Here is a 288,358-nt window from a genome sequence, read left to right as displayed (position 1 = left end):
TCAGTGGAAGACAGTAAACCTAATTAATGCAAGCTAGAACTACTGGCAGCAGGCTTTTAACCTTTAGATTAAAAACTATCATCAAGACAGCACCCACTGTCTGGTAGGTAAGGTTTCCACTACAACACAAATAAAAATATACTGAAACTTCATCTTAATAAAACAACAAAAGGAAAATGAACTCTTAAAAAATTCATTGAAAGTTCTGAGCTAAAATCACCTCAGCATATATACTGAGCATTATGTAAATCTAGCTGCCTAATTGCACCATTTTTTATGTGACGGAAAACTTGCAGGAGGCCTTATTTAAATACGCATATCAATTTTTATTACCTTTATAAGTGACAAGAGCCTATGCAAAGCCATAGGAGGTGATAAATACACTACTGTATTACATTTCCCAGTATGTATACACATATATCATCCAGGGATAGCACCATGGCATGTCCTTCATGATTTTACTTCTAGCTGCTGCCATAAATATTCCTGCTGAGTGCTAACAGCAGAGAAGACTGAGCACGATTCATTGCATCTTCCCAGTTATATAGGAATTCCAAAGTGCAGCAGATCTAATTAGTATCTTAAAACCTCTAATGTATTTACTGCAGATACTGTAATCTCTGCACAGCTTTGAATACCAGCTGTGTACTGTCAGCAGTGAAGCCTGTTGCCTGCAGACTCCAAATGTACAATTAGATTTTGAGGCATAGTAAAATGTTGCGACCGCTTTCTGAAGGTTTCTGTTGGTCTGTAGGTCCAAGACTTCACTAGACAACAAGCAATGGTCTATATTGTTCAAATCATGGAGAAAAATGATTTGACTTCCTGATCAGTGCTTTGCAAGTAGGAATCTTCTTGCAAAATATTTTGTCTGTTTAAACAGGAAATGTCAGAATCAAATCCTAGAAGTCTGAACTCCTTTGGCAGTTAGTGTCTAAAGTACCTACCCATAATGGCATGACTCACTTTGGGATTTATGGCTTCTACTATTTCACAAATTAAAAGGAAATGCTTTTATAAATCTGTAATAAAAATGTTGGCATGACATATTTGAGACAAAGATTTGGCTGAAAATATGAACCTTGCATTAGCTTCATAGATTGAACTCCCAAGGTGACAAATTCTAAAAATGAAGATTGCACACTGAAATCATCTAGCCTCCAGTCACAGAACCTGCACAAAAACAATATTAGAAGGGCTCTCCTACCTGATGTCAGCCATTGCATTGAGACAGGCAATACTTTCTAATGTCACATAGAAAAAACACACTTAGGTAAAACTGCCTATGGAAATTAAATACTCTTTAACTTACAGGAGGATGCATCAAACCAGGAACCAGGGGATAAAGATATTTTACCTAATATTTTTTAGTCTGCAACAGTGGTACATTCTGCATAATTAACTCATGCCAGTTATCTCTGAAAGAAAATCTGCAGACCTATGTGCTTAATTAAATCATCTGTAGTTCCTATGCAACACTTCTCCAGGAACTGGAATTTGTAATCAGGATTATTGTTTCCCTATATTCTACAGTTGAAAAAAAATGAACAGGCTTTTACCCACATAAATAAATTATGTGGGTACAAGTGCATTATGAGCCTGTAGATGTTGGTCAATAAAATAATTGAGTAACTCTTTCAGCTTGAGTATCTAAGCCTTGGCTGTTGCCTTACTGGGAGTGACTTCATAGCAGCGCAGGACAGAAATTTAGAAGGAGGACAGGATTTCACATTTACCAGTGGTTTAGTTCTTAGAGGTTTCTATAATTTTAATAATTTTTAAAATTATTTCTATAATTTTAATATTGAGGAGAAAGGAACAATAGCATTGAGATGTTTCTTTATATATATGTTGTGATGATAACCAAGCAGAGGATGTGCATTTCATATTTTAGCAGAGGCTAAAAGGTATGACACTTAAGAATTATTTTTAAATCTTGACAATCTTTTGTTGGCAAGCAATCAAGCTGTCTTCTGTATCACAAGAAGTGGGAATTTATCGGTCAGCCTCTTCTTTCCTTAAATAAGCAAAAATTCTATTAAGTTCAAGACTGGGGTTTTGCCCTTGTGTTTATAGAGGACAAAAGGAGGTAAGTCCCATTGGGCAATGTTACCATAATCTATATAGTGGAAAACAGCATTAATTTTGAGCAATCAGAAATTTAATACAATATGAAAAATAATGAGGAAAAAAACCTGTTAACATCTTTAAAGATTTATGCTGAGGGTATGCTTCAAGAATTTAGTTATAAAAATTCTGCCTTAGAAACTCTAACAGACTTACTTGAAGTCTGTAGCAGACTTACTTTCCCCAAGAAATTATGTTTCTATTCACAGATTTGTGGTGTCAGTGGGAAAAGGATACAATAAATTCTTCACACCAAAAGGAGGACATATTCTTCTATTAAATAAAAACCAAAACCCATGCTACTGCATCTGCCTAATTATAATGAAGCTTACATGACAGGAAAAATGCATACAACAAAGCTGATTCTTTCATTGGGTCATTTTTAATCTGAATACCTGCATCAAAATCAGTATCAATAAGAATATTTGGCCTTAGGATCCCAACTACACCTTATTGTTAATGTTCATTAAGTAAGGAAGAAATGAGGTGAATGAGACAACCTTGTATAAATCTGTGAAATTATGAAAAAAATCTATGTCTGATCCTCACAACTTTATCTCATTCAGTAGCTTTTAGAGAGTCAAGGTAACAGTCTGGTTTTCCCTGTGATCCATGTCGTTTTGTATAATTTGCTGGGAAGCAGCACATCATATGGTTTTATACATGGTGGGTGTTCTGGAGAGATGGGCATCCTGAAAGAAAAAATCATGTCCTCATGATCAAAGACTGTAAGACACTGCAAGGGCACTGTGTATAAGAACTGCGAGTGCAGACAGATGAGCAAGCAGCTGCAGCAAGGGTGAATATCATCTTTGTTCCTGCCACCTGCTATGCCAATTTAGAAATAACTCTGTAAACATACCTACAGGGCATAGGGGATTTCATTACTATCTGAATGTAATACATTGCTGATGCTTTACTTACTCTTGATGACTAAAAAAGGTCATATTATATTTGATGACCTAGCAGCTGAGTTGTTGAAAGAAAGCACAAAGGTTTGTGGTGTTCAGGCACCACCAAGCTGGATTCTATTCTCACAGAAACTTCCTAAATTGTGAAACCACAGTTTTTATTAGGGCTATGTCTGACTGGCAGCTGTATAACTGAAAGAGCAACCTCATTCTCTCATTCTGTAGCTCAGGCCCAATACTGTATCCCGCAGGCAGGCTTGTTCCTTAGTTGATTGTAAAGTTTTAAGGAAACAGACACCTTCTGTTAGTTTGTGCAATGCAATTGCATATTCATCTCTTCATTAGCAAGTACACAAATTACAGAGACTCAAAAAGCTTTATTAATACAACTGCTAGTGACAGCATCAATACAGTGTTTTCTTCTACACACCTGCAGTAATGTTACGGGGAAGTCTGGGATGTCAGAATTCTGCCTGATATGAATACCAGCAACATGGATGTTCTGTTGGCCCAATGACAGGGTATCTGTTGTGCAAGAAAAATGATGCCAAAAGCACTTCTATTCTTAAATACAGAGGATTGATGCTGCAAAGACTTTGGGTGGGAGTGACAGGGGGTACATGGGAGTTCCTCTGCAGCTCCACTGGTACTGTTCCAGTCACATCCGTTCCACAGTGGGTGAGGTGGAGACACTGTACCAGATACAGTAAAGGGCTCAGAGCGACTTATTAGTGGGATACAGGAGTTAAGAAGGTTGATAGATTGTAAAGCTTCCACTCAAAATGTTTTACCTATGTTCTTAACTCTTCCAATAAATATTTACTAGAGGCTGAAGTGTCAGGCTAAATGTCAGGTCAAGAGCATTTGGGGCTCATTTATATGTTGTTTATGTTTGCCTTACCTCATTTTTCTCTTGTTCCTATGTCCTTTATACAACTGCACTTTTGCATTCATAATGTCTTTTTCTCTTAAAGATAGCTGCTGTTAACTTGAGCCGAACTTTCGCAGAGTATTAGGTATAAGGAAACATATTTTTCTATATTGCAACTTCAGTGATGTAATAAACTGCTAGTTTGTATAAAACTGATTTTTTTAAATTAGATTTTCAGAGGAATTACTATAGAATACAGCAGAATTTGCTTGAAAAGTATTCATACAAAAACAATAAAACCAACTTCTATAGGGCTTTGATAGAAGTGTTTCAGGAATGTTTCATTGCTTCTTGGATATTATTTATTAGAGAATTATAAATTCTATTTATAACTGAACAGTACATAGACAGTATCATTGGACTATATTGCATAAGCTGCATACATTTCATAAGCTGTATCTCTTTTAAACTGTACTAGATTTTTGCTAAAAGGCATTTACATTATGAATGTGCTACTGCCTTGTTAACTCAGAAAAGTTCTATCTCCAGGCAAACAGCATGTATTGTAGGGATATTTGAATGTTACCCTGTCATAAGAAATGCTATTTACATGGATCTAGGCATGCAACTTGATTCTGTGGTTCAAAACCACTAGAAAATAAAATTATTTCGGATTTGAAAGTAACATGACTAACTGGTGTTATTCTGTCACTAACAATATTTTACCTACCATGATTTACAGTTAATACTCGTGTGTCAAGAGGCCCCGAACTGAAGCTGGAGCCTTTTGTGTAGGTGTTATATGCTGTCAAAAGATTGTTCACTTCCTCTCTGCAAGCACTGGGGATGAGGTGATTTTTTTTCCTTAGGATTAAATTCACTCTGCATGAAAAACGATGGCAAGTCTTAGGTACTATTTAAGTTGTATACAATTCTGGAAACAAGGCTTACCTGTGGTACATAGATCCAGATCTATGTGCCATATCTCCTCACAGCTGGAATTTCACACCTTAAGAGTGAATTTCACAAACGGCAAAGAATTTATATAAGCAGACATCCAATCAGTAGAAAGATTCAATTAGGTAGCTGATAAGACATAACTATGGTACGACTTCTGCTTGGAGCAAAGAAGTGAAAAAGCAGCTTCTGGTCAACTGCATATTGTCAGAAATGGAGGGTCTGGTCCTTGCCTTTGGCACACTTGAGCACTTATCTATTTTAATATGGACTGGTTTAGCCTTTACTTGAATGTGACTTGTATTATAGAATGTGATGTTACAGTAACAGTTATGACAGGTCTGCATCACAGTAGGACTATCTTAAATTGGGAGAGCAGCAGAGAGTGGATCAGAGTGGCTTTAGGTTAGTATGAACACGTACTTTTGAAATAAATAATGTTAGTCTTAAAAAAGTCTTTTAAGTCTGGGCATGTTTAGTTTGGAGAAGAGGAGGCTGAGGGGAGACCTCATTGCCCTCTACAACTACCTGAAAGGAAACTGTAGAGAGGTGGGGGTTGGCCTCTTCTCCCAAGGGAATAACGATAGGACCAGAGGAAATGGTATGAAGCTGCAGCAAGGGAGGTTTAGATTAGATATTAGGAAGAATTACTTTACTGAAAGAGTGGTCAAGCACTGGAACAGCCTGCCCAGGGAGGTGGTGGAGTCACCATCCCTGGAGGTATTTAAGAAACGTGTAGACATGGCTCTTCAGGGAATGCTCTAGTGCCCGGGATTGTTGGTTTGTGGTGGGGTGTTGTGTGTGAGGTTGTGGGTGTGGGGTTTAGTTGGTGGGTGCTTTTTTTTTTTGGGGGGGGGGGTGTTGTTGTTTGGTTGGTTTTGTGTGTTGTGTTTTTTTGTTTGTTTGTGTTTTGTTTTTTTTTTTAATGTGGTTGGACTCGATGATCTCAAAGGTCCCTTCCAACCACTAAGATTCTGTGATTCTGTGATTCTGTCTTACAACTTAAAATAATTGGTGTGTCTTATTCACGAAAACAGACCTAAGAACAGACACCATACACTCCACCTTATTGTGGCCTAAGCAAAGGCACAGTGAGCAGAGCACTCTTACATTGCCTCTGCTTGTGCTAGACAGACCATGTGAAAATGCCCCATATTTTATTCATCAGCCATGTTTTGTCAGTTTCTGTAGGAATGGAAGAACAAGGTTGTTATGATTAAACTTAATTTAACAGTATAGTCACTGCTGGGTAATGATAGTTCTCCTCATCAACATTCAGGTGAACAGAATGCATCTTATTAGCTATGCTTGTTTCAGATGTTATATGCTGGGCTGGCTTTGATGAGAAGATTCAATTCCTGTCTTGGATAGGAATTCTTTTACCATATCTGGTGGCCAGAAATCAGACTAAGACTGCCCAGCCATTTTGATAAAAACTGCCAACTTCAGTTGCATTTGATGTGGTGTCATAGAAGAGATCTATATCCATTACTAATCCTTGGATTTACCTAGCCTCCTCACAAATATCTCTTGAAAAACAGTTAGAATTGGTTATTATCTTCTAAGGACTAGTGGTATCCCAAAAGTTTATCATACATGCTTTAGCTGCTGTACATCCACTCACAAAGAGCACGATGCCTTTCTTAAAAGAGACAGAATGTCTTTATCTTGAAGAGTCCTGCAGGCTTATATGCTGGAAATAGTTTATTTCATTTCCTCTGTTTGGACAGAATCATTTCTGGTAGGATACTGGCACTTTATTCCTGAAAGAACAAGGCCTATAAAGATGCTCAATGAAAGACGTTATTTTGAAAACCGAGCAATTAGCTGTGTAGAATTCAGATTAACAAAACAAAACAAAACAAAAATATTTTTTTGTGTAAGAGGAAGATGTTTTCACTGAATCAAATTAAGACAGTCAAAATACAGGACTGAGTGTAAGGAAGAGACTTCTGCTTCTGGTCTTAGTTGTTCCATCTGATCTACGGAACAGTGTTTAAATAGTGATTACTGTGGATTCACAGCCTATTGAACAGGACAAGTATACTTTAGTTGAGAAGGATATAGATCTTTCATTTCAATTTACCGAAATACTTTTCGTATTTTAGATGGAATAAAATCTAAAAATGAGAAATCTACTTTCCTTGAGTCATATATTTGCTGTTCTAACATAGAGTCAGTTTTATTATATGTATTATCTTGCTTTGATCAGCAGTGACGAATATATTATTTCTATTTGATATCTCCATCCTTATTCCTATTGAAAAAGTATTGTTTCCACATATTACATATCCTGAAGTGCATTTTGCTATTGGTGTATATGTTTACATCTCACTGCTGGTATCAGAAGCTATATTAAAAAGACAAAATTGAAAAATTTTTAAATTACATACTCTGTAGATCTCATTAGAGTGATTACAGAAAGCTAGTTTAAGCTGAGCTTAAACTCAGTTTAAAGTTTAAGTTGAGCTTGTTTAAGCTGAGTTTACCCTTTATTTGCATTTGGTTTATACTGGCATTTGAAGGTTTTGCTGGCAGAAACATTCACAGAAAGTGAGTGTTAATGCTACATGGAGGACTGTTTGCAGAATGTTTCCATTTGAAAAAGCTGTTGTTTTAGCTGCTTCAAACATTCATTCAGTTGAGAAATAGGGAACTACTGACATAATATTTATGCAGTATATTACAAGTTTTGAATATTTGTGACCAATCACCTATGGAAAGAGTATTCAAAACAGAGTAAACATGAAAAAAATGTGATCAGTTCTGAAGAATCTGGAACTAAAAGAAAAACTCAGTATCTTGCAAATTAGTCTTTCAACTTGCAAATTAAAAGAAGTGGATCTCCTCTCCAAAAGCCATTTTATTTTGTAAACCTCTGTTGATCACAAGGATTAACAAAAGGATTAATTGGAATTTTCTGTCACAACAAAGACTGAGTATGAACTGATCAGCGAGGTGCTGCAGTACAGCAGAGCTCCTTGCTATTCTCCTCTTGTTTCAGTCTTCTGTTGTGCTACTGTCTCAAACGTTGCCGAGCAAAAATTCTTTGTCAGTTTGACTAAGAATGAGAAAGAAACCACTTTGCATAATCACTAGTTTCACTTAAACTACAATTTACCCCAGAGGTGACCTCTTCTAGAAAGCTGATTTTCTTTTATTTTCTCAATGTATACTCAAGCTTCATAGTAAAGAATCTGCAGCATTGATGATAAGAAGGTGCTATGTAAGTACAGATGATGATGATGACTATTTAAAAAGAATGTGCTTTCTCTTATACTATAGAAAGCTCTAGCAAACCTTTTGATCAGTTTATCCAGCACTATCTTACCTGTTTTTATGACAAAAATAGTAATTCTTTACTAGTTCATCCAAACTGGGATGACATTTATCACTTTATTCTGTTCTTCTTTGTGTATTGCAAAGAGCTGTCAAATACTCTTCTTCTATTCTTTATTCACAAAACTCCCAGTAATGCCAGTGAGATTTACAGTGATGGTGGGAAGGAATAAGAGTTTTTAGTTAAGATTTCAGTATTTAGCAGAGTATGTCTTAGAGGTCCTCATTTGCCTTCAGCCATGATAACTGAACGAAGTGAGACTTGTATGCGCACATTTGTGGGTGAATTTTGTAAAAATTAAATAGATCCTTACTGAAATGCTTTTCAGAAACATAAATCTCATTGTTGCATAAAAGTTGCTACCCTGTCACTGGAGTGCCTGAATGTGTCAATAAGCCATTTGTGCTTCATTCTCAGCGTGAATAGCTCAGCGAGCCCCATTTTGCCTTCTGAATAAAACAGACTGGTCTTCCACTGTTGCCACAAAATGATCCATTTTATTGTTCCACCCTTCTCTGCTGACTGAGTCCGCAAACTCTTGACAGTAGCCCCATCCTCTCCTGCAGGTAGCACTCATTCGTTATCCCACGCAGTCGATCTTTATGTTTCCCGTTGAGCCCTGGAGCTAAGCATAAACCAGCTTGTTTTTCCCCACCAAGTAAAAAGAATCAACGCCAGATAAGTCACCCATTAGACATCTATTCCATGCTCACTTTCATTTAGTTTCCAGATACCTTGAGAAGATAGATAACACTCATTTGAAACAGGCTGGTGGGTGCAAAGGTGCATAGTTGCTACTGCCTTTTCATCTTTTGAAGTATTATAGTAGTGGATTAGTTGATACCAATCATACAGAGCTATGTAAAAGATATGGTGTTTTCTATTTTATGCTTGCAAGTGGATAAAACGGAGTTTGTTGTACTAACCAGTATATAGTCTTATATGCAGTACCTTGTGGAAGTAGCTGTTAGCAGCTTGGAGTTTTAATTACCTATAACATAATAGATTGAAAACATCTATTCCGGAAGCTACTGATTTTATCTGAATTACACAATTTAGTTTTTAAAAGTTACATAGATTTCTACAGCTCCACTGATTACATTTTTCATTTGCATGACAAGGTGAGGTACTTCTTTGTAAAATAACATAATATGCAAGCAGCAAAAGGAAACATCTATTTTTCTGTAGGTTTTTATTAGAACCATCTTTGCTACATCCTTAGAGGCAAATAATTATATTGGAAGCTGAATTGTATTAGAATTCCACTAAAAAGCTCCTACTCTCACAATGCTATTTTGATGTGACATACATTCACCAAATTCTAGTGTCTGTAGATGTCACTAATGAATTTTATTTCCCCAGTGAACCAACTGGGAAAAATAGTCTTCACATGTATGCACAGCTTCTTGCACAGTTACTGTTTCTGCATAAACATGAAATCCCACAATGATTGCATGTCAGATTTTTCCTTAGGTTATGCTTCCCAACTGGAGTTCTTTGTTTAATTTCCTCAATGGCTTTCCTTACTTACGTGGAAATAGAACTGAATACTGAAATATTTAAAGCTAATTCTGAATGTGGAAATTTCAGTTGCCTAATGAAGATGCTAATATATAACTGGATATGCTACACCTCAGCTTTTGGGAGTCACAGAATCACAGAATCTTCATGGTTGGAAGGGACTTTTGAGATCATCAAGTCCAACCACAAAAAAAGAAACAAAAACAAAACCAAAAACAAACACCAAAAAACCAACCAACCAAAAAAAAACCAAACACACACCACACCCACCGACAAACAGACACAAACCAACAATCTCGGGCACTACAGCATGCCCTGAAGTGCCATGTCTACACGTTTCTTAAATACCTCCAGGGATGGCGACTCCACCACCTCCCTGGGCAGGCTGTTCCAGTGCCTGACCACTCTCTCTGTAAAGTAATTCTTCCCAATATCTAATCTAAACCTCCCCTGCCGCAACTTTAGACCATCTCCTGTGGTCCTGCCATTATTCACTTGGGAGAAGAGTCCAATACCCACCTCTCTACACCCTCCTTTCAGGTAGCTGTAGTGGGCAATGAGGTCTCCCCTCAGCCTCCTCTTCTCCAAACTAAACATGCCCAGTTCCCTCAGCCTCTCCTCGTATGGCTTGTTCTCTAGACCCCTCACCAGCTTGGTGGCTCTCCAAGCTAAGTTGTGGCTTGGAGAGCTTGGTGGCTCTCCAAGTCCTCTCCCTCCAAGTACTCACTGAGATTTCCTTTAAATTATGCAGTGGTGTGAGACTTGTGGAACATTGATAACTATGAGGAGAATCAGCTATAAAAGGGTTGCTCTAAAACGCGGATTGCAGAATATATTTCTGTGCATCTCTGTGTGCCAGAACCTCCAATTGAGAAAAACAAAATTAATCCATATTTGCACTGGTAACTGAAGAAATTGCTTCCAGGCCAAATTAGTTTGGATTTATCAGGAGTCACCGCGGTCACCTCAGACAAATTCAGAGAGGTCCACAAGAGTTCCTCCCCTGTTGTTGCATGGTTCATACAATGAGAAAGCCTGAAGAAAGGGTAGCCACAGAAACATCAAAAACTCTGTGAGTAGAGCTGTGAGAAGCAACTGCCATCAGAGCTTCTAAAGAGTGCTTCCAGTGAGGAGCTCGCATTCAGAGTCCAGTCCTCTAGATGGTATTTCTGAAAGCCTAACACATTAGCGACCTGCTTTCCTTAAAACTTCTTTAGGTAACCTGCAATGTTCAAATACAGATTTTTATGCAAACAAGCGAAAAACAGACTGGGAGAAAACACAAGTAATGCAATATTCAGAGTTTAATGATTTTCCTGGTAAGTGAAAACTCTTGTAGCAGTTCAAGACAGCCAATAGAATTTTTTCTAGATCAGTTTTAATGCGAGTATTACACAGTGAAGTTATAATGCTCAAGGAAGAATGAAAGAAGAGGCAGCATCAGAGCAATGGCAAGGGGAGGGAAGAAGTATAATCAAGGAAATTTTAACAGAAATCCTGAGACTTAGATAGACTCAGAAAGGATTGGTAGATGACAAGAGGAGGGGACCAGGACCAGGCATACCTGGATTCACTGAGTCATGGGGCACTGGTGTTTTTTCAGCCTTTTATCTGAGCTGAAACAGGTGTTGGAAAGCTTCGGGGGGGTTGGTTGTTTTTACTTCCTGAATAACTTTCCTGCTACTTCCCACTTCTATTTTTAGGAAAGCCTTTAAGAAAGGAGATAAAGTTAATCAAACCACAGAATGCATATGGAATCATTTTAAGTAGAATCCAAGTAGTAGTATGAATTTGATTAGGTTTTTATTGATTTTTTTTTCCGTTGTATATACTTGGTAACTAGCTAATATAATGTAATAAGAATATTAAAAAATAGAGGCAGAGCATATCAACAAACTTGGCAATGAGAAGTGTCATATTATTCAACAAAGTGTGGTCAGTCTTGTATGGCTTTAATATTCCTGAAGATTTCTAAACCAGATAATGTGTTGGGAACAACGTTTCTTTCTACTTCCTCAGTGGTGTTCTCCTATTCCTTTTAAGTCTAACTTAGAGATATTCTAGTGAGTCTTTTCAAAGTGGCTGATCTGAGCTTACTGACTGCTGTCAGTTACTTGTGGTGCTGCTTCATTTGCAATGAATTGTGCAGCTACTAGCTGTCCTCCTTATCATTGCTTAGCCAAACAGCATGGGATTCTGAAAATGAGAAACAAGGAATATGCAAAAAGAAAAAACCAACAACATCAAATCATTTCTAGACATATGCAACCTCAGCATTAAGATTTTCAAGGAGATTGAAATCTTCCCTTTGAACGAGTGCATGTGTATGTATGACATGGAGCAACAGTTTTAGGTCTGTAGTTAAGCCTGAACTGTGCTCTGTTTGCAGATCAAGGTTTCCATCTCTTGGTTATATGTGAAGAAAATGATGTATTACTGCATAAAACTGCTGCAAACTTCACCTCCTTTTTGAATAAGTGTTGGTTTTACAAGGAAGACTGTTTAATAGGCTTACATTTCTTTTTAAAGTAGGTTCTTGAAGAAAACATATTTTGCCAGGCTTTTTATAATTCCAATTGATTTCATTAGAAACATTCAGACATCTTGAATTTTCTAAATAATTTCAACTTAGTGCAGAGTCACTGGCTGCCTTGATAAAGCCTGCTTTTTTCCCCCTAATTGTTGGTCTTTTTTGCTATTATTCCTAAGTTGAGAATAAGTTCTGTAATAAAACATATAACAGTCTTTTCCACAGTTTCATTTTTCTTTCGAGATGTGGTTCTCTGTTTTATTCTTTAGCCATTGCAGTATTTTTACCCTCAGTTGAAGAACTGCTTGAAATATATTACATGTGTATCAATTCAACTAAAGTGCTGAAAAGTACAAAGAATTTTACAACCAGTGAGTCTCCCTTTGGGCCGTGAGGTCCTTATGAGATATAATGCAAGAAATTATGCTTGCAGTATGCACTGGTAGATTGACCCAACCATTTTGAATTTGATCTACTTGGTAACAATCTGTATTTATTTGTAATAATTCATGCAGAAGGATCTGCAAGTGCTTACACTGAGATGACATTTACTTTAGTATAGGTATTTACACAATGGAAATGAACAGAGACCAGCATTACTTACTTTACATAGTAAAGGCAATAGAGCTAGGTGAAATATAACAGCTATTTTGAAGATCCATTAAAGATTTGCAAGAAAGCAAAGGAGTAGCTACTGCAACAGAAATGACTACAAGGTGGATGTAAGCAGTCAGACAGTAAATGATCCAATCAAGGCAAGTTTCAAGTTCTTGCAAAAAAAGAACACACATGATTGGAGCTTAACTTGCACTAGGCTGACAGAGTGTAGGGGATATAGTTATAGAGTCACGAGATACAATTTGATTGTACAGGAAATGTGAGACCATCTCAGGTCATCCCGGTCTTGACTATGGAAGCCTAGGGTAAAAATTGCGTGAGAGAGTCCATGAAGATATAGATGAAGACAGCAATTAAACCTTCATCTTTTCTGGACTCAACAAATCCAATTTTCTCAGCCTCTTTTACAAGTCACGTGTGACTGCCTAATCACCTTAAAAGACCATTATATTGAACGCTACTTTTTGTGAGAGAATTGGGGAAATTGTTTCTTTACATTATCAAATATCACTTACAAGAGTTTTCTGCATTTTTCAGAAGATCTTATATAAACTGGATGTGTTGCCAATCAAACAAGAGAGCAAGGTTTCAGGATCATAGACTCATGCATTTCTAACTTATGCATAAACTTGTGATTTCTGTAGAAGAAAAGAAATTCAGTTCTTAGTAACTTACCTAGTTATCTTCATCAAATCCATTATGACATATTTCATCTACATCCAAACTGGAACTCATTCTAAACCAAGCCACTTTTATAGCCAGCTAATAGAAAAGATGTTGAATGGAGGATTTCTTTTTGCCATATTTACTTACTGTGACCGTCACTATGAAAAAGAGACTTCAACCAATGTCATGATGCAGAAGCTCTCTTCCCCATAGTTTAGATAACAAAAAATTGAGTGGTGGCTGTGTTTTTCTTTGCCAGTGTTAGGTTTCCAGTGAAATCCAGGTTAGAAGAAACAATGATAAGGCAGTGACTTATCATTACTACAAAAATCTGTAGGTCTCTTGCTATCTCACAAGCATACAGAGAGAATTAAAATATATTTTTGAATGTTAAAATATTCGTATTTTAAAATTTAAAATAAATCAAAGTATCATAGAATCATAGAATGGTTTGGGTTGGAAGGGACGTTTAAAGGTCATCTAGTCCTGCAATGAGCAGGGACATCTTCAACTAGATCAGATTGCTCAGAACCCTGTCCAACCTGACCTTGAATGTTTCCAGGGATGGGACATCTACCACATCTCTTGGCAACCTGTTTCAGTGTTTCACCGCCCTCATTGTAAAAAAAAACCTTCTTCCTTGTATGTACTCTAAATGTACCCTCTTTTAGTTTAAATCTGTCATAGTTCAGGCCGGACTGGCCATTACTCTTTGTCCTATTGCTACAGTCCCTACTAAAAAGTCTGTCCCCAGCTTTCTTATAAACACCCTTTAAGTACTGAAAGGCCACAATAAGGTCTCCTTGGGGAGATATATATATCAACATATAGAGCCTATGGCAACTATTAGTCTCTGCCCTCACCATTCAGAATCCATGAAAAGTACTATTATGAGCTGTGGCTTCTTAACAAGTACAAAGTAGCTTGGAAGTCTTATTTGTGTAAAGATGTTTCGCCATTGCCTAACTACAATATATGCAGGATTGAATTTGTGATAGAATGCCTTACCCTGTTATTTCAGGAGTGAGTAATTAATGCAGACATAAACTAGCACATCAATCGGATGTTTCATGATGAAGTGTCCATGTTCAGTTGTCAGTCTAGTGGCTGATGGTGAGACCTCGTTTGACGTTACCAATCTCCCTTCCTTTCACCAATAACCAGACAAGACTAGTCGGTGTAGACAGGAGTATGAGATCTCTTTTTCCTGGGCTTACTCTTCTGGGTTTTTTTAGTGTCCTTTTTTGCCCCCTCTGTTTCGGATAGGAAATCAAGGAAGAAAGAAAATAAAAGCATCAGCCAAAGTTTACGGAGGCAAAGAAAGCCTTGAGGCAGGGGGAACAGAAGAGGAAGACGGTCTTAGAATCCATCTCTTTCAAGCTGTGGAGGGGAAATTTTAATTTGGAATTGTGTCTCACTCTGAAGCGTCTAAAGCTCTTCATATGGAATGGCTTTTGAGTAGTAAAAGACTTTAATTCTTCCTGTCTGTTAGCTTACAGGAAAACGTAGATATTTTTCTGAATAGATCCTTGACAAAAAAGTCATTTTCAAAACAGTGCTTTTTTCAGGTAGCTCTTCTTCAAGGGCTGAAGAAATTTTCACTTCAGAGATTTGTGGCCTCACAATAACCTCAAGGCCCAAACCACGACACAGAGGTTTCTTTTTTTCTTTTTTGACTTAGAGAAGAATAACAGCAAAGAGATTGTTCTTAGAATCAGTTAGTGTTTTCATGTGTTTAATTCACTTCATAAATGTTGATTGACTTGTTGTTGCAAAAGCTACAGATACTTAATGCAGCACTTTTTACTTGACATTTTTCTACAGCTTTTGGGATGGCTATTACTAAAAATGAAAGGCACAAAGATCAAAATAAAATTGTAGATATGCATAATTCCCACCGACCTCTTTATTTAAATTGCTTTATGTCTGGAGGAGTTTGGTACATTTTCACTCTCTTCTCATTTCAAGTCATGAAACAGAGATGCACCTTTGGATTAAATTCAATTACCACGGTCATCTTTTCTCTGAAAGGCCAGATGAGCTTTTCTAAGATGATAATGGCATTATAATGAGAAGTACCAGTATTTGCTAGAGACCACATTAATACCCACATTCTTGATAGCAACTCAGTAAGTCAAATTGTTGCAACTTCTTTGTTAGCTAGAGATCTGATTACCTGAAAGAAAATACATTCTAGAAGAAAAATACAAAAAATCCAGAAAGAAAATGTTAGCACTGCTATTTATATCTTGATGCCTAACTGAAGGCACTAAAATCCATGTTTGGAAGCTGAAATAGATGATCCAAATATCAGAATTGTGGTCCTATATGTGAGTAAGTATGAATGCAAGTGTTTGATTCCCATCTTAATTATATACATTATTTTTAATACATCTTAATTATTATACACATTTGAAAATTTCATCCAAGACTTGCAGTCAGCTATTCAACAGTTCTGTATCTGACACTGGATATTCTACAACACTGCCAATTAAATCATGAAGGTCAGCCAAAATACAGCTTGAGAACTATCTTCACAATTAATCATGATGATTTACTTAATTCAGTTCTGCCTTACATATTTAGGCACTTTGGGAAATTAATAGCTTTGCTGATTAGTGTAATAGAAACTGAAAAAATAAGTGTCTACTTTATCTTTGATATATCTCTGCTAACGTTCATTATATTGTTTAATGCCTATAGATATTTAAATATCACATGAATAAATAGTCTTCTCTCACGTGCACTCTGTGGCGTAAGCTGTCTGCAAAGGTTTATTGAGAATAAATTATGGAAGTAGGGTGTATTTCTGTCAGATCATGTAATCATATTAGGGAAATATATATTTTTTAGTAGATACTCACATGAGGTCTTGTCAGAGACAATTCTGTACAGATGTACTCCTCTAAAAGACAAGATGTTTGCATGCTTCGGAAAATGCATGTTAACAATATAAGATACCTAGTTTCTCAATTAGATGACTTCAGGGCACTTGCTCTTTCACTACTGTAAAGCAGAGTAATATCAGGAACAAGTTAGATAAAACAAGAGCTGTGACTGTTACCTCACAACGCTCAGCAAAAAGCTGACAGGCGCTTGTATTTAATTACCAGTCAGGTTGCACTTTTCAGGACTGCCATCCCTGTTGGTACATTACTCATTTTCTAGCTCCACCTGTGCTCAATTAGGCCTGGCTGTCCTTGAAGATTCCTAGTACCAAAGACTTGCAGGGATAAATCAGCTCTTAAAAACATTGCTTGTCTCTGCTGAGTAATGCTTAGTTAATAGGAACAAACGCAGCCAGAGAACTGAAGAATCGCAGTAATGGCTATCAGAAAGGCAGTGTTTGCCAATAAATATAAGCACTGTAACTCAAGTTTAAAGTAATGTCTACCTTCTATTCTTCAAAATAATAATTGATCAAAGTTGGTAATTTGCTGTTAGAAGAGTTTTAAGTAGACGTATTTCCAGGTTGAATTTCCCAGTCAGTGGGATTTCCCTGTCTAAAGGCACATACAATTTTCCTTATCCTTTTTGTATATTTTACCCAAAAAAAGATTTCTTTAAAAGTGAGTTTAAGAGAATGTGGGCCCTGTTTCATAAAGGATGTGAGTTGTTGTGTGGGATAAGTTATCATCCACATAAAGACAAGTTGAATGCTGAATACTGTTGAAACAGCATGGTTGATTTTTACACTCAAGTTTTTAGACTTTCTGAGATTAAAGAGCCAATGGCTTAGTAGTCCCTCGTTATTAAAAACTTGCATCTTAACTGTAGTCTGAATCTCTCAATTATTTGCTTGTAGCTTATGGCTGTTGTTTTGCCTTTGTCTCTCTTTTAGAGTATTCTAGTTTTTAAAGTTTTATTTCCTGTGTAGATTCCTATAGACTCTGTTTATATTACCTCTTACTAACAAATTTATAGAAGTTGAATGGGCTTCTTTGCAGTTGTAGGTCTGAAACAGATTTCCATCCAGTTTTTCACTGGTGCAAATGAAAAATATAAGGTAAAAAACAACAGAATTCAAGCCCTGTGAAGTGTAAAAATGCCTGGGTATAGTGAGAGACTGACCTTTCAACATTTTTCACTGTTAACTTCCTTTGAAATTTTACCTATGTTTAGGATATTGCTGTACCCAAGTGTGCTTTTGAACACCCACATCTAAGCGCAAAGCAGGGTACAGTCCCAGTGCCCACAAGCTGCTTCTCTGCTCCTGATATCCCCAGAAAGGCAAGGCAGGCACATAGGCCACAAGGGAGTATCAGCATACTCCAAATAAGTGACAGATATGGATGACCACAGTGCACACCGTATTTGCTTCCCAAGAGCAAATAGCAGTTCCAACTTGTTTTGTTGTTTTCTTTGACAGATTTTACGAATACCATTAACCAACAACTGTTGGCTAGTGTTGTATTTTGAAACTGGAGACAACTTTTTATTTTACCACACAGCTGTGGCTCCACTTTTCAGTCAAGCAGGATGCAACTACTAATCTGAATTTAATAAAAATCAGAAACTTTAGTAGATATTGTGATGAACTGAAGCCAAATATGTGCAATCTTGGGTCAAAACCTACAGTTGTAGGCTCTTTTTTGACTACAGGATCAAAATAATGAGGTTTGCAAGGTTTGCAAAATTAAAGTACAAACCTATGAGGATTATATATTGTGGACAATATAGTGCATTTACATAAAAGTGAATGTCCTGAAACAAGTAAATTTTTGCCCAGTTTAAATTGTGATATCTACATGGTAATTAGTGTCTTCCAACAATATTAGAGGGTGGATAGGTCCTAGTATCTTATTTAGAATTAATATTTCTGTGACTTCAGTCTCTACAATCTGTTTTATCAAGAGTTAAAACATTTTATATGATTCTCCTGGTTTAGCCATTTTGAAATAAAGCAGCATGACAAAACTCATTATTTTGAGCATTTTCTATGCTTATTTTCCTTCTTAAAATGTATGCACATGCTATTTAATATCAGTAGACCCTATTGTGTCAACAGACTTCTGATTGAAATCAGTAGGGAGCATACTTAAATGTTGATGGCATAATATCACTCAGTGAAAACAGCAAAAAGTTAGACTAGCACATCATATGTAAGCATGACTAGTTTTATGTTAGTATTGCAGTTGCTAAATGTACTGTGGCATGAATGTTAACAATGAAACAGATAACAGGAATTTTATACCTATATTTTGAAAAGCAATTATGACATGATTATCTCACGTCATGATTGTAAAACTTATAAAATGCACTAACCAGATAAAGTCAGGAATTGCTGTTTGTTCTTCAAATAAGTCCTCTCATGAAAATGTGAATTAGTGATATGTAGTTGTACATATATGCACATGTGTACTCACTGGATAATATAAATAAGGCTGGAAGAGTATCAAGATATTATCTCACTGATCCTCTCCAGCCTGACATAATTTCCTAATTATTATACAACCACACATTATTATACAACCCACAAATTATAGGGATTCCTCAGCCAGGCAATTGTTTAGAAGCTGGCTGTCCTATTAGAAGGTATTTTTTAATACCTATTTTGAATATTTCTTGTTGTAATTTAAACCTATTATTTCTGTAAATTGTATTCAGACTAAACTTGTAGAATGTTTGTTTCCTTCTTTTCTAAAATACTAGATATTTGATAAATATATTTATATTATTTGCTCCTTTTTCTCTCTGCAGACCAAACCGACTCATTTCTTTCCACTATAGTTTGTAGATCATTTTGGGACCTCAGCTGATGTTTTCTTCTCTGCAGTCTTTTCAGTTGTTCTCCATCTTCTGTGCATTACAATGCTCAACAATCAGCCTTATAATCCAGGTGGGGCTTTACCAGTGTTGAACAGAGTGAAATAAGTGATTTATGAGCCCTATAGACAATGACTGGTAATAATTGTATGCAATAATATTTTTTTTCATGACATCACATTGCTGTTGACCTGTGTTCAGTTTCTGAACTACATTGTGTCCCACGTCCTTTTTCAAGGAATGCTGTTTACATGGATTTCCTTTTTCAGAACTTGTAAGAATAACATTCAACTAAAGAGCGAAGGAGGAAATTAGTGGACCGTGTTATCTCAGTTGTACTATGTATTTTCATTTCTGCTTTGATAAAGTATTGCACAATTACTTTTTTCAAGGTCAGGGTGTCTGTCTTTGGATGTCTTCTGAGTATTGGCTTCTCACTTTTTCTTCCTGTCCTTCTTACTCCTCTCTTCCCAGTGCTGGGCATTTGCTCTAAGGAACTTTCTAGCAGTGTAGTTTTGTTGGAATTTTACGCCAAGGCCTCAGTCAGAACTTCAATAAAGAAGACTTTAAACCAATAGAGTTGGTTTTTAAACCAATTTGTTTTAATTGTTTTCCCTAGGCAAAGTTTCTAAATGGATAGATTAGCTACTAGCTGATACAGAAAATGAGGTGTCCTTAAAAGAAAGCAAAGCGCTGTCTGTCTCAGGAAAGTGTTTTATTCTGATGAATAATCTATGCTGATTTACGTGATACAAACTCATGCAAACTGAAAATAATAATCAATTACTCCACGTGTAGACGAATGTGAAACTGCACAAAGATTTAAAGTAACATTGCATTTTCTGCCACTGCCAGTGCTGATAGTCCCTAAGCTACAACAGTTTTGGAATAATAGACAGTTCATAATTGCATTTATGATGTATGTTGGGAAGCAAGTATTTAGCTGGAAAATATCATAGACAATCTATTGATCTAATCAACTGAGGAAAATAGGCACATCTTTGAAACAAACCTGGTTATATCATGCTAGCATGTAGTCAGCTGAAGCAATTATTTTATCTTCTGTTGTTGCACAACTTGGTGTTCCCAACTTGGTAAAAAGTAAACACATTTCATTTAGAATTTAAGAAGGAAAATGAATCACTATTTGGTAAAATAATATAGATACTATTATAAACACAAACCATCCAAACCCAGATGCAAATCCAAGCTTTCACAAGTCAGGAAAGTTAAATACAGATTGCGCAGCCTTGTGCATAGAGACTTTGATCTCCAGGCTTCATTCTAGCAATTAATATCTTGGCTCTTTCACCTGTCTGACCTTGATACTTGTCTGACTTTGCAAATAGTGACACAGTGGATATATCTTAATATTCAGACTTAACAGGGAGTAGCAGGTCTTTCTACTTCCTGACTTGCTGATTTTCTTCCTTACCAAGGGATTTCATAAGCCAGCTTATACCAACTGAAATGGAGGCAGTAAGAATACTGATAAGATTGCATATCACTCTCTCCTGCAGTGAAACACCTGTTTACTTTTCCATCCCTGCTGGCACTGTACTTTCCACTTTTAGATGCTATTAAGTCAGCACTCTGTACCAAACCGTTTTGTGAGACTGAACTGGCTCCTCTGCTGTATCTGGCAAATCTTCCCTGGTGTAAACTTTAGACCGAGAGAGCGTTTTCCAACTGAACAAACAGCGAGTTGAGAAGTCTTTTTCTTCCCCTGCTTAGTATGCTGCATATCTATTCACAACAAAGTGATGAGCTGTATGTAATTGAAGTGTGCTAGGTGAAGATGATGTAGTAGACCTGCTGAGAAGATTTTAGGGAACTCAGAATTGGAATAAATTCACTAGGAATGGATAAACAAGTGCAGAAGGAAAAAGAATTGTCAGAGCTTCAAAAAGCAAAAGTAAATCTTCTTTAAGGTTCATATTGAAGATGGATAATGATTTCTTTTTTAACTTATGCTCTTCTAAAGTGCAACGTATATTTGCAAATAGTATGAAATAAGTCTTCAATTAATCTTTTTCCTTGATTGCCCCCCCCTTTGAGGACATGTTTATTTGTGCTTCTGAGCCCTCCCTGAAATTATTCATAGTAGTGTCTACATTGTCTGGATGAGCACTATGCCTGCAACTACACACGTGCAGCCTAGATGCTTTTTTTTTGGCTTGAGTGTCTAAAGAAAAACAGTTCTGAAATTTCTATTGTATCAGAGTCCTCAACATTAAATTCCTTACTGCTGCTGTCACCAAAGTACTGTCACCTGTACAGCAGGTATAAAACACTTTCTGGCAGCAGTGAAAAGAAATGGAGGAATTAGTAGATACGGGAATGTAGTTTTCTTATCACTGAAACTGATGATGGCACAGGTACATGCATGGTAAGGGGCAAGGAGTTGTCACTTTCAAATTGAATCATGCCACTCTGTACAGAACTGTCTCCCAGAATATCCATTTCATTTGTACTCATTGACCTGCAGATTTGTTTTATATTGTTCTATTTGCCTGATACAGTTTCTGCTTGAAACTGCACAGGCAAAATCATGCTCTTGGCATCCATCGTAGAAATGTTAATCTCTGGAATTAGTGCATTGGAAATGCCCTTTCATAATTTGAAATACTGTGAATAAAAAAACCTTCAAATATAAAGTTCTATAGAGTAACAAAACATGAGGTGATATTCTGAATAGAAATTCTGTATATCCATGCTTACTTTATTAACTATTATTTACTGTTCTCTTTCATGATTTTACAATTATAATGCACTCAACTTCAGTTACAGTCTTTGCAATGAACTCAGAGCTACACTGAATGATCTAGTTATTGCATAGTTATTCCATAAGATCCCAGACATCTTTCACTAGGACAAAGAGAGCTTTTGAACCATATGACTGAACAAACATAGGGTGACTGATTTGTCCACATACTTCCAAGTCACAAAACTTCAGTTCAAATTGGTGAGCATCTGTGGTGGAACTCAGATGTATGAAAAGTATATCACTTTTGAGTTACTAAGTTCAAATATTTTTATTACCATGAAAATGGAATTGCTACTGTAACAGCATAAGTATGCTGACATTATAAAATAACTTCAAGTGATAAATAAATAAAATATAAGACAATTTTAAAAAGAACTACATTTAGTAGATCACTGCTAGTGACCTACATCGGTGAAAATTTTCCATTTACACTACAGATATTTCTTTTCAGTCATTAGGGGTATTGCAAATGTTTTGGAGTCAAATTTTGATTGACTTCTGTTCTTTTTGCTTTCTGCAGCTCATCTTTTCTGTTCCCTAAGAATCTACCTTTTTAAAATCTCTCATATTCTTTTAGTATTTTTGGCTCAATGGTTAACCCTTCCAGTGGTGACCCTTTCCCAAACACACATTATTGAAATCCCATCTTCCCTGAAGTCCTTGGGAAATTTTATCATAGATTTTGATTGGGATAGACTGTTATCTCAATATCTATGAAATAGATAAATATGACATGAAATTCAGTATTACTAAATACTACATAAATATTAGATTTTGGAATTATTTACTTTTATATATTCTAAAATATAAAATTTATACATTATATTTAATAATCTCTATATTATATAATTTATTATTTTGGAATTATACACTGTTGCAATATTAATCTGTTTTTAGAAGAATATGGGTATCTCATGGATATTCTTTGGCTAATTTAACTATCCATTAATTCTTATATCGGCTAATTTAACTGCCTAGCAACATCTGCTCTCAACTACGCCAGGGAAATTTCTGAAGATTTTTTTGGGTGAAATTTTTTCTGCAATTTTCATATATATATGCAATATTTTTTGTGCTAGGCAGCTGTTGTAAATGGGTGGATTAACTACGATGATTTTGAAAGTATGCTTTCTTTCAAACCTGCAGTTACCCAGATCTTGTCACCATGTCATCTGTCTAAATATTTTCAGAAACATGATTACAAATAGTTGCTGTGTTACCTTTTTCATTTTGCAAATGGCTGCACGTGTAAGAAATAATAGCTGAAGTCTACCGTGAGTTTTGACATTTTTTACAGTGGGGCAAGAGTAGTAAGCTTCTCACAGGAAAACAACTGACTGAAATGCTTACTCCTTCCCCCACCTTTTCTCTACAGTATGAGGTATTTATTCTGTAAATATCAACTCAAATGAAGTATATCTTGCCATTTTGAGAACACACTGGAGTGGGAATAACAATCATAATGTTTACTATAATAAATGAGCTGCTTGAAACAAGTGTTAGGCTTTACATTATCATATTGACTTTCGTTCAATTTCTTATCCTCAGAAAGCTAAAAGTCATTGAAAGGCTGTTTAGTTTTTAAATGAAGTGGATTAGTGACAATCTCATTAATATTTAGGTATGTAAAAGAGATCACTCTATTTATTTAGGTGCGTAAAAAGATTATCTCTTGCTAAAGTCTACAAATTCTAATGTATGGCATTTAAAATTTCCAGACTATATATATTAATGTTGGCAGTCTTGGTCCTTACAGCTGATTAAGTTAGATGGAGCAATACAATTTTAGAGGGTATAGAAGTAGTTGATGCTGAGAACAGGAAGGCCAAGGAGTATAATATGTTTCTCTTAAGATCAAAACTGCTTGGGACTTAAGGAATTTATATGAGTTAATTCATTACAGTGAAAGGTGTGTTCATTGCATAGAATGAAACAGAAATACTTTTTTCCTAATTTTCAGGAGTCTTTTTGGATGGTGCACTTGTTCCTGCTTTTCCCACCTTCCCTCTTTGGGCTGACTGTGGGCTTTGTTTGAGTGCTTTTGTGTTATCTAGGGAGGACTCTCTTATTCCTCCTGTACAAAATGTTACTCATTTTAAGTTTAAAACATGTTTTAAATATTAGAAATCTGAAATCCCTTAAGGTTGAAAGCTAGCTCTATGTCACTGGATTATTTAAAAGATGATCTATGATTTAATTCTGGCCTTGAACTGTTTCAAGTGTCATGTGTTCTTGTAATATGAAGTGAAAACTACTTACCAAGAAGTTCTTACCTACTTTCTGTTAATATTTTGAGTAAATCTTTCTCCTTAAAATACACTTTTTTTTTTTGAGGTTGATCTGGTGGTTTTAAAAGTCATTGATCAACACTACAAACAATGAAAGCTCCTCTGAGTATTTCTGTGACTATCATTGAGGGGTTGTTTTCTGCAGGAAACAGACCTTAATCTACGGAAAGGAAAAATTTTGGATAAGAGTAACCAATTTTTCATTCTGCTCCAACTCCATCTCTGTTCTTCTTGATCTCAAAAAAAGTCATCTGTGGGAAAAATTAGATGCAATGGAAAGGTTGGATAAAATGTTTAATGCAGCTACTATGGAGAATTCACATTGCAGAATCATAGTTACTGAAATTAATCCTCTTTCAGTGTTTTCTGTAATGCAAAGTGTAAGTTGAAGCCATTTGGCTATTCTTTATTCAGGACTGCATTAAATCAAGGAATAAATAATTAATGTGTTTTTCTCTTTAGCATGAAACATGGTGATTACAAAGGGAAAAGGAACTCTAAGATGTAGAAAGATGATTTTGAATGCTAATGAATGTTGCAGAAAAGGTTTCTCAGGAATCGGAGCTGTGGCACAGTAGATACAAAGAGTTTTGCAGAAAATGTAAGGTTCTCTGTGAAATGATCTTAAAAGAGACACAGGCAAAAGTGTCACAGTAAAGCTGTGTTTCTGTTTCTAGAGTTCCTAGAGAGAAGGGCACAGGTGATCCAGAGAAAATGGACCATATGAGTCAGCCAGTTTTGAGAAACTAATAGGACCAGATTCTATTGCCACAACAGTGGCAACCATAGTGTAACAGACTAACACAGAATTTTGCTTAGTCACAGAATAGGATATTAAAAAAATTTTCTATGTGACAAAAGTTGGGTATGTGATTGTGCTCATGTTACCTTAAATGATGCTGCACTACAGAAACTATCAGACAAATAACTGAAACATCTTTAGGTCATATATATATATCATATATATATGTACACTCATATAGATCTATATATGTATATATATATCATGACTGTCTATAGTGTTTCTTCAGTGAGCCACTTCTGTAGTAAATGCTATGGTTTAACAGGCAAAAATTGAATTAAATTTAAGTCTATTGATACTGTTGCTCATGCATGTTAATTTTTATTAAAATCTTGGTTGGACAAATGATGTACATTCAGGTCATTATGTAATAATTAATTTTTTGTTATTGTTATTATTTTAATTGCAGCTCCTCAGTGTAAACAGTGCTAAAAACTTCTTAAATTAGAATACTCTGATTTAAATACCCTTTAAATGAGAGTATTGTCCTGGGAAAAGGAGTGTTTTGAATGGTGTTTATTTTGAGAGCAGAACTACATTTCTGATTTCTTCAGTAGATTGGCATTGGTGCACTCATTGAATATTACATGGTCTATGTTTGTTTTCTTTTTAAATTGATGGTGAATGTAAATATATGTAAGTGTAATGAAAATGAACAGTACTATTGGAAATGTTTTGCATGGTTCTAGTAAACAGTGATTGCATTACAGCAAATAGAAAATTTTGAGTTCCAAGTTGTCTGCCTGTTCGCCAGCTCTTCTTAATGGCTGATCAAGTCTTCATCCGCCAGGTTTTTTAGGCTTGCCCAGTAGCCTTCACATCCTTGAAGCAGGGCATTTGAAGCTGAGCACTGTCAAAGAGACAAGATGAATCAATATTTTTTCAGTTCAGTAAATGTCCTTATGTATAAGTACATGTCAGAGAATGTCTTTGTTTTCTAGAACTTCAAGCTTTATTCATTGTGGTGTTTACACAAAAATATTTTTTCCCAAACTATTTTTAGATAAACTGAGATTCTGATTTTGATGTGATAAAGAATAAATTGGGCCTGATTCATGAAGCAATTTGTTTCTGACCCAGTTTTCAAAGTAAATGCAATTAATTTTTCATGCTGAAATGACAGAGTTTGCGATTACATAGCTCTGTGCATTTGTAGTACCTTATGACCCTGCTTTTCATTAATGCAGCCATTTCACCTATACGTAGTATGACATTCAGCTACTATGAAGTTATTCTAAATACTGTTTATAGACTTTCTTGGAAGGGACTTTTGGAGGGCATCATAAACCTTGTGCTCACAGCACAGCTGACTGCTCAGTCAGAGCAGCTCTGGGCATTGTGCACAGGAGTTTTGAATCCGTTGACAGGGATCCCACAACCTCCCTGGGCAACCACTCCTTGTGGGTAATCTTTTTCCTTCTATTCGGAATTTCCCTTTCTGCAGCTTGTGAGTGTTGCCTCTACTTACTCCTTTCACTGTGCACTTTCAAGAAGATATGGCTTTTTCCAGCCATCCACCCAGTAACTGAAGACTACAGTTAGATCCCCCTTCAGCATCCTCTTCAGTCTGAGCAGATGCAACTTCCTTCACTTGTACACATATGTTGTATTGTCATGTGCTTAAGCCCCCTAGCCTCCATGGTAGCGATCCACTGGATTCTTTCTAGTTTATCAGTGTCTTTCTGGGTTGTTGGGGAGCCCAAACTAGACACAGTGTACTCAAAAGTGTGTAATACCCACTTACTGAATAGTACGTATTCCAAAAGCACAGCCCTGGTGGACAAGATTCATCTTGCTTTATTGTTACCATCTAAAGCAATTTAAACTACCCAAGCAGACTTCTAAAATCAGTGAAGGGAGAAAATTCTCCCAGAAAATGATTCATCAGATCTATCTCAGTTATTTTAGAAGGAGATAAATTATTTGCTGAAGGTGCTTCTCAGTCTTCATTCAGTTTTGAAGAAGCTTGGATAGCTAGACTAGCCTGGACACATAAGAGACAGCTACATTTAAAGTAGAGTGGATCCCATATCTATGTTGTTAAGATCTGCAGTGTCTGCCAGTGTTTTATCTCCAAGTATAAGATATTAGCAAACAACACATTGACTCTTTAATAGACAATGTATATTCTCTTGTCCTTCTGCAAATGCTGGCATAAACATAGCATCTGTTATCTTCTTAACATAGAACTAAGGATACTGTCAAAATTTAATTTCCTTCCAGAGTCCTAAACTTTTAAACTTACTCAGACTTTTTCTCACCATTTGAGAAGCAGAGGGGAGCAGACTACTGTTGTTAGAATAGAATAGAATAGAATAGAATAGAATAGAATAGAACTATTTCAGTTTGAAGGGACCTACAAAGGTCATCTAGTCCAACTGCCTGAGCAATTCAGAGCTGACCAAAAGTTAAAGTGTGTTAGTAAGGACATTGTCCAAATGCCTCTTAAACACTGACAGCTGTGGGGCATTGAACAGCTCTCTAAGAAGCCTATTCCAGTGTTTGACCACCCTGCCAGTAAAGAAATGCTTCCTAGTGTCCAGTCTAAATACATATAATTCTGTAGTACTGCAGCTATTTCCACTCAAGTTTTCCTCCCAAACAGAAGAGTGAAAATGAATTTCTGGTAGAAAAAAACAAGTTAACTGGGAAAATGACCTCTCACAACTGCCCTATAAACAGGAAAATATTTCTAGATCTTCTTTTATTCTGTTAACTTCTACCAGAAATACACTTTGTCTCTGAGGATTATGAATTATATTAATAATTTTTCATTGCTTTTACATTTTGATTCCCTTTGTGACATAAGGATATGGTGTCTTTCCTTATTTTAGTTCATTAGTAATACTGAAAGGCCCCAAGGAACTGAGGTTTGTGAGCTAAAGCAATGTCAAACTGTACTGTGACAGTACTTGGTATTTCAGACACTGACTTGCTGATAAGCCACTGTGTACCTGGCTGAACTAGGCCTCTTAGGAAATGAGGCTCTATAGCTGGCACAATGTGTGTTATAGCTATACTAATTTCACTTTAAATTTCATTTTTATCCAATACTGAAACAAATTTTTGTGCCTCTTATATTTTCCTACTAGAGGCTGCTATAGCAAAACTTAGCCTAGTAAAGAGACCTCATTTCACCTTGCCTCAAAACCCAGCGCTGCAATTAACAGTACAGAAATAGGTGTATAAGGCATAGGCAATAAAATAAAAAAGTGTGTATTCACCAGCAGGTATAGTCCTAGGTCTTCCTTATTCAGGGTCCACCAGGAAGGCCATAATCCTTCTTTGTGTATATGCTTTTAAATTCCTTCTACTATTTTGTTCATCTGCTATGAATGCTTCTGTATAGCCAGAGGAAACTTGGGAGAATTCTCCCTTTTGTGTGTAGAAGAAAACATCTTTCTTTGTCTTTTTTCAGGGGGTCTGAGGATCTATAGGTAGCAAGAAAAAGTGACAGTCTAGTCTTTGAGAGTTTCTCTCTCCAAACCTCTGGGTGAAGCCAGTGTGAGTTGCTGCAGAAACGTTCTGTGGTATTGTCAAGCATTGCCCTGGCTAATCTGAGTTCCCAGAGTCCACATATCTGAAGAGATCTCTCAAAGAAACTTCACAAGCTTAGTTGTTATAATGGCTGTAACACTGGAAGGCTACAGCCAACACCAGAAGGTGGATTCCCAGTAGGATGGATCCCAGCAGATGAAGTGGAGCTTCAGGGCTTTTCAGCTGGGATTAAGTACCAGGCTGAGAGAATTTGAAGAAAATTTTGAGTTAGTCTCGATTTCTGTTTCATCCATAAATTGTTTCTATAAATGAAAGAAGTGGTACAGGGGATTTTTTGCACTTGCTTTGTGCCATTGTGAGGACATTCTTTTAGGAGAATTTCTTGCCTCAGAGGTGGAGTTGATATGGGAATATTCAGTCAGCATAGCTGCATAGTTTGCTAGGGTGATATTGGACTGTATGAAATGATGTTTGCCTGTTTGTTTTCTAGTTTCTAGAGGATAGATTATCCTCTCACCTCTAGCATTAATTGGCAAGCTTGTTGGCAGCCTCAGCAAAGTTCCAAGTAATACTTAGGTATGGAGCTTAAAATGCCATCTCATTCCTGCACTGAACCCTCAAGCACAGGACTTATAGGAGAAATTTAGTGGCTGCTGTGTTTTCTCTCTTCCATGGATAAACACAGCTTCAGCTCAAACCTGGTAGTTTTTGAAAGCAGTGATTCCCTGAAAATAACATGATTAAAGTAGCAGGATGTCAATCGTCAGCTGTTAGCTTCATGCTGAGAAGTGAAAAGCGCCTTTTTGAAAAATCAGGCGTGGCATTATCTCAGGAAGCCTCTAAAATCTTTACAATGAAGAAAGAGAACAAAAGGAAGCAAACACTGGAAGGCATAAAGATAGTTCCCAGACTGCAGACCAGGTACAATTAAAGATACATTTAACCCTTTTTGTATTTTTCTTTTTGCTACTCATTCATGTTTCCACAAACAAATAACACGAAAAGTTTTCAGATTATGGATGGTCTGTGGTGTAGATATTCACTGCTCCTTTTTTCTTATTTGTAATATCTGACAGGTGTGCTAAGCGTATTGTTTTTACTAGCCACATAGATATTTTTAATCAGTAGTTAGTAATGTTGGTAATAAACAATTATAACTATTTTTGGTAAACTCATCAGGCTGCAGTGGATATTTTCAGTAGAATTTTAAATTTTCAGTAATTGCTGCCTCTTTTTTTTTTTAATCTGCTAAAACTCTTATAGCCTGTGTTTTAAATTGCATCGTCTGGAGTGAGACAGACATCATTACTGCCTCTGTACTCGGCGCTGGTGAGGCCTCACCTCGAGTACTGTGTTCAGTTCTGGGCCCCTCACTACAGGAAGGACATTGAAGTGCTGGAGTGTGTCCAGAGGAGAGCCACCAAGCTGGTGAGGGGTCTAGAGAACAAGCCATACGAGGAGAGGCTGAGGGAACTGGGCATGTTTAGTTTGGAGAAGAGGAGGCTGAGGGGGGACCTCATTGCCCTCTACAACTACCTGAAAGGAGGTTGTAGAGAGGTGGGTGTTGGACTCTTCTCCCAAGTGAATAATGGCAGGACCAGAGGAAATGGTCTGAAGTTGTGGCAGGGGAGGTTTAGATTAGGTATTAGGAAGAATTACTTTACAGAGAGAGTGGTCAAGCACTGGAACAGCCTGCCCAGGGAGGTGGTGGAGTCGCCATCCCTGGAGGTATTTAAGAAATGTGTAGACATGGCACTTCAGGGCGTGCTGTAGTGCCCAAGATTGTTGGTTTGTGTCTGTTTGTGGGTGGGGTGGGGTTGTGGGCATTTGTTTTGGTTTGGTTTTGGTGTTCTGGGATTTTTTGGGTGTGGGGTTTTTTTGGGTTGGTTTTTTTTTTTTTTTTTTTTTGGTTGGAGTCAATGATCTCAAAGGTCCCATGCAACCAAAAATATTCTGTGATTCTGTGATTATTATTCTTGCCCAGACATCGTCTTGAGAATTGCTGAGAATCTTCCCCTCAACATGATAGCTAGTGAGAATGAATTCTTCACTCCCTAAACCAGACTCGTATCATGGGAGACAGGACATAACATCACATTTCTGTGCCAGAGGAAAAAACACAATGCTACAACCTCTAGCCTGAACAAGTCTTCTTTACTACGCATCTGACAGCATTGAACATGTATTGACTTACCATTCTCTTGTTGTTCTATCCTTGGGTCTGTCCTGATGAAGCAATTAAAAAATTTTGTGTGGTTATATTGTGGACAAAATGTCTGGGAGATTAGCTGCCAACTGCCCAGTGGTGATTAAAGTGGAAACTGCCTTGAAGCTGACTTCTGTTTCTCCTAAAAAACATTTCTTGCTTATCACAATAAACTAAAATGGGATGAAATGGATCTAAATGCAGGGTTGACAAGCATACCTCAGATAGAAAGTAGGCAGTTATCAAAACTTCCAGATCTGCTTGGAAGTACTGGCTCAGCTCAGTTTTATTTTGTGGGAGAAGAGATTGCTGTGCTCTTTTTCTTTGAATGCAGATACCGAGAGTCATGTTTATATCCCCTGCTGAATCAAATTAAGCAGAAACAAAGAAAATGTGCTCTATTTCATCAGACCTCTTTATCTGAGCTTTCTCTTCAAAACTTATCACTGTCATGTCCCCTGACAGCATATCTCACACTAGCTGCTTTTTATCAGATTTTTTACTATCTTTTCAAGGAAAGCTGGAATCACTTAAAGGGGCATTGCTCATTTAAAAATCGATGTATTTTCTCAATTTGTAAAATTACCCTTCCTTCCAAACAATGCCTAATATTGTTGAAAAGGAGATAACCAAAAGAAAGAATCTGTCATTCATATGCAGAACATTTGACTTAGTGTTTGCCAGATTCTTTGTGTCTTCCAGATGTTACAGGGAAGGGGGGCGGGGGGGAGGGGAGGGGAGGGGATGGGATGGGGACACACAACAACAAAAGAGTGATACACTCTTTAAAGGAAAGATAGGGAAGTATGCCTTTTTTCGAAAAGTAAGTAGAGGATGCACACAAGTATTTTCATGGTGAGCTGAGAAAAAAGTGTATAGGCAGGGGTACAAATGCTGAGGCAAAGAAATAAATGGAGACACTGGCACTAGATGGGTAGGGATTGAGGAGCTTATTCTAGGAAGAAAGGGTGAAGATTAGAAGAAGAGGAGTAACAAGGATGAGGCCATAAAGTTGGTCTCTCTCCTGCAGCTGTGGTGGCAATTGTGGGGATGGGATTTGTCCTTATGTGAGTATTTTAACCTCTCTGATGGCCATATGGAACTTGGGATCTGGGGTGTGTGGCCTTTAGCATAGTCTGATCCCTTCGCTCTCCAGAGTGCCTGTTGGAGATTTACCTTCACCATAATTAGGAGACTGGGCAGGGCAAAGAAGTACTCAGCCTCATCTCTATCTGCACAAGGACACAGTCAAACTCTAATATCACTTTTACATCAAAGCATTACAATTTTCATGTGTTTCGTTTTTAGGTCATGGAAGAGTACAAGAGTAAGGAATCCCTGATGTTGCTGTACTTTCTTGTAACTCTAGTTGGCTGATGTTTCTAGTGTCAATCATCATGATTATGAATTCTAAATTACTACTTTCTGTGAGTATGGCATAATATTCCTTCTGAGTATATGCCAGAACATAGCTAAAATACAAACCAGGAAATCTAAGAAGGCAGAATTTTAAGGAAAGGATACTGAAATCACTTGAATTTTTTTTCCTGTTACCCAGCTTCATTGTACATTACCATTTCGGTGGTACTAGTTTTCTCAGATGAGTAAATTTGTTCTCAGCTTTGAAGGAGAAAAGAGTAATTAGATTAGTTGGGTCTAATGATCAGTTGAGAAGAAAAGGTAGATAAATTGTCAATACGATAAACGATGAAATTTATTGCTGACAAATCCGTAGTAATGCATGTTAGATGCTATTTGTAGGCATTGTAGAATTCTAAATGACAGTATACTGAAGTATAGACACAGGAATGATTGTTTCCAAATGAAGGAAAGCCTCTAGTGCCATGCAGCACTTACTGAGGTAAAGATAAATATTAAGAATGAAAAAGAAATAATCCTGAAATTAATTAATTAATAACAGTGCTTAATAAGTTGTGCATGCTGTCACCCGGAATATTGTATGAAGTTTTCATAAATAGGCAAAATGTAACAGAAGTTTCATTTTTGTGCTGAGATATATAAAAAATTGGAGCTGTTTAGTCTGGAGAAATGATTTTTCTTCATTTTAATGAAACTGAGCAATAATGGAAATTAAACTTATAGTAGAAAACAACATTGATGATGAGAAATACATGATACTGCATACAAGGAAGTCAATAAATGGATGTCACAGAATCACAGAATGGAAGGGACCTCTAGAGACCATCTAGTCCAACCCCCCTTCTAGAGCAGGTTCACCTAGAGCAGGTTGCACTGGTTCGTTTCCAGGCAGGTTTTGAATATCTCCAGAGAAAGAGACTCCACAACCTCTTTATACAGCCCATTCCTGTGCTGTGTCACCCTCAAAATAAAGAAGTTTTTCTTGATACCACGGAATCACGGAATTGTCAGAGTTGGAAGGGACCTCTAGAGATCATCGAGTCCAACTCCCCTGCTAAAGCAGGATTGTCTAGAGCACATTACTCAGGACTGCATCCAGGCAGGTCTTGAAAATCTCGAGAGAAGGGGACTCCACCACCTCCCTGGGCAGCCTGTTACAGTGCTCTGTCACCCTCACCATAAAGAAGCTTCTCCTCATATTTGAATGAAACTTCCTATGTTCCAGCTTGTGCCCGTTGCCCACCGTCCTATTGCTGGAAGCCACTGAAAAGAGTCCGGCTCCATCATCCTTCAACCCACCCTTTGGCTACTTGTAAACATAGATAAGGTCTCCCCTCAGCCTTCTCTTCTCCAGGCTAAAGAGCCCCAGCTCTTTGAGCCTTTCCTCATAAGGGAGGTGCTCTTATCCCTTAATCATCTTAGTTGCCCTACGTTGGACTGTCTCCAGTAGGTCCCTGTCTCTCTTGAACTGGGGAGCCCCGAACTGAATGCAGTATTCCAGTTGTGGCCTCACCAGTGCAGAGTAGAGGGGGATAATGACCTCCCTGATATAGAAAGGAGCTGTGGCTTGGATTCTTTAAATTCAAGCTACTGTCAGTTGGACATCACAGAATGCTGTTTTGGCACTAATATTTCATATTATGCTTGGAAATTTCTTGAAGGAGCTTGAGAACTAGCTCGTTTCCATCTTCATAGATAAAGCTGATGGAGAAACAGGTGTCCCCAACTGGGCACACATGCAAACTCTGAGACAGTAGCTGTGAATCCGGACACATAGTCCTGGAACAGTCAGGTTTGCTGATTGTCTAGGACTGGATAGAAAGAGAGACAGATCGTCAAAGGGGAAAGTAACTAGAACAAGAAGACATTTTTTTTTTTTACAAAATACAGTGAGTGTCATCTTCTTTTCATCTGTGTGTGAGAAAGAGCCAATTTAGTAGTGGCACACAAACTTGCCTACTTTTTTATAATGCCTTTAGTCTATACAGCAGCATCAAGAAGAGAATTTTTTCTTTCTGCTGTCCTTCACAAGTACTCAAAGATTACTCTATAACAGTAAAATATCCATAAATTTTCCCCTGTGTCTATTTCAGAGTAGTTCTCAGTGAGAATACAATTTATTTGAATGTGTTGTCATTTGCCAAGGAGGAAATGAAGATTAATTATTACACTATTACTAGGTACCTGTCCTACGCTTTGCTCTTTCCCATGTCATGGCCCACCTTATGCCTTCCTTCATTTTTCAATCTTTTGTGCTTCTTGGCTCTCACTGAGAGCTTCCCCCCCAAGTCTCTTCCACTTTTAATCTTTTCTGTCCTTCCCTGTGTACTGTGGCCACTTCACCTCAGTTGTACATCTACAAAACCGAAGCAGTTTGGTATGCCAAGAAAACAAAGACATAACTGTATTCATTCATACACATGGCATTGTGAAAGCCACAGAGAACTCTTGTTACTCTCTCTTCCCCTACCAGCACAGCCCTTAGGACTGCATTTGATTGCAATTGATATCAAGAGATTCTGTTCACATTTAATATCACTCTACAAACTTTCAAGAGTATCACACACATTAACTAACTCATAGAATCATAGAATTGCCTAGGTTGGAAGGGACCTTTCAGATCATCTAGTCCAACCATCAACTTAAGACTGACAAAAGCCATCACAAAAACATATCTCTAAGCAGTATGTCTACCCACGTTTTAAATACCTCCAGGGGTGGTGACTCAACCACTTCCCTGGGCAGCCCATTCCAATACTTAATAACCCTTTCAGTGTAAAAATTTTTCCTAATCTAAACCTCCCCTGGCACATCTTGAGGCCATTTCCTCTTGTCCTGTTGTCTGTTACTTGGAAGAAGAGACCAACTCCAACCTCTCTAAAATCTCCTTTCAGGTAGTTGTAGAGAGCGATAAGGTCTCCCCTCAGCCTCCTTTTCTCCAGGCTAAACAACCCCAGCTCCCTCAGCTGCTCCTCATAAGACTTGTGCTATAGACCTCTCACCAGCTTCATTGCCCTTCTCTGGACCTGCTCCAGCATTCCAATGTCTTTCTTGTAGTGAGGGGCCCAAAACTGGACGCAGTACTCAAGGTGGGGACTCACCAGTGCTGAGCACAGGGAGACAATCACTCCTTAGTCCTACTCAACACACTATTTCTGATACAGGCCAGGATGCTGTTGGCCTTCTTGACCACTTGGGCACACTACTGGCTCATATTCAGCTGGCTGTCGACCAACACACCAAGATACTTTTCTGCCAGGCAGCTTTGAAGCCACTCTTCCCCAAGCCTGTAGCACTGCATGGGGTTGTTGTGACCCACGTGCAGGACCCAGCATTTGGCCTTGATGAACCTCATACCACTGGCCTCAGCCCATAGATCCAGCCTGTCCAGATCCCTCTGTACAGCCTTTCTACCCTCAAGTAGGTCTACACTCCCACCCAACTTGGTGTCGCCTGCGAACTTACCGAGGGTGCATTCAAGCCCCTTGTCCAGATCATTGACAAAGATATTAAGGAGAACCGGCCCCAATACCGAGCCCTGGGGAACACCACTTGTGACTGGCCACCAACTGGATTCAACTCCATCCACCACCACTCTCTGGGCCTGGCCCTCCAGCCAGTGTTTTACCCAGTGAAGAGTACTCCTGTCCAAGCCGTGGGCAGTCAGATTCTCCAGGAGAATGCTGTGGGAAACCCTATCAAAGGCCTTACTAAAGTCCAGGTAAACAACATCCAGAGCCTTTCCCTCATCCACCAAGTGCGCCATTTTGTCACAGAAGAAGATCAGGTTTGTCAAGCAGGACCTGCCTTTCATGAACCCATGTTGACCGGGCCTGATCACCTGGTTGTCCTTACTGCCTATCAAAATAGTCTGTTTTGACTATCCCTATTTCTTAGAGGAAGAAAATGGACTTGCTCGCATTCACAGTATGTCAATAACATAGATGACCTCAGAACCAAGATGTTTTGGCAATAGCTGACTATAACCATCAGGTTATATTCTTTTCTGTATGCAGACCTAGACTCCAAACAGGGCCTCAGCTGAGACAACACTCCCTCAGACTAAGTTGTACTACAGAACAAACTCCCTCTCTTTCCACATATTCACCACACTTTGCAAACATTAACTAATTAGTTAATCTGAGGTCCCACTTAAAACCAAGATCCTTTTTTTAGAATCTGATTTAAAGCTAATTAATTAAGATGAGTTTCTGGCTTATTAAGCTCATCATAATAAGGACGTTATTTTGATTAGTCTAACGCCTCTGTCTCTCTTGCTCATTTTTTTTTTTACTCTAAATTCAGTATCACTCGATGAAATAGTAAAAATTGCTTGTTGACAATTTCACAGGGAATAAGAACAGCAGGGATCAACTTTGCACTCATCAAACCAGTATAGCAGTTGGGTTTCCCCATACTCTGTGATATCCAGGGTACTTCTGCTTGCAAGTATTAACAAAGGCCCACTTCTCCCCTCATTTACATCCAACATTGCATCCAGTTCAAGTGGCCTTTCATAACCCTCTGGAATATTCTCTCTAAGTAGCCAGTGCTTCTCTGCATGTTTAGCCTCAAAAGCACAAAATTCCCTCATAAACAATGTTTGAAGGGAAATCCACAGAAGTTTTATCAGTGCTCTGTTCTGGTGAGGAGAGAAAACAGAGAGGAAGGACCTGCTTGCCTATGTATAAGGGGCTCTATATTCTTCGAAAGCTTAAACCCTGGATGCTGCTGCAAACTAAGCCCGCTAAATGCTAATCTTTTTTTTTTTCTTCTCACTTAAATTCAGTCCCCACCAGGTTGTTACATTCCTGTACTACTGATACGGTAAGGTACTCAGTCTGCGACCTGCCTTAGAATAAAGGATTGAAAAAGCAAGTAATGATCTACAAAAACATGAGTGAGCAATACAGAGTGCTTAATGCAGACTTTCAGTGTAATCTTATAGACTACTCAGGTCAGAAAAATTCTTTTTTGTAGTACATTTCCATTAGTCTGCATGGGCTGCATGCATACACTTTCAAATGACAACTTTTCAGTAAACTTTGACAAACTATCCAGTCTTAATAAAAAAATGAAGTTGCTCCTTTTTTTTTATTGGCCTTACGTGGCAATGGGATACATTTTCCAAGTCATATGCTGCTTCGCACTCCCCTGCTGCTTGTTGGAAGGTAGTAATTAATGACTGCCTGTGAGAATTTCTTTTCTCAACTGTAGTTCTTCACTTTGCGAAGTCCCAGGCTTACCATTATAATATCTTTAACATTAGTCAAGGATTATTTATAGATCAAGACTTTGGCTATCTCATTTTTTCCCTTGGCCTAATGTCCTTTTTTTTGTTTGTTTGTTTGTTTTTGTTTGGTTTGGTTTGGTTTGGGTTTTTTTGGTTTTTTCTTGCCAGATGGGAGAGAGCAGGAGATAGGGTTCTCTTCCCTTTGCTACTAGGGACAGGCTGTTCCCCTCTTTTTTCGCCTTTCTTTCTTAGTATTTCTTTATTTCTTTACATTTTATGTTGTTCATCACTCTTTGAATGTGCAATAAACTTCATCTGTCACATATCCAGCAGAATATTCAATGTACATACAACTTCTTAGATTCATTCTTCCACCTAACTGGAACCTTCAAATAGACTTTGTGCCACTCATATCAATACAGCCCTTAGAAGAGCTCTGTTACTAGTGGCAAAGCATTCACAAAACAATTGTTACATCTTTGACCTCAAAGAAGACTTCAGAAATACCAGTACAAGGCAAGCCTAAGAACTGAAGTTCATAAATTTTAGACACAAAAAATAAGATATTTTGATCAAGGTTTTAGAAGTTGCCATGTGCCAAACATCACTCATATATCATTGCTCCATAGGTGATAATTAGTTCTTTTTCTGTATTCTCACAGGAGCTATTGAACCCCTCTCCTCCTTCTTTGCTAACATAACACACTATCTTACAACTAGTAACTCTTACCTCTTTTTTTTTCAGACTGATGAACATAATTAAATTAAACTCAGAGCAATTTTTCACAAGCTATTTGAAGTTTTTTGTTTCTGTTTTCTGACCTGAAAAAAATATTCTGTGCAAAAATGCTTGTCAGCTTTTTTCCATCTGTATCATACGGTCTAAAAAACCATGTTTCTTCTCCATTCAAACTGTGACATGTTTTCTCCTCATGGAGAAAACTTCACTGATTTTCGTAAAAATGAGGCAACTTTTTTTCCCTTAATCTATTTATGACCATATAAACCAGAACTATTCAATTGGAGGCCAGCAAGGCAATTCCATATGCTCTCTCTTCTTCTAGTAGTACTTATATATAACCCCCAAAGATTTATTTGCCATCTAGCCAATGAATAAACTATTAGAATACAATCTGACATCCAGTTTGTAATAAATTGGGCAGTCCTGCAATATTCTGTGGTTCTTTGAGTATAACCATGACCTAACAACAACAGGAGAGAGGAATCTTGTGGGCACCGGGATGAAGTAGCAGCAGGGTGATCCAGCCATTATTATTTTAGCTGCAGAAGGAAGCTTAAGTGGAAATTGGGCAGATGGAAAACTCGGCATCCTCCTTCTTTCACCCACATGCTATACATGCATGTTTCAGTATGAATATAGCACAGCCTACATTAATAGTATTGAATAAAAGAAGGAAGTGTCTGCCTTGAGTATTAGTTGTAGCTTTGACGTGCCACAACTGTGATGATGGAGAAGATACCATCATGGTGGATTAGATTATGTCTATAAAGCACTGTGAGTGATATGTGCTTAGTTCATTCTGTGCGGGAGGGAGGAAAATATCTATACAGTGAAATAAAAAGGGACTGGAAAAGATCCCTGTCCCTAAATCAGAATTGCATGGATGGGCCTATGTCTATATTGCTTCAGGTTGGTTCCTTCTAGAGCACAACTATTTAGCACTTGGCCTACATGGTATTTCTGTAGCCCTAAAACACAATTACTTTTAAGTTCAAAGTGTTTGAAATATTGTGAGGGATAATCTACATTCCACAAAAATGTTGTTTTTATCACCTGGTACAGATGTTTATGACAGGCCCTAAGGTGCTCTGGTTGCTGAGGATGGAGTGATGGAGAATTGCATAGGGTGGAGAGAGCCAAAACTGATACAGTCTTACGCTCGCTCTTTTTCAGTGTGATCTCCAATATGAATTATCCTCAAATAAAGTGGGGATGCTTTGGAGAAAACTGGTCTCAACAGTCCAGGCAAAGCCTGGGGGAGAAAGAACAGCTAAGCAATATACACAGTCAGGGGTCAAACACTTAGGTTTGATCCTTTTCATTTTACCATTGCAGACATCCTTGAGGTTTCTTTGCTAAGCAATTTTACAGACTAACTCTTTGGAAAACAAAAGGTCAGGAACACTGTTGGAGAAATCTATTATAGTAAGGCTTTGCAAAAGAGGACAGTCAACGGGCTGTATTAGAAGGAAGAAAGAATGTTTGGAGCACAGGAAGGAGAGCCCTATTCCTTTTGAAAGAGTGTAAATAGAAGGCAGGATGCACAGAGGTGGAGAGAGAGACAAAGGTAAATAGAGGACAAGGCCAAACAGATTGTGTAAGAGAGAAGTATGTGCTAATAAGAGCACAGGAGGAGGAAAGACAGGCAAAATTAATCAAGCTGGGAGCAAAGTGGAAGCTAGCTATAAAAGGTCACAGCAAGGCATGCTCTTGGGACTGAATGAGGTTTTAAAGGAGGCAGGTGAGTTGCTCTGCAAAGAGAGTTGTAGATAGCTGAAGGAAGATGAGAATTTAGTCCACAGGAGCATGGAGATAGATGGAAAGTGGCATGTTTAAGAGCAGTAAGATAGGAGGAGCTCTTGTGTTATTTTTTAATAATAATTTAAAAGGGTATCTTGGGCTTGAAGTGGGCTAATTGCAAGTGTTGCTAGTTAGCTGTAATTAGTTATTGGCCTCATTTGGTCTCAGTACTAACCTTACCTCTGATGTACCTGGTATATACTCTGATGGCTTCCTTCCTCTCTTACTGGCTTTACTTTGAGAATTGAATTCAAGCCATATTTGATGTCTGAGCCTAGGCACAGCTTTACGTTGATGCTGATAGTATCCCAATACAAGGGCCTACTTTCAATATGATAGGAAGTGTCTGAAACCCAAGTTGAGGCCACTGAAAGAGCAAGGTAGACACATTATCTTTAATCGTAAGCATCAAACATTCATGTAGTAGATGAGCTCAAGTTAGAGTTCTCTGATTCAACCCGGAGGCCTCCCCCAGTTGGATAGCTCTGCCGCTCCTCAGAATCAGTGTATTGTCACTTCAGTTGACCCTGCAGCATTTGCCAACATCCTTGAAGTTAGTTCTGACTCTTCAAGCAAATTAAAAGAATATAAAACTTCTACTAAAAGAGACTCCAAGAAAGGTGAGGGCATCAGGATGGATGGATGACTCAGTGTAAACACACTGCCTTCAGAAATAATGCTGAAGTCCCAGCCTCAGTGTAATCTTAGGGAAGCACTGTCCAGCACAGGAAATTAGCAGCATAAAAGTGGTTTAGATTACTTCTAGCCAGATATAAGACTTGATGACAATCTCTTCAGTCAGTATTAGCAATCATATGAATCACAGTTGGGAAGGATCCCCATCCTCCAGCCCCCTTCCAATTTAGTATTAGGAACAAGCATAGACAATGTGCTTTGGTTGGTGATATGAGATTTTATTACTACTAGTTCGTATGGAAGACTACTATTAAAAATAAGGTGAAAGGATGAAGTAAGATATGTGTAGAGAGAGGAGAGACATGAGGAAGTATTTCCAGGTATTGATAGTATTCACCCTGCCCTCCCCATCACTGATACAATGGACATCTTGCATGCTTTGCTCTCCATGTGCATTTCTCCCCCTAAATTGGATGAAAGATCTGATGCTATCTCACACCATGCTCCCAAACTGCCTCGTCGTTGACTTCTGTGTCAAGAGGCTGCATCTTTTATTACATCCTTTAATTAAAAAATGATTCAGCTATGTGTCCAAAGAATTTTAAAACTCAGAGAAATACATTATTTTGATAAGCAGGAGATACTTTTGGCCTGTTACTGCTTGCATACTGTCATAAATCCTGATTTAGGATCCTGCTGGCTATGCCAGTTTGCTGGAAATAGGTGATCTGGATTGCTTAAAGAACCACTGTCAAAGGTGTTAGCAAAGTGGTTTTAATATGATGATGTAAAAGTGCAACTTAACAAAGTTCGATGGCAAGGTTCATCCTATTAATTACTGCATGGAAAAACATACAAAGGAAAGTTGAGTTACATATCCTGCTGTTATTATTTTCTTGTGCATCTTGTGAATATATATTGTAAATGTGAAGGAGGATCTCTCAATTTATAACATACATTGAACCACAGCCTAGAATAAAATAACTCATACAGTGCTAGGATAAAAATTATATATGGAAAGATACCAAAGAGTTAATGGTCTATATTATCCATTCAAATCACTTTTGCAGGACTGTGAATCCCTTGGCTCTGATGGAGTTTCTCTTGGCTTTCATTGTTATATGAGACAGAATATTCAACAATGTCTTCATGTTAACGTCAATATCTCTACCTTCTGTCTGTCTTTCTTTAGTTAGGAGATATTCTGAAGGGAGATCTTAATCTGTTTACAGCATACACAGATACCACATGGAATTAAACTTAATTTTTTAAAATAATTTGAATGTGTTTCTGGGTCTTCAAATCAGAATTCCAGATTTCATAATCACAGTTTGTGTGCACAAATAAATTCTTGCAGTGAGCATATTTACAATATTAGGATAGAATTCATGAAAGAAGCTGCTGCATAGACCAGAAGTAATTACTGGAGATTAGCTAAAATTTTAGTTACAATTCTATGACTGAAATCAGAACTATTCACTGTTTTGTTTAACTTTTCTGATGTTTAAGAATTTATTTAATTCCCCTTACCATTTCATCTGGTATGTGCCAAAATCCCGAATACTTGGAATTCTGCATATAACTGATGAATCCACCTAAATTTAAAATCCCTTTTTGGTGTATTCTCTTTCTGAGATCATGATCACAGAATCACAGAATGATAGGGGTTGGAAGGGACCTCTGGAGATCGTCTAGTCCAACCCCCCTGCCAGAGCAGGTCCACCTAGAGCAGGTTGCACAGGGCATCCAGGCAGCTATTGAATGTCTCCAGAGACAGAAACTCTGCCACCTCTCCAGGCAACCTGTTCCAGTGCTCTGCCACCGTAAAAGTAAAGAAGTTCCTCCTCATGTTTAGATGGAACTTCCTATGTTCGAGTTTGTGCCTGTTACTTCTTGTCCCGTCACTGGGCATCACTGAAAAAAGACTGGCCCCATCCTCTTGACACCCACCCTTTAAGTATTTATGTGTTGATCAGATCTCCCCTCAGTCTTCTCCAGACTAAAAAGACCCAAGTCCCCCAGTCTTTCCTCATAAGAGAGATGTTCCAGTCCTGTAATCATCTTTGTAGTTCTCTGCTGTACCCTCTCCAGGAGTTCCCTGTCTTTCTTGAGCTGGGGAGCCCAGAACTGGATACAGTACTCCAGATGCAGCCTCACATGCGGAGGTTCTAGGGGAACCTCTAACTAGACTCTGTGCCACTAATCACGACCCTCTGAGCTCTGTCTTTCAGCCAGTTTTCAATCCACCTCACTGTCCATTCATCTAACCCATACTTCCTAAGATTACCTATGAGGATGCTGTGGGAGATGGTGTTGAAAGCCTTGCTGAAGTCAAGGTAGACAACATCCACTGCCCTCCCCTCATCTATCCATCCAGTCATGCCATCGTAGAAGGCCATCAGGTTAGTCAGACTTGATTTTCCCTTGGTGAATTTGTGTTGACTACGTCTGATAGCTTTCTTTTCCTCCACATGCTTTGAGATGCCCACAATGAGCTGTTCCATCATCTGTCCAGGGATGGAGATGAGGCTGAATCGCCTGTAGTTTCCTGGGTCTTCCTTCTTGCCCTGTTTGAAGATGGGAATAGCATTGGGTTTCCTCCAGTCCTCAGGCACCTCGCCTGTTCTCCAGGGCAGAAATAATGTTTCTTTTATATTTATATTACATACACAGGGCACCCCAATCCATAATTTTGAAAATATATGGACTTCTATATAAATTTTATGACTAGAAGAAACAGTTATGTCACTACATTTTAGTAAGCTTTTTAATACAAAGGACATAACTTAAACATTGCCTTTTAAAATACCAAAGCAAAATTTAGTGTGCTGCTGAGCAATATCTGGCGAGAACGTTGAGACAACTTTCCAGTGCTGTCATGAAACCTCTTTTATGAAACTGTAACATAATTTTGCAATTTTAATTTATTTTTGCTTTGACGATGAAGTATCTATGTGACTGTTCTTCACCTGGAAACTTCAAAGCCTGCTTTTATGTGAAGCAGCACATAGAGAGGAAAAGCTTTTCTTTCTGAGTACATATTTTATTTGTTTATTCCTGTATCTTGTCTCCATTAATCTAAGGTCAGAGTTCTTACTGACCAAATAGGTTTTTGCTTTTTAATCATGAAAAAGTATAGTAACTGCTGTAATTAATGTTAAAATAAAATTTAACATAATTTTATGTCAGTTACAAAATTTTTTTAAACACTCGTCATTTCAATAGCATCAGTGATTTTCAGATTTTTTCCTGAACTGTTCAGCTTGCTTTGGCAAACCAAAAAGCCTCTTTTTGTCAGTCTATGAAATATGATGGTCATTTATATAAGATTGATACTATGTTACAAGACTTTTGACAGGGCTGCATTGAAATGGCACAAACCCATAATAGTTTGCCATAACTTTTAAAATATTCATTATCTTGTAAGAGTTTTCCAATATCAAAAGGCCCATTCCAGATGAATGACGTTAACAGCTTGCTAATGCTTGTCTGAGGCAAGTAATTCTTTCATAAACACTATCCAGCCTTTTTGTCTGAGCAAAAGTGCAGTGTTTGTCATATGCAAGGCTCAGATTGCTTTTTCTAATCCCTGAACTGCTGATGGCTATCAGTAGTACATTCAGGCTGCTAGTAATAATACTACTGAACTGATACTTGTTTAATACCCAAGACATTTCTCACAAAGAGATCAAAATCAGCTTAATCAAAGTATCTTTCCCAGATATTAGAGGCAGCAGTAAAATCAATGATATGATCACTGAATCTTTCACATGTTTATGAAAACTGATTATCTCCAAGTTAAAACTTCACAGTTTTTGGTGTTGGCTTTCAAAATATTTGTTCTTTTTTTCTCCTTTATCTCCCTTCGTACTCAGCTCTGAGAACTAAATTTAGATTAGGCATTCACTATTCATAGGTGATAAGAAATTTTTCCTAGTTAGGCCAGACTTCTTTCCTTTCTTGTTTTCTTTTTCTCACATATATGTAACTAAATACTCTAGATCCATTGGCAGTAGCTTTCTCAGTGTTCCAGCAGGCAGTTTTGAATTCAACCAAACCACCATTTTTCCATACAAAGCAAAGTATAATTAGTACACTTTGAGTCCAAAAGGTTAGTTAAACGCGGAGTTGCCATATGGTACCCTGTGAATGACTGCATGTGTTGTATGCACAATTGGAGCATGATTAGACTAATAGCTGCTTGTATTCATTAACTGTAGTAGCTGAAATGTAATAAAAACAAAAATAGTATACTTCTGGTTATAAGAAGTGCACAGCTGAATGATAACAAACTCAAATGGTCACAGATTTGTTTTGTTCTTTATGTTAACAATTTGGGCAGGTTAAGGTGACTTAAGATGGCTATAAACCAATGTTTATTCATTTCCAAAACCTGGGATATGCTTGAATTCTTAAATAGAACAACTTTCCAAATGTTGGCCAGTATGATCAAAATACCACTTTCAACAGATAACATAGACTGAGGTATTCTAAGAGGCATAGACTTGCTTACAGTTGCCTAGAATGAAGAATTTAGATTACATACTACTCCTAATATTGATATATGTACCATCTGAATTAATTAAAGATTGTGCATAGCAAAAAATGCACCTATTTCTGATTAAATGCTGTTGTTTCTTCTAGTTCCATCCTTCTGTTATTGTAAAGTAGGAGTCTCTTCTGCTTGTTGAGGTAACAGTTGCATGCATAGTCTCATCTGACACTCTCTTTAGTTCTACTAGAAGGTTTTTTCATCAGCTGTATTTATCGCAACACAGATGCTTTGATATTGTATTATCTGAGATGGTATAAAAATTCTGTTCTCCTTGTAGTTCACTAATGATGTAAAATTTCTAGAATTTCAGTAATGTGGATGAATTATTAAAGAAAATGTAAGACCCCTGAGCTTGCTACTGATTTCATGTATATTTATAAGCAGATATTGCAAATACAGTGATCTGTTATGTATGTCCATGTCTTTGCAGAGTTTAATTTAAAAATACCCTGAAACTATACATACTATTCATTTTAGCATATATCTAATGACACTGATTCCAACAATGCTATCTCTCTTCCCAGGAAATATATCATAAATTTATACATTCATTGTGATCCTCATCATTCTGTAGTGAAATAAATCCCTCTCTGGTGTTGCCCATCTCCTCTAGAAGTATGGGAAAGCCCACTGGGGAGTCAGAGAACTGGCTAAAGTATGGCTTACACGTTAAGATGGGTCTGTCTTTGGCAACAGGTGGAGGAGAGTTAGAGAAGTGAAAGAGGTGGGAATTTCAGTTACTTTCATTTACAGAGACTACTTTTAAAAACCTGAGAAATGCTGATGTGAAATAGATTGTCACAGTTTCAAGTTATGCCAAGAATTTTCAAATTAAAGTAGTTCTGGGATATACATTTATATTAACAATAAAAGCCTTGAAACAAACAAATAATGTATTCAATCTTATTATACCATCCAATAAATATAAGATTTTTTTTATAAGTGCTCACAATTCAGTCTTTATATACTTATATGCATAACTGTCGAAATACAGCTTAGTAATTATGGATAGGATATAATAAAATTTGAGGAGCAAAACTGTTCTAGTAAGGGTTGTGAAAGCAGGGAAAATCAAAGACTCAGACTATTGCTCAGATTTGCTAATTTTGCTGCCCGGTAGAGTTTGAATCACTCAGACGTTTTTAGCTAGCTGTGAGCTTGTTACTGGACAATGATGTTATGCTTTGACAGACATGTTTAAGGACTAGGCGGCACAAGTTACAACCTTGTTGCAAAATATCTGAAATTAATGTCAATTCTTCTGAAAATATGCCCATTAAATAATTATCCTTTGTTTTTGCTGAGTGCAAAGAGTGCAAGTTTGGAAAGTTGAAAGTCTCAATAGCACCTCTGTCTCTTCAAGTTGCAATTACTATTAGGAATGAATCATTAATTTGCACTGAAATACCACAGCTGTGAGCTTAGTATTTTTTCTACTTTCTTCCTTAACCTTTTCTTGGTCCTTCTCTTTATCTCCCATACGCAGAATTATGTTCTGCTCTGAAGAGAGTGAAGAATTTCCTTAAGTGTTTTTTTTTCTTCCCCATATTTTCTAAGTTCACTGGAAAACTCACAGGGTAAAGATTGTTCTGAATTGTCTCACAATCCTCTGATTCAGCCTTAGAACTTTAGCATGCCTTGGCATTTTTTTCACTTCTGTTTTCTGTATTTCAATAGCCCTACATTCTACAAATTAATTTCTACGTAATATATCTTGAATGTGAACCCTGAAGCATGATTTCTGAGGGAAAAAGTAAATATTTGCTAAAGTGCTCCAAGCATTACTTATTTTGACTATTGAAAATAAATCATTTTGTGCTTGATGTTTTCCAGCTTTATCTTTCTGCCTTTGGATATTCTTATGCTTTCATCTACTAGGCTGATGATGTTGTTTTCAAAAATATTTCTCAGAAAAATACTTATGCACTCTGTAATCATGTCATCTTTTTATTAACCTGAAAAGATCAAATCCACACAGTCCCTCAGTATCTCTTAATTTTTACATAGTAGGGTTTCTTGACCTGTGGATGAGAGAAGTGGGATTTTAGAACAATTTACCAATTATAATTGTGATTACAAACCCAACTGGCTGTATGACAGAACTTCTGGAGTTTCTAAGAGGCATCCATGACATTTCATCCCAAAGACTGAGACAATGGTTCCCTCCTATTTCCACACTCCAGAGTTCTTCATGTGGGGACACAAGAGGTAGAAACACTGGAGAGGGAGATTAGTGATGAGTGGTGGCCCTCAGGGTTCTGTATTGGGACCAATACTGTTCCATATCTTCATCAGTGACATAGTGGAATCAAGTGTGCCCTCAGCAAATTTGCAGATGACACCAAGCTGATTTGGTGTGGTTAACACACCTGAGGGATGGGATGCCATCCAGAGGGACATGGACAAGCTCAAGAAGTGGGTCCTTGTGAACCTCATGAGGTTCATCAAGGCCATGTGCAAGGTCCTGCACTTAGGTTGGGGCAACCCCCAGTATCAATACAGGATGGGGGTGAAGGGATTGAGAGTATCCCTGCCAAGAAGGACTTTGGGGTACTGGTGGATGAAAAGCTGGACATATGCACGCGCAGCCCAGAAAGCTAACCGTATCCTGGGCTGCATCAAAAGAAGCATGACCAGCAGGTCAAGGGAGGTGATTCTGCCCCTCTACTCTGTTCTGGTGAGACCCCACCAGGAGTACTGCATCCAGCTCTGGAGCCCTCAGTACAGGAAAGGCATGGACCTGTTGGAACAGGTCCAGAGGAGGGCCACAAAAATTATCAGAGGGCTGGAGCACCTCTTTTATGAGGACAGGCTGAGAGCTGGGGTTATTCAGACTGGAGAAGAGAAGGCTTTGGGGAGACCTTATTGCAGCTTTTCAGTAAGGAGGCTTATAAGAAAGACATTTTAGTAGGGCTTGTAGCGATAGGACAACAGGTAATGGTTTTAAACTAAAAGAGGGTAGATTCAGCCTAGATATAGGGAAGAAATTTTTTATGACGAGTGTGGTGAAACACTGGAACAGGTTGGCCAGAGAGATGGCAGATACCCCATTCCTGGAAACATTCAAGGTCAGGTTCGATGGGGCTCTGAGCAACCTGATCTAGTTGAAGATGTCCCAGCTCATTACAGGGGTGTTGGACTAGATGACCTTTAAATGTCCCTTCAAACCCAAATGATTCTATGATTCTGTGAAACTGCTTTCTACCCTCAGCTGCACCTATGTAATCTCTCTGTTCTTATGTTTCCCTCTTAATGTGTTTTCCTTTTTTCACAAACTATTGGTCCATGTAGTAATTCTTTTGACTGCTGAGTAAAACTCTAGAATCACAAGTTTATCTGATCATCTGCCAATCACAGGACGTTTTTCCAGTTACTTTTCCAAGGACAGAGATACCTCTCCAAGTAAGCATTTCCCTTCACTTTTGTCTTGGACACAAAATTTGTATGTAGAGGTGAGTGAAGGCCCTGCCCTGTTAACCAAAGGAGTGTCACTGTACTAGCCTTTCTTCATCTTCTTGTCATTGGAAAACAGGTCAATAGTAAAAATGTGGTGTAGTCTGGAACCAAGATTTGATTCCTGTAGGGAGGAGCTGAAATCAAATCAATTGATTTGATTCTCATACAGCCTACAGGAATTGTGCCTGATGATCTTTGTATCTAACTTAGCACTACATTTCAAAAGTTATCCCTGGGTTTCAATTTACTTACCATATGCAGTGTTAATATTGTATTGATTTAAAAATTAATTTATTAATATTGTATTGATTTAACAATATTGTTTTGATTTTTATTAACTTTGCTTTTAGTCCAAGTGCAAGTCTTCAGCAAGTCTTGCCTATACCTCTATCTGCTAAACTTACGATCTTATCAACAAACAAAATGTCTGTTTAGTTCAACTGGTTATTTCTTCTAACCTGCATAATAAGAATGGCTTTGATGTAGTAATCACCCAGGAAACTTTTTATTCTTACACTGTTTAGAGGTAATGGTATTGTGACATTTTAATGCATTACTTAAGATAATTAGTGCAATTAAAACATTTTAGCCTGATCTTTTCTCTAAAGGTAATCTTCAGTTTAAAAAAACTAATGTATTTGGGTCATGTTTGATAAAGGACAGGTGTTGGATTATGCCAGTACTTTGAGGTTAAGCAGAAACTGAGGTTTCCTCAAAAGAGAAACACAAGTCACACTAAGTTTTTAGAACAGAGTGTTTCTATGCATACTTTTTTACACATGCTACAAAGGAATCACAATTTAGATTATACCATGTTTCTATGTTTTGGCAGTTGAGTGCAGATAGAGTGCCCCTTGTCAGGCTTCTGTGAATTATGCTCAAATCTTTACATAATCAGATCTTTTATTGCAATCAGTTAGGCTCATGGCTTGGTCTAATTTTTGAATTTTTTGAGGATGCAAATACAGCCTGATTTACATAAAATACTGCAGCATATAAAGATGCTGATATGAATGAAGGAGATGGAGTTTATTTTAACTCTGAATCTCTGTGGTTTTAGGCTTTTTAAAAATGTGCTTCTTATGTTTTAATTGACAGTATTGAACAAGAAAAAAGTATCTTGTTAATTGAAATCTATTGTAAATTCCCATTGATGCCAGCAAAGATGCTGTAGTTCAGTAGATTAAATTGCTTTATTATATTTAAAAAGCAAATCATTAATATTCTGGTAAAGTTATCCTTTCCTTCACAATTTCTATTAGTTATTTTCCATCATGCAATTACGGATTAGTTACTTCCTAACACTTTTTAATAGATCAGTGCTTTGTAATGGTTTTAATTTAGCAAAGAGGAGGTACAGTCCATTACACATAATTAACATTGCAGCTACTAATACATTCATGGTCAGTGTCAGGGAGGTCATTAGATTACAGGAATATTCTCCAGTCATTGCTCAGCACTAAATTCTCCTGGGCATGTATGAACTGCAACTGCATTTTTAAATCCCTTGGTGCATTTCTTCAGGATCCTGCAAGCAACATTGGATTAGATTTTGGAAAAAAAATATTCTTGTTCTACAAATACTATAATACAGACTATTTGGCAATTTTTACTCTAAATTTTGTATTTCCTCAATGTAAAACCAACAAGCATGACACGCCCTGAAACTTCCAAATAAGAAGACTTGCAAACACTAAAGCAGAGCTATAAGCTCTGAAAAAATTCTAGCACATGTGCTATCCAATCACCTTTGCTTTTACAAAACAACTGGCCAAATTTAGCCAGAGTATAGTCTAAACGTCACCAGCTTCAGAAGAATTCAGACATTTTAGACTAGAGCTGAATGTCATGCAAAGTGATATTTTCCCTACTTCTCCTAAGATATTATTTTTTAAAATGCATGCATGGATGGAATTTGAGAAAGTTGTGCTGAAGCTGTGCAAGCCCTACAGGAATTTAAGCAGGATGAAATGGCAGGTTGGCAAGGTTCACAATATGAGCCACATCCTGACTTCAGAAGTAAGCAGAGCAGACTTCATTATGACATCTTAAGTTATGAAATTTTGAAAATATATGTAAACATATTTTTCACCATCAAAAATCAAAGTTAAAACCTTAAAATAGAAAGAACGCAGCTTTCTTTTCAAACACATTTTGTTTTATATTTTAGTTTAGCGTGTCTGTATTTAGAAATTTTTCTGTCTTCATGAATTGTAGTTTAGCAAATTGTGCCAATATTTTGGTATTAAAATAAACTAACACATCAAAGACCATTTAAAATAAAACAGTCTCATTCTTACAGCCATCAAAACCCAGTCATTTCCATCTTTCTTGCTCACTGATATTGCAAAGCTCAGGGAAAAGTAGGTGATTAAAAAAAACCAAACCAAACCCAACCTCTCCAAATATCAGCTACCACACTGCAATGTGTAATTTTCATCATGAATGTTTTATACAGGAGATATTCAGCAGTGTGGCTGGTTCATTAGCTCTGGGTTGTGCAATACCCAAGTACGAAGTTGGCCTCATTTTCATAGGTGCTTACAGCTCATAATGAAGTCTGTGTAATCTTGCATTTGCTTTACTGTTCTGTAAATCAGGCCAGCAGCTTTCAATAGGTATAGTAATTAAAAGGAAACTGGTGATACAATGTTTAATTTGTGGGATAAATAAGCTTGAGTAGGGGTATATGCCTGTTACTTAATGGCTCTAACAACTATTGACAAATCTGGTCAAAGAAAATAATATTCCATAGCAAAAATGAAGGAAAAAAAGTTATACATACATGTGTGTATATATATATACACACACATATATCCTCTAGTCCCAGTGCAGACTTTGCCTGTTAATCCACCATCTCAGCACACTATCTTCTATATACTTAACCATTTTCGTTCAAGGTCAGTGCTTCCAGTCCACAGCCCATAGACACTGACTCCTACTGTACACCCCTGCCCTCCTTCCCCAAACTGAGACCTGCACCTCAGTTCCTTCAGCTACTTAAGGTACATCATATCTCAACAGTCCTGTGGCATGTACATCACCTTTAACCCTCTTCCTACATCTTGAACCAGCAAGGCAGTTTCTGAGCTTCTTGTATTATTGCAGAAGAAACCCTTCTAGCTCCTTAAAGGAGGTGGTCCAGAGCAACAGCAACTGCAGTTATCACTACAGTCATATACAGTTTTAAAACTTCTGGTCCTCACAATGACTCTGATTCTCACATCATCCTGACAGAATATTTCTTCTGCAGTGAAATGATTCAGTGTGATTTACCCACATCAGTGAGATGTGCATTATTACTAGATGGGAGCTTTGTATATGGAGCAGCTACAGTTTTGCAACCCTTCCTGGTTCTCTGTGGGAGTGCTTTGCTGCTGCTTCTTGGGGAAAGAGGAGGAGTTTCAGCCACTGTTCCATGGGGATTTCATCACCAATGCCAGTAGAAATTACATCTCTAAAAGGTACTGTGATACCCACATGTGGATTGCACTCCCCCTGCTTGGACATCTCTGGTATGATGGCAGTTAAGTAGCAGTAGTAGAATTCACATTTTCATTTTCCCCTTTCACAGACACACAAGGCAAGTGTGTGTTGCTTCCAAATATGCTGCCTGCTGCTGAGGAAAACGTGTTTCCTTCAGATAGTTGAAGAGTTTGTTTGGAATTAGCATTATTTTAATTGTGTATATTTTTTTAAATGTAAAATTCTAACCAGGCAAAAAGCTTGCATTATTACTAGAAGCATTAACCATCTAAGAGTCATATGTATATATTTTGAGTCCTGTCTTGTTTTTTAAGAGGTAGTTCTATAAACAAAAAAGTATTCTCATAATTTCTAGAGCATTATGAATACTTGAAAAAAGAAAAAAAAAAGTTTAAAAATCAGTGAAGAAGTTGTTGATATTTATTGCCAAGCAGGAACCACCATAAATTGTATCGATAAGCAGCGATCTCTTAGTTGTCTTTAATAATGTTAGAAGTATATTATTATAAGAGTATAACAAAAATATATAATTTGAATTTGTTCAAACTTTTCATTTTGTTCAGTATGTTGCTATCCCAGCTGTTCACTGGAAGGACATTCAAGCCAAAATTTATAGATTCTGAGCTGAGACAGAACTCTAGCAGAAAAGGATGACACATTCTCTCCTAATGTCCAGGCCAGACTCCTCTCTTCTGTTCCTATTTTGTTCATCACCACTAGCGTCTCGGTGATGATCCATTTTCATCAACTATTATGAACAACTCTCTCTCGCAGCCATCTCAGCTGAGTGTCTCCATGGATATTCCTTGTTTCCAGGCAAAGCAATGTATAATCATAGTACTTATGCACCTAGTATGTACTAACATTTTCCTGTTGCATCCAAAAATTTGTCCAGTATCCTAGAGCCAACCATTGAGAAGGAGCTAATGGTCCTGCTGAGGGGTGTGATCATAGGGACCTCCCAAGTGGTAGTGGTTCTGCCCACATGACATTGCAAGTGAACTATATAGCCATCAATCCTTGATGCATCTCAGGAATCTGGAGCATATATAAAAAGCTGCTACATCACTGGCCATTCAGGCTTCAGGCCTCTCTACACCACTGTTCTCTCTTGTTCCTTAGGCCTGGCCTAACTGAGCTTATATCTTTGCTTGGTCTTTGTTTTCCTACCTGGTTCATCCTTAGTTTTGTTTCTGTCTTCCTGTGAATTTCACTGCTGAGCCCTGCTCATTGTCTGCCTGTTGTCCCAGGATGGCTCTTAGAAGAATATGCTGTTGTCTTGAGAGCCTTACTTCCAAACTGCCTGGTTGGGCCATTCAAACTCTTGACTTGATAGAATTAAAATGCTTCTGGATAGTGTGGTGAGATTAAGATGACTGGCTGTAACCTTTGAATGAGAGCTATACACCTATGTTATCAGGTAGGCTGTGAATCTTATGCAAGAGTTAAACAGAAACTGCAGGCTCTTTGATAGTTAAAGACCTTTAGCTACATTATGAATCTGGATGACTATCATCTGTTGTGGTTTAGTCCCAGCCAGCAGCTAGGACCACAGGAAGAGGAAGAAAATGAGGGGAAATGAAAGGGAAAAAAACTCGTGGGTTGAGATAAAGACGGTTTAATATAACAATAACAGAAAAGGAAAAATAACAATTTAAAAAATAATAATGTTAAAGGAATATACAAGACACAAGTCACTCTCAACACCCAGTAAATTGGTGAATTGGAAAAAAAAATAAATAAATAAATGGTGAATTGGCACCATACCAAGCAGTGATCACAAGTACCCCCTTCCCGCTGGCTAACCACATTTATAGAGTGAGAATGACAGCTATCAGCCGTTCCATTGTTCTATCTATGCTCCTTATCAGCTTCTGTGGAAAACTGAAAAAAGTCCTTGAAAAATATAAACATCATCTGACAACAACTAAAACAATATGCATTATTGACATTGATTTCATAGCAAATCTGAAACACAGCAACCACTAAAAAAAATAAAAAATTAACTCTACTCCAGATGAAATGAGGACGCTATCTGATGTGGATATGGAGTGGGAGCTACAGGTCTGGAAGGATTAAGCGGGTTGAGTTTTGGGGTGAAATGTATCTGCCAAATTCTTTTTGCTGCCTGAAAACTAAAGATGAAATGTGCTTTGAAGACTGGGAAGTAACAAATGAAATAGTACACTTTTCAATGCTTGAAAAAAAAGATTAGTTACTGGATAGCCTTGAGCTATGCATGAAGTTGCTGGGTAGATTTAATAATCTAAATTAGGAGGTTAGTGTGAAATTCACCTTACCCAACTTCATACATTTACAACATATGCTATAGGCATATATACTTAAGCAAGTTACTTCAGGCTTCTTTTTAAGGTCAATGGGAAAAACAGAAATTGATTTATTAGGCCTATTATAGAAAATCAGTTTAGAAAGAGAAGATTTACTCCCTATTTCTCCCACTGACCTTGAAGAGAAGCCTCAAGTGACCATGTCAGGTCTTCATATCTGCTTTTGGTCAGACAAATCTCACCTTTAGGCTGTCTACACGGTTAACCTTCACTGGGCAAAACAAAGGAGAAGCCTATTTTAGGCACTTTGAACTGTCCTTTTTCTCACTACTGACAACAAAAGAAAACCAAAGAAGACTAGATGTAGCATTTCAGTTAGATATTTACAAATTCACATAGCTAATTCCTCTGCCCTCATTTTCACTGTATACACTGGTGACAATCTAAGGAACAGGAATGTATTGCATGGTAATGAAGATAGTTGAAAATGTAGATGCCATTTACATTAATTATAACTGGAATGGGCTGGATTCAAAAAAATGTAAAGAAACTGTATAAATTGGCAGTATGACAAGCAGAATTCAAGGAACAGGAACTCTGGATAGTTTAAAAATTAACATACCAAAATATAGATTGTATTACAGGTATTAATAACTTTGAAAAGAGCAGAGCAGTGGCTTAGATTTTTTTTAGATATTCTGTTTTATCTTTAAATAGGTAAAATTAACTCCAGGTCCAGAATGAAGGAACTGCAATGTATTTCCTTTAATGTCTTTGGATGCTCATCATGTTTTTCTTAAAAAGGAAAAAAAAATACTTCAGTGATGTTACCAATAAGAAAATAAATGCAACCTTTTAGGATCTATACAAAAAATATTCTCTCCCCCCCCCGCGCAGTGCTGAAAAGTAGTAAAGGACAGTTCAGGTAAAGAGAAACAATAAAGAGATTATATGATCATATATAGCTTTAGAATTGTCAAAAAACAGAGTAGAATAGGAAAAAAAATGGTGCTTCATTTGATGTCGTTCATATGTGCTATAAGGTTGAATTGAATTTCAGGTAGTTATAGATTGTCTTGAAATTAACTGATATACACTGCTGATTAATAGACATTTATGGAATACAAGATGCCTAGGAAGACAATGGACAAAAATAAGAAAGAATAAAAACATGATTTTAAGCATGAAAAATAGCAATCAGGCTGAAATGCATATTTAAAACTCAGATATTCCAAATCTAAAGATTGCTTCACTCAGTTCTAATGCAAGTATCTTCCAAGAGAGCCAAAACCAGAGATCAACTGATTTTTTTCCTGTGTACACTTGCTATTGCAGATGTTCATTCCTGGATGTAATACAAAGCAAGCATAGAACCCCCTGAAAAGATTCTGGAAATGGCATTTGAAAGCCATTTTGATGGCTTCTAGAGCTACTGAACATTCTAGATGAATTAGTATAAGATGCAATGTCCTGCGTAGATCAGCAGTGCGTGCACTATCTTCGCTGCAAAGATGAGCCAACAAGTGTGCAATGAGTTGACCAAAGTACCATGTTGAAATATAGGATGCATCTTGCCATAGAAATTTGGACTGATTCTAGTTTTCTCACTGCTAGGTTATACTATACAATACCATCAGTGTGCAAAAAAGAATTTTTAGTGCTCTCTATAAAGTTGAGTCCTAATATATTGATATGCAACAGCATTTGCACAAAAGCTCTTATGTGGCAATTTTCAGTCAACCTAAGTTAGTGTTTCATTCTGTAAAGGAAATGCTACTGCAGGAAGAACAAGAATTTTAAACATTTTGGACTCAGCAGTTATTCTGAGAAGGTCTCCCACTACACTGTGATAGTTTAGGAAGATGTAAAAGTATTCTGATTTAAAAAAAAGATAGGATTCAGTCATTATCAGTCTTGAAAATTAGTGTATGTGTTTGCTTCTGATGGTGTATCCTGCTACATAGCTACTAAGAAATTTTAAAGGTAAGAACACTATGTGATACCAGCAATCTCAAGAGTTTCAGAAAATCCTTATATTTTGGTAAGGGTTAAGGTTGAAGGTTTATCAATGTACTGAATACCACAAACTCTCTATGCAGCTAGGAACATCTTTCTTATCTTTGAGGTCAGCTAAGGTTGTGCGCAGTCTTTTTAGCAAGAAAGACACAGGGGGGTTATTGTTTCGATTTAAGTATTTAAGTAGAAAGGTACTCAGTAGAATGTGATATTGATACTTGAAGGATTGGTAGATTTTTAGTAGAAAATTATTAAGATGAGCGAAGTGGTGTATACCCTACCTCTCTTTGAGATTCTAGATGTGAAAAGGAATTTTATAAGGAGTACCATGGAAAAATGAAATCTAAGCTTATGGCAAACACAGTAGAAAATTTCTGTAAGCTGCTCCACTGGATATACAGAAATAAGTGCCTGTGATAAAGACCTCCATTTCTGTGGATTTAGAGGTGCTCTGAGAAGGTCAAAGTCATCTTCCTGAACTTGAACTTGTCAAAGAAGATAAAAGCTGTCAAGCCTATAATGAGATTGAAAGTTTGATTGATGTCGTTTGGGAATAGCTCACAGGAATTGTGATATTATAATGCCATAGAATAATTTTTGTTGCAGTCAGTCATACAGAGGTGACGAAACTGGGGTATGCTCATATTTAGTGTATTCCCTTGTTACGTTGAATTGTCATCTTAGTCTACTGGCTGTAGAGTCTTCTAGACTAAATGAGTTGCATAAATTAGACAGAATATAAGGAAGGACAGGGTTTTCTCCCTGCAAAAAAAGGGCCTTTGAACTGAATCAGGCTAAATCTAGGTCACTGCCTGAAAAGAATCTGTCAGCCCTCCACATAGCTTCTAATAGTTATCAGCAATAAGTGTAAAAGCTTGACCTACAAATCCACAGCTCAGCTTCCAGCTGGGACCATGGTGAAAGCACTTAGAGGCTGCAGCTACTTTTTGATGGACTCATTTTGATCATACCTTCCAGATGGAGAATGTCACATAAGTGCTGCCTTTTCCCGAACCTTGATCCAAAGAGTTTTTTGAGGAGCCTTCCAGATCAGAGCGGGTGGCTTCTGTGACCTGTGTCATCTGAATAGTTCACCTGTCCCTCAGCATTTTCCAGTGAGAAGATAGCTTGAACTGATAACATTTGATAAATTCATTTCAAATTACCTCTGCTGTTCTCTACATATTTTCTAAAATAGGTGATTCAATAAGCTTAACAGACACTTTCCTTTTCACCCTCTAAAGCATGTTTATAGCAATTATGATTTGTATAGATTTTTAGCATATACCTATTTTACATTAATTACAATTATGCAATACAATTATCCAATTCATTTTCTTTTAAGGACAAGTTTAAAAAAGAGAAGCAGTTTCTTTACAGTAAAAGTTGATTTCATCTTTTATTCATTCATAATTATCCTATTATATGTGTCAGATTTTTCTGCCATATTCATGTATAAATAATATTCATAGAATTTGAAGCCAGAAAAATATTTTAAGTGTCTCTTTGACCTCTTATATAATATTAATATAGAATTCCTGCAATTGACTGCTACATCTAACTTTATAAGCTCCATTTGAATGCATCTTTTATAAGGACATCAATCCTAACTGCAGGTGATGAACAATCTGTCATGATCCATGATGATCACCCTCACTTTCTCACTATTAAATATGGTGTCATTTTTCCAATTTGAACTCTGCTAACTTCAGACTTCAGTTGTTGATTCAAATTCTGGTTATCTGTAAAATCCCTTAATCCTCTTCTTGACCTCATGATCTTGACAGTTTTCAGGTGAGAGAACAGTTGAAGGAAACAAAAGGCCGTTGAATCCTAATAACGTCAAATCACCTAATAGGTGATTTGTTGAAAAATCTTCTGAAACATCCCTGTTTTGACAGTTGGTCTCAGTCCAAGATGAAGCCTCTTCCTTCCCCATGAGGAACAGCAACAAAAGTGTTTATAGCTCACTGTCTTGGCAAAGGCAACTTTTTTTTTCCCCCAGGTATTTGTGCAGTCTTGAGGCCATGGAAAATCATTTATCCCATTGCCGTTTAATTCTTCTGCTCATGGGGATAGATATAATATAGAGTGAAATTTATTCTATCACAAAAACATTATTTAACTGAATTAGACTAACAAGAATAGTGACGACAACTCACTCTTCAAAGTCATATCCTAAAATACAAGAACCAAATTACTATTTTTTTTCTACATCTAAACTCCATTTGAAAATAATAGCAAATAATTGACCATTTATGTTCACATTTATACCCAATGTGTGGGACATGAAAAATTATTTCAGCATTTTAAAGTATTTGAAGCCCATCTGTTTAAAAAACAAAAACCAGAAAGATAGCAATTATGTTCTACTCTTCAAAAAGTTACACCACATGAACATTTTATCACTTGATAAAGGCCATAAGATAGTAGCAACTTTCTGTTACTGTACTAACACAAAGAGTTGATAGTTTGTTGGTGAGCATTTATCTAACTCCTAAATTCTTTTGGAATAAAGATGAATCTCTATAGAAAGAGTGTCTTGTGATAACATACTGCATTCTGTGGTGCCTGCAGAGAAGCTGAGGGTAGGTGACTTATCTACCCTCGATAAGATACAACTGTTCCAAGGGAAAACTGAACAGGTCTGAATGGGGCTTACTTCAAGAAAAAACTTAAGTACAGAGAGATGTTCCACCTTCAGCAAGACTGTTTAAAAAGGGCACGATGGGAAATGAGATGTTTGTATGTCGGCATTCATATTTAATTTCTGGCATTTTCAGAGAATCAAGACAGATTCTTTCAAACTAGGTGACTTGAAGGGAGTGTGTCTTCCCCAGTCTTTTCATTATGTATCCCAGAAGGCCAAAATCTGTGTGGCTCTGACTCCTTGCTTTGCAGCATGCTTCAGGTTGTTAGTTGTTTTACACTGGTTTTGCCTTTAAAATGGATTTCTTTGAGTAGTTACTAGCTTGATATATTAGTGGAACTATCTCCTTTCATAAGAATTTGGAGAATTTATATTTTTTTTATATATCTGCTCCTTTGGTGAAGCTACAGTTAAGTCATTCCTGGGGGTGGGAAACAACATCCTATTTTTCATTTCAGATAGATATAGATATTTATAATAGGCATGCCTAAATATAAGCTACTGTGCAATGATGAATGTCTTTATGCAGCCGAGCACCACTTACTATCAGCTTCTTAGCTTAGTTCTCTTATTCTTATGCTTGTACTTTAACTGATAATCCAGCCTTGATGAATTCAGCTGTTCTTTTTAAGCCACTTCAGGATGAAAGAAGAAACAAGAGTTGTCTTCACTTTACGTTACCCGTATCTATTCTACATTGGTTTAGATGTCACTTCCCAAATACCACCTTTCTATACAAATGTGCATTTGTAAACCATTGCACTCATTTGATCATGAATTAGATAATCAAGGCAAGGTAGACAAGGCAAGAGCTGAGGCACTGAGGAAGTGTCTTACAAAAGAAGTCAGAACTCACTGAAAGATTCCTCATGGACAAGGAGTATGAATCACTATATGAATATGGCTTTTTTGTTTCTTCTTTCTCATTTAGAAAATCTCATATACCGTTTACATACACACACACACACACACTCCTTGCAGTTTTTTTTCTTAACTGAAAGGTTAAGAAAATTCAAAAAAAAAATTTAAATTCAAAAAAATAATTATCAATTAAAATGGTATATCAATATGTGATTTTCAGAACTCCCAGTCTATAACAAGAACAAGTCCATACACGTGTTATCTTTTGATAAATTCCTTCTGGTTGTCTCTTGATAACTTTGGTAAGAGTGAAATACAACACTGATGCTACAGGATGAAAATAGAGAAATAAAAAATATTGTAGATGACAACCTAAGAAACAGCCTCAAGACCAGTGGGGAAATGGTCTCAGGAGACAGTATATCAGATATTATTCTCATGCTGTACCTGAGTATAACCAAAAGACCAGTAAGGTGATATGCACAGTATTTTTTAAGCATGTCCTAGTGTAGTAGTAAGAGAACCTTAATTCTCTGCTTTCTCCCCGCTAATCCTCTGTTTTCAAAAACTGCCCTCAAATTTACCTTTGCTCCTGCACTCTCTGCAGCACTCTTTTACACTTCAATTTTCTGTGTATGGTATAAAAGCAATAAGAGGAAGAAAATGAAGGCACTGTTTTTATTACTTGTTTTGGAAAGAGCTGCAGAAATATACTTCTTTTCTTCTTCTTTCTGGCCTTCTGGTCATGCTGAAGTTTAAAACTGCAATACTGAATAGGTATCTTTTGAGGATTAAATACTACAGCTGAGGTGACTTCTCAGATTAAAATTTCTCTGCTTTCTCTGACAACTTTGGTCTTTGAAATAAATTGTAATATTTGTTTTTTCTCCAGTTAAAAATCCATTTATGGTATTGTATCCAAGATTAATACATATTCTGAAATTATTGCTACAAAGGGACTTGCTACTGATAAGAAATGAAACACACTGATTGTAAATGCAATGAGTGCCTGTAGAAGATTATGGAGAATGTTTTCATAAGCTTCATTTCTGCTTCTGTACCGTACTGCTGGTGGTCACCTTAGACGGCTATACAAAGGAAACTCAGGTTGATCTCCACATAATAGAATGTAAAATACATTCCTGAAATATTTCCTTCGTCAGAGAGCAGACCAGATTATGTTGACTCAGACACGTATGTCAATTCTTACGTATGCTTAGAAGACACTGGGCAAACAATCAAAATCCATTACTTATGGGGCATTGTTAATCATGGTAGAGAACATTTCTATATTAATCAGTTGTAGGCAAGGAAAAACATATTAAGAATACTCTGTAAGAGATTTATTTATGATGGTAGCTTAGTACTTGTTTAAAGAATAGTGCATATCTTTATTGCAACCATGTCAAAGTAAGTGGCACTATACTACGGATAAAAACTGATATAGTGTGTTTTGGCCTTTATTTCTGAGAGTACTGTCAGTATTAACTTTAGCTAGCATAAATCTATAGGCACTCACATCAGTTGGACTAATTAATGTAAATTCTTTCAAGCTATTTCTCCTGACTCTAGGATCATGGAGCAGTTCAGTGTAGCAATAGCAAAATTTTTTACATGGATTTGTGTTGTTTTACATGTTTCCTGAGTGTATTTTAAAATAATTCCTAATATTTTTTAAATTTTTATTTTTATTTTTTATTTTTTATTTTTATTTTTTATTTATTTTTCTGATAATAGTGCAATCCCAAAACCTGTATTATGACAAATGTGGTAAAAATTTGTTTGGCTACGCAAGGACAAAGAACTATCTGGGAAGCTTGCACAGCTCTCAACTATGAAGCCTGTTGGTTTTCCTGACTTTCTTTGATGAAATAGATTGCGGAAAGACAAAGAATAATCTTGAATTGTTTCTGCAGCTGTACACTAAGGGTACCTGGAGTCCAGAGTAAGCAATTAATAGACTTGAGAATTATTAGGCTGCTTATGTCCCTTGTGTAGAGAAATGTGGAAATAATCTTGCATGAATGCAAAACCTAGCCCATTACAGAATCTTACAAACTAGCAATTTCCACAGAAACAGCAAGAAACTTCCCACTTAATCTCCAAACTGATTCCATTACATGTATCTTTTTTCTCTGTATGGCAGTACAAGATCGATGGGGCTGCTGGCATTAATACAAACAGGAGCTTGGATTTTTTTCTAAATTTAGTCCAGTATGACTTAAGCCTGATAAAGAATTCATATCCCCAATGGAGTTTGGAAAGATTACTAGGTTACTAAACAGAGGTGAAGTAGTAGCCAAACCTGTGTCAAGAAATCAGGAACATCTCACTGTTAATGCATTGTCAGCAGCAATTTTTTTTTTTTTTTTTTTGCTATGTGTCTGCAACTCTTCTGGGTTTACATTAGATGAAAATTAAGATATGCATGGTTTTTTACTCCAGATTTTACTAATATCTGTCTGCTTAATATGAAATGCACATATACAGTGCCTTTGGGTCATCAGAGTGATTCTTTTTGGCTTATGGTTATAATTGCACTGATACTTTGGTCATGAGTCCTAAAAATTGTGGTGGAGATAAATTCAAGGACCAGAACATTGGTGTTCATTAATTTCTCTTTTTTAAATACAGGCTTGAGGTGCTGAGAGAGTGCAACCTCCTAACCAAAGTGATAACTAAGACTGTCAATGTGGTGGTCACTACTTACTACTAAGAAGAAAACCCAGCAGTATCAGGTAATAATTATATACTATACCTTCTATGCAAAAAGCACTTTTAAAAATGTACTTCACACTACTGCTCAAACATAGGTGCCAATCTGTTGCTGATGCTTTTGTATTCTACAGCTTGCATGCTTTTCCTGCCAAAAGGCACAATTTTTCTCTTTGAAGTGGCCTGTGCCTTCCATCATGTTGTCTGTTTTGCAGCCAGCAACTCCAAAAGTTGGGCACTAAAACTGCACTTAACTAAAAGTGCCTTTTAGGGTATTCTTGAAGTACAGTCTCGTACAACTACAGTTCTTACTGCCTCATTTCTAGCTTGTCAATATGCCCTAAGGCTTGACTTGTGATGATAATACCCTAAGGCTTTGGAAAAATGAAAGTAACATTGCAATATATACTGAGAAATTTTATAAACAACATCTGTTGTTCTCATTGGCCAATCCAGCCGAAACTACAACAACAAGGATGAGCCTGAGGACAAGAGCACTGCTGTAGTTGATCATAGAGGACTGAAGCAGGGAAGAAACAAGCATGTTACCTCCATGTTCTGGGGTTTTGTTTTGTTTATTTGCTTTACATGCATTTTTATTGCTCCAGACAAAACCAGCAACATCAGAAAAAATCAAAGCTCTGCAATTTGTATTCAGTTGTAAATAAATTTGCTTTCCTTTAACAAAAATGTACAAGCATCTGTATACATAACCACCAGAATGTGAGGGAAAAAAAGTTTCTCACTGACAGAAACTCTCCTTACCTCATTGTTGCTTTCATTTTCAGAAACCCTGTTCCAGCATCATTTGAAACATGCTCTTTCCACTTGGTCAAGAGAAACAAGCGATTAATTTTACTCTGAAAGATGGTTTACATGCTGATTATGTCTAGGTCTGCTTGGATATCAGGCAAAGGACTTTAAGATACAAGGCTACCCCTAAATGCCTGTTTGAATAGTTCAGTGCAGAATTTTTGCATAAAATCTATCCAAGAAAAAATGTGCTATATCTTTAGAGTTCCCTTTTTTTTCCTGTGAATCCAAGAATGAACTTCTAAGTACCACGATTTCTAAGTGCCATGGAAACCCCCAAACAGTAATACTGAGGATCTGTTCTTTGAAGCATCTGTAGTGGTTGGTTTTGAGCTTGTTATGAAGCTGCTATCTTCTCAGGTATACAAAGGTCTGTTGTAAACCAGGGTAATCATCGCCATTCAGGGAGAAGTTAAGGAAAACACCAAAGAATTATCCATGAGCTGGATATGGTGAATGGAGTTAAATGGTGGTGAATGGAGTTAAATCCAGTTGGTGGCCTGTCACAAGTGGTGTTCCCCAGGGCTTGGTATTGGGGCTGGTTCTCTTTAACATCTTTATCAATGATCTGGACAAGGGGCTTGAATGCACCCTCGGTAAGTTCGCAGGCGACACCGAGTTGGGTGGGAGTGTAGACCTGCTGGAGGGTAGAAGGGCTTTGCAGAGGTATCTGGACAGGGTGGATCAATGGGCTGAGGCCAATGGGATGAGGTTCAACAAGGCCAAGTGCTGGGTCGTGCACTTGGGTCACAACAACCCAGCTACAGGCTTGGGGAAGGGTGGCTGGAGAGCTGCCTGGCAGAAAAGGACCTGGGGGTGTTGGTCGACTGTCGGCTGAACATGAGCCAGCAGTGTGCCCAGGTGGCCAAGAAGGCCAACAGCATCCCGGCCTGTATCAGGAACAGCGTGGTGAGTAGGACTTGGAAGGTGATCGTCCCCCTGTACTCGGCACTGGTGAGGCCCCACCTCGAGTACTGCATCCAGTTTTGGGCCCTTTACTACAAAAAAGACATTGAGGTGCTGGAGCGGGTCCAGAGAAGAGCAACAAGGCTGGTGAGGGGTCTGGAGAGTAAGTCTTATGAGGAGAGGCTGAGGGAGCTGAGGTTACTCAGCATAGAGAAAAGGAGGCTGAGGGGAGACCTTATCACTCTCTACAACTACCTAAAAGGAGGGTTTAGAGAGGCGGGGGTAGGTCTCTTCTCCCAAGTCACAGGCGACAGGACAAGAGGAAATGGCCTCAAGTTGCACCAGGGGAGGTTCAGATTGGATATTGGGAAAAATTTCTTCACTGAAAGGGTTATTAAGCATTGGAATGGGCTGCCCAGGGAAGTGGTTGAGGCACAATCCCTGGAGGTATTCAGAAGTGACATAGTGCTTAGTGACATGTTTAGTGATGTGTTTTTTTGTGGTTTTTTTTTATCAGTGTTAGGTTGATGGCTGGACTAGATGATCTTAAAGGTCCCTTCCAACCTAGACAATTCTATAATTCTATGATTCTGTGATTCTAATGTAGATATTTGCTGTGCTTGAGTCACCTGATATGAAAGACACTTCAGCATTTCTCTTGACTAGGAGAAAGCAACCTGCTTTTTGAGTGTGTTTTATAAAAATTGTGTAATAATAATTAATGAGAAAGGACAAATCATTTAGCATTTAGGTCCTGAGGTACATAATGTAACTGTGCATAATATTCTAGTATACAAGAATTTATAAGGTAGCAGTTCACTAAACTGGAGCTAGCTTTGGTAACACGTACAGGCAATCATACCACATCATAAGAATTCCATCTTCTCTTTTTATATTGTCAATTCTTCATAAGCCTCAAAAGTCAGCAATGCAATCAGTTTTATAACAAATTGGTGGTAAAGTGCAAGCCAATAAAGATATTGTTGAAGAACCTCAATATTTTCAGCATCCTAGATTAACTAATATATCACTTCAGTGAATATTTTCCAACCATCTTTTTTCATCTGGCAGAAGAAATGCGTAAAACCTATCGGGTTGTAGTATACCATGCATGAAAGAAGTACCAATGTTACATTCATTGGCATTTGAATTTAACCATGTTTATGAGACTAGTACTACTGAATGATTAACTTGAATATAGCTTAGTAATATTGTTTTAACTAGTTGGAGTTGGTATTAAGCTTTACCCAGTCCCATATAGAATAGGGAAAAAAAAGAACTACCTTTGCAAATTACTTTTCTGTAATCGTGTCAGTTGTGGGGTTTTTTTGACTGGGCAACTAAAACTGTTGTCTGTGCAATAGTAGGTACAGGTGTAATATGCATCCTGTGATAGTGATGGAGGGGAACATAAGGGACTGCATAAACCTCTCAGTGCCATGTGAGCAGAAACATATGTGTTATATGGGAAAATGATAACGTGGTGGCTATGGACATGTCAGCGATCCCTGCTTCCATCACTTATTCAGCACGTCTTCTGTAAGTGTGAGAAATGTCTTCATTTTCTATGAATTTAGAAATAACACTGTGAGTTAGAGTTATAATTTGTACATCATAAGAGGTGATGGAGCACTTGTGGTTTTCATGGTTCTCTCCAAAGCACTATTCTTTCGCCATAGCTAAAAATGTCCTCGCTTCCTCAAGTGTTAAATCAACTACGTTGATTTAATCATGGAAAATGGCAGGACAAAAAGAGAGGAGAGAGTTAACTTTGTATGTTCCCTGTTGATTAACCTTGGGGGAGGCAGCTATTTTGTGTTGCTGTCTTTGGAATTGTATGGATTAAATCATGATGCTGCCTAGAAGTTAAAAGAAAATACAGGCATATTCTTTCAGAAAATTAAGAGATGTGGTTAGTAGAATGCAAAATAGTTTGTAAAATGTTCATGTTAAACTACCTTCAGTTTACATAATGAATATTTCTGTCATTTTTTTATTCCTTATGTTACTTTCTGATGATATGAAAAGTATTTGACATTGAAAAATCACATCTTCGAAGACTCTAGAGAAACTTCGAAGACTCTACAGAAACTTCGAAGACTATACAGAACAATACAGAAAAGCAGTAAGTGCCTGTTTGTACTGATCTCCATAAAAATAGAACTGTGCTCCATTCTGTACAGGAGGTCTTCTTCTTGTGAACTGGGAGAGAACACTGCTAATCAAATATGAAAAAAAAAATCTGGCGTTTGATGCAAAATAAGATTGCATCGTTTTCTGCTATTTTTTTCCACCCAGCATAATTTATAATCCTGTGCAATCTCAAGGAAAGACCGTTAAGAAAATTTGAGGTTAAACTCTCAACTGCTCTGGGTTGCTGTCATTGAAAATGTAATTTTAATTTGTATATCAGGAACCAGGAGTAGACAAAAGAGACTTTTCACCCAGAAAAAGAGATTGCTTAGAACTTAGTCATTCCAACTAACGTGTAATTGTGTGTTTGTATTATAAAACTATCTAGATGTTTCTTGAACTACAGTGTAATGTGATCATTAGTCATTGATTATCAATACTAGCTAAGAGGCCACGTATTTAAATGTAATTTTTATGGAATTTATTAAGCATGAAAAGAATAACATTTCTAACAGAGAAAGTCACTGAAGAAAACTGCAAAGAAACATCTGCAACTTTTTTTTTTATTATTTCATTATGGCTGTGAATTCATTTTAATTGCTTGAATGGAAATTTCATTTATTTTAGTCCAGAAATGATCACTTACATCATTACAAGTTCTTACTATTTAGGAAGTGGACAGAAGCTCAGCTTCTGCAAAAAACCCTTTCCTCTTTCTGACTGTAAAGTGAATGAAGATGAATGAAGAGAGGAACAGGAAAGTATTGCCTTGCTTTGCAAGATTTTCTGCAGAAAATTCTCACTTGGGAAACTCACTTTGAGCTTTTGCCCTCTTTTGTCCTGTGAAGCTGTGTCCTACTTCCTCTTATGAGTCTTCAGGGCACCAAAAGACACCACAAATGAAATGGGAGCTTGGATGTACATAGTAAGACCAGTATGTTAAAAGTAATGGGATCCACAAAAAGGGAAGTGCAATAGGCAGCAAAGGGAATAAAAGGCCAGTTGCTTTCCTTCTGCAGGAATAAAAGCTCAGCAGCATGAAAAATGCGCTGCTGTTGCTTTTCTTCGTATCCTTTATTTTTTCTTTCTTTGTGCCTTTGTTGTACGGGATGCCCAATGGACAATAGGCAGAATGTTGGTCCAAAGTACAGGAGACACACCAGGAGTTCAAGGAGAATGCTTACTCCATGCATAGTTGTGAGCTCATCTATATTACTGTAAGGAGTTGTTGCAATGGCTTTGTTGTTTTTTTCACTGCTGCAGAAGTGTCTGTCTCTCCATTAACTGCTACAAAAGGCACCTTCTTTAATTAGCCACATCTGTTTACTTTAGTCAGGTAAAACAAACAAAACAATACCAACACCAACACCAAAACATAGCTTGTTTCATAGTAACAAAGAAACTAAAACCCAGGGGAAACTGCCTCAGAATTGCTGAGCGCCATGAAGCTGTAGTTATCTGGGAAAATTTCTAGCATAGTACTGACTGAAAATCCTCTTGCAATTTAACAGAAACCCATGCACCCATAATTATTTCTCATGATCCATGTGCATTTAATACCAGCACCACTGAGGTTCTCGTGTACAATGTAATACTCCATGTTCTTGCCCTTCAGCTAAACTATTTGTGAAAGTCAAACATACTCAAAGACTTCCCCCTTCAATACCACATAAATAAATCACTTAAGCTCCTTTCATTTGCTTCTTTGTTTCCACATTTGTGCCAGCTTTCTCATCGGGAATGTAGAAGCTAGATGGGACTGCAAAATATAGTTCTATTTTTCTATATATAGGAGAGGCAATCATACAGTGAAGTTACTGGTCTTATCCTCTGGGCTATTAATGAATCCTCTCTGCTCTTTGTACTTGTCTAGAAACACAGAAGAGTCCAACTAATCCATATTTCTTGCCTTGCTTCCTCTTTCTCTCCCCTCCTCCTGCTTTCCCCTCCTTTCCCCGCCTTTGCCTTGCCTTGCCTTCCCTTCCCTTCCCTTCTGTCCCCTTCCCCTCCCTTCCCTTACTCTCCTTTCCCTTCATCTCTGTAGTATACAGAATGAATTGTCCAATATAGAAGCATGTGCGATGTACTTAATAAAGTTATTGCCATCTCAGACAGCAGTTTCTTATCAATATCTTTATTTCCAAGCTTTTCTCTCTAGTTTCTTCTCTACTTTCAGGCTGTTTCTGTATGTTTTTCAGTGTGTTGTTTTTCCTCTCTGATACCAAATGCCCAATTAACGCCAAGCAGAAGATTAGCAAATGTTCGAGCTTTTAAGGCTGGCTCTGTAACAAGCTACTGTATCTTTTTATCTGACTGTCCAAAACTACAGTCACTATAGCTATGTACTGCAACAGCAAATATTGCAATGGATTTCCAAGCTCTAACGACAAGCCATTCCATGAACTACAGAAGTAACAGTATTGTTTCTCATTTTTAAAACAGACACTCTGGGAAACAACAAATCAGTTGTGGAACTGCTGTCAATAGTAATAAGTAAGACAAAAGCAAGCACCTTAAGAAGTCTGTATGCTATCCAGAAAAAAAATATCTTGTGTAATACTACTGACAAATCCAGTACTTTAAAGAGGGTGAATCATAATATACGCAAAAATGCCAAAATTCTCAGTAAAATTGACCTTTTGTATCCTCTTTCTGTTTTTCTAAAACTGTGGGGTGCAACTGGGTCATATTTTCAGGATTTCTCCTACAAACCTAGAATGTTACTCCTGTCCTTTCCCCAAATATGCAACATAGAAAATTCTCGCTTGTTTGTAGAAACTATTTTGGATTGGATTGTCTGCTTGGTTGCTCTTTTTAAATGAATATTTTGAATGCCATTAGATGGTCTTCCAACCTCACATGGGGTCAACCAGCTATTCAAGGTTCAACCTCCGTAGGTTGAGTAATAAAGACATGACAAAACATGGCTATGGGATATGCTTGTATGACATAAAGTGTCCCCTGTAGTATGCCCTAGAGATTAAGGACAAGCCATTACGGTTGGGTTTTTAAATTAATTTTGAAGTTTTTATATTTGATTTTCTAAACTACATAGTGAAGGATGGTTCTAAATAGAAGAGCTGGGTAGAGCAGCTGTCCTCACAACGTAAGGATACAAGCTGGCATCCTGCAGTTCAGATCCAGTAGTTATGCGTTAGTTCTTGAGATTTCTCTGTAATTTAGCCCGGAGGTAATGGAAAATGCTCCAGATCTTATTCACTTTTCTTATATGAGGAGTTAGTGAATGAGTAAAGCAAGCAGCATCCTGACCAGTAACAGGTATTAATAGATTAGAAATGGATGTACTTGTATGCAGCATATTAAGTCTCTTTAGAATCCCTTTTCTCAATTTCCCTCTTTCAGAAATACAAACAAATGCATCTTTATTTCTTCAGGGTTTTCTCTGTTCACAATCTACATAACTTGTTGTTAGGACCTGTCACTCAAGGGCACTTCAGACATTTTAATGTGCAGCCATTTTGCCAGAAGCCTGTGGCAGAATACCAGAGTTTGGTTTCTGGAGTTGTGAAATAAAGGACTTCAACTTAATTAACTGCTATCTTAGCAATCTTTTTCTGATAAAGTAAGTCTAGAAATTTGGATGTAGTGGTCAGTCTTACATAGTAATAATTCCAAAACTTACTTCCTCCAAGGATCACTTTGACATATAAGGAAATTTCCTGCATAAATTGTATTTTTCTTATGGTTTTAGATACCTCCTCCCTCAACTCTGGACCTCTTCCTCCTTTTTATATTCCCTAGGATACTATTTCTCCCACATGCTTTTGTACATTGCCTGAGTTAGCTATTTCTCTCTATTCAACTCTATTTCCTGTTCCCCCCAAACATCTCAACATTTTTTTTCCTCAGGGGGTAGCTAAGGAAGATAACATAGGGAATTCATGGTCCCACCAGAGTCCCGGCCCTCCCTACCACATTCTCTTTCTCACCCAGCTTCCTCTTGCAGTAGAGAAGGCATAGGCATATTAGAAGAAAGATAGTGCTCTTCTGTACCCACGTGTCAGCTGTTATTTGAGCTGTTGTTAATATTCTCCCTTTAACAGTCAGCTCCTCTGAAGAGTTTGTATCATAAGAATTACTATCATAGTATCTCAAGTTCTGAGGCTTCAACAAACTGGAGATTGCTGTCCACAACACTTTCCTTCAAGGAATGAAACTGATAGGGAATGAGAATCTGAGACAATATCAAGATCTTCATAATTTTTGTGTGTGCTTTTATCCCAAGCCTATCATTTTAGTAACCTGTCCCCAAGTCATTTTAATGGATGCACTCCCCATGAGTCTTCTACAACTAAAATTTAGGAAAAAAACCCAACCTGTTCTTTCCTTGCATTACTTTTTTTCATTGTTTGTGGCTAATTCTTTCTTACTGCATTATTCATTTTATCATGATAATATTTCAACTTATATTGTCCAGAACAAGAGAAAACGCAAGCTGCACTAAAGCAGAAGAGAATGATAAAAACCAGTCCTATTTAGAAGGTTAATTTCTATTTTCCAATCTGTTCAGGCAACTGGTATTCGGATTAGTTTGTCCTGAATGCGAGCTTCCTCTCTGCAAAGTCCTACCCTTATCAGATTTTCTCCTTTTGCTTGTGAAAATATCTGGAGGCACATCCCACTGCTCTTTCAGATGAGGTATATCAGATGTCAGTTATTTCAGTTTTAAGAAAGAAGAACAAGTTGGGAAGAACACTGGAGGAATATCGGCTCTCAGTGACTCTGCCTCTTTGCTCATGAGCAGCATGTTAGGCCATTACAGTTTAGGGTTTGCCCACCTTATCTGTTAAGTAAACAAGCAAGTCTTGGCTAAAAAGGTGCTTCTACATCTAAGTCATAGCTCCTCTGTGTGGAGAAGTGACTCCACACAGAAGGTGAAAAAAAGTGACTCATTACACCTAAAATTAGGCTAAGAACAATATGAACCATACTGGAAAGACATAGTGAACTGAAAAGGCATTCCACCCTGCTAGAATGGTCTTGTAGACACCTGTGAGCGAGGGAGAAGATAGGGAGAACATTGGAAAATGTCCAGGTAAAGGTGATAAGATAAAAGAATAACAGATTACCAAGGACAAGTATTTTTAACAATTGTGTCAAATTTAGAAAATGTGCTGAGTTGCCTACCCAAAATATAATAACAGATTAATATAAAAATACTACAATTAAATGTTAGAATTAAAGTAACTGTAATATGACCATAATTTTTAACTGTCTAGCATACTTTTATTGTCTCCATTTTGAACTGTTTTACAGCTTGTGTTATAAGAAGAAATTATATAGGTTGACTGCTTTACTAGATTTGCAAGACATTCATTATTAATAACCTAGTCTTTGAAGAAATTATTCCTTGAAGAATTGTTCAAAATGGATTTCCTTAACATATTCATAAATATTACAGTTGGGTTCACTACATTACTGGTACAGAAAACTAAATATAAACTTCTTACAGAATTTTTTCTCCTTTCTTTTTAGGTGATAACACTAATATATATTAAAACAGTGTTGAAGGATGCATCTCTAATCTAAAATCAAATGTAAGTAGTGACATTCTCATCTTGAACTGTGGATCCCTCACAGTAGACTGAAAAAGATTAATTACAGTTTGAATAGAGGAACCCCACTTAGGAAGATCTTTACACAGCAGGAACACATCTAAATGCTACATTATTCTTCCCGATCTCTCTGTTCACTCTAAGTCCCTTTTGCCCTTGGTCCAATTACCAGGTTCCATAATGGTGGTCAATCTTCATCAAGCTAGTCCAGCCTCGTGGTCTACCATTCTCAGACTGTAGTCACACAGTCATTAATAGGGTATGACTTGATAAAGACTCCATGCCCACTTTAGCTAAGACATATATATCCTCAAGGGGGCCAGCAGAGAGGGAGGTGTTGATCTCTCTCTGGTGACTAGCAATAGGACACAAGGAAATGGAATGAGGCTGCATCGGGGAAGTTCAGACTGGACGTTAGGAACAGATTCCTCACTGAAAGGCTGGTTGGTCTGGAACAGTCTTCAGGGAAGTGATCATGGCAGCAGGCCTGTCAGTGACGCTTTTAGTCACATGGTTTAGTTTAGGTAGCCCTGTGAGGAGCAGGAAGTTGGAGTTGATAATCCTTATGGGTCTCTTCCAACTCAAGATATTCTATGATTCTATATAATACTGAGATTAGTTTATTGGTTTTCTGGTGGTGCGAGCCAGGCAGTACCACATTTGCCTAAAGTTAAAGTTATGGGGAAAGCTCTTGAAGAGGTATCCATTGAACCAACAGAAGGAACTTATGTTTGATCAACACTTTGATTGTAGGGATGCAGCATTTCTGGGATAGCCTCAGGAGCCTCAAAACAGGATGTACTGAATTGCAGAAAGAAGCCCCAGTCTTCTCTAAAAGCAGACTCTTGTCTCCTCTGGTGAAAAGTCTGTGACTATCTCGATTTCTAGAAAGCCAATCCTAATTAACTCCCACTTTGCACTTCCCATTCTTGGAGACAATATCCTATTTCTAACCTTCCTTTCCTTTTTGATTGAACTCTTGTATCTTCTATCTTTTATGGCTTTGTAGAAGAGAAGCTTGTGGAAGACACAAAACTTGTATTCAATGTGAGGGAAAGGATCAGCATTCAAAATGGTCTTGATAAATTGGAGAAGTATTCTAAAGTGAACAAATTTATATTAGTAAGACCTTGTATTTGGAAACAAACAAACAAATGAACGAACGATCAAAAGTCCACATACAAAATGTAAGTGGTAACAGGTTATTCTGTCATCCTGCAGAGAATGACAGGCAGTTTGTAAGAAACCACAACTGAAATATAACCCAACAAAGTGATTCTGGTGCAAGCAAGATGAAGCTCAGCGTTGGTTATAGAAAAAGAAGCACTGTATACAAGTAATAAGAGAAAAAAAAAATGTTGTAATTGGCCTCTGCAAGGTCTCAGCTGGAGCATCACATCAGGTCTTTGGCACCGTATATTAGGGAAGAAGTAGACAAACTGAAGTAACTAAAAAAGAAAACAATAAGAATATAAGGTTTAGAAGACACCTATCTTGAGAAAAAAAAACAAACCTAAAATCAGTTTTGTTTAAAAGAGAGAACTGAAGGCAGTGGTAAAGAGACATGCAACCATACTTCCAACATGGAAAGAGTACTAGAGAAAGGAAAATTACCAGTTGTTCGCTGTCACTGTTATGCACTTGCTGAAGAAAAAGATTATTGCAGTGCAGATTCAGGACAGATACTAATAAACTCTTTCAAAGTATAAGCACCGGCAAAGGCAACTGAGAGAGGCTATGGAATCTCCTTCCACTAAGGGAAGGGCAGAAAACTACATTAAAGAGAATCTAAGTCAATTGTCTGGTGTCATTACTGGGAAAGATGTAGATGATCACTTAAGGTCTTCCCTGCCCTGCACTTTAATGATTCTGTGGCAGTTTCAAAGGAGCCCCTTATGATTGGTTGCGGCATTGGCATTGCTTGTTTGCTCTTTCCACTATGCCTGTAAAGGAAATGAGATTTTTGTGGCCCAGGTGTAAAACTGGTATAATTTAACTGCCATGGTGCAGGTCTGTTAGTACCCTATTTGACCTTATGTTGGGTTTTTTTAACATTTCAAGAATTTGTATCTGAGTTTGTAAATTCTAGAACTCCTGATAAACTTGGTTGAAGGGTTCGGCATTTATGTAACTGCTTCAGGTTTTTCAGCTTCTAATTTTATATACGTTGAACATACCTATAATAGCACATTTTCATTACATGAGGATAATTTAATATTTTATAGAAGGGAAGTAGAAGACTCAAATTCACTGGAAAACAAACAAACAAGAATAAGCCAGTATACCTACCAAATTCTAAGATACCTTTTACGGCATCATTCTTGCCTACCTTTTTCGCAGGACTATCATAATTGCAAATGTTTTCTGCATGAAAAAGTGTTACTGACAGGAGAAAGCTAAATATGTAAATAAGATGTCTATCTCATGTACGCTCATCTTTAAAACAAGGCAATGCATCAGTGAACTACTTGCTGCATCTCAGGTAATAATCTAATCCTTGTGCAGTATAAAAAGTGATTATACACACCACAACAAATTTTCAGTTTGTAATTGCAATATATCTTGAACATTCATAGTAATTTCTAGCCTTGCAGGTGATCAGTATTCTACTTTGAGAAAAGTTTCAATTTCTTTTTTTTATCTTTCAGTCGCCCAAAGAAAGTTGGAATTTTTCCTTTCTAGAGTATGCAAAGTGTGTGATGACCATAGTTCCTCCCTTGCCTGTTTACAGCAGTTCTGGTGATTTAATTTAAGAAATGAAGTTTCCCAGTTTCACAGGAGTTTTAATTTTTAATTTCAAGAATTGGTTTAAGCTATTGAGAGTGTTCATAAGGAAAAATAACTCTTCCCTTAGAACACATTTCCTGTGGATTTTTTTAGAATGAAACACATTTTGTACAAGAAGTCAGCAAAGTTCAACATAAGCGTGCTTTAGATGTGGCTGTGACAGGGTGGAGCTACGGCAATGCTGCCTGACACTCCATACAGGGGCCTAACCATATGATACAATGGAAGAAACATGGCTTGCAGGGATATATACCCATTTATATGCCCATTTAGCCTTTGTCTACCACTATATCCTCCAAGCAAGGATACAGCTACATGGGGATGAACTAAGACTGCTTCTGTAAAGCTATGGCTCTAAAGGCAAAATGTATTGTGTTTAATTATGTTAATCTCATCCCAAAAGTTCATAAAAAGTAAACCATCCTATGTCCCGAAGAGCTTAGAGACATATTCAGTCCTTCAGAATGATAGCCAATGATAGCCAGTGAAGTATTGGTCACGTAATTTTAACACAACTGCACATCAGCAAGCACATGCAAGTGCATAAAATTGGGTAGGAACCAACTGCTTGTCTTCCCAGCTCCAGCATGTCCCCTTTAGAATATGTTAAATGTAACAGAAATATATGTATTGAAAAAAAAATATTTACTTTTTGGACAGGGAAAAGACTACATCATTCATTCTTCCCCATTTTTCTAAAATGTGAGACGATATATACATATGTTTTAATCTTCAAAGCAACTTCTGCTGCTCTAGGTGGAAAACAGTCAGTCAGAGATAGAATGTTGGCAGCTTTGACTCTTGGCCCTAATACAGCAAGCACAACAGTTGAGCCATCTGATGCAATCTACACCAATGAAAAACCTGACACTGAGTTTTTATATTTGCAATTTTCCCTTCTTTGAACTAGTTTATCTTGGTAGAAAACTATCCTAGCCCTCTAACAGTAAATGTTTTGCACTAGAAATGTGCTTCAGTTTTGTTTTTTTCACATTGTTATCAAGGTAGATGCACCTTCCTGGTATCTGAACATCATATTTATTTTTGCCTTGTATTGTTACAGCTCACAAACTGGTCCGTACTGCCTGCTTTTTATCACCATCTTATTATAAGGTTTTTTTTCCTGTTAGCATTTGGCACTGATAGTTATGCCTTCCCACCTCTTCCCCTTCTGACAAATAGCACTTGACACATTTTGGATTCTTGTTTTTCTGTACCTTATTGCTCCTTCACTCTGTTTTAGTTTGTTTTCAGACTTCTTCGTGAAATAGCATCAGGGCTGTAAAGCAATCAAGAGTCTGAGGAAGTCTGTAATGCAACTGTCAAAATCGTATAATGAACATTGCCAAGTCCAGTTGAGGACATACTCGTTCGCCAGCATGTCTATAGTATTTTCAGCACCCTCACTGGTATGTTAGTAAAGCCCTAGTAGAGAAACACAGTGAAATCATTTACTATACAACCAGTGGGTTGAAATTTCACTCATAGTGTTTAATGATTAACACAAAAGCATGGTGCATCTTCTGGCTAAATAGTGGAATGAATTCCAGGAGGTCTTATGTCAATCTTTAGGTCTGTTTTAGACTACTTAATAACTTTTGGCATGTCCCTTACATTCTTTGTATCTCAAATTATACCTGCTAAATTGGAATAACATTCCTTGCTTTCTTTTTCTGATCTCTGTCTTGTTTATTTGGATAGAAAACTCAAGAGGCAGAGAGTACCACTTAGAATACATCTGTGCAAAACCTTGCACAAAGAGTCCCAAAATCTGTCACAGCAAAACTGAATGTGATGGTGTCTGTAATTTATTAATATTGTACCTGTCCCATAATGTATGCTAGTCACTGATGAATACTAACCTTCAGAAAGCTTATCCTGAAATGTTAATCATGTATGTAGTCCTTACAGATCAGTGAAGCTTTACATAAGGTACACATGTTTGTAAGGACATGGTTCCCTGTAAGTCAAACCACTCTAAATCAAGCCTGCTGCAGCCTGTCCTCTCCTGCACCATGTGCGAACATTGTCCTCCCATTCTGCTCTTCTATGTGTAGCTGGTCTGATTGAAAGACAATCACCGTAAATGCTGTTACACCAGTTGGATCTGAGTGCAAAGATAAGCATGAAGTTAAAGCATTAATGTCATATTGTCTCATGAGTCATATTTTATCTTCTTTTAGGTGCTGTCACATCAATAAACATCTTTCTGGTCACACAAGTAAGTCTGGTATCTGATGTAATATGACATATCTCTCTTGGGGGAAAAAAGTTATGACTTTTGTGACATAAATTTCTACTTGCTCTTAGTGGGAAATATTTCATCAAATAATGACCCTTTCACCTGTATTTCACTGGAAGCCAGCATCCAAATGCTTATAAACACATCAGTGCAAAATGTTTTAAATCGTCTGTATCTATAGTACACAGGATAGCACAAATACAGATTAATCACTTTTACTTCTAAATTTTATTGCCATTACAAAACAGTTTGTGTTAAAGCTTCTGATACTGTAGCTTGCAGCTTGACATTATTGACCCAGGAAGTTTTGAGCTAATTTCCAAAGGGCAGTTATACTTCAGGGCATTTTTCTTTGGTTCAGAGAAATAGCTTCAAAAAATTTCTGTGCTATGAAATTAGGTAGAATATATTGAAGAGGCACACAAATTTCTGTGTTAAAATGTTTTGGATTCTTTTAAAGTATAGTCTTTTGTATGGTAGAAACAAGATTTTATAGGGGAAAAAAAGTCTTACATGGAAGATAGTTCTTTGGACACTTCCTGATCTTTCTTCCTTTGTTCTGTATTAATGCAATGTGAGAATATACTCGCAGGAAGTTTCAGAGTGCTAATCTTAGAGCCTGTTCTTTCTCTATATGGCCCAACCAATCTAGCCACAAGACAGCATTCACAAATGTTTTCTTCTCTTTGTTTTACTTCCCCCACCCTCTGATTGGATTTTCTTTTCTTTATATTCTTTGTTGTTTATGTAGTAAATTTCATGAAAGGTTGTTCAATTTTTTTCTCTGTTCCCTTCCTACACTTCATATTGTGCGGATGTAGAGAATATATCCCTGTTATCAACCATAATTTATGTATGTGTTGAAAATAAAAGTGAAAAAGCATTCCTCTATCCCTGGAGATCCCTCCTTCTGTTGGTACACATCCCTCACCTGCTGTTCTTTCAGTTCCAGTTCATTGGAAAAAATGTTGTCCCTTACAGTATTTTTCCTCTGCTGACTACCACTCCTCTGGAACAATTTTAACTACTCACTTCAGAGCAGGAGTTCTCAAGAGCTTGGATCTTGTCAGCAGTCTGCCTATTGCACTTAGCTGCACCAACCAGATAAATTCAGCACAAAGAACTCAAGCTGAGATAAATGTGAACTTACCCAGTAAACAAAAAACTCCAACCGAGTGCCCTTGACACGAACGTAAAGGGTCTCATTCTCAGGGGAGATGGACAGGCATTACTTGCTGCAGATTTATTTTAAAGAAATGTAGGCCAAATTTTGCCCCCTGGTTACACCTTCATTATACAATTATTTTTGTCTTGTGACTCCAGTGGGGACATAGAGGTGTAATGGAGGACAGAATCTGGCCCCATTAGTATGTGCCACTAATGAATGTTATTTTAAGGTGCAGGATGAAATCTTGTCTGGACAAGATTATTGAGGCCCAGAAGTGAAAATGTTCTTTGGCAATGTGTGGATGGGTGTGGAGGGACGGATGAGAGAGAGGAGAAAAACAGAAGGCAGAGTTGGATTTGAGATGAAAGATATCATATATTCTGTCACAACCCCTGGTGAAAGTGAGAACATCCCAGTCCATACTGGTATGCATTCAGCACATGATGGATCCAAGGGGCTGGTTTGGTGCTCTCTTAGATTATATGGAGGTGGAAAGGATGTCATAGGGGAAAAATTCTAGCCCTGGAGTTCTAGGTTAATTGTAAATCTTGGCGATATTTACAGGATAATTTATTTCAAATGGGAGATGAACTAGTTGATGTCTTAGATATTTTTATTTGGTTTCTAAAGGAAACAAAGCTTATATTAGCCATTATGCAAAGAAGAAAGAGTTTGGGGTTAATATTTGAGGCAAGGGACACAAAAGAGTTTGGTTAATAGCTGAATCTACAAAGACATGGAGAGGCTGAAGTAAGGAACATTGTCAGTATTAGACAATGTTATTTCTGATGTAGGTGTCCAATACTTCATAACCTGAAATCTGAAGCATCTCCAACTCCAGACCTTCACTGTAACCTTAGCTTCAACCTTACCATTGCATACTTGTGACCACAATTCCTGTCCATAAGCTGAAGATACAGATACTCTGTACAAAGGTTGTGTGTTATGCTGCAGAGGATTTGGGAAAGTAACAACGCAGAAATCATTTACAACTCTCCATGTAGCACTCTAGCTTTTTTCATACTTTTTTCCTACTTCGCATCTCATGAGTTTTACTATTCTGACCCTGTGCATGGTCCTGTAGGATACTGTACTGTGGGGAAAAAGCTCTTTTTTTTTTCACCCCTCTCTGGTACTTCCCTGTGGCAAACGCATGTTTCAGTCAGCAGCAGCTGCTTCCAGGTGGCAGAAGCAGATAGGCTGGGAGACACACATGGCAAGCCTGTCAGCATAGAGGGAACAGACCACTGCAATGGGTTTTTCCTTTGTAGGCTGCTAGAATTTGAGTGTCTAGGCAGGAGCTGGTGGTTGGGTAATTCTAAAATTGTTTGAAAGACTAGTGATTTTATCTGGCACATGCCGTTGTTATTGTGAGGTTACAAAGGTCTCCCCAGCTGAGTCTTGCTGGCAATTGCTAGATAAGAAAGCAAGTTCAGCTGAGCAGGGTAAGAAGGTGGCAGTTACCTTCCTGCCAGGCGCAGTACTGCTATTGAAGCTGGTATCAGTCGCAGCCCTCTGACTCAAGACCAGCTGAAGCCTCCAGGCAATCGTTGCCTGCTGTTTCGGTCAGGTGTAGTAAATTCTAAAAAGTGGGCCAGGGCTCGTGTGCAGTCCAGCTCTGCAGCATAAATTAGTACTTTGTAAGGAGGCCTGGAAACTATTACAGATGCATGGATGTATATTAGCTATCCAGCCGTATTAAGTTTTGCAACGGGTGTTTGTCTATTTCTAGATATATGCCATTTGTTTGTAAAAGGCCTAATGCTCTTGTGTAAGTGCTCTTGTGTAACTCCTTAATAAAAAAGTGTTTAGAAAGCTGAAACACAGGGAGCAGCTCCTTTATAACTTGTCTGAATGAGATTATTGGAAGAAAAAGAAAATGTCTTTAAAAAAATAGCCCTAACACATGTTTCCACTTATATCCTGATTATTTTCTTTGCATTGGCTTGAGTTAACTCTGCCCCCTACAGCATTCATCTTGTTGGTAGAGAAGATGGAAATTTCTGTAGATTGCCTAGATTTAGTTTCTCTGAGTCTTGATGTTAAGATGGGCAGAGAATTGGAGAAAATTGTAGCGTGAACCACGGTAAAGTGAAATCATGTTACGATATGCATGACTTGCATCTATTGCTAATGATGTTAAGTATGATGTTTGTCATCTCAGTCACCCTTGCTGCTGTAGTCATCTGGCTATGGAAGCAAAGGGCCTTGACAGGAGCAGGTGTTTGGGTAGTTTTGAAAATTGCATGACAGAGAAAGACAGCAGTTTAATCCAGCTCATGCAGCCAATTGGAATTGCTGACCTACTACAGAACTGATTGAATTTTAATAAGCTGAATTATCTCTGAATTAAGCTGGTTGGTATGGTTGGGGTTTGAACAAACTTGGTTTTTTTCATAGGTCCAAACTGGAAATAAAATAGAAGATAAAAATGTGGAAAACAGCTCTTTAACTCTTTTCAGGTTAGATTAATGGCCATGTATTCACTGGGGGCTGACGTTGTATTCTTATCTTGTTACATTGTCTGAGTAAAATTTTTATGAGAACACAAAAATTTACAGTCATTAGACTGCATTTTCCTGCTCAAAATCTTCTTTCTGGCTTGGGGTTAGGAAGCAACAAAAGTTTTGTAAGTGTAGTTTGCTTGTATGATTTTAATAGACTTGTTCAGGGCTTCTTTTTTCCCTTTTCTCTCTCATTCCTAATGAGAATAGGACTGGGGCAATATTAATGTTGGCAGCAGTAGTAGTAGAAAGGTACATGCAGCACACCTAGGTGCCAAACAAGAAGGTATATGGAAAGATGAGCAAACCCACTTTATCGCATAGGGATTAAAAGCAACTTCAGCTCTCCATTTTGTGACGGTTCTGGATAGGCAGAAATAAGTTCATCTGGCAGTTGAAAAGGCTGCTGGCAGTCTAGCTAGGGAAGGCAAGATAAACTAACCCTACAAAAAAACCTAAATCTACATTTAAAAAAAATCCAAACACAACATATTTGGAGGAATGGGACAATGTATAGTACTGAACTACAGTGGCATATTGATTCTGGTCTGTCATAGAATGAAGGGATGGGGAGGAAAGCAGGTGGCAACTGTTGAGTGCTACAAAAAAAAATTATTTTTTTTTAAATATTTGCAAGCAGCATAAACAAGAAAGCCAGAGGAAAGAAGAAGGAAAAGATTGAAGTGCTATATATACTGATAAAGAAACAATGTGAAACTTCTTATGCAAAACTAGTATAAAGCAGGCTGTCCTTATTTATATCACATGCAAACCTTTTCTAAGCCTGATGGTATATTTGAAGAAACTCAGGGGCTCTTTCTTTTCTTTTTCAACTGAATGTTTGCATGGATTCCAGTCCTTTGGTAGTAGATGCATCTATGAGCGTATAAAATTCATAAATGGCCATCTGTAGCTAAAGTTCAGTTCACAGGCTTTAATCAAGTTATTCTGTGTGAGCTCAAAACTACTGCATCTGTGATACGCCATGCATTAAATCCCAGTGCCTTCAGGTGTGTCTTTCATGCAGTAGAGTCACATCGTCCTTCTTTTTGCTCCAGGTGTTCTGAGAATGCATTCATGATCTTGGAAATGCATAGATTTACTCTACTACCCAAAGAAATTAGAGAGAAAGTTATTAGAAAGAAAGCTGCAAGTCCCTTATACTGGTGAGTAAAAATTATTTGCATATAACATTAGTGGCTCTGGTTGTTGCTGTTTTATTACACTTTGGTAATTTTTGGTAGTATTTAGGTAAGTATTATGAAATTGCCTTTTTAGTTTTAGAGGAAAATGGTGTGCTTCATGTTCCTACCAAACCTCTGCTACTGTTCAGTTTATTTTTCTAGCATTTCATGAAGATACTAGTATTACCTATTAATAATAATCCTCAATTATGAGGTGTGATGTGAGTTTTGTCTTTATCCTTAGGACTTTGAAAGGAAAAACTTCATTATTTTTCTGGTTTCTCAACTATATTTTATAGTAATACACCTCAAGCCCAATCATGAGGATATTTTAAGTCTACCTTTTTGATCAGATGGAGAGTTCACTCCACATCAAGTGGTTAGTGAAGAGCTCTTCTACGATGTTCTCACCAACCACTCTGAGCGAACAGTTAGACCATTCAAAGGCTATTTTCGGTTAACTGGATTCAAGTGCAGACTTTCGGTTCAATATCACTTTATTTGAGTAATTACATCAGTTTAGTTCTCTGGCAAACTGCAACTTGTCTGACAGCAAATATTCATCAGAAACTTAGATGCTGTTCTGAGCTCCAATAATTATTTCTTGGTGCTATGTGAGAAAGTTTTCTTGTCTGTGCCTAATATAGCTTTGCAGAGTGTGTGGGCAATTAGCGAGGTGGCTTTTCATAGTGTGAAAAAGGAAAATCCTTTTTTCTGCTGAAACAAGTTTGAGCTAAACAGCAACACATACCAACTTCTACGAAAAAAGATTGCAGTGGACTATAGAAGCCATCCCAAAACGTCTTTTATTTTATGAGGCAAATACAAGGCTGTCAGGTATCTAAGACTGTGGGCACTCCAGCGATATTGTCCAGCCAGAACCGCTGTCCAGCTGAGCCGCTGCGGGGGCTGAGGGCTTCCAGGCAGGACCTGGACCCGGATCCGGGCCCGGGGCTCCTGCCCGCTCTGTGCCCGGCTCCGGCGGGCCGTACCTTTCACCTCCCAGCCAGGCGAGGTGCGTTCCAGGCTTCCCCGGGGCAAGGACCGTCAGCTCGGCCAGGTTACGCTTCAGAGCACCGGGAGCCCCTGCCCAGGGAGGCGAGGCGGGGACGGAGAGTTGCTGCGGAGGGAGGCGGGCGCGGTGGCCCCAACGCCCGCGGCCCCGCACCTCCCGCTCAGCGCGGCCCTGGGGGCGGCGGGGGGCGCACCCCGCCCTGGGCTGGGCAGGGCGGGGAGGCGGCGGCCCAGGAGCTCCGAGATGGGCAGGTCGGACAAAGGCTTCCAGGAGAGGGAGTGGCAACCGGTCGCCGAACACCGCAGCGTGGTCCGGGGGAGCGAGTCGGTGTCCACCGGGACAGGGGAAGAGGGGGCGAATGAACTTCCCCGCGGGCGCGGGGTGCCTCTTGCCCCCCAGGAGGAGGGGAGGCAGGAGGAGCCGGCAGCCGCTTCCCTAGAGGCGAAAACGGGGCTCTCCCGTGCTTCTTTCTGCTTCCCCGAAGGTGGCTGCCGGGTAGGGGGAGGCGGGGGAGGAGCCGGCTCCATCCCCGGGCGGGCGGCGGCCCCTCCACTGCGCCAACCTGCAGGCGGGCTGGAGGCAGCAGCCCCGCCCGGCCTCCGTCTGCGCGGGGCCGCGCCTCCCCTCGCCTCCGTCCCGGGCAGAGCCGCAAGCAGCCGCTTCCCGCTGCGCCGGTCCTGGACTGCAGCTTGCTGGCGGCGAGGGCAACAAGCAGCGGCATCTTGGAGCGTCTTCTTTCCCGAGTGCCCTTTCATCTCTCTGTCCGCTCCTTTCTCGTACCTGCAGCCTTCCCTTCTCCTTCCACTCCTCCTACCTTATTATCTCTCCTTTTCTTCCCCTCTCTTACCATTTTCTGGTTTTGGTGTGTTTTTGCGTTCCTTCTCTTTCTTCTTCCCCTATCCTATTCTTTTTTGGACCCTCTTCGTCTAGTGCCTCTTAATTTCTTGATTTCTTCTGATTTTTTTCCTTGGACTTTGCCTTGTCATGTCAAGATGGAAGTCAGGCATGACTGGCTCTCCTCATCCCCCCATGAGGGCTTCGAGCAGATGAGGCTGAAGAGCAGACCCAGGGAGCCTTCCCCAAGCCTCACCAGAGTAGGTGCGAACTTCTACAGCACTGTCAAGCAGCAGGACTACAGTGCCAGTGTCTGGCTGAGGAGGAAAGACAAACTGGAGCACGTAAGCCAGCTTCTATTTCCCCCCTTTTTTTTTCTTTCTAGACCTCTGTCTAGCTACTCTGTTAGGCTGCCTTTCTTCCGGCTTGGACCCCAGAAGAAAAGTCTTGCTCCAATAACTGGGCATGGCATTTCCCAAATAGCAGAGAAAGGAGCTACTTAGAGGTCCCAGACTGGTCAAATCTGAGGTAAATGCGATGTCAGTACTGTTCCCAAGCCACATGCAAGTCAACTGGAAATATTTTTTAATGTTCTTGTCTTCTATTCCCGCAAATTCAGCACTGATGTGGGAGGAGAAAGATTGGGATGGTGCAGATGGAGGTTAGAGCATTATCTCATGGTGATTATAATGTAGTTCTAGAACTGCTGAAAGAAAATAGCTTTTTTTAAATTCTAACTGTGATTTTCCCTCTCCGCCCTTTCTTTTTCTTCTTCTTTATGCATAGGATTTTGAAAATATTCAGTCTATGTGGGGTAGAGGAGATTTCCTTCAAGACGTCTATTTCTGCAGCACTAGTATATGACTTAACTAAGTGTGTTTGGGACCACAGAAGAACTGATACTGTGGATAGCCCTAGTGAATATTTAATGAGATTTTAAGGTGCTTCTAAGTATTCCTGTCTTAGATGATGTTTGAAAGCATTTTTCATGTTATTTCTATAACAGCAAGGAAATGGCTTGAGATGACCTGCATACTATGTAAGAGTTTTCTGAATAGCTTATTAGGTGAAACCCATTGTTACAGTGTCCAGTACAATCAAAACAGGAAAGTAGCTGCATTTACAGGGATGCAAAAGAAATGTGGATGGGTTTGCATAATGCAACAGTCTGCCATTCTTCACATTAGTGAGCAATTTGCAATCACAGTCACATTGACTTCAAGATGCACATAAAAATATTTTTTGTGTTACAACCACCTGAAGTCTCTTTGGATAGCAATGGTCTCATTACAAGGGTAAATTGCCTTTATTACATGGAAATCCTAGATGGCATGGTAGAGTCCTTTAAAGATGAAACCTGAAAAAAGCTCCTCTATCAACTAGTTCATGGAGTATTACCCTCCCTTCCCACTAACCTGCAGAGTATTTTATCCCTATTAGTGAAATCTTAAACTTGAGTTGTTTACACTTCCGGGGAAATGACAAGAACTGACGAACTGTTGGAAATATCACATTTCAAATGTTGAATCCTATCTGCCTTCTTACACGTTTGTGATTCTTCACACTAACAACAAGGCTTCACAGTAGTAAGCTTGTAAGCAGAGTATTCTCCCATTGTGAATCAAGAAGAAAGGTCAATGCTTTATCTCAGCACAGCTAAAACATTGAAAGCACAGAAATCTGAGCTCTGGCTTTTATAACAGGTTTTTGCTATACGTGCTTACATGTTGATATGTGTTGTCAAATGAATGATTATTAGTTGGGGGGAATAATCTGCTAACAGTTTTATAGTAACTACTGTTCTGGTAGCTGAATATTAGCATGTACAGATATCTGTGTTTTAAATCATACCACAATATTAGCACGGACAAGGACAATAGGCATTAACTTGTCTGAAGATCACAACTGCAAAACCTTTATTTAGTGTGTGGTTTGGTTGGAATTGGTGGGTTTTTTTGGGATGAAGTCGATATTTTATCACAATAGTAATCTTCAATAACCCTGCAGCATTGGTGTGAAAAGCTTTTTCTGTAACCAGTTTGGTATGAATGCATGTTCTTCTGGGGGTTTTCCTCTCATTTGATTCATTTGATCCAGTTATTTTTATTTCCAGAGCCTATTTGAATAATGTAAAGAAAAAAATTGGAACACTGATATTTCTTGCTTGCCATGAAGTATTTATTTAATTGACATTTATTGTGGATACCCTGCAGTACGTTAGATATGCCAACAGTATATATGTGAAAATACTTAGTTGTTATGATTTAAGGTAACTGCATTACTCACGACTGTTGTAACAGACAGGGTATTGGATAGCTCCCCTTAAGGAATGTAAATAAAACATGTATTAATTTCTAGATTGTATTTTACTTAGACAGTTTTGGAGTAAGGTTGTTGTTGTTTTCTATTTTCAGATAAATCTTTGAGGGTTTTGACTGTTTTCTTGTCAAAGAAGTTATTTCCTACACTCCACTCTTCCACTCCAAAAGACAAGCCCATTTATTTGAGATGCATCATTTGAATGGTATAGTTATTGACATATGATAGCTTATGGCCGATATTGGATAATGAAGATACACAAACTTCATGAGGTGGATGCAGGACATGAATAACATTTCATTGCATCTCCCTCTGAGATATAATCACGTTACTTGATATCTAGAAAGAAAGTAAACATATGAGTGAGCATTTATGGAGGCACTGATTTTGAAAATATGTTGTCATAAGTTTGATGCTGCATGACAGAAATAGGTAGAAAAAGGGTATATAGTGAATGTAAGTCAAGTTTCGTATGTACTCTTTAGGCCTTGTGGAGGGGGTTGGTTTTTGCTTCATTGAAATTATTTCTTGAATTGATTTCAGTGTGGTTGTAATAGGGATAAAATTGGGCCAATATATCTTGTATGCTACTTCCAGTAAAACCTAGTAGACCACAGTAGATATAATATATTGACTTTCGTTAAAGTGAGTAGCATGACTAATTCAGGCGCGACACTTCTTATGAATCCATATATAGTTTGAGGGACTAAAAAAACATCATCTGAAGCCAATTTTTATCAAATTGTTTATATTTTAAAAAATCAAATACACAAAAAATTTGTTTCTAGATTTCAAAACTGTAACAAAGTTGTGGGTTTTGGTTTAGGTTTTCTTTTTTTAAAAATCTCAATTTGAAGAGTGTGGCAAAGAGGTTCAAAACTCAACTGTTGCCATATCTCTTCTAAAAGCACAGAGCAAGTTCAGATGCACAAATACATTACAGTTTCTTTTAAATTGTTCAATACTTAATTATTGACCATATGATTTGACCATAGAGGAAGTAAAAATCTGGAATGTATTGTTGGCATCTTGCTAATTGATTGTTCTTCAAATAGATCTAATACAGTGTCTCTTCATTGACTAATTGTTTAAGTGGGTTATCTTTTTCCAAGTGGCAGTAACACAATTTGTACCATACAAGATCTGAACACAACTCACCCTGTTTTCTTTTGTAAACTCAGATGCCATATTTAAGATTAGATGGATCTGCTATAACATGTTTAAAGAGATGCCAATGAGGAGTTTTTGCTGAAGTGAGGCCTCAGTGTACATGTGTGCTGTAACTAATGTGTCAGAGCCATACTTTTAATGGAGGAACTTACAAGAGGTGTGAGGACCTCTGAAATTGCAGATGTAACCACAGTGATGTTGCAAAGATTTGGCTGAAATTCCTGCAGAGTTGAAATTGTCTGGTTTCTTCATATCTGCTTCAGCTGGTTCCTCCTGCTTTTTTGTGAAGTTGTTTGCCTGGTACTGGAAGTGTTGGAGTGAAAACTGTTGTGTAAAATATTCTTAAACTCTCCTTTGCATAGTGTTTTTTGTTTGTTTGTCTTGTGTAGTCTGTTTTAATGAAATGTGAATTGGTTAAGAGAAAAAGGAGGAGGAGGAGGTAGGGATGGGGAAAAAGAGTACCTGATAGCCTTTTAGCTGGTGGTAGTTACCTATATCTGGTTTAATTTTCAGTGGCTCTCCATCATGTCTTTGTATTCTTTAGTAATGACAAGCACTGTATAGCTGCTTTCCTACCTCATTAAAGAATTCTAGAGAACTTAATTTTAAATAATCAAAACTTAAAACAAAAGCAGAGTAGATTTCTTTTTAAGCTACAATAGATATGCTTCAAGCTTATATTTTTTTTTTTTTAATGACAAATACAGATATTCCTTCTCAAAGATATAGGGGTAGTCTTTCTCTAATAAATTTCAAATTTAATTATTTAGTTAATTATGTTAAAACATTTTAAAAATTGTTTGCTTCAAGACTAAAACTTTTTGGGAGACCTGGTATCAGAACAGTTTTATTTCGTGGAGATCCTCAGTCTGTTACCTTTAGTATTACCACAATTAGGAGAAGTTACTTATAATTCTTGCATCATCTCTTGTTTTTACTTAAGTTCAGATCTTACAAAGATCAAAGGCAATGTTGGAATGTTGGTATTTTCAGATTCTAAGTACTCTTGCTTAGTACTTGAGAGTTGACTTGACCAGTTGATGTTACGCAGCTGATCACATACCGCTATCCCTTTGACCGCGTTGCTACCCAGAGAGAAAAGAGGCTGTGAGGCAGAGGGAGGGCAGTGTCGCGTGGCAACAGAGGCAGATATCTAACATGCAGATATTGGGCCTAAGACAAATTACAACACTGCCCGACAAGCATGGCTGTGGCACTTCTCAGAGCCTCGTGACCAAATTGGAAATAGAATATGATTTTATTCACCTGTCAGAACATCTTTATAAAAGTTGAAATCCCAAATCCAATTCTGCCAGTTAATTTTTATTATTGAAAAAAGTAGTATTCCCTTAGGCAGCCTTTTTTTAATCTCTTCTTTCTTTTGTCTTTTCTTACAATGCAGAAAATTCTTAACAAAAACATTGTTGGACAGTTTAAAATCGCATTTCTGCTCTTGCATGTAAATTAGCACAAGTGTTAAAAGTCAGAGGACAGATTTATAGGCTTCAGAATTTGACATCCTAAGGATGGCAGAAGACACAATGTACATAGCTATAACCTGTAACACGTAAACAAAGAAGGTGGGCATAGCTTGATGTAAAGCAGGTAACAGGAGTAGAACTCAGTCAAGCCAAATCAGTTGCTGGACAGATCCAACAACTTTTAACTTAAGGGAGAATAATAAAAGGATCCAAAGGAGAATTCAAAAAATCATTAAACACATTCCCAAAGCAGCCCCTGTCTTGCAGTAAATGCAAACATGTGGCTTTTTGAGTTAAATGAATTGCATTAAGCAGATATAAATAATTTGTCATTTGGAACAATGTCAGATACCAAGAAGAGTGGAGAGCACCATGTATGATGGTACTTAACTGGGGACAGCTCAGAGGGTTCTAAAGAGTTGGTTTCCAGCATTTGGAGCTTTTTGATGGCATGGTTGCAAATCTCTGTCTGGTCCTGGAGATAGATATCTATATTTAGATTTCGTCATTAGAATCAAGGGAATAAACTCCATTAAGTAGAGGGACTTCAGCTTTTTCTCAACAGAAGATTGACATTTGGAATTGCCTGCCTACAACAGTCGTACTAGCATGGGTTGAGGTTCTTGCTGAAGTAGTAGCATGCAGTTCACTTCATTGCTGACAGACTGTGTGTGGAGGAATTCTTCTGTTGAAATGCTGATTTCCTTGAAGGTGTCTTTCTCTAGTAATATTTGTTAGACAAACATAATTAGAGAAAATACATATTCAGAGCAGTGGAAAAAGGGGACCAAAATCATTGAACAGTGTTGGGAAAAATACTGAACAACATTTTAGGGCAGAAAATGTAAAACAGTTTATTTTGAAAATTGTATGGGGAGTTTGAAATCCCCATTGAAATTTGAAATCTGGAAGGGAAAGAATAACTTACTTCAGTAGTTACTACACATAAAAGTAATTTTGTATTGCAAAGCAGTGAAAATATGTTACCTAATAGTTCTTTTTTCTCTTTCTAGTTGTGGTGGGTTAACCTTGGTTGTCTGCTAGCTGTCCTCCATGCCTCTCTCTCTCTCTCTCCCCCTCCTCAACAGGATAGGGGGAGAAAATGAGAGAAAATATCTTGTATCTTGAGATAAAGACAGGGAGATCACTCGCCAACTACTGTCACAGGCAAAACAGACTCAACTTGGGGAAAGTTAATTTAATTTATTGCCAATTAAAGATAGGGTAGGATGGTGAGAAACAAGAACAAGACTAAAACCACTTCCCTTCCCCCAGCTCTGCTTCTTTCCAGGCTCAACGTCAGTCCTTTGTTCTAACTCTTCTGCTGCTTTTACCCTAGTCCCTCAGTGGCACAGGGAACAAGGGATTGCAGTCAGTTCATACCACTTTGTCTCTGCTGTCTCTTCCTCCTCTCGCTGTTCCCCTGCTGTGGTGTGGGGTCTGTCCCATGGGACACAGTCTGTGTCAAACTGTTACAATGTGGGTCCTCCCCACAGGCTGCAGCTCTTCAAAAACTGCTCCACCATGGGAGGTACGTGGGGTACAGTCCTTCAGGAATGGACTGCTCTAGTGTGGATTCTCCATGGGCTGCAGTTCCTGCCAGAAACCCTGCTCCTGTATGGGCTCCTTTCCAAAGGCCACAGCTCCTGCCAGAGCCTGCTCCTGCATGGGATCTCCACAGGCTGCACCTTTCTTCAGGACATGTCCACATGTTCCAGCATGGGGTTCTCCATGGGCTTCAGTGTGGGTATCTGCTCTGGTGTGGTCCTCCACGGGCTGCAGGGGAACAACCTACTTCATCATGGTCTTCCTGGGTGGCAGGGGAATCTCTGCTCTAGCACCTGGAACACCTCCTTCCCCTTCTCCTTCACTGACCTTGGTATCTGCAGGGCTATTTATCTCACATTTTTCTTGTTCCTCACAGCTGCTGTGCAGCATTTTTTACCCTTTCTTGCGTATGTTATCAACAGAGGCACCACCAGTGTTGTTGATGGGCCCAGCTTTGGCAAGCAGTGGGTATGTCATGGAGCCACCTGGAACTGGCTGTGTCCAACATGGGGGCAGACTGTGGTCTCACAGAGGCCACGTCTGCAGTGCCCCCCCTGCCTCTCTGACACATAGCCATGTAAATCCAATATACCAGTCTTAGAAGCTACTCTTCTTTCTCTGAGAGAAGAGAAAAACTTTCAACATTGCATTAATCTAGTGCATCAGTTCTGACGATTTCAACATCAGCCACTTTGAAAGTCCAAATCTCTGAAGCTCAAATTAAAACATTTGAGAGGTATAGTCACTGTAACAGACTTAATTTGTAGTGTCTGGCTTCATATTGTTGCACAAGAAAACAAAACAACTCGAAGTTTCAAAGTTGCACTTAAAATTGATTTATATATGCAGGTATAAATTTAATTCAATCCATTCAAGACTTTAGAAATGAAGTTTTCTAGTTTATGAACAAAAGACCTAAATCTTAGGATATGTTTGTTCCAGATTCTAACTGCAGTGAATATATGGGAAAAGCGCTCTTCACTGCTATGCCTTTCCTAATGCTACCAGCATTAAGGAAAATCCAAATTTGTTTTTTGCTACTGTCATCCCTTCTTTCTGTCAGCGTTGACCATCCTTGTTTAAGGTTTTTGAAACAGCATCTTCAGAAACTTGCAACTTAATCTTCTTGTCTGTGACACAAACAAATACTCTGCAGTGGTTTGGTCATGTAGCAGACCATTGACAGTAACATTTTTAAAGATCACAGGGTACTTAAAACACTAGGAAAATTATCCTTAACGAATATCTCCTCACAAATGCAATCACTTCTCTGTCTGTAGAGGATGCCGAAAGAAGCTAGTCTGTGGCTGAATGTATGTTTAGGTTAGGCCTTCTTCCATTCCAGAACAAGGAATGCTAAAATACTGCAGTGAAAATCTCTTTACCAGACTATCCAAAGATGGAAACAACAGACTAACTCATGCCAATGATTAATAAAACCCATTTCGTTGCCATTCAAGATGGGAAGCTATATACTTTTAATCATTCCTAAAAAAGAAAGTCCTGTGCTGGCAATTAACTCCCTAGATGTGTCTCTCCTGATGGACCCGTTTCTTGAGCGATGTGCTTATGACTGCCCACCTCTTGCCTTGCTCTTTTTGTAACATTATTTAAGGTCTGATTCCCAGGCCTTTTATGTAGTTTCATTACTGACAGGAAAAAAACCCAGGTGTCCTGCTAATGTCTTGGGAGGTCCACATATCCTCTTAAACTGAGTATTCCTTCTGTCATGTTTCAGAATCTGAAAGGAAGTTTCTTAAAATGACATTTAGTTGCTTTTTTTTTTTACTTTTTGTGTTACTAGATTTTGTATTACTAGATGACAGCTGTTAGAGTGAAAAAGTATAACATTAATTTTATAGTGCAGTGACACTCCTCAAGTGTCTGCAATGTTTTGTAGTCTAAGTGCACAATCAAGTTGCTTGCAATCTGTCAATCACAGTTCTTGAGAACTGGTGTAGATTATTTATATCTAGATTAGGCAGTAGGTACATGCAGGGATCTGTATCCCCTAATCAGCCAAATCGGAGACCTGTGCTGCTGCTTACTCATGACCTGAATGCCCAGGTTTCCGGAACGGGAGAACAATGAAGTGAATATGTACTTAGGAGTTATCTGGTGAGGATGCACTTGAGCCATTTATTGAGAATTGAGGCACTGGTCTTTAGCGTCATAAAGGAAGTAAGTTAGCCTACTGTTCCCTCAAAGTGAGTTAAATACTGGGCTTCTTGTGATTGTCTGATTATCTACTGTGCCTTAGTGGGCAGAAGGGCCGCTCAGCTAAAAGTAAAGAAATATGTGCGGGGAGATAGGAGAACCTCGGAAATTCAGCAGGAGGAAAAGGATGACACATTGGTGCCAGTGAGGTGAATTAATTTAATCAGAAATTAACTTTTATTAGATCACAAACTTATTCCTAGTTTGTTCTAGACGCTTATCCATCAGGACTTAGTCTGGGGTTTTTTTGTTGGTCTTTTTTAAGGTTTGCTTCTCAGAATTCTTTCACTTTTATAAAGGTTTTCCAAATATAACATAGGATTTGAGTATTTTTAAAGGGATTCAGCTTCTTTTGTTTTGATCAATGCACTGTGTAATTTAACTGTATAGATAATATCTAGCCCTAGACAGAGAAATATCAGTGGTAGTTTTAGCAATATTTCATTGGCTTGCTCTCTGAACACAGAGATAAATTTACCTATTTTTTTCCACTTTTGCACATCCTATAAACCCTCTTCTCTATGTGCAGTATTTGTAGGTTAATACAGTTGTGCATTTTATTAATTTTTCTTATTAAAATAAAGAATTAAAAAAAAGTTAGTTCTATTTCTGACTGCATGATGTCAACATAATTACCTGCTTGTTTTATAAGTTATATAGTTATTGCAGCTCATAAATGCTACCCATTCTAAATTTTGTTGCTATTTGTATTTCACTATTTACAGTTGTAATGAAATGTTTAATGGAATAAAAAAGCTAATGTATTTGAAAATTGCTACTAATAAAACAATGATTCAGATAATTCCTGCCATTCTGATACATTAAATAGGCTGGATTTTCCCAGGGCATTTTAAACTGTTTGGAGCAGAACCAAATGTGGAGCAGTGCTGAGATAGCAGTTGTGACCAGTTTAACTTTCATGATCCCATTGTTACTGCAATGAAGGCATATTTACTTGGGGTTATACTCTAAGTTGATTCTGTAAAAGCTAGTATATGCTGTAAAAAGCCTATCATAACGAGCAGATGTCTATTTGACATGTTTTTTGAACCACATGAATGAGTAAAAGATAGTAAAGTCTTCAGCGCTTCCAGCCGCAGTAAACGTGGCATGTCTCGCTAGTGCTTTGCATGTTACAGAAATTGTGCTGCTGCTGCCCATTAAGTTCCATGGCTGATTCTTTCAAAGCATGAGTTTTTTGATGAGGGAATATGCATTATGTGTATTGAACAAGCTTCAGGTGTTATCTCAACAGAGGCTACCTACTTACAGGAATGGTGTTAAAGGTTGCAGTGATTTGAACCCTACTTCCTCAATGCAATTTGAGCACTTCTGTTTGATTTTGTTCTAAAGCCATGGTAAGGTCTCCATTGACTTCACCACTATGGGTTTAAGTTGTATATGAGCTCCTTGATCCACAGTCTTTTCTCAGCTTAGCTCTCATGGGTTTGGGGCAAAAAGCAAGTTCAATATATCATGCTAAGCAGTTGGAGGAAATATCTGTCTCGGAGTCCTCACCTTTTCTCGAGCTTTAAGTCTCTGGATCATCAGACTAATTGCTGGATACATTATTTGAGAACACTTTGCAGTTCGCATAGGGGAAAATCAGAGAAGCATAGAATGGTTTGGGTTGGAAGGGACCTTAAAAATCATCTAGTTCCAATGCCCCTGCCATGGGCAGGAACACCTTTCAGTAGACCAGGTTGCTCAAAGCTCCATCCAACGCTTCCAGGGAAGGGGCATGCACAGCTTCTCTGGGTAACCTGTTCCAGTGTCTCACCACACTCACAGTAAAGAATTTCTTCCTAATACCTAATCTAAATCTACCCACTTTCACTTTAAAACCATTAGCCCATGAACTATCACCACACTCCCTGATGAAGAGTACCTCCCTGTCTTTCCTGTAGGCTCCCTTGGAAGGCTGTTATGAGGTCTCCCCAGAGCCTTCTCTTCTCCAGGCTGAACAACCCCAACTCTCTCAGCCTGCCTTCATAGGAGGGGTGCTGCAGCCCTCTGATCATCTTCATGGCCCTTCTCTGGACTTGCTCCAACATGTCCATGTCTTTCTTGTATTGAAGATTCCAGAGCGGGATGCAGTACTCCAGATGGGGTCTCACGACCTTAACAGGCTATGAAAAGGACAGAAGGCATCCCAGTATAACAGATGGGATGTAAGAAACAGTAAGGTCTATGTAAGCATGCAAAAAATTATATAGATCCAGTTGCCAGTTGTTTCAGAAGGGAGAATACAGAAAGAAGTCAGACAGGTGCATGTGGAATTTCAATTATCTGCCAAGACTAATGAATGGATACCTAATGAAAACTAAGAAAAACAAAGCTACCTGTGAAATTATTTCTTTGCTCCCAATCAGAATATTCTGTTCCTCATTAGAAAGTATGGGTGAAAAAAATGCCCATCATGCTAAAAAACAAATCAAACCTAAACTGAAATATGATCTCAGTTTTATGAGAGCAAGCATCATCATATGTTTTCATGTTTTGTGTTCGTTTAAGAGGAAATGCGCATGTGCTTTAATGATAATAATTGAAAAAAAAGATAATAAACCTGTTGCCTCTTGTGGAAAATGAATTAAGTGAGCGAATAGAATGTGCGTGAATGTGACTGGTGGCTACAATAAAGATGGAGACTTTTATTAAGTTCTGTTATTTCCCCATAGTTGTTTATGTGAGAGGACCCATAAGCATCTAGAAAGGTTTGTGTTTCTGGAACACTAAGAAAAGTGTTAGACCCCAAGTGATAGACCACTTCTGAAATTAGATTAGAGAGATTCTGAAACAGCATCTGTCCTGTGGCTTTCTGGTGGCTGCTGACAGAAGCTGGCCTGTTTAACCTCTTTGTGGGCAGTGATAAAATAGCCAGCATAAATTAGGGTGCGAAGATGAGTGGAATAGAATGTTAGGGGTAAAACTCTGTCTGGACCTGAACAGCTCTAAGAGCCTATGCAGTATGATGGGTGGGGATTTTCTGTCTTTATAAATAGAAGTTGATGCGCATTTGTAACCTTGTGATGTGCGTTCACTGTTGCCTGCTGCAATAAAGTAGTTCAAAGGTTTCAAGCCAATGGGATGGCTGAGGTAGCAATCACACTTTTTCCTTTCTTCCCCTGAATCAGTACATTCGATAACTTCTTCCTGCTTATTAAAGAATTATCTTATGGCCTGCAGCAATGTGTTTGGTCCTTTAAACGATAATATTGAACGTATGCTATCTGCTGACCTTTGTGGTCTTTGATGCGTTATGGAAAAGTAGTTTCCCTAAGTTTTCAACAAGATTTATAATGCAAAGTTCTGGTAGGATGGTGAGCCCGTCCTTCAGTCACAGTTTGAAGCATTTGCTAAACTTTGCTTTTTCTCCGTGTGTCTTTTAATGGCAGACCAGCATGTTTTGCAAAGAGTTTATTTTTACTATTTGCTAGATAAAAGGTCATTTGGAGTCATGCATACAGTCAGTCCTGTGCGTAAGTGCTGCTTAAAACAACATGGAATTAAGTATATTCGTGCTGCCTCTATTGGATTTGTGATTTTTAGATCCCCAAGAAGATGCATCTTTTGAGCAAGTCCTGTTACATCAATAAAGATTTGACAGCCACCCTGCCTGGTGCAGCTGATGGGATGGTTCTGAGGAAACACAACTTGAAAATGAATGGCTTAAAACAAGTAAAGAAAAAGAGCACCAATGAATGAAAGCCTAACAATTTTGAAATTATTTGCAATTTGAAACTATTTTTGGAGTGATTGGTTTGTAGAATATGACTTATATCAATTCTGTGATGCTGAAGACTGGTGCTTATTTGGGTTCCCGTGAGCGTCAAAAGATATCAATACACCAAATGCTGTTTCAGGCCCTTACAAGTGAACATGATTTATTGTATGAATAACAACAACAATTCCTTTGGGTCTAGCATGAAACAAAGTCTCCTAAGTGTTTTGGAAAATGTTACCCTTTTGAACAAAGCAATTTCCTTTGTAAATGTGAGCTGCTGTCCCTGCAGACTTTTGTTTCAATTTCCTATTGGGCATGTGGCAGGCAGATAGCACCTAACCCTTTATGTGTTATTTTATCCTATTTTATGCAGTATTGTTCTCTCTGAGCTTTGTTGTCGTGGCTTAGTTGCATCAAACTCCTGCTGCGGAAAGCTGGAATGTGCCAGCCTGTATTCTCTGGCTGTGTGGTATATGGCTGTAATGCACATCAGCCTAAATCAATTTGTTTCTGCAACCATATGACAGCTGAAACCTTAGACTGCTGGAAATTTCAATTTTTAAAAAAATATTTTTTCTTCAGTTTATCCACTTTGTTCCCCCAGTCTGTCTGTGCTGGAGCTGTTCCAAGGACTGTGTTTGGCTTTAGATAACTGCTGCTTCATATCCAGTTTTTAAAAGCTACGGTATTGCACAACTGTTTCCCTTTTTACTTCTCTAAGGTATTGGACTTACCACCCAAACCAAGGCCTTTGTTTTTTCCTTTTTTTCTCTAATTTAATCTCATCACTTATTTCATGAAGTGAAATTTCACTTAATTTTTAAATTATTTTTCTTTATGCCCTTGTCTCCACCATGCTGCCCTGCCCCCTGAACTTCTGTCACAAATCGACAGCCCTATTTTGGTATTGCATGCCACCTTCTGCAATGCACCTCGTGTGGAACACCCAGGGGAAAGACGGTGAGCGAAATATATGTAGGATTTGCAAAATTACAATTATCTTACAAGGTTTACGTGTAATTTTTGTACTGGCAGGGTAGCACTTTCTGAAGTTTTTAAGTGATTTAAACTCTTAAGTCCTGAATATGCACCTTTGAAAACCTTGAAATTACAATGAAAATGGAAGGTTTCTGAGTTGTGTGACAGTTTGAGTTGGGAAACAGCCTTGCAAGTGCAGTCTATAGATCTAGTAATATAAAAGGCAATGATTACACTAAGAACAAGAAAAGCTTTTGCCACCAGTGTGACTTTGTTGTGTCAGCCAACAGTGTATTCTTTCAGAATCTTCTCTCCATGTAATTAAATGAGAGCTCAATGTTTTCAGTGCAGCGAAATAACAAGCAACTGTACCATTGTACCTTGAAAGGGATGTGAAAACTTTCTCAGTATCATGGAACCTGTTTTTCCAGAGATTGCCGGCTTATTTTTATTTAGAGAGTGCATCTTTTGAAGTTAGTTTGTGCAGGGAGTAAATAGGATTTTCTCTAATCTAGGGAGAAATTTGCAGCAGATGTAGAAATGCTTGTCTATTATAGGAGCACCACTGTATAGTAATACTTTCTGATTTACGGGCCACAGTACATAAGACGCACATAAAGTATTTGAAATTTCTGTATGCTTTAGCTCTCAAGTTACCACTGGATGTTGTGTTTATGTTGTTTTGTTTTTTTAATACATTGCTTAAACAAGAGGGAGTGGTATTTTTGAAAGACTGCAAGATCCCTTCCTGTTTGGACTAATCTGGCTGACTGTATTTGAGCTGTTGCTTTCTATGATTTCTTTTTTGATAAAAGTCTCTTCCCAACAGCTATTTGTGATTTTATTTTATTTATTTTTTTAGTGCTTGTTTCTCCAGTATTTAGAAGACTAACTTTTTTTTAAAAGAACCTTTCAAATACTTGTTGCTTTGTTTATTCACTTTATGATTCTGTTTGTCATTAGATGTTCCCAGTTTATTTCTGGACATCATTAATTTTTGATAGCATATCTGGCTAATTTCTTCAGGCTCTGAGCATGGAAGTTCTGACTTGAGTATAATAGCTTTATGAGGAACCAGATACTGATGGGTGTTTGATTATTACCACCATGATGGAAACACTTTCCCAAAATACCATTCTGGATAATAATTGCATGTCTAATTAGAGACATCACAATCGTGTAATCTGAAAACAACATAACTGCTCTTAGCGGCCTCTCTTCTGTGAGTTATGTTGGATTTATAGTAGCTTCTTTTAGCCCTTTTAGCCCTACTAATTAAGTAGACTTAATTAACTTTAATTACATGTCTATATGTGTGTATGCTTTTAACTATTGAGATTGATACTGTAACTGGTAGGTTTGTTTAGTTGTATTTATTGCATGTTAATCATGCATTTTGTTGTTTTTTCCCTTTTTCGTTTAAACAAACAAAAAAAAGGGCTTGGCAGCAGAAAGGAAGGTTGTCATATTGTTCTGACTACTGTGCTTTACAGGCATGGGGAGATGAGTGATTTTTAAGATCAACTGAGACATGAGGCCTGGAGAAGCTTTTAGGGTGTAGAGGTGGGAGAAGCAGAGAAGTAGAGGAACTGGGAAGCTTGAAGGAAATTGTAGGCTTGAAGATTTCTGAAAGGAGCAGAGAACTTGCTTGTAGTAGGATGATGATAGAAAGATAGAACTCTTAGGGCTCTGGAGCTGAAAACATGAGTGTTCAACTCAGCCTTTGAAAGCTTTTGGAATGGGTAGCCAAATCAGAGGAAAAGACCTGCCCTGCAAAATGATAGGGGTAGAATTTATGTTCCATATTTTTCCATGCAGTGGGTTTGAGTTCTGGGTTCTGTATTTTTGTGCTAGTAATGAGAAAGAGAGAGGTGTGGTTTTTTGTTTGGAATTTGTTGACTGTTTGATTTTGTCTGTTCTTTTGGTATACTCACTTTGGTATACTCAGTGATTTCACCTGAAGCCTCTGGCTGAAATGAAGCTCCATCACGAATGTCAACATACAGATTGGCCAAATGTTGTTGCAAGACAAGAACAGGAAAAGCAACTTTTGTGCTTGACTCCTTGAAATAGTGAGCTCTAAAAACATACATGAATGTTGATGCAGGGATTTTTTTTAATTTATTTTTTTTTGGTAGTGTAATAAATGAATGTATATTTGAACAATAGACTTCAATGTCTGCCTGGGGCATGTGGAGTCATTGGCTCATTTAACTAGCTTCTGTTACATAGTGAGTAATGTGGGAGCTACACAGACCACCAAAAATGGGAATATGAAATATTTAGACTGAATAGGAGCCACTCTTGCTTTCCAAAACCTGGAAGTATTCTAATTGTGAGTTAATTTTACCAAAATCCCACTGCAGCTGACAAGTTCTTTGGTATTTTTTAATTGGTTTAAATTTTTTACTTATTTGCAATTCACTGTGTATGACTAGACAAAAATAATGCTGTGTTCAGCTTGCTTTTTCTTTTTTTTTAAATGTTTGCTATCTTCAGAGAAGGCACATAAATAATTTCTGGATGGTTATGCTAATGCTTTTGACATAAACCTTTTAAAATGGACATTTGCACAAATATTTCTGAGGTGAGCTTTTTCCAATCCAAAAATGCCCATTCCAAATGTCTGTATGTGTGGATGTCACCTGAAAACACAGGTAAAATAAAAATGGGGCTTTTTTTTTTTTTTTAAATTTTGATTTTCATACATAATGAAAATCACCTGATTTGTTTAAATATTCTGAGATGCAGTGGTTTTAGTTTCTTTCTGCAGTCTTTATGTCAGGTAAATTGCTACTGATTTATGTAAAGATTCAAGTAGTTTTCATACCATTTTGCAAAGAAAAACTGCATTAAAAGTGGAATATTTTCCTGAGGATTCTAAACCAAGACTACAGATATTAAATAATATTTTTTTCTTAGTTATTGGCTACCTGTAAGGTATCTGTAAGGTTGTTACACTATTTGAAGCATTTAGGGAGAACAACACAGTCACTTCAAATGTAATTTTTTCCATGTGACTAACCCATTGCATTCTATGACTAGTCTCCATTTGTCATTTGAGTGACAGTGCTGTCATCCACATGAAATTCTTTCCTTTCCATGGTGTTTTATGAAGATATAGGTAATATGGATAAGACCATCAGGTCCAATGGAGACAAGTGTTTTAGGACCTGGTATTGCCTCCAACTACATGTTTAGTTTGGAGAAGAGGAGGCTGAGGGGAGACCTCATTGCCCTCTACAACTACCTGAAAGGAGGGTGTATAGAGGTGGGTGTTGGACTCTTCTCCCAGGTGAATGATGACAGGAGCAGAGGAAATGGTCTGAAGTTGCAGCAGGGGAGGTTTAGATTAGATATTAGGAAGAATTACTTTACTGAGAGAGTGGTCAGGCACTGGATCAGGCTGCCCAGGGAGGTGGTGGAGTCGCCATCCCTGGAGGTATTTAAGAAACGTGTAGACATGGCACTTCAGGGCATGCGCTAGTGCCCGAGATTGTTGGTTTGTGTCTGTTTGTGGGTGGGTGTGGTGTGTTGTGGTTTTTTTGTTTGTTGTGGGGTTTTTTGGGGTTTTTTTGTGGTTGGACTCAATGATCTCAAAGGTCCCTTCCAACCATGAAGATTCTGTGATTCTGTAATTCCAGGTATAGCAATAGCAACAGATTACATTCTTAAATGATTTTCACTTGGTTTTCCTTCTTGATAAATCTAATTTCCAGTTGCAGATAAAAAGCATTGGACTAGTGGGCACTTTAAATAATACCAGTTCTTTCAGTTTCAGTCCTGAATTCATGACCATGTATACATCCTAGTGGAAAACCCGATATGGACAAATTTCAAGGGGAGGAGAAGTTATTACTTAAAGTTCAAACTGTCTGCAGGAAGTTCTCTAACATTCTTAAGAAACTGCTTTTTCCTTTTGTGTTCAGTTTTGAGGGAGTGGAGGTGTTGATTTTACACTTGCCTTTTCATTTTGTCTGATTTTTTGGGACTCAAATATAGGGCTAGTTTGTTTTCTTTAGTTTTCTAGAGGCAATGATAGGTACCTTGTTCTCGTGGACTTCAAGAGTTTATATACCACTTGGAAAACCTATTTCTGAGCTGCCTTTTTGTTGTTGTTAGTTGATTTGATTTGGTGTGGTTTTAGGGACGTTTAGTTTTAACTTTTTTCACCACCACACCCTTTTTTTACTCTTAGAGGAAAAATTAAATCCCTCTGTACTTTAGCTAAGAATTTAGCTGAAAAGCTCTGAGATTTTTGTTGCACTGGATTTCTAGACAAGAATGACTTTTGCATGACTGTCTGTGTAACCCTTTATCAATGCTGGCTAATTAATCCATTTGCTTTTGTTCTGGACTAATTTTGATTACTTATTAATAAGGAAGCTCATTCTTTAGTAGTTATATTGGTCCCCTCTCCAGTGTGGGACTTCACATTTGCCTTTGACCTTCACAGGGCTCCTGTCAGCCCATTTCTTGAGACTATTGAAATCTGTGTGAATAGTAGCTTTGTGTTGTCTGTGAATGTGCTGCAAGTCACTCTGTCCAATTGTCCAGATCATTAATGAGACACTAAACAGTACTGACCCTGGTAACAGTCTCTGAGGTACTCATGTAGTATCTGGCTACCAGCTGGATTCTGTATGCTGACCACAACCCTTTTAGCTCAATGAGTGATCCAGTTTCCAACCAGTTTTATATGGTTATTCAGTCAGTGCACATCTTGCCAATTATTCTGCAAGAATTATATGAGAGACTGTCAGAAGCCTTTCTAATGTCAAGAAATGCCACGTGTTCTGCTTTCCTCTAGCCTACAGAGCCCACAGTTGCCTCATATAGAAGAGACTCAGGTTAGTCAAATATAATTTGCTCTTAGTAAATCCAAGTTATGTCCACATCATCTTCCTCACTTGCTGTGTTCCCTTTTGAAGTAAGATGTTTGACCACTTGGCCTCTCAGTGGCTGATTCATGAGTTTGGTCTCATTTTGACTATGGGAACTGTTTGCTATTTCAAACTCTAAGAAACAAGTGAATGTAAATTCCTCCCCTGTACCTGCTCTTTAGCAAACCTGGCTATTACCTTCACAGGTTGACTCCCGAGACGTGCTGTCTGCAGTTAGACTGACTGTTTCTCTAAGAGATTTGAGACCATATTTGTGACTAATTGTTTGTATTAGAGAAAAGATTATCTAACAGTAGCAATGCTACTTGAGACTCAAGATGTTGACTAAGTTTTCTCATCTGTCGGAAGTCTCTTCTGTTGCAAAGTTAGCTTCCCTGAAGTTTGTCTGGCTCCAGGAAAAACGGTCACTCTGAAAGAGCAATGGAGCTGAGCCGAGCCGAGGAAATGTTGAATTTTCACTTCGAGTTTATATTCAGTTTGTAGATTGAATCTTCTAAAGTTGGCCTAACCTAAAGAAATGTTTTGGGCATAGACAGGGAATAAGGTCTCAGGACAGCATTTGACTTACTACTCTTTTTAAAGATAGAGTGAAAACAGGCTTTGTGTTTTCCATGTGACCTTGGGCAAGATACCATTCTCTCACTGCAACTCCTTTCTCTGCATGTATAATGGGCTGAGAGCATTACTCAGCTTTTTATAAGGGTTGTGAGGATATGTCCAGTGAAGATGATAAAATATACGTACGAGCAGGTTGTGAACCATATGAATACTTTAGATAAATGATAAAATAACTGTTTTCATTTCAGTACTCCAGAATAGATGGGACACTAGCAATTTTAGATGCAATTCTACTCACATCTCAGCTGGTCCAGTAGCAGGTTGATATTGAGAAATGATGCCCAGCTTCCTGAGTTGCAGGGTCTGCTATCTTCCTTGTGTTGCTGCTTGAGATCATGTTGCCAGAGGCTAAGCTGATCAACTTGCTGATTTTTACAGAAAATTTACTTACCTTTCTTCCCAAATGAAATTATTAACTTTCTTTCAGATAGGTGAGCTGATCTAGCAATCATGTTGCTGCAGGGTAAGCCAAATTTAATGTAGAAGAAGGAGCAGGAATGTGAGAAGAGAAGGGGAGCTGATCAGAAAACCTCCCTTTTGGTACTTGCTATACTTGGGTTGGTTGAAATGCAAAGCAAAATAACATTTTTGGGGATGTGTTTGACTTCATTATGGCCTCTTACAGAGTGTTCTTTGTAGGTCTCTGTCTCTTTCAGAGTAGGAACCTAGGTGGCTGTGGCCCAAGGTTGCAGGCTATCGCAGTACAGAATGGTGTCGGAGGACAGATTACTTCAATTACCTGTTTGTTTCATCTCAATATCAACATTAACCATTACCCATTATCCAGGTAACTTTCAGAAAGTAAAATTCTACTTACCCAAATCCAAAGCATTACAAAAACAATATTTCCCAAAATGACAAGATTAGGTTATTTCTGTAGATCTGCCTTCTTGCTTCCGAGGTAGGACTCTGACTTGCTTGGAGGTTCTTGGATTTAGATGATGTGTTCTCACTGCCTTGCAGAAAATGGGGCCAAGAGCAAAGTGAAGCATATCATAGTGTTTTTGACAGGTGGAAGCTTAAATACTATCATATTACATGTTAGCATTTTGTTAGGGCTCCTTGTTAGACTTGTTTGTCCAAACAAGGGCTTTTGCTTGGCTGCAAGGTGAATTTGAGCTCAAGGACAGTCTGGGTCCTGGTTTTGAAAGGCAATATTAATATGGAGAATTAATAATAAAACCTGCTTCAGATATCCTTTGTATGACTTTATGCAACTTTAGATTTTTTCTTTTGTCTTCAGTTTATTAGCATACTGACTTAGCTATTTTTTTCCTCTCAGGAAGGGTGAAACTTTGAGGCATGTGTTATAGGACTTTTTTGACTAAACTTGTGCTCCGAGTACAAATTCCTAATGTTACTTGCCCGTCACTTCATTTACCACATAAAGTGCTTCTTATCTGGCTCCTTTAAGGAGTGCACTTGTTAAAAAATACATACAAATGATACACACATTGCAATAACTCTTCCATAGCATTTATTACTATTTGCATGCTCTGTGTGGCCATAGCTTCTCACAGCAAGTTAGGAGGCTTATCCTCAAATATTTGGATAAACAGTGCAAGATGTTATTGGACATTCTGGAATAAAATACTTGTATCAAGAAATGTGGAATTGCAGATACAGTGGATATTCTAAAAATTGATTCCATGCTTTATGGTCTTCATAATATTAGATGGAAAAGATGATGTAAAGATGAAAAACTGTAAATTGAGCTAGCCTGATCTGTTTCCTCTAATCATTAAGAATAACTTCATGCAAGTCCTGTTTTTTAAAAGAAGTGCAATCCTACAGAAATGGAAAAATCCAGAAACATGGTGATTCTGGTTTGCTCTTATGCTTGAGGGGAAAAAACCCTCTAACCTCTGAGATGTTCTCTATTTTAATACCAGATTAGGAAAATACTGAACACAGTCAAGTTCTGTATGTGGGTTCTGCTCTCAGAATATACAGTGTAAAATATACTCATTTTTGCTAGGTATCTTTCACAGAAATACCCAAAGAAGAAGAAAAGCGTAAGGAAAACTTAGAAAACACAGATCGGTGAGGAAAGAAGCTTAAGTCAGGTTTGGGAATAAAGCTCCTGCAGGTAAACTCACTGCTGTGCTTTCACAGAATCAGAATGGTTGAGGCTGGATGGGACCTCTGGAGGTCATCTTGTCCAACCCCCATGCTCAAGCAGGACCACCGAAAGCAGGCTGTTCAGGACCATGTCCAGATGGCTTTTTAATATCTCCAAGGATGGAGACTCCACAATCTTTCTAAGCATCCTGTGCCAGTGCTCAGTCACCCTCACAGTAAAAAAGTGTTTCCTCATGTTCAGATGGAGCCTTCTGTGTTTCAGTTTGTGCTCATTGCCTCTTGGCCTGTCACTGGACACTGAGAAGAGTCTGGCTCCATGTTCTTTACATCCTCCCTTCAGATATTTGTGCACATTGTTGAGCTTGCCTGCTGCACCACTCCCCTCCCTCCCTTTCTCATCTCCAGGCTGAACACTGCTCCAATCCCTTAACCATCTTCCTGGCCCTTTTCTTGTCTCTCTCCAGGAGCTCTGTATTTCTCTTGTACTGCAGAACCCAAAACTGGACATAGAGTGTTGCAGGTGTGGCCTCACCAGTGCGAAGCAGATGGGAAAAATCACCTCTCTTGGCCTGCTGGCAATGCCCCTTCTAATGTAGCTCAGGATACTGTTGACCTTGTTTGCTCAAGGGCACATTGTTAAACTGGCTCATGTTCAATTTAGTGTCCACCAGGATCCCCAGGGCTTCCTCTGCAAAGCTGCTCTCCAGCTGGGTGCCCCCAGCATGTTCTGGTACTATATTGGTGGAATTGTTCCTCTCCAGGTGCAGGACTTTGCATTTCCCTTTGTTGAACTTCATGAGGTCCCTGTCAGCCCATTTCTTCAGCCTGTCAAGGTCCCTCTGGATGGTAGCACAACCCTCAGGCATATCAGCCACTCCTCCCAGTTTTGTATCATCTGCAGTCTTGCTGAAGGTATAGTCTGCCCCATCATGCAGATCATTAATGAAGCTCTTGAATAGGACTGGGGCACGTCACTAATTACTGGCCTCCAACCAGACTTGGTGTCACTGATCACTGCACTCTGGGCCTGCCCCTCCAGCCACTTTTCAGTCCACTTCACTGCTCATCCAGCCCATACTTCATCAGATTCACTATGAGGATCTTATGGGACGCTGAATGATCAGGTACAAAGCCATGTTTATGCTTGATCAAATTGGTAAAACCAAAACAAATTACCACCTCATTTCATTTTTCTGAAGCAGTAGAGTAATTATTTAAACCAATGGCAGTCTTTGCCAGATCGTTACTAATATGTTCAGTTGCATTTCTATGTAATTTTATAAAATACATTTTTTCATTAAATTGTAGCCTATATATAAAATATATAGGCTATGTATATATACAAACAATGTGGCACAGAAACTGTTAACTAATAGATATTACACTGGTGAAGGATCACTTAACAGAAATACATGTAATGGGTGTATTTTATACACTTTTTCTCAGAATGTAAAGGTTGATTTCCTGGGAAATGTGAAAGAAAAATGGTATAATAAGATAGTGTATATACTTGCTATCAACTCTTACAATAGTATATGTTTCACAATTGGATCACTGGAAACATGGCCATGAAATATGTCCCTCTCTTAAGTAAATCACAAAATACCAGACTGAAAGGAAGATTGAGTCGCATAATCCATGCTTATGCCTCTGGACTGCGTTATCTATAACTAAGTGTAATACTTAATTGTGGATGACGTTATATTTTAAGCATCAGGATAAAGAATGAAAATAGTGGTGTCCAGTAAGAAAATATTTAGAACTTACTGTTACATTTTTGCAGTCCAGAATTATGACTGATGTATCTAGTCTTTTTTATTACAGTTCATATAAAAATTATGAAATAATGTTATTTGCTTACGAATTTACCACGTCCCTGAGGGTTATTAATACATTTATTATTAATTTTTATGATCCTTTTTACTGTTTATCTTGAAATAAGCTAAAGAAGTTCAGTTCAAAGAAAGTGCTGCCCATTGTACACAAATGTAGCCTGCAGTATAATTGTATTAGGATTTTGAAATAAAGCAGGTGTGCAAATTGTTTCTCAGAATATAAAGTAAGCTCACCCTTACTATTAATGTGTTTTTCTGCTAACTCGCCTTATCTTCCTGTCTGCTTGTGCTTGTTTATTTCTCTGGGTCATAACCCAGAGTGATTAAAAACTCCCTATTTCTTCGAATGAACTGGTGATCAAGGCCTTACGATTCTCAGTTTTAATTTCTGCAGGAAGAAATGTTGATGTCTTATGTAGTGCTGGTGACTGTGAAGCCCTTGTTTTGAGGGCTTTAGGCTGTACTTCATTTTTAAGAGTATATTCAGCACAGATACTGACTTGTTTTAAAGTCCTTTAGTCTGGCATAGTTTTAAATAGAGACAATAAGTATTACAACTACTTGAGAGGTTGGAGGTTTGGGTGTGGGGTGGATTTGTTTTGCTTTGCTTACAAAGTATATCAGACAACACCTAGTTTATGTTCCTGCTCATCAAACTTCTATTACAGAAATGTTTGTTTTTAACTTTTGTTGCTCTTCCATTTTTGTTATTTTTTTTTTTTCCTTGAATAATATCGATTTGATTTCCACCTGTGTGCAGGCACACACATAAGTTAAAACAAAAATAACCATTCTTTTCTTATTTAGTAATGCCTTCAGACTACTTCAGGTTACAGTCTTCCTCTTTCTTCCCCTTTAGGATGCAATTATACTTTTTTTTAATGCATGTAAAATATATGTTTGGATAATATAGAGTTTAACAGTCTTTTACATGGTTACAGATTTGATTATGCTATGACAGATGTCCAAAGGATAATTTTACAAATATATGTAGAAAAGTATGAAAAGCATGTCTTTGCTTTGGGTAGGAGGAGAATCCAAATAAGGAATTTCTGATGAATCACTTTATCTCCAATCTAAGAAAGTTCCATTGATTCAGGTGACTGTAATAGCCACTTTTATATAATATTTAATATATATTCAGTGGTTGGAAAATGTGAAGTGTGACATTGGAGCATCTGCTTAGTCTGGTGAAGTTGTTTTTTTTTTTTTTATCCAAATGAAAAAGTGTTTTGGTTCAAACTGAGTAGTCAACATGTGATGAACTCACTCCATCTTTGAAGACATGTAGGTATCTATCATCAATTTTGCAGTTCTGATAGCAGTGAAAGTGCAGAGACTTGGCTATGGGCTTACCTCATGAACGAGTATTCAGAGACTTGGACTGGCGTCACAGATTATAGGGACAAAGCTGGTCAGATTCCAGGCTCGCTGTGTGACACAGCCATACTTTATAAATGCAATATGGATGTATCCTAATCCCACAGAAATTAAATTATTTGTCTGAGAGCACAATTGAAAGCTGGAGGTCACCTTTACTTTTTTAACAGCATACTGTGTGATAATAGTGATTAGTGCTCTCTACTGAGATTAGGGCCTTTTGTGCAGTGCAATGTACAAATGCAGTGAAAGACAGGTCTTTTCATGAAGGCTAAGGAGATGAAATAAAGGCACAGAATGGCAATTCGTCTTGCTCAGTTTGTTGGTTTTGGATTTAAATTAGTTCTCGGACTCCTAGATTGGTGTCGTAGCCACTATATTTCATTTTCTGGCTTGTCTTTTTTTATTGCAAGTGTCTGTAAGATGAGGCAGCCTGGCCTCAGCTTTCATCTGTCCCTGACGCTTGCACAGACTGTGTCTACAATAGCAAAGAGTACAGAGCGATATAAGCAGATCTTCAAACAAAATACTTGGTGCTAAGGCTGAATGTCTATGGTGTACACATTTGGAGGTTTAAATAGGATTAACTCTAGTCTAGGAGGTAGGACTTGGGGAGCAAAGTTGCCCGTGCTGTAAGAGATCAGGTTTGTGACCACCTGGGGAACCTCAACATACAGAAGTCTATGGGACCTGACAGGTTGCTTCCCAGCCTCCTGAGGGAATTAGATGATGTAGTTGCCAAACTGTTATCCATAATGAGTGAAGTCCCTGGGGACTGGAAAAAGGGAAATACTGCACCCATTTTTAAAAAGGGTAGCAAGGAGGACCCTGGGAACTACCGACCTGTCAGCCTCACCTCTACGCTTGGGAAGATCTTGGAACAGATTCTCTTTGAAGCTATGCTAAGGCGTATGGATGACAGGGAGGGGATTCAAGACAGCCAGCGTGGTGTCACCAGGGGCAAGTCCTGCCTGACCAATCTAGTGGCCTTCTATGATGGAGTGACTACATGAGTGGATAAGGGAAGGGCTACGTATGTCATCTATCTGGACTTCTGTAAGGCCTTTGACAGTGTCTCCCACAACATCCTTCTCTCTAATTGGAGAGATATGGATTTGATGGGTGGACTATCTGGTGGATGAGGAATTGACTGGATGGTCTCATCCAGAGGGTAGTGGTCAACAGCTCAATGTCCAGATGGAGATCAGTGACAAGCAGTGTTCTTCAGGGGTCCATACTGGGACCAGTACTGTTCAATATCTTCATCGATGATGTAGACAATGGGATGGAGTGCACCCTCAGCAAGTTTGCAGATGACACCAAGCTGAGTGGTGCGGTTGACATGCCTGAGGGACAGGGTGCCATCCAGAGGGACCTGGACAGGCTCGAGAATTGAGCTTGTGTGAACCTCATGAGGCTCAGCAAGGCCAAGTGTAAAGTCCTACAGCTGGGTCAGGTCAACCCTCGGTATTAATACAGGTTGAAGGGATTGAGAACAGCCCTGTGGGGAAGGACTTGGTGGTACTGGTGGATAAAAAGCTGAACATGAGCTGACAACATACGCTCGCAGCCCAGAATGCCTGGGCTGTATCAAAAAAATAGGTCGAGGGAGGTGATTCTGCCCCCCTGCTCTGCTCTGGTGAGACCCCACCAGGAGTACTGTGTCCAGCTCTGGAGCCCTCAGTACAGGAAAGACATGGACCTGCTGGAGTGAGTCCAGAGGAGGGCCATGAATGTGATTAGAAGCCTGAAGAAGCTCTCCTGTGAGGACGGGCTGAGAGAGTTGGGGTTAGTCAGACTGCAGAGTCCTTATTGCACTTTTCAATACTTAAAGGAGGCTTATAAGAAAGATGAGGACAAACTTTTTAGCAGGGCCTGTTGCACTAGGATAAGGGGTAATGGTTTTAAACTAAAAGAGGGTAGATTTACACTAGATATAAGGAAGACATTTTTTATGATGGGGGTGGTGAAACACTGGAACAGGTTGCCCAAAGAGGTACCATCTACCAGATGCCCATCCCTGGAAACATTCAAGGTCAGGCTGGACAGGACTCTGAGCAACCTGATCTAGTTGAAGATGTCCCTGCTCATTGCAGGGAGGCTGGGCTTAGATGGTCTTTAAAGGTCCCTTCCAACCCAAACTGTTCTATGATTCAATGATAACTATGCTAGTCTGGTTCCATTGGCTGAACACCAGTTCATCAGCAGTTTTTGAGTATTAGTTACACTCCTGAAACGCACATGCAGGTTTAATTCAGGGAAATCTAGCTGCATATTCCTAGATCACTCTGTAAAATAAACTTAAGTGGAGATTATGGTGGCTGGCCCAGAATACTATTGTAGAAGGAGTTAGTAATCTATATGGTAGCAAATCCAGATGTATGCCTCCCTGTCATGAATAGAGTTTGACTCCTAGCTACTTGAGATGTGCATTTAATCAATGTGCAAATATTATATGTACCTTCTCTCAGGACCTATGGGTTTCTTAATGAGATAAGAATATTAGGGTCTACCACCAAGGTGCTTTTCAAAGCTAAGTCCATATTCCAGGGTTGATTGCTATTAGTGATTGGTGAATCTGTGTTGTAAGCAAGACCCTAAGAGTGCAAGTGAATGTAGAGTTGGTCAGCCTCACCATGGAGAAGATTAGTGTGTTGTGCCATGCCCTGACCAGAGGTCCATCCAATGCTGTATCATCTTAGGGTTCCTAGCATCAGGAGACACATGAGATTTTTATTTTTTTTTAACTTTTTTCTTTTTTAACAAATAGTTACCTGTCTTGAAAGGGTTTGTTCCCTGCTTGCTGGGATCCAGTACAAGACAGGGATAGTCAGGAGACTTGTATATTTACAAAAGTACACTCCTGAAGCAAGCTAAAATGATAATTTAGATATAGTCAAATAGCAAAAAAAAAAAAAAAAAAAAAAAAGGAAAAAAAAAGTTTTCCGGAAAACAAAGAAAGGCTTACATTTGCATAATACATCTTACAGTTTCAAGGTTGAAGCTTTGGTCCTTTGGGTTGGGGAGGGTCTGTTGTTTTCTTTCGGTACTAATATGTTCGGTTTTCTTCTCAAATCAGGATGGAATTAGCTGGAGGCTCTCCAGTGTTCAGAGGGCTCAATAAAGCTTTGAAAAATGCTTACTGAAAATTGGTCAGAAGAGATTTCCAAGGGGAGTATATCCAAGTATAAATTCCTTTTCTGAGAGACTGTTTTTCATGAAGGAATGAACTTTGTTTTGAGACTAAGAGCAAACCCAATCTGTAGGTTTTTTGGGTTTTTTTAATTACAGAGAAGAGAAGAGAACTTTAGAGGTCCTTTTGGAATGCGGAATGTTGCCCTGGGAAGAGAGATGTAAAGATGTGCTTCCCGTAGTTGCAATCTGTTTCTGGAAAAGCATTAAGTTACTGAAAGCCAGGGTAATGTAAACCTACAGAAAGATAGAGACAGAATGTAAGAGAGTTGTCAACAACTACTTCCATGTATTAAGAGATCAGAATATAATCCAAATGTAATTTATTTAATTGTAAATACTAAATAAAGAAAAAAAAAGAAATATACAGATCTGTGGAAAGAAATTTGCAATTCAATCTTGGCTGATTCATTTTTTTTTAATAGTTCCTGTAAACTATGTCAACTATGTGGCCATGCTGTGGCTTTGTCTCCAGTTAGTGGTCAAATTATTTACAGCAGATTCAAAGACTGCTATTGTCTTAAGGGAATTTATATATTCAGGAAGCTTTATTCTGTTGGCTACAGAAATGTTATGTGTAATCCCTGTAAATAATGGAAATAGTTAAATTTTTCACTCTCTTCCCAAAAAAGAATTATCAAGGTAGAAAGTGTTTTGTATAATATACAAAGGATTTTAATTGGTTAAACAATTAAGTCTGAGCATTGGATCTTCATTCAAGAAGAGGTATGTGTCTGAGGACACTGATGCTTTTTGGAACAAGCTTCACTGCGCTGTAAAGCAATGAGTGTGCAGCAACCAGCTGCAATGTGGAGGTGGCTCCAACTATGTTCTCACTACTCAGATATCTGACTCTAACTCCTTGTGTGAATTTTGGGCTCCATTCCTACTGAAACTTTTCCAGATGAGGCTGGAAAGAAGATCACAACACTCAACAAATGTAATGTAGAGAGCACTGCTGGATACTACTCTTGCTGTTCAGTACACTCCTAGGTTTAGTAGTTAGAGTTTTTCCATGTTGTCAGGGCAGAATCTTCCAATGCTTTATCTGGTTTTCATTCCCAATGAATTTTCTGGTTTAGAGGTACTTTGTGACCCCTATTTTATACACAGGTGAAAATTGTTTACTTTTCCTAGTGCCTGTCAAGAATTTTAATCTGTCAAAGATAAGCCTTCAACATGGTTAGTATATATTTGGTATGTAATATTTTGCAAGTCATTGTGTTCAGGTGTGGTTTTCCTTTCCCTGCATTTTGAAATCCCGTAATTCTTAACAGTAGAATTACAATGCCTCTTCAGGAAAGCACTAGATTTGTGAGTCAATAGTGGGAAGCAGTAAGGCTGTGATTTAGTTGTAAAATTTCAGAAAGAGGAGTTGGCCATTGCTCTGCAGAGTTTTGTGCATCACCTGGGAAAGCATGTTCTTAGTGTTTTGCAGGTAAGCAGATAGCATCGGTGCTTCTTTAATGGGGGAGATGGATATTGGTTTTGTCACCTGAAGAGTCGTTTCCCAAAGGAAGAAAGGGAGTAGCTTAAGACTTTGTTTCTGCAATGCATGGGATTTGCTATATATTCTTCAAAGGTGATTTCATATTTCTTTTTCTAACAAACCAAGCTGGGGGCAGTCTTCAGTCTCCTCAAGGCCATGTTTTTCAGTTGTGTAAACAAGTGGAACACAGCAACAAGTGAAACACAGCTGGAACTACTGAAGCTGTATGTGTGCTACAGTAGCAAAGATACCCAGGCCTAAATTACCTCTTGGAACTAACTTGATGCCTTAAAATCATTAGGTGATTAAACCATTAACGTACTTAAGCCATGCCTTCAGTTTGGCTGGTAATAAGTTCATTAGATTATTCATTGCCCGACATTAAATTTCTGAACATTAGCTTTCAGCTACACTGCAAAAATGTAGACATTAATCCAAATTACTATAAATGCATATTATCTCTTTCTTCCTCTGCCAGTGCAGTATAATGACTGTATGCACCAGGCACACAGTATATTCTTGTTCTGTCTCATGCTTCAGCATACAGTGTTTTTTAAATTTGCTACTCCAACCACTTTTTCACAGTCCAGTCACTCCCTGCTGGCCTGAAAAACACAGCCTTACAAGCAGATGATCATCTTTCATCTGGAATATGTGTTTAGAGAAGTCAAGCTGCTTTGGTTTTGGGCTTGGGTTTTTTGCTATCTTATTGATCAGTTCTTTCTCACTCTTGTTTCCTATTTATAGCTATTGATGTCATCTTACCACCTGACTCCAGGCAACTATTAGAAACATTTCATTTCAAAAGCAAGCAATGTATTGACTACCAAGAGCAAAGCTGAGACTATTACTGTCTTAAGTTATATCTGATTTTAATCATTTACTTTTCCATAGTGTCTTTTGAGTTAACATAACTCTACCTGTGATGACTTCAGGCAGACAGCAACATTCTCTCTTGTGTTAAGACTTTGCAAGTACATGAAGTTTTCCATGTTATCCAGGTTGCTGCCTTTTGCCTGTCTCCTGAAATGAGTCAACTTTGTTGCAAAATAGTTGTACTATGTCCAGCTGGGATGTAGTTGATTTTCTTCATGGCACTGTATGGTACTGTGTTTTGGATGCATGGCTAAAACAGTGTTGGTAATGCACTAATGTTTTGACTATTACTGAACAACACTTGAACAGCACAAAGGTCTCTGTTTCTCGCCTGCCGCTCACAGTGAGAAGGCTAGGGTGGGAAAGAGGTTGGGAGGGGATACAGCAGGGACGGCTTACTCAAATTGACTAGAAGGGTATTTCATACCATATGACATTATGCTTGACAATAAAAACTGGTGTTAGAGGAAGAAGGGAGGTGGGTGGGTGTGAGTGACTTTCATGGTGGTCATTGCTCAAAGACTGTCTGGACATCAGTCTGCTTGTGGTAGGTAGTGAGTGATTTCCTTTGAGTCACTTGCTGGTTTGGGGGTGAGGTGTCTCCTCTTTCCTTCACCTGTTAACCTGTCTTTATTTGAGCCACCAGCTTCCTTGCTTCGTTCTTCCTATTCTCTCCCGTGTCCCACTGAGGAGGAGAAATGAGTGAGCGGTCTGTATGGGTGTTTTGTCTTCTGTCCATGGTCATCCCACCACACTAGTTTAAGTAAGTATAAATCTCACTGCAGACCTGCAGTGAGAAGCAATGTTGCTGTCCAGAGACCTGTTTTGTGTGCCTGTTAAGTCAAAATTATATCTGCTGTGTAACAACAGATTGTCAGTCTGATTTGCGTGTGTATTTGCTTTGAAGCTTTTGGGCAATAGACTGGCAGTTCTGTCCATCAGTCTCAAGAGTGAGATATAACCTATTATTTCTGAGTTTTTTTTATTTTAAAACCATCGATTTACAGAGTTTATTGTGAGACTCTTGACTTGACTTTTTCATAGGTAGGAGCCTCATATCTCTCAGGACAAGAAATAGTCTATCTTGTGATCCTTTGTTAAATGGACCTTTTTAAAGCTTGGTAAAATGGGTGAAAGACTTTTTCTATTGGTGTCACACTATTTGCCCACAATTAATTTAGGGCAAAGCCTCAGCTGCATGGTCCCTCTGTCTTTTAAGGAAACAGTCTGTCCCTTAAATCAGTTTTCTCCTTTTTCCAACATGGATAGGATTTTGGTTAAAGAATTTTGTTCAGAAACTTGTGCAGTTTTTTCAGAAGCCTTTCAAAGACCTTGTCAGTAAAATCAACTCTTCTGTATTCTTCTTTCTTGTATGCTTAGCTGCAAGTGGGCAGACTATCATCTGCTGCTATCATCAGTTTTTCAGGTGTTCTGTCATTTCCAGAGGAGGTTTATGTTCAGCCCTCTGACCACTTGCTGTGGCTCTTCACAAGATGCTGTCAGGTTTTGCAGTCCATTGTTTTGGTAAAAGTTCTGGTAATCCTCCAACCGCTTTTTCAGAAAGTTGTTTTACTGGAGCATCAAGAAAGCCTTTGCAGTATGGGAGTGTTTGTCCCTGCTATTTTTACTATTTTGAGTGTCTTTGTTATTTTCTGCTCTAATTCTGGTAAAATTTGGGGGTTTTCTTTGTTTGTTTTTTTTTTTGTTGTTGTTTGGTTTTTGGTTTGGTTTTTTTTGAGGTAGTTCTTTCTGTCTTACCCACGTTCTTGACTTTTTGCAGTGTCTATCGTATACCTGCATGACAGTATATTGCTTCTTGATAGCATCTGTTTGCTGTTGCTCTTTGTTTTCACTTTGGATGGAGACTGGATGTGACATCTAGGACTTCTTTGATAGCTCCCTAGTGCACCTCAGATGACTGCTGTTTAGGATTCATTCCCGGGCCAAGTCTCACAGCATTTTATTTCCATATTCTTCTAAACTTATCACTGTCTCCACATTGTATCTTCACAGTTCATCTTTCTCACAGAGCTTTTAGTGGGAGAATGGTAGCTTATGAGTTGGGAGTCCAAGTATGTGTTGATGCTAAGGTATTCCTTGCTGCTGCTGTTCCTGTTCCATGGTAAAGGAAATCCTGATCTCATATATGTCTTTCAGCACTGTGCAGGACCATTTCTTGTTCAGCCTGTGCTGGAGATGCTTATTGTATACACCTACACTTCTCAGGTTTTCATAAATCTGTAGCAGCCATTTGCCTGCATAATTTCTTGCTCATGGCTCTTTTCATTTGGAGGTACGTTTAATCAGTGCTGTCTACTTCATTTGGCATTACAGTGTCTGGTACCTGAACGAATGCTGGAGCTGTTCAGATACTTTTCAGTTCTTTCTTAGGATCAATCCCTTGCCTGAGAACCAGTTGTTGAGGTTCATGTGTTGGTTTTTAAAGTAGGTTGTATTTGTCATTGAGCTAGTTACACTGGAATAGTTTGGCACTTTCCTGGCCCTGTTGCTTGGGATTGTGCCACCATGCCTGTCAGGTACTGTGTCACCCAGGAATGTGAGCCTTTGCCATCCGATGCCTTTCTGAGCATTTTCTTGTCCATATAACCTTGCAATAGTACTCTTCTGCAGCTCTCTGTTTTGTCTGGAGTTTTACAGAGCCATCCATCTCTAGCATGTGTCTCTGTATTGGGCACTGGCTTTCTGAGGACAGGTTTGAAGGGGCATCATGATGAAGGAAGTCCAGCATATGTAGGTCTGGCCCTTATCTATTGTAGGCCTGAGGTCACACCAAGCCCTGAAGATCTCCTTGGGTGCTGCTCCATTTCTTCGCTTCTGTCTCCAACTATTCTCAACCTAGTGGCAGCAGCTTTGATCTTTCTGCCATTTCTTTCCTCTTCTATCCAAGTTTGAGACTGGTGTTAGGCAGACTACTGCAGCAGAATTAGATGTCTTTTATAATATAGGAAAATGATATTAAGTGTAATTTCACATGGAAACAAAACTGAATTACATCAACACAGCTAACGTTGTTACGTAGGAGGTCAAATCCTAATATACGTATAATGATTAGCTGCTTTTAAAATTGGCTGGTTTTCAGTATATACATTACAAATGCTTTTTGTATAAGAATCTGTTTTATTAAGTACTCAATAGCATATATTGTGATCATTCTTGCTTGGTTTAATTAAGTTAATTCAAGTGGTTGTTATAGGATAATGATACACTTCTGCGGTTTGTATTTATTCCGTTGCCGGAGAATGTGGCCCGAGCAATGCTGTGCCTCCCCCTCGTGGCCAAAGGGAGGGAGAGAGAGCGCCTGGCAGGCGTCGCCTTAAAAGCAACGCGAAAGCGACAGATGCGCTGATTTAGGTCGACTCTTACGTGTTTTCTTCCCATTTTGAATACGGTCAAGTATTTCTTTAGGAATGGAAGTTACTGGGCAAAATACGGTTGCCTTAACCATATTTCTCAGTGACAAAAACAGTGTGTTTGTTGATGAGGTATTGTACTGGTGGCAATTTTTGTATTTAAAGGCTGTGTTCACTAACATATCTGAGATAAGTCAATCTTTTTTTTTTCTCTCTCTCTTTTGGCTAAAAAATTAGGGTCATATTTTTCACATTTGGCTTTTTTTAGAAACATACGTTTATGTTGAGTTACTTTATGATGGAAGGATGCTTGGCATGGGTATTCTGTAAACTTGAAAAATCTGTGATTAGTACTCAAAACACAATAGACTAAACCCAAACTTCTTTAAATGGGACTCCATTTGCTTCTTGCTTTAGAATGTGATTACATGTGTGTGGTAATTTCAGTGTTTAGGTCAAGAAATGCTGTGCTGGCTTGAGTTGTTTGGCTGCAGCGTGCCTAGAAATAGTGTCATCGTCTCTGTTGATATTGATGACAGGAGGTAGAAGTTGCCCACCCTCTCAGGGCAGCTCTGCACTGCACTCCTGTGCCTCTCCTTCCCCAGCCATCTCCCCAGGGTACAGAAGAGGCTCTTAGAGAAGGAGTGGTGGGAGACATAGGCTCTGTGCAGGAATCTTGGGGCCTATGAAGAGAGAGGATCTATTAACTGTATTTTCCTTTATGAGGTTGTGCGGGCCGGCATTCGTATGCATATGAGAGAGGGAGATGGATTCTGCTCCGTTTTGAAGCTGTTACATGGCTGTGCTGTTTGGGCAACACAGAGGCCTAGATGTGCGTAGCTCAAGCTGGGGTGGTCCAGTGTGACCCCTTTGGTACAATGGTTGGCAGAGATAGAGAATCTAGCTGCTGTTTCACAGCCCTTGGAGATTGTTTCCTTGGATGCTGAATCAGTGTACCACAGCAAATAGAAAGAATTGTTTCCAGGCAGCTGGACTCTGGGAGGCAGCACTCATATGTTTTTTCAGCAGCATCTGATAGATAAGATGGCTTTATCACTCTCTCTCCTTTTTTTTTTTTTTTTTTTTTAAATGTTTTTAATGTGACGGCATTTCTTTTGCAACTGTTCTTAACTTTAACTCACACTTTCAGCTCTTCACAAAATAATGGGAAAATATTTCTTTGAAACTTGTATGCAATGTTTGGTCTTGATGGCAATGAAACCCCATCATCCTCTGTGTGTTGATACTGTCCATTTAAATACCAGGCACCTGCTGTGCACAGTTCCAGTTATGATCTGTGAGCTGGCACATCAGTTTAGGACTGGGTAATGCATACAGTCTTTATGAGAGAGATAAACATTTAGGGCCATGTTTCATCCTTTGGCTACTGCTGAGTAAAGTCTTAATTGGTAAGTAGCCTCTGCTATTCTACATATGCTGTACCAGTTTCATAATATCTGAATGTATTTACACTGATTTGAAATTACATTCCTGTTAGTGTCAGGTCCTAATATCTACAAGCAGAATTTTCCATAAAAGTTTTCTTTCCTGCAAGGCCAGTAGAACTTCTTCATCCTCTATTTTTTGCTTCAGAGCATCATTTGAAGTATTTGAGGCTGTGCTTTTATATTAGTCCTCTTAGAGAACAGGACATTACCAGTGGAAAGTCTCATTGACGCTAATGTATGATTTGTATGAGTGAGGGGATTTCAGGATGTAGCTTATATGTGGTACTTTGGTAAAGCTCCTTGCAAGGTGAAATGCTGCTGTCTCTGTGGAAGAGTAGGTAGTGATGTCTTTGATTTTGGTGGTGTTGGTTGCTGTTATTTTGTGCTGGCTGTTTAACTGTAGATCCAGTGAGCCTTGAAGAGGGACCAGATACTTTGCTGTTCTGCCTGTCTATTTCTTCCTTTTTTTTTACCTCCTCCCATCTCTTCTCCTTCCTCCACTCTTTATTCTTTCTTTCTCTCTCTACAACAACTTTTTTTCCTGCAAATTCTGTTGCTTTCCCATGTCACCAATGAAACTAACGAGCAGTGAAAAACTGATACTTACATTTATAGTTGTATCATTCAGCTTTGAGTTTCTTTGCTGGTTAGATTTTTGAAGAAATGGAGAATTCCTGTGTTTCTGACCATGTGTTCATGACTCTTTTTAGCACGTAGAAGTACAACAGTTTACCAATTTACACTCAGTGCGCTTTGGACGTATTCCTAGGAACACAGTTCTTGCTCCCACAGAGTAGTGGGTCTTGTGGCTCTGTTCATCTGCCAGGCTTCTATACAGAAAGGTAGAAAGCACAGAGATATTTACTGCCATATCCATTCTCCTGTCTTGCATCGCCATCTCCCTATTATCACTGTACTTTTAAAGAGCATTTCTGCTCTAAGCCTTTAACAATAAAATTCAGAATTCTGTTGTTCAAGTTCATTTGGCCAAGACAGGCTAAACTCCATATTGAAAGTATTTGGGCTTGGATTTTAAGCTACTTGGGTGCCCTAAGATCTTGAAAAGTCTTATTGTGTTCTGCCCTCATTTACTGCTTTCTTATTCCTGATGAAATAGAATATCCTTAAAATGGGAAAGCGCCTGTTATTATTCTGTGTGGATCCCAAGTATTATGATGAATTAGACCTTTTCTGGGAGTGAAGATTTTGGAGAAAAAATGGGAAAAAATGTATTTTGTGAAATATCAAATTATTTGAAAATTCAGTCTTTTGTTGATAAATTTCCTATTTTGTGTAGGTGTCTGAGGTTTGGTATCCGGTTTGGTTTGCTGACTTTTAGAATTCCTGCAGATATATGTAACCTAGTTTATCTTCATTCTGTGAAGTCAAACAATATTGCATGCTGTAGTCTTATTACTCATTAGAGCTGTGATTTATTTCTAATAAATATTAATTAAATATATAAATTTTATATTTATTTACAGCAAGCTGTTCATAGATATTTTCATTATTTATTGCAACCTATGAGGAGCGATGGTGCTTCATAATGCTAAGGACAACTTGGATGGACTTATAGAGTGCCCCAAGAAGGCTGCAGCTGCATGACTCTTAGGCTTTGGGGTGTCTCAAGTAAATCCCAAATGACTCAACAGTTTTGCATTTACATTTATTAAGACTTTTCGTTTAATAAAAAATTGAGATAATTTGGTTTTCCATCCTGTCTTCAGACAGCAATCGAATGCTAAAATAAAAGAAATTCTGCCAGGGCAAAAATTCAGTTCTTTGATTAGTTGCTTTACGTTTGGTATTTCTTAATGCAACTGTTCAATTGTTGCAGATTGAGAGCTCTAGTGGGAAGGTTTACATGCTGCAAAGAACACACATGTGTAAAATAGAGTATATCTGGCAAAGCAAGTTATTTTCATCACAAACCCAGATTACTTTTAATCCAATTTCAGTTTTTCAGCGTCTTTGTGCATTCTGTTATCATTCAGAGCATTCAAGGACTTCCTTATGTCATTCCTTAAGAAAACTGTCTAAATAAGTGTTTAAACTATGTGGCCTGCTAGTTACATTTCTACACGTGCCTAAATAATGTGAACAGATGCCTTTGAGAGCTTTAACTTTATTTTTTAAATAGCCTCTGAAGCATGGGGCTCCTGATGACGGTTAATCTGCTGAGAGGGGAAAAGTCTGGCGGTATATACCTGCCCCTGCAAGGATTAAATTAAGGAATTTAACTCCAAGTTGGGAAGAAGATGGTTTCTTCTTATAAAGAGGAGAAATTCTAGACATGCCCAGAAAGTTTAAGCTCCCTTTTGCTGAGGAGCCTTTAAGAACTGAAGGGGGGAGGGGGGGGAAGTCATCTTTAAGGCTTATTTAGATGTAAAAGTTGAAGTTCACATTTAAACTATTGCAGTTATACCAGTATGCAAGTCTTTCCCTTGGTGGACACTCCTTTTTCTGTGTGTGTGTGTGTGTGTGTGTGTTGGGAGGATTTTCAAGTAAATGAAAAAGGTAGCCCTCCTTTTGAAGCAAGACTGCTAGTGCTAAAGTCAGTCAGTTAACTTGAATGAATTTTTATTTTATTTTTTATTTTTATTCTGCCTGTATAGTTGTATTGATAGAGCTTGTTTTGCATAGAAATCTCTTTGAATTTAGGAGATGATATTTGAACTTGAATCTGGTGGGGAGGGAGGGAAGGAGTGGGTGTGTTAAATATGAGAAGACCATGCCAGAATTTGCTCTGAAGTTTGTATGCATTCAATTAATTCTTAACTGTTCGGTAAAAAATGGAAGCATCCTGGCTTCATTGCCTGAAAGGCGGAGTTGAAAATCGTTTGCGTGTATGCATAGGGCCATATCACCCTGTTCCATACGCTCTTTGTGTAGAAACATACAGGGGCAAGACTCGGTTGCATGTCTTCATGCTCAGCATCCGGTCACTATCCCAATAGATACCTTTGTGAATATAAGAGTTTCATAAATGTCAAGGGTTGCAGGGTGGTTCGCACAGAGTAACAAAGTCGCTGAAAATGTTATGATGCAAAAGTTTTTATTCTTAAAAAGAGCAAGTCCTCTGTATCCTGATCATTGTGATTGAATTGTTTCACAGCATTGTCTGTTGGGTCCCAGTGATATTACAAGTGGAGTCCCTCTGATGGGAATCCCATTAGCAGTCTGACTAACATGGCTGTATGAGTTGTTTACTGTCACTGCCAGAACTAAGGAGAACTTCTTGTGGCTATTCAGCTAGATATCAACAGCTCAACATGACTAAAACAGACCCCCTGTAGACTCCCTTACTGCTTCTTTCTTGTCGCTCTGGAAAACAACCTAATCTTGCCATGATGTCCATAATGTGTGTCATTTATTACTTTGTTCTTTCTCTAAGTTCAGAAACAACATAGTCAGTGCTGTTGATGACTAAATCTTATTTCTTAGAATAAGTTAATTGCTGTTTCAACAATCAGAAATTCCACCCACCTCTCCTTCACTTTTTAAACAAGCTTGCCAATTAGTCCAGCATTCTTTCCTTTGTTTTCTTCACATCAGTCCTGCACTCTCATACCCACTCAGATTCAGTGAAAATCATTATTGTATCCTGTTGCAAATAGAAGAAAGCTATGACCATCTCTTCTGAATTTCTTTTCCTTCTTTGCATAGAGCATGGTCTTAAACTTTCCAGACCTTGATAAACCCTCAGTCATTGCAGAAGCATCACTCCATCCTCTTTCAACCATTCATTAAAATTTCAGGCTCAGTCTTGTGCACTTTTAGGGCAATAATATGCTTTCTCCTTGAGAACATCTCCAAAGCAGTCTCCATAGCCTCTTGATGACCCTTTCTTTAAAACTCCTTTATTGTGATGACCTTGATGAGCTTAGAAATGGTCAGGTTGCTGGGGTATTACTCTAGCTATCAAACTAGCCAGTATTGTCAGATTTGGTTCCTTCTGCATCTTTGTCGTCTCTTACTGTGTTCTTTGATGGCAATATCCATGGCAAGGAGTCAGGACTGTCTTTGTTCTTTGTTTTTTGGTTTTTTTTTGGATTCACACCCAGCACAGCAGCATCCTCGGTTGTCACTGAGAACGTTAAGATGGTTATAATATTAACTAAGTAATTAATCATAGTTACAGCATTGCAGAGAGATTTTCTGTGTGTATATTCTTGAGAGGGATGAGGGTAGAAGCAGGTAGTAGAAATGCCAGTTGACCATTTCATCCTTTTGGAACTTTCCACCTTGTCTTCACTAGGAAAAAAGTGTTGTTTTTTTTTTTAAAAAAAAAAAAAAAGCCAACAAGGAACAACCACATTGCAAATAAAAGATGCTCTTAGCTAATCTGAAGGGGCATTTGGCTGCCTCACAAAAACACTGAATTTTGGCAAAGTTAGGAGCTTTGGCTTAGGAAGATTCATGTTTGGAATAACAGGGTGTGTTGCAAGTCAAAATTCAGGTATCTTGGCAGAGATGTATGCGTAATCTGGCACGATGCCTTTCTGCACTGTGCCTAGCTGTAGCAAGTGCTAAAGTCCCTTGTGAACAATATATGAATCTCATTTTGAAGGGGAAGAAAAAAAAAAGAGGAGGAGGGAAGAGGAGCCAGGACTTATTTTAACATTTAGTGGATATAAAAAACAAGTATCAAGAAGCAAAACATTTCCTTGAAACATTCACTGTGAAAATTCTGCAACTTCTTGTTGCAAACCTCTCCGTGTCTTGGATTGGCTAATTTCCAGAGCATCAAGGCTAGGAATTGAGGGACTGAAATATAATCAGTAGTGATACATTTTAACCACATAAAACATTCTCTGCTTCCAAAGCCTCCGGTGTCTCTAGTAAGCAGTGCAACAGCAACAGCTCCTTGCTGCTGGACTCCAGAGACAGGGAAAATACTGGATCACAATGGTAAGAAGCTCTTTACTTTTCACCAGATCTAGATTATTACTTTGAAAAGAATGTTTAAAAGGTGATGATGAAATTAGTAATGATCAGTATTTAAACCAAGAAAACAGGGTGTAAGATACAATGGCATTATCGATGTTTTACTGAAAGAGATCAGCAAAGCAAGTTGGTGACAAATATCTTTGGCACTGAACATGTTGTGCAGATTATATAAAATCTTTTACAATTGGGAAACACTGCTGACTAGAATTTGATGTAAAATGTAAGCCTGTCTACTTGTTTTATTGCAGAAGGACAGCTGCATGGGCTTTTAAAATAATTTTGCATTAATAACCACTGACATAGACTTAATACATATAAATAAACCTGTGCTGATCGCTTATGCAGGCTGTATATTTATGTGTTTTATTTTGTTGGGGCTTTGTTTGGGTTTGGGTGTTAAGTTTTTGTTTTTTAGAAAGAAGCAGAGATGCTCAGTGCATACCTTTGACTTTTATGGACCTAGGAAGTTTTTATTTTCCTGGGTTTTCAATCTGTGAAGACCTTTTAGTCACACTGTGTTTCTCTGGTGTAGTTGGTGGGAAAAATAACCAAGGAAAACTTTTCAGGATAGTAATTTTATTCTTTGTAACAATTTAAATATTCTGATCTGAATATTAAAATAATAGAAGTAGAATATAAAACACATAAATGTAAAATCTGAAATTATTGTAAATTGATACCAGTGGTATTAGTAGTTTAAACAATGCCTGAAGATACAATAAAAACGTTATTAGCAGTTTTCTAGGTATTAGAGAATTTAAGAGGGGGATGCAAATCTTGGGAGTGTTTACTCCCAAGACTTACTGTCAAGACTGGGCTTGATGCATATTTCAATTAAAAAAAAAAAAAATCTCCTATATGGGAACTCGGTCATTTATTTTAAGTGCATACTAAGTTCAGGAATACATTGATTATGAAATTATAGTACATCAGGGTGAAAGGAAAATAAATTACTAAATAAGTCTGAAGAGTACTGAAATATGCTTACTTGACAGCCCAGCTGATGTGTGGGAAATCATTCTCTTTGTGATTCAAATGGAAGAGGAGATTTTTAAAAGAGCAACTATGGGAGTTTGAAAAGTGTACAGCAGATGTGAGCCTATATCTGATTTGATATTTTTTATCTTTCTTGTGTATTTGTTGTTGCTCAGCAGTATGAAAATTAGAATGCAAGAACTAAAACTATCACTGAGTGCTTTCTGATCTTTTCCTTTTCTAAGTGGTTTAACTGAATGGCAAGAAATAAAATACTGAAATACAGTAGATAGTAAATCATGTTATCTTGGCATATATATTCCAGGATATGACTGTAAGCACAGTTTGTGTTAAAGTTTTATGTTTTCTTTCTCAACATGCAGCATAGGTTACAAAATCAATAACTGAATGGCAACCAGGCTGTAAGCTTCTTGGAAAGGTGTTTCTTATGAAGCTAAGCATGGTGGGTTTTATTACTATTACTATTTTCTTGATAATAATGCCCAATGTTGAATATCCATTAAGTACTGCTGTGGTAGTGAAGGGGCTTCAATACATTGATGTTTCTTGTTGGAAAAGAATGTGCTCATAGTTAGTATTATCCTGTATCTACATTTTGGTACAGGAAAACATTGGAGACAGGAGATCTGGCAGCTTTTCCCTATTGGAAACACAGAACTTAACTGTTATGTTAATTGGTTAATTGTTATTAAAAAATGAAATTACATATTTCCAGGTATGTGTTTCCTTAGTTCGTATGTTAGTCAAATGTAGATACACTTCAGTAACCTCAAATTAAGGAAAACATTTCCTTCTAGAAATACAACATTCATGTACTGCCACATATTTGCTCTTGATAAAGTTTAAGCCAAAGTAAACTTGCTTTGTGTCCTGCTTGACATGGATTAGTTGGGTAACTAGTGCAGGTAGTTCACAAGGGATCTATTTCTTTCAATTTGGATTCCCTGGGCAAGGGTCTTGTGTATGTTGTTGAAGGGGGAAAAAAAAAAAAAAAAAAAAATCACCCCACAACCCCAAAAAGATGAACCGTTAGAAGTAATCAGCGATGTAATAAATGGCACAGCTAGTCCAAAGGGAATAGTCTCTTACTCACAATTTTAAAATTACATGTTTTCTTTCAGAATGTAACAGAATGTAAATAGTCTTAAAGAGGTCAGAATTGCAAGCTGTGAAATGCTTCAGATAGCCAGGTTAAATGATTCAAAGTGTTTTTTCTAATAACTCTAAGGAACAAAAGTAAAATTACAAATAATGTACCAGCCTTACCTGAAAAATTGAAAAGTTGGCAACATGACTTTTACAGTGCTAAATTTTAACAAAGTATCATCTAGGATTAGTGCAAGAGATGCTGGGTATAGCAAAGTTTCTTTTAAGTGTTTTTCTGGTGCAAAATTTAAAAAAGTCTACTCAACAATTGGGTGCGTGATTCATCCAAATGAATTTAGGTTAAATACTTTTTTAAATCCCAGTGATTAAATAAACGTCTGATAATCTACCTGAAAATGTAATCCTGTATTTAAGAGGTATACTATAAATATGTAAGCTATGTAGTTTATATGTAATAGAAAGTATGTTCAGGGAAAGAAAAAATAGCTTTGTATCTGCTATGAAGTTGATTCAAGACTTAATCATATTCTCAGGTTTTACTGGTTTAGTTTCTTGCTTTGTTCTCCTGCCAATTTTTTGGCAAAAAATAATTTGTTCATTCAGAAGTAGTTATGCTGGCTCTCATAATGGTACTGCTGAAAAAGTTTTGAAGGATTTAGTCAGAATAAATCTGATGCAGTACAATTTCGGCGAAATCACATGTTTTTTATGTGTGTTTATATGCTTTGACTGACTTTTGGCACAGTTTGGTTCAGGTGATCTGTCATAGCTGTGTGACAGGCTGTTTACTACACCAGTAAGTCTGTGCACCATCTAGAGTGAAATACACACTTGCACTTCTTCCACAAACAAAATATTGTTTGTGAAAGAAAGAATATCCACTTTGATCTTTAATTAAATGTAATGCTGAAATATCTCCAGGTACATATTCGAGTTTATTCATAATGAAATAAGCTTGTGTTTTGAAATCTCAGTTCATGTTTATGGAGCCCGAATACTTTCATTGAACAAGATATGGCAGCAAGCAGGGTTTATGCAAGGATTCCTAAACTGGAATAGTTTGGTGGTGGTGGTGGGTTATTTTTTTTAAGCAATTTCCTTTTGAGTCATTATCAACATACTCTGTAGATCAGGTTTTGCTCTCTGAAATCCATCTTTTAAAGTGTGCCATTACACTGGCAATGCAACTTAAAATGAGTTGCTTTCAGGAAGTTATAAATTATTTGCTGTGCTCTACATAATGTATTAGTATGTCTGCTGCATCTGTGTTCAAGTCAGGGTTTTATTCCTTCATCCGTATGATATACAAAGAAACTATTAAAAAGGATGCTTTTAGCATTAGACTGACCTTCTGGCTTTTATCCTGTCATGCTGTCAAAAATGAAGGTTGGGGTAAATGAAAGCAGGGGAAAAGGTCAGTCTGCTCTCTAGGTGAAATAATTGATGGGACAAGCTTCCTGAGGAATAGAGCTAAAGCGGAAAGGTGGCCGGATAATATATATTTTTCTGCATCTGGTTAATGTTTGTATTGCAGCATTTGCAGTGTATTGAAATATCGGGACAAAATTCCGTTGCCCATATATCTTATGACTCTCATAGCAATGAGATATTTTGCTGTGCGTAATTGTTCTTCTACTTCATGACCATATTGAGAATACTGAAAACCATTAAGGTTGAGACTTACTGTGGACTTTTTACATAAAAATGCTTTGGAGAAGACAAAAGGGTACCGACAACTTTATACCCACTTAATAGTATGCAGATTTAAGTTATGGAGTTGTGTCCTGAATGATACATTTCCAGTGCTTGTGTGGAGTGTACTTTGGTCAGAACTGAGACTGCATAATATGTGGTGGTGGGACACATGATGCACAGTTTGGCTGGATTTCCAGGCTTGCTCCACTACATAAAGTGGTGATGGGAAGCTGCCATACCTAAAGGAATTCTCTAGATCTTGTGCATGGATTTTCAGTCTACTGTAAATCCATTGTTAAGAACATTTTATTTAAACATATTTTCCAGTGTTGTTGTGTCACCTGGGCGTACAACTGCATAGTCAGCCCTATTGTATCATCTGATAATAAAGTGGACAGTTTGGAGGTGAGTGCCATCTACTCCCCTGGAACTGTGCCAAAGGCTCCACTTCCCCTCTGCTCACCAAGATACACCTTGGGTATACGATTAAAGCTTTTGGATCCATGAAGATTTTGGAAGGAGACTCACAGCAGAAGGTTGGCAACCTTTGGTGTAGATTCTTATTCAGTTGAGAGAGTAGATTAATCCTGTGTTTAAACCCATAGCACTTCTGCCTCCATTGCTGTAGTAGGATAGCTTTCTTAGTAGTCATGGCTTCAACTCAATAGTGCTAACCTTTTGGGTAGGTCAGAAACCATGTGTGGCAGTCTTTTCTCCCTTTAAATGATGGCATGTGACCTTCATCATATGACTTTTATGTGATACTTCTCCCTTTCACAGGATAGGAGGTGGTGCATGTGTGTCAGACTACTAGGCTAGAGGCTTCTGACATGTTCCTTCCTATGACTGGACATATCCAGCATATCCAGTAACGGGGAGAAGTCTCTCTGGGTCTTATAATGGGTATTTGGCCAGGTGATGACTGAGACTGGACATCCATTTGGGAAAAATGGCAAGGAGGAGGATGCTGTAGGACTACACCTCTGATTTAACCTTTCCCCTGTTTAATATTTTTTGTTGTGGTCCGTCCTGTTCAGAAAGGAAAAAAACTGTGTAATGTGGTATACATTTTTATCAGCATTAGTTCTGGAGAGAAAGTTTGGAAGAATATGTGATTGATTTGGCCCAAAGTAGCCAAAGAACTACTACTCTGAAGACCTCTGATGCATTCAGATAACAATGAAGGATCTTCCATTGGCTGAAAGTGGTCTGAAAATTTTATTTTTTTTAAATTTTCATTGGAGAAGTAGAAGGGACTAATTTCAGAGAGTGCTGAAAACCTCCATGATGAATAGGTCCTGTAAGTCAAACTTTGTTAGATTCTTTTCTGACTCTACTAAACTTGTCTTATGCACTAGTGTTAATTTTCTTACATTCTCTTTGTAGGATTGTCAAAAGTGATAGGCATGTTAAAAAGAGACCTTTTTTTGTCCTACTCTTCATTCCACTATTACAGAGGATCGATCACAAAAGCAGCACTTCCATCTAGTAATTCTTCCACTACAGCACAGATAGAGATAAAATTGGTTTCCTTGCACATGCAAAGCATGAGAAAATGAGTTCTGTGTGAGGGATGAATACAACACACTAGGAATGCTATAAGCAGAATATATTAGGTCTCTGCTAGCATGTTTACTGCAGAGGTCATCATGAAATGATGCTTGTAGTTAGGTGCTTCCTCTTTGTTCACTTGGGCTGGTCCTGGATTGTATTTCCTCTGTCCCTCAGTGTTGGTGTGGTCCTGTAGCCAGCAAGTGATGGAGAGTTCCCTCATCTCTGGCTGCACCTCATGTATACCTTCTATTTCAAGATCATTAATGTACTGATCATCCAAAGTTAATTGCTCAGTTTGAGCTCCTAGGAAGTTGCAGAAGAGCTTGAAAGATTGAGTCATGACAGAATCTTTTGTCTTAGTGGTCCCGGTGAATTTGATGATTTTGGAGTTGGCAGGTAATTGTTGTATTGCTAGGTCCTGAGGAAGGAGGCAGTCAAATTCTGGGTTAAAAGTTTGTTGGAAGGAAAAAAAAAACATACTAGGAAACTGTTATGATGGATGTAGATTTGGATGGATTGAAAACACATGCTTTAGGGTGACAGCAGTTTATTCCTCTGATGCTTGGCAATAACAGTCATGTGTTTGTCATGTGTGCCATTGCACAAAGTCATTGTTTGTTCTTTCCTTTGAAGATAAAAAAAACCAAACAACAAAACACTTCCATAGGGTTAATATTTATAACTTTTATCAAATGTGTATTTAGGTATTTTGCTTCATATAGGCAGCAGTACTGCAATCTAATAGGACACGTGCATGTATAGTTAAGTGCTTGGAAAAAGTAAACAAATCTAAGAGTGTACCAGGATAAATATGAATCTTTCTACTGTGTCAATTTCAGAGCTCCCATAAGTGATGGCAAATGCATACAATCTAACTGAAGAAATTATTTTTGATGTCATGCATCATAAGAGAGAACATGCAATTTCTTAACTGTGTTACAAAAGGAAGTTCTGTATACAACACTTCAGAATTTATATGACTTTGTGTTGCATTAATGTCTGTAGTTGTTTTGGGGTTTTTAGCATATCACAAGTCTCCAGAATGCTATATTTCTTTCATAAATTTACTAATTAAGCTGACTTCACTGTTGATTAGAGTGCCTTTTTTAGTAAAAGGAAATGTAAAAATATTTGTAGAAGAATCTGAAAGGTGAATAAAGGCTAAAAGACCACTAATGCATGTTGATGTAGAATGACCATAATATTCTTACCAGTTATAGCAGCCTTAAGGATTCTCTACTGCAAGCTTATGGAAGTAGCGTGTTTGCTGTGTATCATTTTAATGGTCCAAAACCAGTGAACTATTCACTCTGATCTGTGTCAGTGGTGGTGGGGAAGCACATATAATATATGCCTCCAGTCAGCGGTTGAGAGGGAGTAGGAGGATTTTTCAGGAACAAGTAATTAAATGCATGTATGTAAAAGATACCTGCAAGATGCTACTTGAGAAAGTACTTTACAGAACTAGATAATTATAGGGAAAAAAATTCCTTGGTTGGAATGATAGTACGTGTTATTAATTTATCAGTGGTGTAAAGGTTTTCTGAGTAGTTTGTTTCCTATTTGTAACACAGTATTTTTTCTAATGATCTTTGTGTCTTCAGAAAGGAATTTTAGATCAAAGTGCTTTATTGGGCATATTACACTGGAATTTTAATAGAGAACTAATACAGGCCACTGTTGTAAAGGTTCGTTTCATCGCTTTAAAATTATTTGCTCTTGCAGAAGTATGGGAACTATGAAAACTTTCTGAAGTCATGGGTTTTCTTGTCTGTTTACTACAACTTAAATTGTGTGCATGGTTGACACAGTTGTGAATCATCCTCATGTTTCTTTAAAAGTGTCCGGAAGAGGCGATGATATTAATTCACCTGCTGCTGAATACTATCCTCCTTAGAAAGTAATTCAGAAGTGACTCAGACATCAGAAATGAAAACAGAGTCAGTCGCTTAGGGCTAAATCTTGGAAGTGCTTACTACTGGGTATGGTGTGTTGTGACTTTCCTGGCATTAATCACATCCTAAACAGACAAAAGAATATTCCAGTTCCCCCTCCTTCTCCCACTACTCCTTCATTTTCTGTGGAAAGAAGAAGGTTTCAGTGGAATTTGTTTTAACTATCTCCAAACAAAGCTCTAGACGGTGTGTGTGATAACAGTTGTTTGCAAGAACGGACAGCTTAGATGCACCTGAAAGCTCTTCATAGAATCATAGAATTGTCTAGGTTGGAAGGGACCTTTAAGATCATCTAGTCCAACCATCAACCTAACTCTGATAAAAAAAAAATAAAAAATCTCCCTGTGACTTGGGAGAAGAGACCAACCCCTGCCTCTCTACAACCTCCTTTCAGGTAGTTGTAGAGAGCGATAAGGTCTCCCCTCAGCCTCCTTTTCTCTAGGCTGAACAACCCCAGCTCCCTCAGCCTCTCCTCATAAGACTTACTCTCCAGACCCCTCACCAGCCTTGTTGCTCTTCTCTGGACCTGCTCCAGCACCTCAATGTCTTTTTTGTGGTAAGGGGCCCAAAAAAATATTAGTCAAAAATACACATTGTGGGCTACGCTCATAGTGTTGCCCAAAGAAACCTTTAGTAGGAGGACCTCAAGTCTCCTGAGGATGCTTTGTGTATTGGCCCTCAGCAAGGAGCTCTGACGCGAGGGACAGGGCCAAGGCTGGGGCTCACTGCCCTGCCCCTGCCTGTGCCCACCGCTGCTGACTATTTTGCTACACTAAGAAGTTGCTGTGTAACATTTTGTTTCCAGATCTGATTGAGGAAGTGCAGTGAAAAGTAGATGGTGAAAATAATTGGCACAGCAGTTTACTTTGGGGAGGGTACATTGAAGCTATCAAATAACTTTCCTCAACTGTTATTTAAAAATCAAAACCCAGTGTAATCATCTCATTGTAGCTGAAAAATAGGAGCCAGGCTCTGTTCTCTGTTTTAAAGCCAGGCTCTTTCCAGTTTGCTTTACTGTGAACTTTCCTACTGAGTCAGAATTATGTTACGATATTGCAACTGGCTGCTCTATATTGAGATGTCGTAGTAACTGGAGTTGAGTGTTTTTGCCAGTTCTGCTTTACTGCTTTACATTGTGGTGTTGTGTTGCACAAAAAAAAAAAAAAAAAAAAAAAAAAAAAAAAAGTGATTTTGACCTAGACTGCATCTTAGCCATTGGGTGAAGGATGGTGCATTCAGCCAGATTAATTTCAAAGAGAAATCCCAACCAAAACCATGAAGCTGAAATTCTGTCAGATATAAGAGATTTCATAACCTAAACCTATATAACTGTCTGACTTAAAACCAATAGCAGATACTTTTTTTTTAATGGTCAAAGTGAGACCCACAGCTGAATATTGGCAAACTTGCAGAATCTAGATATGGAGATTATGAGTTTACACAAGTCTCTTGCATTTTCAGTAGCGGCCTGTGTATTTTCTACTGAGTCTCTGATCTCAGGCTATGTAGTGTAAATCACAGAATCACAGAATGATATGGGGTTGGAAGGGACCTCCAGAGACCATCTAGTCCAACCCTCCTGCCAGAGCAGGTCCACCTAGAGCAGGTTGCACAGGAATGTGTCCAGGCGGGTTTTGAATGTCTCCAGAGACGGAGACTCCACCACCTGTCTGGGCAGTCTGTTCCAGTGCTCTGCCACCCTCAAAGTAAAGAAGTTCTTCCTCATGTTTAGATGGAACTTTCTATGTTCAAGTAAACGTGTATGTATTTTTTAAAGCAAAACCATAATTTCTGAATGGACAGTGTACTCTAGGGAAATGGATACTGGACATAGAAGACTGTGCTTATTTTAAAATTTTTTTCTACCTTTAGGGCCTGACACTCGCTAGGCTGTAGTGAGAAGCATATAATTTATTGTGTTATAAACACTCTTCTATCTTAAATTCTAAAATAGTTGTTTCCTGGAGGAGGCTTGGAATATAAACTGATGTACCTGACAGTTAATTAAAATTCAGTGTTGTTTGTTCTTGCTTAAATTAGTGAAGAAAAGCTTCTAGGAAACACCATAGAGAATAACGTTCTGAAGATTTCAAATTATTTTGAAATATGAGAATTCCCATGACTAAATTCCTTAAAGAGTGGAAACATAATTCAGATGCTTCTTTACCACCTGTCACATTTTTTTTTTTGCATTTTTAGAGTGAGTATTTTCTCTCTCTCATAAATAAATAAAAGGAGTGAACTGCAGAGAAAACCTCTTATTTCCTTTTTTACCCAGCAGGTTGTTTTCTGAATCCTAGTTAGTGAACTACATGCACGCACTACTTCTGTTACAGAGTTGTAACCCACCTAGACAAATGCGTACCTAGTGGGACTCCAATCGTCTCATGAAGTTACACCGGCTAACTTAATGGCTGGTATTATTGTACAAACCAGAGAAAAGCATGTGTAATTGCGTTTGTTTGTAATGTGAAATCACTGATTAGCCAGTTAATACCATTTTTTCCCATGCACACAGCCTCCCACATGCTGAAAGATGAAAAAAAAAAAAAAGTATAAAAATAAGTTTTAAGCTGTGACAATTAGGTCTCCAGATGTCTGATTCCTTGGTTTAGAAAACTGCAGAAGAGCTTATCTATTCCTGAAAGAAAAATTATTTAGATAGTCCAAACCCTCTTTCATGATTGCCCATCTGCCAGTGTGCATTTCATTTTTCATGTGATAAATAAAATTTCTAAGTAATTATTTAAATCATTGCCGCACAGCTCATTGCAGAGATCTCATGCTTGCTAATACTAACAAACAGAGGCAAAAAGACTGGCAAAGCATGCAGAGCACCCATACTAGGCTTGCAAGGCAGGAAGTCTATCATGGAGAGGGGAATAGTTAATTGGATTTATGCAAGGTATTAATCAGTTGACCTGTGTTATTTCTCTGTTGCCCCTTTCAAGAAATGCAGATACATACTGAGAGGGGTGGGAAAGGCAATTTTCCAAGCTCTCTTGTTGGGTTTGTGCCATTAATTTCCCCTCTAAATCAATCACTTGGATTTTAAGCTGTCCTTTCATGTTATGTACTCTAGTACAGCAGACTGCATTCATAGCTGTGTTTAGGTAGGCAGACATCTCTAGGTCTTCATGCTTATATTTAGAGTCTCACTTTGTCCAGAGTTTTGAAAGGTCACTTCTGCTTGAGTCTGAAAGGTTGTGGGTGCTGACATATTGGCAAATATACTTTCTATACTTTTACTGAAGTCACAACTGGAAAATCTTTCTGACTTATGTTCCCAAAACTGTGGACTGACTCTTGCATACTTTGCTGGAGTACAGTTAATCAAAAAAGCTGCAGCTCAGGACACCTGGAAGTTGTGCAACTCTTAAATGTCTAAATGTAAATTTCAGAATCTAATTTTAAGCAAGCGGATCTGATAATTTTGCCCTTGGTTACCCAGGAAACCAGTTAATTACTATGCATTTGTTCAGCACTCTGCATGCAGCTTTTAAAACATTTTATTATAATTTTTCTTTTATTTTGTCTTAAGCTAGTGTTTGTAGAAAGGGCTGGCTTGACAGCTCTGGCAAATGAAATAGTCTGCCTGCCCACGGAATATGTGCTCCCTAGATAGTGGCAGTCCAAACTTCCTCATGCTGTTTTGTCAGTGTGCCACAACTTTTCTTGAAGGGGGGGAAGAGTGGAATAGTTGGAGGGGTAGGTAGGATCCTTGTAGCATCAAGTCTTTGCCATCAAAACATGTAAGCATTGTCAGAAAAAATGACCTGTATTTTCCTTCTAGCATAGAAAACAGTGCAGCTAAAACCTGGATGAACTCAAGCTCTGGAAACCTATCTCCAGTCTGCAAACTGTCATCAAGATCACCACCTTGATCCTGCTGCTGTGTTGCAGCTGGCACTGGTGACAGATGATCTCATGAACTAAGCAGGTTTTCCCTTGCTCAGTGCTGAGGCAAAAGGATTTTCAAAGAGTTCTGGTGCTGAAGCTTTCAGCAAAAAGCCCTGGGATGATATTTGCAAATTAGAGGTAGAAGTGGGAAATCTGGGAATTTGCTCTGAAATGTTAAAACTGCAGCTTGTTTTGCTTCACTTTCCAAATGCTGATCTATGCACAGTTTATTACTTCAGTTTGTCTTGGTGATGACTTTAGTTGAGATAGATGTATACTATGAATCCTGATAGCTACAAATCACCTAGCACTCCTAGAAAAATCATCCAGGAAGCAGTCTTTTCAACAATAAATTGTATATTTGCTTTCCAAGTGGTTTGCAGCTCTTCTGGTTCATTTACTTAGTAGCCTAAAAATCATGGAAGATCACTGGCAGAATCACACTGCTATTCTTTAATGCTCGCTGTGAATTAACAAATGTTTCAACAAAAATAATAAGTCAGTAAGAATGGAGTATATTCATGACATATTTTAGTTCCACAAATCTTTTCTCTATTATGACTGAAAGCTGAAATATAGAAGAAATGTTCACATCATCCAACTTCAAGCATCTGGCTTAAATAGCTACATTGCTTCATAATCACTTTTTTTTCTGTGCAGCTTCTGTAGATATGAGAGTTGTCAAGACCGTCTCTATTCAAGCTGTGCTTCCAAGGCAACTTAAATGAGTCAAGGCTGTATATTGCTGCCCTGCCTCAGGCCATGCAGGCCCTTCCTTTTCCTCCAGTGAGTGCCATCACTTGTAATGAATCAGTTCCAGGAGCTGCTTGCTTGGAAACTAACCAAGAGTTTTGGACTTTTGGCATGGAAGACATTGTCTGTTGCAGGGGAGAGTTTTGCAGACTTTGATTTGGCAAGGAATCTCTGATTTGGCTCATAAAGGCAAGAGTATTGCTAAGCATAAATGAAAATTACAGTATGTTAAGACTGTGAGAGCACAGAAGAAAGCACAGGAATTTACCCTCTGGTCACGAAAGTCGCTTGGGAGACTCTTGTTCTTTGAATGCTGTTTTGAATTACTGAATCATTTTTCATAGCTTTCTCTATCAGGTTGTTCTTTCAGGTTCATCACTTAAGTTCTGAGAAAGAGCTGTAAATTCTAGTGGTTTTCCTCCTGCAGACTGTATAATACAAAGATGCTTACGTTACTGGTGCTCCAAACTTATGAACCTTTTCAGCATCTAAAGTCAAGATTCATTGCTGCTTTTAATGTTACTCTAAGAAATTCATGGTGCATTAGTGTAACTCTAATTGTGCTGTAAGCATTTGTCTCATACATGTTGCACGTTCTTTAAATTAAGAGTATCAGGGAAAGTGCATAGGAGAAAATGGAAAACATCTCATTTACCATCTGAATTAGAATATATTCTTCCTACCTGAAGAATCAATATTTTAGAAGGCAAGGAAAACTAAGCTTTGCTGAGTATTAGGAGTTCTTAAGTTTTAGAAACCATTAATCCAGAAAAGAATTCTGTAGTGGATTTGCATTTGTAGGTGTAAGGAATGTGGGTCTGTTAACAGAGATGTTAGAATGTATTTATAAATTAGGAGTGAGATCTTGCTTCATGACACTGCAAGATTTTTCAGTTTTGACACTTAGTGAACCTTCTTTTACTGGTGTCAACTAATTTTTTTTTTTATTATTATTATTTTCTTTCTATTTGAACAACTCCAGTTTTTTCATAGCTGGTTTTGTGGTCCTAGGATCATGGCCTGGTAAACTCTGAATTATTCACAGAATAGATGTAGATTGTGTATTTTTACTGCTGGGTGAATTGCCCCCTCAATCCTGAATAGGGAAAAAAGGGACTAGATTCTTGTTTACTCTGTTGAGACTGGCCAAAGAAATAGCCAGAAATTTTCCAGCTGCAATGCATCGCTTGTATTTGTTTTTCCTCTATGCTGGGCAACCACTAACAGACATATTTTACCTAGCTGTAAGATGGTGAGGACTGTTATCTTCCCTGTGTGGTTTATTAGTTGCTAATCCTATTTAGTAGAAACCTTTATCAACTACAGCCTGGTCAAGTTTCCAGGGGGACTAGCAGAACTTCTTCATTCTCTTTAGTGATATCAATATACTCAATTTTGTGCCAGTTCCATTAAATTCAATGGATGTTGCTTCACTCATTGACATTGAGTGTATGATTTGTCCTTATTTACTGAGAGTCATACAAATCTTTTGTAATTGTACCAACTTGGGGAGCTTGAAACCTCTTCTTTTTACTTTTTTTTTTCTTTTTCAGTGGTAATAAGTATATTTACCTTTTGTTAAAATCAGAGTCTATTCAAAATAAGCAAAAAATAACTTACCAAAATGTGTGCTAAAGGCAAAATAGAGATAATTCTGAGGACTAGACTTCCTCTCGAGTGACTGTGAGGTACTGCCAGAATAAATTTATCTTCCGTTATTATTTGGGAAAGAGGAGCAGGCTATATAGCAAAAGTACATGGTACCTTTGTGTATGTAGTTATGAAGACTTGTTTACCTTGCTGCTTGTGTTTACATGAAATATATACATATGAAATCACATAAATCCACAGATACAAGAGCTGTTCTTACAGTAGAAAAGCACTACTTTTTCTAGATAAACTTAATTCTTAAAATGAAAAACAAATAGAAATTCAAACTACAGTCTTCATGAATCTAGTGTACTTGCTATGCGGAAGCTGTGCTTTGACACACAACACGTGGCAGTGCGTGGGACTGGGGAGCTCCAAGGTCTCGTACGATAATAAAGAAAAAGTGTATGCCTCTGAAGGCTAGGACTAATACATTACCAAGTGGGTTTAGATTGATAGCATTACTTTTTCAATTGATTGAATTGGATGCTGTTTGTATTACGTCAGACAGTGTTAATACTAGGTTTATGTTTTAACATTGGAGCCTGTTTTCTGAATTCATGTTGGTGCAGTTCTTTTTATTGAGGTCATTAATTTTAATAAACTCAAGCAACACAAGTAGGTTATTACCATCGTAAATTGAAGTACAAATGGCCTTAAATTTTTAAAGATCGATGTAAAAGAGGATCTTAGTCTCCCTCCTCTTCCTATGCCATGAATAAAATTTACTAAACAACCCAAAGGTTTAAATTTTTTTCTAGTAATACATCTCCTTTGTAAAAGTGACTAGATAAAGCTGAAAGATGAATGTTAATATTCATTCTATAGTGATCTGTAAGAAGAAAGAAACCTTGAAAAAGTCCTTCAGAATAGATATTCCAATGAAAGTCTCCTAGATAGTGAGAGTTCAGGCTCATAAATTCTGGTAGTTCTACTAAACATGCAGTTTATTGCAATCTAAGGGCATTCAAATAGTGTGACTTTGTTGCTGTGTTTTAAGTTAAATAGAGACAGAATCAGATTGTATGGTCACTCTTTGCTTAAACCATTAGGACAGCTTACCTAATGTGATCACTCAGAAGTGACAACTCTGGGTCCCGAAGCAGGCGCAGCTGAGACCCTTCTGTCATGGGTGACAGCCCATGTGCAAGGCAGTGACTTCCCTGTGTCTGCAAGGCATGCCCCTAAAAATGGTGGTCGGTGAGGTTGTCCTTTGGTGTAGATTTTGAGGCAAGCACAACTGCAGTAAAAAAAACCTGCAGCTGGGGGGCAGGCCTGGTGCCAAGCATCAGGCCACAGGTGGCCCCAGCTAAGCAGGGCCCATGGCAGGGCAGGCCTGTGGTGAGCTGGTGATTGTCCCTGCTGCAACATTGCCAGGGCAGGGGCTGACAGCCCCAGGGGCTGACATGGGCATGGGCAGGTATGGGGAGCTCTGGGGGCTGGCCAGGACCTGTAAGACATGTGGGTGCCCTCAGGGCCCTGCTATTACCTATGCTTGCGGGTATTTCCTTAGTGCTGTGTGTACTGTCATCCCTTGAAGATGTTGAACTTAAAAGAAAATACAAGTGGTGGACATTCAGTATTATTTTCTCTTATAAATGCATACATTACTAATGTTGAGCAGACAGTGTGTCTTAAAACAGTAATGCCCTGAAATACAGTCCTGGAGTGTTTAGCCAGCGTTATTCTTCAGGAAAGGTGTACCAAGAACATGGGAGCAGATGTACAGTTCAGGCTGAACATCCAGCCAGCCTGGTGTCCCGTCTCTGACAGGAGATTGACAGAGGGAAGAAAACAAAGCCAATCATTGTAATCTCCAGTTACTGGAGTTGGTATCTTTGTCTTTACTAGCTCCCAGGGGTTTTCTCCATTCATGAAGAAAACCCAAAGAAATCCATTTTCTAGCATCTATGGTGTCCCATGGCAAGGGGTTCTACAACTTAACAGTACCTTGTGAGGAAGACTAGCTTCTTCTGTTCATTTTGAACTTGCCAACATAATTAATTTTAAATTAATCAAGCCCTCTAATGTTTTTATTGGAAAAGACAGTGAATAGCTGTTTCTTAGTCATCTTTTCCGTGCCGCTTATGAATTTATAGTTCTGTCACATTCCTCCCTTAGTCAGATCTTTTTCCAAGTTGAAGACTACTAGTTTATTTAATCTTTCTTTACACAGAAACATTCTAGACTTTGATTGTCCTTTTTACCTTTTTCCATACCTTTTCCAGTTTTCTGAGATTTTTTTTTTTTTTTTTTAAATGAGTGGACCAGAACTGCATGTGGCTTTCAGGTTGTGTGTACAGAAATGTGTAAAAATGTACAATGTGAAGAAATTTTCTTTGGTGTTTTGTTCCCCTTCTGGTAATTCAATTTGTCTCTGACCTCCAGACACTAAGTTGATGTTTCCATAAGGTTATATACTATAACTGTGATCTTGCTCATAGATGGTAATACTCAGTTTAAAACTAATTTTGATGTAAATAAAATCAGAAATGTCATGTGCACTGTTATATGCAGCTATATAATTTTCTGGTACCATCCAGTCGCTCAACATCAGTAGGTCCTACTGCCATTTCTTGACTTTGGCTGCCACCTTTACTAATCTGTGACTAGTTTTGTGTCGTCAGCTAGCTGTCTGCCCACTAGGATAAATTTTGTCATGTGACTAAGAAAATGAGCAATGAAAGCAGTAATGAATGTTTCTTCAAAGTGCACTTGCTAACATTGGGGGAGGAAATCTTAACTTCAGTAAATTGTTACTGTATTAGACTCTTCAACGATGCACTGATGGGATTTTACAGGTTATTTCTGATAGGTTTTTTCTTAAAGATAAAAGGGATGTAGAAATGATTTTATCCGAGTACCACTTTTTCAGTGTTTAGCTTTACAGTGCTTATGTTAGCTTACAATATTCAGAACTCCCTGAATTAAAAAAAATAAAATCTTTCTTCTTCCCTCAACAAAATCCCTAAATCTCCATGCGTTTTTTTGGACAGAGATTAATAATAGAAATTATAATGTTTGGAGGGGTTGGGGCCAGGAGGATAAAATGAAGGAGGGAATTCCTTTGCAGGTTCTGTTAACTATCTATGTATATCTGCAATGTATTTATTAACCAAGTCTATCTGAAATATTAATTAATAGAATTAAAATGTGACTGGTGGTTAAAGAAGACTTGTACTGCAGAGGGAGAACATAGTGTAACATTCAAAGAAGAGGAAAAACTCTCTGTACCTTCATAAACGAAGACAGGGAAAATTACTTCAGTTAGTAGGAGGGAGGGAGGTCTTCCTGGCAATCAGCATGTAGTGTTTTAATATTGGACTCGCATTTTGGAATGAAGTATCACAGTTGCATAGATTTTTATATGGTATTATAGGTGGAATAAGCCATGATAAGAGCCACAGTTAGCTATTTGCTATGGCCATGGGCAGGGACAAGTTGAAACTATTGGAAGTTTCCGAGCACATATTGGAAAATGAAGACAACCTAAAAGGGAAGATGGAAATTGCCTCTGCTGCTCCTTCTGCTTTTGGCACCCTCCCATATTTTGAGGGGACTTTTATGTTGTTTTCTGACACTTCTGACAGCAGTCAAAAGATTTTTGTAGAACATACTGAAGCCTCCCTGGATTTTTGAGTGAAGGTGTTGGGGCACGCTACAAAGTCTAAATGCATCTTTGTTCTCCAGTGCAAAGATACCTTTTCAAAGATGAGACAGGGAACTTGCTGAAGTTGAGGGACAATCAGTGACTGGTAGCAAAATGATAGTATTATTGCACAAGAAAAAGCAAAATATACTGCCACTTTTTTATATAAAAGATTGGTTTTTATTCCTTATTCCAGACACTTAGATGATAAAGGGGAAAAAAAGATAAAAGGACTTGAGCATAGCTTCATTATGGAAGGAGTTTCTGAATATCAGATGCAACATGACAGGACTTTTTTCTTCATTATACTCTGCACTAACGTCAAGGCCACAGAGGGTAAGCGCAAGTACTGTAGTTACTGTGATAGTGCTGGAGCACTCACCCTGGGTGGCGTTATGGATACAAACATGACTCTTTAGGTCTTTTGCTACATTTACCTGTGAGTCAATGTGTCATTTTCAGGACAATTCAGCATCAAATATCGGTAATATTTTTGTGGTACTTGTCTTATCACATTTCTAAAAGGAGTTATTTAAATTCCTCTGTCGTACCACTCTATTTGGTGACCCTCCAACTTTAGTCTTCATTTTCTGTCCTCCATCCCGTAGGCCTACCTCATTCTAGTACATAGACCTGTCTTCTGTCAGAGAGGCTGAAAAGGGCAGTTTGGATCCTGTAATATTACATTACCAGAACCACATTTTTCAGGTTGTGCATGAGAAATAATAAAGATTTTTAAAAGTTTTTCTTAGCAGCACTGTCTAAGCCCTCTATCTGCCAACTCAGTTTTCATCACCTTGTACAATATGCCAAGGTTGCTGTTGAGAAAAGTGGCCTTAAACAGCTTCTGCAACTCTATTATCCTCGGCAGCCATCATCTAGTGAGCACTAATTCATTTTGATGGCATTGGTGTTGCCCTGTAGCCATTCCAGCTCTTAGAATAATGATAGGGTAAGGCCATTCCCTTCCTGGCTATTGCTGTGGCAGAGTGGCCCAGTTTGACAACACATTAGGTACCCTCCTTGAAGTAACTGTGCTTTATGGCAGCCCAGCTGAAGGATGACAACACAGAGGCTGGAGAGCAGAAGAGAAAGGGCTTGCTTTTCAAAAAGGATACCATCCAAACCATTAGTTACAACATTTCAAATGACTGTTAGATCACATGCTGTGTTCTGCACCGTACTTATCTAAGGTAAAATAAGTATAAGATGATGGCAAACTTTTTCAAACTTCTTTTGGTTTTGCCTTTTTTTTTTTTTTTTTTAAACCTTCAGATAATTTTTTCTTTCTCTCAAACTTGTTGTAGATCTTCATTTGATCTAAGAAGTTTGCCTGGGTACTTTCTTTCAGCTTTCTACAGGAAGAGTTGTGATTGTCTGGAGGAGAACAGAGCATTGGAAAATTCTTGCATTGAGCCAAAAAACTGGAGAGATGCTTTTTGTCAGATAATAATTTACAGTCTCGGAGCCCATTCGTGTATAGTAAAGAGATAAATTGCCAAAGTTGCCATCTACAAAGTAATTTGCACAGCTACAAAACATCAGAAAGGGAATATATTAATTTCTGCAGATATAGCAAATAGAGTCTATGTCCTTGGAGGGATCTCTGGGTAAGTGCAAGCATATTTATTGAATTTATGAATTGTTAGGTAATTTCCTTCAGTTTGAACTATTGTGGCTTAGATGGAAACTAGTAACTTTTTCCTCTCATTTTTAAAAGCATAGTTTCTGTGCTGCTTAGGCAAAACTATTGAGCTTTATAATAATTTTTTGCAAAGTATCTCAGTTTATTACGAAATTATTAGTCTGTAGTTGAGATAGCAAGCTCAGTTAGTTGCCAGTATACCCATTGTTTTTTTAATGTAAAAACTAAGCCAAAAGCCATGCAAGAAACAGATATATCAGAATGACATGTTTTTAAATATTTTCGTCTTTACTAAATAATTTTGTAGAAGTTGTCAGCCATGGAGAAGCTAAGAAGAACAAGGGTCAAATTCTGTTCGTGTTTATATTAGTGCAAATTTTGAAGAAAGTCAATGAACTTAGTAAGATTATTTTAGCAGTATGTATATGATAATTGAGCAGAGTTGCAAACAGAAAAAGAAGTTATTGTCATTGCTTTATTGTTGAGTAAAAACCTCAGCAGCTGAGCACAAGGTTAATTTTTAGAAACAAATCCAGCCTTGCAGTCCTAGCAGACAAAATGAGGTGTCTTCCCATTTGGTGTGTCCTCTAGAGGAGCATAATTGTCACAGGAGGGACAAAATCTAGAACTGTTGCATGTTGTGAAAGGACCTTTGAAGAATGGCACAGAGGAAAGGAACAAAGAAAATTATAAATCTGTCCAAAAGTCTTAGCAACAACAGAAAATCGAAATGCCATCTCTTCCTGGTAATATATTAGGGTAATATGTGAATATTTTATAAGGTGCCAGATGCTTTGAATCATCTATTAAATTTTGATCAAAATTTTTGTATTCAAAGGCTAAATCAAGCTGATGACTTTATACCATATCTGATGTATGGATAGTGTTTCTTTATATATTTAGAACAATCTCAAAATCAGATCAAGAGGTTTGTCTAGCAGAGAACCATATGAAACAGGAGAAGTGCTTGAACTCTGGGGTTGCTACCTGGCTGTACATTCTGAATGTGGCAAAATGAATGTGGTAGATTTTAGTTGCAGTTTTATGTCCTTGGCAAAATCTGAATTTGAGTTCAGTGAAGTGGATGAGTTTTGGCTTACGCACATATCTAATTATGCCTTTTGGTCCATAGGGAACTGGATTTTTCATAGCCAGACAGTGAACTGAAGAAAAGACAAAGGTTTTAAACAGTGAAGTGCATATTGTCCCTAAAAATGGTTGTTGTGAATGAGTGACTTTTATGTGATTAAAGTCTGCATTTTAATGCCCCTTGAAAGAAAAAGGCTACAGTTTTATTATTTGAAAAAAAAAATTATCACATTTTTATTAAAAATTGATTTTTGGTTTTTGCAATATAAAAAAAATTAAATATGCTTTTTGAATATTGAGTTAAGCCTTGTTCCTTTTAAAGGCAGTGGTAAAATTGCTATTATAGACAGCAGCTTGTTCAAAGCCAGTAGCAAATTCAATAAAAAAGAAAGGTGGGGAGTAGAGAAGGGCAGGAGCAGACGGGAAGTTTGCCATCAGTATAAAAATGGGGAACATGAGAAATTGCACAGAAGATCATGGCTCATACTGCGACTTAAATCTGCATTGGGAGTGTGCTAGCAAGCTCCATGGCTCTTTCGTGGATAAGGATAGCGTTTCAAAGCAACCCTCTCTCCGGCAACTCCTTTCTAAACAGTGATGTGTGGCTCATTTGGAAGCTTACTTGAAAGCATTTGTCATTCTTAGTGATATAGTACCTCGGTGTGTTCATGGACATTTATGCCTATACAGCATGCATATGCATGTCTTTAGCTCAAAGCTGCTATGAAATTTTTTGCCATATACTATATACTTAGAATATATATTTCAAACACCTCTGCTGTTTGTTTGGAGAGTTAGGTTTGAGTGTGCATCTTCTGCATCTCTCTCCTCTATAGGACAAGGTAACTTTGACCCCAGATCTTAAACTCTCTCCGTCTGTGCCATTTTGTAGGGTGTAGTCCAAACAGCACTGATAACCTACAAAAATTAGGGTAGGTGATCCATATCTCACTTGCTGAACTCTATTAAATATTACTGTTTACTTCACTTTTATTGCAATTGTGTTGCGTTGATAAATAGGTACAGGTTTCTATTACAGCTCTTGAGGCCTGGGAGTGTTTCAGCGACCCTGAAAGTTTGGGAAATACTATTTTATGCTTTTGATATACAATGGCGTTTGCCCAAAAATAAGCTTTGTAGGACATATAAGAGTATATGTGCATATTTCTTACTAATGCCAGCAAAGATATCTATTAATTTGCTTGGCTACCATTAATTTATTCAATGCGTGTCAGTTAACAAAATTAACCCTTTTAGTTTGTGGAGCAATGCTTTCTGTAATTATTTTTGTGGAAGTCACTGAATAGATTCATATGGGAATAAATACCTGCAATTTAAAAATAAAATCTACACAGACATGAATGTGGAGTATCAATCGGCTGATAGTATGAGCACATACACAGCCTTTCATGTAGCTTTTGCAGTAGGTCTGTCTTGTCTTATTCTGATATTGTATATTCTCTCAGAAAGACAGAATCAAAATAGTTTGTTTTGAAAAAGACATATACGTAGTGTATCTATACCACCAGACATTTTATTAATTTTCTTTACAAATGCTAGAAAACTAAGAAAAGCAAGCCCGTTGCCATTAGGCTTACATTTCCTATACAGAGGGGATCTGTAAGTTAGGAATTGTGAGAACCACTGTTGTCTCAACAAGTATGTACAGGGACACATGGTGACACAGCATAATCTGGAAATTTTTTCAACCTTGTGTTATCTGAGTCTGTTGTTTGTGAGTAGTAGAGTATCCATCTGCATTGCTTAGAATTATGTATGTTAAAATGTTACACATTCAGAAAGCAAATGTATACCTAATTTTACTTGAATTTCATTTATTATTTTAACAACACACAATAAACATTGTATTGGTTTTTATTCATGTGAAATACATTTCAGCCTTAAGCAATGCATACAAAAATTATTTAGACTCTAAGCTTGTTTTTGTAAGTACAGCATGCATGTGTTTTACAGCTATTGCTTTCAGGAGAAAACTTAAAATGCAAATTAATATAATATGACAGTATAAGAGCTACATATCTCAAATTACTTCCAAAGTGCTAGCTATTATTTAGCATTTTCTACCTTCTGAGAAATGAGAAAAATTCCATATTTTGAGACTGCTGGAACCTTATTACATGAACATTTGTGACAGTGTGGCAGATGAAATGGAGATGTCTATGAATTTTATAGAACTTTACAAAATGGCTACTTTTTTGAGAGAGCGCTTCTACTAAATTATTGTTAGATTGGACATGAAACTGCCATCTTGAGACTGAGATTTTCCAGATAAATCTCTCCACCTTTCTCTAGATGCTTCTGCTGTGTTAGGGCCTTGGTGTTAAACTGAAAACTTGAGCTGCACATTATTTTGCAGTTTAAAAAGGCTTTGTAAGGTGTAGTGAGTACAAGCCTTTGCCCAAAACAATTTTCCTCAGTTAATTGTCTGCTATGAGAGACTTTTATTGCAAATAATTTTGTTTTCCTCCTAAGAGAGTATTCCCAATGAAGTTTGTTGTCAAAAAAGGGTAAAAAAATTGTTCAAGAAAAATACTGGACTTCACAGTAGGATGAAAGGTGATAATGCTTAGTGACACTCTGCCATGCAGATACTCTTTCCTGAAACTTTCTCTGATACATCATCACTTCTATTGGTGAGGTGCAATACACCTCCTCTCCTTTCAGGATCATTGAAACATAAGTGAGGGATGTGTGCCCCCACCATGTCAAATCACTGTGTTGTTATTTTGTATTCAAGGTTCATCTTTATCTCTCTCAGTTTTTTTACTTTATTGGGAAGCCAAACTAACATTTTTTAATGTATGTTCAGTCAGTTATGAAGTTGATAGATAATCCTTATGTATAATGTTGTGGAATTTTTTTAAAATTTTTTTTTTTTTTAAATCTCATATAAACAGTGTAAGAAAACCAAAATAAATGTTTTGACTAGATAACAGAACGATAGGCAATGGCCCAGTTCAGTCGAATAATACTATAATATATTATTAGACTAAGAAAGAGTAGAACAAAAGCCTTTTCCGCAAAGGTAATAAGTGAGAAAAACAAGGCAGAGAAACAAAACCTGATGAAAGGCTGTAAATCAGGACACCTTCATATCCCGACATACCAGAAGGATTCTGGCCTTATTAATATGGAGATAAGACAGCACAGGACAGGCTAACGGGGGAACGTTGCTGCTGGTGAAAGAGGTATCTGGTAATTCCAGTGAAAGGTGAAAAGTTAATCAGAGTAGAGTAGTTGTGCACTCTGCTGCACGGTTGCAGTACTCTAGAAAACAAATGTCTGAGACCCTATCAAAACTGGATCCTTCTGGTGCTGACTTTTTTGTCCCCCCCTCAAGATATCTGTTATCTGCTGTTGTTTTTGAAACCTGGTGTCCTTTTTTGTGGACTTTTCTCTGCACTGTATGAAGAGAGAAACTTAATATGGCAGAATGGAGTGGGGAGTTGTTGCTGGGAGTAAGATCATGATAATGAATCCTTTTGCTGTTGAGTGGAACAGGAAAAGAGGGAAGGGTAAATATAGTTGGGACAGCGAAAGAAGAGGACATCCAGGAACAATTTACTTTGGCCAGTTTACTTGATTCGCTACACATAGTGGTCTATGTCAATTCCAGGAGGGGTAGCAAAAGTGTTCCTACAACAATGAGGTATATTGAGAACACTGTAACAGGTCTCATCCAGAAAGAAATTACAGTAGAGGGAAGTAGAAGATTGGAGGTCTTAAAGGTCTGCTCCTGTTTGTTCTTAACTTTTTTTTTTCTCTTGGTGCTCTTGTTTTGTTTGCTTGTTATATATTCATGTGTGCTTATAAATTTATTCTTATTTTACATATTCAAGTCTTTGTTCTGTCATTGTGATTCAGGGAAAGCCTTTCTGATCAAATATTTGTGAATCAATAAGACTTATAATTAAAAAATTATTACATGTAGTTAGCACCAGGCGTTCTGGTCATTGAAAACTTTGAGGAATTTATTTTTTCCTCACCTAAATCATTCCTGATTTGCTAGGAATTGCTTTCATTTAAAAAACAAACAAACAAAAAACCCAAAAAACCCCAACGAAACCCAAGAAAACAAAACCAACCCCAAAACAACAAACAAAAATCCCAACATAACCTCCCCACCAACACCCCCCAAAAAAAACCCAAACCAAACCAAAAAAAAACCAACCAACCAAAAAAAAAACCACAATCACACTAAACAAAACCCAGAAGAACTGAAGTGGAATGTCCCTCTTGCTCAGAGAAAAGTGAGCAAAGCAGAGACCTTGGGGCCCCTCCAAGGAGAGTCAGCATTCTTTGTGGGATGCATGTGAAAGCAGATACTTCCAACCTGGCTTTCTTCAGTTGGAGCTTTGCATGCAGAGTAGGGGATGGTGCTGCTCCTGGTGACATCCCACTCTTCAGTACTCTGTTCACCATAAAAAGTGTAATTTGGAATCATAAACAAGTATCAGATGCAAGGAGGGAGATTTTTGTCTCTTGTTCATTTTCTCCAGAAATTCAGGGATCTTGACATAGAGAATTTCTTCAAGGCATTGGGCAGGCAAGGAACGATCTGGACCAAATATCTTTGCTATTTCCAAAAATGATAGTAGGGATCAGTTATGTATATAATTTTGAGTTCGCAGAAAACAAAGTCAATACCGCAGTCCCATCTTTACTCATAATGTTACGTATTTTCTAGACAGTAAGGGAATTATCCGTCAAGTAGAATTACTTAAGATATAAAAGTTACAAATACTGTCATTTAATTCAAATACAGAATTTTATAGGATAAAAAACATGGTAACTAAATTAGCTCTCAAGTCTGTCATAAGAAAGAAAGCATAGATCAGATACACTTAATCACTATAATTAACTAGTTTACCTTTATATCTCTAATTAACTATGGATCATAAGGCCCTCTTTATTTTCCTTTCTCTCTCTTTAAAGTAGAATATAATTCCTATTGTGAAAGTCACATTGGTTGTGTTCTCTGTGACAATGGAATTAACTTGCTTGGCCGAATGGCAAATTTATTATTTCAATATGTACTCACATTGTAGTTAGAAATTCAGAATGAGCTAAAAATAAATGCATCCTGTATAAGATAATCTCGTTTCAGTAACTTGTGTCAATTTATAATAGTGTTAATAAAACTTTTTCCTTAAGTGTGTCTCATCACAACGAGTAAAAGCAAACTCTTAAAAAAAAAAAAAAGTTATTTGAAATCTTTTACACTTTATGAAAGGGAAACCGGCAATTTATGATTCATGTAACACACCAAGTTAGTACCTCTGGGTTCAGCTGCACCCTCAGCCTTTGACTGTAGAATGATTGCTTTGTCGGGACTTACCATGATGTTGTTGTTATTGGTGGTACATGCACTCTTAGCCTGTCCTCAGTCGCAGGAAGAAATACTTAAAACTCGGTGGAAAAATTTCAAGGTAATGTATTTTGCCTTGTTAATTTGGCTAAGAAAAAAAGTGCTCCAAGTAGAGTGGTGAATTTGAGCTCAAATTTGTGTCTAACAGCCTCCCTGATGACGTTTATGTGCCAGTGGCCACAATTTCTTGTTTTTAAGTGTGTGGGGTTTTTTTGGTCTTGTCTTTTTTTGAAAGAATTTTAGAAAAAACAATGAAAGGCTATGTGCAAGAAGCTTGACTGTACATGTGATCATTTAATTTCCCAAAACTGACATATGCAAACATTGGGAAAAAAAAAATTCTTCATGACTTTTAAATTTCAATTAGTTTATCTTAAAGTCTTGTTAGCAGCATTTTAGATAAAACTTTTTTGAAAGAAATGTGATTTTTTTTTTTTTTTTTCAGTTGATGCTGTGCTGTTGGCAAGTTTTAGGTTACCTAATTGAATATGTCGCTAGGTTAGGGTTTTTTTCCCCCACAGTTACTAGAGTACCAAAATAAATTATAGTTACTTTTAAACACAACAGAGGCATTTGCACTTTTAAATTAGAGATCAAAAGTATGAAAGCAGTGTATTCATCTGCTTATAGTCTGGTTTACCTTCACAAATAAACATATATAACTAATCTAACATACTAATAATTTTTTATTGTAATTTATAAACAGATTTATGTTGGCTGTTAACAGTCATTATTATATATATGTGGGGTGTTTGTCTGTGTATAAATACATATATTTAAGAAAATATATATATATAAAAAATTTATACATTTAATAACTGTCCTGGAACCAGAATCTACGTTTCAGACACTCACTGATTTCAGGGAACATGGCATAGATATAGGTAAGACCCACAGAGATGTTTAGGTGCTTTTTGGATGCCAAAGTGGTATGGGATGATCTGTCATGGACATACTTGCACTGATATTGTTAGGCTTACTGGATTTTCTCTAAAAAGGTCCTTTACACGTAAAAGTTTGTTTGTTGTGTGCTGCAGTGCTAAATCCCGCAGTTTGCCAGGGCACACCCTGTCCTGTCCTCTGTTCCTGAGTGCTGCTTGTCCTGGATTCAGAATGTTAGTGGTCTGAATTGCTGGATGTTACCATCTCAACACATTGTCCTTAGGCTGGAACGTGCCTTAATAGCATGACAAGATTTTTCTGAAATTTAGAACATTTGCAGCTGTTATATTTTGCTCCTTTTGGAGCCTTACCTGAAGAGCTACAGCTGTCTTACAGTTGCCACAGTCCTGGCTAGTTTGGGGCAGAATTGTGCTGCCAGAGCAACGTGTATTAGACTGATCCTGTGGAGTGGGATGGAATTGCTCTGGAGTCATTTTAGCTGACTTGTGCTGCCAGTGCAATGCTCCAGCTGATTTTGGTGTTCAAAGGTGACAAAACAGAAATAAAACCTGAAATATGTGTTAGGCCTGTTAAATGCATGACTTGGGTACCTCAAATGTGGGATGCCCTTCCTCTCTTGGTGAGATATTTAAAATGGGCCTGACTGTCTAAGGGGAAAGGTTTTGAGCATGTTTCACTAGCAACTAATAAGAAAAGTGTAATTTTTCCCCTTCTTTATAATTTAAAATGTTCCATTTCACTTTAGTATAAACGTGATTAGTCTTTAGATTAAAAGTTGAAAGTGTACAATGAACAGTTCATTCCAGAAGAGATTTAAGAAATTCATGCGTCAGTGTTAATTGAAAAATGTTATTATGATGAATGCAAAGAAAGTGTGGAAAAGATAGTGGTAATGTAGACCATTTTTTTTTCCTATTGAGTATGAAAACAAGAGAATTGCCAGCTAGAGGCAGATGCAATGTGGCAAATTACTGCATTTTCTTGTTCAGTGTCTGCAGACGATTCTGATTTGTAGGGATTCTGATATTTCAGTCTAGTTTTCAATTAGGAGATAAGACTATCAACATAAAATTTAAACTAGATGAGGAAAGAAGTAGGGTTACTACTTGGAGCTTTCCAACTGCTTGGCCTGCTGTGCTGTACACTCCAGAGTCATACATAAAGGATGTAAAACAGCAAAGGGCATTTTCTGCTAGCAACCAGACAACCGCAGCGCCTGCTGGTACCTGGACCTGTAGACTATAGGCCAGTCTTTGAATCATCTGCTCCCCCCAGCCACCTGTCTTCCAATGAGTATAACTGATTTTAAATGGACTGTTCTGCGATATACTAAACTAGCTTGCATCTTGACGTATTTAGTAATTTCATACTTTCTCAAAATACTACCTTGTAGGATCCAGTTCGTGATGGGAAAGAATAGACCTTTAAACATTTGTTTGCTCAGTGGTTATTTGCTGTGTTTCACCTGATTTCTGAAGAAAACTGAGTTCAGTTTTTAATTAAAGTTGTGAACTAAAGTTGCATATAGAAGGTCTCTTTTTTGTACATAAAAGATCTAATAAAATTAAGTCCTGTACCTGTATACATGTTAGTAACACTTTTTTAAGCTGCAGTGTTATAATTTGTAGACTCTCAAGTGCTAATCTGAATTTTTTACCTTTTTTCTTCTTGTATCTTTTCAATTTTATAATTATTTTCATTCCTCAGTTTTTCTTTCTACCTCTTGGTTTTGTCTTTTATAGCTGTTTTCCTTCTTTCTTACCTTTCTGATTCCTTCTTTTTTTTTCCAACTCTTGCTTTGTGAACCACGGACTTCTGTTGCTGGATTTTTTTCCCCATGCTGGACATAATTCCCCCCCCTCCCCTTTCAGATGTATTTTCTTCTCTCCATCCTTCCCTTCAGTGTACGTTACGACCTTTCTGTTTTGATCACCCCAAAATGTTAATCAAATACTGTTGCCATTAGTTCTAGCATTTGGTTTGGGTTTTTTGTTTGGTTTCATTTTTCTAAATGTACTTTGTCTTTTATTATATGGTAGCGTGCTGATGCAAAAAGAAATCAATTATAGCTTTCTTTAGCGCAGCAATTTTTACTTGCAAAATTCCTGGTGGAGCAATGGGTCTAATCCTAGCAGTGCTAAGAATCCTTACTTGGAGGCTCCAGGTTTAAAGATGTGTAGAGAGAGATGAGGATATAGAAATCCTGTTTACAGCATTTTTAAATAATGTGGTATTAATAGTATTCTGAATTGGTTGTTCAGGCCATGTTCAGATTTTTTTATTGGGTTTTTGTTTGGGTTTTGGGTGGTTTTTTTTTTCCAGGAGATACTGGATTTGAGTAAACTGTTATTTTTAGGGTAGAAAATGACCTTTTTTTTTGGCGTTGCCAAATTGTAGTATTGTCTTACATTATGCTGAAGACTGAGTCGATCTATCATGTTGAGAAGGCAGGGCCCAGTTTTGGGAAAACAGCACACGAAAACTAAAATGTATTCAGGCTTTTCACTGCTCTTACACCAATTCTGGTCAACAAAATGCATTAGAGGTTAGTTGGTCATGTGCTGGAAACCCTTTTTTCTTATACAGCTCATATTCTGAATGTTAATAGCTTTCTGTAATATAGTACTTTGTGTGGAGGAGGTTCAGATAAATAACCCCTAAAGCTTTGGATTTCTTCCAAAGTAGTTTATTGGTTTTCTATTTATAGTAACGTGTTTGTCCATGTGTTGTATGGCTGACCTGTTGGATCAAACGTTTGTTCAGTGAGCAGTGAAACCAACACAGCTGCTTTGCTGCAGGTGAGTGCTCAGGGCGCTTCAACCCCTCTGTGTCCCACTGCAGCAGTGATTCTTCCCATCTTCACGAGGCTGCATGTTGCTGAGCTGTGTGTGTCAGGGAGACAAAACTTTGGACCATCTTTCTCTGAGTAGAAGCACTAATTTGGGTCTTTCTCAGCCAATTCTACCTGCGTACAGATTTCGTAGAACATCTGAGATAAATACGTTTCTATAAATCTCTCTTTCAAATACAGATTCAAAAGAACTGGGCAGACAGGACTTCTGGGCAGACAGTGTGATTTCATATGCCTTGTTTGCTTGGAAAACACTGAAATTATAGAATGTTGTTTGAAGACATTCAAAAGAATGAATTTTCTCTTTCAGAAAGAGTTAAGAGACTCTTACTGAAGAATTAACTCTTGATTCTCTTCTTTCTGTGGTAACTATAGGACTAAATATTTATTGTTGATTTTCTCTAAACTGTTTCCATGTGGTCTTGAAACGTGAACAAAATATGCCAAGTTGAAGTAGAGGGTAAGGATTATTTTTTGCCTTGTATGCAGTGCAAACATTATACCAGGATGCAGAGGTGTAAGTCAGCACACTGTGACATGATCGATTCATGTTCAGGTTGTACTCTGCAATAACTCATGGGTCCTTTTGTGGAAAAGGGAAACTATTTAAGAGTGTAAAAAGTATATTCTACTGTTCAGACCCGTGGCATATCTAGTCCTGTACTCTGTCTAACAGTGGCAACAGCATGTCCCCCATCATCTCTATAAGAAGGCACATCCCTGCCTGTTTTCTTCAGCATCTGCTCTGAACACGTTTTCAAAGGCTTTGTCTAATCTCTTTTTCAACCTGCTGCTGCTGTTTGCTTTCACAGCCTCCCGTGGCAACAAATTCCAGATGCTCAATATCCACTTCATAAAAAAGTACTTCATCTTTTTGAAACTTAACTGCTACAAGTTTCAATAAACATGCCCTATTTCTGGTGTTGTGATACTTGGTGAATAATAATTTTGCCTTCACTGTACCTCATGGTCTTGTGATGATTTTGTACCACTTGGTCATCTTTCTTCTCCTCTACAAACTACAGACTCCTACCCTTTTTTGGTCTGTTTTCCTAAAGCATCTGCCCCAGCCTATTAATCATTTTGATTATCCTTTTTCCTAATGGTTTCTCAGTTCCTGTGTCTGTGCAACTGATTGCTCCTACCTGCTGGTAGCTCTGTTCCTTAATTGAATTTTAACCTATTTTTTTTTCTTAACGTACCCCCTAAATTGTCAAGAACATTTTGAAATTTTAATCTAGTCTTCCAGCATGCTTTCAATTTGTGCTGCTTTTGTTTTGATTGAAAACTTAATAAGTACATTTCATTTCTAGTCCATAATTCAGATTGTTAATGAAGACATGAACAAAAACAGATACACTGCAGAATCCTCTGAATTGCTTCCAAAACCTCCTCCCATTTTTCCAATGAGCATGATATTCCAACCAGCTTTATGCTTCTATAATAATCTGGACATAATTTCTGTGGATGTAAGAAAGTTTCTATTAAAGATCAAAGTATGTGTTATTTTCAACTTCCCCAGCAGGATAACAAGGTTTGTGACTAGGAGAGATGAAAATCAAAACTGATTGATGTGACTTTTTCTTGACAAAACTTCCTATCTTCTAGGTGTACATGTAAATAGCTTCATTACTTGTCCAAGTATTTTCTAGAGACTGAAGTTGAAATAACTAGTTTCTTATTTCCCAACTTCTATTGTCTGCCCACCTTTTTTTTTCTTAAATATGAATAACATTTTACTTTTCCAGTCTTCTGATACTTCACTCATGCTCTTGAGTTTTCAGAGGTAAGCACTGAAAGTTCTCTGTTAGCCTCAGCCGCTACCTTAAATATCAAGGATGATGATCACTAGGCCCAGGGAGTATGAAAATATTTAACTTATTTTAGCACTCTTGGATTAGTTTTTTCCTATTTTTGTTTAATAGGATCTTAAGTGTTGGTTTGTGCTAATCGTACTAGCTGGGAGATTTAAGGCTACAATGATGATTACTGTATATGGATTCCAGATTGATGGGAAAACAGTCTTTATAGTAATGTTTTTCTCTAGTAAACACACATAATAATTTTAAGAACCAAGAATGATTGTTAATTCTTGAAGTCTGGTTCCTTGCTATCTTTGGCAAATGTACTGTAGCATGCTATAAAACCCCACTTGTAAGCAGAATTTTAAGAGCTGTGGAACAGGTGTTGAAGATGAGTGCTTTTGTTCTCACACTGGTGTTCAGATATGTTGCAGGAAAGAGCAGATTACTGATAAGACAGAAGGTGTGAAAATCTACCTCTTAGAGCCTCTCTGTTTCTGACAAGCAGATACAAACTCCATATTAGTATACTGTATAAATATTGCCTCATTTATTCTTTAAATAGGTATAAAAATAAAGCACTGTTTCAAAGCCATGACATGTTTTGTTATTATGTGCTCAGTTTTCTTAGTAGATATAGCATTGCAATTTCATGGCTCCTGTTTGGGAAGAGAAGGGCATTTTTCTACTGTATTGAGGGAAAAGTAAAATCCTGATTAAATTTAGTGTGTTACAGAGATACCTATTGTTTGTGAAGAAACTGAAAGCTTTATCGGCCGTTGAAGTGTTCTTTGAGAACAGCTTTGAGAAACAGGAATGCAGTAAAGATGGAGGCTGCTTTCTTTCTTGCTCTTATTTTAAATTCTGCCTGGGTAGCACAGGCTCTGATGCAACCTTAACTGGCATAGACTGTACTTTTTCTTAATAATAACTAAACAGGTAGGGTCCTTCATAGATTAAAATCTAGTCTGAATAGTACTGCCCTGCATACCCGTTGTGTGGCTTTTGCTCTTCTTCTCACTCTCTACCTAGGGGTATAACAGCATGAAAAATACCATGCTTTGTTTTCATAAATGCAGTATTTTGGTAGATTTGTTTTAAGGTAGGTATTGTTGAAGGTAGATGAGGCAGGTGAAAGAAACGAGTTTTGCTCATGAAGCAGAAAATAGCAGCATTTTTGATAGTCCTTGTTCCTGCAGGAGTTTCCTTCCCAATATTCCATAAGCTCTGAAGAAATCTTTCATGCAACAGACTTTCTGGGCTTACAGCAGAGAGATCTCCACACTGTTAAGAGTGAAACTCAGCCATGGTTGTCCTCTGACAGGTCCAGTCAAGCTAATAGATGGTCTGAGTCCAGACCTCAGCATCTCTAGCAGTCTTCAATTATGTAAGACTGCAGCAGAAAAGAATGAAATACTCTGTTCTCCATTTTCAGCAAGTATGGGAAGGAAAAAAAAAAATATTACAGCATAAAAGACTTAAGTTAGGCATCTATAAGGTACCAATATGTGGGATGAGTTGCCTAAACAGACTGTAGGATCTCTTTCAATTGCAGATTTTTAGAGGCAGGTTAGGCAAATATCTGTTAGAAGTAAGATTTATATAAATTAAGCATATATAAGGACAGATGGACTACATAAACTTTAGCGGTCCCTCCCCAACCCTTACCTCTGTAATTAACTTTTGAAGACTGAAAGCTTAAACATAGAGGGTTTTTACCAATTTACTGAAGGAAGCAATAGGTTAGGTCTGATGAGCTCTGAGGGGGATCCCTGTTGCCAAGGGGATACAAACAACATAGCATGAAGCAAACAGTCTGCCCAAGGCCACCAACACAAGAGTCTGAAGAGCAAATCTAGCAGATTCCTTCTAGTCTGCCTATGGCGTAAGCTTTTCTATTTTGAATTCTTTCAAGAAGCCCGCTATTACTTACATGTGCACACACATGCATACAGGCACGCACAGATGCTATAATGCAATAGTGACATGGTCAGTTCTAGCCTATTTTAATTAGAAAAAGCCTATTAGAAAATTGCCCGCAGTATGGCATTAGTGCATGGAAATTAAGATTTATTACTATTGTCAAAAGAAAGGCTCAGAAAACTTGTTTGGTGCCAGTAGCTATTTTTATTCTTTGTTTTCTAATATAACCATCCATTTGAATCTAAGAAATATCCAAATATTCATTTCTAATGTAATATATAGATTTAAAAGCAATCAAAAAAATCACCACTCAGCAAGAGTAAATTCAAGATGAACTGTAAAACCATTCAAAATCCTCCTTACTAGCTGTATAGATTTTTTTAAATGGTCTTTACCTGAACCTTCAGTCATGTGACTGAAAATATAGGGTAAGAGAATTGCAGACTTGGAATTTTTTTCTTTTTTTATTTAATATTTTATGTTATCCTTATTCCAAATTAAAAATGCTATTGTCACAGTTTGAAAAGGTTCTTTTTTGTGTGTGTGTGGATTTACAAGGTCCCCTACACTATTTGTAATGATACTGTTAAGCTAGTACTTAAGAAAAAGAGAAATAACTAATCCATTATAATTGTCAAAAAAAATGAATAATATAAAGGATATATATAAAGAAGAGCAGTAAATTAGATCATTAGATCTATGCAGTTCTATCTATTTTAGTGGTGATAGAATAGCAGTGGTCTTACTTGTGGTGCTAACTTTGTGCTGCTTATAGTGAGACACAGTCAAACTGCAGAGCTTGACAAGCTGTACACATGCAGAACTGAAAGAACAGGGATTAAAACTTTATACAAATTTCAGCTACAACACAGAACTCAAGAAGCCTTGAATACATTCCCCAAATTTATGTGGAATGGGTATTAAAGCTAGATTGGGAATATCTATTCAGAATCCTTTTGGCCTCCCCTTTCCATATTTGTTCAACATAACCAACTAGAAATTGCTACCATAAAATTTCTTGGTATTGAAGGTGAATGTAAGGCATCTGTTGCACCTGCTTTTTTTTTTTTTTTCCCCTTTCTTCTTGTGATACTGTATCATTTTTGATACACTGTAGGTTTTATATAGCTTTAAGTTTTAAGCTGGTTAAAAGGTTTTGAGGGCTATTTTATCACTTACGACATGTGCGATAGAGGTACTGTAGACTCTTTTTAATGAAAGATATCTTGCTGCTTCCATGTGTGCTCGCCCAGCCTTGAAGGCTACCGTGGTCCCTACTGGTCCAGTGACCTTGCAACTCTCTGTTGTTGTTTTGCTGCTTGCACAGCGATGTAGAAAGATGATGGCAGTTATTCCCTGGAGCAAAGGCATGAAGTGATTTCTACTGTGTGCTAGTTAGGATGCTTGCTGCTACGAATTTGCTCAAAATATGGACTCAGAACTGTTCCCAGTGAGTAGAATGGTTGCAGTTATCCTGGTTCGGGAGGAAAAAGAACGCTAGTATTGCGAGCCATGCTGGGTTACATCCCCTGCTCTTAGGGGCTAGAGAACAAGCCTTTGTTCTGTTTGGCTTGCTCATATGAGAGTAGCTTTGCTGTCTTGCTGCCATGGTGATACACTCGGCACTTGGAATCAAACAGTTTCTGCAAAAGACACTTACAGAACTGTAAAAAAAAAATGCATGAGACAATGGTCATCTTAGCAAGAGTGTGAGCCATCCTGGTGAAGAAATGGCATAAAGCAGTGTCCCAGATCTGAATATCTCTATCTTTGGCACTTCTTATTTTTTCTTGCCAGTAGTATGAGGCAATGCTTTAAAATTTTTCTCTAAAGTCCTACTGTGCATCTGACTGCAGCCTTAGTTCTGGACAACCAAATGCAGTCATTTCTAATTCTTTCCATACATTGCCATGATTATACCTAGCACCAGAAAAAAACCAAAAGGTCCACATTTTATTTGTTTGAGAAGTAGACTTTGTAAATGCTTGGAAAAGATTTTCTTATGCGACATTCTTGTTTAAGTAATGTGTTAGAGAACACAGATTTAAACATGTATTTCAAATGTGTAACAGTGTCTAGTATGCATTATATTTAAAATATGCATATAACCTAAGTGGCATGTTCACTGTTACTGTTAGGTGAAAGGATACGTTTCTCAAAATTTCAGAAAAGTTGTTCCCGTTTGTCTGAAGAAATTGTTTGCTGTGGTTTAGATTTTCAAAGACTGAAATAAAATGCTTGTATCTGATTTGTTCTGAAATGCATGAACTTGTTTCTTCTGGGAGGTGCACTAGTTTGGAAGTTTTAGAAACTTATTTTTAAAAAAAGTCAGGGCTTTTCTTTATGCATACAGGAAAACATTCTTATTACTCTGAAACATTACCTCTTAAATGAAATGTCAGGAGCAATGGAAATACTATGAAGTTGGTTTTCAGCCGCAAGCATGATGTTGCTTCCTTTCCCTTACACTTTTCCTGTTTTCCCATATACTTTCCCACTTTCCCATTCCTTTATAAAGCTTTTTTTCTTTATGTGAAATTTTAATTACAGGGCAATAATGAAAATTAGGAAGTTAACTATGGCAACAGAAATTGGACTTTTATATTTTTATATGTGTATGTGTGGCGTTGTGCACATTTTCTTCAGAAGAAAAATACACACTATACTTTTTGAAAATTTGGGTTCAGAATAAAATATCTTACATTCATGCAGCTATCTAAGTTGAACGTCAGGAGATTCTCTTTAGAAGGTTTACACAGTTATATCTGGTTTAGTACTGCAGGATTTCATATTGTAGAATAAGGTAGTGCTATGCCATGTTTTAATATTAAATCTGAGATGTGGAGAGCATCATATCGAGCAACATTCTTCCATTGTTTCCTTGAATCCCATCTATCATCTGTGAATTTGTTTTCCTTCTATGATAAGTATTGTGGGGCAAGGACTTACCAAAGTGTCTCAGTTTCCGTGACAATCATAGTAACAACGTCGGTTACTTTGTGTAGCAATAAAAAAATGACTTTGCTCTTCAGTGTTCTTGCAATGACATGTTTTATTTCAGCCAAACACAACAAAACTCTCAAGACTTTTGAGTGCCATCCTGTGTACTTTATCTGTGAGGCACAATCAGAAAATACTAGTTAATGTAAGAATCATTATTTTAATGCATAATGCTTTCCTTGTGTTACAAAGAGAAAACAGTTTAAATTATGAATATCATTTATGACATGAATTATTTAACAATGTCTGAGAGATTTAAAATGCCTCTCAAGGTGACATCTGAAGGACAGTTTTGAGAGTGTTTTCATCCTGAGGTGTGTTTCATGTTGACAGCTATGGCAGTAAGATCTTCAAAGAATTTTAGATCTTATATAAAAGTTTTAGAGTCTCAGGTCATTGACTGGAATGTGCTTGCACCATTAAAACTTTTTTAATCTTAATCTCTTTCAGTCCCAGCAAAGATGCATTGTGATCTTTGCACTGGTATGCTGCTTTGCAATTCTGGTTGCACTGATATTTTCGGCAGTGGATATTATGGGAGAAGATGAGGATGGACTCTCAGAAAAGAACTGTCAAAATAACTGTCGGTAAGAGGTAACAAACAAAATTTCTCTTTTGGGGGGGACAAGAACATGTATATGTTATATAATGGCACGTAGTAATTACCATAGTCCTGTGGTGTAATTGGGAAGAGTAGGTAACAGCAGAAGAAATGGTTTCTTCTTTTGAATTTCTGAGATTGGAGGTTGGTTTGCCAAAATAAAGCTCACTTTTTGAAGTTATTTTTGGTGGTATGTTTTGAGCAAGACCCTTGTGTTAGTTCAATTATTGTGTAATGGTCAAAGCCCATTAAATTTCAATAAATGAGTACTGAGGTGGCTCACATAGTCCCCAATTCTGTCATGTCTGTCTTTCATCGAGAGCTTTTTTCTTTCTCCTGATCACTACTGACCTCAGACTGTTGCCCTTTTTGTATAGGGGGACCTTTTATATATTCCTGTTGGTTGCACTCCCCTAACAGACACAGTGGCTTGCCTACGAACTCTGAAGAAAGCTAGTGATACGGTTGGAAAGACTGGAGTATACACTGTGCTGGATTAAGATTTGCCTCAAACATCTGCTACGGTTGTGTATATCTTTTAACTTTAGATTTAAGTAGGTGATTACATTTCTGGGGCCTTTCTTTTTCAGACTGTGAATTTCATTTTGCTGCTTCTCACTGGCAGGTTCCTCCATGAATCTGTTCATCAGTGATGACCAATGCTTTTCCTGCATAGTATTGTCCAAGATGTTCTTCTGACTCCCCAGAAGACTGGACAGAAGATGATTTAACAAACATTTGTAGATTTCTTTTACAATTGTATTCTGCTGTTTTCCAAGGCTTTAACATGTATATAGAGCACTCTGTCCGATTCATTTTGTGGAAAAACAGTAATCCTTAAATAACGACTCAGAAATCCATGATCAGGGAATTGCTGGAGTGGGAAGGGGCCTCTGGGCATCCTCCAATCCATTCCCTTGCTCAGTGTAGGGTCAGCTACAGCAGGTTGTTCAGGGATGTGCAGTTTGGGCTTTGCATAGCTCCAGGGATGGACTCCACAGCCTTCCTGGGCAACCTGTTCCACTGTTTGTACAGAATCTACCCAGCTACCAATGGCTGGGTGTACAGTGAGTTGGAGATAATTGATATTTATTTTTTAGAATAATCTAATGAAAAATTAATGTTTGAGTCTTTTTTCCTTATTTCTGTTATTCTTTGTTGATTTTGCTTGAAAACTCACTGGGGAAAGCGCCTTTCTATGCTGCGCCTGTCACAGTGCGGTCAGCAGCAATTCACAATCCAGCAAATTGGATTATGTTTTTGCAGTTATACTGGATTTTTACAATATTTTTTACATGCCCCTTAAAAAAAAGGGGGGAGCAGAGGGCAGGGGGAATGAGATTCTTTACCTTTGCAGCTTCTTTCAAGTAGGACATACTTGCAGCACCAGGTGGCTTTGACATGAAACCCACCACCCTTCTGACACTTTTTTCCCAGCATTGTTTTGTTTCTGTAAAATGACTTGGCCTTAATCTGTTCACTTTCTTATACGCCTACAGTTCTGGGCAGTCTTATAATATCTTGTCTGATTTTTTCAGAGTTCAGCTAGCTTTCCTTTCTCTATCAGAGTCTTAAGTATTCTTCACTCTGAGTTGTTGCCCTCTAAAATTTTTAAAGATGCTGCATGTGTCACCTCTACACCCACTGTCTCCATGTGTGAATCTTTGACAGAACTAGGTCAGAAGAGGGGAAAGTCTTTCTGCTCATTGGATTCAGTGTGCTGCACACAACTTCAGTACATGCAACAACTACTGCACCGTGTTTTCCTCTTAGTTGTATCAGCTAACAGGTCCCATTTTGTTCTGGGTAGCTGCGTAGCCCTACCCAAGGAAGAACTTAATCTTCTTCAGTTTGTATTCTTCAAACAGAAAACAAAAACAGAGTGGGAGAAATGTACTGTTATGGAAAACCAGTATATTATTTTTAACATGTGTAAGAGATTAATTGCTTTTGTCTCTTTGCATGGGTTACACCGCTCTGCCTTTCCAAAGAATACTCAGCTTTGCTCAGTTGTTCATGGGTGTGTGTTGCTCTTGTTTCTCCTGGACTGTGTTAGAGGAGCCTGGGAGTAAATCCAGCACTTTGACTTTAAACATAAGGGTCAATGAAACTGCTCTGCATTTGCAGTGATAAAAGCGATCTCAGACCCCAGCTCTATTTTAAGGTGCCTTTCCCAGAGCGAATCAAGTGCGTGATCTAGCTGCTAATGTCTGAACCAGAAGGCACATCAATGCTGTGTGTATAAACTGCCTAAACCATTTCTAATAACAGTTTCAAAGTGCTGGCAGCTGCTACCTGCTAACACTGAATCCTTCTCTACATGATGAAACTGGGCTTCTCTATGTATTAAATATATTGCAGACTTAACTGAAGCGCTGTAAGATCAATTGCTGCCTCTGGCATATATTTAGTACTGGGGGTAAGCGCTTTTAATAAGTAAGACAAGTATTATTGAATTCTTATATTTCTGCTGTGTGAGTACTTTCACTGAAATTCAGGAACAGGAGCTTACGTTTGCAGGATGTGTGGAGAAGGAATGGTGATAGATTGTCTTTTTTTTTTTTTTTTTTTTAGATTAAGTGATTGTTAAATACAAGTTTACACATATGATCCTAGAATTTTTTTTTTGTTTTAATTGATCGAATTTGTGGGGAAGCTTGATGGGAAAGGATGCTATTGATTTGAGAGGAACTTCGCTGATGGTTTTTAAAGGCTCTCATCTTCTGAAAATCAATTTCATTTCTGTCTTCTTATTTTAAAGGAAAATATGTCTGAAATAGAGCTATGGTCTAGAATAGTTCTTTGGATATAAATTTTTGGAGCTTGTGCCAAAAAATAACAAGTGAGAGAAAGAGGAAGTAAAAGGAAGACTTTTTTAGAAGTCCAGACCTTTTTGTAGCCTGGCAGAGGAATCATTGAGGTATGTTGTAGGCAGTATTTTCCAGTAAAGCCTACATCTTTTTTTGTTGTGACTGTATTGTGGTTCATGAATACAAATGCAGCCTTTCTGATCTGCTTGTTGTAATTCAACATGGGGTTCCTCTTCTGTTAATCATTCCTTAAACTCATTACCTAAGGAATACTTACTGCACATGTTACCAAAAAGACCTTCCTTTTTTACTGATGGATTTATTTCTCTTGGGGAAAATCAAGGAAGTGGAAAAGCAGGCTTTTTTGCACGTCTTCATCAACTGCTGAACAGATAGTTGCCACGCATTTAAAAGGGTGTATAGGAAATAGCAAAGTTTGAAGAAATGAAAATATGTTTGGAACTAGAATTATGAACTATGATTTTAAATCTTTGAGCTCCTTGCTGAAAAACTCAGCCTATGATTGAGAACTAAAATGCATATTGCCTTGCAGGTCATTTGTGACTGCTACAATGTGAAGTCAGATCATTGCAGGCTGTAAACCATTTCCTGTTCTGTTTGTTGCACAGAGGAACTCAATATTCAATAATATTGAATATAATATTCAAGAGGAACTTAAATATTTGATATTTAACTAATTACTGAAATAATTTTTTTTGTCTTTTGATGGGTAGATAGAGAAACTTAATTGGTTTTTTAAGCCTGCTTTACCTATGTGATTTCTATATATTTCCAAAAATACAAATAGGTAATTTAAAAGAAATTACAATCCTGTCTTTATTATTGAGGGCAAATATTGGGGCAAATAAATGTACTTACCAGAATAATTACCAAGCACCATTTTAAAAATTACTGTGTATTCTACTGATACACACATTGCCATTCAAATAATAGCTGGGGGGAGCTGGGGAAAGGTCTGTAAAATTTCAGAACTGAAATTAGAATCTGAACTCTACTAACTGGAAAGCTCTATTGGTTTAGATGAAATAATGCTGTTTGTACTTATTTACATTATCCCGTATAACTCTTATACCATGAGTTATATGTGGGGAGACTCACTGACTGAGAGTAGACGTTTTATTTTACTTTTTTACAGCTGAACCAGGTTTGTTAATAGGTACCTTTTCACTTCAGAGGGTGCTGTACACTCTTGGCTTTGTTCCACAAAATTTTATTTCAGAATGCTGGACTTAACAAAATACAGATGGCTTTTGAGCCTTCCTATTAAAAGGCATTTCAACTGATTGACATATAAGGAATAAGAAAAAAAAAAAAGGACTGTGAAAAGTGGAGTTTTTGCAGTTTGTGCTTGCTATGGGATACAAATAATTCTCTTGAGACATCAGCAGTAATGTTGTTAGGCAGCCCTGATGGATGAGGCTGGTTAAGAGGATACGCTTAGCAGTCTGGGAACTTTGCCTGTCTTGCAGTGGGTCCATTAGACACTGCATCTATAAAATTAGATTATTGTAATTTGAAGATAGTACTTTTTAATGGCTGATCTATTGTGAATAAATTTTGGCTAGCCTCTGACATAATGTTAGTCGAGACTTACTTGGCTTTGTTGAAACTGGCTGGTAAACTCTAAAAATGGCAATCTGGGAGACCAGAAGAAATGACAACTATTAAGAGATACTCTCCGTTATCCGAAGAGTTTGAACCAAGGTCATTTTGATTTATTACCAGTAACTTTAGCTGTTCAATATGCTTATTCTCCTGCTTGCTGCTGCTGATAGTCATGCTAGGGTTCCTACAGAACTTGCACATGCCCTTTATTATCCTTGTCTCACCAGCTTTTCCAACATCCATTGAAGTAGTACTAGCAGCTGGCATAGCTCCTGCCTCTGGCGGTGAGTTTGGCCCTGTCCCTTGAGAGGGGCTAAGGAACAGCAAGGTGGAAAAGAAAACAATGGTAGCTGCTTTTCATGGTTACCAAGTTTAGGGTGTAGTAAAACTTTTATTATTTTCTATTTATATAATTTTATTTATTATTTATAATTATTATTTTTTTGCAATTTTTGCTTTTCTCTGATGATGATAATTGGAGGATTTTTCTTGTGTGTGTTTTGAAGGCAGAATCTGTCTTGAATTCTGTTTTGGTGACACAATTTTGCTATTTTGAGCATTTCTTTTGTCCTCAAAGTAATAAGTGATGAAAGTACTTGTTCTTTTGTGTTTGTATTTGTGTTTGAGGAATTTGCTTTTTTATAGGACATGAGTGGTAAAGCCATTTCATTCACTTGGTGACTGTAGGGAGCCTTTGACCAATTCTGCCCTATAGCAAGTAGACGGTGATACTTTAACAGTGTTTGTGTTTACTTTAAAAATCATTTGGATTGTTTTGATAAGGGTTTGTATCCTCCTTAATTTCGGTATCCTGCAGAGGAGCTGAATCTTCCTGTTGAAATGCTGAGCTTAAGATCTCAACAGTACCCTGCAGCACTGAATTTCAGAGATTAAATCTGTATACGAGAATTACTTACATTGATCGGTTAATATGTGTTGTGTGCATTGCTTTCAATGTCATTAGAAGTTTCTTTATGCGCGGATTGTGAGAGAGGGCTCACGATTGGTTTTTTTCCTATAGATTTATAAATCTTTCCTTCAACTCGTCTCTGCTATTTCACCAAGTAGGGTTTTGCAGCACTATTCAGTAAGCACACTGCAGCACACGCTTACATTGGTTTACCTTGGAAGTGCTTTGCCCCTGTCTGATTGTGGGGGAGATTTTCTCTGAGCTGCGTGGGTTCTCAACATAGCAAGGTTTATATTGACTGATTTGTATTTAATAAACAAGCTATGACAGGCATAATAATCAAATGTCTAAACAGAACAAGATGCTCAGATTTTGAAAACAAGCCTGTTAAAGAGCAACTGAAGATTTCTATTTGCAAAACACTTATGCCACTTGGCATAAAAAATGCCTTCTGTCAACATGATAACTGTTGTCCTCTTGTTTTGGGGTGATGGAGAAAATGAGCTATGAAACCACTTAATTTTTAAGATAATCCATATTTGCAGTCATTCTTATTTTTGCATCAAAAGAAGGAATACCCTTACCATTGAAGTTTCTATGGCTGGACACTGCAAAAAGCTGGTGGACCTCCTGGAAAAGCATTCAGCATTCTGAGCCAGGGACCGAAATCAGTAATTCAACAAACTTGCCCAAGAGGAAGCTCTACTTTTCCTACTTTATTTTTCATTTTTAAAAATGTATTTCAATGGAAAAGATACTGTATTAACAGTTCCTTGGTATCTGTACAGAGTAAGGTATTTTTTTCCTCTGTTCCTCCACTGATACGAAAAAAAAAAGTATATCTTCACAAGGTAAAACAGGAGTGCCAAAGCTCATGATCTGTTTTGATCTTACTCTGTTTGTATTACTGCCAGAAGAGAGCTCATCATTAATTACGTGGTATGAATAGGTCTGGGCTTCAACTCATTTTGTCCAAATTCACAAACCGTTCTTTTTCTCCCATACTTTGTCCAGTTAAATCTAATGGTTTCCTCTAAAGTTTAGGACAGAGTGCTTTAGAGTCTCCTTAAGGCAGCTTTTCCTGTCATGTTAACCACTGTTCAGGATGTAATACAGAGATTGACATATTTTGTATTCTTGGCAGTTAATATATTTAAATATGTGTTTGTTTCTCCGTTCATTTGTGAATTTGTAAACTCACATCAGAGAAAATGTTCCAACCTTAATAGAAATCAAATTCCAATTACTTGAAGGTTCCTGAGTAATGTAGGTAGGATAAAGGAACAATTCATGCAGCAGAGTATCCTTTTCTTGTGTAGTCTGCTGGGGTTTCTCTATGATCAAATCTTTTTCTTTTCTTTTCCTTTTCTTTTTAACTTAATGTGTTCAGAAAACTCAAATGACTTCACCCCAGAAGGACTCATTAAATTCCCAAGGTCGTTTTCTTTACCAGATAGTAAGCTTACTCTAAATAGAATTGTTAAATCTGAGATTACTGATCATTCTTCTGATCTTGAAGACTGATTTGCCACCTTTCTGAGAGGTTTTTATTCCACCTGTTGAGAATAGCTATCCAACTTAATAAGGCTCCCTTATAAATTGTTCTTCCTTTCCTCTGAGGGAAAGGCATTAAAAGTGGCTAAAATTTCCAGTATCATCTGTCTGAATTCATGCACTATTTCAGAGTAACTTGTTCATTCATTTAGGCTGACTTTACCTCAGATCCTAGCAAGCACCTGTTCCAGTGACACTATTTATTTTTAATTGCTTCTCCACCCTTAGAGCAGTATATTAAAAAAGTACTTATTATCCTGTCAGCTTACAGTAGATGTGTTGAGTTCTGTGTTTAGTCTGTGATGGTACTGTGAGTGTCCTCTCAGCTAGCGTGATTTGATACTCCTCAAGAGTACAAGTGTGACAGGCTAGACACTGCCTTTGGTGACCTGCTAAATACATGGCTGGGTCTCCCTCCCAGAGCACCAGGGCAGTGCTGCAGTTATGAAAAGGCAGTTGCAGTGCCCACTGAAGCCTAAGCATTATGCCAGAGCTGTTGGTACTGTTTGGCTGGGTTTGCTGGAGCTATCTTTTTCAGCCACATGCAGCACACTTTGCCAGTTGGAGCACTGAGGTTGTAGCGTGACAGCAGCGGTTCTTGGTGTTAATGCCCCACTGGAAGACATGGAGGAGAACTGACGTTTGAGGTTTGTTAGGACTTTTTTTTCAGATGCTCTGTGTGTGTTTCAGGAAGATATACTTGGGTGAAACATTCGGGATTTTCTTTGTTATTCTGAAGATTTTCTTCCTGATTTGTTTTCCTTTTCTATTAATACATGGGTTCTGATATAGGTAGAGCCAGAGGCAACTCTCTATGGTCTCTCATGTGATCTCCCTATGTGCATGTCTCTAGTGTGTCACAGCATCACTGCCTGTGCATAATGCTTTAGATACAAAGTACTCTTGTGCGTTGGGCAGCTGAACCTCTCTGTTTATTAACCTATCTTAATCTTCAATTCCTTTATTCAACTTACCCACACCCAATTGTTTTGAAGAAGAAAAATGCATTTGAGATCTTGATCCATCTTATTACCATTACTATTTTTTGAAAAACATGTTATGTTTTATATTTTTCCTTAATGAATTTACTTCCTGCCAACCTGACAACAGAAAAAAAAAAAAAGCACAAATACCAGCCTTGGTGTCTGCCAGATGCGTCATTTATTCTCTATTTAATGACCAGTCCTTTCCAAATAAGACTATTGCAAAATTATCCTGTAGCTCAAAGGGAGTTTTCAAGACTGACAGCATCATAATCTGGTATGTTTAAATCTGGCGTCTTTACATACTTAGTGTTGAAATGGCTCTTCCAAGAGCCATCAGTGATTTTCATGCCTTCTGATATGAGTGGGAGGATTCATCTTACCTCAGACTAAACTTGTGATGGATATTTAATGACATATTAAAAGCGTTGACTTTGGCTTTTTACTGTTTTTTCAAGATCTATTTGGAACTCTCAGAATAAATATGTTGTACTCATACATATGACCACAGATGATATTCTGGTACTTTTTGTCAATTTGCCAGGCATATAGATAATTGATCTTCATTGATCTCCCAAAATACTTCTGTAAAAAAAACTGTTAGGAAAATAAAACAAGGTTTTAGCTTTTCTTGTTCTCATTTATGAAACACCTCTTCAAGTCAGCTGGACTTGAATCAGTCTCTAAAATAATAGTATCTGGACATTCGGAAACAATGCAGTTTTACCAATAGCTTAGCAAAATATGAATATGGGTAAGCTTCATAATTAATCACAAAACTTTAAAGAAAGAATGAATGTGCCACCAGCATGAAGAGGTGCAGCCACCATTTGATTTTTGTTCAAACACTGTCAAAACTACTAGTTCTTTTTTCATCCATTTTTGGGTCACTTGTATCAGGTTGGCAGTGCCTGTTTTGCAGTTCATTACAGATGCTGGTGGAGAGTAGGCAGACTTAGAGTTTAGTAAAGGTAATAGAGGGTGCTAGGGGTGTTGAACTTTGGGCAATGGAGGCTGAAGTGCTGGACTAGTAGAAGTGTCTTCTCAAGCATGCAGCCAGCATTTCTGGGATGGCGACAGTCTCCAGGAGCTGCCCAGTCCGGTGTGTTTTATAGATGTATGTGAGTCACCTTAATGATATCCTGAACACCTTTGAGTTTTGGGCAAAGACAGATTGCCACAGTCTGGAGCCAGTCTCTCACTATAGCAACTTTTTGGGTATGGTCTGGGAAAGTAGTAGAGATATAACCTCTGTATGATATCAGACAAAATATTCTTTTTCCCAATGACTCATCTGTTTGCATGTGAAGAGAGTTGTTTAGGACTGATGGGAAAGGAGAAAACAGTCAGGTGCACAAAGCCACTCTTGACAAGAGTCATATAAATATCTGGGATGTGTAGCCAAGTGATTCTGTGTCAGAGGTACTGCTATGGACACGTGCACGTGGTAGTACTCCTGCTAGAAATATAGTTCTAACACTTGAGGATATTTTGATGTATTCAGGGCTTTTTTGAGAGGCAGCATATTGCTATTAAAATATATTCCATAGAGTTCTCTGTACAGAGTAATTCTAAATAACTCAGTTAATGCTTTCTACTAAAATCTGAAACAGTGAGGGCGGTTTTTGTTTTACTTTGGTTGTTGTTAAGTGCGTCAGACTAAAACATTCTTTCAGTAGCCATATAAATACTACTTTGTCAACCTACATAGCTAGTGTCTGTTTTGGAAGGACAATCTCTCCATCTTGGCCAGAAACTTACCCATCAATTTTCCCTTTTTTTTTTAATTTTTATTTTTTTTTCCCCTCAACTTTTAACTGGGATGCAACAAGTTTTAATAGATACAGATTTAACCAGATGCAATTCTAAGTGGACTAAACTTAATTACCCTTTAAAAAACCCAAACAAACACCAAACAAATCAAACAGAAATCCTAAAAGCAAGAGACAATAGTCAAACTTATCTTAGTGCTCCTTAGGTGACCTGGAACTTTTCCACAGAATCTTGCCTCTGTAATTTGAGTGCTGGCAATGTCCTTTGGGAATGGATACTTTGAGTACTTTATCCTTTTCATCTGTAGATTTTTATTACCATTTCTACCTTGACTATATCTGCTGAATTTGCAGTGCTGATTTCAAATAGTTGCTGACTAAAGATTTTACCTTGAATTTTCCTTCACTGTTGTGCGAAGTAGTTTTATTTGCTCTTTTTGGGAAGGAAGGGCATTAATTAAGCTTAAGGGATTGGATTGTGTAAATGTCAACATCATAGAGTATCCTTTTGTTCCTATTTTGAGGAAGAGAGCTCTTAGAAGATTCTCATTAAATTATTAACACCATAAAATCATGTTTATTTATGAGGAAAAATAATATTTTGATTCTTAGTTAGTGCAACTGTGAGCTAACACATTTATCCATCCAAGATAATCAGGGCCTTTTAGAAAGATGCATGGGCCAAAAGAAAAGAAGGTAGCAATCATATTCCCACTTATTGTGTATTAATATATGATTTTTCTGTCCAAATTAATGTTGCTGTTTACAGTTGCAAAGTGTTTGTATAAGAAGATCGGGGGTTGCATGGAAGGAAATAAAAAGACAACATATATTTTGTCCATAAAGAAAAAAATAAAGTCTGAATGTCCCTATAATATTTATTTGTGATATTCAGGCCCTATAAAAAGGCTTTGTATGAACTTACATGGTCACAAGGTGATTGTAGAAGTAAAATAAAAACATCTCACCAAGTAATTAATGTATATGGCAGTGGCTGTTTACACAATATTTGTTGATCTTTTGCAAGGCTCAATAAAGTTGATATGTTAGGATATTTTGCTGTGTTTTACAGATGGGTGAACAGTGAATGGGTTGCTGCTCAAAAGAGCTGATGAGGGGCTTGTGTGGCTGCTGTGCAGCTTTGTACAGGACTCTAAGTACCTCAGCTGTTAAATTTTAGATAATTTGAAAATCAAGGGAATGGTATTTACCGAAGACTTTAATATGGTGCAAACAAAGGAAAGAGATACTTTCCAGTGGCTAAACAGGTATCGAGTCAGTGCTTACTGTGTTATGTTGGGATGTCTGAGCTCCTGATCCCTGACTGATGGATATTCAGAGTGTTCCCTGCAGTATGCATACCATAATATGTAAGAGGAAAAACTGCAGATTTAAATTTTAAAATACAATGTTAAACACTAAGAACAGCACCTGGATTTCCTTATGCATGGCAGGGACAAGAACGACTTCACCAAAAAGAGGTAGAATTATCCACGTTGTGTGCACCTTATGTTCCTCATCTCTGTTAGAAAGGAAGCTGCCTGCCACAGACTTGGGTGCTTCTCCAGCTTCTGCAGCTGCCATTTCGGTGTACTGCCTGGAGTGACTGTCAGGAAACACGGACTTGGTATGAAGCAAACTGTTGTGTGTTACTGTATTTGGAAGATTTTTTTCTAAGAATGTTTATACATAGTGAATCCTGAAAATATTAGCTCAGAATTAAGAATGTATAAATAAGATGTTAAGCAAACATTCAGTAGGAAATGTTTTGGTATGAACTGTAAATGTAGTAGTACTGTGGCATCAAACTGCAATGGAGATATTTAGGGGAATAGAAATAAAAACAAGCTTAAACTTTGCACCTTCCTGGTGAGGGGGCAGAAATCTAATGGGCAAAAAGTGATTAAATAAGAACAAAATTGGCTAGTCCTTTCTCAAAACTAAGGAGAAGGTGGGAGGGAAAACCAGTACTTTTGGTAACTAAAATTTGAGTTTAAAAAAAGTTTCTCTTATGATGGTGTCCTTGTCCTTTTACATCTAGAGATTAAGCATGAGCTTTTGAAATACATAGACAAGGCAATTGTGTGGGGTTTTCGATAAGCATATCCTGTAGATCTTCAATTACAGTATGGTAGTGAAGAGAGAAAACTAAATGATGTAGTGTCTCTTGGGTGATAGAATATATGGCATTTTAGATAATAAACAGCAATGCCAGATAAACTTTTTCTAAATTCAACAGAATTGGCTCATAGTGTTTCTTTTTTCAGTAGGAGCTTTGTAATATGTACTTAGTATTTCTTCATTTCAATTCACCTCAGATCCTCAGGATCCTAACGTTTTCATACTTTACCCTTCAACGTAGCATCTAGAAGTCTACAATGTGATAATGTGAGCTACACAACTGTTCTTTACAAGGGAGAGGTTCTAATTTTTTAAGGCATGGATTGATCAAACACCTTGATGGTAGGAAAAGGACAGAGGCATTGTGGCTGTGTCACATGGGCAGAACACAGGCAGGCACTAATGCGGGGAATACCATCCCTCTCATTAACTCCAAATCTGAGAATCAGGACAGATTTCACGAAGTTTCAGTGTGAGTGTGAATGTTTTGAATAATGAATGGTGGTGTGCTAAATTATTAATACTTCATCTACAAACTCTAACATGAAGTACTTGGTGTATTTGGAAGTGTTATTGCTCTTGTGGACTTAGTTTTCTCTTGGCTTATGCTTTGATAAGATTTTTTCATGCAGTAAAGATGTTTCGTCATTGTTTTCTCATTTTTACAGCTTTTTTAATTTTCTTTCCTTCCCCTTGACAGACATCTGTAACTTTGTTCTCCTTCTCTCTTTCCTTACCTTGTCATTTAGGTTTGGCTTTGTGAGGTTCTGACACTGTGCTTGCGCTTCCCTTGGGCTGTTCCGTAGAGGCCTTTTTGTGGTCTTCCCCTGTTCCCCAGTGGTTTAGGAACCATGGCATAAACTCCATTCCTTGGAGCATTTTCAGACTTCCTCCTGCACACGTGCATGTTCCTTGCCTAGATGAATTATTTCAAGTCTATATGCAGAGACAGAGAGCGTCTTGAGGATAAATCTGTGTTGCCCACAGTGCTGCAAATACCAAACAAATCCATGGTTTTATGTATTAGTATAACTACTAAGAGAAGAATTCAGCTAATTAGTTAAGAAATCTTTTGGTGTAAGTATTAGAAGACTGTGTCATAAGATGGTCCAGTGAATATGCTTATGTCATTTCAGTTTTATTAGACTTGAAATTACTTGAGCTGTTCTACTCATGTGATGGATTTATTTTATTTTTTTTCTGACTACAATTAGTAGACTTTAGTAAAATGTATGAAACAGCAAGGCAGACTCTTCTTGGGTTGCATTAGGGATGTCTTTTGGGGGGAAATATGTAGGGTTAGTATTTAACCAAGAGACACTATGGAGAAGGAGTGCTATTCTGCTTTTAACAGAAGGCAAAGTGCATTTAATCCCTTGCTTGGACTTGGATTCCTGGATTTAGTTCACCCTTTGAAACTGGGTGTCCAAGTGCTGGATGGTTCCCCTGAGGAATGGCAGCTCGTGGTGTTGCAGTCCTCTTATGCCGGATACCTCAGCCCAAAGCTCTAATAGAGATTGCATGTGCTGACTAGCTCCTGGTGTTACTACTGCCTTTCACCCCCCTTACTTGTACATTTAAGTAACATCCTTTGAAGCAGCACCTTGAAGTCAGACATGCTGCTCTCCCTGCCTCCACATGGAAACCTGGGACACTATGATTCTCTGATTGTGCTCTTGCTTGCTTTCTCAAAGTGGTATGCAGTGGTTACAGCATAACAATCTGTGACTTAAAATCCATATACTAGGTACAGCTTATGGGAGTTGAAGTTGCAATTAGTTACACTTTTGCTCTTTCATGACTTCTTACAGACAGCTGCTTCATTTGTTAAGGCCAAGCCAAAAAATAAGGATTTTAATGTTCCTTGCTACACAGAGCCCATGGATCATGAAGGGCCTTCATTTTGGCATGCTCATTGGAGGTGAAAGCTGTTGTTTGAATTTTCTTTGGAGTGTAAAGACTGGTTAGGTCAGCTGGTTTCACCTGCCTCAGCACCCTCAGGCACTTGTCTCCCAGCAGTCTGCCATAAGAATCCGCTGACCACCTCTCAATTCTCCCCACACAGCTGCAAAACCCATTAGGATGTTTTAGTGCTGATAGACAGAAATGCTGTAAAAATGCAAATTTTCATCTGCTGAAGGGCAAGACTCCAAGAAATGGTTTTTAAAATGTTTCACTGCTGAATAAGGGTTATGGGGAGTTGATACAGTTGGAACGCAGAGTTTTAAGCAATAGGAGAGAAGCTTATACCGTCAGTAAGATTGCTAGTATTTTGGTTCTTTAGTCACTCAGGACTTTGGCACAAACTGTTTGCTTTTTGTACTTCTTTTTTTCTTTAAACAGAAAATAATGGGCTAAGAGGTAGTCTTCTGCTCTGTTGGTGTACAAAGGAAGAACTGCTATGTGGGCTCCAAAAGGGCACTGTCTGTTTTCACCTGCCTAAATACTATACTTAGAAGCTCTATAGAAAAGCCCAAGATAGAAGGGTCACCTTTCATTCAACAAATACTTTAACTTCTTGCGCACATTAATGTTCTGTAGAGCTGTGACCAAGTGAAATGCACAGGGTTGCACCCTTGACTCTGTTAGTGGAGTAGTGAGCTGGAGATATTGTTCTATTTTTTCTTTAAAAGCAAGATGATTTAATGAAAATAATGGTGTTTTCAGTTACAAAAGAAATAGATGATGAGTGCTTTGTCCAGATTTTGGAACAGGCTGTGACCTTTGATCAGAAAATTTTAAAATTATTTTTCTTTCATTTCTCAGCTGAAATAATATAGTGGCTGTGTAACAGTTGATATTCAAGACTTTTTTGAAGGATGTTACTTTCTTCCCTTACCAGAGGCTGAAAAAAAGGGAGGAATTGAGTATATTTCTACTTCTTCCTACTGTATCCTATACCAACAATGCAATAATTTCATCCTGTGTTAGTCCTTCTTGGCCCCATATGGGCTGTTCAGGCATAATGTGCATGATACGTTCTCTAAAGTGCAGTTGCCTATATTGAGCTACCGTGTTTGTGTTGCTGTATTTCATCTTAACTTTGTTTTACATCAGATGATACATAATGAGGGCAGGAAGAATTAACCCTTCGCAGTTCAGCAAGTTACTTTCTCTGAGGATTGTCACTACCACCTTCAGAATGTTTTACACAAATATAAATAATAAGCCAAAATAATATGTGTTTTCCAGGTAGTTTCTCATAATACTACTGAAGCGCATACTGAGTGTTTCATGAGTATTGCTTGATTCAGCAGTATCGAGAAACAGTAGCTCTTTGTTGTAAAGTTTCCATAGTGATCTCAACAGTATACAAATGTGGAATTAATGGATATGCTTCAATATTGTCTAATTTTAGTTTGAGCAGCCAGGAAAGGGGCATAGTAATGTATTTGAAGATTCTCACAACTTATTCTGAGGAAAATCTGGGTCATGCAAAGCTGTCTGCGGTTTTCAGTGCAATGTGTGAAAGCCCCGTTAATAGGAGCAAAATACAAACGAAGCAGCAGAAATCGTACCCTCTGACAGGGGAATGAAGCCTAAAAATTTCAGTGGGACATTTAATGCTGTCTGAGTGGCTCAGTGGTGTTGGCACAAATGTATGCTTTGAATCAAGTTAATAAATTTATCCACAAACAATAAAAGATTTGATTTTAATTTATTTGGGATGTACTTAGATCAAAGAGCAAACACTCAGTTTTTAAATGCTACCTTTTATTTAAAGCTAGCTTATTTAATATTGGAAGTAGGTGGTCTTTCATAACAATCAGTTCTTTGTTGCATCTTCTCTCTCCTTCTCCTTTGCTCTCCAGCTCCAGCAATCCATCATCATGATGATGATATGTAACTTTTTCCCTCTTCCAGGTTTCAGGTAATTCGAATTCATTGAACTCATACTGTTACTAATAACATGGTAATGAAGAGGGAGATTTATTTGACATATTATTTCAAACTTAATGGACTCCCTATGCCTCTCACCATCTAGCGAGGCAAGAATGCTGATTGGCCTTTTATTAATAATGACTGTAGCGTGGGACATTCTTCCTAGACATTAGTTACAGGTTAGGACTAGAAGATAGCTTTTCTTATGAGTACATGTTGTAAGTATTGTCCTGTTGTTCAGTGCCAATGTATTAGAAAGCTGATACATGCCAGCAGGTCATGCATGCACAGTGGCCAACCTTGACATTGTTTGTGCAGAACACCTGATTGCATGAGATTTAGCATAAATGAAAATTGCCCATCTCTACATCAGAAAGAGGAAAAGATAAAGAAACGTTGTTTGCTTATTTTCTGAGGAGTGTATTTCCAGCAGGTTGTTGTTATTTTATTTGTTTATTTATTAACTTATTTATTTAAAATCCGTGAAGGCTGTTTTCTGTTGGTTAAGCAGCTGTAAATTAGCTGCCCGCCCCACTCTGGCTTGGTGTGATGTTGGCCCCATATTGGTATTGAATGCAAGTGGAAAGGATAGTAATCAACAAGAGCAGAGTGTGGAGACGAAGTAACTGAATTTTCTATCACATTGCTAAGTGAAACAATCAGCATTGTTTATGTCCCTCTTGGGCCTTTTAATTTTACCATCAGGCATTTTGCTTATTTGTAAAACTATTGCTGTTTCTTTCTTAAAGTGCTTCTCAAAACTCCCCTCTGTAGTGTGCTGTATGCAGGAGGAGAGTGTGGCTATAGCTGGCCAAATGAGATCGCTGTTTGGAACCAGCAAAAAGTTGGGGCCATCTGCACCCACTGGGTGCTTATTTCTTGTCTCTAAGTCTCTCTGTTGGAGTATTGTTACCTCTCTGAAGCAGGAAATACCATGTTTGAATGAGATTTAGTGCAGTAACTATTGAGTTGAAAGTCAAAAACACTGCTACAAAACACTACTGGAACATAGAGTTTCCACCTGGTCACCTGATAACTGCTCGGTCTCTCATTTGGAGAGAGAATTTGCCTCACAAATTACTTCCAAATTAATGTAAAGCCCCTGCATAACCAAACATTTTGATTGTTTGAAGAGTTAACATGTTAAATTTATTACTTTTTTTTTCAAATTTATCTAATTTTAAACAATTAGCTTTTTTCCCCCTATAATATGACAGTGAAAAGAAGATTTTTAGTAACAACATTTATCTCATTAAGAACAAAGTTCCGTTTAATCTAAAACATATTTGTTATTGCAAAGTGTTTGTCGTCAACTATAGACTACTTGGAAGTCTGTATTTTGTCATGGCGCTCAAGGAGCATGTCGGTGACACAAATGATCCCGTTTCAGTAACCATTCACAGTGTTTTTAAAAAACATGTCCTATTTCCACTAAAAATCAAACCAATTTGAAGCAATAGAAAGCATTTTCAAGCTGTTAAGATCTTACTATTAATTTGAAAAAATTGGAAAATGGGATTTTCGTTACAAAGGCCATTATTTTGTGTATGGCTACTAATTAGAAGCAAAACATTTCTGTTAATGCTTAGCAATATTTTGCTTAAAACTTACAGAAATTTTCTTATCTTTAGTGAAGTGGGTTCATTCATGTTGCTGTTGCTCCTTATAGTACAATAGAAATCCCAAATTTCAAGTAGTCAGTAATTCAACTAGTAAGTTCCTGGGATTTGTACAAGAACGTGCTTTGTACATGTGTTTTGTGGGTTTGGGGCTTTGATGGTTTTTGATAGAATAGCTGGTATTTTCTACCTACAATAATTTGTTTATTTTTTTAAAAAGAAATTTCCCTCTGGAATGTTTGGAAGGGAAGACACCAAAAAGCTAGGTCAATCAGTCAACCAAGTGCAGCCCAGTAGAGTCTTGACATCTCGCCAACTACAGAATTAAACTATGTGAAAACTGAAAAAAATCTCCGTTCCTTAACTTGTACAGAGCTGATTGTTTCAGGGGGCAGGCAGGTGGGAGGAGTATTCAGTATGTATTATTATGTCAACAAAGCTTCTTAGTGTTTGGTTTTTTTTAATTATTTAAAAATGGACTATGTCATGATTATTTCGTTTTACAGCAAGTGCCTTTATTGTTCTGATCTTCATTTTAGCTGTTTGTTGTCTTTTAATTATTTGCCTTATAAGAGAAAGCTTGCAATCACAGAAAGTGTTTGATCTTTCATAAATGGTCCCACCCTCATCAGACAGTCTATTTATTTGCTGAGGAGAAGACAGTAGTGCATTTTTTCAGTTTTCATATGCTTTAAAGCAGAACTAATTTCTTTTCCATGAGATCATATTGTTATGGCTCAGTGATGTATTTTAGAACTATGCTGTAATTCTAAGTTACGTGGTATTGCTTCTTGTTTACAGTAACTAAAATGGCAGTTTTAGAAATAATGGGTAAACATTTCATGTTCCCATGTTTTACCATGGATTTACACTAGAGATGTGATTCTCATGTGTTCCAGTTCACAGACTCTAGGACTGGAAACGTGAATTTATCTCTAAATTATAAGACGTGAAAGATACATTATTGTTTTAAATAACAAATGTATGACTTCATCCACGAATGCTCTCAGAATTATCATTGCAATGCAATTATTAAATGCTGAATTAAAATTCAGCAATGATGAATGAGATAAGGAAGAAGGACTGTCTAGAAGAATACATAGAGTGCACAGATGTAACATACTATCAGGGGAAGAATTCATTAAAATGTAAAAACAATATAAATTTTAAAAAGTAAACCAAAACACTTTCTAATTTTTTTCATTCATTTTAATTTTCCACCAACACTCCACCTTACTTCTGTCACTTAATTTCTTCTTGCTTGAGTGTCATGTATTCTAAAAAAAAATAAGTCAAATCACACACACAACAATATTTATATTTGGAATTTATTTGATTAAATTATATAAAATCCTGCTCTTGCTATTTCTTTTAATATTTCTTTTGATATTGGCAAACTAGTAATGAATTATGTGCATAGCAAAATTAATTAAAAATTGTCTCTAAACTGTTTATTCTGTTTATTCTGAGGTTTTATGAGATTTACGTTACACTCTTAAGTCTTGTGTTTGCTACAACACAGATGTACTGTTCCATTTTGGGGTATCGCTATGGGTTTACTTACTGAGAATTTCAGCAAGTTTAGGGATGTTCAGTGTCTCTGCAAGACTGCTATAGTCCTGTTCTGTGAATGACAGGCAGTTGTGTCTAGAAGACACAAGATGACTTTCATGTCACTTAAGACCATCGGTATTTTTTTTCCTGGAGTCTATTTGCTATTGAGAGAGTGCTGTTTATTTTTTAAAGCAGTTTTTGGACAAAATGTGCCCTGCTGTGTGAAGTTGTTCACCGTACTGTTATCTTGAGTCTGCATCTCATATTTCTCTGCTTTCAGCTTTTTTACATTGACACGGCAGAGAAGGGAATAACAGGAATAAGCCAAATTCATTTCCAAGTATCAGTACGTAAAAGAAGGTCTGTCACAAACTTGAATGCTTGAATGTACCATGACAATTGGGAAATGCGGCTCTGGTCTCATGCATTGTTTGCATACCTTTTGCCTGTTTGGATTTGAGGCAGGGAGGGATGGGTGGTGGTGGTGGTGTTTGTTTTAGGTCTCTCCTCTTTGCCCTCTTTCTTCTGGCACCTCTGCCAGAATTTACCATTCTGTAGTTTTGTTTTATTTTATGCTCTTGAATAGGCATACTGCTTGGTAAAACCTTTTAAATTTCATATTTTCTCTTAGTTCATTCTTCTAGGGATCAAACTATTTCCCCAGAGATTTAGTTATTTTCCAGATGTGGAATTTGTAGATTGGTATTTATTTTGTTTACATTTGTAAGGGGTAAAAAAAAACAAAAAACAAAAACAAACCAGAACCAAACCTTGCTATTATAAACAGGCTTGTTTTAAAAATTGTCTTTTTCTGATTGTATTTGAGCTAGCGGCAAATAAAATAGTGGTTTTATTCATCAAGTTAGCATTTGAAGCTGGACAGTTAGAAAAGAATAGAGACAGTATAAAATAAGAATTATTTAAATTGTTTACCTTCATGTGCTCTAAATCACAGTAATGGCTGTGTTTTTATCCAAGTGCATTTTTTTTGGTCCAGGATAGATTTCCAGAGTGAACTTCCCAAAACCCAGATAGTACAGCTGTGAGAATGTGTAGCATAAACTCCTGAGTTAGGATCAGCAACTTAATGTATATTTGGAGGACTGTCAGCAAAGACCTGGAGCACTAAGGTAAACCAGGAAAGGAAGTTATGTTGCAACACATTTTGGGAGGAAGGGCAAATGCATTAATTGGCAAAGAGATGCGAACTTCACACTTGAAAGTCCTCTTTTAGGAATGCAATTTAAGGTAAATAAGATATTGACAACTATTCATCAGAAAAAATTGTGATGAATTCAGTCAGAAAACAGCTTAATAAAGAGAGGTCTAATAGAATGGAAACTGTCCAGTGAAAAGAGTATGTAAATGATTTATTTCTCATCTTTTTAGTACTAAGAAGAACAGAGAAAATCCTTTACCAAAGACTTGATCTTGATCAGATGTTAGTGGAAAAGATGTTAGTGGAATATTGTTAAAACTTCCTCAGGCACCAGATTAAGTCCTGTTCTAAACAACTATTTTAGCTAAATCACAAGAAATTCTTTCAGTCTTGGTTTTGCACTTGGTTACTCCTGTGGCCCATAAGATCTCCACCACATAATTATGTTAGAATTAGAACATACCAGATAATACGCTTGTGTTGTCATATCACTATCGTGTTGTTTTTAATATTATTTTGAGAACTCTAAATTTCTTGTGATAGTTGTTTTCTCACTTTGTCTTATTGTAACTTTTACTGGAAATGGCCTTCTTTGAAAAATCGTGGGTAGATATCCCAAATTACACCTTGTACACTGAAATACAAATTAGGCAGAATTTGGGAGCTCAAGTCCAGAAAATAATCCATAAAATGATTATTATTATTTTAATCTACTGAGAGAAAGAAAAAAATTGTCCCAATGAAAAAATCCACTCCAGTCAAGGTTTCTTCTACTATGCATTTCTAACACTGCTACCTTTTTAGCAGAGTTCACCATCTTATCCTTCAGCAAATTTGGGATTCACAATTAAATGTTCCTCTGGATAACAAGAGATCTGGGAGATATGCTCAGACTGAATCAAACAGAGCTCACACCACTGAGCTCATAACCTTGCCAAGTGAGGAGGTTGGTGCTTTCCTTTATAGAGTAAGCAGTAGATGGAAAGCGGAAAAGCTGAACTATAAGCTTTTCTTTGCATCTTCGTGTTCAGAAGAGTATCTTAATCACCTTATGAGGGACAAGGCCAGGCATATGTTTTGTGGCCTTTTTTTGTGCTGAGAAAACTGTGAATAGGAAACAACGTGAAGTTCATAGGGCCCATAGAATGAACAATTGTGTAAAGAGAAAGCATGTGAGGTTTTTTTTGTGTGTGCGTGCCTACTGATGAGGGTACTCCTAATGGATCATGACCCTTAGAGCAGATATTAAACAGCCTTGAATGGCATTTTTCTACAATACCTTTGATCATCAATAACTATTTGAACTTGACTGTTAAAAATGGTCACTTGCCATTTTCATTCCTTGCAAATTAAGACATTTGCGATTCATCTATATACTAATTATTTATTCTTTTTTTATATGCATAAACTCATGAGACATGAAAAAATCACTGGACCAGAATTAACTGAAGTTGACTATTAATGAGATCAAACAGACAGTTAATGGATTTGAGAAGTGAACTACTTTAGAATCCCTTATGTATAGGCTTTTTTGGATGTTATTTAAAATGATTAAGTCAGAGCCAAACGAGCTGTTAGGAATTTTGTTTTTCACTTTAGGGAGGTCAGTGTTTAATTTTTTTTGCTTCACCACAATCCACCATCTGCCTCCTCAGGTGGGGGACACATGGGGATCCATGGAAGTGTACAGTTTCTATAAACAATTGGCCTGCACCTGTGGGAGCAAGAGGAAACACATCAATTTTGTGAGAAGCCTTTGCTTGCCAGTGAATAAATAGGAGAGACAAAGAGCTGATATTTTGTTACTACCTTTCTCTCTCCTATCACCATTAGTGTAAACCTTTTTAGAGTCTCATGTTTTCTGTAGCTTTGTCCCCATTTCTGTCTTTGGAGTGTCAGTAATGGGGGCTTTGTTTTGAAGATGCTGTGCAGCTCCTCAGTTACTTGTGTTATTTATTGGGAAACACTGGGGCCAAGGAACAGAGACATACTTGAAGACATTTTTCCTGCCATAGCAACTCTATTGATAGGCATAGTTTGGTTAAAGAAACGTCATAGGAGTTCTTCTTTCAGGAGAGATTGTTTTAAAACATTTATTATCAGTTATACCTAAAGTAGCAGTTCACAGAAACAAACTCCTCTGCTCCTCACCCCTGAGGTTTCTCTGGTGTTGGGAACAGAGGAGATGTGAAATCTTTGGATCAATATCCTCTTTTCAAAACATCTTCCTTCTCCTGTAATGCTAGACCAGAGAAGGGGTTTTGAAAGATTGTGTGATAACTTGGGGGTAATCTGCTCTGAATTCTAGGTTATTTGTTGAGGGTCCAGGTGTTTCTACTAGTAAGGGTTAGGAACAATAAATTAATCCAGTTGTAGCCTGTTGGTCCTTGAATCTGTCTATCTTTACATAGTCCTGATGTGGTCTGTAATATATTATTGTCCAGGATATATTAGCTGCACAGAAATATGAGATGACACAATCCATACCCTAAAGAACTTAGTCTTGAAATTGTAAGGAAGTTAGATGTAATAACCTTTCATTATATATCTAAAATAGCCACCAGAGGAATTATGCTAGAGCAGGTGGCACTCTGGAGAAGATTGGTGTGGAGCAAAGCAATTCCTATCTCAAAATATTGCTGAGTTTTACCAGATGTTTCTATCCTCCAGTGGGAAAATAAAATTTCAGCAATGTAGACCTGTCAATCCTTATTTTTTCAGTAAGCCTGGGTAAATTATTTACCATGATATGCTATAGAACATAGTTTATGATAAATATTAGAAACAGAATAAGAAAAGAATGAGTGAGTGGTAATTTAGCCTATATAGATACTGCAGCCAGTGCCAATGACCTTACCTTCTTTCTTGTCTTACAGTTGGTTTTGTTCTATAATAATTTAATTAATCATTTCCGTATATCTCATTCACTGTAGCAAGTGAGTTTTCCACATCCCATCTGTATTGCTTTTTTAAAAATTTACTCATTATAATGTATGATTAAGGCAAGTATTTTCATCTGTTGTGATGAAGGCCTGGTCTCTTTGGGATATGTTACTTGAAATTTTATGCTTTCCTGGGTAGTGCTTGTAAGGTAACAGATCCTCAATTTAAAAATAAAAATAAAAATCCCATCCTGTAAATTTGACTTCAGTGTTATATAATGTTTTAGCACAGACATGTTGGAAAGAGGGATAAAAATTTTCCTTGATATTGTAAAAGATAGGTTGTATCAGACTAATATATTTACAGTGATAAGGTAACTGACTGCTTCAACAAGGTAAGGCGGTGGATCTGCTCTGTATCAACCTGAGCAAGCCATTTGGTGGATGAGAATTTTCCACAAAGGCAGGCAGCAGTGGGTACTACAAAATCATGAATAGGGACGGTACAGCAGTCTTTTTTAAAGAATCAGTGATCCTCAAGATCAATACTATTTAATATTTTAACTAGTGTATTTTGTGCACAAAAACTAGTTTGATAAATATTGCTAATGTTAGGAAGAACCTGGCAATTTGCAAAAGAATTGAGTAATGTCATAGAAGACGAGGTGATTTTATGGTCTGGAGTTACAGAAAACTTACTTAATACTGCAAAGCCCAAAAATCATTCATTTGCAGATGAAAAGCAAGAATGAATGCTACAAATTAAGAACTGGAGGAGCCTGGGTACTAGGGAAGAATATTTTACTTTATTATTAACACAGGCTAATTGACTTTTAATAGACTAGGGTTAAACGAAAAGCTTTATCAGATTTCTTGGGTTGCTGTTCATTTGAAATCAGTGTAAAATATCAGTAGCCTTTATCACAGAGTCTTTATTCCTAAAGTTAAAATTCTGTTTTTCATTTACCACAGTTTTCTTGTTGCCTTTAAAGAATTTTGATGTTGTGTAGTAGTGATTTAAGGAAATGGCATTGTGCTTTTGTCACCTATTCAGAGACAGTGTGTGCAAACAGCAAATATCTTCAAGGATTGTAGTTTGCAAATCCTACAGTTGTAAATAGCAAAATAATTTTGAAAGGTTGTTGGGACGGACCATACTTGATGTTAGGTAGCAATAAATAATCAGACAACATTGATTTCCTTTATATAAAGACATGAAACCTTTTGCATTTGTGACTTACTGAAAAGCTGTTTCTTCTGTTTGCTTCTGCTTATGGTTTTGTTGATGTCATTGTTATCTCATCAGGGAAGAGCATGAACTGAGTGAAATACCAGCTGTACTGTTGGGCTCAGAGAGGTGTGATCATCAGTACCAATTCAACGTGGGCAAATGTGAAGCCTTGCACCTTGGTTGGAATAACCCTGTGCAGGTGGTTAGAAGGCACCTTTGCAGAAAAGAATCTGAGGTTCTTAAAAGACAACAAGCTTGAATATGAGTCAGAGGAGGACAACTGCATGCTGGGCTTTATCAGCAAGTATGTAGCCAGCAGATTGAGGGAAATCATTCTTCCCACCTGTTCAGCATCTCTGAGACTACATTTGGGGTACTGTGTCCAGTTTTGAGTCCTCCAATACTAGAAAGATACTGACACGCTAGACCATATCTAGTGAAGGGTCACTTCAGTGGTTAGCAGATTCAAGTGCACAAAGTACAAGCAGAGAATGAGAAAACTGTTTACCCTGGAGAAGAGGAGAGATCTTAGTGCTGTCTGCAACTACCTCATGGGTGGTTATATAGACAACAGAACCAGAGTCTTCTTGAGGGTGCACAATGATAGGACAAGAGGCAACAGATATGAATTGCAGCACAGGAAATTCCAAGTACATGGGTTGGGGTTTTTGTTTTGTTTTGTTTTTTCATTGTGAGAGTAGTCAAATATCAAAACAGGCACCCAGAGAGCGTTGTGTAATCTCTGTATTTTGAGAAATTCAACACTTTATCAGATAAAGTGCTGAGCAAGCTGATCTAAGTGGTCCTGTTTTGAGCAGGAGGCTAGGGTAGATGACCTCCAGGGGGACCTTCCAACCTGAATTATTTGATGTGACTGCTGTTTTGTTTGCTGGAATTCCAATTGGAGCTCCTGATTCCCTTCTGCAGTGGTGTTCTTCCTTATAGTTATGTGAGCTTTTTATGTCCACTTCTCAGAGGGTTGTCTGCCTTCCCTAGGATTCAGTATGACATAGGTGATTCTTCATTCTGGCAATCTGTAATATCTTTGTTAAGGGTTAATTCTGGGTCTTTCAGTAGAATTTCTTCATGTTTTTTCTTTTTTTTTTTCTGCAGATCCCGATCCCGATACAATTTTTTATCGGGGACTGGGCTAATTCCTCAAAATTGCTCTTTGCAGATTTTCTGTATTTTCACTTTCTCTTTGTCCTCTGCTTCACAACATTTCTCATGTTTCATATTTCATGGAGTTTATCACTCCTCAGGCTCTGTGGATTAGTTGAAAAAAATAACAAAACATCCTCAGACGTAGCTTTGAAAGAAATAAAGCTACCTCAACTGTTGGTTGTTTTGTTGGAAGATGTTGGTTACAGTTTCAGAAAAGGTTTGTAAAAGATTTTTCTTATGTCTGTTACACATTTCAGCAGTCATCTGGCTTTTAATTGGTCTGTTCCTTTAGTCTTGGTATCTTTTCACTTTTTTATTACTCTTTGAACTTCACAAATTATAGCAGTCTTGCAGAAGCAGGGAATGAGAGAGGTCTGGTTTAGTAAATTTTCTGACTTAAAGTTTGTTACTAAAGTAACAACTGACTGTAGAGCCTCCTAAAGATACATTTCCCCACAGACATCGTTAGAATTAAATCTGAACAAGTAAATATCTGATCTGACGCTTTTTCCTCAGACTGAGAATGGGAAAACCCTCTTTCAAATTTGTGAGAGTATAATGGATCTTAAATAAGTCTTTTGTTTTCTCATGGGGATATACGTACCATTTTGGTTAACGGTTTGATTTCAGTCACTCCTAAGCAGTAGTCCAACTGTAATTTAACTAGATTTTCCATCTTTATACTGTTTAAGGGAAGAAATTCCTCAGGGAAACTGTAATAAAAGAAGCTAGTATTCCTTAGAGATAGATGCAGTACTATTTACATCTGGAAAGATGTAAATAGAAGTGCAAAGGAAGTATTAATGCCATTTTGAAAGACATTGATGAGTTTTAATCTGGAATACTATGTGTAACTGACCATCAATAATCAAGAAGGTTGAACTCATGCTGAGTAGGAGGAGGTTCTAGGAATGAACAAGTCTATTTAATAAAAAAGACACTAAAGGCACTTGGCTGTGCAGGGTGAAAGCTAAAAAGGGAAATTATTGTTGTCCATAAGTATATCACAGGAGAGAAATATTCCAGGGTGGGATCTAGGTTACTGAGGATAAAGAATATAGCAAGTAAAAGGATATCAATTGAAGCAGGTTTCTGCCTGTGAAAGCAGCAAGATAAAAAATATTACAGTATGACAAGTGGTGGTAAAAACCCTTCCTTGTTCTAATATCTTTTCCTCATCTGGATAATTTAAGAATAAAAGCATATGAAACATTGCCTGAAGTAGCAAGGACAGGGACTTGATCACTCAGGAAACCTTTTCCATTTGAGTTTGGAACTTCTACTTAAGCTCATCCAGCAGGTCAAGGGAGGTGCTTCTACCCCTCTAATCTGCTCTTGTGAAACCCCACGTGGAATACCGCATCCACCTCTGGGGCCCCCAACATAAGAAGGGCATGGGCCTGTGGGAGCCAGTCCAGAGGAGGGCCACAAAGATGATTGGAGAGCTGGAGCACCTCTCCTATGAAGACACGATGAGAGATTTGGGGTTGTTCAGCTTGGAGAAGAGAAGGCTCCAGGAAGACCTTATAGCAGCCTTCCAGTACCTAAAGGGGGCCTACAGGAGAGATGGGGAGGGACTCTTTATCAGGGAGTGTAGTGATAGGACGAGGGGTAGTGGCTACAAACTGGAAAAGGGAACATTTAGATTAGCTATTGGGAAGAAATTCTTTACTGTGGGGGTGATGAGGCACTGGAACAGGTTGCCCAGAGAAGTTGTGGATGCCCCATCCCTGAAAGTGTTCAAGGCCAGGCTGGATGGGGCTTTGAGCAACCTGGTCTAGTGGAAGGTCTCCCTGCCCATGGCAGGATGGTTGAAACTAGATGATCTTTAAGGTCCCTTCCAACCCAAACCATTCTGTGATTCCTACACACTGTCCATGGCTTACTGTGTTACCATGTAAGCTGCTTATAGGTAGGGTAACCTCATTTTAAAATCAATATATCTGTTTCTGTATTTTCTGCAGCTAAAGGTAAGGTATAGCAGACTTTCAAAGAATTATCACTAGAAATAGTAATTGGAAGTCTTACTTGTTACTGCTGTGCTTCTTGTTATTGGGAAGCTGCCAAGATATCCATAAACCCCCTTAAAAAAATAAAACAAAAAACCAAACATACAAAAAAAGTCAAAACACAAAGCCCCACCCAAAACAGCAAACCAAATTAGACTTGCCTCATGCCTCTGATGTGAAGAGTTTGAATGATGACAATTTGGGCAGCAGTACTGTCTGGTCTGTCAGGTCTGTCCCTGAATATTCTATACTGTCCGTGGAGATTTTCAGATGCCCATGCTGCTACATCCTAATGCAGTAATTCCTAGGAATTTACCAAAGATGGATCCCACTGTGTTTGTCACTACTGTTAGAGTAAGGAGTCCTACTAATGAAGAGCTTTCACTCTGCCTAGGCAAATTGGACATGGTGGAGGAACAGGACAGGATGCACAGAACTGTGTCTTGTAGATTTAATAGCAAAACTGTTTTCTGCAAATGAAGTTGTTTGGAAGAGATTCAATGAGGAGAAGACTAACTAGAAGGAGCAAAACAAAAGCAAAAGATTTCACCTAGGATGTAATACACGGAAGAGGGAGGCAAGGGGGCGGAAGAGCCAGGGGAATGGAAGAGTTCAAATTAGAAAATAACTAGAGCAAAAGATAGGGGAAAAGAAAAAAAAAAAAAAGATGGCGCATGGTTGGAGCAAGCTGTTCTGATGCAGACAATGCCAGGAAAATATGCAGGAGTCAGCCTATTGTCTCTAGAAAGCCGAATGAACACCACAAAAGGAGTGTGCTGACCCCACTCCCTGGCTTCTTCCTAGCATTTCTTTTCTCAAGAGCAAGGAGAAAGAAAACTTCAAAACAGTTCATTCAAAATGATGCATTTTGAGCACTTACCAGCAAAGTTTAAATTTCATTGTATAAAAACATCATCAAAATGAAGGATAACCATGAGAGAAACTCTCTTTGTTCCTTGTTGCAAAGTGCTCCACTATGAGCTAGAATGAGTGTCTGAGCATCTAGGGGAAAAAAAAAAAAGAGGGAAGAAAATGATGAGAGATAAGGGAAAGAGAGAACAAAGTTGTAGTAGTCATAGAGAAGCTTTGATGGGAGAAACTTGTTATGCTACCTGAAGTTTGGCAGAGCAAATATGAGCTCTTGAAGTGCTGTTGTGACCCCAAATAAATTTCAGCTGTATGCAAAGGTTGATATGGCATCCTTCTTCATCAGTGTATTTTTTTAATAAGATCACAATGCAAGCTGTTTTCCCTCCATTGTTTTTAAACCCTATTGTGAAATCCCAGTCTAAAAGGAAGTTATTCTGGCATGTGATAAGGTGCTGAAAAGTTTTGTAGCATATTTTAGATATGATGAGGACAGAGGTCTGTCACAGCCAAATTTTAGAGCTTCCTGTCATGGCTCATCATACCCTAACAATAGCCTAATGGAAGTGTCTTTAAGAAAGCCCAAATATCTAAGAGGAAGAGATGGGAATTTCCATTCTTAGTCTGTGTCCATTAAATAGATTTCACATATATCCCCAAGGCTTATATATGTTGTGCATAAAGCCATGAGCAGAACACTGCAATGTTTGACCTCTGTCTTCTTGTGCCTTCTTGTATATGAAATTCAGTTACAGTGTACTCTGAAATGAATGATTATTAGTGTCTAGAGATATTGTCGCTTTCTGTGATATGAAAATGCTGCAGTGTTTCATTTGAGAACAAGTTTTGAGTATTTCAAACAAGTGATTGTTCAGGGAAATAATATTTATTTGAACCTTAAGAAATTTGTTTCTGCTCAAAATATAGGAATTATCCCATTAAAAAGGGGTGCAAAGTTCTGACAGCAAGCAAAAAATGCAAGAATCTAGAAATGTGGAGTATGATGTCTTTTCTATTGATTATGAATTTTGAAATATCAGCTCTCATCAGAATGTGGGGTGATCAGATGGCTGCTGTGGCAATTTGGTTCAAATAATGTCTTTTTCACACCTCTAGTGGCCTTAGCAAACAATCCAGGTACATTTTTGCATTATGTTGAATAGTAAATGTATTTATCTGAGTGGTGAACTTTTAAGTTAGTATGAAAGTTATGGTATGTTTCAGTTCTAATTACTATTTAGACAACTTAGGGGGACTTCAAGAGCTGCTGACGCTGGCTGGATTTAGATTCTTGCAGTTTTCACCTGAAGTGAAATGATTAAATAAGACACTTGAATGTTTCCTAAAATGAATCTTTGTTCTGTCTCTTGGGAACTCAGATGTAGGTGTCACCGTTGCAGCCCTTCCCTTTAGCAAATACTTTCCTCATGGGGTAAGACATTAACTGTGGTGGATGAAGCTGGGAAAGCTGGGACCATAAAGCACAGGATTTTCATTGGGGTAGTGTATTGGTTTTCTGGTCAAACCAGTCTTAATTAAGTCTGTGGTTAATCTACTGTTAATTTCTGGTAATAAGTTGGGTTCTTTTCTCTTCATGGGCCAAATTCGTATATAAAATTTAAATTATGAGTAGCATAAAACCTCTGTCATTGTCGTGGTTTTGGCTGAATTTACCAAAACCGGACCGGCAGATGGCCCTTCCCCCTCCTTTCCCCCCCCTAAAAGAGGAGAGAGGAGGAGAAAGAGATAAGGAGATTCAGAAGTTTAGAATGAACTAAACTACTTTAATGAAAAATTAATATTAAAATAAAAATAAAGAAGAAAATAATGAAATAGATACAATATATACAAAACCGTATCAAGCTCCCAGGATGACAGTCACATCACCGGCAGGCACTGGGGAAGTCCCAGACTGGACTCAGTGACAAATGGGAACTGGATTCCAGCTCTGGAGTCAGGAACACACGGATCGGGATCAAAGGCAGATGAACAGACAGAGTCCTCTCTGGACGTCGGCCATCGCAGGAAGGGGCTGACCCTTTGATCCCTCAGCCTTTATACTGAGCATGGGGCAGATGGGATGGAATACCCCATTTGGTCAGGTTTGGGTCACCTCTCCTGTCCACTCCTCCCCACTGATGTGACCCCTCTACGTTTTTTCCGTTTCCGACCCTCTAAGGGGGCAAATAACGAAATTGGCTGACCTTGGTTGTTATAGCAATAAGTATAAGCAAGGGCCTCCCTGCATACCATTCCTTGGCATGGAGCACAAACATTGGGCTTATCACTCTGAGAACGAGCAGTTTTCTCCACAATATGCCGTTAATTTCAGAGAGTTAGAGGAGGCCTAGCTAGGATGTAAAGTTACAGAACAGAAAATTGGTTCGGTTTTACTTCAAACCGGGACAGTCATATAGATTTTAATTTTATTAAGTTTTTACACTTGCCTTTATTAAATGTAAGCATACTCATTTCTTGCTTGATGGCTTGGCTGCTCAGCTTGATACTGTGTTTTTCCTTAGCTAGTGTTGATAAACTTCTTGTCCCAATCAGAAAGCATGAGATATTTAAAATTATTCCAATAATTATTCCGTAAAACATTTATCTGTTCTGACATACTAGGTTTTTATCTGTTTGGTCTGTATGTATATAAATGGATGCAGAAGGTATATAAAAGAGGAAAAATTTTCTGAGCAATTAGGAATTGTGACTATACTGGGCTTTATCGTAGGACTGTGAAGCAGAAAGTTACAGTAAAATGTTTTCATTTTGTTTACACTCATTGTTTACATTTAATTCTGGAAGAATTAGGTTTGTATGTTCAGGACCTGTGAAGTATCTTCTTTGCTGAATTGCTGAGAAGTGCCAGATTGGAGTCTAGAGGATCAAACTCCACATCCTATCTACTCAGTAAATTAACAGTCAATTAAAGTCAATTCAGCAAATTAAAGATTTGTTTGGTCCATTGCATTCTTATGATGTTAATTCTATCTGCTAGAGAGAGATTTCAAGGTCTCAGCTCATGGTACCTGTTAGTGACTGCTAGTTCTCAGCTTTATTTTGCTTACTTGTGACTGGAGTTTAATAATCAATTATATTAATTTGCCTTTGAAATAATTTGAAAATACCTAAGTTATCTAGGTATTTTTCACCACATGTGCTAATGTTGTGGTTCAGGCTTAACATAACAGAGCTAGAAACCTGAAGCAAAACCACGTGTTATTTTTTTTATCCAGAAGGGTCTTTACACATATTTTGTATGTCCCCTTCAATTGCATTCTAAATTTTTTTTTTTTCCTTTATGAGGGATTTGTTATTGAGTGTTAATGATGCTATATAGTTTTATACAATGGAACCAACAACCTTCATTTCAGCATCCTATTTATGGAGCAAGGGTCTGTTGATAAGGATTATTTTGGTATGAGCCTGGATATGTAATAGTGGAGGGAAAAAGATCAGTATTGAGCTGGGCTGACCTGCATAATTCAAGAAAACGCCTAAGTCTGCATCTAGCATATAAGAAGTCCTAAGAAAATCAATAAGGCTACTTAAAGGCTCGATGCTAAGTTGCACTTTATTTATATGTTTTTTTGAACTGAAGCAAATATCAGTCATGTCAGTACAAACAAATGAAGATCTTTAATGTTTGCTGTTTATTCTTTCTTGTGTTTTTCTTTCCTCCCCATGTCTGTGCTCCTTTTTCATTTGATACTGCATATGACTGCTATCTTAGTTCCAGTATTTAAATGGGCATGGCAGGCTAGATTGAATTTCTGACTAAGGTTCAGACTTGCTTTGGCACAAGGGAAATACTGTCCCCAGTAGGTTGAAGTGACTTTGTAAAACATCTGGTCAGTTCTTTCCCTGTTTTGGATGCAGTTTTGCCTTTGAGAACTGAAAGTTGCATCTGAAATATAACTGTGTAATTTTCATTCTGTCACTTAAAATACATTTAATTAGAAATCATTAACGGATTTAAACCTTAGGTGACTTGTGTTTTTGTATAGCGGGTCCTTCTTTTGAAAACTCTGTCTATGGTATGTTACAACACAAATATTGTGTTGTTTGTCACTTGAGGGAAGTTGAAACTAGGATTTTATTGCTGGTATGTTCTCTCTGAAGGTGATGGTATGAGAGGGAGGGAATCATCTTTTTCTTACATAACAATCCATGAGGCAGTCCAGAGAGAAGCAGTATTCCTGTAGTGCTTCTGGTTGTTTATTCTATAGGCCTAGAGAATTGAGTCTAATCTTCAACTGGTAAAAAGGAATATTGTTCCACTGACATAACTGCTGACTGAAACTCTTATTTTTTTTTTTATTCTACCAACCAAGAATCTGGCACGTAAAATCTGCCAAGCTTGATGGATACATTGTGCATGTCTACACATTATATTTGGCTTGCGAACATCCTGATGAGTGAGCACAAAAGCAGTTATGTGGGAATAGCAATAACAAAGTGATCTCCAAGTTGATTATGGAAAATATTAAAAAGGCCTAAGTGGTGAGAATTTAAAATATGTGTTGGTATATAGTTAGCATACTTCCACTGCTTCTGTGGACTGATAAGAAAAATTGAAGGGAAACAAAGTGTAAAGAAGGGGCAGTCACAGAAGGGAAAAGCTGAAAGGCAACTTCTAATTTTAGGTATTAGCTGAAGTGCTTAAGGCTGGAGTTCTGTGGACACTTGAAGTGGGCCGGGCTGTTTATTCCCACTGTTGTGCCACAGCCACCTCCTGCAGCTGCATGTTAAATAAGATCAGGCCACCCACTTGGCTGAAGGGGCCTGTGTCTTCTGAGTCCAGTCACAGATGGTATTCACAGAATTTAGGCCACTGGTTAGGAGATCTGCCAAAGTGTTTGCAGTAGGTGCAGTGCAGCTTAACCAGCTCTAGCTACATTGTACTTAGCAAATTATCTGCATGACTTGCATTTGTCATGTAAAATGCCATGGCCTTTTCTTGTGTCCGAGTGCCCAGGTGGACAGACCAGGAGTGTGACTGCAGAGCCACTGACTGACTGCTGTGATGAAGACCAGAAGTGCAGGACCAGTATGTGCCCCCTTGGCTTGAGGCAGCATGGCTAGAAGGAACGCTGCTTTGCTGCACCCCATACCCATAGCTCTACTTCATTATATACTCCAAAACAACAGTCTAGTAGTCCCCTTTACATGCACACCATCAACCCTGTTAAACCACTCCCCTTTTATCCCACTAGGTTGCAGTTCCCATGTCCAGGGACAGGGAAGTTAGGAAAACTGTTTCAGACCATCTAGCTGAACTTCCTTTGCAACAGGTTTTTACCTTTTTGCCCTCGTATCTTGTGACTGGTTACCAGATTCTGAATATGAAGACAATAAAGACATGAATAATCTTCCTTCAAAACAGAGACTGGTGCTATGTGTCTCTAAAATTCCAGCATTATTTCTTAAAATAATAAGTGTTAATATGCTCATTGTAGTGTTTTATCATTGAGTGTGTGGAATCATGTTGAAAATACATTTTTGTCAGGGAGGCACTGGAAGCAGCTTTTCAGTTTAAACATCACACTAGTTTGCTCTATCACATAGTCAGAAATGTTCAGATAAAGCTCTGTACCTGGACCCCAATGCTGCACATCTACGGAAAAATAATACCATAAATCTGAATTTACCTGTGTTCGCCGCAGACCTAATTCAAAGCATAGTCTTTCAGCTTCCCAAGATTTTGTCTCTGGAGATCAAAGTCTTCATGACCAAAATTCAAAAAGCAGAATTGCAAATGTCAGCAAAGAGCTTTTGTAGTGTGCATATACTCAGGCGCATGCACATATACAAATGCATATACACATGCCTCACTAGCTGAGATTGTCAGTGTTAGAGGATTGTTACAGAGCTTGTGGTATTCTCAATTAGATGCTAATAATTTGGCTGCTTTTGTGTACTTAGTTTGAGTTCACAGTCCATTTTAAATTCAGTCTCATCGGTTCTCCATTTCACTTTTAACCATTGTGTTCTGTTATGAATTTACTTTAATGGGTCAAACATTTTATTTAAAATTGAAATCAGCAGCATAAGTATATGATAGCTAGCAGATTTGATAACTTCTCATACTGGAAGAATTGGATGCAATTAATTACAGACTAAATATTACAGTTTACCTTTTCCTTTACTGGATATACCATGTCATTATCCAAATACACTGCATGCCTTTATGCTCTGGAGTCTGATCTCAAATAAAATTGTAGCACTTGATCTCTCAAATCCTTACCACTGACTGCAAGGGGAATACCCAAATATACTGCTAAATTGTGCTGCACATTCTCTTTTTTTAGGACACTTCTCTGAATCCAGAAAAGAGGGTTTGTTCTGTGTGTTTTTGAGATAGTAATTATACCCTGTCTAGAGGCATATTTCTTAATCCCTTTCACAAACAAGAGCTGGAGCTGTGGCTCTGTTGAGGAGCTAAAGAGAAGATGGTCTTAGCCAGCATGACAGATAATGAGTAGATTTGAGGAAAAAGGAGTGGTAGAAGTGACATGATGTAGAAGGTGATGTGGTGAAAGCCTCAACTGAAAGCACTGGTCTGAGAAAGATGGTAGGTTTTGAATGGATATTAAGACTAAGGTCTTAATAGGACAAAGGAGGAGCTGGAACTCAGTGAGGAGCTGTGGTTCTTCAGGGCAGGGGTTGATGGTTCCAGGGCTTCTGGATTAAGAAAGAGAGAGGGGTCACAAGAGGGTATCTTTAACTAGGACCCTGGTGTAGGAACCGGACTCATGCACCTTTCCCAGTCCACTTTTCTCTTTTTTCTTTTTTTCTCTCCTGTGTCTGAAATACAGCAGCCTTATGACAAAGATAGCCTTTGCTCATCTTTCATTTCTTGATTTTCTCATACAAATCGTTGCAGTGTTTTCTTATTACATTTCTTCCCTTTAATGGTGAGTAAATTCAGATGTTGTAGAGACAATCAAGTGCATATGACCTGGGTTTTATTTAGTGTATGACTCTGGATTGAGACAAACTGGAGTGAGTAATGTTCTATAGCTTATTATTTTAATATGGCGTGAAGTTTGAACTATCAAAAAAACTTTCATTTTATACTTGTGTAATCATTGCAGCTAAACTTTTCAACAGACAAAGCTATACATTTTTGCCAATAACCCCAAGTTTATTCAAGATACAGACATATAGCCTCTGCCTGTTTTCACTGCCCTCGCCCTCTTTCTTGTCTAATTAACCCAGATGCTAAACTAAGAGTAACTCTGTTTCCTTCAGAGGGAAAAAAACTGGTGTGAGGTCAGAAACACACCTTGTCACTTTCTGACCAAAAAACTGTCAAAGATGAAGAAGAATCCTTAGCCTGGGACAGAATTCACTTGCAATTGCTAAATGCAAGTCATGTAGCTGAGGTCAGAAGAGTCTTATTATTGAGGTCAAGGTCTATTATTTGGTAGGCATTGAATACCATTATACTGCTTATCACATTTCTGTTAGCTTAGAGGAGCTTGAATCTCAGCTCTGACCCTTTTCTCTCTCTGTAACTTTATAGAAATCATATAACATTACTTTTAGGTTTCTCAGTCTGTGTGAGGTAGGTTTGAGAATATTTAACTATATAGCTGAAGAGGCTAGCCTATGTTGGCATTAACCAGATGAAATACTTAGAGCACCGGGAAATCAGGGAAGGGAAGGACATCTCATCCAACTGGTTTAAGGTTATCTGGTAATGATTTTGAGCATAGGAAAAGTCTGTTTTAATCACTATGTTACATTTGTTCTGTTTTGCTTTGTTAATATGTCATTTTTGCAGAATAAATTATGTCACCATGTCTCATCTTTCTTAAGGTCTGTGAATGACCTTTTCTCCTGGAAGTTTTTGTTATGCCTTATTTTAAAAAACCTCTTTGTGGGTCACATTGGAACAAAAATGAGAGCTAAATTTAGCTTTTACCAATGGAAATTGGAGCTTACAAACTCAAACTTTTGCACAGAAGGTTTAACAAAACTATTCTTGCTGTTGTGCCAAAGGAAAAGGGAAGATTATGAAGGCAAAAATCACTTAGTTTAGAAACTTGGTGATTGACTTTTTTTTAACTTCTGAGCTTGGTGCGGAGTTTTTGAGTGGGTAGGGGAATATATGCGGGGGGGGCTTGGCAGAATCAGTTCATTATTGAAGGGAAATCTAAACTCTGAAAACAACACTTTAACTAGTGCCCTAGCTAGATGAAATGTCTTTGTCTGCTAAAGAACACAAAGTACTTACTATTTGGTTAAACAAAAGACTAGGAAATATATTAACAGATAATATCTGTTTGTATAACAGTTTTGCTAACTGGATTGATTTGGCTTCTATTACATAATCAAACCCAAATTATAAAATGGCAGGAGCTGTGTAGTCACATTCCTTGTTTAGAGCTAGTGCTGTAGCCTGCCAATGGTGTACAGATTGAAAGGTGAAGAGCAAATTCAGCCCAATAGTCAGGACAAACTTCCTTACCACGAGCCACCTTGCCTCTGACAAGGGCCCTTTTAAGAGGGAGATGAGTTTCATTTTGTCCAGCAAATTTGCCTTGCTACTTTCTTTGAATAAGTAAATTATTTTAACCTGTGGAACAGGAGGAAGAGCCCAGCTTTTTTGCATATCTTGATGGTATCTGTACCCAAATGTATCTATAGGTAGACCCACATCCACAGCTCTTCCTGCATTACACTTTAAGATATAGCTTCCAGCAACTTCTGGAATCTGCGTTTATAAAATATAGATACAGCATTTTCCTGTAGCTCGGACCTATATAATTACATCAGAAACAAGCATGTATGTGTTGGGCTGGGCCAGGGCCCTAATCTCAAATATAACATGTTAAGCTTCTTGGGCTTGGAGATATTGGAGATATTCAAAACCTGCATGAACAACATCCTGACTGACCTGCTTTGACAAGGGATCTACATGATTTCCAGATCATCTCAGCCCTTCATGACTTTGTGACAGAGTTACGTTTTTAGCAGGTTTTACTTGCCAAAGACAAAGATTGGAAGAATAGAAATTAAGTAAATGCTTTCCAGGGAGACAGCAGTTTAGTGCAGCCCATGGGAAACACCACAACCAGCCACTGGGTGTGGCCATGACAGATTCAATCCTATGAGCTATTTTGTGGGCTCCTGTATATTCATTTGCATAGGTTCAACCAGAAAACACTGTCTATGTCAGGCAATATTCTAACGTTGAGAAATTTTGGTCTCACCAAAATTTAACCAAGTGTTAAGGGAGTGATACTAACTTTCAAATTCTAGCTAAATCATGACCGCATTTAGTAGATTATTTTTTGAATATGATATGAAGAATGTCTTTGGAGAATATTCAAAATAACTCTCTCCTGTTGAGAGAGTTACACACAATCCTGTGTGATTGGGTAACGGATGGAAGAGGCCAGAAAGATGTGTATTCATTTCTCATCTTTACCACTGGATTGTTGATTGGTTTTTTTTTAATGTCCCTGTAGAGATCACTTTATCTTCTGTGCTTCAATTTCTTGCTCTTTGAAGGTGGCCATCCTACAGCTTTCCATAAAACAGCTCTGGGAACATGGACATTGCTAAGATAGGATTGGTAACATTCACTATTGAAAAAGAACTAACCTGTCTTTCAAGGGATGTAACAGAAGTTTTATTAAGTTCTGTACAAGGATTAGATGCAGCAGAAATAAGTATAAACACTTGAGTGTTAGAATAAAATAGTTTCTTTTTAAAAGTATGGCATTGCTAATAGGTTAATAAGGGCACTGAATTTTTAGGGCACTAGTTATTTTGAGCAGTTTGTAAACAAGGTAGGTAGAATGTTTTAGAATAAAGTATACTTTGAAGACATTAAAAAGATCAAGTTGTGTTTTTAACCTTTTGCAGTTAATTCACTGGTGTTACAACTCTGTTATTGTAATGCAATTAAATTTAACGTTAATCAATAGAATAGTGTTCGAAGTATGTTGTGGAGAACGTCATCAGTAATTGTAGCTTAGTGATATATATGTTTTCTGACAGATTTTAGGGAATAATGTTATTAATAAGTACAGAAACAGTCTGGAAATACTGGATGTACTTCGATACAATGAAAGTGAGTAGTCTCTAAATCCCTACTACAGCTGTATGATTCACAGTAAAATTGGCAGATGTTGGGGGCACTTATAGAAGTGTCATTTGGATAAGTGGAATAATTCATCTGTTTTTGGGAAACTTGTTTGACTTGCCTTTATTTTTAAGATCATAGAATGGTTAGAGTTGGAAGGAACCTTAAAGATCATCGAGTTCCAACCCCCCTGCCGTGGGCAGGGACACCTCCACTAGAGCAGGTTGCTCAAAGCCCCATCCAGCCTGGCCTTAAACACTTCCAGGGATGGGGCATCCACAACTTCCTTGGGCAACCTGTTCCAGTGCTTCACCACCCTCACAGTAAGATTCCTTTATTGAGTGTAGAGAGGAGCTTTACCTGATGCAATTTAAGGAAATCTAGCAGTGAGGCAGTATGCTAAATGGAACACATCATTTCCATGAAGCAGAGGAGCATATTTTGAGCTGTCAGTATAATACAATGTTTGTTTAGCTTCTTGGATCCATGTGAATATATGTAATGCAATTTGCAAGTGTTTTGAATAATATAGACAATAAGATCAAGGAGCCTTCCAAAAAGAACAGGAAATTAAAAGGGCATAATTCTTTTCTTAGCCACTGGATGCCAGTTAAACAAAAGCAGAAAAATTAGGTAGCTTAGAGCTGTTGAAAAGGGAGAGTTCTTATACAGAGACTGCAATGTAATAAAATGTCAGCTGTAAAAGCAGACCTAAGAGAATGCTAGGGAGTATACGTGGTGCCACATTGCTTAGAGAGAAGAAATTAAATGCAAAGATGAGAGTGGCAAAGCGAGAAGAGATTATTTCATTCTTCCCATCCTCACCTTAAGGAGTGATTCCCACTGACTGTTACAAGAAGTAAGCCTTTTCAAGTTTAAGCTAATTTTGCAGAGCTTCAAAAGCTTAATTGGCTTTGCTACATTAACAGTAGGTCATTTCCGCACTTTATTGTTTTGAGAAGTGTGGAGCATGACAGCCAGCAACTTCAGAGCAACTTGCAGGGTGGCACACTGCTGAGAGCCTCTGGGAGCAGATGTTGAACCACAGGCCCAAAACCTGACATTCTTTATGATTTGGAACTTTTTAATAAAGAAAAATGCTTTTGTTAAGTGGTTATTTTTTCCTTATCTATTCTCAGGGTTGCTCTTGTGGAAAATATTCCTGAAGGGATCAACTATTCAGACAGTGCACCATCCCATTTGTCTCTTTTCCAAGGCTGGATGAATTTGCTTAATATGGCTGAAAAGTCTGTTGACATAGTATCTTCCCAGTGGGACCTCAATCACAGTCATCCATCAGCATGCCAGGTATGTTCTAGTCTAAGAAAAGGGTGGGACTTTAACAACCTGTTCTTGTTGTTTCACTACTATTTTTTTAGAAATACAGTCCTTCCCTGTAGCAGACCTATTTGTTTGAGTAGTCTTAAAACCATTTTCATATGGGGATTTTCCTTGCCAATACAATAGTTTTCTGAGAGTGGAGGCACGCTTGGACCAGATAAGACATCCAGCACATATTCATATCACTTCCATCTTAGGAAAGGATGTCATCATGTAATCTTAAGAAACCTGCAAAATTGTACCTATATTAACACACCCATAATTAGAAAATAAGTGTTTAAATTTGTGGATATTTCCAATTTGGTGCAACTGGTGAAGGAAAAGAGCAAGCATGTGGAATAATTCTGCAGCCAAATAGATGTATAGAATTACACTTATAAAGAACAATGTATGAGATGATTTCTTATACCTTTTCAAAATGAGTCTTGGAAGGCAGCAGTGTTCAAGACTTCTGCAATTAAGAGCAATAGGAAAAATCAGAAATCATAGTGAATGAGGCAGACATGCATTACAATGTTGCTGTGCCAACAAACACGTAATTCTTGAGAGCAATCCTCTTAGAAATATGGTAAGGGCAGGTTTCCACTTAGTATCACAAGTGAAACTAAGATGTCAAAGAATTGATAGGCTGAGTGTGCCTCCTCTTTTCCACCAAACGGATTCTTTACTGAAAGAAACTGCTCAGCTGACATGAAATGGGGTTAAAATACAGCCCAAGTAACTGCGAGGAATCAACTCTGTTATACTATGTCATAAAGTCTTCGCTTTCCTCTCTAGTTCTGTTGATACTGTGCAGTAAAAAAATGCCTTTTGCTAGATGATAAGGCAAAGACTGGTATTCTGAACAACTAAAGATCATAGTGCAAATAGCCTGTGTTTTCAAGTCATGAACTGGATTCTACTTCTTTTGAAAGAGGCTGTAGCCTAGTTGAAAGGCATACATTAACTATTCTTCACAATAAATCTACTGCGTGTCCATTTAAAAGAGTGAAAATCTGAGGTTGAGCAGCCAAATGGAAAATGTACTGCAAAATCTTCCTATTAGAATGCTTATAAATAGTTTATGAATAAATCTGAGTATCAAAATATTGAGATTTTTCACAATGTAATTATGCAGCTAAGCTTTATTTAAATTTATTGCTTAAGAAACTTCAAATCCATATACTGTCATTCAAGCAGATGAATTCAAAGAGATAGTGCCTTAGATGTTTTTAGGTTGTGCATGAGTTGGTATGTGCATGAATCTTTTAAAAATGTTTTGTCTGAAAAAAATTCAACATGTCATTTGCTTCAAAACTAGCGGAGCCTAACGAATCCCAAACAGAGGACAAAAATAGCAAACTGAAAATTGGGATTTCAGTAGTTAAGCATCAAATCCATTCTCATGCAAAGTAAAAACTGTAAGATATTGCCAAATTTCAGAGCAGGGAAAGGAAGAAGAGACATGGAAGATCTGGATTTGCTCTTTCATCCTCAAATGCACTGTTAAAGCCAGAAAAATGAAACATTTCTCATAATATTCTATTCTAGTTATCTATTTCTGCCTGCTAGTAGTCTTACAAAAGTGAGTAATTACTTCTGTTTAAAGGCAATTAATATTCCAGTCATTTCCTCATTTGTACAGCAGTGTGGGCTGAACAGCTGATAGATCTTTCTGTCAAGTTTGTCTATTCATCCTAAAACACTATACTGTTATTGGCCAGTCTAATTGCTAAAGAAATTGCCAAGACACAGTGTTTCTTAGCAAATTGCTGCCGCAGAGAATGTACACAAAGCTTAGTGTGTGAAAGGGAGGGGAGAAAACTTGTATCGTTACATCTGCTTTCTCCACTTGTAAAATGAAAGTGAAATTTCAGAAGAGCTTCAATAATTGTAATCCAGTAATTTTCTGAAGTATAAGTCGAATGTCCTCAAGTCTTTACAATTTGAGTTCTGGGATATTTGCCCCCAAATAGCAGAAACATTTATGAAAGGTAAGGGGGTGAGATGTAAAACTTCCAGGTAGTTTGGTGCTTAGTGAGTAAGTTCTAGTTGTTCCTTGAATGAGTCTTGTTATATCAGAAAATAAGGATATAACCATTTTCCATACGGACCCATATCCTGCTCTATAACTAGCAATTTCCATTTTATGAATATTCAAGGCATATTGCAAAGCAAGGTTCTCTACAAGAGCACTTCAACAGACATGGATTTTTGAAGGAGAAAATCTGAGTAGGCTAGACTGCTTTTTCTTAATTAGTTACGAGGTTTAACTATGTTCTTTGTATATGTGCTTACATAGTTACATACACACATGCATACATATATATACACACACATATGTCCATTATACATATCGAAGAAAAATACAGCAGGAAATTCTGCAATTTTATATACACACATACATATATATATCCAATATACATATCATCCATATGTAAACTTATTATCCATTTTGTCCAAATGTATATTGGACATATATATAGAGATATGTGCATGTGCGTATATAAAACTGCAGGATTTCCTGCTGTATTTTTCTTCATTTTTGTTTTGTGGTGTGTTACCTAGTGTCCTTGACAGTTGCTTGTCCGTGTTTTGTTGTTATAAATCTAAACAAACAGTCACTGCTGACTGGGCTGTTCTGGTCACCAGTGCTTTGCTCAGCTGCCTGAGTTCATGAGTCTTCTTAAATTGGAGTCTTCAAATGCAAATACATGATGCTACAATGGTGCATGTACTTCCACAGCTTAGGTGGTCAAATAAACAAATATTTGTTTGGTAAAATACTGAGTAGGCTTTCTGCACCTGTTTTTCTCATCCAAAAGAAAACCACATGTTTTGGCAACTTAGTGATGTCATTTGTGTGCATTTTCAAGATGGCAGGGTAGTTGTCATACAGAGGCTTTGAGATTTTTGCGGAATGTTAATGTGTGACTTCTCCTGTGGCAATCCGATGTTTAGAGACATCAGAGGACAACGGAAACAGAATTTTTGAAGATAGTTTTTAATTCATTTGCAGTGAAGGGAGGAGTGAACATAAGATCGTGCCAGTTTCATTATTTTCACAATTCATTTCTTCTGGCTCATCTCATGTTTAGAAACTCTAATTTAGAGTAACCTTTCATGGTTCCAGCAAGTCCTTCCTCACAAATTTCATCTTAAGCTTAACAAATAAGAAGTAATGCCATCATGGTTTGTTTGTATTGCCTCAGTTACAACACAGAAATCGTCATAATCAAGCACATCTTTACACAAACATCTCTTCAGGTGGTGGCATTTCCCCCATGCAGGTAGTACAGACTGAGGCATAGAGAAGAAATAAAAAAAGAGCATTTTTAAAGTGAAAGCAATTTTTAACTCTGACTGAAATTCAAAAAATTGATATTCCTCCCTTTTCATTTGTTATTTTGCTAGAAGAATTTGAGGAGAGCACTTGAGTTTCTTGGTTCTGCATTAAATGGCAGAAATTAAATTTAAGGTTTCTTAATTTATTTACTCTATTGGTTTCTGCCAGCATGATATGATTTTTAGTGATGTTTTATAGCCTTACACTCAAAGGCTTGATCATAGGACAATTTTAAAAAATATTATTAAAATTATACAGAAAAAATCTAGAAGAAAACTCTGGAAGTAACCTGTTTTATTTCTGTGGAAAGAAAAAGATAAGAGTTGTCTAACTGCAGGCATCTAAGTTACTGAAGAGCATGCTATTTCCATTTTAGAGTACTTCAGTAAATACAGAATTTTTGTGTTCATACCTCCCCTATTTTGTTTTTAATGAGGAATGCATGCTGATAAAGACAACAGCAGGCAAGGGAAATCAGCCAGGCTAGAATCAGTCTGCCTAGTGACTGCTAAGAAATTGCTTTGGGGGAAATTTCAGTACTTTTGGTACTGATAATGTTGGCTTTTTAAAAATTCACCAGATAGGTGTGGCAGGTACAGTTAGGATTGATGTTTCAGATATACGGTAGTTTAAAGTTACCATGAGAATGTCAGTTTATTCAAGTGATATATACTTTTTACATCCTATTTTGCCACTTTCAGTAGGATTTTTGAAACAGCCCAGTGAAAAGTGTAAGAGAATGTTTTATCAAGATAGGCAGGTTTCTAGTGGTATTGTTTGTTAAAATTCAGATATGGGATAAGGTAGCACTCTGCAGTCTCATAGCACTTGGCTGCTGCTGTTTCTCAGTCCTCAGAAGCTGAGTATATAGAGATGATTCTGATCGCTGTCACGTAGTCGCGCAGCAGCCTGGTATTGTTTCGCAGAGGGAATGCGGTCTGAATGACAGCATGAGGGTTTGTATTCAACAGAAGCATTTCAAATGTGCTGACAGCAGTGACAAAACTCTTCAGACCTTCTGTCCTGTCTTTTCCTTTTTACAGAACAAAACAGTAAAATTGCAAGTAAACCTGTCAGAAAGTATAGAAACTGAGTTCCAAATTAATACTAATCGAGAAGAAGACTGGGTTCTTTAGCAATGAAGGAAGAATTTCTAGTACCCTGCTTTACTATAGTACATACAGATTTTTAAAAACAAGTTGTGAATTTTTCATAATTGTTTAGAGTGTCTGGACTAAGCCTTGGTGAGCATATGAATGCCTGCTGAGGAATGATGCAGCAAGAGATGAGTTTGAGGGAATTCTTTCCACTTCTGGCACCAGATGGTGTTTTTTGTATACCTGTATAACCACACATATTTGTGGTGAGTGCACTCCTAGTCTTAACCATCACTACTTAAAGATGCTTTAAATGTTTTATCAATTTGAGGTTTCACCATAATTGGACAAGAAAGGATATTATAAATGCACAGCTTGTGGTGTCCCTGATGGGAAAAGAGGTGTATTTTCAGACAGGATGTCTTTATTGGAATGCAGGGCTTTACTTCAAGTGATCTGTTCACCCATAGAATGGACCATTCAGCTGGCAGCATGACCTGTAAGAGGCAGAGAGTTGGTCCATCAGGGATGCTGTCTTGGTCACATCAGGGCATACTAAGATCAGGTAAAACTCAGGAAATGCTTTCATGTTCTTTTTTGTCCAAACTAAAATTAATACAGAAAGTCTAGGCTTGTTTATCAAAGCTTTTGTAAATCATATGTAAATAAATCTTGTGCAGGTAGAAGGGAAGTGGCAATATTGTCCAAAAATAATTGCCTTGGGAAAAAAAATGTAAAGAACCATCCCCTGAAACATGTTTTTTCCATGTTTTTTTTTGTATGCTACAGCTTTCTACTATGCTTCTAGTCAAAATAATTTTTTACAGATAACCCAAACAAAAATCCATGTGCCTGTTTGTCTTTTGACCCACTAAATTAAATCAGCTCATAGAACCTTTCCGAGTAGCAGTTTCTACATATGTATCTAGATTAAAAAATGAAAAAATAAATTAAAAATTTATAAATTAAAATTTTTTAAAAAATATTTATATTTAATTAATTTTTCATGCATGCCTTTTAGATCCTTAATTTTCCCTCCTTGCTCTTTGCAGAGATAAAACTAATTAAACTGTCTCTCCCACAATTGCTGCAGACTGGTACTGCTATACTCCAGCTGAATCTAGGACCCACAATCACTGTGCTGAGTTCCCAGCCCATGCTTTGCCCTGTCCCCCAGCCCCTGGGGTGACAGGCTCCTGACATGCCAGAGTTCAGGCAGCTGTTGGCCCTACTTCTGGGTTCACCAACTGGAGACACCACCAGTTTAATTATGGACAATGTTTTCATTATGGCAGTATCTTGTTGAATACTAAGTTCCTGTGAGCCCTAGGATGAGCAGGGAGCTATGCTGTGGATTTGAGCAAGCAGGTGGGCATATATTACAAAAGTAAAACATAAACAGTAGTTCTGTGTTTCCATTGCAGCTTCTGGCTGCTCTGTAATTTTGAGAAAGATAGTTTTAGGAGGATGGATATTCTTGTTTTGTCACGTTCAAAGTAAGTGATTATTAAAGAAGTAAATATAAAAAACAGGTCTTCACCCTGTCTACAGTACAGACCTACTTTCTGTGACTGCTTAATGCTTAAGTCCCAGCAAGGCTCAAAGTGTCAGTCTGTGCAGGCAATTACAGGGGAAAGGGTGGTTCTCCACTGTCTGCTGCTTCTGGGTTCAGTGAGGGAGCTGGGCTTCTGTCTATGTTTTCGTAGTCCATGCTATGTCAGACTGCATCATCCCAAACTCTTTTGCATTGGCTGTTTTTGTAGAATAGAAAAGATCCTTTACAGATTTTTAGAGTAACAGTTTGTACAGAGAATTGTCTAACACAGTTCTGTGGAAAGCTTTATCTTCTAAGTGTTTGTTTGAAAGTTGATATGACTGTTGCTTTTTTGTTTTAGCTTTACCTTGGGTCCAGCATTATATTGAATCTAAAGTGAGCTGTTTAGGCAGGGCAGGCACTTTGTTAGCTGATTAAACCCAAAGGTTTTGTGTATTTGACTACTAATTGTAATTGGTGTCTGCTGTAGTAAGCTAGAATTGCAGTAAGAAAGCAGGCTCTGTGCCTATAGTAACACAGCACAGTAGTGGTACATTGAATATTTTATTCTTGACATCCTGCAGTTAGATGCTTCTAACTAAGCATTTTTCTTTAAGTAAAAGTATTGAATCTAAAAATTAAACATTTACTATGCAATCAGAAGGTCTACTCTTTCTTTGTTTCTTGGATGTGGAATAATGCCGTGATTTAAAATTTTATTTTTCATGTGAAATAAATATCTTGATTTATGTTTTAACAAGTATCTAGTTCAGCATGAGATTTCCTTTTATTTGTTCTGTTTTAGAAATAAGACTTAAACAATAAAGTTATAGCAGTGTAAAAATATTGTTTTCCATCCTGGTATAGCTCATCTAAAGAAGAGCATGCAACCACTTGAAAATGTATTGTACTATGGTTAGAGCCACTTACAAAAAATCATTTGATATAGAATAAGTACACTCTTTTCCTTACACTTTTAATCCTAATTTAACACAATTTAATTATTTAGAAGAAAGTTATTGTAAAAATATGGTTATGCAGCATTAAAAAAACGGACACTTAATTCTCTGCATGTCCCCTGTCATCAATAGTATTGCACACTCTGGGAAAAGGAAGAAGCAAGTTTGGCCTTCAAAACAGTATTTCTCCAAGAAAAAGCTGAGTTGCTAACCTTCAGCATAGATTTGACCATCTCTAGGAACACATTTACTCAGCAGTTGTGCAATATGTTTTTGTTTTAACGCGCGTCTTTAACTTGCTGATATGCTATTTGAACAATTCTGTGTCTTACAGCTTCTGCTTTCCTTTAATGTTCTTTCCAGGGTCAGCGTCTTTTTGAAAAATTGCTTGAACTGGCATCCCGAAATATTGAGATAAAACTAGTGAGCGATATCCTTCCTGTGGAATCAAAGGTATTAAACGACTTGAAAACAAAGGGTAAGACCAAGGTCTTTATGTTGTTATGCCATTGACTAATACATAATGTTCCTTTTATTTAAAGTGCAGACTCAGATGGTGTATAAAATGCAAACTATTGGTTTAGCACTGTTACCTATAATCCCGCATCTTTCTCCGGTTTACAGTGATCAAAAATCTGAAACTCTAGTACTGGAGTTGGAGTAGATGCTTGCAGTTCGCAACTGGTCAAAAAGGTGGTGCAGTGATTACATAGGTATTTAAACTCATCATAGCCATTCTAATGGTAGGCAACATAACCTGAGAGACTGCTTTCATACCTTGTGGGACAAGATCATTTCCTCTTTTCAGCAACAGCAAAATAATTTAATAAAAAACATGTTTATGGTACTGATGATTCTGAAGCACTGGAATAGACCATCAATCAGATTCAGCCAACAGGTTTTCTGTGCTATGTATATTTCTTAGGTGCTTGCTTTCTTAATCATTGTTTTGAGGTTTACAATCCCTATCCAAAGAGGGATTATACACTGGCGCTACATGACTAAACTTGCTTTATGTAAAACTGTGTGGAAAAATAGCAAAGAGAGTTTAAGAAATGCTGAAAGAAATTAGAAGCTTTTAGGAGTTCTAACAATCTCACACACACTTGTCCCGAATAATAATACACTAATTATCTCTATGAGCTGATAAAAGTATGACTTTTTAAGGGTTGGATACATTTTTCAAAGGGCAAAAAGAAACTATGTATTTTCATGGTGATCATTTTTGACACAGATTACTATATGGATCACAAAAGGAATTCTAAAAAATGCAATAAGCAAAGCAGTTGCTATGTGTAGCAGCACCCTAACATAGCATGTCTGTTTAGGGTAAAGAATGAAGAAAAACCTTTTCCAACAAAAATCAGTTTTTATTTGTTTAAATTCCTTGTATTCTCCTGACTAGGCAAGTAAAAGAAAATTACTAATGGAACTCCTAGTCCCTTAAAGAGATAATCTTTTGATCAAGACTGACATGTTATTTAAATGTAATAACTACAGAAACTTGTCATTTCACAACACTGTCTATTCCAGGACTTTGGTTATTTCAGTTATGTAACCAAAAGTGATAGCCATCCTTTGATAACCAGTAAGAATACATCAACCTTGTCAGATATTTGTGAAGTAAGGAATTATCTTTTTCTGATTTGTTGAAAAAGAAATAGATGTTTTAATATCAATGGCAGTGAAACTGTCTTTGAAAACATGGTTTCTTTTCCCAATGATTCTAATGTCCCAAGTTCCTACCAGTCAGAGATGTGAGGTAGGGCCTGTACATTTATACTGATATACCTGACAATAGATATTTTATCTATCATTTATGAAATACCCAATATCAAAAGCTATCCTCTTTCAAAAAAAGACAAGCAAAATTTTTAGCTAGAAAAGGGAGAGATATTTGGCATTAACGCTTCCTTCACTTTATGTGAGAATGTCAGACCTGTGAGCTTTTTGAACAACAGAACAATTTTACTAGCTTCAGTTTCCCTTATGCCTCGTTCAGATTTATAACACAGGAAATTTTAGAGTATTCAAATTATGTGATCAATATATTTGAGAGCTCTGAGCTACAAAGAGTCTGAGAAAGTTGCTTTTATATAGTAATTCTTGGGAATTTTGCTGTGGTTGTCTTTGAACCTTGAAATTGTCTATATCATTGTGTACTGTTGGCTTTCAAAGGTCAATATTATAACTTACTGATTTTTCTCACTATGAATGAGGTTTTTTCTCATTCCATGTTTTGTTTTACTAATTTCTGCAAATTCCGGTATTTTTGTTGAATGTCCTGATTATTACATTGTGATTGCCAGTTGCAAGTCTTTCACCTGCATTTAGGTTTGCTGTTTGTTTTTTTATCTCCAGAAAAGCTAGGTAAATCTTTATTTGGTTTTGTGTTCCTGAAAAGACATGAGTTAGTTTTAACATTCAGTCAGATTTAGTTGTCTTAATTTTATGTTGAAATGAGCAGAGCTTGTATGAACAGTAGATTCATGTTCTCCTTGTGTCAAATAGAAGCTAACTGGTAGGCTAGCTTAAAAAAAAAAAAAAAAGACTACCCCAATTTCCAATAATATTAATAACACAGTAAATAGAAAATGTAAAAATGTATCTATATTAGCCTTTTTCATGTCTGCTGGAGAAAAAAATTACTGTTACCTACTGCCATTGTCTTAGCTGAGGACAAACATATCATTAAGCTTTCGTATTCTATCCCAGAAGGTCTGTCTACTAAAAATATTAATCTCTTCACTTGTGAGGCACTGGCCACCTGCATCCTCAGAAATCAGTTCAGAATTCATCCTTGAAATGGAACTGTGCGTCATCATTTTGGACATGTATATTCCTGAAAATCACTAATTTTATTTTTTCTGTGCAACTGGTCAGATTTGTCTTAGAAAGTATGCCAGGCACCTTTTTTAATAGAAATGTTCCTCTTGTGGGAAAGAAAGTGGTAAATACATCAATAGCTCAGCCAAATTTTGAAGCTTCTCAAGATGGAGAACAAGAATACATTTGGCTGAACAGACCCAAACTCCCACTTGCGGTGTCTGTCTGAATTAGGCAGAGGAGAGTCCAAGCTCTATTCTGTGGTTCACCAGCTAATAAACTTAGCTGATTATTTCTAAGCAGCAAATATGCTTGGAGCCTGAGCCATGGGCAGTAGCCTGGAGTGAAAACAGATGCATAGCCTTTGGGCCTCTTGCAGTTTCATGCCTTCCTGAGCCTGCCTTCACCTTGCTAGGTAAGCATAGTCTAGCCTCTTCTTTCCAAGGCAGATTGTATGCAAGAGCCGGACTGTTTCCAGGTGGTGGGCTGTCCTACTAAATGTGAGAGACGGTTGCTCTTGCAGAGAGAAGGTGGAAGAGCCTTGCCTTTCTTTTCAGCAGACTGGGTGATCAGTACCCCTGAGCCGTGTCCCTGTGCTGTGCAGGCTGGTTTCTGGGGTCAGGATGAGGGATAATTTCATGTCAGCCCCAGGATGTACCAGTTCATATACTGCCCAGGAACCTTTAAGGATGCTGCAGTTCCTCAGCCCATGGTTATCTGCCTCACACTCCATCTTCACGTAGCCTGCTCCCTTAGTTAGCCTAGGTAAAAGTCCTGATCTCAACACAGGGACATGGGTTTATATGTGATTGCTTGAAGAACTGTACTTGGTCATCCTTATTGTCTCATGCAGTGTTTTTTCTTTTGTATTAGGAACGATGATATGTCACAGCACTGCTGCATCTCAGCACAGATGTTGAGACTTCTTCTGCCAGCCAGATTAATCTATCACATACTTCATTTTTCTAGACAGGCATGCATAAGGCCCCCTTGCCTCTTCTCCCCGTTTCCGAAACACTGTAGAAAGCAGCTTTGATAGACCTTTTCCAACACAGGGGTGCATCCTAGAGTCCTCCCTACACATCCTTCCTCTGCAGCAGCCATCCCTGATTAACAGAGACAGTTGAAATCTGACTTCAGATTTGAGCTGATGGGATAACATAAAGGATAGCTTATGTGGATGGGAGAGCAGAACCGAACTGATAGAGTAGAATAAAATTAAATAAATAAATAAAATTAATAATTTACAGTTGCAATTTTAGTACAGATCTCTGAGCTAGCTGTGAACCTTGAGGTTTGTCACCACTATTAAGCCTTTTTTTCGGTTGTGTCTTTGCTATACTGACTCACTTGAGTTAACTGTAAAGCAAGGTAGCTTGATTACAGAAGTAGTCTAGCAGCTGCAGCATGAAACATGGATTGATTTACTGTGCTAACACATAATGTACCTAAAGCTGTGGTGACAGGAGCCTCTGAGTGCTGAGATAATGCACATTTGGTAATAATTGCTGCACTGTGGGAGAGTTATTTAGTTGCAAAATTAAGCAAGTGGAAATGAAATACTAGTCCCAACATTTATTTATTATAGACTTTAATTGCATTATCAGATTCTATATTTTGCATAGGATACCTGGCTGGTACTTACTATAATCTTACCACGTTAATCACAAGTTTTTCCCTTGTATTGAATGAGAATAGATCAAACATTTAGAGCCTAAGGCTCATTCAGAAGATATTATTTCTGCTGGTAATGGCTAGAATCTTTTTTTATCTTCATATTTAATGTATGTCTCCAGGCTTTCTTTATTGCACATCTACCAGATCCTGCACTGAATGCAGAATGATTAATTTCCTCATAGGCTTTTCCATGCTGCTTCTCGCTTTGGTATCTGAGCACTCTGCAAATACAGTATTAATGAATTTCTTTTTACAACATGACTGTTAGGTGAGGTCACTTGCTGTTTCTGTCTCTCAGGGACAACTGAGAATTATTAATGGCAGCACAGGCACCAAAAGCCAGATCTCAGCCTAGTCATAATTAAAAAAAAAAAAAAAAGTATATTTGTAATTTAAAAAAATCAACCACAGGTAACAGTTCTGCCAGCTCATGTTGTCAAACTTATTACTAAACAGGCTATAAACTATGATGTTATTTTTATAGGACCTTTTGTAATATGCAGTCCTAGGGTGTGGTCATCTTTCTCTATAGTCAATATCAAAGCTGTATTTCACTTTCACGTATTTATACAAATACTAAGCATATATGTACGAATCTCTTTTGCCTGTAGGCAAAATTTGGCTCACTGTGTAAACAAACATGTTCTTCTTTGTCCTCCTTGTGCTGTGACAGTAGCTTATTAATGCTTGTTTTCAAGGTTATTGTTTTAGCCTTTTCTCAGCTGTGGTTCAGTCTACTAGATTGAAACATTTCTTGTAACCCTCCCGCTCCTTGCACGTAATTATGTACTAGTCTTTGTTCCTCAGTAACATTTGAATAGTATTGTCTCCAATTAGCAGACTGTTGTATCATTTCTTACGTGTACAGAATCTAAATCTGTTACTAATTACAATTTTATTTTAGCTGACAGCATTAATGCTTTTTAAGACATGCCAAAGGATTTCCTTTCTTCAATTTGCATTGCTTCATTCCTTTTCTATTTGCTTCCCCACCCCCCCCTTTTTTTAAATTTTTTTTCCTTTTTACTCCCTTTTCATGAATCATTTTTCATATATTTTCAAGGAACATTTTTTGTTTTGTCAGTGCTGACTGAGGCAGATTTGAAAAGAGGAGTCTGTTCATGTCACAATGTGATTTATAAACAAAAAATCAGCTAACTAATAGCTATTGAATGTTAGTAATGAAACTGGAGAATAATAGAAAGTCTTTGTGCTAGGGCAGGATCTAATCACTAAATCACATGTGCAGCTGTTACTCACTGAGCAGTTTGTGCCCAGGATTACCCTCTCAACCAGCTACAACAAAACCAGAGAAACAAAAAAGTTCTATTATTGCAGGGAGACAAAGAAGTGAGTAGAAAGTGGAGCTCTAGAAGTGTTTTGTGCTTTTATTTGTGTGCTTTAGATTGCAAACACTAACAGATACCATTCCATGACAAATAAAATAAGTTTCTATCCAGGTAGCTGCATGATCCCAGTCTCCTCTTTGCCCTCCCCAACATATGTTGTCCCTGCCTTCTTCCTTGCATCAGTGATCATGTGGTAAGACAGTTCAGGGGGCTGATTTGGCTACAAACTGTTTCTTTCTGGCTGGCTTAGTTGTCATTTGCATTAGATTTCTGCATTACTCAGTGTATGATCTCACAGGTGTAAATGCTGAGTAAACACAGAGACAGGAAACACGTAGCTGGGGTTGGCAAGGGAAGTAGAACCACTGGAACGTGGGTTAGATAGGCTTAATCTGATGTGGCACCAGAAAGTTCAGAGTTCATGTAATGCCTAGGGACTTTTGGGGTTTTCCTGTACTGTTGTTTTAATGGAATTGTTGCATGGAGGATAGCAATAGTGAATATGATTTATATATCAGATGAAATGTGTTTGGTCCCATATTCTGTCTGCTGTTGACACACTTAATGAGCTGCATCGTTTTAGAGCTGTGATGCTTGTGGGACATGACTAATTTTTACCTTTGGACACAAACATGTTCCCTTTACCTGTCTATTTGTGAGGGAATGGGAAGATTATATCATATTATTAACATCACAGAAGGACTGAAAAACTTGTGTTATGCCATAGAAAAGATGGAGATCACTTGGGATCATCAGTCCCGCTTGGTATGGAAAAGATAAAGCTATAGGAGAAAGAGAGGGCATTTCCTGATAAGTTTGTCTCGGTCTAAAACATGTTTGGGTTGTGAGGGACTTGGGGTTTTGTGAAAACCATTGGTAGGGTAAACCATGATGACATCAATTTACATTCAGCCCAGAATATTTGTTTTCAGTATTAGAGAAAATGTTCCAAATATGGGGACAGTGGACTGTGAGCAGATTATGAAAGAGCTATCACTGGCAATTTTAAGAAAGTAGATAAATGAGGAGTGGCCTCATAAGTATTTGGCTCTAGTGCATGGGAAAGGTCCGGACTGGTTTCAAAGCAGTTTTAGTAGTTCCTTATTGATTTGGAAGGAGAACATAAACTTATGTGTTTAACTACATTCATCTCAACATAGGAAAGAAAGAATTTTTTTGCAGCAAGAACAATCACTCACTGGAACAACCTCCCTAGGGGGCATGGTAGAGTCCCCAGTGCTGGAGGTTTTCAAGATGTGACTGGACAGGGTGCTAGGTGATCTCATTTAGACTCCCTTTCCCATGAAAGGTTTGGCCAGATGATCTTCTGAGGACCCTTCTAATCTGGGCTTTTCTATGATTCTATGATTCTAAGTAAGGTTCAATTCCTCTTCATGTGAACATAATGTTGAGAACCAATGTAAAAACTCTGCAAAGTCTAAAAATAAAATACACTCCATTCATACAATGGGAAGCTCGAATCCTGAAGCTCAGTCTTGAAGGGATTTTTGCCTGTCTGGATGGCCAGTTTTTGCACAACGTGCCATCAAAATAATATTATCTGATACATGCTCCACAAGGGTATAAAGAGTACCCTTGAGAGCTGAAGGTCAGTTGATGGTTTTATGCAAGATACTGAATGGAGTTGTAGCTCCATTGCTTTCTTGATCAGCCTTTCATAGGCTGGATTCTCCAAGAATTAGGCACTGTTATAGATCACAATGTGAAACAGTTTATTTTCCCTTATAAGTCTGAAGCCCACCAACTTTTAGAAGATTTAGGTATGGCCTGCTTTATAGAGTTCTCTAGCACAAGAGAATTAGCAGTATGAGGCTGTCACATCCACAACCAATAGAGGAAAATAAAAAAACAAACAACAAACCAACCAACCAAAACCTCACTATAATTTAAATTCTGAAGGCAACCGGGGCCTTGAGTTGTACTGGCTTGATTTGCAAAGAGGGAGAGGGGAAAAAGGTGCAATTAAGCCAAAATCTCTGTGCCCACCAAAGCCAGATATGCAAGCAATAAATTGTAATTCTAAGCTCTACAGCATCTATGTCAATAGACTTTACTTAGAAATTAATACGTTTGCTGAGAGGAAAAGGACAGTACCCTCCCATTGGTAATGTGTACTTTTGCATTATAAAACACCAGTCACATGCTTTCCAATATCTGTAGCCATTGTTTCAAAGACCCATAAGTAAATAATACTACATTTTTTCTTGATGAATTAAGGTTAGATGTACTGTAAGGCACTTTTAAAATGCTAGGTGTTTAGTAGAAACAGTATCATGGTGGTTCTTCTTTGAAATTTGTAAATGAAAAATTCTTTCACAGTAGATTGATCAGTATTTTAGTACGTAATTTAAGTTTGCAAATGTCATTGCACTTGAGTCTGTTACTAATGTGTGTGGATTTGTGGATTTGGCAGAAATGGGTGTATTTCATAAGCTCCAGCACAACTATAAATGCTGATAATCCAGCCATCTTCTGAACAGCCAAATTGCTTTTGTCTGGTAGTAACTGGTCAGGCCCAATATAGCAGGTTCATACCACAGGGATCATCTCCAAATCTTCCTTGATAGTTTACATGCTGGAATGGATTCTTCCTGTATGGCAGTAATTGGTTTGAGTCACTGACACTTTTTAGTACAGAGAAACCAATAACGGATGGCATTAGCAGAAATTAGTTGCGACATTTTTAAAACATATGGATAGCATGCAAGTTCCTACCTACAGTTAATGGAAGTGCTGGCAAGAGCTGCCAGGGCCATCTGAGCTCAGAAAACATTTGTTAGGTCGCTATGCTCCCTTTGCAGAAATTTTGGCACCCCATACTTTCTCTTGTATGCAAAAGCACTAGTACTATCTCATCCTGAAAAGAGATGAAGGCTAATGGTCCTAGATAGGGGTCCAAAGAAAGCATGGTAATTTATTGTTGGTGAATTTTGTCTTGTCCATTTATGGACATGGTTCCCACATGTTTCATATCCACTTGAAGCCTGACTGTCTTCCTAGAGCTGTACCTTGGTCAGTCACAGCAGTCTTGCAGGTATGATTTGGTGTATTTTTGTTTGCTACTGTTTGTGAGCAGGCTTCAGCTTTCCCAGTCATGGTGAGTCTTCGGTCTCTCATCTTGTTCAAGGTTGTTATATCATCTAGACTGAAATGCAACTTCAAACCTGGGTAGCTCTGAGAAGATCATCATCTGAAGTGAGGTGACACAGACACTTAGATTTCTAAAGTTGTGTAACATGTTTTTACATTTTTCTAGCTTCTTCGCTGCTTAGCTCAATCAATATAACACTTCTGCTTCAAACCTGCAATAAAGTATTGTGTACTCAAAGTTATGTAAGAAGTTGTCAAAAGCGTCTAAGAGCATTTATAAATGTCCAAACCAAGCTGACGCTGTTTGACTGACACCATTTGGTTTTCATTTGATGAACACTTTGGAAAGGCTACTCAGCTGTGCCTGCCCTTGGGTTGTTGCATACAGTACGATTGTAACATAAAGTAAACCCATGTAACCAAATCTTGCTGGTTTATGCAGCTTTAGTTACCAAGCTTTGTCTTTGTAACAAGGAGTTGCTACTATCATGCTAATATTGATATTTCTGGTAATCTCCTGTATCAATTTTCAAAGCAACCTTAGGCTTCTACCAAACTTTGGTGTGTTATGAAATTTTACACAGCCTAATGGTTGGAAAGTAAATTACACTAAGCTTGTTCTAAAGTAATTCAACTGGAAGAAAAGTTCCCAGAATGATATCTCTACTTTACTCTCCTATCATTTCCATCTCTGATTGCGCACCCTTTAGAGTTATTGTCTCTAATGCTTACACTTGAGCACAGAGGGCATTCAGCATCTTTTCTTTCCTTTGGGCAGAATATTAACTATATCTAGTGTGTAAATATTAGTAATTATGTGGTGCATAAATTGACAGTTACTTCAGGGACTCAAAACAAAACAGGTCGCTGCACTTGATGCTTTTAATCTCAGTAGTCATGTTTGTATAAAGTGATGGGAAAAATACCAGCAGAGATCTAGAAAGACATAATATCTATACTAAGCTTCAAAATCATGTCAAAAGAAAATTTTGATGGTTGCAATGTCAAACTTTCAAAAATAACAGTTCATAAGCAAAAGGTCACAGAGCAACTGTTCTCGGCCATAAGACAATGGAAACAAACTGAAGGTCCGTCTTCTGCACTGCTGCCATCAGCAGAACTGCACGCTTACGGAAGGAGTATAATAACTGAAACAAGTGGAGGATGGTATTCCCCTTACTCTGTATATCCTTTTAGCAATTTGTAGGTTAGGAACTGCCTTGTCATGGAGTTCAGCAATATGTTGTGCCGCTTGGATGATTTTTTTTGCCTTTAATTTCTGCAATCAATTTTGAATCTATTTGTATATTTGTCATCCACAAAACACTACGCAGAGTAGCAGTGTGTTCTGCAGCTTCAGTATCTATATTTCCTCAAAGTCTTTTTGATTCACTTTGTATAGTTTTACATTTAGCTTGCCTGAGTTTACTTTTCTGTCTCCTCTCTCTTTCCTTTTCTGGCTTGGACTCAAATCTGCTCACTGAAGGATACCATTTTATCTGTAATATTCTACTTTAGCTTCCCTTTTAACTGTCCTTGTATCACCTCTTGGGAGAGGAGTATTTGGTTTTGGTAATCATACGTTTATTTTGAAACGCTATTAAAATGTTTTCAAGTATTGCTAGGAAACCAGTAAGATTTTTCTCTTTGGCCTTTAATTTTCTCTTGGCATGCATCCTTATGTTATGAAGGTCTTCTTTCTGAAATTAAACTCTACCAGAATGGGCTTCTGGGATGCAGGTGTTGTTGTCAATCAGATAGCAAGCTGGAGTAGAGTGTGGTCACCCTCACAGGGGCTTTTTTATAGTTGCAGCTTGAATCAGTACTATGCGTTGCTCAAAATAAATCAAGAGTAGCTTCTCAGCTTGTGCATTCTCTAATTGGTCCAGAAAGCAATCATTTATAGTATGTAAAAATATATTCTCTGCATCATGTCTTTTTGTGCCATCAATCTGTTTGCAGTTACGATGCAGACTTTAGATGAATATGACATAATCTTTCCACTGGACCCTATCAAATTCAGTGCACATGGATTCTTATGCTTATGTAAGCATGTGTAGAATATTTTATTTCACTATCATTTTCATTGTGTTGTCTCTTCTTTCACTTACTGAACACTGGTCAAGACCTCATCTGGGGACAAACTCGTCTCCTTTTTTTTTTTCCTGTGCTATTAACACTGAAGTAAGAGTGCTTCATGAATATTCAAGAATAAATGTTCACAGTGCTCACAGGAATCACAGGAATAGCTCAGTTCCATTTTATAGATGAAGAAATAAGAGATGGGTAGTAGCCAAGGCATCCACTTATTTTGCTAACAGTTTGTAGCACACACAATCTGTTGGTTGTTTTAGTTGTTTTTTTGAAGAGTATTTATCGCTGTGTAGCACTTAATATGTGTCAGTGTCATTGTGAACAAGATTAGACCTCAAGGGCTCAAACTAAGTCCTCAGAAAATGACATGTGTGCCAGCCCTGCCCTTCCCTCTCATGCAGAGCCACTTTGTGGAACATCAGCTGTGAGATCCAAGTATTCTGGGTAGTTTCAAGCAACTTAAAATATGAGACTATCCTTTGTCTCTTGAATCCTAGCCTTGTTTGCTCCATTCATTTTGCCTTTTGTAATACACAAGAGAGAAATCCTACAGCAGCAGTCTTTATTCCAAGGACCTGATCTGCGCCCCACCTCAGTAGATCTCTTGTGCTTCGCATGACCCTGTTAATGTCTAGTACCGCTTTCAGTTTGATCTTTAATTGTTTTCATGCAGGAGTTGCCTACCAATATTCAGCCACATTCAGCATCAAATCCTTATCGTTTCCAGTTTACGTACATTTTGTAGTGCAAATCTAATTGATTTCCCTTTCTGTCTCTTGTCTTGATGCCACACACTCTCATCCCTCAGGCTTTTCTGGGTGTGCATCCACCTAGCTACTTCAGATTCTGAAGTAGTGGCAGCCCTTCCTCCTGCAGCTTACAGTGAGTGTCTTGAAGGAATTGGCACCAAGTTCATGATGCGATTATTGAGACTAGAAGCACACATGCTGCCTTCTGGCCTCTCCTTTGTTAGGGGTCCCCATGTGCAGCTGCAAGTAGTGCAGTTATGCAGCCACTGTCCTGCACCCTGCTGCCATTCCAGATGGCTCTGGACTGGTCTGTCCTTCAGCTACTTCTGTCTGTCCTGTGTGGTCTGGAGAAGAAAGAGAAGTCCTACAGACCTGGCTCTCCACCAGTTCAAAATGTCACAGGGGAGTAATATAGCTATATTCCTGTCCTTCACAGACAGTTGCTGATATTTATACTGGAGAAATTAGATGATACTTGTGGTCTAGTCCCTCTGGGACACTAAAATCATCCGTGATTTCAGTGTGGTGTCGCTTTTATTGACTGTATATTGTGCATGTCCTTCACCCAGCTAATAACATAGAATCTGTGGAGTTGTGGCTTCCTTTTATTTTGCTTTCTACATTTCAAATGGGCTGTTTGGATGAAAGTCAACCTGTGTTGAAAAGCTGCTAACTGACAAAATATTGATTTGTATCCCCTCAAAGACAAGCATTTTTTCCTCACGTGCTTTTTATTTTTCCTCAGTGCACCGTGTGTTTTTCTGCTTTTGACATTACGCAGTTTACATCCATTTGTCTCTTTAAAATGTCTCCATTTTAATGTATGAAGTATCTGGGTGACCAAACCTGAATGCTGAAGCCCTCAAAAATGCATCCAACAAGCTGGCCAGAACAATAGTAAATCAAGCGTGAGACTCCTCAGTCTGCTACAGCAGAGCTTCAGTGTCTGTTCTACATGCTCACTTTTATAGAACAAAAGACTGTAAAAGTGCCTTGCTCTTTCAAGAACCTTAGGCCCATGGTAAGAAACAAAAGCTCAGCTTTATTTTGTTGTTTGGACTAAGAATGCAAGAAGAAATTCCCACAGTCCCAATCTGCAACAGCCATCAGAACTTTCTTCTGTCTTTTTTTTTTTATCTTGTCTATCATGAGCTAATACCTGCAGGAATTCTAGTACATGCTAAATAAAAAAAAAAAATAAAAATAAAAATTAGGACCAAACTGGGCACCCCAAAACTGTGGTTAGCCTTAAAACTCTTAAGAAAAAATACTTTTTCCTTTCTACAAATTTATTTGTAAAGGCTTGGAGAATTTATCATGCTGCTTAAGTAGTTAGAGAACAAAATACGTTCCGCAAGTAATTGGAGAGTGGGGGAGTGAATGAATAACTGAATGAGTGTATGTGATAAGTGAAACAATGAATGAGTAGGCAAGGGCAAGAGTGAAACGATGAACTGAGGATGAAGTGGGAGAGAGTGAAGGAGAGGAAGGAAGAAAAATGTGTAGAGAAAATAGTGGGGAAAATTAAATAAAAGGGAGAAATTAATCAGATGAAAGAGAAGGGCAGAAACAGAAAATAGAGTAATTAGTTTTGGAAAACATCAGAAAAGAATGCTGTCAAAAGGCAAAGTGTGTTCTTGGTGGGCTTGTGACAACATAGATGAAAGGAGAGAAAAATAATTGGAATTGAGATAGCAATGATCTGAAGAAAAAAAATAGAAAATTCAAAGCTGACTAGGCAGGATAATAGGACAGGATCAAAGGAAAGAGGTAGGGAAAGATGCTGAGAGGCGAGTGAGAAGTAGGAAAAGGAAATGACTGGGCCACTGGCACACCTGGCTCAGTTCTGGCTGTGCCTCTGCTTTCCTTGTATGGCCATGGCCAGGTCAGCTGGTGCTCTTGTCTTTTTGTAGCCTGGGGATAATATTCTAGGGCTGCTCAGAGAACCAGTTAATGAAAATGCAGAAAAAAAATCAATTCTGTTATGAAGGTCCTGTAAAAATAAAAAGCAGTAGCTTAGGACCAAATAATACTTGCCCTCGGAGGAGGCATACTCCGTCCTCACTGCTTTGCCTGCTCTGCAGTGTGCTTTCTCACCTTCCAGATCTGAGATTTCCCCTTCACAGGAGGGAAAACGACAGAATCCAAAGCAGAGCTAATGATGTCTGAGCACCACATTTTGGGAATGTTTGCACAAGCGTTGTTATTGCTGGTCAGGACATTAAGAAGTGACTATTATCAATTCTGATGGTTTTAGAATATGTAAATATCAGAATGAAATCATGTTGATAATTTAAAAAGAAAGATAGGTATAAATAGTCGCTGCATTTTTGGTAGGGATTTATCCTTGTTCATTCATTGAACATTGTGATTCTAATTCCTCATGTGTTAAGATGAAAAATGTCCCAGAATTCTTGGACGTTTCATCTAACAAGTTGATATAAACTAGATATAAACAAATCTAGTGCTTCATAATGCTAATCCAAGTAAACAAAAGTGTCTTTGAAGGGGCGTGGGGTAAGCAGTGTGTGAGTTTACTAATCTATTATATTTAAAATAGCTTTCTTTTATATTAAAAATAGATGCAATTATAATTAGGCAAAGAAAGAAAGCCACAATCCAACTTTAGTAATGCTTTTACTGATAGTATTATGGTCTTTCTTTAAGCAGTAATATGCTTTGTCGCCTGAATCAACTAAGTAAGAAAATTACTTTTTCAATCTCTAAAGCAATCACTTTTATAGCTTCATCTAGTAAATGAGCAGTCTGCTCTCCAATAATGAAGGGCAAAAAACATGTGGATTTCTTTTTTTAAAACATTCTATCAAAATTTGTTGTATGCTATCTTACAGACTACTGAATCATCAGACTCACAAAACAGATTTATACTCAGAAAATGCTATTTAGAGGAATGCTGAGTTCTGCTAAGGGGAAAGAATTGAACTGATCATCAGTGCTCTTATTATTCAAAGTTTTATTCAAAATAATCTATGACTATTGATATGACATACCTTAAATAGCTCAAAAAGAAGTAAAAATTTGATTGAAAAATCCTGATGTCAGAGGCAAGTCAGTGAAAAATGTATTTCTCTCATGTTTGCTGTATGAGGCAGCAAAACCTGTTAAAAGAGGCATGAAATGTTTGCTACTTTCAATAAAACTATTAGAGGGCAAGGAAAAGCTGTTTGGATCTCTTCAAGTTACAATAGATTCTTGTGCACAGACTCAATTTAATTATTTTTTAAGATAGTCTAAAATGGGAGTCCTAAACTTTGTCCCAAACAGTAAGGATTTCTATAGCAGATATGGTACAGAAATCACTGACTTAGAGGCCAAACCCAGGTGGGAAAGCGTAGAGTTGAAGTATGTCTGCTTTCCTGAATTGTTCCATGTAATGAACCATAGTGTTGGCTGCTTGCATTTGTGGGGTACTTGCTTATCAAATATCTACTGGGTGGCAGCATGTTCCAAGGACATGGTGACATGGATGTGTCTTTGTTAAGAATAGAATAGATGTTTTCCGGTGGAAAATGTAGAATGTGAAATTCTACAGTAACAATTAAGAATATTAAATAAAAAGTCAAATACAATCCACAGGTTTTAAGAAAAAATGCTAAGAAAGAAAAGAACTATTACATTGCAAATAATCAAAACCCATGGGGTAACAAAGTTAATTTACTTTTAAAATTCATGTTATTATATATTCTGCATTAGAGAAAGGGATATCAGGCTTCAGATCCTGTTTCTAAATACTGGGAGTTTTTTTAACATGGGCTGCACTGCATTTTGGGATTTTCCTTATGGAATCTCAGTGCATTATGGATTTATGGAAGCACTCTGTCTTGTGGGTGAAAATGAGAAAGCCACGAGTTTACTCCATCTTTGGACTGACCAGAGGTCTGTAGTCGTATGAGTTTCTTCCTTGTTTGCAGTCTAAAATTCTGTGCATAAGTTAATTAAACATGCACATACGTGGTTAATCAGCTGAGGTACCTGCTATTCACAAGGAAGGTCAAGTAGAGTGTGCCTGTGCTGTATCTGTTCTGTGGGTAAAGAGGAGACCTCTCATCCCTATGCTGTCGCATTTGTCACGGTTTGCCCACCCTGCATTAAGATGGACCTTTGGCTTTCTGTCAGTGAATCAGAAATTATGTTTAGCTGGGTTGTTAAGTATTACAAAGAAATATTGTCAGGCTTCTCTTTCATCTCGCCTGTGCCATGGCATGGGAAGCGTTTTGGTTATATTTGGTTATACGTCCCTTTTTTCTGCTGAGTAAATCAAAAGGGCCTAGCAGGCAGCACAACTGCATTCACATGGGTGAGAGCCATAACACTCTTACGCTGAACTCTGTTTACATCAGGGTACTTAGCTGAGAAATCGGTATTTTGATGACTTGGGCTAGCAACAAAGGCCAACATTTGACATCTTGGAAGCCACTGTAAGGGTGTATTTAAATAAATGTTACCTTGACATCCCAAGATGTCATTGATGTTAAACAAGCAGTTGAAAGAAATTCATTCTGACCTTTCCTTTGTTCGCAAGAATCTGCCATCCTGCATCCAGTGAGCAAACTCTGCACACACGAGGATCCTCTGACGGGTCTTCTCTGGATCTTCTGTGTCACTGTGGACCTCTGTGTAAGCGCGTGGGAAATGTCATCCCAAGCAAATGCCAGCATTGCCCTCCCAGCTGCTTTGTTTGCACATGGCAAATGGTTATGCAAGATAAAAGGCAAACAAGTAATGGGACTTGCCACCTTGAATTTCTCAGAGGCCTGATTTTGAGAGGAACAGAGGCTGCCATTACGTGGGTGTACCTTTAAAGGGCAGCACTGGCATAAGCAGTTCCTGTGTCTGGTTGCATCCAGCCGCAAGCCACTTGTTCCCACACTTGGTCTGTGCCTTCAGATGTGCTGGAAAAATTGTTTACAGCCACGTGGTGAGCTGGACAAGTGAATTGTTCTTCATTTGAAATAATCATTTTATTTTTATTCATTTTTAACCTGGATCCATTTTCTGATCTGGTTCATTCCTTGGACCCAGAAAAAGCTACTTGGACACAGCTGAGGAGGTGGTGGAGGGAAGGAGAAGGTTTGCCAAAAATAAGATAAGTTCCTGCCACTATTAATGGGGGGTTTTTTTGTTATTTTAACCATGCTGGTTGTAATTCTGTAATAATTTGTTTTCAGACAGAGCGCTGGGTTTTGTAATGCTCGTTTCTCACTACTTCCTGCTGTCTCCTGTCCCCACACTCTGCTCATGGCTTCCTCAGCTGTGTGGACTGAGCAGTTTCTGGGGCTGTGCTGGCTCACAGAATCTATTTTAATTCACTGAATGAGTGAAAAACAAAGCAAAAAACCACTGGTGAGTGTAGAGGATATTTTTTCTCCCTGATTGTGCAGGACCGAGCCCGACAACATGTTACAGTCTGCTGGGGAGGGAAGAGAACCAGGCGAGAAGCTGGCTTAGTGCCTGGAGAGGGGGCTGGGAAGTCAGCCTGCAGCGACAGAGACCTCTCTTCTCACACCTGCAACTCCACAGGGAGATCCTTGACTGCAGCCCATCTGCTCAGGGAAGCTCTCTCTTAGCAGCCTTTTCTCCAAGCTCCAGCCAGGCACAGACACGTGAGCCGGCTGGGGAGCCGGCCAGTGGAGATGAGTGGTGGCAGCGCACAGGGGGCAGAGAGTGTTTTCTGCATGTTTTCCCTGACCCACCCATGGTGCAGCCCTGAGCGCATGAGCCTGGCCATTGCAATTCCAGTGGCTGCTGCAGGCGCTCATATCTCTCCAGAGACAGACCAAGAGGAGGGGCCCATGGAACTACAGTCAGAGATTCCTTTCCTGTGCACTGATTCCCTAAAAATTATCTTTGTATCAGTGACCTCAGATGGTGTAAAGAAAAGCAGTAAGCATTACAGTAATTATTCATGAAAATTATCTCCATGAGAAACAGCCTCATTTTCCTACAGGCAGCATTAACTTTGGGGGTCAGTGTTGTTTTGAGAAGCTGCGTGTGCATGTAGTTTATGGCTGATTGTACATTGGGAGTGAGTGGGAATTTCATTCAGAAAGAAGATACATTTGAGTGCTACAGTTTAAGGCAGGCCAATGTGGTGTGAACAGAAGTTGTATTGCAAAGGCTTTCTCAGGATTGCTTGTGCTTGTACTATAACATAATTTCTTTATATAGTTTAATTTTTTGTGTGGCAGATGTATATAGAGCTGCTAAAGGAAATGCATCAAGGTTTTTACTGTATGCTTTTTTTTTTTTTTTTCTTCCAGACTACTCTGGATTTGGGCTGGTGAATAGCATGTAATCCCAGAGTGGACTGCATTCAGTCCTGGTAGTTTTTAAAAAGGCAGATGGGGGGAGGGGAGCAGAGGGTAATGTAAACAAAACCGCTGATTTAAAGTTAACATTATTATCATCAGAGATTTCCCTAAAAGTCCTTGAGTGTTCTCTCTTTAGAATAAGCCTGAATCATTAATCCTTCTGGGGCCAGGCAGACTTTAAATTGCATTTCAAATCCAATATTCCATAAAGAGCACAGAAACAGTGAATAGTCTAGTTTGTCTTTTAATCATTCAGAGACATAGTAAAAATAACTATGTTGTCAAGTAGTACATTCCTTGCTTTTGTACTTGTCCTCCTCTGAGTGCTGGCAGGTCACGCTAATGGGGCTTCTGGAACAACTCCAGACTTTTTGCAATCAGTCAAGAAAAAAGCATGAAAATTCCTGGGGAGATGATCCTCTGCCTGGGTCACTTGTGCCTGCTCACTATGAGAAAGCTACTCTGCCACTTGTGGGCCAGGTATGGAAAACCCTGGAATTTTGGCTTGGTGGAATAAAAATTATTTTTATTCATGGTGTATTTTGTGCTAAGGCTTGTAATCAACAGCAAATAAATACAATGAAAGTGTTTATTGCAAAATGTGGAGAAGGAGACATTCACTTTATATATCTATATGTGTACACATCTATATCCTAGTGAGTATATTGTATTTTAAAAAATAAGTTTGGGACCTAGGGGTAATAAAGGATCTTTTGTTGATCTTTCCGAGTTAGCACATGATGATTAACTGCATCTGTACTGATCTGAAAACTCAGTTTAGCTGAAAGAGTACAGCAGGTCTATAGCACAGAGGCAAGCACCGTGTGTGCTGCCTCCCAGGCGAGCAGTAGCCTCCTAGAGAGGCTGTGCAAGGTGCCATGTTGGCTGCTCAAGCACCAGCTGTGCTCAGCATGAGCTTGTGAGCAGGGGCTACATGAGCTTTGTAGCAAGGGCTACAAAGATGATCAGGGGCCTAGAACATCTCTCTTATGAGGAGAGGCTGAAGGACTTGGGTCTTTTTAGTCTGGAGAAGAGAACACTGAGGGGGGGATCTTATCAATGCCTATAAATACTTAAAGGGTGGATGTCAAGAGGATAGGACCAGTCCTTTTTCAGTGGTGCCCAGTGACGGGACAAGAAGTAACAGGCACAAACTTGGGCATAAGAAGTTCCATCTAAATGTGAGGAGGAACTTCTTTACCTTGAGGGTAGCAGAGCACTGGAACAGGCTGCCCAGGGAGGTGGTGGAGTCTCCTTCTCTGGAGACATTCAAAACCCGCCTGGACACGTTCCTGTGCAACCTGCTCTAGGTGGACCTGCTCTGGCAGGGGGGTTGGACTAGATGATCTCCAGAGGTCCCTTCCAAACCCATATCATTCTGTGATTCCGACCTCTAGGGTTCCTGATATGGATTAGTGAAGTCTGCTTTTGACTCTGGCTTGAGGCCATCCTCCAAAAGGTATAGATCAAAACGTGTATCTTTGTGTGCCAAGTGACTGTCAGTAGTGGGGTGAAGAAAAGAGGCCACAGCTTACATTCACAGACTCCTTTTTAAGGGTTTCATTACTTGGAGTATTTGCTTGGGAATACACAGAATTAGGAGAGGGGAAAAAATAGTGCTGTGAGCACAGGGTATGGACATGATGATAAGGAGAGTGAGGGAACAGCAAGAAATGGGGTAAGCAGAGGAGGGCAGTTGTTCCTACTGTGGCCAGCTTGGTGGTGATATGGGGAACAGTGGCTGGAAGATGCGCAGTGGATTGGATGCGGTACAGGAACATTTGTCAGGTTCAAACTGCAAATATACAACAGAGCTGTAAGCAGTGATGCTTTCGCTGGCCAAACTCACTTCATATACTAGCTCTTCCTTTTATCCTGCAGTCCCTTATCCGTTGTGATCCCTCTACAGCCTCCCCATTCCCTCATTCTACCAGCAGCCCCAAAGTGCTCCGTCTTCCACCACCTGCTGTTCTTATGCAGCCTGCACTTGACAAGCTCTGTTTTCCCAAAATGGGGAAGGAGAGGTATTCAAAAGCCCCCGTTCATCTCCACCTTTACAATACTCCTGCTCCTAGCAGGGGGTAGCAGAGCCCAGTCTGGCTCCACAACCCTTTCTCCCAGGGCTCTGCATGATGCACAGTCCCAACATGTGCCATCAGATCATGTATCTCTATTTCCCTCTACCCTCTTTTCTGCTGCAGCACTGTTTTCTACTGTCAGGGCTAATGAGGTCAGGGCTCTTGGTACTTTTCTCATCCTTGCTCTGCCTGTTGTGAATCAGCTGTCGCTGTGGCTGCAACTTCCCAGATAACTCTGTCTGGCTCTCCTCTCAATCCTTAAGTCCTATTTCCCATTTTTTTCTCTGGTTTTAAAAACACTATAGTGAAAGTAAGAAAGTTGTGAAGACAGAAGGCCAATTTTAGCCGTGGTACAAGCAAATGCAACTTCTGTTTCTTGGGCGTTATGTTTGCTAACTCCAGAGTGAGTTCAGCCTGTAACTGGTGCTGTTGAAAACTGTTGGAGGCAGAATTTGCATGTTTGCTTTCAAGGCAGCTGTGATAATAGCAGCCTAAACAGTTGCTCTTTCTGGGACTTCTTTACAAAAATGATTTACCATATTCTCCAGAGAGGTGATTTGGCTCAGTGATGTTGCCTCTGTACCAGGACAACCTGGTAGTATTCTAGACTGCTCACAGGCATTGGATATAAAGCCTCCAGATGCACTTTCTCTAGACTGTTGCATGAACCTGGATTTGGAGGCTGAGTGGCAGCGCTGTGAGCCTTGGCCTCCTGCAGTCTCCCATGAAGAAGAGTCTCCCAGTTTGTGTAACTGCCTGGTGACCTTGCTTGAGCAGCACTGAAACCCACAGGTAGCATATGCTGCAACACAGGTGGGCCACAGTGCTGTTCTGGATGGCACATGATGGAGCATATCCGTGATGAGCTCTTGATTCAAGTCCTGCTAATGGCTTAGTGTTTTGACTCAAATATGTAGGAAAGGTCCTAGTATTGAGCTCCTGTTCTTGAAGTCAATCTTGCCCTGTAGCCTTCATGACATTGTTAGTGGAGTATCTGAGAGCAGGCGGCTAGACCAAATAAGATATTGCAAGACTAGAAATGGTAAACAGCACTTGCCTGTGCCATCCTTCTTCTTTGGGATTACTTTGGGAATTGGATTTCTCTTGGAAATGGATAGAAAGTCAGTCTTTTTGCAGTACTACTAATGTCTTCTGTTTTCTTCCATTATGAGACAAAGCAAGAGGCTAAGTGGCAGCTTGGCACCTCCCAGGGGCTGTGTTCCCATCACATGGAAAAGGTCCAGGCTCCCAAGGGCAGGGTCCCCTCGGTGCATCCCAGACTGCATCTCATCTCCCTTATACAGAGTGTAAAAAGCTACCCACCTGGAAGAAAAAGGTACTCAGAGAAATGTCTGTTACTTACAGTATGCTTTGATCCATACAGTGGTCTTTTTTTCCTGCAAAGAGAAGGCAATCTGGCCCAACCTTTAGAATTTTATGGGACAGGCAAATCCACTTGAGTTTTAAGTGGCAGCGCTGGTTTTCTTTAAGATCTCACCCTGCAGTTTAATCTTCAGTGAAACAAAATTGTTAGATTTATTTTTTAAGAGTCTGGCATCTATATTAGCAATCAAGCCTACAAATTGTGCCTTCTGGTTGAACTCAGTAGACCCACAGCTTTGTGTAATTGAGTCTGCAGCATGATAAAGAGTTCTGTTACGGCTTCACATATTGATCAGTCCAATTTAATTTTCTCATGGGACCTGGACCACACTAGGGATGATGGATTGTGTTGAAGGCCTGATAAGCCTATTTTAACAAAACATCTCAAGGGCTTCTGGAACAGAGGCAATTATCAATACTGATGCATGTTTCCTTTCATCAAAAGTTAAAGGCTCATTAGTAGGCTGCACAGCAGCTGCCGTTTGCAACACATGACTTTGTTTTAATTAATGTGGAGATACTGTTTCCTCAAGCTCTATGAGTTGGCTGTTTCCAGAAGGAAAAGAAATTGGGTACCAGGTTTTGATTTTAATGGTATGTGTGATAGCAGTACCTCCTGCACTGCCACATTCACTATTTTGGTAATTGAAGCCTAGATTATATTTTAGAGTGATAGTCCCATCCCACTGGTTATGCCCATCGCCCACAAATCCTGGTGTTTTACAACTTTTGATTTTTGTGCCAGGTTACTGACGATGTCTGCTCTTTTTAATGTTAGTGTTACTGGTTAAATAGCTTCCTGTTGTAACTTGGGCAATCAGCATTTTTGTTTGGTATTGGATGTTTCAAAAATGTTTTTAAGCTGTGTTTATTTTAGGCTCTCAGTGATGAGATGGAAGCTCATTGTTGTTGCTGGCTGTTTTACCTTTCTTGTACAAAAATCCTAACATTTCATTTATAACCTATTTGATGTAGGTGTGTTGTGGGTGTTAAATCCATAGTGCTATTTCATGTTGCAAATTGGATGCATGGAAAGAAAAGATGATCAAGGCAAACTGCTATGTTAAACTTGATTTTGAACAGTTTTCAGACAAGCAGCTAGAATTTTAGCCCCTTACAGAATTGTTTTGCTTAGCTAGTAGGAGGAGTTGCTTTTGTTTTGTTTATTCATCAGAAAACAATTTAAACCATTTAACACCTGCTGTAGTGTTTTCTGATTTCTTTTTTATTTCACACACATTGCCTCATTAATTAGCACAGTTCTGTTCATTAATGCATGGATTGAAAGTCAGCAGCAACATATTCCAAGGAAAATTGGTAAATACCTTTGTTTCTAAGCATAGATGAATGTGGATGGGTGATACCAAGAAAAAATTGGAAAGGTGACTGGTTTGTAGCTAATGTTATTGTGCGATGAACCAAATTCTGTAACTTGCTCAAAATCCTATGTTGCATGTTTGGTGCTTCATGATAAGTGGTACCTTACCTGATTTTTCTTCTTTTCTGATATCTGAACTTCAAGATTCCTTCTTTCAAGTGAGAATTACGGTTTTTGTAATAAAAAAGAAATACTCAGTACTGGTAACTGTTGCTTAAAATTGCAAGTCAAGTATCTCTTAGGAGGCCAGAAATAGGAAGTTAGATGAAAAGAAATATATTTTAGTTCTCCCAGTATCATGGAATTCTTTTGAAGTTATGACTCATATCCAACCATTACTGGAATTCATGAAGATCCCATGAATGTTTAATGGGAGATGGCTGGTACCGTCACTGCCCTCCAGGCTGCTCTTTACTGTCACTTCTCTTCCCCAGTTACTGTCATGACTAAAATGTGAAGATGAGTGGGTTACTTTAAATTGCTTTCAGCAATGATTAATTCAGATTAATAACCTAATCTCTCAAACACTGGAGCACTGAAAGAACAATAATGATGTGAGAAATCCCCTAAACTCACCTAATATCAAGTATATGGGGCCAATTCAGACTTTCCTACTGATGTGATAGAGCCAACGTGCTTTTACCCTACAAGAGATTTCAGTGGCCTATGATCCGTACTAAAACTGTGCAGTTCAAAGTGGTAGGTTGAATGTCACAGATTAGCAGGATTAAGAGCAATTTCAGAGTACTTTAGGCCTTTGCTTACTTCCTCTCTCCGTAATTCTCCACCTGTGTTCTCTTGTCGGGGTCTGTTCCATGCGACAGCCCAGCGTAGGCTCCCTGCCCGAACCATGGCAAAGGAGCAGAGTCTGCTTTTCAGGGTGGGGTTGTAACTGGGTTTGTACTTTAAAGGTCATTATTATAAAATATGTAGTAAACTTGAGTTACCGACTAGACCTTTAAAAATAAACTGGTCTTAGATATATACAGTGCTGGAAAAAAAATAGCAATTATTTGGTTCTAAAATGGAATAAAATGAAGCATGGGAATGTTCCCTATACCTGCTTTTCTGGAACGTATGTTAATTAAGATCTTAAATAGTGGGACAGTAACACTGTTTATCATTAGTTTTAAACCTTAGTGGTATGTTTAATAATGTCTCTCACTAGTTTTGGAAGCTGAGGCCCTGAAAGTTTTTTTTCTTTTTTTAATAATGTACATTATCTTATTTTAAACAGTGCTATTTATTATTTTATCCTTAAATCTCTAGGGGCTGAAGTGTTGTATATGAACATGTCAGCATACAACGAAGGCCGGCTTCAGTCATCTTTCTGGATTGTTGATAAACAGCACGTGTACATTGGAAGCGCCAGCCTAGACTGGAGATCATTGGGACAGGTAATTTAATTGAAAAAGTCATCCTTATACCCTTTGAGGCTATAATGAGGAAAAAAAAGTAATGTTTTGAGGTCAGCAAGTGGAGATGGATGGCTTTCTTTTTCCGATGGTTTGCTGGCAGAAGTGCCAGCATCAAAAACTGCACTGCCATGGTTTTGATGACTCTTCTGTGTTGGCAAAAGTATATTACTATAAATTTTACTTCTTTTCATTGGAGTAGCTATCCTCAACAGTTATACTTTGGGTTAAATTTAAAGAAAAATGATTGCCTTTATTGATTTCTGTGGTGATTTTGTTGTTTGAAGATTATAAATTCTGGTTTACTTATTTGAAAAAAAAAAAAAAAAAAACAAACCACAACAAAAACGAGTGGGTGAAACTGTTGGAAAACAAACCAGTATAGAAACTCCGTGGTAATGTTGTGAGCATGACCTAGTCTCTCTCATCTGCCATTTATGTAAGGAAAAGGAAAATTTGGAGACTTCCAAATGGATAGTGGGTATTATCCTGAAATACCCAGCATCTTTGGGGAGGGAGAGATTTATGGATACAGAAAGTCAAATAGCATAATGTTTTTGAATGTTGTATGTATTGGAGAGAATTCCATATTTTGATTCTTCATAAACAAGAACGTTGAAGGATGTACTCTAAGGCTTCTTTGCCAACAACCAGTGCTGAGGACTCTCTACAATCTGCAGCCATTTTGAAGAAGTAATTAATCAGTAATCCAGTTTATTTGCTTTCTTGTAGGTACTTGTAGCTTTTTTCTTTCCACAACAGTCTCAGGAGTATTAGCGGCTGTAATGTTCATTTTTCCTACATGCCACTGACTGTGGGAGGCTGCTGTTGATCATCTTTAGGGAGTGGAACCTGTGCTTTTAGATGTCAGTAACTGAAATGCACAACAGAGGGGAAAAAGAAGCAGTCCTAGGTAGTTAGTTGCAGTAAAAAAGCTTACTTTTTAAATATGAGCAGAATCTCAGAAACACATGAATAATTTTGAACATACGTTCTAATGATTTTGTAAAGAAGGTCTGTGTTGGTTTTATTGAAGTTTTTAAGGTTTGTTTTGAGCTAAGGGGCTAAAAGTCTAAATAAAAACAAATTAACCATTTAGTAAAGAAAAAGTGAAGTAAATACATTTTTGGTGTTCCTATATGTATTAATTTATGTAAAAGGTAACTTTTTGAATGTTTACAAAGGAATGTGGAAAACCGGTAGAAAAAAAGCACGTTGTTAGCCAACCAGAGAAAGTCTTGGCCAAGAGGATGTTGTATTTCCAGTCAATGCAAGAATGTTTAGTTTGGGCTTTTGGACACTTCAGAAATTAAATGTTTATACATTGTGCCTCATGAGCTAAACTGTTCTTATGTCATACGTAAAATAGCTCTTCACAGAACTATTTAGCTTATAAATAGTTTATGCTCTATTTTAGCTTTATGTGAAGAGGCACATCTACCACACAGATTGTTATATTATTATAATTAATGATTGTATTTATGACCTTCATCACAGATGCTACAATTCCTTATAGGTTTGGTCTTCTCATACTGAAGTAAATCTTATCTCTTGTCATATGCCTATGTTAAACTTTGATGCCAGTTCTTTGTGGGCCAGTGTTTCAAATGCCACTCTATTTTCTGCATGCATTTGGAGGTTTTTTTCATCTTACAATAGTATATTTTTATACGTAGTGATAAGATGAAGGCCAGAAGAATATTTGTGCAGGGCAAGAAGAAATCTCTTTGAGTTCCAGTTAAAGAGAATCTGCTTTCAGTTAGTTAAGAAATGTATGCTATGGTTTCAGAAGAGCCTGAGGAAACTAGAAGCTTGGCTCCTGTTGACATCAGATCTGAGTATCCAATTCGCTTACCCTGGAGTTACAGGTTAATAAATCAGGGCAACTGTCAAAGAGATCTAATATACAGTCCTAAAATAATAGTCTCTCTTGAACTTTTCACATAAGAGGCAAAATAAGCACAGAGCTCTGTCATTTTATTCTGAGTGCTTTCCTTAAGGAAAATGCTTTGCACATGCAAATGACATAATCTTAAAACAATAACTGTTTTAACTGATCCCTCACTGGGGAAACACACCACCCATGGGCCCTCATTATCAGAGCCCCAGTGTAGCTGCAAATGAGGGATCAGGTCTCCTCCTCTTCTCTCCTCCTCTCCCAAAGCAGCCTAAATGAGTAAGAACTGGGTTTAACTGGGAGATGGCTGAGCAGATAGTGCCAGGCCTGTCCAGACTCATGCCCTTGCTCTCGTGCTGCCTGCAGTAGTGGGGTAGGGCTTCTGCAGTTTTGCAGTGGGAGGCAAGGAACTCGCTGCAGGTGCCACTGCACATCTCCTGTTACGTCCTGGGTTACCTGCAGGGAAAGGACCGTGAAAAGGCAGACTGGGCTGTTGATTAGTCACATACGGTTTCTTTGAAAGCTCATCCGACTTGTAGAGTAACACAACTTGTGATTATTGAATCAGCAAACCACTTTGGCCAGTATTGCTAGATCTTGACAGCAAATCACAGAATGAAGTAGGTCTCTGCTATTCTAGAAACATATGGTACTTGGGCCTGTCAAGCACAGCAGTTGTCTTCTCACTCAAACAAAACATCCAGTATGAGTCAGTCATCTTGTAGCTAACAATGTCTCCTTATTCAGCAGCACAGTTCCAGTGTAAATTATGTGAGCACATCCAGTTTTTCATGTAATAATATCTAAAATGCAATGAAAAGCTTAAGATTTTAACTGTGCGTGTGTCATATCTTTCTATGTGCCTTCCCCTGTATTTTCTATATGCATGTTTATTGTTTCTTCTATACTGAACCTTTGCATACATTCAGGCCAGTACACTGCGTTACTCATATAGGAGCACATACCTACTTCTCTGTTGTGGTGGTTGCACTAGAGATGCAGCGGGTCTCTACAGTATTTCACCCTGGGCTATAGTCCCAGAGCCTTCCTACCTCTTGCTTGCTAGGGGCCTAAAGATGTAGAAACACTTCTGTGACTAGCAGTACAGAGCATTCGGCATACTAGGGAATATTTATGCAAGGTTATTGTGGAAGACATAACTGTATTTTATTGCTATTTTGTCCCTTTGTGGGAGGATGAAAACAAAAAGAAAAAAAAATGTCTGTTAGCATCATTCTTCTCTTGGAGCCCGAGTCTAAAGCTGAAATAGTAATTTAAGAGCTTCTTAGAAAACAATGTCAGGACTTAAATGTCCAAAGGTGTCATCTTTGTTTTTACTATCTTTGTGGAGAATTATTCTCTACGTTTATAAACTGGACACTAGAAATCAGTCTAATATGAGGCTTACTGAGTTTTGTTGCCATTTTCTTGTTTTTTCCAACACTGACAAGAAGCAATACTAGTATTTCCTTTAAAAATAAATTTTCTGCATCAGGGAGAGATTTTTGTATACTGCATATATTACTTAAGGAATAACCTTTGAAGTTGCATATATCTTTGTGCCTTTGCTGTCAAAGTTTTAATACTTGCCAGAGTCTCAGCCTTGAAATGATGGGCAAGGCTGACAGCAGACTCTATTACCAAGTTTGATCATTACTTTTCAAGTAAAACTGTGGTTTGGGTGGGTTGCAAGTTTTCCAAAACTCTAATAATTTTGGCTGAAATCATCTATGCCAGCTATCTGCTTCAGTCTGAAATCAAACCCCACAGGCAAATGAAAAGTACTGTTTAAACTCGCTGAAAAAAAAAATGATTTTACAAAGATTAGCTGTTTTTTTAATTCATAGTGAAATATTTTGATCTTTTCTTCCAGCAGGTCTAGATTTTGTTTCAGGGATGCATCTTTTTCTGTTGTTATTAATATATGGCAAATATTGCCCAATTACATAGCCTGTTGAAAATTTCAGTTTATGAACAGGGAGGGTTTTACCACCTTCTTAGACAGGTACCACTTTCTTATATATAGTAAACTGTGTAAAATTTTATCAGTGAAATAATCTTTCTAGCAATCAAGTTTCTTTATGGTAAATTTTTGTAAACTGATAAAATGGTACAAAACCTGTATAAATAACTTTATACAGGTTTACCAGTTTGATGGAAGAATTCTGGAGAGTTGGTCTCTTGATTTGTTTTTTTTTTTCATGTTGCTTGAAAATGCATTTAGCTCTTTAATTCTATTAAGAAATGTGAGGTTTGTAGTACAGACAGAACAATTAATCATCTGAAGAAACACTTCTGAAGCTCTTCATGCTAACAACATTTTTGGAAAAGTTTTATTCACACATGAATAATTGAATTGGGCAAACAACTGTAATGGATTAGTTAAACCAATTCAGAAAAATACATTTACGTGCAACAAATAATCAGCCCTTGGAAAATTCTATTACTAAAAATTATTGAAACAACTAAAATTAATCTGATTGTCTTCACTGGAAGTGGAATCAAGCTAATATTAAAATACTCTAGTAAGCAAAAAAATTGCTTAAATCATGAATGCTAACAGGTAGCAAGTAGTTAGGTGCTTCTGTGGGGGCTACTGTCCAAATTTGAATGTTTGAGCTCTCAAGCGTGCGGCTTGCTCCCTGTAATTGGTAGAGTCTGACTGTAAACACTGGCCTAAATGAAAGTGCCACATCCGGAGTCCTCCACTTACTGAAGTGACGTGAGACAGAACCACCAGTGAGGAGGCAGCTCACACCTTGTGCTTAGGCACAGAAACTGTTTGGGCTGGAGGAAAAGTGAGTCTTGGTGTGCCAGAAAATAGGGAGTGCCGGAAAGAAGTGGTCTTGGAAAAAAGAAGGGGGCCTGGAAAGAAGAATGTGAAGTTCCTGGCTGGAGGAAAAATCCTGGAAATGAGGGAAGATCCTGGAGGTCAGGGAGCTGTGAGGAGATGGAAGCCAGGAAATGCACCAGAGACACTGTCTGGTGATGCTTGAGACAAGTAACAGTGAGCAGCCACGCAGCAATGACAGACCCAACTTTCTGCCCAAGCATCCCAGGTCAGCAGCCACCCTCCTGCAGGGATGGAAGGTATGGATGGGAAGTATGAAAGATAATTAAGTAGTTGCAAAAGCTCTCATCTCGTTGCTTTTTAAACAAACCCCAATATCCAGATCCACTGCAGGTAGTCATTTACTCCATCTTGCCTGTGACATCTTAAAAGCATTATCTCAAAAAGTCCTGCTTAAATTTTGGTTCAGATGATGTCCAGGAAATGTTCCTAACCAGACCTATGATTTTTTCTCCTAGCTGTGTAAAAGCTGCTAGCAGGGAATTTTTCTTTTTAAGATGCCTCAAGTCCATATATTTTCTGGATTGTTCATTATTCTGACTGTTGTAAATTCAGACCAGTTTAAGATGAATGGCTGTAAAATATATTTTTTTAAGGACAAAAACCTAACCGTATGAACTTGCTCTCATTTTCCCACTTATTTGATGTCTCTGTTGGATTCTTTGTGTGATTTGTGTCACCGATGCAAAGTAAGACTTCAGAAAGGCATTTGATTTCTCATCTTAAAAATGCATCAGAAGGAGGACTGGAAAAATAATACCTGACGTCTTCACCTATGTATTTATTTATGAAGACATATTAATTCTTGGTAAATTGGGGTTGGTGTTACGAGTAGAAGTTTTTGACCTCGCTTCTTTCACGAAATGAGTACAGGCAGTGTTTCGAATAGCAGAAGTTTATCTAATCATCTCTGTTGCAAAGGATCGATGATTTGTTCTTGCTGACTCTCAACAGTGTCTTGGAGCACTTCTGAAGCTCCAAGTGTGACAGCTGGGTATCTGACAGGACTACTAAACAACAGTATTTCATTTTCAGGCAGTTTCCTCTCCGTTCTCCTCTTACTCTCTTGTTGTTATAAGCTAGAAACTGCTGATTTTATCTACATAATTTAAGGTAATTAGAAAATTAGATAAACAGTCCCAACACTGTTTATTGGGTTTGAAACAGTGACCTGTTTTATCCGAGGAGTTAGGTTTTTGCCTGATGCACCTAAGATGTTAAATAAATATAAAGGAGAGCAAAAATACTAGAGAAGGTAAGATGTGTGACAGCGCATGAATGAGAAACCCTATATAGACTACTTACTTATTATTATGTAAAATAACTTACGTCTATTTAGGATTGACTCCTACGGTACATGAAAGTTGTAGCAGTTATGAATTATCAATTACATTTGAAGAATAGGAAATAAGTTGCCCAGTTAATTTATTCTGTTAATAATTCAGTTGAATCAACAGTCAAATTAGCTGTGTGAGATGTTAAGAGAGCCATGAGTATACATTATTCACAAAAGGTTTATTAAGCAACTGTAGATACAATAGATAAGCAAAGTCATGCTTTTTATGATAAACATTAATCATCGAGTGCATAAGTACCCTATTAGAGAGAAAAAAAAAAAAAAAAAAGAAAAGAAAAAAAAAAGAAGAAAAGAAAGCCCCAGCCAGTCAAAGGAGGTACACTTTCTATGTGTGTCAATTTTAAGTAAAAAGTGATGAGCCAATATTTTATTTGGTTTAGTGTGAATTAGTTTTTTGGACGCAGCTATAGGAAGGTTTGCAGCAGGATGGCTGCAGGAGCACTTGGAATGTTGCTGCACGTCCTCCCTGTTACCAACAGAGAGAGGACAAAACTGGACTGAGAGATCCTGGAGGTTTCAACTTAGTTGTTCAGGCTCTCCTCCTTACAGCATGGGAAGAAAAGGAAACAAAAGCAGCAGTTATAATTCTTCTCTACTACCTTCTCCTCCTCTTGTCTTCTGTGACATAGATTGATAACCTCTTTTTCTTCCTACTCTGAGATGACAAAAATTGGGAGATGAATATGTTATCTCAGCTACTGAAAACTACATCTAAAAGGACAGTTTTGGGGCAATTTTAGATTGTGGCAATATTGGAGGAGAAACCCTTTGGTTGCTCGTGGTGGGAGGTAAAAACAGTTGGAAGCAATCCAACTGTCAAGTCACAACTTGAAAGCAGCACTTAGGGAGTGACAAAATTTATTCTGGGATTATTCCTTCTTCTTTTGGTCTCCATTTCTGAGGGTTCCGATCCAAATCAAAATTCAGGAAGCTCTGGGACACCACCAGGAGCAAATGCAACCCACACTTCTTTTTATGTACCTCAGGAAAAGGGGAATGATCAAAATATATCCTTGAAAACTGTAGTTTGTATTTAATTGTGTGTTCAAAATTGTCCTCCCATAAAACCAATATGCAATAAATGCTGGATTTCTATGTACCTCAAACTACATCATGATAATCTCTTTTGTTTCCAATCTCCCCAAAATCTTGCTATTGTGGAGCCACTTCTCCAAACTGATCATTGAGACAGGATCTGCACATTTGCAATTTCTGTTAATGCCAGTTGCATCCTATCTTTACAGAACTGCATAGAGCAAAAAGCAGGCTATAATCATTTTTTTGAACTTACTATCTAAATGAGTCTCTTGAAGTTATGTAATGGTACATCTGGTCCTTTTGAGATAAGATACTTTGTCTGACGGTAGAATTATATCTTTTCACTCAAGCAAAAGTTATATTGAGAGTTCCTATTTGATATAATGTTCTTCTAGTATGAACTCCAGTTATGTCCCTAATGTGCACTTTACACCATTGCCAATCCTTACTATCTTCCTCTAATAATTTGCTTAATTTTCCTACTGTCCCAGCGGCGTTCAGTATCATATCATTATTAGTAAATTGAGCACAGTCTCAAGTGTCCTACAACATGAAACAAGGCTCTTTCAACTTCATCATCCACCAAGGTTCAATCAAGCTCAGATGGGCAAATGTTAGCCCCAAAATACATGCAACATAATACCAGTATATTCTATCTAAATTCATATTTCTGTGTTAAATAATATCTCTTATATATGACAGAGACTATCTGCTTCTCAATAGTTGTGATATATTGTTTGCCATTTGATCCAATCCTTTAAAAAACTCATGCTGTTAATCTGATTTATTTCAATGGGATTATTTCCAGAACTAGCTAACTTTATAAAGGTAACATGAAAGTGCAGCCCAGATCTTCAAGCACAGGTGAATGAGTCAAGAGATGAAGAAAACAAGTCTAAGTAGATATTACAGAACTGCATTGACAATTAAATACCTTTTTTGGGGTTTTATTTCTTGCTGCGTAGAAAGCTAATTGGATTGTCAAAACTCTGCTGTGATGCTATTACCGCTTATACTTCAAAAGACAGGCTGAAAATATATTTATTATTTCCACTAAGAGCTTTTGGGCAGGGTCTCCATCTTTGACCAAATGTAGAGCAGTTTGATGACTCTTACCTTTCTCCAGGATAGCAGCTTTTCTTTTTTTCCCTGTTTTTGCCGGCGGGGAGGGAAGGTATGCTGCTCTTGGAAATGTGCAGGACTCATAGCATGCATTTGTCATGGTGTAAAGTTTGCATTTTTGGAATCTGATGTTTTGTTTTATTCTTTAACTGGGACAGGCCACTTTTGCTCCGTTACATCCAGTAAATAAGGACACTCAGCTCTTCCTGTTCCTGCTTGAAATTTATTATCTGACCATGCATTATTTACAAATGAATCTCAGGGAAGAAATGGGCTGTTTGTCCCTTGCTAACTTTGCTGTGCACTGCTAACGGAGGGCTGGTTAAAGCCAAACAGGAACATGGGTAATTTGGCTGCTACGCCTGTGTTCTGCATGTAGTTCTGTTACTGCCTGGTAGTGCTCTTGGTTCCTCCTTGCTCCTGCAGGCTTCTGTTTCTGTCATCTAGTGAGTGGGAACAGCATGGGGCTCTATATTTACCTTGCACTTGGAGCCAAGAAGACTTTTCATGCTCCCCCAGCTTGGCTAGTTCCTGTAGATGCAGGGCTGGTTCCCAGCTGTGAGGTGATAGGAAGCTATTCCTGTTTAATCATACTTCTCCCTCTGTTGTGCTCCATTTTCACATGCATCATCCACATTATGTGTTTGTATTTAGTGTATGCTTGCTGCATATTTTTATTTTATTTCTGTTGACTGTAGGAGTATGCTCATTACTCTGTCTCTGACCTCTGAAATTACTGATCTATTTTCTTATCATTTTTTTTCACTTGCTGTGAAAGTTCTGTAGAACAGGTTTACCTACCATTGGAGTAATTAATAATAAATTGTAAATCAATAAATAATACACCTGCAGAGCAAAATGATGGAATATCCAGTTTGAACAGATAAACTCACTTCTTTCCAAAACAGCATGGGATATTCAGGTAGTTGGATCTCCCCAATGCAAAGGAAATGAGAAAGTTCTTTCTCCAGTAAAAATAACGTCTTAATCGTTTGCTTGCTCTTCAATACTTGCCATACCATCATTACATCTTAAAGTAATTAAGAGTCATAGAAGATGTTGCAAAGAGAGTGTGTCTGGTTCTGGTTTATGAGTGATCCCTCAGATACTTGACAGATAATATCAGTGCATTAGGATTATCAGACTCAAGAGTTTTGGATGGGTTCTAGAACTGTTGAGGGAACTGGAGGCATGCAGGAATTCGGTGGCAGAACACACGTGGTACAGAAGCACACAGAAGATAGAAAATCATCCATACAAGTGTGTGTGAGACTAGAGGCAGCCTTAAAGACCAGTGCTGCTACCTTGAAGCAAACAGGCAGGTCGTACGGTGAATAGACAGCACTGGTGACATGTGCTTCCATGATTCCATGGCCTAGAAATAAGATTCAGTAGACTAAGAATTAAGCTACTGAAATTTAAAAAAAAAAATGTTTGGGAGCATCTCCCAAAAACTGCAATAGTGCACTGGGCAGTTTTCTTGCCTTAACAATAAATAAATAAATGGCATTGGTCACAGTGATGAGAATGGTTTCCTGGCACACCTCTATAAGGCCTGTCTGCAGTGATCAGTAAAACTGAAGGGCTTGATCTGAATTTAGAGATCGTCCAACCAAGTGCACTTACAAGTGTAAGTCCTGTAGTTTCATTTGTGCTGTGTTCATTGAGAAACCCTGAAATAGTAAGACATGCTGAGATAGCAATGTGTATTAATTCAGGTGCTGCACTAGAATGGTTTTATGGTTTCTTTCACTGGAGATGGCTTGCAGACAGCCTGCACAAAAGTGGGAGCAGCAGACCCTGACCTGTTTGCACCTGTCTGTCCTGCCCACCACCATTCTCAAATCCAAACCAGATTGCATGGACAGGGCAAAAACATTTGTGCTGCAGTTCTGTGCCAGAGCTGGCTCATGGGAAGCTACTGCAGGAGTTCAGCAGCTAAGGGGTAGGGATTCTTGTAGAGTCAGAGCTCTTAAGTCCAGAGTGGCCTTTTACAGTCATTTTGTTTGTTCTAGATGACAATACAGGGCATACACTCTGATCCAGGGGTTCCAGCATCTGGCTCAACAGCCGGCGGTAGAGTCTTAAATAATCAGTATACTTACATGGATGTAAGAAATTGCAGTCAACACACCACTTTCCCAAAAATGTGGTTTATGTTGCGCTGAAATAGAACTTGTTCATTAAAAGCCAGCTGAATCTCTGGGGGGAACTAATGCACCACAGTCTGTTCTGTCATCTCCCACAAGAACTTGCTGGCAACCAATCTTAGTCAGTGACGTTAATGAATGGAGGCAGATTCCTCTCAGAGGGATTTAGTTATTAGCATACCCCATCAGATCAGTCTTGTTCGACTAAACAATTAAAATAACAACATTAAAATAATCATGAAAGTGTATTCCCAATATGTGGTTCCACCCACGCATACACACTTCATGGAGGATAGTTCCCATCTAGATAAATATCTTAATTCAGAACTGCCTTCTTAACTCCAAAGGTTCCCAAATACAGCAGCCCCGTCACCTCCCACTTTTAACAGTGGAATCCTTTCATGGAAAACTGGGTTTGTTATTGTCCTGTGAAAAAGACACACAGTAAATCAGGCTGAAATACAGTGCCATAAATCTCTATGAGTCAGGGCAAGGAAGGACAATAATTTCAGTCATTCTATGAGAAGAATAATGGTTCTGCAGTTCAGTATAAAATATCATCTTTCTAAAACCGTAAGTCATCAAGCAGAACAAAACAGATTCTGAAAAAGCATTCCTTCCATATGAATGTGCAAAATTAATGGCATCGCTAAACCTCAGATTTTGATATTGTCATAAGCATCAAGACCTAGTTTGGAAGTCATCATGCAGTCACCTTTCTTAACTTTGCTAAGTAAATGGCAGTCACCAAAACAGTGAAATCACTGGTATTTGCATGGAACTGCTTAACTATTGATCGCTGCTTGAGGGAGATATATCGGGCAGGCAGCGCACGCAAACGGAAATGTGAGGTGTATCTTCAGAAAATTAAAGAAGTCATGAGAATTCCTCTATTGGTCAGTCAGATTTTTGCAATCAATATAATGATTTAGCAGGCATTTTTTTCAAATGTAATGGTAGATACAGTAGATTTCTCTGATTGGGTAGCACATCACTGTGTACATAGATCTGCTCCATCGGTACAGAACCTACTTATGCCATATGTATACACCATGAACATATACTACAGTTTCATGATGTGTGTTCTGCTTATTAAGGTAATGTATTGAAAACATCTTATATCATCTTTGTGACTTACATTTTATTACCTTCAACTCTGCATGTGCTGTAACAAAGAACACAGTTTAAACAAATTATGAGAAATAAATTTGATCTTCCGGTTTTAAGAGTGGAAGTCAGTGTTAATGCTGAATTGGAATAACATGTTTTCAGGTATCTTGTCAGGTATTTCTTTTATTTTCCTATAAAGTGATTATTACCCAATATTGCAGAGGGAAATGGCATCAAGCCTTAAAGTTGTCTCACACTTGTTTTATGTGGTTTTTTTCCTCTTCATTCTGTTCAGTATTAACTTACGTAAGAGCTATGCTGACTTTTATCAGTGTATTAAATCTCTGACATCTTTGGCACACAGTACTTCTGCTTCTTGCACAAGGGGTGTTAAGCATTATTTAGAAGTAAATAATTTTTACATCCACAGGGTCAGCATCTGCCATGACTTGAGATAGGAGAAAATACCCAGGTCGTGACCTTACGCAATAAACAGATTAATAGTCCTCTTTCTCATAATGATATAGCCATAGCATGCATTATTACTATTTGTTCACGTACTAGCAGCTAGCTGACACTTCAGCTGAATCCACTACTTCACCAAGTACAAAGAGGCTTTTCAGATGACCTGAATGACCTTTACCTGCATGTGCAGCATAGTGCTTTAGCAGAAAGAGGGAATTAAGGAAGCATGAATCAGTATGACCCTACTGTTAGGGTCAGGAGGCACAAACACGATGTATTAATTTAATTCCAAGTTTTCTTCCTAGAAGAATATACCAGGATCGTATCTTTGCAGGAGGTATTGCTTACATGTTGAAGCAGCCAGAAACCCCGCAAATATCTAAGGTGGCTACTCAGAATAGGACAAAGAGCAAGTATGGATTTCTGAAACAGCTTTTCATATAGGCCACCGTTGTCTTGGGGCTGCCTGTGTACTCCTCTGCTAAATCACTTCATCTATCTGAAGCGGTTTGATTCCTAGCTTACCTCAAGGTCCTGCACAGTGAATTTAATCAAGGTTCAGTCAAAAATTAATTAGATCTTTTGGCCCTCTGCTTGTATCAAGAGAAGAGGTTTCCAATTCTGATCAGGTAGCCTGGCAAGGCTCAATGGTTACAGCAATAATTCATATGCAATGTCATTGTCCCAGTTTGTGTGCACAGCACGCCTGCCACCAATCCCTGTCTGGTTTGCAAGAGGGAAACCCACTGTGTGTGTCAGTAATGTTATAAATAATGCATCCAATTAGTCAACTATGTGCTGTTGCATTTCCCTGAAGCCCGTGAATCTGAAAAGCCCCAAAGAAACTGTGCTCTTTGAGAGAAATGCCTAGACATAAATATTGCCCTTATTCAGAGGTCAGTCCTTCACACTCTCCTCTCCTGTGTTGTACAGCAGAAGACATAGGGAGGTTGCCCCTTGCAGCGCCACACGGGGTGAGAGTAAATACTAAGAGCTCGTGCTGTGATTTCCAGCTGCGTGAGGAAGATGCAAGATAAGGGCTGACAGGACAGGCTCCAGTGCAGGGAAGATGGAAAGAGGGAGCAGGAGTGTGTGTGTGTGTGTGTGGTAAAGGAGAGTCCAGGCCTTTCCAGAAGCTAGCCGGATCTTTCACTTCACCTTTTAATTTTTTTTACGGTTCCACTGAGGTAGTGAATTCTCTAATGTCACATGAATGACACCAGTACTGAAACGCGATGCAGCTTGCCAGCAGTGAGATGGAGGCCAGCACAACGTGGTCCTTTTCCTGCCAGCCTGCACTTTTCTTTGATATAAGGAACAAAAACTGTGTTTCAAAAGAGAAACAGAATCAAATTAGAATTCACATTAATTAGATTTCCTGCAGTAAAACAAGAAATAAATCAAACATGATCCTGGAAAAATGGTTTCTTGAAGTTGCAAAGCTTGCTTTTCCCCTAAAGAGACACTTGTGCTTGCTTTGAGGGGGTAATGAAACTGTAAACTGAAAAGTCATTTGAAAATGATAAATTAGGCTGTGATTATGCCAAGTGATATTAATTATGCTGATAGACTCTATAGCAAGGAATTTTTAACCGATTCAGTTCCGCCTTCTGGCTTGCTCTGATGGTTTGTTAGTGAGCTTCATCAACAGCAGTAAGAAAGCCCAAACTTGCAATCTCAGTTCTGTGTTAGGTTCTACATGGACATCATCACAGAGTGGTCCATGATCTAAACAAAGTGTATTTGTATTATTTGTACAAACAGAATTATTTTTGCTGAGTTTTCCATATCAATAGAGCAGATGGCTGAAAAGTAAAAATCGGGTTGGGTTTTTTTCCTAATCTGACAAGGACACAGAGTATTTCCCAACAGTAGCATAGCTCCCATGTTCTTACCAACATGGAAGGAAAACGTGGACCTTGGAGCACAAGCTCTTTGTCTCTCCCTCTCCGTTGCTGATGGTCAGTCCCATCAGAACACCCTTCCCCTCCTGCACCACCTCCACAGGCCACTGCTCAGCTGTTACCTGGGACTGGCACGGGACTGGCACACATACCTGCTCAGCGGGTTTTGGTGAGAGGTAAAGAATAGCTGCACAGAAGGCAGCATAGATGGTGCTATGTATGATTGGAAAAGATTCACTGAACATTAAATCATACTAGATGAAAACGTAAGGGAGGTTTTGCAGTAGGGGATCAGGCAAGACTGATAATCAAGTGAAAAGGAACCGTATGTTTGGAGTGCAGGCAAGCCAAATAATTGGAGAACATTTTATTAAAAGTTAATGAGTTTATGACATATATTTTAATGAGTAAGTATCTGTGGTTGGTTCTAAGGTGGTAAGTAATACATTTGTAAATTATTTTTCTTTAGAAGCAACTGAAAATCTTAGGTCTTTTTATGTCTTATTAACTGATTTATCAATATAGCATGTTTTTTGTTACTCCATTATTCTACCCTGTTGTGATTCTGATTTTGCTCAGTCATTCATTTGGAAATTGGTCATTAAAAAAATCACAGGCTTGAAAGCATAATAAAATCCATTTTCAAACATAGGTAAATGGCAGATGCACAAACAGTCCTGTATATAAAAAGTCAACATTTATTTGAATTTAGTGCACAGTAGACTACCCATAGTTAATCCAGAGTTCCTCTAGCACAGACAATGGATGCCCGGCACCTGTGGGTGGCCAGAGATCTTGGGCAAATGGCAGTTAATGCCTGAGGAGAGATGCCCATCATTTTCAGGATCAGGCTCAAGTGTCAGCAATTACTAAAAACTTCTACTTTAAATGAAATTAACCAGGAGTTTTCTAAAGCCTCCTACTACGTTTGCCACAATTCAGATATTGCAAGCTGTGAACCAGATTGTGCCACTCTTATCTAGGTCAAATAGTACCTTGCCTACACAGTGGGGTTGTCTCTTATAGAGTGTAGCTCAAGGTAAATGTAAAACATGCTGTCTAGTCTGAACAGTACATGATAAGGAGACATCGTACACCCCATCTAACCCATGATCCAAATGTATTTGAAAAGCCTTGCTAGCACTGTATCTCAGTCGAGGAAGCTTGCAGTGTCATTGGTCCACAACCTGTATTGTTTAGGTTCTTTTCCCATGTTCTTTTAATCATCTTGCATATGACGCCTGCAAATGTACAAGGGAAAACAACAAGCTGAAATTCCTGTTTGTGAAATCCTGCTCTTTGTCCAGTCTAGTATGGAATTCCTCCTCTTGTCATAAAAATCAGTATTTTTCTAGCTACTTTTTGTAGATTTTTCTATTTTTCTATTTCTATTACTAATTTTTCTATTACTTTTTGTAGATCACCTGATTTCTGTAGTTAGAGCATCACTGTACAGTGGGTATGAGCCACCATTTCTTGAGTCTTGTTTAGCCATTCACTTCTCTGGTGCTTTAAGAAAGCCCTTATTGGCAAGAAAGACAAATGGTGGTTTGGCAACCATTAACAGTTGCTCTGCACAAATGTAAATGGCATGGGGAACAAGGAAAACCAGTTCCCATGTTTTTCATTCTTTGAGAAGAGCACTTGTGGTGGCTCTTAACAAAGAGGGAAAGAAACCTGCCTGTGAGAGGACACAAAATTCTCTATCCAGAAAACCATTCCTATCCCCAGCCCCCAGCACATGCTCTGAAAATGTCACTCACAAGCAACTCTGCGACTTTATCATCCAAATATTTCAGTTCTATCTTGAGACAATCAAATTTATGACTATTTTCATTTCACATTTATCTTCTTTAGTTTTATGAAGGTTTTGATTTCTTGAGTTCTTCTTCACTTTAATTTTTCAGTGATGTTTTCATTACTAGGTGAGTTGCTTTTAAAAACTCAGGATGAAGAAATCCTTCCCTTGCCTGAAGAGCACTTGCCCTGAAGGATTTTACCTTACCAGATACCTCAGATGATGCTTAGCTGCAAGTTTCAGTCACTGCAAATCAGCAAACAATGCTCAGATTTTGCTTCTTTCAATATAAATGTTTTTTTCTGCTTCTCCTCTGAGACTATTATAAAAAAAAAAAAAAAGTCTGGAATAACAGAAGCTCTCAAACTGAAGAGAAAGTCTTTTCCCTTATCTAGATAACATGCCACTTCATAATAAATCTGTCACTAGCACATCCTTGCTGCTCACTCTCTGCAATGCCTGCAGGATGATAGGCTTTGTGATTAACTGGAAAAAGAGCAGTCTCTCCTCACCTCAGAGTACAGGAGTAAAAATAGGCTCAGTGTGGAAGGCGCTTCTGAAACAGAGTATTTTTTTTTGTTTCCAAACATACTAGGGCTGTTCTACAAGAAATGAGACAGTTGGGGGGGGTTTTACTGCATACATGTGGGCACTGTTTGTATTGTTTTCATTTCAAGGTGATGTAACATACGTAAATCAAGATGGTCATGAGGTGACAGGCTGACATCAAACCTGGTTTCCTAAGAAAATGAGGTCTGCACAATAAGCATCGGAGTTGCTGTCCGCCATCTTCCAGTAACTTTGAATCTATTTTTCAGGTTCAGTGAAATTTGAACTTAAGTTCATAAAAGCTTAATGAAAACAGGCAGCTGGGTAAAGAGGAAAACTGTGTTTTCCCAGTGAGGGAAAGGAGCAGCCCAGTCTGTGTCTTGTACCAGGGAACCCACACGGGGGAGAGCTCTTATCACGGCTTCAGAAGCAGGAAAAGCTTTGATCAGCGCTTGCCTCCAGAGAAGCCAACTGCAAGACGCAACGCCATGGGAAGCCAGGGTTCAGTACTGCACTGTAAATACATCTCTTGAAATGGCATGGTTCCAGTCCGCGATTTGACTGTAACTGCTGCGAGTGGGTGAGTGGCAGGGCCTCAGCCAGGGCATCTCGGGCAACCTTGGCCCCTGCGGATACCTGGTACTACCCGAGGGTGAGGTCCCTGTGCAGGACGGGCTGGTCCCTGTGTGTGTCTGCTCACGGGGAGAGGCTGGCAGTAAGGCATGGCTAACGCTTCGTTTCACAGTCAGGCTAGGTGTCCATCCGTTAAAATTGCAGTTCAAAACCCCCATTAGGGCCCCAGGCATCCTCCCTGTCTCTGCACGCGAGAAAGCACTTAGGCAGAAGGGCAATCCTTTAATTCACAGAGAGGGAGAGGACACGCTGCAAACACGCCTGCTCTGAGAAGAGCTGCTCATGCAGATGCAATCCTGGCAGTTTCTGGTGTGCTGTGAGAACATTGTTTTATCTTTACTTTTAATGGAAGGGATAAAGTGGAATAGTAATAATGGGACTGATAAATGAAAGGAAAACTGTAACCACATAATTATGTCAGAATCAACTAACAGCCGTGAAAAGCCGATTAAACCACATTATGCAGATACATGTAACAGAATACTATTAGTAAGTCCTTTGCGGTGGCATGCCTGGCAATTAAGAGGACAGTATTGGCAGCACACAGTGAAAACAGTGATAATGTATAGTTAAAAATGTTTGGAGACAAACAGTACATAGAAGACAAGGGAGAGCCTAGAACTGAATCCAGGAACATCCTCAAAGATACCAGCACCCAGGGGAAAAACCAAAGGTGTTACTCATAATAGGCTTTTTTGACTAGGATGTTGGGCGTAGCTTGGAATAATTCATATTTATCATCAAAATGAATTTACTGGCTTATCCATAAATGAAAGGCTGCAGTGCAGCAAGTACTCTGTATTTTCCAACTCTTCACAGATTTCAGGTTGTGCAGGCAAATGGAGGAATTCCCCATTTTTTATGAATTGAAGAAGCTTGCAGAAATATTCTGATTTAGGCAGTAAGAATATTAGGTAATGTTCCTGTGGTTGCAACTATTCAGTAAATATCTGGGAATGAGATCGCTCAGCATTGTATATTCTTATGTATGTGGTATTTCCAGGTCAGGGACCTGAGGAAGGTGTCGCCCATCAAGCTTCTCATTGGAATATTGGGATTTGTTGTTTCCTCTCACCCACCAGAGAAAGAAGAAGGTTCAGTTCTATCCTTCGCTTCCCTTCCTCTGCCCACTCTCGCAGAGCCGTTCTCATCTGCAGTCAGGGAGAATCGTGCAGGAGCAAGCTCTGAGATAACGTTAGTGTGGGGTTCAGAGTTCCCACAGGCTTTACAGAAAGATACACTCCTACCAGAAAATACTTTGTGTGACTGTGGAGAGCTCATCTAAGGGGATAAAACCAGTGGGGATTTTTTGGTGTCAGAGGACGAGCATTCTGGAGAGTTTGTACTCCTCTTATTTTCCTCCTCATGCTGGACAGACTTCTGAGACATGCTACCAAGAGAGTTTGCTTGCAGAAAACCAGCATGTTTCCTTTAAATATTTATTCTACATATTGTTTTCAAACATCTACGTGTAGGTTTTCTTCTTGCTTTATTTTTGGAGACAGCTGAACTAATGTGAAATGCAGATAATTATAGAGGTCAATGGCATTTGTGCCCACAGCAGTGCCTTCCTGAGCTGTTAAAAAGCAAAGGAAGGGAGAGAGTGTGTGTGTGGTTATGCTTTGATTACAGAAGCCAGGCAATATATTTATAAATTAAATTCTGTCAACAACTTAAGTACTAGGGATCTGCAATTAATGAAATCTCTGCCAAACCAAGATTTATGATGACCAGGAGACATGCGTTTACTTAAATGAAGAAGTGAGACTGCGTCCGTAGAAAGGTAAAGCATTGAATAGTACAATGATGTCTATATTTACTTGGGGTATTTTTCCTCATATTTTATATGTGAGAATGTTGATGCTTACAGAGGACTTTTCATGAGAGAAAATCTCTGTTTTTACATGGGAAGAAACTGGCACAGAAATTTGGAGTTCCCTAGGTGAGGTACCATACCATAGCAATGGGAGAATTAAGAACCCAATCTTTTTGTGTGTTAATTGGGTATACTATATATTGGATCATGCTGGATTTAATAGCACAGTAAATGTAGCTACTGATAGTATTAATCATCTGTTTTTTCATCCTTTTATTTGAAGCTGGAGCATCGTATTCCTTCTCCATCAGAGAAATAACTTAAGCTCATTTCTTTCACCTTTTCCTGAACTCACAAAACCAAATTGTTTCTGAAGTATGGAACTGTCACTGGTAGCAGTGTGTGCTCCTACAGCATCCAGCAGAAAGCATGTTTTTCCTGTAAACAAAAGAATATAAAAATAATAAATAAACCCCACACTGTAGTCAAAAGTAGTAAACTTTGGGCAACACCTATAACAAAAATGGTGCCTATGACAAATGGGTATCACTCGTAAGTTGTGTCCATCCATAAAGTGTGTTGTATTCTATCAGGACACGCGACTCTGACATGCACTGAACGTACCCTGTTACAGCTCTTTGCCTGCTTTTGACTTTTGAGGATTTAGTTTATGTGCTTGCCTTTAAAAGAGTGTTGTGAGGAATGTTTTTGTAGCTGACAGTACTACCGCTGAGCTCAAGGCACGCTTCTGGAAGATACCCCTCAGGCACTCTTACGTTCTTGCTGCATTCCGCAGCTCCATCAGCCAAAATATCACTAATGATACGAACTTTTAATTTCACAGATGAAGGAACTTGGCGTCATCGTATACAACTGTAGCTGCCTGGTGCTGGATTTACAAAGGATATTTGCCCTGTATAGCTCATTAAGATACAAGAATAAAATACCTCCAAGTTGGTCTAAGAGACTATACGGGGTGTACGATACTCAAAATAAACTGACGTTGCAGCTGAACGAGACAAAATCTGAAGCTTTTGTGTCGGTAAGTTCTGAAAAGAGTTACAGAGAGGGAGGCAAGGGAAGAAACTTATTTAACCCACCAGATTTTTGGATGACCTGGAAATTTAACATCTGCTTACTCTCCTAATATTGTCCTTTACAAACTACAGAGTAGTGAGACCAGGTTACGTAGATGTTAGTAGCAACTGTGAGAAGTGTCTTTTCACTGATATAGGGATGTTCACAGTTCCCTGCAATAAGTCCATCATAATGCTGTGGTCTGCCTGACAGGATACCGTCAGGGAGAAATTACCATAGAGGGTAACATCCATGAATAGGAACTTTTTTGGTGTAAGTTAAGCCTATGTTTAAGTATTTCTCTAAATTGGCCCTAACTGAAGAAGATGCACATTACTTCTATGTCCTTAACCAAAAAGAGCTACTAAAATTGAGACTCATATGAGTGACTGGAAACTCAAGTATAGAGATAAGACCTCTACAGCTGTCACCTACATAAGACAGAACTTGACTGATAGTCTCATAATGCTGGAAAGCCAAATATTCTGTTCTGTGGGAAAATGCTTATTCCAGTAGGTATACTTTTGTGGAGAAGTTTCTAGTTGAAAGGTTTTTAAAAAGTTATTTGCCTTTTCCTATGGTGCAGAAGAGAAAAATAGCAATTTATTTTTTCTTCATTCTGATTTCTCTGACATTGTTCTTGCATGCAATTTGCCAGGACTGAAGAAAGTGCAGAATTTCATTTGAGCATTATTCTCTTTCCCTTTCTGTGTAATGTTACCACTTTTCTTCTCGTGCTCAAACAATGATAGGGATGCTCTTCAAATTAGGTTATTTATTTACACTAGTAGATAGAAGGTGAATGACTTGGGAGTAAATGAACTGTTAATCAGACTTCTAAAATGATACAGACTAAGCTTGATATCAGAGCTTGCGTTTTTATCAATGTAATTTATTAGGATTAATCCTCTTCACCCTGCCCCATTGAAAGCATTCATACTTCTGTGGAACATTATCTACTTTAGCTTTATTTTTAAATGACACTTTAAAACTTCTAAAATTCAAGCAGCAATCCCCATGGAAGCACTGTCTGTGTGTATATTTTTGATGGGAAGAGATGGAGCAGTCCTCCATCTCATCAGTGATGTGGCAAAACAGGGAAAAAGCACACAGAGCAATAGAGATGTTGAAAGATGCACAGTGTCTTTCATTCTGGAGGCACTTACATGAGTGAAACACAAGTATTAACGTTGCTGTCTGTTCCTGATCTAGTGATAAGAAGAAAGTCTCCAAAAGCCAGGCAATTCACTTACAGCCACTGCTGGACAGGGGTGGTGGTGCTGCCCTTGCCCTGTGCTGTCCCGCTCCTTCCCCCAGCCCGACATTGCCCCTTTTTGTCTGGGGCAGCACAACCCCTGTGCAGGGGCAGGGAAAGGTCCTGTCGCCCACTGAGAGTAAGGGCCTGTTTCTGCCTGGTGAAGAGAATTATCAAATGGGTATTTGAGCAGAACAGCAAGTACTATACACCAACGCTGAGGAAAGTACTAAAATAGTCTGTGACCACAGCGGGGGTCACAGGGTAAGAAGTGGAACGCCCAAACACAAGTGTTATCGTGAGAGCTTTAACAGAAGTTTTTCTTCTTAAGTAGCTTCTAAATGTCTTTCACTTTCTGTTCTTTATATTGAACGCACCTGAAAAAGACAATGCATAAGAATTCCATTCTTTAGCTGTTCTGTAACTTAAAACTTCTACTCAAGAAAATAGTTAATGCAAAAATAAAATCTCAGTGCAATAGCTTCCTAAAAGTTTCAGATAATAGACATAAATTATATCTAACAAAATCACTTTACACATTTTCTTGAATCAAAGCTTTGAAAACATATTTCACTTTCAATGTTTGCTCTGTATAAAACAACAAGCATAACCAGCAGTCATTATTTTTTTTATACTCGGAAATCATGGCTTCAATGTTGCTTAGCAACAAAACAGTCTTCCAGTCTGATAAAACGTTAAGAGGTTTTTGTTGTGTTTCTTGGTGTTCAGGAATGGATCTGGAATATTGGTCTTGAAATCTTGCTGTGGTTAATTTTCTGTCATTTTCTGAACTTAGTTGTAATAAATCCTTAAGAACACCAGTCAATGGTTAAAAAACCACTGTGAATAGATTCGGTATTGAAAGAAAAAAAGACTAATCAAAACCCCAGGACCTGTCCCTAAAGAAAACATACTAATCTAGATGTCAGCTGCAACCCAAGCAGATGACAAAGGTGGGAAGGTGGTAAGCAGCAGGAAGGCAGTGGTCTGGCAGGGCCAGCTGTTAAGTGGCAAGGACAAGTGGCACCCACTCTAGCTCTACAAAGTGCCTTTAACAACCTCTGCTCCCCAGAGCTGTGCTGTTGTCTGTGAGCTACTTGGCAGGTGGCTCCCCTTCTCTCCCCCTGCTCGGGCAGAAGAGCAGAAAGCCCTGGGTGCCTCTGCCACAGACAGGGGATTCCTGCTGGCTTCGCCTTGCTGACGCTTTCGACAGCCCTAGACACAAGGCAGAAAAGATGAAATCTGGGCTTGCCACTTACTGGCTCAACATCAGGTAAAGAGTTAATTTATATCTGAAGCTAGGTATCAAAGGTAAATTTCTGACAAAACTGCAGCATCTCCCTGTGACAGTGACAGAGCCAAATGGTCACTTTGTGCGGAACTTTAAACAGAACTGACGTATTAAGTCTTAATTCCTGGTCACAAATGATGGCATCATCAGGCTCACGTGGCAAGAACACAGATTTACTCCGCCTAACAGTGACCAGTCCTGGGACTCTTTGGAACAATATTCTCTGAAATGTAACTTCAACTAGAACTTCTTTGATGATAATGGATGTTTTGAAGTTTGTGTCATCTTTGGTTTACCCACAGTTACATCTAAATGGTGAGGCTTTCAAGGAGAAATTAAGCAATTTCTCCTTGGTACCTTTGAGTATTCTAGCAGGACAGTTGCAGGTATCAGTTAATATTCTCTACTAAAATAAAGGGTACTTGCCATCTCAAGAAGGAGGGGGAGAGAAAATAAGTTTTGTGTTTTAAATGACATATTTGAACTTTTCTCTTCGCAGAATTCACCTAAACTCTTCTGCCCAAAGGACAGAGTCCTGGATATTGAAGCTATATACAGTGTTATCGATGATGCAAAGCAGTTTGTATACATAGCTGTCATGGACTACTTGCCGATCGTCATTGACACCAATGCTAAACGGTGAGTGTCTGTGTCCAGGACTAGCACATTATCATAATGCCAATAAGAAAATGAACCCACAGGAGAGTAGTTACTACTGTGGACCAATTTCTTGGGGCCCAATTCTGCTCTTATTGAAATCAGTGAGAGTTCTGCCATTGACTTAAATGGGAGCAGAATTGGGACCCAAGAAGACTTTTCCAGTTCTGGGTCCTAAGCTTTGGATCTGCCTATCGAAGGAGATCAGAAATTGTCTAGTCTGACCATCTGCAAGTGACTGGGACCCAGGAATACAGGAACCTGCTTATACAAGAATCCTATTTCTTATACTATTGTATTCACTATCTTGATACCACAGCTACTGGCATTTTACGAGTATCATACAGATAGTCAACACGAGAGAGAGTGTGTGTGTGGTATGTTAAGAGAGAAGTAACATGTTGTGAATTCTTGTATACTGTGAGGGTGGTGAGGCACTGGAACAAGTTGCCCAGAGAAGCTGTGGATGCCCCATCCCTGGAAGTGTTCAAGACCAGGCTGGATGGGGCTTTGAGCAACCTGGTCTAGTGGAGGTGTCCCTGCCCATGGCAGGGGGTTGGAACTTGATGATCTTTAAGGTCCCTTCCAACTCTAACCATTCTATGAGTCTATATGCATGAAAATTCCAAATTCAGCATAGATTACATTTGAGTTATATCACATTTCGGTTAAGAGTTGCTAAAACAAACTGTTTGTATGGACCACTGAAAAGCACTCGTGACCCAAAACTGGAGCCACAGTGTAATAAAACCATCCAACTCAGAAGGCGAGTATCTAGTAGTCCCTCCTACTCTTGATAACACTTGCAATGAATTGAACATCCAGTAAAGCTTGCCATTCCATCCATGCACTTTATTTGAACACAGTTAAGCCGAACTAAGCATGTGGTTATGTGCTTTTTTCCAGTTTTGCATGATTAAAGATGTTTTGTTCAAATTTTTCAAAAAATAACTATAATTTGACTGATATCAAGCATAAACTGTTTCAAATCCACAAGAGGGTTTTTCCAATAAACTCATTATGTACAGCATAATTTCATTTCTGTCAGAATGAAAGAATCCCGGGTAGTGCTATAAGAACCTCAGTTTCACAACATGCATCCTTCACATTTCTCCTTTATGTTGGAAAGGAACTTAGTATGTACAACTGTTACAGTGCTGCAGTTGATACTTTCTCCTATACTCCTTACTTTGTTCTTGTGCCTGAAGAATTCCAAAATCTGTTGGATTAGGGAGATCCAGGGAAGTCACCTGTGTGAATTCTTTTCGTACCTCAGCGCTTTGTGTTTGAGGCACTGCCACAGCTTCCTGACCTTGTCAGCTCCCAGTTCTCACTTCTAAGTTATTTCTTGGCATTGTAGAGCTCAGACGTCATGAGGCCGAATGCCTCGGTGCTGCTGGAATAAATGCATTTCCTTTGTCTAATTCTCCCTGTCTTGACCTGGTTCCACCAAAGGTCAGGAACACAACGCTAACTAGCAATCGATTGTGAGACTAGCACCATGGAAGCCACCATCCCATTCATGGCAGAATTTCTGCGATTGTCATCAGGAATAAAAGGCAGCAGCCTCTTTAAATGACCTGTTGTCTTCTGCTACTGAAGGCTGCAGACACCCTGCACAGCAGCAGCCCTTCTTTTCCTAAACAAGAAATTAAAGAAGGCATTCTAGTCCCCAGACTGTGTGGTCCCAGTACAGAGGGGAAAAAGGATGGCATTGAGGGAGGGATCCAGTGCTTCTGTTCCCTTACTTGGGTAACCAGCAGAAAACCCTCCCTGTACCTCTGTCTGGGTTGGGTAAGCAGCACCCTCTAGCTGTAGCTCCTTCTGCTGGGAGCTCCACTGCCCACCACAGGCAGTGGCGACATAGGAGTAATTCCCAGCTATGCGCAGACAAGGTCCCTGCATTTTGTGCAAATGTTTTGGCAGCTCTGCATGGAAGATGTGCTCAACCATCCACAACCTCACTGTCCCCACAGTGACAGTTTTGATGCCGGGCAGAATGACACAAAAAAGGATGCTGGCAGATCTGTTTAGTGAAAACCCCTTTACATGAGAACGGCTTTCCTTCAATGGATAGAAAATGAAATTCACATGTGTTTAGTTTTCTCTATGATGTCTAGACTTGGCTACATAAAAATCCAGGGTTTTTTTAAACTCTCTGAATATATTGTATTCTTTCTCCACAGGTACTGGCCATATTTAGATGGGAAGATAAGAGAAGCGTTAGTTTTACGAAGTATTAAAGTACGACTTCTCATAAGTTTCTCAAGAGACACAGATCCCCTTACTTTTAACTTTGTTTCATCTCTGAAAGCTATTTGCACGGAAGTTCCAAGCTGTAGTTTGAAAGTTGTAAGTATAATCCATATTGCTTTGAAATCTAAGGTATTTTCCACTCCAAAAAAAAAATATCAAGAAAACTTCACAACTGAGAAGTGGTTTGTTTGTATCAAAGCCTTTACATTTCATTAAATAACACAGGAAATGTAATATAATGAACTGAGTTTATTCCTAGTAGTAACAAGCCTAGAAATTAAATGATGCCAAAAGGCAGTCTGTGTGGTAGACAGCCCATGTAAAACACTACATCTGGTCTTTCACAGCAAAGCTAACAGTGAACCATAGTTATGTGTCTTGTTTATACTGGCTGATAAGAACAAATGTGACAGCAGAAAAATGTGGCTACGTCTGGATTCATCTAACCTTACTGTTCAGCTGCATCAGCATCTACTTTTCCTTTAGTCAAATATAAAGTACAGGAAAAAATAATGAAGACTTTACATTACATTCAGGCTGCAAATTCAGCAGTGTGAAGACTAGAACAACCATTATGTGACCACATTAGGACATGCAGTACAGGAAAGTGAGAACTACCACATACATTACACTTGTATTACAGAACAAAGTGTATGGTAAGTACTACTTTCCATTTGATACAGCTTATTTTTACGAAATTGAGACACGCTGGAAATCACCCCTCTTGGATCAATTCTCCTTGGATCAATTTCTTTTTATTTGCAGTTAAGTGTCTCAAATAACCTGTTGTCTTACTCTGACTTGTTAAATTGATAATCCCCTAAATCATTTTGGCATTTTAAAACTGACAGCAATTGTAAAAAAAAAGTACTATTTGTGTTATACACACTAAGTGGTATTTATGCATATCTAGAAATAGGAATTTTTGTTATAACATACACTGTTATTACAGTTTCCTACGTAAGAAGCAGCATAAAAGTGTTTTGAAGTTAAAAAGCCCACACATGGCTGACGCTGGTTAAGCCGCTTCAGAGTAACTTCTAGTTTAAGCCATTTCTATTTTGAGTAACTTCTAGCTTGTTCCGTACTTATCATCAAAATTCCACTTATGTATTCAAAATTGTTTTTCATTTAAGTGGTACTCAATGCTCTACATCCTCATATCCATCTATTTACAGTAGGTAAAATTTTTAGTACAGAATTTATCTTGTCAAGAACTAAATGCTAAAAGGAAAAAAAATATTTCTAAACTTCTATTCTAGGGAGACAGTCTAGCCAGAATATCTGCCCTTAGAAATTACAACTACAACCTCCAGTAAAAAAAAATCAGACTGCCCCAGATGTAAATAGTTGGAAAGGTCCAACAGAGCTGTCACCTCTCTGCTGTGCATCACGTGTTCCACACACTGCGTTAAGTCACTGCCTTAAATAAGCCTTGGTAGGAGGACAGCCCAGAGTTTACTGGGATCTATTTGATTTTGGCCAAAACTGTGGCACAGGGCACTCCTTTACAAAGGCAAAACATGCCAGATGAGCACTGTTTTTTTAAAATGGCATTTTCTGTGTATTAATCTGTTCTAGACAGGATCGAAGTGAAACAAAACTATGTGTGTGTATGGGGGAGAAGGAATAGCTAATAAGGTAAAAAACTAAACTTAAACCTTTTGAATTACTGGAAAAATCTGCTTTTCCCTTTTGGTTTTGCTCTGGGTATGAGGAGACATAAAGTCAAACTAAACTGTATGGAAAATCCTGTCATGCAGACATGTACTGTGTGTATTTATACACAAGAACGTTGATATTTTAAGAGAATCTGAAGTTACATGTTCTGATTGAAATTATACTTAAAATTGCTAAGCTGTCCCAATACCTCAATATTTTTCTGAGAGAAATGGTACCCCCCATCTTCTGTTCTCTTGGGGGTAATACAGCCGAGTCCTACATGGGCGCATTCAGTAACTTTTTTCTTTCATTTACCTTTTGAGGAAAAAGCTTTGTTGAGGAGCGAATAAATGCTGTAAGCACACAGCCAAATGCCAAGGGGTAAACTGCATACCAAACTGCTGCTCATTCCAGGAGCTCTGTCCCATGCACTGAACCATACGTGGTCATGAAATTAAAGCTTGAACCATAAAGGGTAAACTCAGGTGAAGAGCTCACCATTGTGCCTCTTGGGACCTTAATTCCAGTATGCCCTAAATTTTGTGTGCTTGACCCTGTAAATACATGTTATGTGCAAGAATGCCCAGTCTGACTCTGGAAGGAGCAGCGTGAAGGGGCCAGCTCTGCTGGGTGCAGTGTGAACAGAGAAAGGTGGATGTTTTTGAAGGGCCCACAGAAATTACGAACTAGAACTAACAGTAACAACTGGAGACCATGAAGGCACGGCAGGGAAAAGACATATGTAGCCACAGCACAAGTTGTTCTTGAGCCTCCACATCAATCTGAGTTGTACAGGTGTATTCCTGCTAAGGTAAAAGGAAGGAAAAACTGAACCTTTCAATAATTCTCAGAAAGGCAGAAATGCCCTAGGAGTAAATAAAATGAATTAACTATGAAACCTTTGCTCCTAAGCACCAATTTAAAGCTCTAAACTCCTAAAATAAGGATGGAAAAGATGAATGAAATGTCAGCAGAAGGTGGTGTGTTATTAATAGTACTGCTGCTACAGGCACATGTTGGAGAGTGTTGGGCTGTGCTGCTCAGTGCCAGCGCTGGGTCACTTGCTCAGCTCAGCTACATTTGTGTATTCTGTTTGTGAGGGCAGATGGGTTTCCCCACTGGGACCTGTATGGGCAAGGAGGTAACTGCTGCGCTACTGTTGCTGGAGGACACATTACGTTTTCAAGTCTTCTATCTTTCCCTGGCTGAATTTGGTATTTTCTTTCTTACAAAGTTACTAAATTTTTCAATTCAGCACATCTGCTGAATCTATCTCAATTTGACAACTCTAAGCCTATAGGGTTATTGTGCTTGACTATTTCTACATCAAGGATGTAACTTTTTGCCAAATCCTGTAACACTGAGAAGATAGCTTTGTACGTTTTGTTTTCTGGAAGTGAATACTTGACCCATTTGCCAATTCAGACTATTCCCTACAGTATTAGTATTAGTCACACAGTATCTTCCACATCCTTGTGAAGAGTTATCATGAGTACCTTTGATGTACAGACACTCTGTGGCTGCTGTCCCTGTTCTTATTTTGTTGTGCCAGGAAACACATGGACATTTCCTTCTGGCTTTAGCCAAAACTTCAAGACTCTTTTCAGGACTACTCAGATCCATCTCTGGCTTGCTAAGTACCTACCTTCTGCAGTGGGTGCATGTTTGTAGAACAGATCCCCAGACACACAGTTATAAGTCTTGGTGTTGTCTAAGAACTAACCCTAATATCTAGGAAACTTTCCTTTACAACGGTTAAGATGGTTTGTTCTAATTTTTTAAAAAGTGTAATGTTGTAATTGTTAGTGATGTCAAAAATCTGTAATTAAAGGTATGATTTCTCTATGCCCCTTAGTTAGACATCAATATACAACATAAATCTCATTTAAAGAACAAATACTACAGTTTTATATAGATTCATAGAATCATAGAATGGTTAGAGTTAGTTGGAAGAGACCTTAAAGATCATCAAGTTCCAACCCCAACACCTCTTACTAGAGGTTGCTCAAAGCCCCATCCAGCCTGGCCTTAAACACTTCCAGGGATGGGGCATCCACAGCTTCCCTGGGCAACAGAATAATCTTTTTTAATGCCCTTCTAAAAAAAAAAAAAAAAAAAAAAAAAATCACTCTCACAGTTTGGGTTGTTGTGCTTGTTTTTAAATTCAAAAAACTATAGTTGGAATTTTGCTAGTATTTGAACTCATTACAAAAATTAAGCCGTGGAAAATAACAGGTGTGTGTGTACAGGTAAGTAAGCACACAAAGACATACAAAATTCAGAGACTGTTTAAGAAAACAACTTTGTGATAGTTACCAATCATAAAACTGCACCACAGTACCATCCAGTATTTGGGCACTGAAAAAACACAAATGCTTTGAATTTTATTTCTAATGCACTAAAAATTTGCTTCAGCCCTAATAAACTTCCATCTTTGAGGGGAAGTGGGGTCAGCCCAAGAACAGAGACTCTCCTCCTCACTGCTGGCATCAGCAGGAGCCTGAACTAGCCTCGATATTTCACACAGAGTTCTTCCAAGCAATTTCTGACAACATAAAATTTACCCCAATATATTTTCCAATGGGGAAGAGAGAGATTCTGACAGAGTCCGCAGCATTAAGTGTTATACAAACCACAGCCTCTGGGCTACTTTACCTTTTGTCTGCAACCAATCCATTTTAATTAGGTTTGGTAATACTAATTGCAGATAAGCCTGTTCAGAACTTACGAGATGAGTTCTCCAATGAGAACCAAACCATAACAATCATGACTGATGATTGAGAGATTTTTTTTTTTTAATGAGTATTTATATGCAGTTCTGAAGCACCCAGTGGTGTGAAACCTAAAGCTGGCATTCCTGGTAATCAGTAAGAACACATTTTGCAACGGCTGAGCAGTTTACCACAAACCAGCTTGAACCCTGCCTACACCATCAGCTGAGTAAAGACCGCTTTATAGAACTGCCTGCCTGTGTGCTATGCGCACACCCCTGACTTGATTTAATCACACTGGTGATGTAGTCTACCATAGAGTTCACTACGTTTCACTAATGAATTTAGCATTTTACAGTTGGGTTTTCAAAGTAGATTATTCAGAAAGACATCTGCATAACCTAAAAGAATTTGTTCAAGGTTTGTATTAAAAAGAGGACTGGTTCAAGAGATGGATTCTGCATTATGGAAAACAGACTCCCCTCAAAGACTAATTCAGGAGTTTTGAGGTGTTTTTTTTAATACTATTTTTCAACATCTTAAGTGGGTGCAGTGTATAGCCAGTTCCTTTCATCAGTAATATATTGTGAATTACCTTTGTTCTGAGGATCTACACTATCGCCTCAATCAAAGTTTCCCAGTCATGCAGTAAATATTAAGTTATCCTTCATCATGTTATTCTCTATTTCTGGTTTTGGAATCTGTGTCTAGCTATTAGTTTCCTTGATGAAACAAACAATACAAAGATTTGTACTCAAAACCCTCATTTTTGTCTGGCACTGATGCAGGCAAGGAGTGCTCAGAACTCCAAAAAAAAAAAATCCCACCTCAAACTTCACCCTTTAGGGTAAAAGAGATGCATTTACCTCATTGTCTGCTAGATTTTCTCTCTCTGTATCAGATTTAATCCTGGGAATTCTCTGAAATCAGAAAATTTCCTGTTGGAAACTATGCAACGTGTAATATAGAGGTATTAATTCAGCTTGTTGGTGTGCCTGCTCACCTGGATCCTGCAGCAGACTTCAAACCCCCATGTCCCTTGACGAATGAGGAAATAAGTTAAAGAAAAGTTCTGGCTCTTACCATGCAAAACACAAGGATGGGGGTTTTTTGTTCATTTCATAACCTTTATTACCTGGCACTGTATTGGTTTTAGTATACCGTAGCCATATACTTTGTTTAGTGCAGAATGCCACGGCACAGTGAGTACCACAAACTATGAGAATTTAGAAAGAAACACTATGTGCAGTGTTTTATTAAAATTAATGTGTGGCTCTAAAATCTCAAGCTGTTCCGTAGCACTAACTCATTTTCAATGAAGAGTAGAGAACAGACCATATTTTTTCTGTCCGTTATAGAACAGTTCTCATTAACCTCCACTCTATTCTATTTTATGGCAGAAATTCTTTGACCTTGAGGAAGAGAGCACATGCTTTCTTAAAGAACAGAAGAATACTTCCCTTCCCAAATTAAATCGTAACAAATATATGGTAACTGATGGAGCTGCATACATTGGTAAGTAACCACATCTCAAGAAATTCTGTTTTGTAACCAAAAGCCTGAAATAACATCCATTTGTAAATGAGGAATCTACAGCTGAATTGCTTCATAATTTAAAATAATAGTCTCATTTCTTTGGGAACCTGGATGGATGAGCTTCGAGCCTCTTCTCATTTAAAAAGTCTTTTTTTCTCCCTGTGAATCAGTTCCTCAAAAGCAACATTCTGCTTTCAGTATTTAAAAACAAACTGAAAACACACATTCAACATACTTACAAAGTAGGAATAAACTGAATTATTAACATATTCTCTGTTTCTGCAATCCAGTGAACATGAGCTGCTCTCCATTTCCCATGTTATTACTAAAGCTACAGTCAGTCCTGGTAAATACCGTACAAATACCTTTCAACCTCATCTTCTGAAGTCTTATTCCATTACTGTAATGACAGTTCAGACACCCTCCTTTTATTAACATCAGGTACATAACTAATTGGTATTTTGAGTTAAAGATGTAGTTAAGGAAAGTCGCTGTATGGCACCTAGCAAAAGTTTATTATCAGTCAAATGCTCACTGAATGTAGGCTAAAAACCACCTTTTAAAACCAATCTGACTGCTTGAGCTGTGCATGAGCTGCAGGATCAGAAAACTGAAAGTAACTCATGAGATTTTATAAAGTCAAGAGAGAAAACACGCATTCTAATATGCTGCAGCTTGATGCTTTAGTTGCTCACTTCCTCACCCAAACTTACTGCAAAGGGCTAAAGCCAGTGATGGCAGAGGCAGGCAGGGAGGGAGGGCAAAGGCTGCAGCCCAGAATCAGCCCATGCACCCACAAAGATGGGAGAATCCCAGTAGCACAGAGATACAACCAAGAGCTACTCTGAAGAGGTCACCTCAATGGGCTCTGAACACACAGACCTCTCTTAACCTATCCAAATCTTATTTTTCACTTCAAATAGTGCAGCTTATTCCTCTCTCATTTCCCAAATGTTTTATGAAAAAAAAAAAAAACAAATAATTTTTTTTTTTTACTCCATTTTAAATTCCTTCCAAGAGCCAGACCAAATTTCAGTACCTTATCACTTGTCTACACAGCTGGATTTTTAGCTATTTTTTTTCTTTCCCATTGTCCTTATATCCTTAGATATATATAAATAAAATAAATAAATATTCAAAGCTGTGTGGAAGTAATACAAATGCATGTTAAGGACCTGATAGAACTTTTACTTGGAAGCACAGGAAGTTTCCCTTATGATGAGGCTTTAATTTACCATCCTTGAGAATGTCAGAATTCTTACCATTTCCTGCTGAAGTAGCTGAAATGACGCTGAAAGGGTATACATTTCTCACATACATTCATGTTCTATGTATGTTCAGACACTCTTTTAAAAGATGACCTCTAATAACAGCTTTTTTTTCTCCAAAAATACTGCATGTGTTATAGATGTAGAACTTAAACCAGTTATTTCTTCTTATTTCACTAAAACTAACTATTTATCTGTTTTCCATTAATCCAATTATCCTCTTTGCCTTGCGATGACCAAGATTTGAAATGCTCATTTGTTACCTTAGATTTAAACAAAGGTGGTGATAACTGGCATAAAAGAGTAAAACCTGTTTTTCTTTCCTGAAATACTATCAATCAATGGGAAATCTGTAAAAGATCTGTTGGTTCGGCTCAGCGTTATGGAGCAACCACTGCCCATCTACTTTGAATTGTTTATATGGCAAAAAAAACCTTTAATTCTTGGCACTGAAAAGGCCAATGAGGAAAGTAAATGGAGTAATAGTACAATATATGCAAAAGGAAGTGCAAGATAGCTTTGAATAAATAAAAGAACCTGTTTTCGCTTAAGAAGGATTAGACCTGTTAAACTTCCAGAAGTAATTTGCACTACACACTGGTATGTAATGGAGTTTCTTCTTTCCCGCTGTTATAGAAAACTTACTTCTGCCTCTGCTCAGGTAGGCGCTGGGGGAAATGATACTGTGTCACGTTGGATTGCCTTTATGGAGATCGCTTTTTGCTTTTTTTCAAATGTTAGAAACTCATTGTATATTCCTGCCTTTACTTGTAGGTAATTTTGATTGGGTAGGAAATGCATTTACGCAGAATGCTGGAGCTGGCCTTGTTATCAACCAAGCAGACGCGGGGAACAGCACAAGCATCATTAAGCAACTCAAGGCTGTTTTTGAAAGGGACTGGTATTCACATTATGCCAAAAGTTTACAACCAACAAAAATCCCAAACTGCTTTAATCACAAACTTAATAAAGCGACATCAAATAAGACTGCCATGAGCAATGTGAATTAGAAAGACTATTTTACTGTTTAGTATGGCAATGAAGAATTACACTGGGGTGTAACCCTCTTTCATATTTACAGACAAGAGACTTAAAAAGCAAAAAAAAAAGTTTGGTTGGGGGGGTGTTTTTAGCAAAAAGCACACTTATATAAAAACTGTCTGAACTATATTCTCTATATTGAACTATTTAAGACTTTCAAATTTGTTACTTCTGACACTGAATGTCATTTCTGCTTCCATGTTAATTTGAATGTTCCACATTTGAATTTAACAGCATGTGTCAATTCTTCTGTTCCAGTTTTAGGACTTTCCCTAATTGCCATCCCTGGCTAGAATGAACCTTGAAGCAAAACCAAGATTCAAGCTATGAAATGGCATTCTAAGATCAGTTATCATTGACATACAAGTAGATGGTAGGTTTACTGTATTAGAAAACGTAAAGGAATAAGCAAACTTTCACCTATATAAATCATTCCCTTTAAGTAAATACCCAGTCACGCAAATAGTCCCTACTTTTGAGCATTGAGTTTGGGTATCACTCTTCCATGTCTAACTAGCCTTAAAATACATTAGAGTTACATAACTGGTAATTCATTCATCTCCTCAAAGTATGAGAAGGTTTTGAGGGATGAGGGTGGGCCTCATCAAATTCATCATAATCCCCAAAGCCTCCCAGATAGATTTTTAATCAAAGTAATGTGGATCCCTTTCAACATAACAGTTATTTCCAATTATACTATGTTTCATCTAACAATGAAAATTTCTGTATTAACAGCAAAGACCTAGCACTGATTTTTTTTTTTTTGTAATCTCAAGAAAATTTCTTCCGCAAGTAAAATATTTATCGAGTAAGCAGTTGCGTGATGACTCATGATCAAACCAATGCATATATAAAAATCAAATACTGCTTTTTAGGAAGGTCAAGGGTGATGCAAAATCATGCAATAATTGTTGTTAAACCATCATCTAGTCATTTTGGTTTATTTTTTTCTTTCCTAACTTATAAAAAGAGTAATTGTGAAATTGCATTTTTTGTTAAAATGTCATCCATATAGGTGAATACATCAGCACAAACAGAAATGTGATGCCTTCATTTAGGCCACAGTTTCAGGTAGTGTTAATAGTGTGCCTCTACAAACACAACTCAGACAAGAAGCAAGTGTTCCGTAAAAGCGTGAATTTGCTCCATAAAAAAAAAAAAAAAAAAGCATAAATGTTTGACAACAGATTTTTCTCCAGTCAGAGCTGTAATAGCTTTGTTTTGTAATAATTGCTTCTGTTGAAGAAATGTGGCCATGAAAGCAAACTGAATTCTGTTAAATATTCACAGAACTTTTTCCAAAATGCAGACTTTTCTCACTGGGCTGTATGTTACTGAAGGCACACTTTGAAAGCAGTGGGCAAAAGGAGAAAGGAAACCAACCATGTCCCAGTGTACCACTTGAATCTTACAAACAAGTTAAAAACCCACCTTGACTTTCAAAACAGAGGTTTCATTTACAAGGTTAAAAAAAAAAAATACAAATTTATTTTAAAGTAAGCACAGCTTAGGAAATTCTTATAAGGTAACATATGCACAACTTCCAATTGCCAGCTACAGACAGAGACACACCGCAAAACTAGTTATGGTTGCAAAAGGCACACTTTTGACCAAGAATGTTTGTTTCTTTTGCAATTGCCAAGATTTACAGCATCTTACTGAAAGTTGTCATCTTTTACAGAAAAGATTCTGCACAGTTCTAATGCTCAATAACATTTCCTAATATTCAGGTAAACACATCCCATTTATTAGCCTCCTCCCACACTCACAGAAAAGCACGTAGTCTGACATTCATGGAAGAAAGAAATATCTAAAGAGAAAAAAGTTTCCCGAGTTGCTATGAAGGAAAGATCTTTGTGAAGAAAAATTTCTTTATTTTCTTCCTTATGTATATAACATCAGAATATCTATAGCAAGTATGGGAGAGAGTTCCCCAGCACTTAATTTAAATGTTGGGGTTTTTTTTTGTTTTGGTTAAGAAATAAATATTAGTCCAGATTAGTTTCTGGTGAAAATTTCAGCTGACTTACACCACCAATGAATTTAGTATTTTGAGTCAAAGCTTAAAAAAAAAAAAACCTCAAAACAAACAAACAAAAAACCCAACCACATTTTTAAAAGTGGTTGAGATATTTGTAAAGGTTCTGAGGACCCCATGGATGGGTGGTCTTAAAGCTTGAGATAAGTAGATACAAAAAAACCCCACTTTGCAGAGTTGCCAATTGTAGCATCTGATGGCAATAATATTCAGGAATGAATCAATGCAATTTTTTCCCCCTTGTATTATGGATACTAGAAACATGTTAAGTTTTTAAAATGACATCTTGTAGAAATAATGGAGGATCTGAGTGGAACAGAAATTTGTCAGGTGATAAAGCAAAGGTGTCTGTTTACAAAGCAGGATTTAGTGATGAAATCAGACTGTGGAGTTACCACTGACCTTCCATTGAGTATTCCAAATGAATGACTCGGAGTAGTTTTACAGGACAGATCCTAGGGACATACAGTCATTAATATTGACCAGATCCATTAGTTTACAAATGCGTTCTTACTGGCTTGATGAATAAATTCTGGTGCTTCAATGAACCCCCCAAAAAAGCTGATACATCAACGTACATTTTAAAAGTGGCAGTATGTTCTCATTTTATGAATGGAAGAGTTTGGGGGTTTTTTTGAGCAACTTGTAATGCAAAGTAACAGTTTGTTACTCAAGTAAACAGACTCAAGTTTCATTTGGTATAAAGTATGGATGGGTATTTTAGTAACTGTTTAGACTGGCAACAGCTCCAAAGTGGTACAGAAGGCTTTGGCCTGTTACATTAGCCAAAAGACCAAGTGCATCTTTACACTTCAACAAGTAGGAAATGAAAAACATCAGATTCTTATTTGAAGCTGTTAGGGACTATAGCCTATTACTTGTTTTGGGTTAGCACTGTTACTCTTTGATTAGATTTGCCACAGCAGCCCCAATGCTGGCTTCAGATCCTTCTATCAATGTAAATAAATATGGAGCAAATCCATTGCAGTGAATTTACACTGCTTGAGCAGGGATCAGAATCTAGACCAGTTTCCTCTCGCTTTAGCTGTCCGAGTAATAGCCTGAGCACCATTGCACAGGCTACTTCCAAACTTAACAGGGATTTGCATTCAGTAGTTTCTCACAGACCTCATAGGCATAATCCAAAAGATGCCCTTTCTCTAACCCCCTTCTAACTGGCATTGGTAACTCTGTCACATTAAAGGCAATTTCCTAAACAGAACAGCTTTATTCTTAAAGAATATAGACTGTAATTGTTGTTTGCTGCAAACATTTACTAGTGCCTTATTCATACAAGTTTTTGTTTAACTGTTCCTCATGTGAAGTCCTGCTAAAGGTCTTGTATCTGGTACTGAGGCGTACAGCAAACTTCCTAAGTAAGACTATGTCTTGTGATGTTTACAGGTTAAAACTAGAGTCACAAAAAGACAAAAACTGAATGTGAGATGCTGTTCCAAAACAAATTGCTCCTGTCTTCATTATCAACTAATCCAAAACACAGCTGAATTATCCTGTCCTGCCAAGGTGTAAAAATAAATAAAATCTGAATTCGCCCAACATCTGGCTGATATCAAGAGCATAACTAAAGAAATTCCTTTAAGCACAGATGAAGTCCAAAAATCACACAGTGGCTACTTTACAAATCTTGATGTTAAGTCTCAAGTTGCTTTGGGCCAGCTACCACTTTTTTTTTCCTGAAGCATGAACGAGGGGGGAAATCCAGACAAAGAATTAATAGGATTTTTTTGTGACTTTAGTGTGTACTTAGTAAAAAATAGCGCAGACTTTCTCATTAAGATGGTAAAAACATCAGCTGGCTATTCCAGTTCTTCAAACTGAAGTCCTTTATAAATATCCCCATCTTGAATATCATGCACCTGACTCCTGAGAATGGCCTTATAGCGAGCGCTAAGTTATGTTAAAACCATTTTGGACTTCAAAATTAACCTTTCATTTTAATACACAAATTACTGATTACATCTATAGTATGTTTCCAGATGGTCCAGAATTCTGGCACTGTGTTTTTCTTCCACTCCTATCCTTTCTATATGTATATATTCATGGGGTTTTTTAATCACTGTTAATCCAGTTCAATCTATGTAAAAAATAGAATGAATCCTTGGTATATTTAAAATTCACAATGATACCTCCTGAGTTGAATGCACCAGTAAACATATTCCACTTTTAACACTGCAGAGTATAGTAGCTCAACTGATACTGTAGAGTGATTGCTTTCTTAGCTGCAGTTTTTCACTTTAATTACTGCTGGATGTTATTTATTAATTTCTCAGTGTTGAATCAGGTTACTCTTGCATCATCACTTTGCACAAATGCCTTAGAAGCTTGCCAAACTAGCATGTTAAGAGACCTCGTTCAAAATAGTTTAGACAAGAAAAGAAGAGTTTAGGTCCTTTACAGTGCGTGGATGCTGAAGTCAGTAGATAAACTCCAGTCTTACAATACAGCAGAGCTTTCTATTGCACCTCCTCTTTGGATTAGCCCTGCATGGGCTTCAAAGAAAAAGGCTGTGAGAATTGTGTGTTTGAATTATCTTCACATCAGGGATTTACAGAGAATCTGAATGAAGAATCCAGCTGCACTGCGTGGTTCAAAACAGTAACTTAAATGAGGTTTTTGTGAAAACACATTTCTATTCCGTATCTGTATATTCCAACTGCATTAACACACTACGGTTAGGTTTTCCCTAAAACTCAAAATACATATAGGACAAAAATCAAGCTACTGTGGCCCACTTCTGAAAACCTTGCAAAAATTAAGTTTTAAGAGCACAGTTCAATTCTGGCTGCAAATTATTCTGCTATAGGCAATGGAGTCAGCTCTATTTTGTTCACAACAAATTCTACACTGCAATTTTACATGGACGCTCAATAAATCTTTTTAATGCTTACATGATAATTTTTGCTTTAAGAACAGAAATAGGGTTTATGGCTGATTCAGGCTACAGAATGGAACAAAATATAATAAAACGGCCGACAACTATAGCATTCCAGAGGACTATTTTGTGCTCCTTTCTGTTGCATAGCCACAAACACGAAAAAGACAAATTATCTGTATTGCGATGGCGCTGCATGAACGCATACTGGGCCCTGCGTCTCACACAGTAACATCTGTCCCTCCTGCAACAGCATAAAATGTAATAAGGGTAGAGAGGACGGGGGGCAGATCGCTACAGAGGCAAACCAGCTTGAGTCAGACTGTGTTAAGGGACTGGGTGCTGGCCTAAAAGCTTTGGGCTGCATTCTCATTTTGTTCCTTTCCCTGCAAAATCCTGTATTTCTTATGCATCCACCTTTCTCCTCTTTATATGAGTGAACTCTCATGATCATTTTTCAGAATGAAAAGGGAACCTTTAAAAATTACAAACTTAAGCTTCACAGAAAGAAATCAGCATAAATAAAATCCATTTCTATGTAGCAGGTACTGAGAAGTAAAGCAATATTTGAAATGGGGCTCACTCCTGTTAGAGCAAGCAAGGATGTTTATGTGGAACATTACAAATTCCTAGTGCTACATAAGCAAGGATTCTACAACACAGCACATGCCTGCAAATTTCACATGATATACAGCATGTGCAATGTTCTCTCAACATACAAATATAGACAAGTCAGAGAGCTACCATTCTGAACTCCTAATAAACTGGTGAAAACGCACAAGTAGCAGGCCATCAAATTTGGCAAATGAATTACAGTCAAATGAAAAAAAGAAAAGTCTCCAAACTACATAAAGGTCATAAATTCCTTAGAAGCTGGATTTATTTTCAAATGTAACTTTGAGGGACTTAATGGGAAAGGAATCTTTATATTAAAGGCATGCACCATTATATGCAGTGTTTGTCTAAGCAAGACAGCATATAACACATGAAATGAGAAGTTCTTCAAATGGAAGCGTGTGGAACAACATCCTATTGACTGACTTGCTAACCAATGCTTTCAAGTGGATTTGCTCAGTAGTCAATTACTCCAATTTATTCCTTATTTGCATTTCTTCAAATGACACTGTACCTGCATTCATGTTTTTCTTGAAACTTGACAGAAACGCAAGGTGCTTCTGAAGTGAGAGCTGTTTCTTTCTAAAGGTAGGGGGCTGCTCTCCTAATCTCACTTGTCCTCTCACTGTCTCCTGCTTCTTCAGCAACCCAGTCCAGGTTTTCACTTGTCATTGCCTGAGGAGCAAAGAAAACAAAATCTTTTTAGTCACCTGCTTCTTATGAAAACTGCTGGCTGCTCAACATGCTTTTGCCCTTTTGAGACTTCCCTCACCTAATGTGATACAAGGGAAAGCATAATAAAGGAGCTGAAACACATCATTCCAGGTGCCTCTTAATTCTTCACCTGCAGAGACACATATGGAAAATCTGGAAGAAGAAGAGATTGGGGGGTGGGGGTAGAAAGAATGCTGGGCAAACTTTAAATGAGGTAGAGGTTTTTCAGATAATTAAATACCTCTTCCGGTGGCCACATTTTAGTCTAGTGTAAACCGTTCTTTACCATATAACCAGATTTATAATGACTGAAATGTGTGGCTAACTTTAGCGTGAAAAGGTGGGAAGTCAAACACCCCTTGTCTTCAGGAATTGAATTAATTTCTTCACTTTGTAAAAAGGGGTGAAAGAGATGGGTAAAAATGGAAAATGCATCATCTGCTCCTTTCAAAGAATAGCCCAGGTTGCTACTAGAAATAGAGCTAATAAGGTTTCTAAAAAAAAAAAAAAAAAAAAAAAGAAAAAAAACAACCCAAAGATCCTATGCATCCAGCTTCTGTTAGTTCTCAAAAGGCGGTGCGTTCCTGTGGGAGCTTGGGGCTCACAGCTCAGTGGCAAACTTCTTTGTAGCAAACCGTCAGGCTTCTCAGGAGAGCTCTTTTTCCTCCTTCTCACTATACTCAAAGACAGCTGTGACATCTGCTTTTAACAATCTCCAGATTCTTCAAAGAAATTTCCAAACTGGATTATAAGACTTTTCCCTGTGGAAATAAAAATGAACAGAAGATAACCTAGTACAAATATTAAAGTGCATAAGAAATCAGGATCAAAACCAGAACGCATTCTCATTTTTGTGAACATTTAAGGAAATAAATGTGAATTGGAAAAAGAATGAGAGGCTAGTGCAGTACATCAGATTAATGAAGCTGAAATTTATAAGCCAAAGCACTGTTATGTTTGTGGGCAGTCCCATCTAAACTGCTGCTCTTAATATGACGGAGCTACAGTGAAGAATCTGTGAACCACTAGCTTTGGTACATTCTACAGAGGTTTCTGCATTCAAAGTCATGTCCGTCTATGGCTGTATACAGCTTACAAGGCAGGCAAAAAAAATGGGGTTCCGTGTATACTTAACTTATACAGACCCTACTGCCAAATTAGCATTAAAAACCAGTCACTTCTCAGAACATTTGTGTCTTAGGACATCAACACAGAGATCTTAGTGAACAAAGCTGGAGACAGGCAGAAAAGCAACATCTGTGGCAGCACTCAAGCCAACTAAAATAAACTGTAAGCCATTTTCCAAGTGCCAGCTGATACAATAAAAGCACTCAGATGCCCCTGTATCATATTCCAGACGTCCTTATATCAGGTTCCAAATACAGAGCTGAGGCTCCCCACACACATATGCACAGAGACACATCCTCAGAGCAAAAATGAATATCTGGGCCAGAAGAGCTTGGATAGCTCTAGTACAATGACTTGTTCCGCTGCTGTCCTACTCTTAAATAAGACTGACAGGAAATAGTACAGCTCCTTCTGGAAAGGGCCACGTGTCCGTTACCAGGAAATAGGAACATGCACGCATAAAAGAACCTCCAAATAATGAACTACAAAAGTAAACTCCTGGCCACAGCACAGAAATACATTAATGTAACAGCTTCTGATAGCATTTACCAAAGCCATCTACTGGCCTTTTCATTCCCATGTGCCAAAGCTCACTTTTTTAAAAAAAAAAAAAACAAAGGGCAATGTTTCTCTCTGAACTAAACATTCCAGAGAGGATTATACTTTACTTTTTTAAACAGAAAGAACAGCAACCGCCTGCCCCAATTCTCTCTTCCCTTTCCTCGCTCCCCTTTTCCATTGGCAAATGTTTCTGTCATCTGCCACTGCCTCTTGTCTTTTTCTGTTTCAAGCTATTTCCTACATGCTCTTTCTGAAACCCTTGCTGCTTTGAATCCCTGCAACTTGCATCGTTGGTGCTGTAACATCGTACAAGGTTACTTCCACTAGCTCTACCTGAAGCGCTCAGAAAAAGGAAGTACGTGTACTTGTTTAAAGACACACAAATTACTATATAGGAAGACAAGGTGAGTCAGGACAAAGCAGAATGCAGGCGCTACTGGAAAAATATCTGGCTGGGGAAGGGGTTTTAAGTCATACTCCTCAATCTGATTTTGCCTTGGCACATCTGAAACCTGTACCAGGATCTAGAGCCCAATTTTGCAAACCTCACGCAATTAACACAAGCATTGCCTCCAGGTTTTTTGTTCACTGTTGTCCTGGAGTCACACACCACATTAACCTACCAAGCTGGGCAATAACAAGCAAGTCAAAACCACAGACAACTTCAAGCCACATGACCTCAACTCTACCCTCCAAGTGGCACTTGGCCACAGAGGGGGGACCCATCTGGGCACCGTTATCTTGTGACAGTTAAGACGATCCAAGCTAACCATAGTTTATAACATCACCACCTTCAAAAGAGTAAATGAAGAAGACGACCTCTCTGCAAATGTATTTTTAAAAGTCTGACTTTGGCACTGCAGTGTATTTCTCTACAATATCTAAAAGTAGCAGGAGTCCTTCGTAAAGTTTGTAGAGCAAAAAGAATATGTACTATATAAGTTTACTACTATACCTCTTCTGATGAAATAAAATATCCAGTAGAAAAATATGTCTAAACTTATTTTGAAAACTGCATGGCCAGCTTATGCAGTAGCTAGATGTGTGGCAAGGCTGCAGTGTTACTCTCTAAGGAGAATACAATAAATATGCTTATATATTTTGTTCAATTTAAGCATTGCGTCTCCAAGTTCTACTATGAGAAGTATGGATAACTTCTCACTATCCTTCCTATTTCAAAACACAGTATTTATCACAGATGTGTACAATACGGTGGCACAGCTTAGGCCTGTTATATAGGTCAGTATCTGCAATGCACATGAGAACATAGTTTGCCACTGCAAAGGAGAGTGGCTGCAAAATCTATTTTGGATAATCCAATTTATATTTGAGGAAATCAATGTGTGGTCATTTCTAGAACTATGAATATAAGGCAACTGCTGCATGCTTGTATATTTGACGGGTTTTATTATACTATAACCTTATATGAATGCCTATGCAGTGTAAATGCTTTAATATAAGATACTGAATGTTTTTTTTACACATTATTTTCTAAATGATGCTACATTTTACTGCATGTTTATCCATTTTTTTTGTGTTGGTACAAAGTCCAAGCAGGCAGACACATGATTTTAATAATTTACACAGTAGCTATTCAAATCCTTATAAATCATTATGAAAACATATTCGTATGTAAAGACTTTTAATTTGGCAACAAATGCGCTTCCTTTAGACAATGGGCTTTGTTCACAGCAGTATCTGTGTAATTAACGTTTACTCATTAAAAAAAAAAAGAAAAAAAATCACTGAGTCTGTAAATGGGGCTATTGACTCTGCTGCAAACGTCTATGTCAGTATGTTTTGATACTTGTGAAAATGTAATTAATCTACATTTACTAGGAAAACAGATGACCTGTCCTGATTCAAGTTGAAAAACTCTTTCAATTAGTGAAAACTAATTGAAAGAGTCCAAAACTGAGCAGCTGTTGTGCTTGGTGCTGCAGGACGACAGTGTAGCAGTCTTGGTTTTCTTTTTTTTTTTTTTTTAAACAATTAATTCCTCATGACCTTAATACAATGAGTTCATGTTATTTTATTGTGAACTAGGCCCACTGTTTACAGTATTACTATACGTTACCAAAGTTCAATGTAATTAACAGAATTGAGCAGATTCATTCTCTAGGAAGGAGAAAAGAAAAAAAAAAAAAAAAGAGGCTGACTTTGGTTTTGCTGAGGTACAGAGTGTTGCTGCTGTACCAGTGCATTTTAAACGTAAGAAAATCACTGGCTAAAAGACTGATGGCTAAGACAGCACTGTCAGTGGCAATCTATTATGCTGCTGGAAACTAAGTTACCAACGATATAAAACTAAATCAAGGAAGTAATGCATTAAAGACATGTAAATATTTATTTAATGCTGCAACATCGCAGCTATCACTTTTCACTGCTTTGATACCCAAGGATTCCTAGTACTACACGAGTGTATTTCATCTGTTTCATTTTTTAGTTTCAGTACTTTCATTCGAAGCAAAGTAACTCCTATTTCTTTGTACTGCACTGAAATAAAAGAATCTTGTTTCAGTACATAATGCTTTTCTCATTCTTTCTTGGCTGGTCTCCATCAGTGTTTGTTTCCATGAGCACTGAATCATAGATACTAGCACCCTGCTCCCAGTCTTCTGTACACATACATACCAAAGGCAGACCCAGCAACACAGACAGACCACCGGGTGCCTCCAGCTAAAGCTCTGCGAAGCCCACGCAGCACTGGCACTGAGTGACCACAAGCATCTAGCAAACCTCACAGCTATCAGAACACAGGTCTGCTGTACCTCTGATTTGGGTTTCAGACATGTTACACTTAAATCCCATTTCTAGGCACATCACTCTTTACACATCTCAGGCTGCATCCACCTTACATGTTCACATTAAAGAGACCCTCAGGCTATAAAGCAGTCTTGCTGGCTGTATTAGCAAATAAAACAGGGGCATGGTACAAGCTTGAAGAGTACCTAGTATCATCCAAATTATTTGTTAGTGTAGTTGTCCTTCACGCCGGACCAAAACCACCAGCACTCTTCCAGACAGTGCCCAGGTCAGCATTATGGGGCAAGACGTATTAGTAACTGCCCTCAATACAGCGTGGCCACAGCCACCTGTGGAAAAAGCAGAAAAGGACGGATTAGGCACTCGGATGTCAATCAGGCTGCATCACTTAACTGTACAGCCAAGGAACTGCTCCCAGCTTCTTTTGTTGTTTAGATGCAACTATTCACACACCTAGAATTGTGACACTCAAAATCTGAACCTTAGCATCAAGCCTTGGTGTCAAAAACAAGCATGACATTCTCCAGTATAGTTTACCTGTGAACACTCAAACCCAGCAGGGAACTCCATCCACCTCTGCACTTCCAATTCTCTCCTGACTGAACAATACCAATTGCTATTGGAAACACTGTCCTATTATTCAGGCCAGAGAAAACAGTATTTATCAGAGTAGATCTTTTAACAGTAGGAAAAAAGCTAAAAGAAAATAAAAGACAGAGAGCTTACCAGTGTCTGCTAAATTCAAGAAGAAATAATTTAAAACTGTCTAATCCAAGCTCTGCCAAAATCAAGGCCATAAAGCCTCACTCTACACTTCGAGCCCCAACCTCTTCTTGAGGTTGTAGGCAGGAGGCAAATTAGAAACATAGAAGGAAAAAAGATTTTATGTAGGGTAATAAAATTGAAGCACCTGAAGCCTGACTAATCCGATGGCCTTCTACAATGGAGTGATTGCACCAGTAGACAGGGGAGGAACTATGGATGTCATTCACCTGGACTTCTGTAAGGCCTTTGATATGGTCCCTCACAACATTCTTGCAGCTAAATTGCAGAGATGCAATCCAAGTCCATGTCTAAGTGGAAACCAGTAACCAGTGCTGTCACACAAGGGTCCGTGCTAGGACCAGTACTATTTAATATCTTCACCAACAACGTAGGCAGTGGGACTGAGTGCACCCTCAGCAAGTTTGCAGATGACACCAAGCTCAGCGGTGCAGATGATTTGCTAGAGGGAAGGCAGGCCACATCCAGAGACACAAGGGCACATTGTTGGCTCATGGTCATCCTGTTGTCCACCAGACTCCAAGGTCTCTCTCTACAGAGCAGCTCTGCAGCAGGTCAGCCCCCAACCTGTACCAGTGCATGGGATTATTCCTCCCCAGGTGCAGTGCCCTACACTTGCCCTTGATGAATTTCATCAGGTTCCTCTCTGCCCAACTCTCCAGCCTGTCCAGGTCTTGCTGTATGGCGGCTCAGCCTTCTGGTGTGTCAGCACCCCTCCCAGTTTTGTGTCACCAGCAAACTCGCTGAGGGTACACTCTGTGCCCTCATCCAGGTCGTTGGTGAATGTATTGGAAAAGACTGGACCCAGTACTGAGCCCTGGGGAACATCACTAGTTACAGGCCTCCAGCTGGACTCTGCGCTGCTGATCGCAACCCTCTGAGCTCTAAGAGCCACTAAGCCAGTTCTCAATCCACCCCACTGTCCCCTCATCTAACCCACACTTCCTAAGCTTACCTATGAGGATGCTGTGGGAGATGGTGTCAAAAGTCTTGCTGAAGTCAAGGTAGACAACATCCACTGCCCTCCCCTCATCCACCGAGCCAGCCATTCTCCCGTAGAAGGCCATCAGATAGGTCAAGCATGATTTCCCTTTGGTCAATCCATGCTGACCACTCCCAATAACCTTTTTTTCTTCTACATGCTCAGAGATGACATCCAGGATGAGCTGTTCCATAACCTTTCCAGGTTAGATCTGCTGTCATCTTAAATTTCCTTTCCAAATATGCATTCTCTCTAGAGACACAGGCATGGAAATGTTAAAATGCATTTCATGAGAAGACCTAAAAAAATTCAATCCCAGTAGCTGAAAGTAAACCAACCACAGTGACCCAGCTACAGTGCAGACCACTACCACTGGATGGTTTTACTGCATGGATCTTATCCCATTCCTCCATATTCAGAGGAATGGATTTTATCCCACTCCCTGCCTTTGATAGCATCCAACAGGGTTTGTGCTCCAGTGGAATGAGATGATACTGGTGACATGGATGAGGTCCCCCTCCACTCAGAATCATTTGCAATAGGATATAATGAACACCTGCTTTTTGAGACTGCCCAATCCTAAACACGCCACATTTCAAATATAACAGATAATGCTTGCTCACAATACTAGAACATTTTTAAAAGGATACAACCCTTTTAGACATTTCTCACCAAGTGCCACGTGTATTCAAGCAATACGCTGCACTGAAAGAACACACAACTGAAGAGCAACAGCAAATCAACTATTGTACGCTCTCGGACTTTGCTAACACCTTTGGCACTAACCAACGTAACAAACAAGAGCCATTTTTCTTTCACATACTGGCTTCTTAGTAGTACACTCTTTAAAGGAGCAGTCTATCCTGGTTAAATGTCGCGGTTTTGACCGGATTGACCAATCAGAACGACAGATGGCCTGTCCCTCCCCCCTCTAAGAAAAGAGACAAGAGGAAGAGATAAAAGAGATTTATGAGTTTAGAAAAAAATAAACTACTCTAATGAAAATATTAATAAATAATGAAATAATAAATAATAAGAAAAGAAAAAAAGAAAAAAGTATACAGTATATACAAAACCGTATCAAGCTCCCAGGATGATGATCACGTCACCAGCAGGCACAGGGTAAAGTCCCAGGCTGGATTCGGTGATGGACAGGAGCTGGATTCCGGATCTGGAGTCAAGAATGCTCAGATTGGGATCAAAGGCAGACGGACAGACAGGGTCCTCCATGGACGTCGGCCACTGAAGGAAGCGAGTTGACCCTTTGATCCCTCAGCTTTTATACTGAGCATGATGCAGATGGGACGGAATACCCTGTTGGTCAGTTTTGGGTCACCTGTCCTGTCCGTTCCTCCCTACAGGTGTGACCCCTCTACGCTTTTCCGCTTCCGACCCTCCAATGGGGCAAATAACAAATTTACCTGACCTTGGTTGTTATAGCAATAAGTATAAGCAAGGGCCTCTCTGCATACCATTCCTTGGTATAATCAGGTCTTATCACTGTGAGAGTGAACAGTTTCTGAACAACACGCTGTTAATTTCAGAGTTTAGTTAGTTAGAAGAGGCCCAGCTAAAAAGGTACAATTGCTGAACAGAAAGTTAGTTCTGTTTTACCTCAAACCAGGACATTAAATGACTCCTGAACTACATACACCTGTTGCCCCAACACAAAACTCTGGTCCGCTCAGAGAACTCTGCTAAATGTAGTCCAGGTTTTAAGCTTCAGGTTGAAGTAATCCAGGTGAATGGAACTGGATTATAGAATTCAATGGACAGCCAGAAAAATGGTCAGAACAGGTGTTTGGCTCATTACAATAAATCTTCCAAATCGCTTCATTCCTACAGCCTCACAATCCATGGTAAAACAATGCCCCTAATATGACGCATAGGAAGTCTGAAAGAAGACAAAGAGATTACTGAACAGCAATAACCTACTCTGCAGTGCTCCCATGTTTCAAAATTCTCCTCTGAATAAAGTACTATTTGGAGACAAAGGAGGCAGAGCCTTCTTCAGCCCTTGTGTGGCCTTGTTCAGCCTGACGTTTAAAATGTTTTAATGATACATGAACTAGATAATGCAAAGATGAAACCACAAATCAGAGTTCAGAACCAAAAAGTCACGTTCATGTTCCAGTCACTACTCTGTATCCTTTTTATGGTTACAGCCACTATCAAACCAGCATGGCATTAAGTTCTTAGATGGATTTTACTGAGAGTGTAATATAATACTCCCAAAGACTATGGTCAGCCCACTAACAGAATGCTAACACATCTCCAAGGGGTTTATGAGTTACCAGAAAGGTCATGTCTTCTGTAGCAGAACCAGTTTAATGAGCTCTTTTTAAAGGCTTTTAAATGCTTAAAGCATCTCAGCTCACATAGAAGTGTCATAACAGTACAGTCCAAAAACATCTGCAGGGCCACGCTTAAAATTACAGACCTGGCCATACAAGCTCATTTCTAACGAAAAGTGCCATTTAAATCAATGGGGTAGCTCCAGGGAGCACCAAAGGATCAGCACATTCATTTCTGTTAATATTGATACAGCATTTAGGGTTGAATATACTCAAAACTTGTAGGGATGGCCCCTTCAAAATGGACAGTGGTTACACTAGCAGCACAGTAAGTACTTTACAGAGAAATAAAGCAGCAAAGTCTACACCTAGTGATTTTCAGCCCAAGAATACACTCCTGAACCCTTCTGGTTTTACAAAAACGTCTTTTGATCTACTAGATAGAAAACTGAGATGGGTAAGGCTGTGGCACTAGCCTAAACAAAAAAAAAGATAATATTACATATGCAACCAAAATCACATTCCAAGCTGTGGCTACCACAACACCCGGTAAGATCTGTTCCCCAACTTTGCTTTTAACTATCGAACTGACACAGAATCTTCTTTTGAAAACATAATTTTCTTGATCACCTGACTTGGAGAAAAAAAGTTGTGCTAAATCAATACAAAGTATTCAGCCATGTCACAGCACTCCCAAAACAGCTGGATGCTGCAATCTGATGTCTTCAGATCCATATCTCAGCGCTCGCAAGGAAACGGTCCAAGAGAATAAAAGCCTGTTCTCCTTCACCAATCTATAATCTGACCTGACTCTGTACAGCAGAAGTCAGTTTTCACACTGAAGAGTGAAATTTATCTCTGTGTCTCACATTTTTTGCTGTTACAACACCTTGTCAGAATTAATGCCTCCACAATGTTTTCTGTGTGTTATAGAGGGAACTGTTTGACATGCATTCCTCTTTGTGGTGACTTGATGGAAGTCACTCAAACAGAACAAGTGAAAAACCTGTATGTTAGAGGGCAACGAACATGTTAAACTTCAGTGAGAGGGCAATCCAAGAAAAAAGCTGAATCCTAAACTGCACCATAGGAGCAAAAGGCACAGCAGGCTAGCACAAAAGGAAAAGTGGAAAAAATAATGAACTCGGAGGAAAAAGTTGAATCATTAAAATTCCTAGCCCCAGTTTGTCTGATCTCCTGGCAAGTTTTAGGGCAGTTTTCTTCAAACCCTCTTCTTGTTGAATTCCCATACTGGAAGTCGGTAGCAGAAACAACAGCACAGGACTAAACCCCCACAGCCACAGAACAGAAGCAGTAGCATTTTGCCTAATGAACTGACAGCAGCAACTCCAGCACTGGTAAAGCTGCTTTGGCAGACTTCAGTAAACACTTCTAGACCTAATGGCAGAGCGAATACCTAAGTCCCAACACACTGGGAGTCCCAAGCTTTCCCTAAGTTTCCTGAAAGCCCTTTAACTAAAACATTTGATGGAGTAAGCCAAGCAAAAAAGAGGTTACAAAAGCCAATTACTTTTCTATTTTGACTACAACCATATCTGCAATACAACAAAACATGAAGTAGAGACTTAAAATTTTAATGAGGATGAAAACACTTTGAAGATACTGGCTTATTTACCTTTAAATAGTCAAATGAAAGGATCATACAGCCACTAAAAAGTATGCTTTACAGGAAAATGTTTTAAATAGCCTGTTATTCCTGTGACTCTAAAGTAGAAAAAAAAAATATTAGAATAATCTAAAAATAAAACATAACAAGGAACGAAATAGTAAAATTACATTCTTTAGTACTGAAAGTCCATATTGTCGGGAATGCACACTGCTGCGTTTGGCACACTGTGGCCAAATACATTAATTATAAATGCCAGGACTAGAAGTTCAAACAAGATGGAAGTTGTTCCATTACCATTTTTGTAAGGAAGAAACAGAAAAGTCAGTTCTCACAAGTTTTATTTATATACCCTGTAATACTGCTTATTTGCAATTCCACCAAGATGAGTAACTTGGAAGAGGGGTTTACTATCACTACGGCTTCTGGAATGTGTACAGGAATTGAATAGGAATGATATTAACAGCAAAGAAATTATTGAGAGAATCAGGAGCTCCCATCTGGAACTGGGAAGCATTAATATAAAGACACTGCTGAAGTGACCCCGCTTGCTTTTCTCCCCACTTGATATTGTGCACCTGCTGAACATAGAGGTCTCCTTCAGAATAAAGCAGATTCTCTAATACAGCCAAGACCTGAGGAAGGAAATGCTCTGATTAGGCCCAACACTAATTAGTGTTTCCATAGGACCCATAAATATTTACAAGCAACAAAGGATACTCTCCGCAAGAGACCAGAAAGGTTTCACTTATCAGAGTGACTAGTCATTTATTAGCAAAAATAATCATTTTAACATTTTAGCTCAGCTCTGAGGTCAAGCCAAAGACCTTGGAAGCATCAATCAAAAGTAAGTCCCAGTTGCCCCAATGACCTTGACAACGTGCACCGGAACTCCAAGCCCCAGTGAGACCATACACTATCCTGCTTGATTAGGAATTGTTTGCTCTGAAGAATAACACTTGAGAGATTGTCACAGCTCAAAAGGAGCAACAGCTCACATCAGGAATTTGCAGGCTGGTTTGCCACCACACGAGTACTCAATGACAAAAGTTTGAGTAAATTCACAGCATATCCTTTAATTTATTTATCTGTGCCAGTTCTGGGCTACAGCAGGTCATAAAAAGCATGAGATCAGAACCCAAAGAAAAATGACTACATCTCATGGTACCAGTCATTAGAGATCTGACCGTAATTTAGACAGATGGAAGCAGAGACTCACTGCTCATTTCAGCGCTCTCAACAACACTTGAAGAAGTCTCTTCTTTCAAATAATAAAAAGAAACGTTTGTACACTGTGGAAAAGGAATAGTAAAATAGTACCATTAGAGAAAGAAACAGTAGCAGTGTGTATAGTAATTACCACAGTGGTGTGTCCAGTACAAGCGGAGCAGTCTAGCATGCTAAAGTATTTAGGTACTCCCAGGTGGCACAAATATTCTTACCTATTTTGCTTTACCCTGGAACTACATCTCCTGATCTTCCTATAGCAAGAGGTACCAATTTTCCACCAGCTGTTCTCCCAGACACATATATTGCTAGTTAAGCTCTTTTACTCAAATTTGCTGGTGTTCCCAGCAGTGGCAAACCTACAGCTAACCAGAATTACTCTGTACAAGCAGCATCGCGAGTGATGAGCAAAAAAGTTACAAAGCTGATAAATCCATAAAGTATAAATCACGTCGTGTCATATAGCTTTTAACAGGTCTTTTGCTTTGCTCAGTGGGAGAAAATGACTGCTTCCCTCCTGATCAAAGGTCCAATTCAAATCCCACAAGATCTGCTACGACACTTTTAGCTCCCAAACACATTTTTTTGATTGTCCTGCTCCAACATGCTTCCCCTTCCCAGAATAATAGTGGGAAATTATAGGGAATTTGATTTAAATAAACCTGCCAATTTGAGAAGAACGACGTTACAACCGAGCCTGGCAGCATGTATTTTTGTATTGCTTCATCATATGTGACATCCAAGCTCAAGCGAAGGAAAATAGTCTACTCGTCAGCATTGTACAGTACTGTTCAGCTGCTACACTGAGCAGCTCACCTGTCAGCACACATCCACAGGCCTGTTAAAAGGGCTAGGGCCAACATCAAAAAGAATCAGTCTTCCCAACAGCTCTCCCTCAAAGCTTTACACCTATTAGCTCCCAAGGTAAGGGGAGGTGGCAATAAGGCAACACAAACTTGCTCAGACTCAAGACATTTTCTTATCAATTTACCAAGTTACAGAAGGCTACCAGGCTGAATGTGCCTACAAAAGAAAAAAGGCTGGATGATGGCAGTCCACGTGGCATCAGCCTCTGGGATTTTGCCTGTCCCCATGAAAGAGCTTTATTGTTTCATTTGATTTCAAACCCATTTAAAAAAAAATCTCTAGAAGTCACTGTCACAAAGTAATAGCCTATAATAATGGAATTATGACCCTGTTACAAAGGCTGACATCCAGGTCTCTCAGTTCCTCAACAAGCTCTCTAAACATTCTGCAAAACATGGCAACTTTTAATTTGCACTGCAGCCTGTCTTTGTACAGATTAATTATGGCTCTCTCTTATTTTCTAATGTGTAACAATCAATAGGGGTAGCAGAGAACTAACCTAGAATCAGAGCTAGCACAAGACTCCAGAAGTAAAGCGATGAAGACAAATGAGAAAAAATGAGATTTTTCAATTTCCCACCACCTGACAACACCTCCACTGCATGGCAGCCTCGCTCCTATCACAAGGTGAGCTTCCAGGAAGGTAACCTATGCTATGAAGAAAGCAACCACATTGGTATCTTTGTAGGAAACATAATCAATATTCACAGCCGTTTACTCACTTTAGAACCACAGAGACACCCTGCTCTCCTACATGATTTGTCAAACATTATGTAGAAACTTGGGGGTGGAAGGGGAAACTGGAAGGGATACAACTGCATTTTGTTTTCATTTGAAACAAACGCACTGCTTCCTGCAAATCAGCAATACATTCCTAGTTCTTCTGAAACAACCAGGAGGGTAAAAGGCCAGGTGATGTTCCTTCTAGACAATGACAAAAGAGTATCAAATCACCTGCAAAGCCTACTGTTCAGGCACTGACTAGATCAGTACCACTGGATCCTGGTTCTGCCTCTGCAGAAAGCCCCACGAGTTTTTACCCAGACATTCCCCCCAGATTTGCCCATTTTTCAGCGCTGCTCCTCCACGCGGCCCATAACCCCTGAGAACAGAGGAAATAAGCACAAGCATCGAGCAGAAGTCCAGCAACAGAGTCCGAGACTTGTTCCTGTGCAGAGGTCTGTTACTGGTTCCAATGCAAACACCGATCCAGTTTCTTGCCTCTAAAATGGAAATGCTGAGTTGTTTGTACCCTGCTGTAAGCCACTGCCTTGCCAAAATGAAGGAACCAAAGTCAGTGACGTCAGAGGTCAACTTAGCTGCAGGACCTTATTGTTACCATGATCCAATTCAAGGGGTTCGATATTTTTTAGCTACAGCAAGGCTTATTTTTTGCACAAATGAGACTCATAAAAGCCTGCATGGCGCCTGAAAGTATCTTCCGCTCTGAATGACCTTCCAGTGCACCAGCTCTACTGCACCAAACACACTCAGAACATTGCACCCACGGATTCAGGAGGCAAGCACCTCTCTCCCAGGGTTTTGCCTGATTACCAACACCTGTACAAAATAAGCACAAACCCCCAGCTCCCTGGAGCGAGCCAACAAAAGCCCCGGCCCCCCCCAGAACCCCCTCACTTCGCGGAACCACCGGGAACAGCCAGGAGCCCTCCCGAGGCGCCTGCCCCTGCCCGCTCCCCCGACCGCGCCGCCCGGACAATAAATCGCCGACAGACGCTAGGCCCTACCCGGCTCCGCTCCCCGTTAGCGGCACACGGAGAAAGCCGCCTCACCGGAGCCCACCGCTGACCGCCCCGCCCCACAAGCGGCTCTAGAACGTTCTGTGGCCCCGCCGGCTGAGGCGGCGCCGGGAGCAAGGGAAGGCTCCGCCTCCCCACACGGCCGGCACCTGCGGCCGGGCGCGCGGCCCCCGCCATGTTGCGCGGGCCGTGCCGTGGTACCCCCGCGGTCGGGCACCGAAATGGGGAGGAGGGCTCTAGTGGCTCTGTCCTTGTCCTGGTGCTTTTCGGCCATGGTTACAGAGCTCCGGGGGGAGAGGGGGGGAGGCTTCGTTTGGCTTATCAGTTATTTCCTGTCAAAAAATGCAGGTCTTCTGAAGAAGTAGCTCTCAAGCTAGATGGAAAAATGCGCTGGTGTTGCCCTCATGATGGCCCTTTCCTTCCCCTGCCAAGCTGCTGAAAAATGGCCTTTCCAGCAGAAATGTTGTGTGGAAAATGAACAGCTCTTCTCTCAGCACAGTAATTTGCCATGCAGGAGACTGGCCTGTGCAACCCACTGGCCTGAGACACACGTTGCTGTCCTAAAGAAATCCTGCTATGTGCTATGTAAAAGCCTAGGGTCTGAATTAGAAACGTAAAGAAAGGAGAAGCCTAAATAAACCTGAGCTTCAAAATGGCAGCAGTGCTTTCTGCTTGATGTCGTGGGGATAAGGGTAATGGCCACTTGGCTCCTGTGCTCCCTTAAGAGCCCAGGGAGGAAGCAGGGAGCAAGGGATGGTGGCTTTGCTTTTCATACCAGGGTCCCCCGCAGCCTGGAGCGGTACTCGGTCCCCTCGCCTCCCCTTGGTGAGGGACAGCAGCAATGCTGTTTCTCTATGGGATGGGTTCCTTTGTTTCTGGCAGGGATACGCTCATATTTCATTTCTCTGGGAAAGAACAAAGGCAGTTTCTCTGCAGTGATTTAATTTTAGATCCCTTTTCAGTCCCCAGACTTGATGCTCAGGCTATTGCTCTGGGCAACAGATTAGTCTGTGGGAAAGAGTGTAATGAAAAGCTGGCATTGGTGAGGGCTGCTACAATAAGCAGGAGGCTCTGGAGGAAAACAGTGAAAGGCACAGGAAAAACTGAGGGGGGGGTGGAAATCTTTTGTTGGCCTAGATAACACCATATGTCTTTTGCACCTATAAATCTGTGGCCCGTATTCGGTCCTGATGCCACGGGGAAAAACATCAAAAACATCATAGCAAGTCTGGAAGGGAACTCAACAGGTTATCTTGGGCATCATTCTCCTTTGCCAAACTAAAAGTAAGTCCCTGTAATTCACGTGTGCAGGGTCAGAGCTCGCTACCCCTTCTTTTACTGCAACAGTGACCAAACAAATCCCCGCTTATTCACATCCCTCAGCGTCTTGTTTTAAGCGATCTGAAAGATGTAACAGAAACTGAATTTGTTTCATTAAGTAACTGCAGAAAGTTCAGTCTGAGTTTATAAACCCCCTTAATGATGCTAATCACCTCCTTATTGCTGTGTTGACTTGCAATCCTGCCTTTGCTTGTCATTTAAATGCAGAGTGCCTCGCCTCTAGGTGAAGTTAAAGTCTGCACATCGCACACCTCGAACCAAAGAATGAGGGCTGCAAAAATGATGACCCCTCACACATCAGTGTTGACTAGGTACAACCTTTCTGTCACATTCACCCCAGCCGTCTGGGGACAGTTACAGAATAAGAGTCTCGACGGCAGCTCTGCCTTATGCAAGAGTCTACACTGAGCTGAATGCCCTCTTTGCTCTCCAAAGAGGGATGCCCAGAAGCCCTGAATGATTTTCTTTCTGTGTATATGCCTTGTCCTGCCTTGGAAATAGCTACGTCTCCGGGTATTTGGAGAATTAAACTTGAGATTGTGCCATTTTTAAATTTCAGAGCAAAATTATCTCCATCTCACCCAGCAGACTCATATTTCATCCTCCTTCAGCATCTGAAATGGCCTTTCTTTCAGGGATGCATGTGTGCATGTCCTGTAAGGGGCAAAACAAAGACTCCTACCACTATCCAATTTTGAGTTGGAGTTAACGCATTAAAAAGAAGAAAGCTACTCACAAGAACTAAGAGGTTTCTCTTGGCAGTAGATCTTTTCATTTAACCTTTTCAGTTTTATGCAGTGCTTCTGTTCCCACAGATGCAGGGAGATCCACAGATGGTCACGGTGCTGCTGTGACACCATCGCCAGCAGAAAAACGAGCTTTCAGAGAGAGTTCACTGCAAACCTGTGCTGTATTATGTGTAACACTCTGCAAATTATCCTAATAGTCATGGAAATTAGTTCCATTTGGCATGAATCACAGGAGCTGGTAAGTGAAGGCCTCTAAAATGGGCCTGTTAGGAAAGACAGAACTAATGAGCTTGTATTTTTTTTTTTTTTAAAGCTCATTAAAGTGGGACAGCTGTTGTTTAACAGTTAACTGCAGGAAATAAATGCCAAGAGTAACAGATACTGCAATTAAGTAAGGCTGACTACCTGTCCTTTATCTGAGCAATTTGCATATCATACCTAAAGTATCACACAATCGAAGGTTGGTATTTTTTGGAAACTGTCTCCTAATGACAGGTATGGCTATTACTAAGAAGGCAGCAAATGCATCACAGTAAGAACCCCGAAGGATCTCATGGAGAATTTCCATCACAGGCAGGTCCCATACAATGAAGGTAGCTGGCCATGTGCCGTTTCACACCCGATAAAATCTCCATGGCTGGAACCTCTAGAGCAACAGTCCTTAAGTCACATGCAGCACGCTGTCCATAACCCCTTCCCGCATTTCCCATGGCCACAGAAAGCTTCTGCTGTGAGTGGGCAAATGTTGCTCCTTCTTGCTTTTGTTGCAAGTCAAGTCTGTGGGCTGCTGGGGGTTGCCTCCTTCCCCTTCTTGGTGTAGAATGAACACAAAGCTGATTTATCTTCATAATGTATCAGCTTGGAAGTCCGGCTGTAGCTGGGAGGCAGGAGCTGGGATTTGAACCCTCGCAAGGAAGGGTGAGAACTGCAGCTGGGTCTTCTCCTCTGCTAGTGCTCTGGACGACAGGCCATTGAATTACAGTGCAAGGAGAATGGCAGCGTCACCCTTCCAGCAGTTGTTCACGGAAGCAGCGGGGGCTGTGTTCTGCATGAGGCCGTGTGTGCTTGGTGCGGTCTGAGCATCTTTTCTAGGTCAGACTTCTGAGGAGGGAGAGTACCCAGTTTGGGATGTTTGCAAGTGTGCAGTAATGACTAAACTATTCCGTTCTAACAAAACTCAGGCAGTAAAAAGCATGAAATTATAATCCAAGAAAACTTCATAGGTGTTTTCCAAGTGGGCATGCCAGACATTCTGGGGGTCATATTCTTGGAGCAAACTGTTCCTACAACCAAAAATTACATGGTTTTTAAAACTGCTGTGTCCCTTGCTATGTCCTTTAAAATCTATGTCCTTTGGTAGATATTATCCCGCTGCTTGCTAGTACTGCCAAAATGGAGTGGGAAAGAGGTGCCTTTCTTAAGGACTTAAGGAAAATAGTAATGATCCCAGAGAAATGTGTTTGTTAGTTTGGAGGGGAACACCTGTATATTAGGCCCTTCTCTTTGCTGCTACCCGCCATACTTGACAGTAGGATTAAAACAGCATTGTTTAAAGAAAAATCTTTGAGAATTTTTGCTATGACTCAGAAACCTTGGAAATCTTAAGCAAATTGGCACTCTAATGAATGCAGTCTCACACTCTGTCATGTGTTAACATTGACTATTAGCCGTTAGGACAAGTAAATGTCATTTATTAATCGCTTTTTCCCTGCATGACCGCAAAACAAAAGTGAGCAAGGCATACATTCACCATGCACCTTGACCGAAAATGAGGAGTATTCCAAACA

General features: G+C 38.3%; 1 protein-coding gene across 1 annotated transcript; it reads left to right on the top strand.

The window, feature by feature from the left end:
• The first annotated feature begins 84,006 nt into the window (after positions 1-84,006).
• On the top strand, positions 84,007-265,369 carry PLD5 (phospholipase D family member 5). The gene is made up of 10 exons (XM_074168561.1): positions 84,007-84,192; positions 159,742-159,878; positions 199,274-199,442; positions 206,754-206,868; positions 230,637-230,764; positions 250,317-250,514; positions 253,595-253,734; positions 255,939-256,104; positions 261,782-261,896; positions 263,960-265,369. Exons 1-10 carry the CDS (start codon positions 84,007-84,009, stop codon positions 264,193-264,195), a joined length of 1,590 nt encoding a protein of 529 aa, XP_074024662.1. The 3' UTR covers positions 264,196-265,369.
• Positions 265,370-288,358: the final 22,989 nt, after the last annotated feature.

This window comes from Numenius arquata, chromosome 2 (genome assembly GCF_964106895.1).
Source record: "Numenius arquata chromosome 2, bNumArq3.hap1.1, whole genome shotgun sequence".
NCBI lineage: Eukaryota > Metazoa > Chordata > Aves > Charadriiformes > Scolopacidae > Numenius > Numenius arquata.
The sequence above is the reverse complement of the archived record's forward strand: the minus strand, read 5'-3'. Positions and strand labels throughout refer to the sequence as shown.

Excerpts from the sequence above, each read along its gene's own strand:
- PLD5 (XM_074168561.1), top strand. The coding sequence starts at position 84,007 with ATGGAAGTCAGGCATGACTGGCTCTCCTCATCCCCCCATGAGGGCTTC. Across the intron at positions 84,193-159,741 it reads GGAAAGACAAACTGGAGCAC|TCCCAGCAAAGATGCATTGT; the intron begins GTAAGCCAGCTT and ends AATCTCTTTCAG. Across the intron at positions 256,105-261,781 it reads CAAGCTGTAGTTTGAAAGTT|AAATTCTTTGACCTTGAGGA; the intron begins GTAAGTATAATC and ends ATTTTATGGCAG.